A 288358-nucleotide genomic window follows, 5' to 3' on the forward strand; every position below is an offset into this window, starting at 1 on the left:
ATTCTTAAATGGAAGAAGTTTAGAACCACCAAGACTCTTCCTAAAGCTGGCCGCCCAGCCAAACTGAGCAATCGGGTGAAAAGGGCCTTGGTCAGGGAGGTGACCAAGAACCCGATGGTCACTCTGACAGAGCTCCAAAGTTCCTCTGTGGAGATGGGAGAACCTTCCAGAAGGACAACCATCTCTGCAGCACTCCACCAATCAGGATCAGGAGTGGCCAGATGGAAGTCACTCCTCAGTAAAAGGCACATGACAGCCCGCTTGGCATTTGCCAAAAGGCACCTACAGGACCCTCAGACCATGAGAAACAAGATTTTCTGGTCTGATTGAAACCAATATTGAACTCTTTGGCCTGAATGCCAAGCGTCACATCTGGAGGAAACCTGGCACCATCCCTACGGTGAGGCATGGTGTTGGCAAGATCATGCTGCAGGGATGTTTTTCAGCGGCAGAGACTGGGAGACTAGTTAGGATCGAGTGAAAGATGAACGGAGCAAAGTACAGAGAGATACTTGATGAATACCTGCTCCAGAGCACTCAGGATCTCAGACTTGGGTGAAGGTTCAACAACCCTAAGCACGCATCCAAGATAACTCAGGAGTGGCTTCGGGATAAGTGTCCTTTGTTGGCCCAGCCAGAGCCAGGACTAGAACCAGATCGAACATATCTGGAGAGACCTGAAAATAGCTTTGCAGCGACGCTCCTCATCCAACCTGACAGAGCTTGAGAGGATCTGAAGAGAAGAATGGGAGAAACTTTCCAAATACAGGTGTGTCAAGCTTGTAGCATCATACCCAAGGAGACTCAAGGCTGTAATCGCTGCCAATGGTGCCTCAACAAAGTACTGAGTAAAGGGTCTGAATACTTATGTAAATGTGATATTTCCAAATTGCAAAAAATGTCTAAACCTGTATGTTTTGTCATTATGTGTTATTGTGTGTAGATTGATGAGAGGAAAAAACGATTTAATCAATTTTAGAATAAGGCTATAGCGTAACAAAATGTGAAAAAGTCAAAGGGTCTGAATACTTTCTGAATGCACTGTATATAGTGCACCTTACAGGCCCTGGTCGGAAGTAGTGCACTATATAGTGAGCAGGGTGCCATTTGGGACAGAGCCCACATCTGTGTTGTTTCCAAGTCCATGCCACAAGACAGGACACCTGCCTCTCCATCATATTCGCTGATTAATCACCCTGTCATTGGATTGGACTGATTCCTTTCATCATCTCTTCCCCTCTGAATTACTCTGTAATATGGGTTAAAGAGAAAGCCAGACTGTTATTAACATCAGATCCAGGGTCAGTAATAATAAGTAATCCCAAAACATTTTTTAAAAAACTTTATTGAATTCCTCAAAGCCTGATATGACGTGGGGAGACAATTACGTTGGATGCTTGGGCATGGTTGAATGGCTTGGCATCAGAGTAGACAACTGACTGTATATCTATAATATAATCACATTTATGTGGTGTAGTTAATGTGTTACTAAGATTGTTTGGGACATTTCAAGACATGTTATCGGTGTTTGAAAGAGTCCCTGTGTGTGGAGTCATGCCTGAGTCAGTGTGTGTGGAGTCATGCCTGAGTCAGTGTGTGTGGAGTCATGCCTGAGTCAGTGTGTGCAAAAAGAAAGTTCACTGTAGACATTACGCAACGTCTCAGAGCATGTTAGAAGCAGAACGTGGATTGACCAGTGTGTGAGTATTTGTTTTTGTGTAATGTGTGTGTGTGCCTTTCCCTCTCTCCTGCATCAGGTCAACCTGTGCAATGTGTGTGTGTGTGTGTGCCTTTCCCTCTCTCCTGCATCAGGTCAACCTGTGTAATGTGTGTGTGTCTTTCCCTCCCCCTGCATCAGGTCAACCTCTTTTGCTCTCTGATCCTTGCTCTGCATTCTCTGCCCATCTCCAGTGCAACAACGTAGAAACAACGTTAGACATAGTACACCTTCCTCTCATCCCTCTCTCTGAAGGGCTGTCTGTGTCATATGCACAGTGTAAAGATACGGCTCAGAGAACAAAGCCACCATTTCTGAAGCTATGTAATTCCTCCCAGATAGCAGTGTTTAATAGTGACTGCCTTGTGGATAGGAGTAGGACACACTCACACACTCCCACACACACGCTGAATGTTAAGCATTTGAGGTGGCATTGGCAGGGAATAGGGCAGTCTTCTCATGATTGTGTCTCATACCCTAAGTATGCATACAGAATACTATTGCATCCCAAATGGCACCCTATTCTCTATATAGTGCACTTCATTTTACCAGAGCCCTATCGGTCCTGGTCAAAAGTAGTGCACTATAGGAAAAGGGTGTCATTTGGGATGCTGCATAAATATACAATGATTGAAATGATGGAAAATCTCTATTATCTGAATGGGGTGAACAAAGCACTTGTATGTAAATGGGCATCAAGAGAAACCTGACTTAAACTTGATGGTTATTGTTGCTACATCAATAACTTCTATCGGTCCCTTTCTCTGTCTGTCTCTCTCTCTCTGTCTCTCTCTCTCTCTCCGCTATAATTCTAAAACTCCCCTGAATTGCACATATACCGCTTCACTCTCTCTTCCCCCTCTCCCTCCCATAGAGGAAACAAATAATCCCCCACAACTACTGCACTTCTCAGTTCTTTCATTGGTCTCTCTCTCTCTGTCTGTCTCTCTGTGTCTCTCTGTCTCTGTCTGTCTTTCTCTCTGTGTCTCTCTGTCTCTCTCTGTCTGTCTTTCTCTCTGTGTCTCTCTGTCTCTCTCTGTCTGTCTTTCTCTCTGAGTCTCTCTGTGTCTCTCCGTCTCTCACTATTTCTCTTTTCCTCTTCCTGATTGCCATGATTTGCTCCTCATACCTGTTCAATTATTGGATAAAGTGCTTCTTCAAGTTCTTAGCATCAGCTCTCCATCAATCCACCGTGACTTCTGCCTGTTTGTGTGCTTGTGTGTTTGTGTGGTAAGATGGCATGCCTGTGTGTCTGTGTGCTGGGCCACATGTGTTCTGGGAGTGTGTATCGGAGAGAGCTTCTGCAGCAGTTTCCTTTCCCAAATGCCTCATTACTACCTCTTAGTAATTACTATGTGATGCAGGCCCCTGCAAGCCCCTTGTGTAAACACAAATAGTACGGCTGACTAGCACTGCCAGAGAGGGCAATTAAAACACAATCATCTCCATTACTCTTCACTTGGGGCCACATTTGCAGAAAAGGGACCTAATAGTACACTTTGAAGAATTCTACTTTTTAAGCATGTAAGATAGTAGGTTTCTATAATTCATAGATTATCTTTATGTATATATTGTATAGTATCTACATTTGTACATTTACAAAAACAAACTGTCATTGGAAAATGGTGTTTTCTCCTGCCTCTTCCATCTGCTGGATGGAAGGCTGGCTTGCGTCCCACCTTATTCCCTATTTAGTGCACTACTATTTACCAGGGCACATAGGGTTCTGGTCAAGGGTAGTGCGCTACATTGGAATAGGGTGCTATTTGCGACACAGCCTGTGTCTCTTGCGTGTGCTGTTAGTCTCTCAGACTGACGCAGGTTAGTAGACACTGACCGCTAACTGACCACTAATGGACCGCTTCAGGAGCATATCTTCTGCCAGAGCTCTAGTGCTGATGGCGTCATTGTCCAATTGTCCATTTGAGATCCACAGGATGAAGCCACTAGAAAAACACAGATATAGTGACAGTACATGAGATTGCCATAAACACATACAATAAGGTGTCCAGAGAGATGACTGCTGCAGGGAGTATCCTAAAAACCAAGGTCACAAGGATGGTGAAAGTCCATGAAAATCAGAACTTCTCAACTTAGAGTGCAACTGTGTCCGTGTCTTGTTTTGGGGCTAAAGCTGGAGGATGGTGAGGCCAAGTGACCAGATAAAGGTTGGTAGATGAACCCATGTACAGAACAGTGTGTAGGACTATGCCGCTTTGCCCCCACAGCCACCCCCTATCCTCTCCAGCTCTGTAGCCCCTGTCCCTCCTTCCTCCATGATAAGAGTCTCTCTCTCCTTCTCTTCTTCCTTTACTTCCTCCTACAGTGCCACGTTGAACTCTGTGACCAGGAAGTCCACGTGTTCTCTCTCTTTGGTCTTGAAAGCCTCAGCGATGAGGCGCGCTGCGTCCCTGTGCTCCCGGCCCCTCAGGGAAACCCCGTTTACCTCCAGGATTACCTGACCCACCTGCAGCTGCCCGCAGTTGTGTGCCGAACCGCCCCTCTGAGAGAGAGAGGGAGAGAGAGACCTAGAACATTTATTTGTGATAAAGAGAGCACAAACAGATGACAAACACTCGTTGGCACATCGTCACTGTTACAATTACTAATAAACCAGGAAGCAAAAGGACCTTTGTGATCTCATCTCTCACCACTGTTCCAGTCCCTCAGCTCAAATCAAATCAAATTGTATTTGTCACATGTTTTGTAAACAACAGGTGTAGACTAACAGTGAAATGTTCACTTTACGGGTCCTTCCCAACAATGCACAGAGAAAAATAGAAGAAACAAACTAGAAAAAATTATAACACGATGAATAAATACACAATGAGTAACAATAACTTGGCTATATACACGGGGTACCAGTACTGTGTTGATGTGCAGGGGTACAAATGTATGGGGGTAGATATATACATATAGGTAGCCATCTCATTTGGAACGTTCACATGGACTGTGATGACCTGAGAGACTAAAGATACTACAAGAGTAAAACCAAAGATACTGGTAACTAACCCAAGATATATCACCGGCATCGTTTCCAATGAGAGCAAATTAAGCATAGTGGGCAAAACAAGCGAGCAGGTGGGCAAAGCCAAGCACGAGCTAGCAAGATCCTAGCTAGCAAGATCCTAGATCCTATCCTAGCCTTATTTTAGCATGTATTTGCATATTTCCGTTAGGGAACGCCTTCTCTGTGAAGGCCTTCTCCTTCTTAACAACACCATTTTTTGCCATTTTGGCAAAGGATCAAGTCTACAAAACTTTGACTCTATTCGTAACAGACTGTAGTTTTGGGAACTGAAAACTGTATTGGGATCAAATGTTTCATTGATGAAAAGAATGTCAGCCAAGTTTCATCTAGCTCCATCTTCTCCCACTTTTATTTTAAAAGGCCTCCTGCGGGGCTGGGGGCTGGGGTTCATTTTTATTTTGTACAAAATATATATGAATATAGGACAAAACACACATCACGACAAGAGAGACAACACAACACTACATAAAGAGAGATCTAAGACAGCAACATAGCAATGCAGCAACACATGACAACACAGCATGGTAGCAACACAACATAACAACAACATGGTAGCAGCACAAAACATGGTACAGACATTGGGCACAGACAACAGGACAAAGGGCAAGAAGGTAGAGACAACAATACATCAGGCAAAGCAGCCACAACTGTCCGTAAGAGTGTCCATGATTGAGTCTTTGAATGAAGAGATTGAGATAAAACTGTCCAGTTTGAGTGTTTGTTGCAGCTCATTCCAGTCGCTAGCTGCAGCGAACTGAAAAGAGGTGAGACCCAGGGATGTGTGTGCTTTGGGGACCTATAACAGAATGTGACTGGCAGAACAGGTGTTGTATGTGGAGGGTGAAGGCTGCAGTAGGTATCTCAGATAGGGGGGAGTGAGGCCTCACAGAGTTTTTATAAATAAAGCATCAACCAGTGGGTCTTGCGACGGGTATACAGAGATGACCAGTTTACAGAGGAGTATAGAGTGCAGGGATGTGTCCTATAAGGAGCATTGGTGGCAAATCTGATGGCCGAATGGTAAAGAACATCTAGCCGCATGAGAGCACTCTTACCTGTCGATCTATAAATTACGTCTCCGTAATTTAGCATGGGTAGGATGCTCATCTGAATCAGGGTTAGTTGGCAACTGGGGTGAAAGAGGAGCGATTACGATAGAGGAAACCTTATCTAGATTTAACTTTAGTCTTCAGCTTTGATATGTGCTGAGAGAAGGACAGTGTACCGTCTAACCATACTCCCAAGTACTTGTATGAGCTCTAAACCCTCAGAGGTAGTAATCACACCTGTGGGGAGAAGGGCATTCTTCTTACCAAACCACATGACCTTTGTTTTTGGAGGTTTTCAGAACAAGGTTAAGGGTAGAGAAAGCTTGTTGGACACTAAGAAAGCTTTGTTGTAGAGCATTTAACACAAATGAGCCAGCTGAGTATAAGACTGTATCATCTGTATAAATGGATGTGAGAGCTTCCTTTTGCCCGAGCTATGTTGTTGATGCACTATATTTGGTTCTAAACGGATGCTTCAGATTTCTACATCTTTACAGACATCAAGCTAAACTAAAGTTACTACTTACTATAAGACTATGTTGGTGCTGTTTAGGCCCAGGGAGCATCTATTGAAGATTTGATGCAAAAGTATATGATCCTGTCAGGGATTTCCTCCTCTTCTTCCGAAGAGGAGAGGCGAAAAGGATCAGAGGACCAATATGCGGCGTGGTAAGTGTCCATGGTTCCTTTTAATACGTAAACGTACACATGAACAACTGATTACAAAAACGAGTGAAAACCTAAACAGTCCTATCTGGTGCAAAACACAGAGACAGGAACAATCACCCACAAACACACAGTGACACCCAGGCTACCTAAGTATGATTCTCAATCAGAGACAACTAATGACACCTGCCTCTGATTGAGAACCATACTAGGCCGAAACATAGAAATACCCAAATCATAGAAAAACAAACATAGACTGCCCACCCAACTCACACCCTGACCATACTAAATAATGACAAAACAAAGGAAATAAAGGTCAGAACGTGACAGATCCTGAATTAAATTAATCTGTTAGGAATTGTGAATGGTTGTGAATACTTTGTGTATTAGTGTGAGTATGGCGTGAGTAAGTAATCATTCAGGAAGAGCCAGTAACATAGGGCTCTATTTTAACAAACCTAATGCAATGGTAAATCTAAGCGCAGGCGGTAGCGTTATAGGTTGAGGATCATGTCCGAAATATTTATGCTATTTTCACTATCACAATTATCGGCAAAAAAACTTGGTGGCATTGAGCGAAAGTTCAGGGTTCTGATGAATAAAAAAGTTGTGGGTGTGTAGAGGCTTGGCCCCTCACTGGCCAATCAAAACATGCTCAATGGTGAAATATGTGGTTGCTTCAAGTTGTATATTTATTGCCTTGGAATCAACTCCAATTCCGATGTTAGTCCGTTAGAGTTTGTAAAATGGCTTACTGGAACGTAATAACAAAATGTAGACCTGTCTTTGCTAAATTTGTTGACCCATTTGCAGTACATTGTATTAAAGCTGAGCATGGACATGGCAAATATTGAAAATAAGCTAGATTAAATGAATTATTGATAATGTGTAAAAATAGAACAAATAATTCTAATCAAATTCTAAACAAAACGAAACAACTTGTTTTAAATAGGCTATGTCACACTTACTGTCACCATCATTTCTCCCCGCGGGCATATAGTATTAAAACAATGTAAACAATGTAGCTGGATAAAGATCCACTATAAAGAGAAAGGGAGAATGTCCACTCACTGTCATACTGCTCCCAAATAGGCCTGTGTTTTCAGAACATAATCAGAACTATTTTACAGATCAGATCGTATTCACACATCTTCAGAAGTTGCATTCCAAGCGCACCACAGACGTTGTCACGATAAAACCAGGAAGGTGAATCATTCTATGTTTGGTTATAATAAAACTAAATGGAAAAATAAGCAATCTATTCTTAAAAACCCCCAGCAATAAATCAATGTAAAATGTAATGAATGATATCATGAAATCACCAATAGTAAAAAGACACACGTTGCTGTTGAACCAACCTTCATTATAGTAGGCCTAAGGGAAGGCTTCGGTTTTCAACATATGAAACGGAAAACTAGCAATTTTTACAGGTTGCAGATAACTTCTAATTACGAGGTTCCCCGGTATCTTTCGTTTCATGATGGGCATGGACATGTAGCCTACATCATGGCGGGGGTTCAACGTACATCAAAAACAGGACCTGTATGGCTAAAATAATGTGGGCCTGCCTACAATGCATAGATAACAAGAGAACACAGCTTTGGTGATGATATTTTAATAAAGCTTTGGTGATGATATTTAAAAAATGCTTTGGTGATGATATTTCATACAGCTTTGGTGATGATATTTCATACAGCTTTGGTGATGATATTTAAAAAACGCTTTGGTGATGATATTTAAAAAACGCTTTGGTGATGATATTTAAAAAACGCTTTGGTGATGATATTTCATACAGCTTTGGTGATGATATTTAAAAAACGCTTTGGTGATGATATTTCATACAGCTTTGGTGATGATATTTAAAAAACGCTTTGGTGATGATATTTAAAAAACGCTTTGGTGATGATATTTAAAAAACGCTTTGGTGATGATATTTTAATCAAGCTTTGGTGATTAAGATTTACTTCCAAGCGGTCTCAGGAGGCAAACCCTTTATCAACAGTATAGACTACTCCGCGATTGCATTGGGTATCAAAAGCCTTCATTGAAATTGAAACCTCCCATGCCTGTCTGTCACTCGCTCGATTGCCTGCCTCTCTCTCTCTCTCTCTCTCTCTTCCTCCCCTACCTCCCCTTCTCTGCAAACTTTCTCAGTCTAAATCCCCTTTATTATTATGTACCATCTTCTCTTCCATCTCTCTGTATATCTCTCTCCCCTTCCTAGCTCCCTATCTCCCTCCCTCCGTTGCTCTCTTTGATTTTGAATATGCTGATTTCACGGTCAGAGCCTTTGTCGCTCCCCTCGCAATCAGCGGCTCTTTTATTTTTCATTAGCCTCTCACCAAAGCATATTTTGAGCGGGAGGGCTTTCAGTGGTTCTCTGAACTCCACAGAACAGCACAGCTCCCTCCCCAGCCCTCCTCTCTCCTCACTCTTTAGGTTAATCAAAAGAGACACAGACCTGAACAGAGCAGAGCTACAGCCAGGTACGGTGGTATTACCCTCAGTTCAGCCAACCCTTTATTTCACATAACAGTCACTGCTCTCAGTGGATGTACTCCTTCAGGTAAAGGGAGAGAACAGGATCAACTCTTATCCTCTTGATTAAACAAATGAAAGGGTGCTTGGAACCCAAAAAACACATTTAATGTACTCTTACAGTTAGACATTCATGTAAAGCACCTGGCAAGGGTAAAGGGCAATATTTACCTGAGCTGGACTTGAACTAGCCACACCCACGGACGTCTAACCTTAGTCACGACATCACAGGGTTGATCTTTGACCCTATTGCTATGGCTACTGTAATATTTAAATGTAAACCCCTAATTCTTTGCAGGGGTTTTTCGCAAGCATACCATTAAAACACGGAACATGCTGCATAAATAATGCCGCCGGAGGAGATGGCTGCCGGGGGAGATGGCTGCCGTTTTACGGGCTCCTAACCAATTGTGCTATTGTGTGTGTTTTTTTTAAATTATTTGTCAATTATTTTGTACCTAATGTTGGTGCCACTGTCTCTTTTGACAGAAAAGAGGCTCTGAAAAGTCAGAACAGCGATTGCTCACCTCATACTGGACAAAGATTTGTATTTAACAAGTCGGACGCAATGTCATTCGCATGAAGAAGAGACGGCGATATATAGGATCGGGGTGCCTTGTAAGAATCCGACGGCGAGTAGGTAATCCATCTCTACCATCCATCCTATTAGCCAATGTGCAATCATTGGATAATAAAATGGATGAGGTCCGATCAAGACTAATCTACCAACAGGACATTAAAAACTGTAATATCTTATGTTTCACCGAGTCGTGGCTGAACAACAACATGGATAATATACAGCTGGCTGGGTTTTCTGTGCATTCGCAGGATAGAACAGCTGCCTCCGGTAAGTCTGTGTCTATTTGTTAATAACAGCTGATGCACAAACTCTAATATTAAGGAAGTCTCAAGGTTTCGCTCGCCTGAGTATCTCATGATAAGCTGTAGACCACACTATTTACCAAGAGAGTTTTCATCTATATTTTTCGTAGCTGTCTATTTACCACCACAAACCGATGCTGGCATTAAGACTGCACTCAACGAGCTGTAAGCAAACAAAAAAAATGCTCATCCAGAGACGGTGCTCCTAGTGGCCGGGGACTTTAATGCAAGGAAACTTAAATCTGTTTTACCTAGTTTCTACCAGCATGTGCAACCAGAGGGAAAAACTCTAGACCACCTTTACTCCATACACAGACACGAGTACAAAGCTCTCCCTCGCCCTCCATTTGGCAAATCTGACCATAACTATATCCTCTTACAAGCAAAAATTAAAGCAGGAAGTACCAGTGACTCGTTCATTACGGAAGTGGTCAGATGACGCAGATACTAAGCTACAGGACTGTTTTGCTAGCACAGACTGGAATATGTTCCGCAATTCTTCCGATGGCATTGAGGGGTACACCACATCAGTCACAGGTTTCATCAATAAGTGCATCGATGACCTCGTCCCCATAGTGACCGTACGTACATACCTCAACCAGAAGCCATGGATTACAGGCAACATCCGCACAGAGCTAAATGATAGAGCTGCCGCATTCAAGGAGCGGGACTCTAATCAGGAAGCTTTTAAGAAATCCCGCTATGCAATCAGACGAACATCAAACAGGTAAAGCGTCAATAATAAGATTGAATCCTACGTTCGCCGGATGTGGCAGGGCTTGCAAACTATTACAGACTAAAAAGGGAAGCACAGCCGTGAGCTGCCCAGTGACACAAACCTACCAGATGAGCTAAATGACTTCTATGCACGCTTTGAGGAAAGCAACACTGAAGCATGCATGAGAGCACCAGCTGTACTTGATGACTGTGTGATCACGCTCTCCATAGACAATGTGAGTAAGACCTTTAAACAGGTCAACATTCACAAAGCCGCAGGGCCAGACGGATTACCAGGACATGTACTCTGGGCATGCGCTGACCAACTGGCAAGTGTCTTCACTGACATTTTCAACCTGTCCCTGACCGAGTCTGTAATACCAACATGTTTCAAGCAGGCCACCATAGTCCCTGTGCCTAAGAACACCAAGGTAACCTGCCTAAATGACTACCGACCCGTAGCATTCACGTCTGTAGCCATGAAGTGGTTTGAAAGGCTGGTCATGGCTCACATCAACACCATTATCCCAGAAACCCTAGACCCACTCCAATTTGCTTACCGCCCCAACAGATCCACAGATGACGCAATCTCTATTGCACTCCACATTGCCCTTTTCCACATGGACAAAAGGAACACCTATATGAGAATGCTATTCATTGACTACAGCTCAGCGTTCAACACCATAGAGCCTTCAAAGCTCATCACTAAGCTAAGGACCCTGGGACTAAATACCTCCCTCTGCAACTGGATCCTGGACTTCCTAGCGGGCCACCCCCGGTGGTAAGGGTAGGTAACAACACATCTGCCACACTGATGCTCAACACGGGGGCCCCCCAGGGGTTTATGCTCCGTCCCATCCTGTATTCCCTGTTCACCCATGACTGCATTGCCATGCATGACTCCAACACCTTCCTTAAGTTTGCCGATGACACAACAGTGGTAGGCCTGATCACTGGCAATGATGACACAGCCTATAGGGAGGAGGTCAGAGACAGGTTGAGAGCTTCAAGTTCCTTGGTGTCCACATCACCAATGAACTATCATGGTCCAAACACACCAAGACAGTCGTGAAGAGGGCATGACAACACCTGTTCCCCTCAGGAGAGTGAAAAGATTTGGCATGGGTCCTTAGACCCTCAAAAAGTTCCACAGCTGCATCATTGAGAGCATCTGGTTGCATCACCGCCTAGTATGGCGCATGTACGCGGCGCATGTGACAAATAAAATGTATAATTGCTTAGCATTGTCTCATTGTCTCAGGCCCTCTGAGTGTCAGAGCCCTGCTATAGAGTCTATTCTGAATGTTATAATCATCCCTGGTAAATCTGCCAGTCCTCTGGAGTGGAGGAACAATGGCATGGCAGCCAGGGATCTCAGTTTGAGTTCTCTTCCAGTGTGAAACCACAGACTTATCTGACAGAGGCTGTGTTGTGTAGCCATGTGTGGAAGAGGAGGCGGCACGGGCCAATGACAGTGCAGAGTTGCAGAACACAGAATACCATGGCTAGATCAATTCTGACAGGTGCAGGATATTGTCTGGCAAGCTGTCATTTCGGAGATGACTTGAAAAGGGAGGGGTGAGAGGGGTGAGGGGCATGAGGGTTTATTCTAGGCTGTTTGAGACCCACCTGTATTGTGACGATACGTGGCAGGGGCTGGCGAGTGTTGGCACCCCCTTCGATGGCGATGCCCAGGGTGCTGGCACTCTTTGCCACCCTCACCAGTGTGGAGGTATGCTCCAAGAGACCCGGCTGCAGAGAGAGAGAGATAGAGAAGAGAGGGGGCAAAATATAACTCAGCTTTTTACTCAAATATTCACCCTGGAGACCCATGAAATATTTTCTTTTGCACCTTTGTTACACATTGGTCCACCCATAAAGGTAGGAACCAATCAACAATTTTCCCACCACCTAACCACTAATCAGCAATAAGCATAAAGGGACAGGCAGAGGAAACAAGAGACCTCTAGCGCAGTATGAGATGAGATGGAAGTGATTGAATAGATGAGAAATCATTGAAAGGACAAAAATGTATCAATGAGCAAAGAAAGAAAACTGTGTGTACATAAAGAAAGAATAAAACAGAAAGAAGTTAGGACAGTTAGGATTGAGAACAAGCTTCAGATAGAGTGAGCAGTGACAGAGGACAACCCAGCTCTGTTTGTCTGTTTCTCTTCTTGTAATCCCTCCCTTTCAGCTCCATCCATCCATTCATCCATCCATACATCTCCCTCTTTCTCTTTCTGTGTCGTCTTTCTCCCCGCTGGTGTGTCCTCCTCACCGGTTTGGCGGTGCTGTCCCCACGTGCCCCCTTGAGGTCTCGTGGGGGGCGTATGTGGGGACTGCTTTCCCTGCTGAGTCGCCCCGACTCGCTAATGTCCACCCCGCTGTCCTCGCTCAGTGTCTGTCCACTGTCTGACAGCTGGGACAGGGTGGCACCTTGGAGGGGATGGGTGCAGAAGGTTAGAGACTGGCACAGGGACACACTCAGGCAGAAATACATACACCATGATTACACATAAACATGCACTTCCTCTTATTTGTGTAACCAATTCTTCACGTCCAAATCTGGTCTCGTGGTTTTCGGAGTCCAACTCTAGCTTTTCCTCCAACCTACTCCCTCCATGCCTCTTACCTCGTGACTGGGGCAGGGACCGCACCTTGTTGACGTCAGATTCTGCATTGGGCCTGTGGACCTCCACCATGACAAAGTGCTGTTTGTTGGAGCCAGAGGAGGCCTTGTCCGGGCTGTGTGGAAGGAGAGGGGGTGTGGATGGGGCAGGGAGTGGAGGGGGAGGGGGTAGATATGGGGAGGGGGCGGCAGGTTTGGTGGTCTTAATAGATGACTGGACTCTAGGGAAGGGGCCTATGGCGTGCTTGTTGACCATGGAAAACTTGGAAGTTGCCATCTCCTTCTTATGGGGGACAGAGGGGTCCCTCTTATGGGGGACGGAGGGGTCCCTCTTATGGGGGACGGAGGGGTCCCTCTTATGGGGGACAGAGGGGTCCCTCTTATGGGGGACGGAGAAATCCTTTTGGAGGTGGACCTTGGGTGAGCAGGGGGACCCTTGGTTCCCCCTCTGGTCCTTGGGTGGGTTATGGGCAGGGGCGGTGAAGTAGAGTCCAGAATAGGAGGATTCGGAGGAAGGGCGTTTTTTGACCTGGTCTCGTCTGCTGGGATGCCTCTGCAGCCCTGGGGGGGGTGGGGGGTTGAAGGTGGGGGGAGATTCGGATGTGGAATGCACCTCATCCTAAGATAAGAGGAGAACAAACAGATCACATTCCTTTCATCCCACAAAACACTCATATACTACAGCACATCTCTGGAATCTCCTCATTCCACACACACACACACGACCAATTATCACGCCTCAGAATTCAACACAACTCATTCAGTTAGATTCAGTTGAGCCCCACAGCTAAACATGGTCTTTGTGTAACCTCAGGTTACACCTTCCCAGTCCGCTGTGTCCCCGGCAACAAGCTCTCCCCTCCAACCAAAACCAACGAAATTAACAATGAAAACAGCAACAGGAGCGGGGAGAGAATGAATGAAGTGATTCATGGGTTTAAAAATAGCAAGAGAAAGCAATCAAAACCAACACAAATATGTTCTGGCTGAATGGAGTTGAGGTGTTTTTAAGACTCTTCAGGTCTTTGCTTTCTGTGTCCCACATTACATCGCCTTGGAACCAACACAGCCTCCTGTCGACATCGGTTACCTTTGCTCTGGTAACTGTGGTAGGTATTCTTGTTTGTGTTTGTGTGTTTCTGATTGGAGCTTTTACCTCAGGTGTCAGACAGAGAGCAAGTTCCTCCTTAGTAAGGAGGGAGGAGGAGGAAGCGGAGGAAAAATATATGCCATAATATCCTCGAACTCTAAACAGACTCCTCCACAGGAAAGAAAGAAATAGGCTATAAGAGTTCAAACTGCATATCCGTTGCTTCCTCTTCTTGTCGCTCTTTCATTTCCAGCTTTTTGTTTTTTCCCTCCATCCCTCCCTCCAACCTCTGCTCTGTCCATCTTTATGAGGTTATGGTTCTGGGCCTGACTGCGGGGCTCACCAGAGAGACGTCAGGCAGTACATCCAGACTCTCTTGAGACTCCTCCCCATTACTGTCCACCATACTGTCATTCTGAGAGAGAGAGAGAGAGAGAGAGAGAGAGAGAGAGAGAGAGAGAGAGAGAGAGAGGAGGGAAAATAGGGGGGAGATGAGGGTAGAAAGAGAAGAGAGAGAGAGGAGGGAGAGAGAGAGACAGCGAGAGAGAGGGAGGTTACGTGAACAGCTGCTTATTTATCCTAAAGCAAATGTTGAGTCCAAATTGCATTTCGTAGGAGTTGTTTCATCTATAAGAGGGAGGAAAAATAACTCAATATCGTTCTAAATATACTAATCATTCTAAATAAATGTAAATCTACATTCTAATCTCAACGTTTGGAATGCAATACTACAGGTGGGTACTCGTCACACACACACAAACACAAATGCACACACAAACATTTCTCTATACACACTCACACACACTTTCACTCTCACTCTAACACACACACAAGCACTCACTCCATAATTTTCTAACCACTCACACATAATATGCACATACATTTATATTGACTCTACACACCCACACACCCACTCACATGCAAGCTGCTGTTCTCTGTATTGGAACGGACTTTTTAAATATTTCCTGCATATAGTATGCTTACTTACTTACTTACTTTATTGTCTATTTCATATTTCTTATTCTTATTTCTTGTGTGTTTTTTCTAGTAATACATTGTCATTGATGAATGCATTGTTGGGTTTTGAGTTTGAAAGAAAGGCATTTCACTGTTTCACTTGTGCATTTGACATCAAAACTTAAAATCTGAAACTTGAACACACACCTCTAAATCTCTATATTACACCTTTCAATCTCAAAGTTTGGAATGCAATACTACAGTGGGTACTCAGCACTCACACAAGGTGCACAGAAACCCAAGATATCTGCATGGTGCAGGATGAACTGTTGTTCACTGTTGATTGTTTAGTGAGTTCAGACCCTTCATTAAACTCTGCCTGTACCAAAACAAAAGCCCCATAATTTCAGTCTAATTAAACGCTCACTGACGGCACGGGGAGTACTTACGGGCAATTAATTTACTGCAATACAGGGGCACAACTTTCACTGGGGATGGCGGGGACATGACCAAATGACAAATTGCATTTTTGTCTCCCCTGGTTTTATCATTGCACTGTGATACCAAAAGCGGCAATGGTGTGCTTTAGGACCATGCGGACGCCTCAGAGTCCGCATGGCAATTTCAGCCAGCTGTATTTAGCACCGGTGGACACCACAGAGCGTGCAGACAGGCTGTGTGAAGGCAAAGCTTCTGAAAGGCACAGTGCTGCTGTCTCTGTGTGTGTTACGCTTTTTCTCAGAGAAGTAAAAGCAAGCAGAGCAGAAACTGGATACTCTTTATTTGACTGATGTAGCTGGCAAGGTAACTGCTGTTTTAAATATTTATTCCCAGTGTTGAGCTAGTAGTGTAACTGACATGTAACGTTAGCTACAGTAATAATACATCCCCCTCAAATGAAGTTCTGTCTGAAGAGAATGAACTAGCTAGCTAGTAGCAACCACAGCCAGTTCAGCTCTAGTCTCTAGCTATTTGTCAGGTAGCTGTATCTAACAGCTGTTGAGTGTATGAAATGTTTTATCGACTTTTTGTCCAGTTTCAACAGAATTAAATTAACTTGGCTAGTTTTCATCAGTTGATGTACCATTACTATTAGAGATTGCCAAAAGTTGGTTAGCGTTAACTAACTAACTCAATAACTTTAGCTATTATTTTGCCTCAATCACACTAGACCTGAATCAAACGATGACACCAGCGGCCAAATGATTAAAGTCCGATATTCTGAAGTTTTTTGCCAGCCCAATGTGTGTTTTTATTAGAGTCAGTTTAGCAATGTAAGGTTATTGATCTGCCAGTTTCCCTAGCTAATTCTCTACTTTTCACACTGACATGGTATAAGAAGTTGGTATAATACTATGCTCATCATGTCTTAGCAGGATCAGATGGTGACAGGTTCAGACAGCCAGGGAAAACCAGTCTGTGGCGGTGCTGAGGTGAGCTTTTGCAGATGCAACACTTTATTCGCTCTGTGCAGCAAACACTGGACAAGCCAGAAGCTTCAAAGATTGAAACAATTTTAAGACAGTCTGACAAACCTCAAATTGATTTCCAAACGGTATCAAAGGTTGATAAATTTAATCCCAGTAAAACTTCCCTGTTTTAGGTCAGTTAGGATCACCACTTTATTTTAAGAATGCAAAATGTCAGATTAATAGTAGGGAGAATGATTTATTTCAGTTTTTGTTTCTTTCATCACATTCCCAGTGGGTCACAAGTTTACATACACTCAATTACTATTTGGTAGCATTGCCTTTAAATTGTTTGACTTGGGTCAAAAGTTTCGGGTAGCCTTCCACAAGCTTCCCACAATAAGTTGGGGGAATTTTGCCCCATTCCTTCGGACAGAGCTGGTGTAACTGAGTCAGGTTTGTAGGCCTCCTTGCTCGCACACGCTTTTTCAGTTCTGCCCACAAATCTTCTATGGTATTGAGTTCAGGGCTTTGTGATGGCCACTCCAATACCTTGACTTTGTTGTCCTTAAGCCATATTGACACAACTTTGGAAGTATGCTTGGGGTCATTGTCCATTTGGAAGACCCAATTGCGACCAAGCTTTAACTTCCTGACAGATGTCTTCGTTTTCCTCCCTCATGATGCCATCTATTTGTGAAGTGCACCAGTCCCTCCTACAGAAAGAGCACCCTCACAACATGATGCTGCCACTCCCGTGCTTCACGGTTGGGATGGTGTTCTTCGGCTTGCAAGCCTCCCCCTTTTCCTCCAAACATAACAATTCATCATTACGGCAAAACAGCTCTATTTTTGTTTCATCAGACCAGAGGACATTTCTCCAAAATGTACGATCTTTGTCCCCTTGTGCAGTTGCAAACCGCAGTCTGGCTTTTTTATGGTGGCTTTGGAGCAGTGGCTTTTTCCTTGCTAAGCAGCCTTTCAGGTTATGTCGATATAGGACTCATTTTACTGTGGATATAGATAATTTTGTACCTGTGTCCTCCAGCATCTTTACAAGGTCTTTTGCTGTTATTCTGGGATTGATTTGCAGTTTTTGCACACAAAGTACGTTCATCTCTAGGAGACAGAATGCGTCTCCTTCCTGAGCAGAATGACAGCTGCGTGGTCCTATGGTGGATATACTTGCGTACTATTGTTTGTACAGATGAACGTGGTACTTTCAGGCGTTTGGAAATTGCTCCCAAGGATGAACCAGACTTTTGGAGGTCTACAACTTTTTTTCAAAGTTCTTGCTGATATCTTTTGATCTCCCATGATGTCAAGCAAAGAGGCACTGAGTTTGAAGGTAGGCCTTGAAATACATCCACAGGCACACCTCCAATTGACTCAAATTCTGTCAATTAGCCTATCAGAAGCTTCTAAAGCCATGACATCATTTTCTGGAATTTTCCAAGCTGTTTAAAGGCACAGTCAACTTAGTGTATGTAAACTTCTGACCCACTGGAAAAGTGATACAGTGAATTATAAGTGAAATAATCTGTCTGTAAACAATTGTTGGAAAACTTACTAGTGTCATGCAGAAAGTAGATGTCCTGACCGATTTGCCAAAACTATAGTTTGTTAAGAAGAAATTTGTGGAGTGGTTGAAAAGCCAATTTTAATGACTCCAAGCTAAGTGTAAGTCATCTTCCGACTTCAACTGTATTTGCATGTTATGATTTTGTGAAGGCTGGCTGAATTCTGTCAGTGTGTTATTTTATCTCAGCATGTCTATAGATTCTCCCTTCTCCTTGTTTTTGTTTGCTTGGAAATATTGATACTGAAGAACGTTTTCAGAAAAAACTGTGTAACTTAGCGGCTAAGAAATGCATTGCCATTATCCTCCCTCAATGTCTCAATGGATGACAGAATTATCAAGTTATCACTAGATTTGATTTATTACGAGATTAAAGGGATACTGTGTAACTTTCAAAAGGTCTGGGTGCCTTATATGGAATACTGTATTACAAAAGGGGTCAGGTTCAGACAGTCTAGCAGCCACAAATATATGTTTTTTTTCATGGCATATGAGACACCTGTCTGATTTATGCCTGTCTCAGTGGACTAATCCAATAAGAAGGCCACATGGTCTAAGAATATGGGGATTGTGGCTCAGATGCACAAGACACGTCTCTCTCCAGAATGCGTTTTCTCCCTCCATTTTGTGGGTATTCATTGTTTCATAACTTTATTGTGTGCATTGTTTGCTGTGTCTATTAATTCCCCATTACATAAGGAACCAGTTTGGACACACCTACTCATTCAAGTTTTTTTTTTTTTTACTATTTTGTGAAGACATCAATACTATAAAATAACACGTATGGAATCATGTAGTTACCAAAAAAGTGTTAAACTAATCAAAATAAATTTAATATTTGAGATTCTTCAATGTAGCAACCCTTTGCCTTGATGACAGCTTTGCACACTCTTGGCATTCTCTCAACCAGCTCCACCTAGAAAGCTTTTCCAACAGTCTTGAAGGAGTTCCCACATATGCTGAGCACTTGTTGGCTGCTCATCCCAAACCATCTCAATTGGTTTGAGGTCAGGGAATTGTGGAGGCCAGGTCATCTGATGCTTCACTCAATCACTCTCCTTCTTGGTCAAATAGCCCTTATACAGCCTGTAGGTGTGTTGGGTCAATGACCAGTTGAAAAACAAATTATAGTCCCACTAAGCGCCAGATGGGATGTCGTATCGCTGCAGAATGCTGTGGTAGCCATGCTGGTTAAGTGTGCCTTGAATTCTAAATATATCACAGACACTCACAAGTAATAGCCTAAATTTAATATGAATTCCCATAATTTCTCATCTGAAATGTGTGTTGCTGTAGGTTACGATATTTTCTGTTAATGCATTCAATATATTATTACAGTTATTTACCGTTCTCCTTGTCAAATTGGACATGTGTTTAGCAGAACTCACAATCTATGATACACTTTTGAGAAATACGTTTTTGTTTATTTCATTCTATTTATATGTTTGTCAATTTATTGGTCGTCTTTTGTTTGAAATGCTCCTGTCAATGTTGAGTGAGGACGCACACCTGATTACGCATTTAGTAGTAGAACTAGTCTACCTGGCCTGCACGCAAATATAGGTCTATAAATGTGCCCATTTTGGGATGTCTGATAGTATTTCTGATTGCCGTTACTCACCACCACTAATGAGCTGTGGAGCTTCTCAAAGTATTTTTTCTTCACCACAAACAACAAGTAAACAAAGTATGGTTTTAGAATCAATTGAGAATGACAATAGTTCCTCAAAGTATTATAACAATATTTCCAGCTCTCTCCTTTTCGATAACCACTTGGCGTGAAAGGGAAAAATGTAATGCTCTGATCCAATGGAAACGTCATAAAATACCTGATAACTTCTTATCCCTTGCACAAATAGCCTACAGCGGTGTCTGTCCTGAGCTCACTGGTGCGCAAAACTCTGAGGATGCAGACTAGTTTCTGAGGATGCAGAGCCTGGGTTCGAGACCAGGAGGTCCATGTGGCGACGCACAATTATCCTAGCGTCGTCCGGGATAGGGAGGGTTTGGCCGGTTGGGATATCCTTGTCTCAACATGCAATAGCGACTCCTGTGGTGGGCCGGGTGCAGTGCGCGCTGACCAGGTCGCTCGGCGTACTGTGTTTCCTCTAACACATTGGTGCAGCTGGCTTCCGGGTTGGATGCGTGCTGTGTTAAGAAGTAGTGTGGCTTGGTTGGGTTGTGTTTCAGAGGACGCATGACTCTCGACCTTCATCTCTCCGAGCCCGTACAGGAGTTGTAGCGATGAGACAAGACAGTAACGACTAACAATTGGATCCCACGAAATTGGGGAGAAAAAGGGGGTAAAAAAAAGGTAAGATAAATTGGCACTCCAAATAAAAAAGATTGCAGATTAACGGCAACTTCAGGAGCGTAAAGGCAGAATCTGCAAAGGCCAGCAGCAGCAGCATCAGGAACAGGTTTTTTTCTTCTGGTCAGGCTATCTTTCTCTCTGGCTCCCTCTTGAGTCATTTGTGTGTCTTAAATATTTAATAAAACAGCATGCTTAAAGCATCAGACAAGTTCAGTACATATACTCAAGATGATTTTATCAGAACACATAGGGTGTGTCTATATATAGAAAAATACAAGTTTTCAAATTTCGACTGATTGATTGTTCGAAAGAAAAGACTACTCTTGGTCGACCAAGATGGTTGTTTTATGTCGTCGACAGCCCTTGTAGAAATGCAGGAAATGAGCTTTAAATGGCCCAAAAAATTCTGAGGGACCCCCAGACCCACCACCAGATTATATCCACCCCACTTCTGAAACCAAAGTTGCGCCCCAGCTGAAATAGTTGTTACTTAGTATGTGTGTGTACTGAGAGGAAGCTGTGTATTTGTGTGTGTGTGTGTGTGTGTGTGTGTGTGTGTGCGTGTGTGACAGAGAGAGAGAGAGAGGTAGAGAGTGAGTGTGTGTGTGTGTGTGTGTGCATGTGTGACAGAGAGAGAGGTAGAGAGAGAGTGTAATCAGCTGTAAGTGTGTCTGTGTTTGCATGTGTTTGGGTATGTGACTGTACACCATACTGTGTCTAGTTGATAAATCCACATTTTCTGATCCCCAACTAAAACCATCCCACCTCTCTAATCTCTCCAAAACAGCGGCATTCAACTGTGACTCCAAAACAACAACAACTATAAGCAGGGGCACAGCCCAGACCCCCCCCCCCCCCCACCACCAGGACACACACACACACACACACACCTGGTCATACCATCCAGGGGCCATGCTGAGACAGAGATAGAGATGTGACTTGTGAGTGTGTGAAGGTCTGGCATGGTCCATCGTGTACTATGTATGGTAAGCCTGCTGCAGCTTTTCTCAACTGTCAGCTTGTTCTCTGAGTCAGAGAATATTGAGTGTGTGTGTGCATGTGTTTACGTGTGCCTCTGAGTGTGTGTGTACGTAAGTCTCCTCCTCCAGGAGGAGACACATCAATAGTGGACAGGACAGCAGCAGCTAAGCCTGGCTGTCTGAAATTACTCCTGTTGAAACAACAGCCACTACCAAGCACCAGCACACATTTTAGGACAGAAGACACTAGTGATGCACAGGTTGATTCATAACCCGCAGTACCCTCAATTATACAGTGGCTTGCAAAAGTATTCACCCCCCTTGGCATTTTTCCTATTTTGTTGCCTTACAACCTAGAATTAAAATATACTTTTCTGAGGTTGTGTAATCATTTGATTTACACAACATGCAAAATATTTTTTCTTGTGAAACAAACTACAAATAAGACAAAAACAACAGTAAACTTGAGCGTGTATAACTATTCACCCAAACAAAGTCAATACTTTGTAGAGCCACCTTTTGCAGCAATTACAGCTGCAAGTCTCTTGGGGTATGTCTCTATCAGCATGGCACATCTAGACACTGGGATTTTTGCCCATTATTCAAGGCAAAACTGCTCCAGCTCCTTCAAGTAGGATGGGTTCCGCTGGTGTACAGCATTCTTTAAGTCATACCACAGATTCTCAATTGGATTGAGGTCTGGGCTTTGACTAGGCCATTCCAAGACATTTATACGTTTCCCCTTAAACCACTCAAGTGTTGCTTTAGCAGTATGCTTAGGGTCATTGTCCTGCTGGAAGGTGAACCTCCGTCCCAGTCTCAAATCTCTGGAAGATTGAAACAGGTTTCCCTCAAGAATTTCCCTGTATTTAGCTCCATCCATCATTCCTTTAATTCTGACCAGTTTCCCAGTCCCTGCCGATGGACAAACATCCCCACAGCATGATGCTGCCACCACCATGCTTCACTGTGGGGATGTTATTCTTGGGGTGATGAGAGGTGTTGGGTTTTTGCCAGACATTTTCCTTGATGGCCAAAAAGCTCAATTTTAGTCTCATCTGACCAGAATACTTTCTTCCATATATTTGGAGAGTCTCCCACATGCCTTTTGGGAAACACCAAACGTGTTTGCTTATTTTCTTCTTTAAGCAATGGCTTTTTTCTGGCCTCTCTTCCGTAAAGCCCAGCTCTGTGGAATGTACGGCTTAAACTGGTCCTATGGACATATACTCCCCTCTCCACTGTGGAGCAATGCAGCTCATTCAGGGTTATCTTTGGTCTCTTTGTTGCCTCTCTGAACTTCTTGATGCACCCATCTCTTTAGCGGGATCATTTTCGTCAACATCCGCTGAATTGCAGAGCGCCAAATTCAAATTAAATTACTAAAAATATTTAATTTTCATGAAATCACAAGTGCAACATAGCAAAACACAGCTTAGCTTGTAGTTAATCCACCTGGAGGGTCAGATTTCCAAAAAGCTTTTCGGCGAAAGCAAGGACATCTCTCTCGGCAGACAAAACATTACAAACAGCTAGCAGCCAAGTTGATTGGTCACGAAAGTCAGAAAATGAATCAATTACCTTTGATGATCTTCGGATGTTTGCACTCACGAGGCTCACAATTACACAATAAATGTTCCTTTTGTTCCATAAAGATGATTTTTATATCCAAAATACCTCCATTTGGTTGGTGCGTTAGAACACACTCAAGAACCTCCAGAAGCTAACCAGCTAACTAGCTACAAGCTATTTAGTCATTGTTAGCCACTGCTAGCGGCTTTTACCTTTTACCTTCTGCACAGCCAGACAGTTTTTTAAAACCTGGATAACACTCGCCAGTCCAGCTTCCCTGCCCCATCCACCGCTGCCCCCTGGACACTGATCACTTGGCTACATAGCTGATGCATGCTGGACTGTCCATTAATCACGGTACTCCATTCTGCTTGTTTATGTTTTATCTGTCGGCCCCAGCCGCACTCAGGCTCTGTGTGTAGTTAATCCGACCCTCCCTGCCTAGTCAACGCCATTTTACCTGCTGCTGTTGTGCTAGCTGATTAGCTGTTGTTGTCTCACCTACTGTTTTAGCTACTGTTTTAGCTAGCTCTCCCAATTCAACACCTGTGATTACTGTATGCCTCGCTGTATGTCTCTCTCAAATGTCAATATGCCTTGTATACTGTTGTTCAGGTTAGTTATCATTGTTTTAGTTTACAATGGAGCCCCTAGTTCCACTCTTCATACCCCTGATACCTCCTTTGTCCCACCTCCCACACATGCGGTGACCTCACCCATTACAACCAGCATGTCCAGAGATACAACCTCTCTCATCATCACCCAGTGCCTGGGCTTATCTCCGCTGTACCCGCACCCCACCATACCCCTGTCTGCGCATTATGCCCTGAATATATTCTACCATGCCCAGAAATCTGCTCCTTTTATTCTCTGTCCCCAACGCTCTAGGCGACCAGTTTTGATAGCCTTTAGCCGCACCCTCATACTACTCCTCCTCTGTTCCGCGGTTGATGTGGAGGTAAACCCAGGCCCTGCATGTCCCCAGGCACCCTCATTTGTTGACTTCTGTGATCGAAAAAGCCTTGGTTTCATGCATGTCAACATCAGAAGCCTCCTCCCTAAGTTTGTTTTACTCACTGCTTTAGCACACTCTGCTAAACCCTGATGTCCTTGCCGTGTCTGAATACTGGCTCAGGAAGGCCACCAAAAATTCTGCGATTTCCATACCCAACTATAACATCTTCCGTCAAGATAGAACTGCCAAGGGGGGAGGAGTTGCAGTCTACTACAGAGATAGCCTGCAAGTAATGTCATACTTTCCAGGTCCATACCCAAACAGTTCGAACTACTAATTTTGAAAATTACTCTCTCCAGAAATAAGTCTCTCACTGTTGCCGCCTGCTACCGACCCCCCTCAGCTCCCAGCTGTGCCCTGTACACCATTTGTGAATTGATCGACCCCATCTAGCTTCAGCGTTTGTTCTGTTAGGTGACCTAAACTGGGATATGCTTAACACCCCGGCAGTCCTACAATCTAAGCTAGATGCCCTCAATCTCACACAAATCATCAAGGAACCCACCAGGTACAACCCTAAATCTGTAAAGAAGGGCACCCTCATAGACGTCATCCTGACCAACTGGCCCTCCAAATACACCTCCGCTATCTTCAACCAGGATCTCAGCGATCACTGCCTCATTGCCTGTATCCGCTACGGAGCCGCAGTCAAACGACCACCCCTCATCACTGTCAAACACTCCCTAAAACACTTCTGTGAGCTGGCCTTTCTAATCGACCTGGCCCGGGTATCCTGGAAGGACATTGACCTCATCCCGTCAGTTGAGGATGCTTGGTCATTCTTTAAAAGTAACTTCCTCACCATTTTAGATAAGCATGCTCCATTCAAAAAATGCAGAACTAAGAACAGATATAGCCCTTGGTTCACTCCAGACCTGACTGCCCTCGACCAGCACAAAAACATCCTGTGGCGGACTGCAATAGCATCGAATAGTCCCCGCGATATGCAACTGTTCAGGGAAGTCAGGAACCAATACACACAGTCATTCATGAAAGCTAAGGCCAGCTTCTTCAGGCAGAAGTTTGCATCCTGTAGCTCCAACTCCAAAAAGATCTGGGATACCGTGATGTCCATAGAGAACAAGAGCACCTCCTCCCAGCTGCCCACTGCACTGAGGCTAGGTAACACGGTCACCACCGATAATCCATGAATATCGAAAACTTCAACAAGCATTTCTCAACGGCTGGCCATGCCTTCCGCCTGGCTATTCCAACCTGGCCAACAGCTCCGCCCCCCCCGCAGCTACTCGCCCAAGCCTCTCCAGGTTCTCCTTTACCCAAATCCAGATAGCAGATGTTCTGAAAGAGCTGCAAAACCTGGACCCGTACAAATCAGCTGGGCTTGACAATCTGGACCCTCTATTTCTGAACCTATCCGCCGCCATTGTCGCAACCCCTATTACCAGCCTGTTCAACCTCTTTTTCATATCGTCTGAGATCCCCAAGGATTGGAAAGCTGCCGCAGTCATCCCCCTCTTCAAAGGGGGAGACACCCTGGATCCAAACTGTTACAGACCTATATCCATCTTGCCCTGCCTATCTAAGGTCTTCGAAAGCTAAGTCAACAAACAGGTCACTGACCATCTCGAATCCCACCGTACCTTCTCCACTGTGCAATCTGGTTTCCGAGCCGGTCACGGGTGCACCTCAGCCACACTCAAGGTACTAAACGATATCATAACCGTCATCGATAAAAGACAGTACTGTGCAGCCGTCTTCATCGACCTTGCCAAGGCTTTCGACTCTGTCAATCACCATATTCTTATCGGCCGCCTAAGTAGCCTCGGTTTTTCGGATGACTGCCTTGCCTGGTTCACCAATTACTTTGCAGACAGAGTTCAGTGTGTCAAATCGGAGGGCATGCTGTCCGGTCCTCTGGCAGTCTCTATGGGGGTGCCACAGGGTTCAATCCTCGGGCTGACTCTTTTCTCTGTATATATCAATGATGTTGCTCTTGCTGCGGGCGATTCCCTGATCCACCTCTACGCAGACGACACCATTCTATATACTTCCGGCCCGTCCTTGGACACTGTGCTATCTAACCTCCAAACGAGCTTCAATGCCATACAACACTCCTTCCGTGGCCTCCAACTGCTCTTAAACGCCAGTAAAACCAAATGCATGCTTTTCAACCGTTCGCTGCCTGCACCCGCACGCCTGACCAGTATCACCACCCTGGATGGTTCCGACCTTGAATATGTGGACATCTATAAGTACCTAGGTGTCTGGCTAGACTGTAAACTCTCCTTCCAGACTCATATCAAACATCTCCAATCGAAAATCAAATCAAGAGTCGGCTTTCTATTCCGCAACAAAGCCTCCTTCACTCACTCCGCCAAACTTACCCTAGTAAAACTGACTATCCTACCGATCCTCGACTTCGGCGATGTCATCTACAAAATTGCTTCCAACACTCTACTCAGCAAACTGGATGCAGTTTATCACAGTGCCATCCGTTTTGTCACTAAAGCACCTTATACCACCCACCAATGCGACTTGTATGCTCTAGTCGGCTGGCCCTCGCTACATATTCATCGCCAGACCCCCTGGCTCCAGGTCATCTACAAGTCCATGCTAGGTAAAGCTCCGCCTTATCTCAGTTCACTGGTCACGATGGCAACACCCATCCGTAGCACGTGCTCCAGCAGGTGTATCTCACTGATCATCCCTAAAGCCAACAACTCATTTGGCCGCCTTTCGTTCCAGTTCTCTGCTGCCTGTGACTGGAACGAAATGCAAAAATCGCTGAAGTTGGAGACTTATCTCCCTCACCAACTTCAAACATCTGCTATCTGAGCAGCTAACCGATCGCTGCAGCTGTACATAGTCTATCGGTAAATAGCCCACCCATTTTTACCTACCTCATCCCCATACTGTTTTTATTTATTTACTTTTCTGCTCTTTTGCACACCAATATCTCTACCTGTACATGACCATCTGATCATTTATCACTCCAGTGTTAATCTGCAAAATTGTAATTATTCGCCTACCTCCTCATGCCTTTTGCACACAATGTATATAGTCTCCCCCTTTTTTTTCTACTGTGTTATTGACTTGTTAATTGTTTACTCCATGTGTAACTCTGTGTTGTCTGTTCACACTGCTATGCTTTATCTTGGCCAGGTCGCAGTTGCAAATGAGAACTTGTTCTCAACTAGCCTACCTGGTTAAATAAAGGTGTTCTCAACTAGCCTACCTGGTTAAATAAAGGTGTTCTCAACTAGCCTACCTGGTTAAATAAAGGTGAAATAAAAATAAAAAATACAAATAAAGTGAAGTGTTAAGAGAGGGTGATGGCAGTTCTGGCTATGGTATTTGTGATTAGGGTAACCACATTTAAAATACCCAATTGTGGCACAACAGGATGATTTTGCGTAACATTTGCAGGACAGCGTAGTCTACATGAATAAAATCATTTGGCATAACATTTGGTTATGTTATGTAGAATACTATTTAATCATTATGTGATCTTCCAAGACTTTGACTCATCTTTGATCTAACTTTAGCCTACTAAAGGAGCACGACTGTGAGATGTGGAGGAGCTACTCTCAAAGCACTCCGGACTTCTGTTGGCTGCACCGAATTGAACTGCACTCAGCATACTCTTTTTGCCTCACACAAAAGTTGGTGATGCACAAACGAGAGACGTGTGACCATTTTATGAAAATCTGGGAATATTCTGGGTGGTCTCGGGGAATGTAAAAACAGCTAGGAAGGGAGACTTTTCAAACGGGATTGAGTGAAGTAGCAGCAAATATTTTAAATGAGCACCCGATGAATATGGAGAGCCCCACCAGTTTGACGAAATGACCTTTCAGTCTGATAGGGCTATTTACTTACATTTCTAGCTCTTCATCAGAAGCACATTTTTTATTTTTACCCGTTTTTTCACACCAATTTCGTGATATCCAATTGGAAGTTACAGTCTTGTCCCATCCCTGCAACTCCCGTACGGACTTGGGAGAGGCGAAGGTCGAGAGCCATGTGTCCTCCGAAACACGACCCTGCCAAGCCGCACTGCTTCTTGACACACTGCTCGCTTAACCCAAAAGCCAGCCGCATCAATGTGTCGGAAGAAACACAGTACAATTGCCGACCGAAGTCTCCCGGTCGCGGCTGGCTGCGACTCAGCCTGGGATTGAACCCGGGTCTGTAGTGACGCCACTAGTTCTGCGATGCTGTGCCTTAGACTGCTCCGCCACTCGCGGCCACTGTTTGGCCTACTGTCCTCTTCAAATGTTAGTGGAATTCTAGCCGAAAGGAGCGGGATACAGAATGATCATAGGGGAAGTAACACGTGAGGTCAATGAGATTTGAGGGTGAAGAGGAGGGGGAGGGGGGAATAGTCTTTCAGTTTTTGCGATGACCTGTACTGCCTGCGTCTGAGTGATTGAAGCGGGGAGAACAGGACATGGTTTGGGTGGCTGGGGTCCCTGATGTTATTCTTGGCCTTCCTGCAACACCCGGCAGACAGTGTGCAACCAATGGTGCGTTCGGCTGCACATATCACACTCTGAAGAGCCTTGCGGTCCGCGGCGGTGGAGTTGCCGTACCAGACTGTGATGCAGCCTGACAGTACGCTCTCAATGGTGCACCTGTAGAGCACTGTGAGGGCCCCTGTGGACAGGCCGCATTTCTTCAGCCTCCTGAGGTTGAAGACTCACTGGTTCTTCCTGAAGTCCACAATCGGCTCTTTTGTTTTGCTAATGTTGAGGAAAAGGTTGTTTACCTGGCATCAGGCCGTCAGAGTGCCTACCTCCTCCTTGTAGGCTGTCTTGTCATTGTTGGTGATCAGACCTACTATTGGCGTGTCATCAGCAAACTTGATGGTGGAGTTGGAACTGTGTGAGGCCACACAGTCGTGGGTATATAAGAAATACAGGAAAGGACTGAGGCGCACCCTTGTGGGGCACTTGTGTTAATAATTCGTGTCGAGGAGGTAATGTTGCCTACCTTCATCACCTGGGGGCTGCCCATCAGGAAGTTTAGGGAGTTCTGACCCAGGGCTGTGAACTTTGTGATGACCTTGTAGGGCACTATGGTATTGAAGGCCGAGCTGTAGTCAATGAACAGTATCCTCACATATGCATTTCTTTTGTCCGGGTGGGTAAGGACAGTGTGCAGTGCAATGGCGATTGCGTCGTCTGTGGATCTGTCAGGGCGGTAGATGAATTGGAGAGGGTCTAGTGTGTCGGGGAGGGAGGAGGTGATATGGTCTTTGACTAGCCTCTCAAAGTATTTCATGATGACGGAAGTGAGTGCTACTGGTCGGCATTCATTCAGTTCAGTTATTTCCCTTTCTTGGGTACAGGGATGATAGTGGACATCTTCAAACAGTTGGGTATAGAGGCCTGAGCTAGGGAGAGATGAAAAACGTTAGAGAACACGACAGCCAGCTGGTCTGCACATGCTCTGAGTGTACAGCTCAAGATGCCACTTGGGCCAGCAAACGTTAACACGTTTGAATAACTTATATACGTCCTCAGTGGAGACTGTGTGTGAGTGTGTAGCTCACGTTGTAACGGGGCTTTCCTCTGCAGCGCAGGGACATTGTTCACGAATCTTGAGAAAAATGTATTTAGCTCGTCCGGTATGGTGGCGTTGGTGACAGTGATGTGGCTGGCTTTCTTTTTGTAATCCGTGATCGTTAGGAGCCCCTGCCACACATGCCTTTTGTCTGTCCCGCTGAATTGCTCCTCCACTTTGTCTCTATACTTGTGTTTCGACATATTGATTGATCTGCGTAAGTCATATTTGTACTGTTTAACCAAATTATTGTCCCCAGTCACCTAGCCCTGTTCATAAGCAGCATCTCTCTCTTTCAGTTTTCCTACAAGGCTGCTATCAATCTACGGTTTTTGATTTGGGTACGTTTTGAAAAATACTATCTTTATCACGTCATCTATGCATTTTTTTATGAATCCGGTGACTGTCGGCGTATTCATTGAGATTATCTCCAGAGGCAACCTGGAACATATTCCAATCCACGTGATCAAAGCAGTCTTGGAGCGTGAATTCCGATTGGTTGGACCAATGCTGTATAGACCTCACCACCGGAACTTCCCTCGAGTCTTTGTTTGTAGGTGGGGAGAAGCAAGATGGAGTCATGGTTGGATTTTCCAAAAGGAGGATGGGAGTGGCCCATATCGAAAAGGTGTGTAGCAGTTGTCAAGAGTTGAATTTCTGCAAGGTAGACAGTCAATGTGTTGGTAATAATTTGGGAGCACTGTTCTCAAATTACTTTTCTTAAAGTACCCTGGGAATGCAGTCTCCAGTTTGTTGAGTGTCCAATGAAGATCTTTGAGAATCTTTTTGGTGTTGGTTTGGGGTGGGATGTCCACAGCGATAATCCCAGTGAACTCCCTCGGAAGGTGAAAAGGATGACATTTTATGACCAAGTATTCCAAGTTCGCGGAGCAGAAACCTGTAAGTTCCTGTATGTTTCCGCCGTCGCACCATGTGTTGTTGGTCATAACTCAGAGCCCCCAACCCTTGCACTTGCCAGAGAGCTCCCGCTTCCTATCTGCTTGAAAAACTGTAAAACCCACTGGTTGTATATAATCCATCTGGATGTCGGAGGAAAACCAAGTCTCAGAAAAATAGAGTATGTTGCAGGACCTGATGTCCCTCTTGAAGTGGATCATCGCGAGTTCATAAAGTTTTGTCATTAATGATTGAACATTAACGAGTAGTATGCTCGGTAATGGAGGGCGGGATGCCCAGTGTCTTATTCTCACTAAGACCTTGCCACGTCTGCCTCTCCATAAGCATCTTCAGTTCTTACAAGACCTGAATTTATTATAATATTCAAGACATCAATAAAGCAGTAGAACAAATATCACAATATCGGAAGATAACCCCAACTAAAATAAATCAATGTAGGCTAAAGCAGAAAACATATGAGAATATATAGTCCTCCTTCCTATGTGAAAATATGATGTACACATTCAGACTAACTTCACAGTACAGAACAAGTTTATAAAGGATAAATAAGTTCCTAACTTAGTTTTCAAAACCTCCCACAATGACTCTCCCCATGTCAAGTCCATTTAACTCCTGACAGTCAATGTCTTCCTCAAAGCCATAAGCGGGCCTGTGGCTGTGACGTTTAGCCTCCTAACTGTTCTGAAGACTCTGGCTGTAGTGCTTATTTTTTTCCATTTTGCGTTAACTATAACCTGGGTGTCCTCTTTAGCCTTGTCTACAATGCTTACTGCCACTAAATGTGCCTTTGTTCGGGCATCTTCAAAAACCTTTTTGTTGTTGTTTTTTATGTTGGAGGCAGAGGATGTTATTATACATTCCACCCACTCTTTTGCTAGTTTAACCCATCCAGTCTTTTCTAGACCCAAGCTCCCTGCATTTTGTCATGTTGTAGAGCCCAGCTTTGAATTTTGCATGACATGCCAGGGGTTAATAGGTTTGCTTGTTCTTGAACTGAGCCTCTGTCCGGTGGATGCAAAAGTACATTTTGATTCTGAAACAGGAGTGGAGAAATAGGATTCATTTCTTTCAGCATCTTGAGCAAATACGAATGTGCAGTGGCGGAGATCTTTGTGGGCTATACTCAGCCTTGTCTCAGGATGGTAAGTTGGTGGTTGAAGATATCCCTCTAGTGGTGTGGGGGCTGTGCTTTGGCAAAGTGGGTGGGGTTATATCCTTCCTGTTTGGCCCTGTCCGGGGGTGTCCTCGGATGGGGCCACAGTGTCTCCTGACCCCTCCTGTCTCAGCCTCCAGTATTTATGCTGCAGTAGTTTATGTGTCGGGGGGCTGGGGTCAGTTTGTTATATCTGGAGTACTTCTCCTGTCCTATTCGGTGTCCTGTGTGAATCTAAGTGTGCGTTCTCTAATTCTCTCCTTCTCTCTTTCTTTCTCTCTCTCGGAGGACCTGAGCCCTAGGACCATGCCCCAGGACTACCTGACATGATGACTCCTTGCTGTCCCCAGTCCACCTGGCCATGCTGCTGTTCCAGTTTCAACTGACCTGAGCCCTAGGACCATGCCCCAGGACTACCTGACATGATGACTCCTTGCTGTCCCCAGTCTACCTGGCCATGCTGCTGCTCCAGTTTCAACTTCCACCTGACTGTGCTGCTGCTCTAGTTTCAACTGTTCTGCCTTATTATTATTCGACCATGCTGGTCATTTATGAACATTGAACATCTTGACCATGTTCTGTTATAATCTCCACCCGGCACAGCCAGAAGAGGACTGGCCACCCCACATAGCCTGGTTCCTCTCTAGGTTTCTTCCTAGGTATTGGCCTTTCTAGGGAGTTTTTCCTAGCCACTGTGCTTCTCCACCTGCATTGCTTGCTGTTTGGGGTTTTAGGCTGGGTTTCTGTACAGCACTTTGAGATATCAGCTGATGTACGAAGGGCTATATAAATAAATTTGATTTGAAAATTTGATTTGAGTTAGGGACCAGTCTGTAGAGGTTCTATCTTTATCAGCATCATAAAAGATGATAGTATTTCAACCATATAAAATATGCATCCAAGCTGAACTGAAATCATATCAGAAACATATTGGATAATTTTCACAGCTTTCTATTTCCTTACAACCGGTCAAACATTCTTTCCCTTTTTTTTCTCCATGAAGGAAGCAGAAACAGAGACAACTTTACAGATGTCAACTATATTGAAGCATTTATTTCATTCTAGCCATTTATGACATTATTCTGGTGAACAAGGGTTTATTTAGTCTTCCAGGGCAACATATAGCCTAGAAGCTTCATGTATCTAATTATAGACAATGTGACTAACAAATTAAGGTCGGGAATAGGAGTCACCAGGCCACTAGCACAAGCACACTGCATGACAATGTGTGTGTATGCACTGTGAATAGGGAAACACACACACATGCATGCTCATGTACACCGAATGCGCGCACACACACACACACACACACACACACACACACACACACACACACACACACACACACACACACACACACACACACACACACACACACACACACAAATACATAGAAATTTTCAAAAAGACAGTCACACTTGGATATAAGTACAAGACACAAACCAGCAGAGGAAATTACTTGCATTGGCTTTATGCAACCTGATAAGTGAATGCGGACTAAAGCACTCCAAACAGTATTGACTTCAAACATAAAAGCAGAACATCACTGCAAACGGATGCAAAAGAAGAGTATTGGCAACAACTTCTACCTCCATCATATCTATCAACCACAGCAGTCTTTCCTGTGGGGTTGAAAAGGGAGGGGGAGTCGGGGTTAAACGGAAGAAGTTCCTAGATAAATAAGTCTCTTTCATCTGTAGTGGAGGATTTACACCCTTTCCAACTCAGCAGGGACACAATGCTCTTATCCCTGTCTACATCCCAAATGGCACTCTATTCCCTATTTAGTGCACTACTTTTGACCAGGATCCTTATGGCTCTTGTCAAAAGTAGTGCGCTATATAGGGAATAGAGTGGTATTTGGGACGTAGCCCCTGTCCTTGCCCCATGCAGGGCTGGTCATTCTGAGGAACGTCGTCTTTAATGGCTCTATCCTCTACAACTCATCAAACAGGGACAACTTCCAAGAGGTCTGCTTCGAGGCATCAGTGACAACTGGGAAAGATGAATGACTCAGACTTTCACAGAAAGTCATACAGACAGGTAGGCAGACAAGACAGACAGACATAGAGATAGAGAGCGAGAGAGACGGACAGACAGAGAGTGGGTCCACTCCAACCTAGTCGCCCTACCCGTGCAGAACTGAGGGTGGTGGAGGTCATGTAGCTCGTTGACGAGGAGGCCAGGGTATCTGGGTAGGAGACCATAGAGATGGAGTCAGAGTGGAGAGCGGCCGCACAGGCACTCCCCTGCCGAGCCTCCAAAGCCTGGATCTCGTGGCGCAGCACCATCCCATCGAAACGCTCCAGATCCTGGGGAGTTACCAGGCCACGCACCTCTGATAGCAGGGCGAACTGAGAGGAAGGGTGGGGAAGGGGAGGGAGACAGGGTTCAAGAGTTATATGGAGCTATAACAGGCATCAGTCTAAAACATGCATTAGGAGACTATGGGGAATGCAGAATGCAACTGAAGAACACTGTAAAGCACTTTGTGAATTGTGAATTCAATACATTTGATAAATCATTGCTTTATATGAGGTGGAGGGCTATGGCATAGACAGAAAGACAAGCAGCTTTATAATATAATGGGTAAAAACAGAAGTCTGAACATCCACAAAAGCCTTAACATAAATCATCGAAAGTCTCACAAAACTTGTCATCCAAGTGATGGATGTACAGAGAAAAGGCAAATAATCACCATAAGCACTACGAAGTGAGAGAACACAAGAACCCAATACATAATGCACCTCACACCAACTAATACACACACACACGCACGCGCACACACACACGCACGCACGCACACACACACATCCTCCTCCCACATCTCCCCATACACACTTTCACTCCTCACCTTGGCATGTGTGTTGAGCAGTTCAAACAGGGCCAAGACCAGCTGCTCCACCCCTATGTGTCCGTCTTGGTACTCCTCCACGTAGTAGCCCATGGTCTGCCTCTCTGTCTCTGTCAGCAGGTGGCGGGCCTGTTCCTCCAGCATGGCTCTGCTCTGGTTCACCAGGCTGGACAGGGTCACCTGGGAGCCAGCCATACCCTTATAGAACACCATCTGGAGGGGGAGAGGGGGGAGAAAGAAGGGACAAGGGTAATGGGGTAAGGAGGAGGGTTGAAAAAGCAAGAGGAAAATGTGTGTGTGTGAGGAGGAGGGTCAGAAGGTGGTGAGAAGTTGGTGACACAGAGGTGAGGGGGAGGAGTGTGTCAGGAAGGAAATTATAAATGAGAGAGAGAGAGAGAGAGAGAGAGAGAGAGAGAGAGAGAGAGAGAGAGAGAGAGAGAGAGAGAGAGAGAGAGAGAGAGGAGAGAGAGAGAGAGAGAGAGAGAGAGAGAGAGAGAGAGAGAGAGAGAGAGAGAGAGAGAGAGAGAGAGAGAGAGAGAGAGAGAGAGAGAGAGAGAGAGAGAGAGAGAGAGAGAGAGAGAGAGAGAGAGAGAGAGAGAGAGAGAGAGAGAGAGAGAGAGAGAGAGAGAGAGAGAGAGAGAGAGAGAGAGAGAGAGAGAGAGAGAGAGAGAGAGAGAGAGAGAGAGAGAGAGAGAGGAGAGAGAGAGAGAGAGAGAGAGAGAGAGAGAGAGAGAGAGAGAGAGAGAGAGAGAGAGAGAGAGAGAGAGAGAGAGCATATGTACATGTACATGCCCATGCATTAGCCATTCCTCATCATTCATCCATCCAACCCACAGCTGGCATGGAGGGCCCTAAGGCTCTTGGCTCTCATCACAAACACAGAACCACGGCCCACTGTGTGACAGCCCTTTTCTGTGCCAGCTCAGCCAATCCAAACAATTTACAGAGTGATGGCATCACGGCACTTGAGAAACAGATGAGAATTGTACTCTGCGTACACACACACACACACACACACACACACACACACACACACGCTCTCTCCTCACTCTTCCTTGCCCTCTCTTTCCCCCGCTCTGTGCTCCTCTCTTTCTTTCTCTCTTTATCTCCTCGCTAGCAGCTTTCCTTGAATTAGCTCCATATTTAAAGACACTTCAAAGTCACCAGCCACGAGGCTGTTTAAGAGAGAAGGAGAAAAGGAGAGCGAGATAGAGAGGGAGAGAAGAGAGAAAGAGATAGAGGTAAAGAAAGAGAAAGAGACAGAGAGAGGCAGTACGGAAGGAAAGAAAGAGAGAGGAGGGAAGGAGAGAGAGAGGAGCACCACAACCTCCTCACCTCAGCCTCCTCATCCTAAACTCTTAAACACTCTCATTAGTCTGTGTTAGCCATCAGGTCTGGGGAACGAGGTGTTGCGCCAAGCATAAGTCCCTACCCCAAGGTGAATCTGCACACTAATCAACTGATATTACATGCATTTAGATGAAGAATCCTACGGACAAGGGCACATTTATGTATCCCAAATAGCACCTTATTCCCTATAGAGCCGTGGTCAAAGGTAGTGCACTATATAGGGAATAGGGTGTCATTTGAGAGGGTGTCATTTGAGTTCAAAACTACAAGGTGTAAGAAAAACCAATCCATGTGATAGGCGTTAGGACATTGCTGGTGCCAACGATAATTTAATTACTTAATTCAGATAAATTAATTACAGTACTAAAGTATGCTCTCTAGAGATTAGCTTCTGAGACCCGGGGTCTAGCCTGTAGCTCATGTTAAAATCTCAAAAAGTCTAGATCATTTAGCTATTTGATTTTGAATTTTCGGACCCCTATAGGTGTATGTATTATAAGGAATAAGGATTGGAAGTGTCTGCCGCTGTCCTATTTTTGGCACACGTATTTAACCCCCTTTTTTTTGTTGGCACAAAACTACCTTACCTTACCTTACCTTACCTTAACCCGTACCAGGTTACATTTAGACGAGTCCAATGACACTTGTGGGGGTCGTAGCATGTTTGTGAGAGTCTCATCTTTTCATAGCATGGTTATATTAGTTAGTAGGCCAAACATTTTCATGAGAAGACCAATTTTCGGGATGTCTGCTGGTCTGACAAACACAGCTGTAGCTCTGCCACTTTACACCGCAGGTGCAGAAGGCCGATGTAGGCAGATGTGGTAGGTGGAGACGCAGCCCATGCAAAAAGATATCTCTAACTTAAACTGCCATTTTTTATGAGGATTTTTTTATGATGTTAATAAGATAGACGCATGGGCGCATCAAAAGAGTCTTATTTAAACTAAGACCCATTTATAGTCCTATCCACTATTACAATGGCCAGTGTGCTGCTGGATTCTGTCTGTGCCTGCATCTTAAATGGGACACAGCCTGGGTCTTTGGCAATTCTAAGTGTGCACTCTGCCAGATAAGATGACTGTACACTTTATCAAAGGCACCAACTACAAGCACCACTGACCACATTCCAATCAATACACAGAGAAAGGGATAGGATCAAAACAAAACAAGACAAGACAAAGAGATGGACACCACACAAGACAAAAGAGATATGCTCTCATCTCCTCACTGCTTACGGATCAAATTCACACCACACTGCACTGTCTGGCACTCTGTTGTAAATCAATGTTAAAGATCAGCGTAGATCAATCCACTTTGATAGTAGGATCAAAGTTCCTACATACTAAAACTTCATGACACTTCTACGAAAAGTACTGGATGGGGGAAAGCAATATACCGGTAGTGGAGTCCTGTGTCCACCAAATTAATTTGACCTTTCACCTGGCAGATCAGTGAGAACTAAGAAATGGACTTAGAAAAAAGGGTTCCAAACGGGTTCTTAGGCTGTCCCCATAGTAGAATCCATTTTGGTTCCAGGTAGAACCCTTTTTGGATCGTCTGGGGAAAGGGTTCTACATGGAACCCAGTAGGGTTCTACCTGGAACCAAAAAGGGTTCTTTAAAGGGTTCTCCTATGGGGACAGTTATTCATCATTAGGAAACCAGTGTGAAGGATGCATCATTAAGAAACCCGTGTGAAGGATGCATCATTAGGAAACCAGTGTGAAGGATGCATCATTATGAAACCAGTGTGAAGAATGCTGTCACGACTTCCGCCGAAGTTGGCTCCCCTGCCTGTTCGGGCGGTGCTCGGCGGTCGTCGTCACCGTCCTACTAGCCGCTACCGATCCCTTTTTCGTTTGTCTGTTGGTTTTGTCTTATTAGTTTCACCTGTGTGTATTTTGGTTTAATTAGCTTCCCTATATGTAGTAGTTTGACCCGCCCTTGTTTTGTGCGGGATTGTTTTTTGTTACTCTGTTGGTTGTGGTTTCATGTTTGTATTCTCCAGACAGTTTGGTCCTGTGTTTGGGCTGGTCTGTTTTATGCGCCCTGTATGTTGGCGTGACCGTTTTTTGCCGGAGAATAAATTACTATTTACCAACCCTGCTCTCTGCGCCTGACTCCAACCCACCACCCCTAGTAGGCTGTGACAGATGCATCATTAGGAAACCAGTGTGAAGGATGCATCATTAAGGAACCAGTGTGAAGGATGCATCATTAAGAAACCTGTGTGAAGGATGCATCATTAGGAAACCAGTGTGAAGGATGCATCATTAGGAAACCAGTGTGAAGGATGCATCATTAGGAAACCAGTGTGAAGGATGCATCATTAGGAAACCAATGTGAAGGATGTATCATTAAGAAACCAGTGTGAAGGATGCATCATTAGGAAACCAGTGTGAAGGATGCATCATTAGGAAACCAGTGTGAAGGATGCATCATTAGGAAACCAATGTGAAGGATGCATCATTAGGAAACCAGTGTGCTTGGTGTATTTTTCTGCCTGTCCTAGCCTAGCCACTAGCCAGTCTGTCACAGTACGAAGTGTGTGAGGGCACACACAGCCACCACCTTGCCACCAGTCCCTAGTGAGAATGACAAATCTCTCTGTTTCCTCCTCTCTCTCTTTCTCTCTGTTTTTAGAGAAAAGGATAACATTATCTTCTACTGGGGAAAGAAAATAAGACAAGGTCGCAGCTCAGGTACTGAGAAAGACAGAGGTAGAGGATGAGGAGGAAGAGTAGTGGAGTGATTTCACCAGCGTAAGAAAGATGAGGTGGGCAAGATTGGTTGTGAGTGACCTTGGAAGACCTATATATCCAGGTATTAAACCCATCCCTACAGAGAGTGGGACCCAGCAGACACGTATGTAGTGGAATGGCATCAGGCCCAGGGAAACATATTCCTTAGTCTAGCCTCGTTAAACCACACTATATGTTTCCACCTCTTCCAATTTCACCAAATGTCGATGAGAAGCCGAAACAGTTGATACAGTAAAAGCCTCTGAAAATGATATTATTTTTTATTGCGGCTGACAGTCTACATCTAGAGCTAGGCAGTTATCACATTCATAACACTAAGCATTTTAGCTGTTAGGAGGCCATTAGTGGATTGAATGACATCCATCTTTCCCACAGCATGCTGTCTGCTGATTGAATCACATTACCGGACCGCAATGCTCCTTAATCAGATGAAGAAATGAATTAACAATAGTTTCATAACAATAACCATCAAGCTAATGTACTGGACTGGAGAGTCTCGGATCCTCTGCTAAACCATGCAGAAGCAAACTCTTCTGCATCCCAAATGGCACCCTATTCCTTATGTAGAACACAACTTTTGATCAGGGGCCATAGGGCTCTGGTCAAAAGTAGTGCACTATTTAGTGAATAAGGTGTTATTTGGAACACATCCCATCTCACGCTTCATCCACCTACACACATCACTGACCACCACAGACAGCCTGGTCTCATAGAATAGACGTAACATAGTAAATGTGGGATGCTCAAATTAGTATGATATGTTACGTTTGGTATGGTTGCATAAGACAGAAGGTTAATGTAGGGTGTAGTCGGGGTGGATGGGTAGGCATATAACGCAAACATCAAATTTCATCATGGACAACTTTAGCATTTTAGCTAATTAGTTACTTTGCAACAAAAAATACAAATGATATTGTCACACACACTGGATAGGTGAGGTGAAAGGGTAGCCATAGTAGTAGAGCGCTCCTGGAGAAAATGAGGGTTAAGTGCCTTGCTCAAGGGCACATCAGCAGGTTTTTCACCTTGTTGGCTTGGGTATTCAAACCAGTGACCTTTTGGTTAAAGGCCAAACGCCCTTCCCTTAACCCTAACCCTTTAACCTTTACCCTAACCTTAACCTATAACCCTAACCCCTAGCCTAGCTAACATTAGCCACCTGGATAATGTTAGCCACAGCAAATTGAATTCTTAACATACAGTAGCAAATGTATGATGTGGCCAGGATGTACTTTTGCTATGTTACATCTACCCCTGAGTCTGGGTTGCCACAGAAGTAAATTGACCTCCAGCATACAGAAATTAAGCCGTACATTCAACTTCAGGGGAGGGATGAGCTCTTACCTAGCTATATAGAGAGGCAACTTATCTGTGTGACTGTCTGTGGAGGAGCAGTGAGGGAAAGGGCCATCAGAGGCTGGAGCCCCTGGAGCCACACAATGTCTACATCCTGGTACTAAACACACAGGGACTTGTGACAGCTATTGAATCCTGGGGGATGGTGGGGGGTGGGGGGTCTGGGAGTGGGTATGTGTTTGTGTGTGCGTGTGTCCCACTATTCCATGAAAATGGAACAATTCATTGAGCCCTCCTCTCCACTGATTGTGTGAGGTTCTCCGGTCGATGGAAACAGAGAGAATAGCGTTTAAATGTGTATCCACCTCTATAACCTCATTGTGAAACCAGATTTATTTGTTATTCTTTAGACAAGGTTTCTTTGGGGGGAAAGCTATTAGCCAATAATAGCCCTGTCAAAATCAATTAGAGTCTATGCATAGCCACTGATTGGGCTCTCTCTTCCATTCACCATTAACAAATGAAAGTAGTCGTATGTTAGATCCTTTGCTATGAGACGTTTGTTGTGCTGAACCAGTGCTGAACACATACATTTTTACTCAATATCATGGTGCAAGTGGGGTCACGTCACAAACTATTTCATTCTGCTGTGCGACCAACTCATAATTAATTAGCTTATCGGCCCATTCTGGCCTTTGGCTGTAATTAAAAAGAGTATGACTGCTGTGATGGACTAAATCAAGATGAAGGACAGAGAATGGCTAGCAGCGGTGTCTTGTTAAATATAATCATCTGGCTGTATCTTCACAGCTGAAATGAGTAGGGAGCTGAGAACAGTTGATACTGTGCGAGTGTTCCTCTCTGTTCATATTGAACATTTTTGAAGCTGTTGCACAGTGTATTAAGAGCGTCTTCTCAGCTGACTCAGCCAACAACTCTCAGTCTGCAGCTCTATTCTGCCTTGCATCTATTACAGCCAGCTCTGGGGCTTGGCAGCTCGCTTGGGTAAACTTGAAAGACTTTTTGAAACTCTTCCTTTGCCAGAATTGCTACTAACTCTCCTTTTATTATCTTTCTCTCATTCCCTCTCTCTCCCTCTCCCCCCCCCTCTCTGGAGAGTTCCCTGTTTTTGTTAACTTCAAAAGACTGTAACGGTTTTCTTGAGTTGAAGGAGAGGCGGACCAAAATGCAGCGTGGTTACTTGTATACATCTTTAATAAAGATGACAACACGAACAGTATACAAAAACAATAACCGTGAAAAAACCTAAACAGCCTATCTGGTGCAAACAAACACAGAGACAGGAACACTCACCCACAAAACCCAACACCAAACAGGCTACCTAAATATGGTTCCCAATCAGAGACAATGACTAACACCTGCCTCTGATTGAGAACCATATCAGGCCAAACACAGAAACAGACAAACTAGACACACAACATAGAATGCCCACTCAGATCACACCCTGACCAAACAAAACATAGAAACATACAAAGCAAACTATGGTCAGGGTGACACATGCACTGTCAACTGTGGGACCTTATATAGACAGGTGTGTGCCTCGGCCATGGAAGCCACACACAAGCTTAAGATCACCATGCATAATACCAAGCTTCGGCTGGAGTGGTGTAAAGCTCGGCGACAGTCTAGAGCAGTGGAAACTCATTCTCTGGACAGCTGGTGAAGATGGCAGTCCGAATCTGGGTTTGGCGGACGCCCGGAAAACGCTACCTGCCCCAATATATAGTGCCAACTATAAAGTTTGGTGAAGGAGGAATAATTTTCTGGGGCTTTTATTCACTGTTCAGGCTAGGCCCCTTATTTCTAGTGAAGGGAAATCTTAATGCTACAGCATACAATGACATTTTAGACGATTCTGTGAAATGGTTTGTCAAGATTGTTGTGGATGAACTTGACTGGTCTGCACAGAGCCCTGAGCTCAACCCCATCGAACACCTTTGAGATTAATTGAAACGCAGACTGTAAGCCAGACCTAATCGCCCAACATCAGTACTCGACCTCACTAATGCTCTTGTGGCTGAATGGAAGCAAGTCCCTGCATGTAGTGAAAAGCCGTCCCAGAAGAGTAGAGGCTGTTACAGCAGCAAAGGAGGGGACCAACTCCATATTAATGCCCATGATTTTGGAATAAGATGTCGACAAGCAGGTGTCCACATACTTTTGGTCATGTAGTGTATTTATTCCAGGCCAGTTTAAATTCCATCTAACTTTTTAATAAAATAAATGGCCTGCTCTCCAACTTTATTTGGAATGGAAATACCTCAATAATCTAATTGACTGTTTTACACTTCCCCTATCAAGCTGGAGGTGTTAGACTGCCTCATATGAAGATGTATTACTGGGCTGCAAAACTACATTCACTTTAACAATGGACAGCAGACTATCCTTGTGCATCAAGGAGTATCAAAGCCAGAAATGTAACATCTTACGATACCTTATGATCTCAAATATATTCACTACTTCGGGTCCAAGGTGTTGAGTTATAGAACAGACAATCCATTGATTCTCAATTACATTCATATTTGGGAAAATGTACATCAATTCATGCGGTGGAAAGAACCATTATCGCACCCCTATTTGGAATAACCCCATCTTACCTCCAAGTCCTGGTTCCAAAGTGGCAGCATGAATTTTGAGCATGTGTACTATGATGGCTCTCTACTGTCATTTGATCATTTACAAGAAAGATTTGGATTATCCAAGGCCGATCTCTTTAAGTTCTTACAACTCAGAAATTCAATCATATTCAATCGCTTCAACAGAATCTAGATGAATCAAAGGCGTCTAGCATAGAACAAATACTGAAAGACACTGCTACGCCAAAGAAGTTATTTGCCAAGTTATATCAAGGGCTGATTGAAAGTACCTGATAGTTCAGAACCTATGAGGAAAAGATAGGAGACAGATCTAAAGGAAGGAATTCTTCTCTAAAGGAGAACCATTGGTCACAGATATGCAATTTAAGATAACTCATGGGACTTACTACACTCCTGTCAGAAAGCATGTAATACTTATTTGACAGAATTTGTAAACCATACAGTATCTGGACCATCTCAAAGAATGTATACTGTATGATTGTGGCCAAGTTTGGGCATGTTATTGTATGTTCTGTATTGTTGTATACGTGTCTTGTTTCTGTGTTTTATTGTTTCTGTTTGTGAATGTCAGTTTAATTTGGATACATTTAAAAACAATTAAATTCAGTAATCCTCACAAAATCTCATCAGGTTGATGAGTAATTTGTTTGGATAGTTTATAGGGATCTAGGAAATCAAAGGAAATACCCTCAGTGAGAGATAGTAGCCTCTCCTCTCCTCTCCTCTCCTCTCCTCTCCTCTCCTCTCCTCTCCTCTCCTCTCCTCTCCTCTCCTCTCCTCTCCTCTCCTCTCCTCTCCTCTCCTCTAAGCGATTATAAAGGACTGTCCTGTCCCAGTATCTGGCTGCAGGGTATCACTTTAATGGAATGGTCTTTTTGTGCATATTAACATAAAGGGATTGCACAGCAGCTCATAAAGCTCATTGATCCGCTAAGTCACCTTGTGAAGGAACGTGTTCATCCTACAAGATCACTCTGGCACAAGCACTCGCATGCGCACACACATATACACACACACACACAATTCAGTCCCATTCAAAATCTTATTTTAACTAACCTCTAACCCTAACCTGTACCCTTGCCCTAAACCACACACACACACACACACACACACACACACACACGCACACACACAATTTGGGGCTAAAGACACATAGTTCTCTACAAAGATAGCTGTACAAGAGCTCTACAAAGTGAGATGACTGACTTTGCACACACAAGGATTGTGTCATGCTTTATCAGTGTAGACACAGTAACACCTTTTTGGAAGTCTACCCAATGCCCCGCTCCTCTACATCTCCCTGTGGACCCAAAGACACGACCTAGCTATGTCAATGGCGAGGAGCAGCACTTCAAGAGATGTGTAAACGATGGTGATCTCTACCTGTCTCTTCCTCCCCTCTTCTTTCCTTGCTGTCCTTCTTTTTGGCAGATTTTGTCTCTCCCAACTCTCCACCTGTCTCCTTTCCATCTAAAAAAAAACTTCCGCTGCACTGAAGACAGGGCCAAAGTCAAAACCAAAGGCAAAATGAGCATCAGTGAGAGAAGACCTTGCAACTAAAGACTCTCTCTACAGTACAAGCATACTGGGACATCATCTTCAGATAAAGCAATGTGGGCTAGGTCTACATGAGGGTGCTAATTTAAAAAACTCATAAGAGCTCTGACCGATACATAAGGCTTTTCAAAGAACAGTTATACTATCAAGAGCAGTGTTTAAAAAAAAATATTTAACCTTTATTTAACCAGGTAGGCCAGTTGAGAACAAGTTCTCATATAAAACTGCGACCTGGCCAAGATAAAGCAAAGCAGTGCGACAAAAAACAACAACACAGAGTTACATGTGGGATAAACAAACATACAGTCAATAACACAATAGAAAAATCTATATACAGTGTGTGCAAATGGGGTAAGGAGGTAAGGCAATAAATAGGCCGTAGTAGCAAAGTAATTACAATTTAGCAAATTAACACTGGGGTGATAGACGTGCAGATGATGATGTGCAAGTAGAAATACTGGTGTGCAAAAGAGCAAAAAAAATAAACAAAAACAATATGGGGATGAGGTAGGTAGTTGGATGGGCTATTTACAGATGGGCTGTGTACAGCTGCAGTGATCGGTAAGCTGCTCTGATAGCTGATGATTAAAGTTAGAAGATATAAGTCTCCAACTTCAGCGATTTTTGCAATCCGTTCCAGTCATTGGCAGCAGAGAACTGGAAGGAAAGGAGGTGCTGGCTCTGGGGATGACCAGTGAGATATACCTGCTGGAGCGTGTGCTACGGGTGGGTGTTGCTATGCTGACCAGTGAGCTGAGATAAGGCGGAGCTTTACCTAGCAAAGACTTATGGATGACCTGGAGCCAGTGGGTTTGGCGACGAATATGTAGTAAGGGCGGTATAGGGGGCTTTGGTGACAAAACGGATGGCACTGTGATCAAAAAGGATGGCACTAGGGTGGCAGGGTAGCCTAGTGGTTAGCGCGTTGGACTAGTAACCGGAAGCTTGCAAGTTCAAATCCCTGAGCTGACAAGGTACAAATCTGTTGTTCTGCCCCTGAACAGGCAGTTAACCCACTGTTCCTAGGCTGTCATTGAAAATAAGATTTTGTTCTTTAACTGACTTGCCTAGTTAAATAAAGGTAAAATAAAATAAGTAAAACTGCTCCAGTTTGCTGAGTAGAGTGTTGGAGGCTATTTTGTAAATGACATCGCCGAAGTCGAGGATCAGTAGGATAGTCAGTTTTACGAGGGTATGTTTGGCAGCGTGAGTGAAGGAGGTTTTGTCGCGCAATAGGAAGCCGATTCTATATTTAATTTTGGATTGGAGATGCTTAATATGAGTCTGCCAGGACAGTTTACAGTCTAGCCAGACACCTAGGTATTTGTAATTGTTCACATATTCTAAGTCAGAACCATCCAGAGTAGTGATGCTAGTTGGGTGGGCGGGTGCGGGCAGCGATCGGGTGAAGAGCATGCATTTAGTTTTACAAGCATTTAAGAGCAGTTGGAGTTCATGGAAGGAGTGTTGTATGGCATTGACCTCGCTTGGGGGTTTGTTAACACAGTGTCAAAAGAAGGGCCAGATGTATACAGAATGGTATTGTCTGCTTAGAGGTGGATCAAGGAATCACCCGCAGCAAGAGCGACATCATTGAGATAAACAGAGAAAATAGTCTGCCCGAGAATTGAACCCTGTGGTACCCCCATAGAGAATGCCAGAGGTCTGGACAAGGCAGACCTCAGGCAAGGCAGTTATTTCAGTCATTTGAGAAATCAAAGCTGTTGAGTCTGCTGATAGGAATACGGTGATAAACAGAGTCAGAAGCCTTGGCCAGATCGATGAAGAAGGCTGCACAGTGCTGTCTTTTATCGATGATGGTTATGATACCATTTAGTACCTTGGGCATGGCTGAGGTGCACCCGTTACCAGCTCGGAAGCCAGATTGCACAGTGGAGAAGGAACGGTGGGATTCGAAATGGTCAGTGATCTTTGTTATCTTGGCTTTCGAAGACTTTAGAAAGGCAGAGCAGGATGGATATAGGTCTGTAACAGTTTGGGTCTAGAGTATCACCCCCTTTGAAGAGGGGGATGATCGCGGCAGCTTTCCAATCTTTAGGAACCTCGGACCATACGAAAGAGAGGTTGAACAGACGAGTAATAGGGGTTGCAACAATGGATAGTTTTAGAAAGAGAGGGTCCAGATGATCTAGCCCAGCTAATTTGTACGGGTCCAGGTTTTGCAGCTCTTTCAGAACATCAGCTATCTGGATTTGGGTGAAGGAGAAGCTGGGGAGGCTTCGGCAAGTAGCTGCGGGGGGTACAGAGCTGTTGGTCAGGGTTGGGGTAGCCAGGAGGAAAGCATGGCCAGCCGTTGAGAAATGCTTGTTGAAATTCTCGATTATCGTGGATTTATCGGTGGTGACAGTGTTTCCTAGCCTCAGTGCAGTGGGCAGCTGGGAGGTGCTGCTCTTATTCTCCATGGGCTTTACAGTGTCCCAGAACTTTTTGGAGTTAGAGCAACAGGATGCAAATGTCTGTTTGAAAAAGCTTGCCTTTTCTTTACAAACTGGCAGTGTGTATTGGTTCCTGACTTCCCTGAAAAGTCACATATCACAGGGACCATTCGATGCTAGTGCAGTACGCCACAGGATGTTTTTTTGTGCTGGTCGAGGGCAGTCAGGTCTGGAGTGAACCAAGGGCTATATCTGTTCTTAGTTCTTTTTGAAAGGGGCATGCTTATTTAATATGGTGAGGAAATTACTTTTAAAGAACAACCAGGCATCCTCTACTGACGGGATGAGGTCAATATCCTTCCAGGATACCCGGGCCAGGTCAATTAGAAAGGCCTGCTTGCAGAAGTGTATTAGGGAGTGTTTGACAGTGATCAGGGGTGGTCGTTTGACCGCAGACCCATAACGGATGCAGGCAATGAGGCAGTGATTGCTGAGATCCTGATTGAAAAGAGCAGAGGTGTATTTGGAGGGCAAGTTGGTCAGGATAATATCTATGAGGGTGCCCATGTTTACGGATTTAGGGTTGTACCTGGTGGGTTCCTTGATCATTTGTGTGAGATTGAGGGCATCTAGTTTAGATTGTAGGACGGCCAGGGTGTGATAAGATAGATTTGGGTCATAATGTACAGACAATGGGTATGGTAGGGATGTACAGTGGAGGCTTCTAGTAGTGATGTAGTGGCTTCTAGTCGTGTTAGGGAAGAGTCCGGGAGGCATCAGCTGTGTTGCTAAGTGATCATAGGGTCCACTGAGCAAGCCGGGAGATGGGCCTGGCTCAAGGCTAGCTTCGAGGCTGGGCCACTCGGTAGCAGCTAGCTAGCTGCGATGATCCGGCGTAATGGTCCAGAGCTTACGGCAGGAATCCGGTGATGTAGTGGAGAAAAGCAGCCCGATATGCTCAGGGTTGAGGCGGGTTGCCGGAAGGTATATTTAATTTAAAAATGGGAAAAGATATTTAAATACATTTAAATATATACAAAAAAACAAAAAAATAAAAAAAACATTTACAACAAACACGTCTGCATTGGCTATGCGACATGTGCGGGTTCCTTCTTTTTTCTCAAGTGGGTGAAGTAAAATACCCTCATTTTTCTTCATGATGACCACTAAATAGGGTAGAATATATTATAAAATGGGTAGTTTGGGTCCTGGATACTGATTGACTGAAAGGTGTGGTATATCAGACATTATAAACTTGTTGGTTCGAGCCCTGAATGCTGATTGGCTGACAGCCGTGGTATATCAGACCATATACCGCGAGTATGACAAAACATGTATTTATACTGCTCTAATTATGCTGGTAAACAATTTATCATAGCAATAAGGCACCTCGGGGGTTTCTGGTATATGACCGAAATACCATGGCTAAGGCCTGTATCCAGGCACTCCGCGTTGCATCGTGCTTAAGAACAGCCCTTAGCCGTGGTATGTTGGCTATATACCACACCCCCCAAGCCTTATTGCTTACATTTAACACAGGTATGATGCAAAAATGCTTGTTTACTGTTCTATTAGTGTTAAACACCAGTTTATAATGGCAATAAGGCACCTCAGGGGTTTGTGATCTAAGGCTAATATATCACGGCTAAGGGATGTACTGTATCTAGGCTGTACTCCGCTTTGCGTTGTGTCTAAGAACAGTCATTAGCCATCGTATATTGACCAATGTACCGCACCCCCCAGGCCTTATTGCTTAAATATGAGTTTATATTACAAGTAAAAGTACAATCTCTGCATGTTCCTGTAAAGTTTAGCTCAGGTCCAGGGCATTGTGTGTGGTTTACTGACGTTGACAAGTATCCACAAGATGCAGTTAAGGCCTTGCACCAGAGCTATGTAAAGTTCAGCTCCATCTCCTCAGGCCAAGTTCTCTGTAATTGTCAATAACAGCAAACCAAACAGCATGAGTCCTGTGGGACAGTATTGTGTTCTGGGGGTTCTCCCAGCCTGACCTAAGCCTGGCCTCTCGCCCTGCTGATGCCCTCACACCCAATAACACCGGTGGCGACTGCATGACATGGACGAAATGCCAGCGTCCCACTGCTTCTTTACATGCTGGCATGATGCAGCGCTGTCACAGATATGGATACAGATGACGAGAGAGTTGGAGAGAGCAGATATGATCACAGCACATACAAATGCAAATAGAGACATACGCACACAGTCTTTTACAGCTAACCTTGTGGGGACACACAATTCAGTCCCATTTAAAATCCGATTTCCCCTAACCCTAAACCTTACCCTAACCCATACTCTTACACTAACCTTAACCCATACGCTAAATAACCTGAACCCAAACCCTAAAACTAACCCTAGCTCCTGACACTTAACGTAATTCTAACACTAACTTTAACCCTAAACCACCTCGAATTAGCATTTTACCTTGTGGGGACTAACAAAATGTCCCCAGTTGGTCAAATTTTTGTTCATTTACTATTCTTGTGGGGACTTCTGGTCACCATAAGAATAGTTAAACATGTCCACTGGCAGGCCAGGGACACACGTATTTGACTGATGATGTCATAGACAGATCTCTGTGTGGAGGTTGGCCTTACCCTTCCTGATGCTCCTTGGTCCATGGACAAGCTGCAGGATAAACAGATAAACAGAACACATTATTACACTGTCCTCATGACAGCTCCCTCCAGACACACGTATCACTGGTAGCATGTTGTCATTACCTCTCCGCTCTGACAATATGTGGACACACACACACACACACAAGCAGGCAGACCGCCAGATATTAGAGTGATGTACTGTCCTGGTATAAAAACAGCTACCTTGCAGTTATTTTTTTCTCTCTGTGGTGTGTGACCAGCTCTCCAAAGCTCTCTTAATCAGGCGTACTGCATTACAGCTAATGACACTGAGCTGGAGCAGAACACCACACGCACGCGCGCACACTCACGTATCTCATTGCCCCGGAGTGACACTAAATAAACTGGCACGCCTGGAAAAGCATTTGAAATGGAAATGTATGGAAACCTTGTATGTGGGTCATTCATCTATTCAACTGCACACATGCATACAGATTACATCTACAGAGCAGACAGAACAGATGAAGAAGAGTATCTATCCTCACAATGGGGAGAGGCCCCATATCTCTGTCTTTATGAGAGTAATTCTAGCTTCTCGTAGCAATCTAAGCAGCCAACCACATAATTACTGATTCAAAGCATGTCGTTGGGGTCAGTAAAGGGAGAGGTGTGGTAAAATCAAAGATGCCCTCTTGAAATGACACATTAAATCAGGCGCAAATTCAATTAGCGAGCTTTACTTTTAAACACCATAACCATCTCCCTCACCATCTCCCACCCCTCCCTCACCATCTCTCACCCCTCCCTCATCCTCAACCCACTCCCTCCCTCGTCACCTCCCTCACCCCAAACCTCACTCTCCCACCCCTTCCCTCTCCCTCACCCTCTCCCTCACCCTATCCCACCCCTTCCCTCTCTCTCCCCCTCTCTCTCTCTTACCCAGCCACACTGCCGCTGGCAGAGCTCTCAGCGATTTGGGAGCTGGCAATCCACTTGGTCTCCCCCACTACTGTCCTGGCATGTGGCAAGCGCCCCACGTCCTTCACAGTCATTATCAGGTGGCGCGATGACTTGAGCACCCGCACCGCCTCGTCGTGGGGGATACCCAGGAAGCTGCACCCGTTCACCTCCAGGATCTGGTCGCCCACCTGGGGTGCGGGGAGGGCACAGAGAGGAAGGAATGGTGGGCGGACTGGCATGGGCATGGGCAGACACTGGGTCACAGTACATAAGTCAGAGGTCACACAGTAGGGGCCAGAGAGCTAGAGATGAGGTAGAGTACAGACGAGAGTGAAAGTAACAAACACAGTTGGGGTTAGATTGGTAGATTGATCCGTGCTGAGTTCCAGTGGGAGGTAGATCCTGTTTAGATGTGAGGTCACAGGGTCAGAGGTATTCCTTACTCCTGGTAAGACTGAGAGGTACTCCCTCTATTGAGAGTGCTTCTAGACGCTAATGCAGACAACTCTGTCTATGGATGTGTATCTCCATCTGTAGGGCTCCATAACCATAACCCTAGGTCTTTCTGCACTCCCCTTGTGGACTCTTACAGTATCTTACCTCGGACCTTAGCAATATGGATCACTAGGCTGACCTCTGATCATCTACAATATTATTATGTGTTAACTGATATAGCACTGTAAACTGTATAGATAAATCACATATGCAGCAGCTAGTGACAGACTACATTAAACAGAGACCAGACAGACTGGCCTTTCAGAGATGGCAAACACTGACCTTTATAAAGTTAGCTAGCTGCAACAAGACCAGGGCATGTATTCATTAAATGTATCACTAACACAGAGAGGCTGCTGCCTACATACAGACTTGAAAGAATTGGCAACTCTAATAAATGGATCACTAGTCACTTTATAAATGCCACTTTAATAATGATGTTTACATATTTGTATTACTCCCACATACTGTATTTTATACCATGTATTGAATCTTGCCTATGCCGCTCGGTCACTGCTCATCCATATATTTATGTGTCACACCCTGATCTGTTTCACCTGCCTTTGTGATTGTCTTCACCCCCCTCCAGGTGTCGCCCATCTTCCCCATTATCCCCTGTGTATTTATACCTGTGTTATCTGTTTGTCTGTTGCCAGTTCGTTTTGTTCATTCAGACCGACCAGCGGTTTCCCCCTTGCTCCTGTCCTGTCTACAGTGCCTGTTTCCTAGTTTTCCCAGTTTTGACCTTCCTGCTTAACCTGACCCTGAGCCTGCCTGCCGTCCTGTACCATTGCCTGCCCTGACCCTGAGCCTGCCTGCCGTCCTGTACCTTTGCCTGCCCTGACCCTGAGCCTGCCTGCCGTCCTGTACCTTTGCCTGCCCTGACCCTGAGCCTGCCTGCCGTCCTGTACCTTTGCCTGCCCTGACCCTGAGCCTGCCTGCCGTCCTGTACCTTTGCCTGCCCTGACCCTGAGCCTGCCTGCCGTCCTGTACCTTTGCCTGCCCTGACCCTGAGCCTGCCTGCCGTCCTGTACCTTTGCCTGCCCTGACCCTGAGCCTGCCTGCCGTCCTGTACCTTTGCCTGCCCTGACCCTGAGCCTGCCTGCCGTCCTGTACCTTTGCCTACCCTGACCCTGAGCCTGCCTGCCGTCCTGTACCTTTGCCTGCCCTGACCCTGAGCCTGCCTGCCGTCCTGTACCTTTGCCTGCCCTGACCCTGAGCCTGCCTGCCGTCCTGTACCTTTGCCTGCCCTGACCCTGAGCCTGCCTGCCGTCCTGTACCTTTGCCTGCCCTGACCCTGACCCTGAGCCTGCCTGCCGTCCTGTACCTTTGCCTGCCCTGACCCTGAGCCTGCCTGCCGTCCTGTACCTTTGCCTGCCCTGACCCTGAGCCTGCCTGCCGTCCTGTACCTTTGCCTGCCCGTGTTCGATTTAATAAACCTTTGTTACTTCGACATTGTCTGCACCTTGGTCTTACCTTCAAACCTGAAATTATGTACATATTCTTATTCCATCCCTTTACTATTTGTATGTATTAGGTAATTGTTGTGGAATTATTCGATTACTTGTTGATATTGCTGCACTGTCAGAATTAGAAGCACAAGCATTTCGCTACACTCGCAATAACATCTGCTAACCATGTGTACGTGACAAATAACATTTTATTTGATTTAAGAAGGAGCGCTGATCTAGGATCAGTTTAGCCTTTTAGAACATAATGCATAAGATTATATGGACAGGGGGACCTGATCCTAGATGGGCACTTCTACTCTGAGATGCTTTATGAATATGGGCCCAGTACTGTTCCTGCCAGAGATTAAGCCAATTTCATCCCCATTCTTTCAAAGCATGTCATTGGGGTCAATAAAGGGAGCGGTGTGGTAAAATCAAAGACTGAAAAATACTGTGATGCCCTCACACATTAAATCAGGCGCTTGTGCACCCCCACACCCCCTCACACCCTCCTTCACCATTAGTTTTGCATTTAGAGTTTAATTTGGTGTTTAGCAATTCATCATTATTTCCAGATGTCAGCTGTTCTCACATGGGTTGTTATATTTTATTTCACTGAGCTTAGTCAACCAAATCGCACCAACAACAACTTCAGTAATCCCTCAAAAGATATTTAGTATATTCAGTGACTGGTATTGAGGTATTATGGGAGTGAGAGTCCCTTGACATTTGTCCCCTCTATTTCTCTCATACACTCACACGCACACACACCCAGAAGAGTCTCTGATCATGCTGAGTCACCACAGAGGCGCCAACTGACAGTGATGGTGTGCTGCATCTCCTGCTGTTGTCATAAAGTTGGCACTGACGCCATTCCCCCCCACCCCTCCTCTCCTCTATCCCTCCTTCCTTATTATAATTTCATTAGGGGGCTTAGAGAAGCTGGCAAAGAAGGTACTGTTTCCTCATAGCACATGCGCGCGAGTGCACACACATGCACACACACAGATCAATGCGCTGCGTCAAATCCAAGTGTGGGCAAGCCGCCAGGGAGCATCCTGGGTAATTAACCAGCAGCGACGCTGGCTGGACCAATGATAATTATATTTACAAATGAGAGGCCAATCAATGTGGAGATGAATAATAAGCGACTGTGTTTTCTGGAAATTCGACTCAGGCTACAGATGAGTACAACTGGATCGATGAAACACAGCCCATTGTTTTCCCCACACACCTTTCTATCGCAACTCTCACATTGCCATTGATTCCTCATCTCACTCTATGTCTTCATTGTTCTCTTTCTTTCTCTCTGTCTCACTTTCTCAGCTTGTGTGTCAACACCTCCACAAGAAAGCAACAACTCGAATCACAACTACAGAAACAACCTTGGAAGCCAATCAGATCCCAACCAGATCAACAGTTCAGGGGGGAATGGAGCCTGTAAAGCTTTTGGGGTGGCTATTGGACTGAATGGAAAGGTATCAAACACATACCATTTCTTTATTCCATTGTAGCCACTACAATGAAATGTTCCTCCTATATCTCCACCCACCATCCACCACTAGATAAATGTTATATCACAGTGGCTCTCTGACCAATACACAACCTGTATGATCTAAATCAGGATTTTGATGAAGGCATGGCATGTTAAGTGAATCAGATGGGAGAGAGAGTTGAAAGCTGACCAGAGCTGATCTCATAGCAGTAAGAAAAGATTGAGCTACAATATAAAAAACACACCCAACACAGTGACTATGTGGGGTTAGAGAGCACATGTCTCAGGTGAGGAGAGCTGAACAGACATCGTATTAGATCCCCTTTTAAGTGTCTTTCTTCCCTACACTGTGTGTATGTCACAAAAGGCACGCTATTCCCTATATAGTGCACTACTTTTGACCAGGGCTGACCAGTAGTGCACTATAGAAGCAATAGTGTTGCTTTTGGAGAGCATCCTGTATTTGTTTGATCTGGCCCACTGTCTTGAATCCCATTGACATTAGACTGGTTGGGGTGGGTCAGTAATGTACTATGTGGCGAAGGGCAGCGGTATTCAAACATTTTCAGCAGTGACCCAATTTTTTACGCCAGATCTTCTGGGCACACCACTTTTTCTTGTGACAGCAGCCCACCACAAATCTTTTGACACAACATTAACATCTGTACAATTACATTTTTAAATCAACAAATGACCTTCAAAATAAATGTGTAAAAAAAATGTTGGTAAAAAAAACAATATATGTATATACAGTAAAACTAAATTCCTGACATTTAATCAGAGTAACAATTCCCTGTCTTAGGTCAGTTAGGATCACCACTTTATTTTAAGAATGTGAAATGTCAAACTAATAGTAGAGAGAATGATTTATTTCAGCTTTTATTTATTTAATCACATTCCCAGTTGGTCAGAAGATTAAGTACACTCAATTAGTATTTGGTAGCATTGCCTTTAAATTGTTTAACTTGGGTCAAACGTTTCGGGTAGTCTTCCACAAGCTTCCCACAATAAGTTGGGTGAATTTTGACCCATTCCTCATGACAGAGCTGGTGTAACTGAGTCAGGTTTGTAGGCCTCCTTGCTCGCACACGCTTTTTCAGTTCTGCCCACAAATTTCCGATTAGTATTGAGGTCAGGGATTTGTGATGGCCACCCCAATACCTTCACTTTGTTGTCCTTAAGCCATTTTGCCACAACTTTGGAAGTATGCTTGGGGTCATTGTCCATTTGGAAGACCCATTTGCGACCAAGCTTTAACTTCCTGACTAATGTCTTGAGATGTTGCTTCAATATATCCACATAATTTTCCTCCCTCATGATGCCATCTATTTTGTGAAGTGCACTAGTCCCTCCTGCAGCAAAGAACCCTCACAACATGATTCTGCCACCCCCGTGCTTCACGGTTGGGATGGTGTTCTTCGGCTTTGCAGCCTCCCCCTTTTTCCTCCAAACATATCGATGGTCATTATGGCCAAACAGTTCTATTTTTGTTTAATCAGACCAGAGGACATTTCACCAAAAAGTATGATCTTTGTCCCCATGTGCAGTTGCAAACCGTAGTCTGGCTTTTTTATGGCAGTTTTGGAGCAGTGGCTTCTTCCTTGCTGAGCAGCCTTTCAGGTTATGTCGATATAGGACTCATTTTACTGTGGATTTGTACCTGTTTCCTCCAGCATCTTCACAAGTTCCTTTGCTGTTGTTCTGGGATTGATTTGCACTTTTCACACAAAGTACATTCATCTCTAGGAGACCTTCAGGCATTTGGATATTGCTCCCAAGGATGAACCAGACTTCTGGAGGTCTCCAATTTTTTTCTGAGGTCTTGGCTGATTTCAATTGATTTTCCCACGATGTCAAGCAAAGAGGCACTGAGTTTGAAGGTAGGCCTTGAAATACATCCACAGGGACACCTCCAATTGACTCAGAAGCTTCTAAAGCCATGACAGAATTTTCTTGAATTTTCCAAGCAGTTTAAAGGCACAGTCAACTTAGTGTATGTAATTTGTGAAGTGGTTGAGAAACGAGTTTCAATGACTCCAACCTAAGTGAACTTCCAACTTCAACTGTATATATGTACAGGGCCTTCAGAAAGTATTCATACCTCTTTGATTTATTCTACATTTTATTGTGTTACAGCTTGAATTCAAAAAGGATTAAATACATTATTTTTATCACCCATCTACACACAATACCCCATGATGACAAAGAGAAAACATGTTTGTAGACATTTTAGCAAATGTATTGAAAATGAAATACCGAAATAACTCATTTACATAAGTATTCACACCCATGAGTCAATACTTTATAGAAGCACCTTTGCCAGCAATTTCAGTTTTGAGTCTTTCTGGGTCTCTAAGAACATTCCATACCTGGATTGTGCAACATTTGCCAATTATTCTCTTCAGAATTCTTCAAGCTCAGTCAAATTGGATGTTGATCATGGCTAGACAACCATTTTCAGGTCTTGCCATAGATTTTCAAGTAGATTTAAGAAAAAAATGTTACTCGCCACTCAGGAACATTCACTGTCTTCTTGGTAAGCAACTCCAGTGTAGATTTGGCCTTGTGTTTTAGGTTGTTGTCCTGCTGAAAAGTGAATTAATCTCCCTGTCTGGTGGAAAGCAGACTGCTTGATTCCATTTTTTTTTTTAATCCTGGAAAACACCCATCCTGAACATGATTTTTGAATGACTACACTACCGGTCCAAAGTTTTAGAACACCTACTCATTCAAGAGTTTTTCTTTATTTAACAGGCACACCTGTTAATTGAAATGCATTTCAGGTGACTACCTCATGATGCTGGTTGAGAGAATGCCAAGAGTGTGCAAAGCTGTCATCAAGGCAAAGGGTGGCTATTTGAAGAATCTCAAATATAAAATATATTTTGATTTGTGTAACACTTTTCGGGTTAGTTCAATACTCCATGTGTTATTTCATAGTGTTGATGTCTTCACTATTATTCTACAATGTAGAAAATAGTAAAAATAAAGAAAAACCCTTGAATGAGTAGGTGTTCTAAAACTTTGGACCGGTGGTGTACCTCATCTCTGTACCCCACACATACAATTATCTGTAAGGTCCCTCAGTCGAGCAGTGAATTTCAACTACAGATTCAACCATAAAGACCAGGGAGGTTTTCCAATGCCTTGCAAGGAAGGGCACCTATTAGTAGATGGGTAAAAATGAATTAGAAGACATTGAATATCCCTTTGAGCATGATGAAGTTATTAATTACACTTTGGATGGTGTATCAATACACTCAGTCACTACAAAGATAAAGTTACTGGGGAGGAAGAAACATTTCCCCTTGAGGCCAATGGTGGCTTTAAAACAGTTAGAGTTTAATGGCTTTGATAGGGGCAAACTGAGGATGGATCAACAACATTGTAGTTACCTAAATTACAAAGTGAAAAGAAGGAAGCCTGTACAGAATATAACATATTCCAAAACATGCATCCTGTTTGCAACAAGGCAATAAAGTAATTCTGCAAAAAAATGTGGTCAGGCAATTACCTTTTTGTCCTGAATACAAAGTGTTATGTTTGGAGAAAATCCAATCCAATACGTTACTGAGTACCACTTTCCATATTTTTAAGCATAGTGGTAGCTGCATCATGTTATGGGTATGTTTATAATCGTTAAGCAGTATTATTACTGCAACTTATTATGTGACACATTTTTACTGCTGAACTTGCCATTGACTCAAGATATTTCAGCTTTTCATTGTGTATTAATTTATAAATATTTCGAAAAAACATAATTCCACTTTGACATTATGGGGTATTGTGTGTAGGCGAGTGACAGAAAATCTCAATTTAATCCATTTTAAATTCAGGTTGTAAATTACAACAAAATGTGGAAAAAGTCAAGGGGTGTGAATACTTTCTGAAGGCATGGTAAATTTAACATTTTGGCAAGCCCACTGTAGTTCCGGTGTCACGGCTTCCGCCGAAGGCAGCCCTCTCCTTGTTCGGGCGGCGTTTGGCGGTCGACGTCACCGGCTTTCTAGCCATCGCCGCTCCAATTTTCATTTATCCATTTGTTTTGTCTTGTTCCCTGCACACCTGGTTTTCATTCCCCAATCACACTACATGTATTTATTCCTCTGCTCCCCCTCATGTCCTTGTGTGAGATTGTTTTGTGTTATTTGTCTATGTTGAAGCGCTTTACTGGTATGCATTTATTCTGTGTTTTATTTCACGGGGTATATTATTGTGTTTATACTATATTATTGTGACTGTTTGCGCGTTTGTACTTTTGCATTGGCTGGAGGTTTTGACACAGTGCGTCCGTCTGTTGGTTTCTCCTGCCTCAATAAAGTGTGCGCCTGTTCACAACTCTCTGCTCTCTTGCACCTGACTCCGCTCCCAGTACGCACGCCATTGACATCCGGGTCGTGACCCCGACTTTGAATACCACTGGTGTAAGGGGAAGATTGCTTTACTGTGAGATGGGAGAAGGGGATGAGGAGATGTGAGATTAAATGATCCCAAGACAGTGGTCCCTATACAATCAGACACTCTCTATTCCCATCTTGTGGATTGAAGTGTCTTCACCTCATTGTGCCTCTCTGGGTCTCAGTGTTGCTGTCTTTTTTCGGTATCAACTCGCTCTTTTTATGTCTCTTTTACTGTATCGCTCTCTCTCATTGCCTTCATCTGTCTCTGTCTCTCTCTCTATCTCCTTCTCTCATCCCTCTACAGTACAGTAGAAGGGTCCAGGCTGTGACAGAGAAGCGTTTGGCATTTGGCCACCCACCTCTGTTCCTCTACACTCGGACAGCCGTGACATTTCGCTCTCGTCTGTTCTCCACTGAAGGGAAAAGAAGAATAGGGAAAAGATTAGATATAGACTGGCACCGTGCCCATTTGTCCAACTCTGCTCTATGAAATGCAGCATTTGTCTTTTAAAACAGGATTCCCTAAGTGAAGAAAGGCAGCATTTGTCTTTTAAAACAGGATTCCCTAAGTGAAGGAAGGCAGCAGGGGGGTTGGGGAAATAGGGAGGTGTATGTCTGTTCCAAAAAGAGAGAGAGAGGGATGCCTAGATCGTGCCAGAAAAGACAACTGAGATGTCAGACTTTTACTGGATGGTGTTAAACTTTTATAAAGTCTCTCTCTCTCTCAGTGATTGTGTATGTTACACTTGTTTTAAGCCTATACAGAGCTACTGCCTATGCTGTCTGACAAAATCACTATTTTAGTCATTCTTGAAAGTAAATAAGGCATACTTTTATGGCTGCTGAATACCAATTATCAATCTTAGACCATGTATTTTCAGGTAGAGATACCTCACGAAGCAACTGCTCTCTATCCCTCTCGATCGCGCGTTCTTCTGCCTCTTGTCTTGGTCTCAGAATGGACAAATATGTGTGCTTTGGATTATGGTAATTGTAGTTAATTACTATGTTTTCTACGCTAAATTATGTAGAGTATTGGCCTGTTGGAAACTACAACTCCTTACTACATCGCACAGTTCGGGCTTGATCTGATTTATCTGTAGAGATTTATCAGTCAATTAGATGTTTAAAAAACGGAAAATAACTAACAAATTTCTGTTAAGTATTCAGTACTAGGGCTCAGAGAAGCTGGCATGGGAAGTAAGTACTGCCTCGTACACACACACACACACACACACACACACACACACACACACACACACACACACACACACACACACACACACACACACACACACACACACACACACACACACACACACACACACACACACACACACACACACTCACACACACACACACACACACACACACACACACACACACACACACACACACACACACACACACACACACACACACACACACAATGTGCTGAGTTTGATCAGAGCGTGGCCAAGCCGTCAGGGAGCATCCTGAGTAATTAACCAGCAGCGACGCTGGACCAATGACAATGTTATTTACAAACGAGAGGCTAAGTTTCAATGTCACAAGCACAAGTACAGTGAAATGCCTTTCTTGCTAGCTCTAACCTCAACAATGCAGTAATCAATAACAATGTAATACTAGAAATAACAAGGTAGAACAAAAACACACAAGATATAAAAATGAGAACAACACAAAGTAAGTGGGCATACTATATACAGGGTCAGTTCCAGTACCATATATATATAATGTGCAGGAATACTGGATCGATAGAGGTAGATATGTACAGGGATAAGGTGACTAGGCATCAGGATATGATAAACAGAGTAGTAGCAGCGTATCTGATGATTGTATGTGAGTGTGTGTTTGTAGAGTTAGTATACATTTATGTGCATACGTGTGTGTGATAAAGTGATGTGATGGAGTGTTTGTGTGTTGGAGTGTCAGTGTGCATAATGTGAAGGGCCCTGTAAGTGTGCCTAGAGACAGTGAAAAAATAACAATAAAATACAAAGGTCAACTCAGATAGTCCTGTAACCATTTTGTTAGCCATTTAGTAGTCTTATGGCATGGAGATATAGGCTGTTCAGGAGCCTGTTGGCGTCAGACTTGATGCACCGGTACCGCTTGCCAATCGAAAGCAGAGAGAACATTCAATGGCTTGGGTGGTTGGAGTCTTTAACAATTTTCTGGACCTTCCTTTCACACCGCTTGATATAGAGGTACTGGATGGCAGGGAGCTCGGCCCCAGTGATGTACTGGGCTGTCTGCCCCATCATTTGTAGCACCATGCCATCGAGGACAGTGCTATTGCCATACCACGCAGTGATGCAGCCAGTCAAGATGGCTTCACGATTTAATGGAGGTGTGTGGACCATTTAAATTCTTTGTGATGTGGACACCGAGGAACTTGTAGCTCTCGACCCGCTCCACTGCAGCCCCGTCGATGTGGATGGGGGAGTGTTCGGCCCCCCATTTCCTGCAGTCCACGATCAACTCCTTGGTCTTACTGAAGTTGAAGGAGAAGTTGTTGTTCCGCCCCACAATGCCACGTCACTGATCTCCTCCCTGCAGGAGGGGACTAAAGCCCTGTGGGGCCCCTGTGTTGAGGGTCAGCATGGTGGAGGTGATGTTGCCTACCCTCACCACCTGGGGTCGGACCATCAGGAAGTCCAGGATCCAGCTGCAGAGGGAGGTGTTCAGACCAAGTCTCCTAAGCTTGGTGACGAGCTTGGAGGGGACAATGGTGTTGAAAGCTGAGCTGTAGTCAATGAACAGCATTCTTACACAGGTATTCCTCTTATTTGGGTGGGTGAGGGCAGTGTGGGGTGCAATTCAGATTGCGTCGTCTTTGGATCTGCTGTGGCGGTATGCAAAATGGAGTGGGTCTAGGGTGTCTGGGATGATGGCGTTGATGTGTGCCATAATCAGCCTCTCAAAGCACTTAATGATTACCACAGATGTGAGTGCTACAGTGTGGTGGTCACTGTGATATGAAGCCATACATGCTGACCATACCACCCGGGTTGTGTGATAGAGCATTGCAAAATACATTTACATACACTATATACAGTGCCTTGCGAAAGTATTCGGCCCTTTGAACTTTGCGACCTTTTGCCACATTTCAGGCTTCAAACATAAAGATATAAAACTATATTTTTTTGTGAAGAATCAACAACAAGTGGGACACAATCATGAAGTGGAACGACATTTATTGGATATTTCAAACTTTTTTAACAAATCAAAAACTGAAAAATTGGGCGTGCAAAATTATTCAGCCCCTTTACTTTCAGTGCAGCAAACTCTCTCCAGAAGTTCAGTGAGGATCTCTGAATGATCCAATGTTGACCTAAATGACTAATGATGATAAATACAATCCACCTGTGTGTAATCAAGTCTCCGTATAAATGCACCTGCACTGTGATAGTCTCAGAGGTCCGTTAAAAGCGCAGAGAGCATCATGAAGAACAAGGAACACACCATGCAGGTCCGAGATAGTGTTGTGAAGAAGTTTAAAGCCGGATTTGGATACAAAAAGATTTCCCAAGCTTTAAACATCCCAAGGAGCACTGTGCAAGCGATAATATTGAAATGGAAGGAGTATCAGACCACTGCAAATCTACCAAGACCTGGCCGTCCCTCTAAACTTTCAGCTCATACAAGGAGAAGACTGATCAGAGATGCAGCCAAGAGGCCCATGATCACTCTGGATGAACTGCAGAGATCTACAGCTGAGGTGGGAGACTCTGTCCATAGGACAACAATCAGTCGTATATTGCACAAATCTGGCCTTTATGGAAGAGTGGAAAGAAGAAAGCCATTTCTTAAAGATATCCATAAAAAGTGTTCTTTAAAGTTTGCCACAAGCCACACCAAACATGTGGAAGAAGGCTCTGAACTTTTTGGCAACAATGCAAAACGTTATGTTTGGCGTAAAAGCAACACAGCTCATCACCCTGAACCCACCATCCCCACTGTCAAACATGGTGGTGGCAGCATCATGGTTTGGGCCTGCTTTTCTTCAGCAGCGACAGGGAAGATGGTTAAAATTGATGGGAAGATGGATGGAGCCAAATACAGGACCATTCTGGAAGAAAACCTGATGGAGTCTGCAAAAGACCTGAGACTGGGACGGAGATTTGTCTTCCAACAAGACAATGATCCAAAACATAAAGCAAAATCTACAATGGAATGGTTCAAAAATAAACATATCCAGGTGTTAGAATGGCCAAGTCAAAGTCCAGACCTGAATCCAATCGAGAATCTGTGGAAAGAACTGAAAACTGCTGTTCACAAATGCTCTCCATCCAACCTCACTGAGCTCGAGCTGTTTTGCAAGGAGGAATGGGAAAAAAATTCAGTCTCTCGATGTGCAAAACTGATAGAGACATACCCCAAGCGACTTACAGCTGTAATCGCAGCAAAAGGTGGCGCTACAAAGTATTAACTTAAGGGGGCTGAATAATTTTGCACGCCCAATTTTTCAGTTTTTGATTTGTTAAAAAAGTTTGAAATATCCAATAAATGTCGTTCCACTTCATGATTGTGTCCCTCTTGTTGTTGATTCTTCACAAAAAAATACAGTTTTATATCTTTATGTTTGAAGCCTGAAATGTGGCAAAAGGTCGCAAAGTTCAAGGGGGCCGAATACTTTCGCAAGGCACTGTATAAACACCATGGGACCAAGCAGCCGTCATACCGCTCAGGAAGGAGACGCATTCTGTCTCCTAGAGATGAACATACTTCGGTGTGAAAAGTGCAAATCAATCCCAGAACAACAGCAAAGGACCTTGTGAAGATGCTGGAGGAAACAGGTATAAAAGTATCAATATCCACAGTAAAACGAGTCCTATATAGACATAACCTGAAAGGCTCCTCAGCAAGGTTGAAGCCACTGCTCCAAAACCGCCATACAAAAGCCAGACTACGGTTTGCAACTGCACATGGGGACAAAGATCGTACTTTTGTAACTGCACATGAGGACAAAGATTGTACTTCTTGATGAAATTTTCTCTGGTCTGATGAAACAAAAATAGAACTGTTTGGCCATAATGACCATCGTTATGTTTGGAGGAAAAAGGGGCAGGCTGCAAAGCCGAAGAACACCATCCCAACTGTGAAGCACGGGGGTGGCAGCATCATGTTGTGAAGGTTCTTTGCTGCATGAGGGACTAGTGTACTTCACAAGATAGATGGCTTCATGAGGGAGGAAAATTACGTGGGTAAATTGAAGCAACATCTCAAGACATCAGTCAGGAAGTCAAAGCTTGGTTGCAAATGGGTCTTCCAAATGGAAAATGACCCCAAGCATACTTCCAAAGTTGTGGCAAAATGGCTTAAGGACAACAAAGTCAAGGTATTAGAGTGGCCATCACAACTCCCTGACCTCAATCCTATAGAAGATTTGTGGGTAGAACTAAAAAAGTGTGTGTGAGCAAGGAGGCCTACAAACCTGACTCAGTTACACCAGCTCTGTCAGGAGGAATGAGCCAAAATTCACCCAACTTATTGTGGGAAGCTTGTGGAAGGCTACCTGAAACGTTTGACCAAGTTAAACAAATTAAACGCAATGCTACCAAATACTATTTGAGTGTATGTAAACTTCTGACCCACTGGGAATGTGGTGAAAGAAATACAAGCTGAAATAACTATTATTAGTCGTTCAAAGATCATGTTAAACACTATTATTGCACACAGAGTCCATGCAACTTAGTATGTGACTTGTTAAGCACATTTTTACTCCTAAACATATTTACAGTAGGTTTGCCATAACAAAGGGGTTGAATACTTATTGACTCAAGACATTTCAGCTTTTCATTTTAAAATATTTTGGAGAAAAAAAAAAAAACATAATTCCACAAAAATTATGGGCTATAGTGTGTAGGCCAGTGACAAAACATCTTGTTGTAATCCATTTTAAATTCAGGCTGTAACCCAACAAAATGTGGAAAAAGTCAAGGGGTGTGAATTGTTTCTGAAGGCACTATCAGCAAAATTGTATTTACACATAACATACATTTTTATTCAAAGCAACTTAGTCATGCAGGCATACATTTACATATGGGTGGTCCTGGGAATCGAATCCAATACCCTGACGTTACAAGAGCCATGCTCTACCAACTGAGCTACAAAGGACCACAAAGGACTTTCTGTGTATGCATTCTTGTTGACTCACAGATGAACAAAAGTGTTTTGATTGATTACTGCTAGTGATAAAGTGGCGTTCTACAAACTAAAATGGTTCCAACAGGGCTTTTGCTCCCTTGCACACAGTGCTTTATATTTGGATGGATTAAGGAACAAAATTTCAATTTGGTTGTTGGGAGGCTTTCCATCCATCGTGATAATTGATCGTTCTGCTGAATGGTCGGATAAGAAATTAGTGTGTTCAGCTTGGCTCTCAGTCCGACTCCGCACTCTGTTTTAGTACACTAGTTCCTCTTAAATGGCCTCTGTGGAAGTCTATAGCATTGCTTGTGTGACTCATCTAAGGAAAGGTTTAATTTAGTTGTTTATGTTGAGTCAGCCTTTGTTGATCATGTTGAATCTCTTTTGTCTAATTTGTTAAGTAGTGGTGATCGGCAGTGCATTTGTTCAATTCAGTTTAACACCATCCAGTAAAAGTCTGACATCTCAGTTGTCTTTTCTCACGAGTCTGACACGATCTAGGCATCCCTCTCTCTCTCTTTTTGGAACAGACATACACCTCCCTATTTCCCCAACCCCCCTGCTGCCTTCCTTCACTTAGGGAATCCTGTTTTAAAAGACAAATGCTGCATTTCTTCACTTAGGGAATCCTGTTTTAAAAGACAAATGCTGCATTTCTTCACTTAGGGAATCCTGTTTTAAAAGACAAATGCTACATTTCTTCACTTAGGGAATCCTGTTTTAAAAGACAAATGCTGCATTTCTTCACTTAGGGAATCCTGTTTTAAAAGACAAATGCTGCATTTCTTCACTTAGGGAATCCTGTTTTAAAAGACAAATGCTGCATTTCTTCACTTAGGGAATCCTGTTTTAAAAGACAAATGCTGCCTTTCTTCACTTAGGGAATCCTGTTTTAAAAGACAAATGCTACATTTCATAGAGCAGAGTTGGACAAATGGGCACGGCGCCAGTCTATATCTAATCTTTTCCCTATTCTTCTTTTCCCTTCAGTGGAGAACAGATGAGAGCGAAATGTCACGGCTGTCCGAGTGTAGAGGAACAGAGGTGGGTGGCCAAATGCCAAACGCTTCTCTGTCACAGCCTGGACCCTTCTACTGTACTGTAGAGGGATGAGAGAAGGAGATAGAGAGGGAGAGACAGATGAAGGCAATGAGAGAGAGATATACAGTAAAAGAGACATAAAAAGAGTTGATACCGAAAAAGACAGCAACACTGAGACCCAGAGAGGCACAATGAAGTGAAGACACTTCAATCCACAAGATGGGAATAGAGTGTCTGACTATATAGGGATCACTGTCTTGGGATCATTTCATCTCACATCCCCTCATCCCCCTCTCACAGTAAAGCAATGAGTAAACCTACACCGTACAGTACATCACTGTCCCACTCCCACCACTGTATAATCAATGGGATTCATGACAGTGGGCCAGATAAAACAAATACAGGATGCGTCCCAAAATGGCACACTATTCCCTATACAGTGCACTAGTACTATATAGTGCACTACTTTTGACCAAAGCTCTATAGTCCCTGGTCAGCATTGGTCAAATGTAGTGCACTATATAGGGAATAGTGTGCTTTTTGTGACATACGCACAGTGCAGGGAAAAAAGACACTTCAAAGGAGATCTAATAGGATGTCTGTTCAGCTCTCCTCACCTGAGATATGTGCTCTCTAACCCCACAGAGTCACTGTGTTTTTTATATTGTAGCTCAACCTTTTCTTACTGCTATGAGATCAGCTCTGGTCAGCTTTCAACTCTCTCTCCCATCTGATTCACTTAACATGCCATTCCTTCATCAAAATCCTGATTTAGTTCATACTGTTTGTGTATTGGTCAGAGAGCCACTGTGATATACCATTAATCCAGTGGTGGGTGGAGATATAGAAGGAAAATCAAATTGAATGGCTGGAATGGAATAAAGGAATGGTATGCGTTTGATACCTTTCCATTCTGTCCATTCCAGCCATTAAAACAAGTTGTCCTCCTATATCTCCACCCACCAATTTTCCAAGCTGTTTAAAGGCACAGTCAACTTAGTGTATGTAAACTTCTGACCCACTGGAATTGTGATACAGTGAATTATAAGTGAAATAATCTGTCTGTAAACAATTGTTGGAAAAATGACTTGTGTCATGCACAAAGTAGATGTCCTAACCAAACTATAGTTTGCTAACAAGACATTTGTGGAGTGGTTGAAAAACAAGTTTTTATGACTCCAACCTAACTTCTGACTTCAACATTATATAAAGGAGATATTTCTGTATTCAATTTCCAAAACATTTTTAAAAAATGTTTAAAACATGTTTGCATTATGGGATAATGTGTGTAAATGGGCGAGAAAAAAATGTTATATTAAAAAAATATTTTAGCCATTTTGAATTCAGGCTGTACAATGTGGAATAAGTCGAGGGGTATGAATACTTTCTGAAGGCACTCTAGTCTACACTCTGGTTGGTGTTAGTAGTCAACTGCACTGAGACATTGTTGTCCATAATAGTTTGTCTGCACATACAATGTTCATCAGAGGCATCAAACCCATATGTCCTGTTAAAAAAAAGTATGTTGTTGTTGTTTCTCAGTGTTACCTCTAGCCACATAGCAGTTTTATGAATTTGGCTTTAGCTAGACCAGATAGGTTCAGAGTAGCTAGTTTGTTTAACTACCTTAGCTGTCATGCCTGCTGGCAATGTTGGTAGCCTTTAAAAAAGCAAGCAAAAACGAAATGTGCCTCTTTAGAGTTTTGGGGTGTTTGATGCCCCTGGAGTTCATTAAAGGACAGCCTTAGTGTCAGCAGGAGTTGTTTCATCCGCAGCTCTGACACTGTGTTATTGTATTGATGCTGGTGCGCTTGGCATGACCTTTCTCAAGACATTGAATTCAATTAGACTGAAGCAGCCAGGTGTCATGAAAAGGGCAAACGACTGTCAGTAGCCTTTTCCACCATGGAGAAAGCTGTCTCTGGGCAGAGCACTTTACCAGCAAAGACCCATACTGTGTCCCAAATGGAACCCTATTCCCTATTTAGTGCACTACTTTAAACCAGAGCCCATGGGGAATCGGGTGCCATTTGGGAAACTAGCTAGCTGTTATAAACACCCCAACACTTTACAACAACACTTACAACACTTACAAGGCCTCTGGAGTGTAGAGCCATAAGGCTGGAGAGTAAAGCCATAAGGAAGCTTTTACAAACCCCAGTCATTTGGTGTGCAGAGAGAAAGGGAGAGAGAGAGAGACAGACCGAGACAGTGCTGCCACCATGGCTGGTTGGGATGTTTTTATACAAGCCTGGCAGGGATTGAACTGAGCAAATCCATCATCTCAATGCTAGATGACACACAGTAACCGTACAGACATCCCCTGGTTAATATGACTACAGTTAGAAGGACTTTCATTCCTGTCGGGGGCTGTGGACACTGTGTACAATAATATTCCAAAGTATATTTTAGAAATTAGACATAAATTGATTGAAGGCCCCCTCCAGAGTGAATTACAGAGCTATAATCAACATGTCGTTCATTTACAGAGGGATAACAACAGGGTTAAACCCACAAGATGACTTACATACTCAATGATGCAGAGTCACATCCCAACAGGGATTTAAAGACACCCTATGTGTCCCAAATGGCACCCTATTCCCTATTTGGTGCACTACCATGGCACTGTGATGTTCAATGTATCATTATTTAAAAAGTTCGCCCCATAAGCTTTACAACAAATAACAACCATCATTGCTAGCTGTAAGCATCTCTGACTGACCCCATCTTGGTGAATGAGGTGCTACTTCTGAACATGACCAGTAGCTGTGTGTTACCCTGTTAGTGTTACCTTCCATGCTATCCCACTGTCCTAGGGCTCTATTTTCGGCTGATGGTAAGGAGGCACAAGTGTCAAAAGCACGTTAGTTTGCAATTTCATCGTGTGAAAACTGGTACACTGGCATTTTCTAGCCCTAACACCAGGTTCGGCAATTTACTTGTCCAACATCAGCTGAGGTTGGAGGGGTGGCTATATTTGAGGCGTGTCCTTAAAAACACACGCCAAGGTGACAATTTCATGCAGCACTAATGGGACATTTTAAGATCCACACAAACATGTTGTTAAAGGTAACACAGTTGATAATGTCATGGATTTAGAGAGAAGAAGTGTAGCCTATCCAGCCAGTGTCCATGGATGAGAGATGTGCATTTTCTGTTGGTGAATCTCATTTTTAGAAACATAAAAAAACTTTGGTTTTCCCCCCCATTTTGTTTAATTTGATTAAAAACCAAACATAGCTTACCCTCCACTTAATCAATGCTGGTTTAGCATAAAGGGGTTTTAAATGGTCTACTGAGAGTGCTTTGAAATAATTTGGAGGTTTTTGCCCTCATGATTATTTACTCCTGTCTGTCCTGTGAGCGCCCCGGTGGCCCTTAAATTAAAATTAGGAAACCCTGGTGTCCATCGAGTCAACTGTCAGTTGGGCCTGGACTTTGATCTGTGGCCCTCCAGGCTGCAATTAACCATCCATCACAATTCACATACCTGCATACTTCATTTCGATTGTTCGAGTAGGCTATCCACACTCTTAGAATTTTTTTCTCCCTTATAGAACCAAAAAAGGTTCTATTGCTTGCTTCATATATGGTACCCCAAAAAGTTATATGCAGAACCCTTTTATAGGATTTGAACAGAACCCATGAGGTTCTTCTTCACTTAACCAAAATGGTTCCATATAGAACTCTGCATGGTGCCATTTATGAATTATTTAATAAACAGTTATGGACAAAAGAATACCAGCATAGTTTTTAGAAAGTGTCATTATATGCATAGTTTGGAAATATGCACTGGTAGCCAGAGAGGCATCTCTTTGTTTGAATGACATGCCCAGATGACTATAGCCCCGTCGCGCTCACTTCGGTCATCATGAAGTGCTTTGAGAGGCTGATCATGGCCCACATCAAGGCTGGCATGCCAGGCACACTGGACCCACTCCAATGTGCTTACTGCTCCAACACAACAGATTCATGGAAGATGCCATTTCCACCGCTATTCACACGGTCGTAACACATCTGGACAAGAGGATTACCTATGTGAGAATGCTGTTCATTGACTACAGTTCTGCACCACCCTCTGCAAATGGATCCTGGACTTCCTGACGGGCAGACACCTCCTCCACACTGACTCTTAACACAGGGCACCCCAGTCCTCTGCTGTACTCCCTGTTCACCCAGGGAGTTGGACCATGGACCATGGACCAACAACACCACCATTCTTGTCAAGAGGGTGCAACAGTGTCTTTACTTCCTAAGGTGGCTGAAGAAATTCGGCACGCCTCTCCATAAACTACCGCTGCACCATTGAGTGTCCTGACCGGTTGCATCACGGTGTGATACGGAAATTGCTCCATCCACGACCGCAAAGCCCTGCAGCGGGTGGTGAAGATCACTGGAACCATGCTTCCATCCAACCAGGACATCTACTCAAAACAGGGCCTAAGCATGAGGCATCATCAAAGATCCCACACACCCCAGCCATGTGCTGTTCTCTCCTTTACTGTTGAGCAGAACATTCTGGACTAATATTGAGGGTTATAATGTGTTCAGAGCTGACAAACAGGGTAGAGATGGTGGAGTAGCCATTCTTATTAAAATCCTTTCTCTGTCTCTTTACTGAAATCCATTTCTCTTGCCAAATAACTTTAGCTGCTATCTTTATGCCTTTGTCTGGGGAAAAATGTTTCTGTTATAGGGGTATATCGTCCTCTCTCAGCTAACCGTTGTGCACTCGAGGAGTTAACTAGTTTGTCTTCTTTTACTAAATCAGAAATTATTATGCTGGGTGACCTAAATTATAATTGGAAATTGCAAGCTTTAGACAATCTAAAAGGTGTGTAATGATCTCAACCAAACTCAGCTGGTGACTAAGCCTACACAGTTCAACCCCAAAGATCCTTCAAAGTTAACTCTGAATGATTGTATTTTACCGAATACACCAAAGAAATATACTTCTACTGGTGTCTTTTCCCAAGACATTAGTGACCTTTGCCCAGTTGTTTGTGGTGGAGATGTAAGAATACAAAAATTGAAGCCTTGTATCATCACAATGTGAAACTTTAAAAACTTCAGTGAAAAGGCTTTTTTTCATGATCTTTATTTTAGTGACCTTGATTGTGTTTCAGCTATCCCTTTACCTGATATAGCTTTGAGCCTTTTTGATGAGGTCTTCAATACTATTATGGATAATCGTGCTCCATAAAAAAATGAAGTGTTAAAGGTAGATCAAATGCCTGATACACTCCGGAATTATCAGATGTCATTCATAAAAGAGATGATGCTTGGGTCAATGCCAGGAACACAGGCTTAGGCCCGGACTGGTAAGATTTTAAGCAACTGAGGAAACATTGTGTAAAACAAATCAGAAAGGCTAAATCTGATTATTACGTAACGGCTTTTTCGGATTGTAATGGGAATCTGGCTAAATTCTGGAAAACTGTCAAATCCCTGAAGGGTTCTACTTCCTCCTCTGCCACAACAAATTAATTCAGACACTGGCTTCATTACGGAAAAAAATTACATTATTGATGCATTTAATCACCATTTTATATCAGCGAGCTCTGTCTTTGAAATAACATCTAAGCCTATTCACAATGCTATTGGGCTCAACCCTGATAGTGGAAACTTACTGAATATTCAGGGAAATCATAGTCAAAGATGTTCTTTTAGGCTATTTACAGAAAAATAAGACCTGGATGCTTTGCTAGCAATAAACAACATGAAATCAACAGAGGCCGACCAATTGGATCCTGGTCTGCTTAAGTGTGCATCGCCCATCATTGTTGGCTCAATAACACACCATAACACACATTTTTTATTTGCAGTTTTTTTATGGTAGGGAAGATAGATGTGTTTGCTTTCTACTAAATGTATTGGTAAGTCATGCATTTAACAAACCTCAAAGTGCTTTTCTTAGGAGCGAATGGTCTGCCTGCAGGCAGCAGGAAGACAGACTGCACGCAGGCAGCTCGAGATCATTTGATTGACAGTTCTGGTTGCCTTGTGAAGTGTTTCGATGTTTTCAATGAGAGCACAAATGCCATTGAGGTTGGCGTTTGAATGCCGTCAGCTGCCACAGTAGACAGGACTTGTCGCCTGAGTAAAATTATTTAAACGTTTGCCATCTGCCGTGCTGTTATATATCTACCGCATGTTGATTTTCACTGATTGTTTACTGAAATCACCATAGCAATTCATACCGTCATACTGGCTTGCTTTTGCCATCACCCTCTTTCTTGCTTTCTTGTCCCTCTATGGCGACTGGTATGATGTTTTTTAGTTCTGCTTCAGAAGTGGCATTACTTTACAGACAAGATAAATGCCAGTTCAGTGGCGCTTCAAAACTATCTTTAGAGAAGGTGTTGTGGTGCCATTTAAAAAGCCGTAGTGTACCCTTTCAGACAAAACGTATCTGAAAGGGGTACAAGAGTCTGCGGAGCTCCTCCTTTTCCTCACCACTCTATAGAGCGCTAACACACAGCTAGAAAAATGAAATATTTCACCGGATGTATAAATGTGAAGCATCCGGTTTCCACTCATACCAGGTCGCAGTTGTAAATGAGAACTTGTTCTCAACTTGCCTACCTCGTTAAATAAAGGTGAAAAAAAAATAAAAAATACCAAATATGGTGATGAGAGGAAGCCCAGTGGGAGAAGATGGTGCGAGATGGATTTTGGCCGACATTCTGCAAATTTTGTCATCGATGAAACATTTTATTTACATACAGTTTTCTGTTTCCAAAACTATATATAATCTGTAACAAACCTTTTAACTGTGTTTTGTTGATTTGTCCTTTTGCCAAAGTCTGTAAATTGTTGTTTTGTTTGTATTCAGATTTGGTTAGAATTATACAGTCTTTTAAGACCTTATCAATAACCTACTAAATTGTATCTTGCTTATTAACTATGTTTGGCATGTCTATCCCTAGCCTCTATATCAATGTGAATGCCGTAGTTTAACTCTGTATTTCGATATTGATGCAATGCAATTAGAACAATATGGACTGCAAACATGTTCAACATATTTTGCAAATGGGGCAGGCTAATTAACGGACTAGGCTATAATGGACTAACATTCCAATTGGAGTTGATGACAACGCAATACATAAAATGCCTTAAATACACAACTTGAAGCAGCCACGTATTTAACCATGGAGAACATTCTGATTGGCCAGGGAGGGAGCAAGCCTCAACACACCCACAACTTGTTTGTTCAGAAAAACCCAGCCCTTTCACGCCACCGCCAGCAACTGCAAACCATAATTGTGGCAAAAATATTTCTGACACACCCCCAAACCTACAGAGCTACCGCTATTCACTTAGCTTACCCATTCCATTAGATTAGTTAAAATAGAGCCCCTTGTCTGCATCCCACAAGGCGCCCTTTTCCCTATGTAGTACACTACCTTTACCAGGGTCCATAGGGCTCTCGTCAAAGGTAGTGTTAAGGGGTGTCAAACTCATTTTACCCCGGGGGCCGCAAAAAGGTCTTCAACGAGGTCCGGAGGGCCAGGTCCGTTCCATAGAGGGGCAAGGGAGGAGATGGACGGGCCCTGGCCTGCCTGCTACGCCTGTAATAACCCCATCAGTCAAAGTGTCAGCCCAGCTGGCTCCAGCTGGGAGCTGGGTCTCCCACCCCACTGTCCCTCATAACAGTACACAGGGGGCCATTACAGAGCACAGGGCTGGAACATTACAGAAAAACAAATTGACAAAACTATACACTGGAATAGACTATTGTAAAACTTTAATTAATAGCATGGGCTTTTATTTGCTGAAATGTGTGCCATTGGCCAGCTGTTAAAAGGGACAGGCGGCTATTTGAGACTCAGCATTTAATTGAAGTTTTACGGTAATAACGCACATTAAGGTTGCAGCATACTGTATGGATGCATGTTGAATGTGTGTGGGAGTGTGTGCGTGTCCGTGTTTTGACCTATGCTCCCTGAAAGTCGTCAAAAGCGTGTGTCTCGGCACCAGGATACCAGGTGTCCATTGAAGCGTTGTTCATTCTCCCCCCTGTCAAAAAAAGGTATGGGCCCAACACATCAGAGACGGGGCTATATTTAGATCCTGTTCCAATGCCTCCCCTTTCTTTTTCCTCATGGCCTAAAGTGAAATGTCTACATGCTGCTCACTAGAACAGAGGACATAACTGGTCTATAGCCATGTCCCCATTTCAATATATTCAGATGACAACATTGCCTTCCCTATCAAATCACATCAAACCACCATGAATCAAAACTCAGAGATGTAAAAAATAAAAATTAATTACTAGTTGAAGATTTCAGAAAAAACAGAACCAAAACAATCCCCTCCACTCAACAAGCACACACAGGCAAATTGTCTTTTAAGATGACAATGAAGCATAAGGAGAAAGCAAGAGAGAGATGGAGTGAGGGAGGGAGATGGAAAGAGGTAAAAAGACAAGAGTCTGGAACACAGCAAAGAGAGGTGGATGGAGAGAAAGAAACAGACATCTTTTCCCTTGAAGCCCCTCTCGAATGTAATGATGATGTTGAGCCTTTGAGCCTCCTTCTCCATCTTTGTCTACCTCTGTCTCTCGCCCTCCCTCCCGCCCTCTCTCCTGCTCTCGCTTTCTCTCACCCTAAATTTCCCTTGGGAGGTCTTGTCAGTCGCTACTAACACGGAGGATCAATATCCTGCCATGAGTGTGAGCCATTGATGGGAGTCTGATCCTTCAGCAGTGGCCACACTTCAACTGTCTTTCCTGTCCCCTAATGACCTAATGTGTGATAAACTAGAGAGAGAGTGAGAGAGAGAGAGAGAGAGAGAGAGAGAGAGAGAGAGAGAGAGAGAGAGAGAGAGAGAGAGTATGATATTCAGCATTATGGACAGTTCTGGTGACCTTCTTAATTAACATGCCTGTCTTATCAGACATATTGTCAATGTTTGTATGTGTGTGTGAGTGCTAGCTTGGTTGGTGGTATTTTCAGAAGCTCGCGCTAGCTAAGGAAATATGTCGCAAGAGGTTCAAAAGTAGTGCACTATGTAGGGAAAAGTTGCCATTTGGGACACAAGCCATGTCGGTGGTTACCTTAAGTCCACCACACTCTGCGGCAGAACCCCAGTCCACTCCGGTGATGTAGATCCCCAAGGCATACTCTGCCCCACCCCGGATCATCAGACCTAGTGAACGGCCATCGTCCAATACCAGGTTCACCTGACAGAGAAGTGGAGGGAGGGGGAGAGAGAGATTTGACAGAAAAAAAGCACTGAAAAAGCATCCCGCATTGTCTAAGCTTCTGAATGCCCTGTCTTTTTATACAACACATTGAGCAGCTATTTGTAAGTGAGTTATTGTTGGCTAAGAAGATTGAAGTGGACTAATTTGTCAAGACCATAAAACATTATGATTTATGTAAAATCCCTGAACAGCTGAATCTGGAAACGCCCAACACTAAATGACACTCTTAAATGCTAAACTAAGCCGTTTCAGAGGCCAGTGGTAATGTGAATGCTCAGTCTGAGTGGGCACCTGTGTTCAGTGACCTGTCACCCTAACAACCAACCAACTGTAGGATCAAACCATGCACATCACAGCAGACCCTACAGATCTAGAGTGCTAGTATATGTGTATTTGTGTGTGTGCGTGTGTCTACATATGTATGTAAACAGGCTCACCTTCTTCTCATCTCCCTCCTGCAGTATCTGCATGGTGCTGCGTCGTTGGCTGTCGGTGCGTCTCAGGGTGGCACTGCGGTGCTCTGGGAGGTCAGGGGGAGGGGGGACACTGTGACCCTGAGGGTCCACCCAGGTGTACACATGGTTAGTGACATAACCCCCTGGGATACGCCCCACCGACTGCACCGACAGGGACAGCTTCTTACTGCCCTTCAACACCTAGAGAGAGGAGAGGAGAGGAGAAGGTGGATGAGAGGAGAGGGGGGAGTAGGGGAGGAGAAGAGAACAGGGGAAAGAGATGAGTCAATATTTCACAAATCATCCAAATCATCTATTCATACATGAGCAAGCACTTCAAAGCACGGAGTACATACAGATCATTCTGGCAATCAATCATACATTCACACATGCAAGCATGCACCTGTACACACACACACACACACACACACACACACACACACACACACACACACACACACACACACACACACACACACACACACACACACACACACACACACACACACACACACACACACACACACTTGATATGCTGAGACAAAACACTCTGGGTTGTGCCTCATTGATTTCTGATAGTCTGCTGTAACTGCAATCATGTTTGTGCAATGTGTTGCGTTGAATGCATCCATGTGTGAAAAAATCATACTATTCCTTTGTTGTACTGTCAAACAGTCAGATTCTAAAAAAGCCTGTCTTCCAGACTGTTCTCCTAGCACTGTAAGCATCAAGCGTCTCAAAGTAGGAGTGCTGATCTAGGATCAGGTCCCCACTGTCCATGTAATCTTATTCATAAATAAACAACTTATAAAGCCCAACACATACAATAATATAAATGACTTATAAAGCCCCACACATACAATAATATAAATAACTTATAAAGCCCCACATATACAATAATATAAATGTACCTATAAAGCCCCACATATACAATAATATAAACAAGCTATAAAGCCCCACATATACAATAATATAAACAACCTATAAAGCCCCACATATACAATAATATAAATAACCTATAAAGCCCCACATATACAAATAATATAAATAACCTATAAAGCCCCACATATACAATAATATAAACAACCTATAAAGCCCCACATATACAATAATATAAATAACCTATAAAGCCCCACATATACAATAATATAAATAACCTATAAAGCCCCACATATACAATAATATAAATAACCTATAAAGCCCCACATATACAATAATATAAACAACCTATAAAGCCCCACATATACAATAATATAAATAACCTATAAAGCCCCACATATACAAATAATATAAATAACCTATAAAGCCCCACATATACAATAATATAAATAACCTATAAAGCCCCACATATACAATAATATAAACAACCTATAAAGCCCCACATATACAATAATATAAATAACCTATAAAGCCCCACATATACAATAATATAAACAACCTATAAAGCCCCACATATACAATAATATAAATAACCTATAAAGCCCCACATATACAAATAATATAAATAACCTATAAAGCCCCACATATACAATAATATAAATAACCTATAAAGCCCCACATATACAATAATATAAATAACCTATAAAGCCCCACATATACAATAATATAAATAACCTATAAAGCCCCACATATACAATAATATAAATAACTTATAAAGCCCCACATATACAATAATATAAATAACCTATAAAGCCCCACATATACAATAATATGAATAACCTATAAAGCCCCACATATACAATAATATAAATAACCTATAAAGCCCCACATATACAAATAATATGAATAACCTATAAAGCCCCACATATACAATAATATGAATAACTTATAAAGCCCCACATATACAAATAATATAAACAACCTATAAAGCCCCACATATACAATAATATAAATAACTTATAAAGCCCCACACATACAATAATATAAATAACTTATAAAGCCCCACACATCCAATAATATAAATAACCTATAAAGCCCCACATATACAATAATATAAACAAGCTATAAAGCCCCACATATACAATAATATAAACAACCTATAAAGCCCCACATATACAATAATATAAACAACCTATAAAGCCCCACATATACAATAATATAAACAACCTATAAAGCCCCACATATACAATAATATAAACAACCTATAAAGCCCCACATATACAATAATATAAACAACCTATAAAGCCCCACATATACAATAATATAAACAACCTATAAAGCCCCACATATACAATAATATAAACAACCTATAAAGCCCCACATATACAATAATATAAATAACCTATAAAGCCCCACATATACAATAATATAAACAACCTATAAAGCCCCACACATACAATAATATAAATGTACCTATAAAGCCCCACATATACAATAATATAAACAACCTATAAAGCCCCACATATACAATAATATAAACAACCTATAAAGCCCCACATATACAATAATATAAACAACCTATAAAGCCCCACATATACAATAATATAAATAACCTATAAAGCCCCACATATACAATAATATAAACAACCTATAAAGCCCCACACATACAATAATATAAATGTACCTATAAAGCCCCACATATACAATAATATAAACAACCTATAAAGCCCCACATATACAATAATATAAACAACCTATAAAGCACAACATATACAATAATATAAACAACCTATAAAACCCCACATATACAATAATATAAACAACCTATAAAGCACAACACGTACTGTACAAGTAATCTAAGCCTATGGGGAAAGGGTGGTATGGGGAGGTTTTTCTCTGGTCGCCGAGAGGCGGGGCAGGATGGTGCATGTAAAAGTATCTCGCTTGTTTATGAGGGTGGGGGTGCTTATGGGATAAGTGGTGGGGGTGGGCAGATAGAGATATGGGGGGGGGGGGGCTGACAACTACCTGTGTTGATAGGCGGGGTGGGAAGGGGTGGAAACATTTGTTTATTTTTCTTTAAATGTCCATTTTATTCATACAAAATCCTGTGTGATCAATATGATCATTTCTTTGTATGTATTTCTTTAGTTTTTCTTTTGAGTGTCAGCCCACAGGTACATGTTATGTATATATACTGAATATATGAATTTACATGAATACTGGACCTGTTACCCACCCCAACAAACAAATGTCATAACAAATTAAAGCATCTTTATTGTTAAAACCAACACATTTCAGACACAGCCTTCATCAGGGTTTGACACCTGGCTCAGAGCACTAGTTACACTAGCTACAGTTACAGTTCACATTGCAATCACAGATGCATAATGAAAGTGCCATTACAAACACTTCTAAATTGATCAATCTCACCTAATAATCTTGGGACCCAAATCTTATGTCAGCTAGCTGGCTACCTCCATTCTGTCACCAGAGATTACACCTGAAAAGCCTATTGTGGCACTAACATCATCAGTATTCTAGAGGAGGAGATGCAGATAAAGGAACAGACTTCATATTCTAGTGAGTCTGACAGTAAGGGACTAGATGTGCGTCTTTGCCAAGCAGCCTCTGAGTCTGTACTGCTGTGATTTATGTGATCCAACAGGCTCTCTCCCTCTGGTATGTGCCGCCTTGCTGGGCCCAGAAACGTTCCTTTGCATTTAGGGGAAAGAGAATAGGAAGCCGGAAAATGAACTGTTTAGATTAAATGGAAACCGAAAGGGCAGATACAGTTTGGTAGAGTAGTAAGGAAGGAAGGGGGAAGTGGGGAAGGTCGAAGGGAGAGAGAGGGAAAAGGAGAAGAGGGGGGTAACAACAGTAATTTAGAGCAGAGCTTCTCTACAGTGGCAGCAGCAGTGGTCCTAATGGGGTGTGTCCCAGCAGGAAAGTACGGACTGGGACGGTGCCTGATGGAGTGCATCGGTAAGGCCCACACCAACGACACATAATGGGTGGTAATGGGAAATAAAGGGAAATAAGAATAAATGGTAAAGCCAAGTAATATACAGTGGCAATCAGGCAAGACCGTACAAAACAAGTTCCCTAATGAAAATCCAGACACACCCATATATGCTACAGGACCAGTACTATGCATGCGTGTGTGTGTGTGTGTGTGTGTCTCAGATAAAAGGGTTGTGGTAGCGACAGTTGAAGACCCACATTGAGCCTAGAAGGACCAATGGATTTATGCCACCCAGAGAAAAGGCTCTTTCCTTGTATCCTGGTAAAACTGTTTTTTATGGGGCTATGTGGACATCTTGGCTCCTATAGTGGAAACACTCAAGGCTAATTGTTCCCGGTAATTGGCGTCGCTTGGCCGGTTTATTTAACTGGCATGCACACATGAATGCACACACATTGACACACGTGCACACACACACTGCCACTCCCTGTGTATTTACCGCTGTGTCCGAAGGGAATTATAAAACATCTGAGAGATGAACAGGGACGAGGGAAACAGCTCAGCGCTCAGTGAGAAAGAGAGGAATGTGTGTGTGTGGTAACGTTAGCATCGACCGGGGAACAGAAACACAGACGTACTAAACAGAGCATGTGTAAACATTAGCTTAACAAAAGCGGGCCAATTAGGGGATCATAAGAAGTAATTGGGTCTTTGCTGGCAGTGGCATGTGTTTAGAATGTTCCGAATGTGATTAAATGAGAGGGGGAAAAACAGTTGGGCCAGAAAGGACATTTGCATTGGTTTGGTATGTTGTATTTATTTAAAAGCAGCAGCTACTCTTCCTGAGGTCCACATGAAACATGACATCATACATAGTACAGAACATGATTAGTCAAGGACTGAACTACATACATTTACAACGTCACACATAGCCTACATATCAGTACATACACATTATATTTAGGTCTAATACATAGCACAGTGCAAATTACATTACAAGATACATAAAATGGCTGTGTCTCTTCACAGTCCTCTTTGTGCAGTAAGCTGTTATTTGATATGCTTTTTAAATCTGGTTTTATTGCTAGCTTGAGTTACAGAGAGTTCCCTGTAGTCATGGCTCTATTTAATACTATGCGTTTTCCAGCCTCTGTTCTGGACCTGTGGACTGAAGACAACAGGTCGCATGTCTTTGCATACCGATGAGTGTCCGAACTGTGCCAGCTGCTTGATCAGACAGTTCGGTACCTTCAACACATCAATACCTCACACAAAGGCCAATAGTGGTGAAATCAAGCCTCCTCAACTTTGAGCCAGGAGAGATTGAAATGCATGGTACTGACACTTTCCCTCCACATCTAACTGTGATACGTGTTGCTTTGTTCTAGACCAACTGTCGTTCTTTGCCGCACATGACCACACAGCTGGGCAGTAGTCCAGGTGTGACAAAACTAGGGCCTGTAGGACCTGTCTTGTCGACTGAGATGTCAAGAAGGTAGAGCAACGCCCTATCATGGACAGACCTCTTCCCATTTTAGTAACCATTGAGTCTATATATGTTTTGACCATGAAAGCTTGCTATCTAGGGTTAAACCGAGCAGTTTAGTCTCCTCAACCTTCTCAATAGCCACATAATTCAATAATAGATCTAAATGAGGTTTAGCGTTGAGAGAGGGATTTGTCAGAAAAATTATGCTTTTAAGTTGAGATATTTAGCACCAGCGTATTGCTAGTTACTATTGATAGTTTCTTGATGAGTGCCTATCAGTAACCGAAAGAAGCAGTTTAATGAATGCTTCAAGTGCAGCGTCCAGATGTTCCTCATTAAACACATCAGACCAACAAATATATTTCACATCTTCGACATAGGAATCATATCAAAACCTCTTGTATGAGCATTTATACACAATTTTAGGTGCAATTTTTGGAACTATTAAATTATGATCACTACATCCAATGGGTGTGGATCCTGCTTTAGAGCAGATTTCTCCAACATTCGTAAAGTTTTTTGATCAATAAATGTGGCTGATTTATTTCCAGTTATTTTTGTAAATACCCTGGTAGGTTAACTAATGACTTGAACCAGATCGCAGTCACTGGTTACAGCTTGGAGCTATTTTTTCAGTGGGCAGTTTGATGACAACCAGTCAATATTTAGGTCACCCAGAAAATATACCTCTCTTGATATCACATATATTTTCCAACATTTCACACATATAGTCCAAATACTGACTTTTAGCACTTGGTCTATTGCAACTTCCTACGAGAATAGGCTTCAGGTGAGGCAGATGAACCTGTAGCCATATTAGTTCCACATCATCTGACATGAGATCCTCTCTCAGCTTAACAGGAATATGACTCTGGAGATGCATGGCAACACCTCCTCCATTTGCATTTCTATATTTCCTATATATTCTATAACCTTGTATAGTTACTATTGCATCAAATTAGCTACAGTGCCTTTGGAAAGTATTCCGACCCCTAGACTTTTTCCACATTTTGTTAAGTTAAAGCTTTACAAATCTACACACAATACCCCATAATGACAAAGTGAAAACAGTCTCCGCTCCGAGACAGGATTGTGTCGAGGCACAGATCTGGGGAAGGGTACCATAACATTTCTGCAGCATTGAAGGTCCCCAAGAACACACATCATTCTTAAATGGAATAAGTTTGGAACCACCAAGACTCTTCCGAGGCCAAACTAAGGGCTTGGTCAGGAAGTTGACCAAGAACCCGATGGTCACTCAGACAGAGCTCCAGAGTTCCTCTGTGGAGATGGGAGAACCTTCCAGAAGGACAGCCATCTCTGCAGCACTCCACCAATCAGGCCTTTTTGCTAGAGTTTCCAGATGGAAGCTACTCAGTAAAAGGCACAAGAAAGCCTGCTTGGAGTTTGCCAAATGGAACCTAAATACTCTCAGACCATGAGAAACCAGATTCGCTGGTCTGATGAAACCAAGAATGAACTCTTTGGCCTGAATGCCAGAGTGTCACGTATGGAGGAAACCTAGCACCATGCTTAAGGTGATGCATGGTGGTGGCAGCATCATGCTGTGGGGATGTTTTTCAGCAGCAGGGACAGGGAGACTAGTCGGGATCGAGGCAAAGATGAATGGATCAACATGAACCCCACTGAACATCTCTGGAGAGACCTAAAAATAGCTGTGGAGCAATGCACACCATCCAACCTGACATAACTTGAGAGGATCTGCAGAGAAGAATGGGAGAAACTCCCAAAATAGAGGTGGGCCAAGCTTGTAGCGTCATACCCAAGAAGACTCAAGGCTGTAATAGCTGCCAAAGGTGCTGAGTAAAGGGTCTGAATACAGAATACTGAATGCAGTCGGAAGTTTACATACACTTAGTTTTGAGTCATAAAAACTCGGTTTTTCAACCACTCCGCAAATTCCTTGTTAACAAACTATAGTTTTGGCAAGTTGGCTAGGACATCTTCTTTGTGCATGACACAAGTCATTTTCCCAGCAATTGTTTACAGACATATTATTTAATTCACTGTATCACAATTCCAGTGGGTCAGAAGTTTACATACACTAAGTTGACTGTGCCTTTAAACAGCTTGGAAAATTCCAGAAAATTATGTCATGGCTTTAGAAGCTTCTGATAGGCTAATTGACATAATTTGAGTCAATTGGAGGTGTACATATGGATGTATTTCAAGGCCTACCTTCAAGCTCAGTGCCTCTTTGCTTGACATCATGGGAAAATCAAAAGAAATCAGCCAAGACTTCAGAAAAAAAATTGTGGACCTCCACAAGTCTGGTTCATCCTTGGAAGCAATTGTCAAACCCCTGAAGGTACCACGTTCATCTGTACAAACAATAGTACGCAAGTATAAACAGCATGGGACCACGCAGCCGTCATACCGCTCAGGAAGGAGACGTGTTCTGCCTCCTAGAAATGAACGTACATTGGTACTAAAAGTGCAAATCAATCCCAGTATAACAGCAAAGTTCGTGAAGATTTTGAAGGAAACAGATACAAAAGTATCTATATCCACAGTAAAACAAGTCCTATATTGACGTAACCTGAAAGGCCGCTCAGCAAGGAAGAAGCCACTGCTCCAAAACTGCCATAAAAAAAGCTAGACTATGGTTTGCAACTGCACATGGGGACAAAGATTATGCTTTTTGGAGAAATGTCCTCTGGTCTGATGAAACAGAAATAGAACTGTTTGGCCATAATGACCATTGTTATGTTTGGAGGAAAAAGGGGGAGGCTTGCAAGCCGAAGAACACCATCCCAACCGTGAAGCACGGGGGTGGCAGCATCATGTTGTGGGGGTGCTTTGCTGCAGGAGGGACTGGTGCACTTCACACAATAGATGGCATCATGAGGCGGGAAAATTATTTGGATATATTGAAGCAACATCTCAAGACATCAGTCAGGAAGTTAAAGCTTGGCCACAAATGGGTCTTCCAAATGGACAATGACCCCAAGCATTCTAACCAACTTGCCAAAACTATAGTTTGTTAACAAGAAATTTGTGGAGTGGTTGAAAAACAAGTTTTTATGACTCCAACCTAAGTGTATGTTAACTTCTGACTTCAACTGTAGATGGCTGATATCAAGACTACTGACGAGCAGCTAGCTTAATGAGCCGGGCTACATCAGTTGTTATGAGACTCCAAGGCTGCTTAAGTGGCACTTTAAAGGCCAATGAGACAGAATGTAGTGAACTAAAGGAGAACTGCTGGGCTGCGTCATACATAGTATATAGTGCACTACTTTTGGCCAGGGCCCGATAGTTAATAGGCTGCCATTTGGGAGGCACCCCCGAAGTGCTATGAATCACCTTCACTGCTGCGTAAAAACTACCACAGCAATCTGTTTTGCCATGGATCCCAAAAACTATTAATTAAACACTAGCCAAATGGATGAGCTCCTTTTCTTAGAAATGTGAGTGCAGATTTGGGGCCTCAGGTGGGCCCGGTGCCTGGCAGTTTCTCCGATCATCAGCAACAGCGGATCAATTACAGTTCATATTCTCACAGACACAGTACTGCCACACTTTAACAATGCGCTCTCCACCTCCCCCCGCCGGCATTGGAAAGGCGTCTGAAATATAAAATGCAATGCTTTCAGAGTAATTATCAGCACTTTGCTCCAAACGCAGGAAAGTAAGAACAATTTGATTCATTCTGCCATTGGTTCCACCCTATAACTGTCTCATTCCAGGAAATGCAAATCTAATTTTTTTTTACAAATAAGCTGCTTATGAGGTGAAATGTTGATGAGGGCCAGTCTATTCTCTCATTAGACATACAGTACATACTTAACCTGGACACTATCATGTATTTCTCATTTCTCCTCCCTCATTGCAAGAATTGGCATTTCTGGAAAAGACAGAATATTATATGATCCATTGCTGGTGTTTAACTTACCATGTATGAATGGTACAGTCTATGAATGACGCAATGCTTTTTCCCGGTAATTGGCGTCGCTTGGCCGGTTTATTTAACTGGCATGCACACATGAATGCACACACATTGACACACACTGACACACGTGCACTAATACATGGCATTTTCATACAGCGCTAAATGCTGTCATGACTTGGCCTCCTGGATGGAAATCAAAGGTGCCGGCTAACAAAAGATTTCAAGACACCCCCCCACTCCTGGGGGAGTTGGCCAGTTTTATTATGGTCATACAGTGCCTTGCGAAAGTATTCGGCCCCCTTGAACTTTGCGACCTTTTGCCACATTTCAGGCTTCAAACATAAAGATATAAAACTGTATTTTGTGAAGAATCAACAACAAGTGGGACACAATCATGAAGTGGAACGACATTTATTGGATATTTCAAACTTTTTTAACAAATCAAAAACTGAAAAATTGGGTGTGCAAAATTATTCGGCCCCCTTAAGTTAATACTTTGTAGCGCCACCTTTGGCTGCGATTACAGCTGTAAGTCGCTTGGGGTATGTCTCTATCAGTTTTGCACATCGAGAGACTGAAATTTTTTCCCATTCCTGCTTGCAAAACAGCTCGAGCTCAGTGAGGTTGGATGGAGAGCATTTGTGAACAGCAGTTTTCAGTTCAGGTGTGAGTGTTGACGAGGACAAGGCTGGAGATCACTCTGTCATGTTGATTGAGTTCGAATAACAGACTGGAAGCTTCAAAAGGAGGGTGGTGCTTGGAATCATTGTTCTTCCTCTGTCAACCATGGTTAGCTGCAAGGAAACACGTGCTGTCATCATTGTTTTGCACAAAAAGGGCTTCACAGGCAAGGATATTGCTGCCAGTAAGATTGCACCGAAATCAACCATTTATCGGATCATCAAGAACTTCAAGGAGAGCGGTTCAATTGTTGTGATAAGGCTTCAGGCCGCCCAAGAAAGTCCAGCAAGCGCCAGGACCGTCTCCTAAAGTTGATTCAGCTGCGGGATTGGGGCACCACCAGTACAGAGCTTGCTCAGGAATGGCAGCAGGCAGGTGTGAGTGCATCTGCACGCACAGTGAGGCGAAGACTTTTGGAGGATGGCCTGGTGTCAAGGGCAGCAAAAACATTCATTTATTTTTATTTTTATTTCACCCTTATTTAATATCTCATTTGCAACTGCGACCTGACCAAGATAAAGCATAGCAGTGTAAACAGACAACAGAGTTACACATGGAGTAAACAATTAACAAGTCAATAACACAGTAGAAAAAAAGAGAGTCTATATACATTGTGTGCAAAAGGCATGAGGAGGTAGGCAAATAATTTAAATTTTGCAGATTAACATCGGAGTGATAAATGATCAGATGGTCATGTACAGGTAGAGATATTGGTGTGCAGAAGAGCAGAAAAGTAAATAAATATAAACAGTATGGGGATGAGGTAGGTAAAATTGGGTGGGCTATTTACCGATAGACTATGTACAGCTGCAGCGATCGGTTAGCTGCTCAGATGGCAGATGTTTGAAGTTGGTGAGGGAGATAAAAGTCTCCAACATCAGGGACAGACTTGTATTCTGCAAGAGGTACAGGGATTGGACTGCTGAGGACTGGGGAAAGTCATTTTCTCTGATGAATCCCCTTTCCGATTGTTTGGGGCATCTGAAAAAAATATTGTCCGAAGAAGACAAGGTAGGGCTACCATCAGTCCTGTGTCATGCCAACAGTAAAGCATCCTGAGACCATTTATATGTGGGATTGCTTCTCATCCAAGGGAGTGGGCTCACTCACAATTTTGCCTAAGAACACAGCGATGAATAAACAATGGTACCAACACATCCTCCGAGAGCAACTTCTAACCATCCAGGAACAGTTTGGTGATGAACAATGCCTTTTCCAGCATGGTGGAGCACCTTGCCATAAGGCAAAAGTGATAACTAAGTGGCTCGGGGAACAAAACATCTATATTTTTGGTCCATGGCCAGGAAACTCCCCAGACCTTAATCCCATTGAGAACTTGTGGTCAATCCTCTAGAGGCGGGTGGACAAACAAAACCCCACAAATTCTGACAAACTCCAAGCATTGATTATGCAAGAATGGGCTGCCATCAGTCAGGATGTGGCCCAGAAGTTCATTGACAGCATGCCAGGGCGGATTGCAGAGGTCTTGAAAAAGAAGGGTTAACACTGCAAATAATGACTCTTTGCATCAACATCATGTAATTGTCAATAAAAGCCTTTGACACTTATGAAATGCTTGTAATTATACTTTAGTATTCCATAGTAAAATCTGACAAATATATCTAAAGACACTGAAGCAGCAAACTTTGTGGAAATTAATATTGGTGTCATTCTCAAAACTTTTGGCCAGAGCTGTAGGTTTCTCTATCTATTCTAAGCAAACAGAGCGACAGACAAGGGCCACTGAACACCGCGTGGTACACCTCTGGAAGAGCTGTTCTTACAGACACTTCGAGACCAAGAAGCTACGACTACTGAGGACATGGTGACCTCTGGTGGACAACCAGAGACTTACATAACCAGAGACTTTCTGTGGAACTATTCCACAGACTGATCGAGTGATTTCAACAGAGCGAGACGACAAAGACATACATGCGTAAATATGTACTTTGTGTTTCAAAATCCGAATGAGCGGTTGTTAGGTTGCTAAATATCCACATTTACGATGAGCGTATTACTCAACTGTATGTAGAATAATTGAATTCCTTTGTTTCTCCTCCTCCCGCTCTTTTGCACCCCCCCTTTCATTCTGTAACCTGTCGTCATATCGGGTTAGTCCACTAGGGACTTTCATTGCATTATGCAGTAATCAATGTATAATCTATCCTTTGTGTGTGTTTATGTATTTCTGTGTGATTATTTAGTTGGTTAGTAAATCAATAATTAAGCCAATTGGTGTAAGATGATTCGTCATGGAGATCAGGGTTCGTGCAGATTTATAGGATATTACGACGTTCAGAATGAGACTGAAATAGGAGCAAATGATTGATGGATGACGGATAGTATCTCGAGATATTCAGATATTTTTTTATTAACTCGGGAAACGGTAACTCATTAAATAAACTTTTCCCGTGGTGCCCCAGATTACTATTTAATTAATTGTTATATGTTTAAATTAATTGCATAATAATTGAATGTGGTATGTAATTATTATATAACTAGCATTCATCGCATAAATGGTAGCAACTTCACGACAATGCTATTGTGTGGATATCTTAGAATAGACAGTTGCTTGTTTAGCAACCTGCTAACCATCAACCATCTATTCAGGCCGACCACAGCCTGTAGGGTTTCTCCGGATCCAAACGCACTGAAAGATAACAATACAACACACACACACACACACACACACACACACACACACACACACACACACACACACACACACACACACCACTTTGAGCTGAACTGTAATATTGTCTTAATCACATGATACACATAAACCAATAGCACAACAAACAATTTCCAATATGGCCTAATCCAAGCCGCTGAACAATTAAATAACCAAATACCTATTAAAATATCTCTATATTTACACATGCTGTTAAAGCACTACTGAATCTGTACGATAATGTAAATGTCATACGGGTGTCATTGCATTCAGATAATGTTGCACTAGAGATGTAGGGAGGGAGGAGGTTGGATAGGGAGGGAAGGAAAGATATTAAGTGATGATGATTGCTTATTCTCTTTAATCAGGACAGTGCTATCGGTGTAAAAACTATGTGACAAGCTGTGTTTTACACATATTCTCTTTCTATTGATGAGAAAAGACTTGCTTCTCAACTGGAGAACTGCATTAGCTTGAGGATATGAGGATCGAAGAACATCCTTAGTTTCCTTCATTTTAGTCCTTACTTATAGCCTATATACTAATAGCAGACGGTTTAATCCAAAGCCACTTACTGTAGCGTGTGCATGCATTTTCACATGGACGGTCCCAGTGGGAATCGAACACGACTGCAAGCACCATGCTCTACCAACTGAGCCACACAAAACCAGACGTCTTACATTTATGAGTTGCAGCAATTCATTGTCTTGTACCAAGTCCAATAAAATGATTTCACTGAGGCCCACATACACTTGATATTTACCAAGACATATAGACAGACAGACAGATAGGTATACCAAAGGCCACATAATAAGTGAATCCACACGGTTGACTGACGGGATATTGAAAGCCTCGGCCTCATCCCCAGACTCATCCATCTTTTCCCACATATCTATCTAACCCCCCCCCCCTCCCGCTGGACTCCCAGAGAATGGAGAGTGCTTTTGTGATTAAAGAGTGAGCGTTCAGTGTTCAGTCCAAACCACATCCCTGCAGGGAGAAGAGATGAGAGGCAGGTGAACGTTGGCTTGACATGCAGGCAATGAACAACCGATAACATTCCACAGAAAACCACGGGAAAATGACAAACAAGTCAAATTGAGGCCTTAGACAATACTCTCTGCTGAGCAAACTATTACACAGGAGAAAGGGCTGAGGTAACGAACATAGCTGAGGCTTCCATATAGAATACAGTGGGATGTGAACTGTGCTATAAGGAACTCTTAAAAGCTCTATATCGCCCCTCCACCCTGCCAGTTAAAAGCTATTTAAGGCTTTTATTTCCTGTCTGTTTATGAATATATTGAAGATATTGATGGGGTTTTCATGGGCTTGCTGGCCCAACAGTGCTGCACTCAGAATTCTGCTGTCAACAATTAAATAAATCACAGCATCTCAGAACAGAACTGAAGTTACTGTAGTCCTGGAGAAGGATAGGACTCTTACTCCCTCAAACTAGACAGGCCGGTCTGTGATGAGACACTATGTCCCGACCCCTGAACTATAGCCTGAAGATGATTGGTTTCGATGGTTTGCTGCTGTATGTTACAGTGTTTCCATTTGGCCCATCAGGCTGGAGTCTTCTGGGCTGCCACGGTGCTGTCAGACAGTGCTGCTGTATGTTACAGTGTTTCCATTTGGCCCATCAGGCTGGAGTCTTCTGGGCTGCCACGGTGCTGTCAGACAGTGCTGCTGTATGTTACAGTGTTTCCATTTGGCCCATCAGGCTGGAGTCTTCTGGGCTGACACGGTGCTGTCAGACAGTGCTGCTGTATGTTACAGTGTTTCCATTTGGCCCATCAGGCTGGAGTCTTCTGGGCTGCCACGGTGCTGTCAGACAGTGCTGCTGTATGTTACAGTGTTTCCATTTGGCCCATCAGGCTGGAGTCTTCTGGGCTGCCACGGTGCTGTCAGACAGTGCTGCTGTATGTTACAGTGTTTCCATTTGGCCCATCAGGCTGGAGTCTTCTGGGCTGCCACGGTGCTGTCAGACAGTGCTGCTGTATGTTACAGTGTTTCCATTTGGCCCATCAGGCTGGAGTCTTCTGGGCTGCCACGGTGCTGTCAGACAGTGCTGCTGGCGCACTGAGATGATGCATTGTCCCATGAGCGGCTCTTCGCTGCCACAAGCGACTGTTTTTCATAGTTTCAGTGCTCAGTTATGCGGAAAATGTACTCCCAAGAGCCAGGGTGAGTCCACTTCCAAAGGGGGAAGGATCAACACACACTCATTCATACATTGCTTCAAATACACCCACTTTTAAACAAACAAATACACCCACTTTTAAACAAACAAACACACACACACACACACAATCAATCATATAAACAATCTGATATACATCTGACAGTACATCTGATCTCACATCAGCAGTGTCGATGAGCTGGGCAGCTTTTCATTATATATGACAACCTTATGACATCGTATGTACCTCTCATATAACAGTGTATCAATTCCAATAATCTCTATCATTACTTCACTGGCACAGCATTCAGGAAGGGTTGTATCAAGATCTGATTCCTGTGCCAGACATTGTGTGTCAGTGATAAGGGTGTGACAGAGGTGGAAAGTACCCTGATGCTGTCACCAGACACTCCTCCACCCACCAGGACAGAACCAGGAACAGGGGAGACCGGCACATCTGGGGCTGCCAGTGCCAGCAGTCCTTTGGCAAGGAGGGGACGAGGAGAATACAGAAACATCTTACCTGATAAATAGAGGCACAGAAGAAGAGATTTTACGCTAAAACCAAACGGGTTCATTGTCATGTACTACGAACACCAGCGACCGTGTATCAAGCATCTCAGAGTAGGATTGCTGATCTAGGACCAGGTTTCTCCTCTCCACGAAATGTTATTCATTGTGATTGAAAAGACAACTGATTCTAAATCAGCACTCCTACTCTGACACATAGTTGGTATACACTCTACACTGTACATCCCTGTAGTTGGTATACACTCTACACTGTACATCCCTGTAGTTGCTATACACTCTACACTGTACATCCCTGTAGTTGCTATACACTCTACACTGTACATCCCTGTAGTTGGTATACACTCTACACTGTACATCCCTGTAGTTGCTATACACTCTACACTGTACATCCCTGTAGTTGGTATACAACTCTGCACCCCGGTAGTTGGTATACAACTCTACATCTCTGTAGTTGCTATACACTCTACACTGTACATCCCTGTAGTTGCTATACACTCTGCACCCCGGTAGTTGGTATACAACTCTACATCTCTGTAGTTGCTATACACTCTACACTGTACATCCCTGTAGTTGCTATACACTCTACACTGTACATCCCTGTAGTTGCTATACACTCTACACTGTACATCCCTGTAGTTGCTATACAACTCTGCACCCTGGTAGTTGGTATACAACTCTACATCCCTGTAGTTGGTATACACTCTGCACCCCGGTAGTTGGTATACAACTCTACATCTCTGTAGTTGCTATACACTCTACACTGTACATCCCTGTAGTTGCTATACACTCCACACTGTACATCTCTGTAGTTGGTATACACTCTACACTCTACATCCCTGTAGTTGCTATACACTCTACATCCCTGTAGTTGCTATACACTCTACACTGTACATCCCTGTAGTTGCTATACACTCTACATCCATGTAGTTGCTATACACTCTACATCTCTGTAGTTGGTATACACTCTACACTCTACATCCCTGTAGTTGCTATACACTCTACACTGTACATCCCTGTAGTTGGTATACACTATACCGTACATATCTGTAGTTGGTATACACTCTACATCTCTGTAGTTGGTATACACTCTACACTGTACATCCCTATAGTTGGTATACATTCTACACTGTACATCCCTGTAGTTGGTATACACTCTACACTGTACATCCCTGTAGTTGGTATACACTCTGCACCCCGGTAGTTGGAATACAACTCTACATCCCTGTAGTTGGTATACACTCTAGATCGTCTAGTTGAATTAGCCCAGCTTCAAGCCTTATGCACAGAAATCATTTTGTCCACATGCTGGTTTTTGGTTCAAATCTCACTTAGAGAGAAGGCTAATAAACAGTGCTTTCACTTAGGAGTGGAGCACACTCAGAAAACATTTCCTACATTGATTCTGTCAGTAGCTAGACCATAATGACGATGAAGAGTCCAAGTCCTTCATTATTCTCAGGTAGCATACGCTAATAGCTTTCATTAAAGTTCATTAACAGGTCTGTTGAATCAAACCATTTTGTAGAAGTTGGGATTGCCACAAGCTATTTCTTCCAATGTACTAACGACATACCTCAAATGCATATATAATCTATAATTGAAATACAATTAATTGTGTATGTGATAGTTATTCATGATAATGTGCTTGCATGACTGAGTGTCCAAAATAATGTGTTCAATTATTATACATTGCGGTGCACTTTTGAGTCCAGACTGCCTCATATAATGAGACATTGTAGAACCCAAACATCCCCTGTCTACACCAACTCATTCCACTAGGAAACAGACTAGTTATGTCCCAAATTGCACCCTATTCCCTACTTAGAGCACTAATTCTGGTCAAAAGTACTGCACTATTAGGGAATAGATTGCCATCTGGGATGTACCAATACGCACTTCTATACAAAGACCATTCATTAAACAGGCCTCACTGTCACTGATGGCCTTTGTAAAGGAGATGAGAGCCGGTGTACCTGGTGATGAGACCCAAACAGACATGTGAGCATGTCACCCAATATCTCCACATCACACCCAACCAAATCACCGATACTGTCTGCAACATCAGCGCAATTACACTGCAAGTAATCTGCTAAAGTTAAGTCTGAACACACACACACACACACATACACACACACACACACACACACACACAAAGATACACATACTAGGACATGTAGTCATCTACACAAAAACAACCCCAAAGCCAATACACACACAAAGAACACACACTACAATCCACTTTCCTCCAAAGCTTAATCAGTAGCACTTTAACATCTACATTCAGTTACACAAGGTAATCTCTTAAAGTTGTGTTTAACACTCACACCCACACACATACATTCCACCCCCCCAACCCCACCCCCAGACGCGCACACACACACACACACAAAATACACACACACCCCACAAACTACTCCCAGCATCACAAAAGCTAATTGAGGTGAGTCACCTCTAGATCAATCCAGCTCTCAACGTGTTCCTCTCAATCCTCACAGAAGAGGGGTTTAAAAAACTGAAAGTGGACTTTTTTGTCATCTTAGCCCCACTATTACACCTCTCCTTCCCCTGGCAGGCAGACAGGCCGTACTGGCTGTTTTCTGTATTGAAGCCTCTGGCCTTGAGACTAGCATCATAGTGGCCTTCATGATAGGTATAATGGCTACAGAGGCACTGCCTGCTTAGCCATCACACACATACACACATCATGCTTGTCACATGCACACCGGAAGTTCGTCTGCACACATGCATACATGCACACGCACAGTTTTCCTGTATATCTGAAGCTGATTTTAATTACACAGCATACACACACCCACATGCACAAAACAACAGCAACCAACCAAATGCACTACCCTTTCCGACACTGCCAAAACATTTATATCCTAAATTGAATTTCACAGCAGTATATTTGTTATTGCTTCAAATAGTCTGCTGTTTACAAAACAATACAGGAGAAAAATGTGAAATGGGAGGTGGTATTTGTCCTCCTATGAACCCTGCCACAGACACAGCATCTACAACCCAGATGAAGCAGGCTGCTCCGTTTGATCACTGTCTATCAGCAGAGTTGCTGCACTATTTCTCATTGCCTTCTCTCTCTGCATTGTTAAATCGAAACAAATGACATTTCCTCTTTCACACAGCTATAGGCTTTCTCTCTTTCTGGTCCCAGAGTGCAGTGATTAGCTGGTCTGTTCCGTTCTGGTGCACTGGGCTGTATATGGACCTGCTGTTACTGTACAGGGCACTGAATGGAGTGGGGCTGCTAGCTACCAGACATGGACTGGGAGTGGAAGAGTCATGCATAGTTGGAGATAGAGGAGTAAGAGAAAAAGAGGGAGTGCGAGAGACAGACGGGCAGACAAACGAACGGACAGACTGGTTTATGGTGTTTGTGATTGGAGGTCTGGGAGACGAGGCAGCCGTCTGCAGCATTTAAAGGAGCATTGATCTGGGTTAATCTGCCTTTCTAGGGTGATGAGAAAGCAGAGGAAAGAAAACACACACCGCTGCATATCAGAGGACTACAAAATGTTAGATCCCTGGGATCTACAAGGATTTTTCATCCCTTTCAACATTTGTCTCTTTTCTATTAATGCATTTCAAAAGAAGGATAAACTCATGGCCTCCAGAGTGGCTCAGTGGTCTAAGGCACTACATCGCAGTGCTAGCTGTGCCACTAGAGATCCTGGTTCGAGTCCAGGCTCTGTCGCAGCTGGCCACGACCGGGAAATCCATTGGGCGGCGCACAATTGTCCAAGCGTCTTCTGGGTTAGGGAAGGGTTTGGCTGGCAGGGATGTCCTTGTCCCATTGTGCTCTAGTGACTCAAAATCAAATCAAATGTATTTGTCACATACACATGGTTAGCAGATGTTAATGCAAGTGTAGCGAAATGCTTGTGCTTCTAGTTCCGACAATGCAGTAATAACCAATGAGTAATCTAACCTAACAATTCCAAAACTACTACCTTATACACACAAGTGTAAAGGGATAAAGAATATGTACATAATGATATATGAATGAGTGATGGTACAGAACGGCATAGGCAAGATGCAGTAGATGGTATTGAGTACAGTATATAGATATGAGATGAGTAATGTAGGGTATGTAAACAAAGCGGCATAGTTTAAAGTGGCTAGTGATACATGTATTACATAAAGATGCAGTAGATGATAGCGTACAGTATATACATATACATATGAGATGAGTAATGTAGGGTATGTAAACATTATATTAAGTGGCATTGTTTAAAGTGGCTAGTGATATATTTTACATCAATTTCCATAAATTCCCATTATTAAAGTGGCTTGAGTTGAGTCAGTGTGTTGGCAGCAGCCACTCAATGTTAGTGGTGGCTGTTTAACAGTCTGATGGCCTTGAGATAGAAGCTGCTTTTCAGTCTCTCGGTCCCTGCTTTGATGCACCTGTACTGACCTCGCCTTCTGGATGATAGCGGGGTGAACAGGCAGTGGCCCGGGTGGTTGTTGTCCTTGATGATCTTTATGGCCTTCCTGTGACATCGGGTGGTGTAGGTGTCCTGGAGGGCAGGTAGTTTGCCCTCGGTGATGCGTTGTGCAGACCTCACTACCCTCTGGAGAGCCTTACGGTTGTGGGCGGAGTAGTTGCTGTACCAGGCGGTGATACAGCCCGACAGGATGCTCTCGATTGTGCATCTGTAAAAGTTTGTGAGTGCTTTTGGCGACATGCCAAATTTCTTCAGCCTCCTGAGGTTGAAGAGGCGCTGCTGCGCCTTCTTCACGACGCTGTCTGTGTGGGTGGACCAATTCAGTTTGTCCGTGATGTGTATGCAGAGGAACTTAAAACTTACTACCCTCTCCACTACTGTCCCATCGATGTGGATAGGGGGGTGCTCCCTCTGCTGTTTCCTGAAGTCCACAATCATCTCCTTTGTTTTGTTGACGTTGAGTGTGAGGTTGTTTTCCTGACACCACACTCCGAGGGCCCTCACGTCCTCCCTGTAGGCCGTCTCGTCGTTGTTGGTAATCAAGCCTACCACTGTAGTGTCGTCCGCAAAATTGATGATTGAGTTGGAGGCGTGCATGGCCACGCAGTCGTAGGTGAACAGGGAGTACAGGAGAGGGCTCAGAACGCACCCTTGTGGGGCCCCAGTGTTGAGGATCAGCGGGGTGGAGATGTTGTTACCTACCCTCACCACCTGGGGGCGGCCCGTCAGGAAGTCCAGTTGCACAGGGCGGGGTCGAGACCCAGGGTCTCGAGCTTGATGACGAGTTTGGAGGGTACTATGGTGTTAAATGCTGAGCTGTAGTCGATGAACAGCATTCTCACATAGGTATTCCTCTTGTCCAGATGGGTTAGGGCAGTGTGCAGTGTGGTTGAGATGGCGTCGTCTATGGGCCTATTTGGGCGGTAAGCAAATTGGAGTGGGTCTAGGGTGTCAGGTAGGGTGGAGGTGATATGGTCCTTGACTAGTCTCTCAAAGCACTTCATGATGACGGAAGTGAGTGCTATGGGGCGGTAGTCGTTTAGCTCAGTTACCTTAGCTTTCTTGGGAACAGGGACAATGGTGGCCTTCTTGAAGCATGTGGGAACAGCAGACTGGGATAGGGATTGATTGAATATGTCCGTAAACACACCAGACAGCTGGACTCCTGTGGCGGACCGGGGCAGTGTACACTGACATGGTCGCCAGGTGTACAGTGTTTCCTCCGACACATTGGTGCGGCTGGCTTCTGTGTTAAGCAGGCATTGTGTCAGGAAGCAGTGTTGCTTCGTTGGGTTGTGTTTTCAAGGGACGCATGGGTCTCGACCTTCGCCACTCCCGAAAGGCATTTCACTGTACTTGTGCACGTGACAATAACAACTTGAAACTTGAGATCACCTGACAGTCACAGAGCCACTTCACCAACAACCTCTAGAGAGAAACTTCCGCTGAACCTCAACATTACTTGAAGACTACTTCGTTGCTATAACTACAAATGTGGAGACCACTGGCCCTTTCAGTAGGTAAATCAATATCAGTTTAGAGGCTATTTTGCTCTCTCTCTCTCTGCTGGTTTGCTGACACATGGACTCAGGGAGAGTTGAGGTGGTGCCATTACTCAAGACCTCCCAGTTTAGCTCCTCTTCAGCTGAATGGAGGCAAATGGAGGCAGATTGTGGAGGCACGACACAGTGTTCTTAGAGAGGGAAAGGAAACGCTATGGTTATGTTCCAAAATGTAGCCTATTCTCTATAGCGTGCACTACTCTTGACCAGGGCCCATTGGGAATACGGTGCCATTTGGAACTCAGGCATTGATCTAACACGCAAAGTGTTGAAAAACAAGTGCTAGCATCATCATGCCACAGACAATGCTCCACATGATGTTTGATTGACTATATGACAACGAGGTTTCTGTGTGTGTGCCTACTACCAGTGATCATCAATTAATGATGTGTTTACCATGCTCCAGTGACTGGTGCCTGTAGAGGAACCAATAAAAAGCCTTGTTAGGTTGAGCTCTACAGGGACTACAGGGGCTCGGTGTTGGGCTATTTAGAGAGCAGGGTTGAGAGGAGAGGGCGAGGGAGGATTTTATAGCCCCTATCGCCCCTCCTTATCCATTACCTAAATGCCTACTACTATACCTTTTGTCAAAATATCGTTGGATACACATATTACTCAAATGTATACTTGCGTACTTGCTAGGTCTCGACCGCTGCCTCTGGAGCGTAGACATGAACCTTTTACTGCAGTGGGCTAAATCAGGGTCACACAGAGTTCATCTTAAACAAATCTACTTTGAAACAAAATAATACACCTCACACACATGCTCATGGGCTTACAAAAAAAAGACACCTGTACCATGTCAGAGTTGAAATGTATTACATTTTGAGTTTGCATCCCAATGTTACACTTTATATACTTCACAGATGACTGAAACACCTGATCTGATGCATTTAAAAAACCCATGTGGCCACTACCTCATTTGACTGCAGGAAAGGGCTACAACCAGTAGATAGAGAGAGCGCTGACATTCCTTTGGAATGTCACTGTTAAGAACATTTTGTTCACAATGTTCATAAACTGAACTTCAATTAACTACTCAGTCTGTAACCCAGAATTTGTAAGATACTGGTTGAAATGAAAACAGACAGAGGACCAGCCTACAATAGTCAAATGTTTATTCACGAGAACGTTCTGAAGTCCACAATACAAAGACATCCATTTTATAGCGGTGCACATACTTCCACACAAACATTAGGTATCCTGCGCACACACAAACATTAGGTATCCTACGCACACACTGTCCTACTACCCAGCCGACAAAGATTAGAGGAGGCTGTGAGAATCCCTCCCCGTTCTCCCTGAAGATAGGGAGACCCCTCAAGATAGGGAGACCCCTCAAGATAGGGAGACAGTGGGAAGTACTTCCCATTCTTTCCCCGATCTCTCAGAGGCCCTAGCCAGGTCGGCACCGAATTCTGCTACGACAGTCTGTGTTTAAGATACTGTAGAGACATATTTGTACAGATATATTGTTTGACTGACTAAAACTACACCCATCATTAATTAATTATGATTCATACAATTATATGGTTTCAGGGCGGAGTATTCTAATCATTCATTTAAACCTATAAATTCCATCAACAGTCACGTATTCCTATGGAAAACTCCCGATGGCGCATAAAGCCGGAAGAATTTACATTTAAAGAGTGCCATATTGTTGAATGGGACTGATGGCTCCAAAAAATAATCACTAAGGATCAAGTGGCAGTAACTAGCAAAGGAACATGGTCAATCTAGCCGTCTTCATCCTGCCTGAGAGAGTTAACCCAGCGCTGCTAGATGACGTCGGATACCGGAAGCCTTGGACATAAACAGTCGAGAACCCACCTTCTATGTTGAGAACACGCAAACAGATGTTACCTGCATTAACATTCATAAAAACATCTAGCTACATCCTATATTGTCTCTCGTGTTTTTAGTTTTTTTTGTGTATAGGACCTCAGTTAACGATAGTATGTTCTCATGCATCCTCTAGTATTAAACTAGTCCTAATACTCTTATGTACCTAATTCCTTATCATTTAGAACTCAATGGCTCTTTCCTGCAAATTGTTGCTGTATAGATCATTTGGATAAAATGTATTACCGTCCTTTTCGTATAATGTCTGGCGATAATAATAGCAATCTGGTCCAGTTTTGTCTAGTAGCTTAATAGACCATTTGTCTACTCAGCTAACTTAATGCATCATGTTCATTTGATCTATTTATACAGTAAACACTTTTGAAAAGACCAATACTCAGCAAATGACATGTCTACAACAGGGTTCCTGCAATGCCATGCAATGTGGAGTATAGAGCTAATAGACAACAGTGCTTTAACCATGCAAAATTGGATGATAAAAGATTGAGACGAAGAACACTGACATATGCATAATTTAATAGTCTTTATTACAATATTCAATATTAGTCTGTAACGAAAGGTTACAATAAAAATGATTTTACAGCAGATGTGTGTGTCTGTCTGTGTGTCTCTGTGTGTGGGGGGGGCGGGTTACATTATTGTATTGCCAATGTTTGCCTATTTAAAATGATGTGCGGCAGAGAGTGTGTGAGAGTGTGTTTGAGAGTGTGTGTGCAAGAGAGAGAGAGAGAGCATGTGTGTTACAGCTGAGAAGGGGGCCTGAGAACAGTATATTTCCAGTCCCAGGTGGATGGCATTCAGAGAGATTGCAGAGTGGCAGTGAGATGAACACCATCCCTCAGAAATGGCTGTGGGTGACTGTGTGCTTTATTGCTGCTCCCCCCAATCCCCTGAAGCAGACTGTCATCACATTGCTGACCCAGATCCATGCCCTGTTGATCTTCACTGGATGAGCATTCCTCTAATGCACGCGTTGAATGATACAGGACTAGAGGACCTTCCTCGAGGGGAACTCTGCACGCCGACTCTGCATGTCTCTTCAAACCAGCTCCACACTTTTAAACCTTCCTAAATCACAGTCCCCTGCATGCACGACCAGGATGACAGGAGCAGGATACCACTCCGACACATGCCTCCTTGTCCAAACCAGGATGCTGTGGCATTCAGCCTGAGGTCACTCCCTAAAGTTTCGATAGCCCTCTGTTCAGCTCAGTGCACTAGACTGGAACCCACAATCCAAATCCTTTTCACTGTAATGAAAGTTTTTGCATTCACTTCACTTGCCTCTTTCTTGGGTACATTGTATATAAATCCTTTTTTGGGCATGAAATGGTCCTAAAATAATGCCCTCATCCTATCACAGCTTGTCATGAAAACGTAAGGACCAAATGAAGTTATAGCTAAATCGAACCGGTATGCCCATAACCTGCATAATCATGAAATAACCTGATGCTAGCCTACTGTTAAACCTTTGCAGCAGAAGGTTCATTTGAAAGCTCAGCGTTACCTAGAACCTAGCCAGGACAACATTGGAAAACAAAACGGACAGCAAGTATTAACTATGATAATCAGATTTACAAAATAAAAAAATGAAGATTAGACTCTTTTGAGTGATGATTAGTACAGTTAAATACAGAACATGTCGGCATGCTGACTCTCTTTGTTTTGGGTTGGTGTGTGTAGGAGTGTAGGGTTTCAAAGAGCAGGTTTGAAATAGAGAGTCAGACAGAGAGAGAGAGACTGTAAGAGTATTTTTTCTTCTGTCTAATTATGTCTACATCATACTGTCAATTCAAATCTAATGTTATTTGTCACATGCGGCGAATACAACGGGTGTCGACCTTACAGTGAAACGCTTACTTACAAGCCCTTAAACAACAATGCAGTTTTAAGAAAATAGAGTTGAGAAAATATTTATTAAGTAAACTAAAGTAAAAAATAAAATAAATAAGTAACATAAAATAACAATAACGAGGCTATATACAGGGGGTACCAGTACTGAGTCAAAGTGTGGGGGTAAAGGTTAGTCACGATAGCATGGTTAGATTATCAAACATGTTAGCAACCAAGTTTATATAGCCAACAATGAATAAGTCCATGTTGTCACGACTCCTACCGAAGGTGGCACCCCTTCCTGTTTGGGTGGCGGTCGGCGGTCGTCGTCACCGGTCTACTAGCTGCCCTTCCTGTTCGGGTGGCGGTCGGCGGTCGTCGTCACCGGTCTACTAGCTGCCCTTCCTGTTCGGGTGGCGGTCGGCGGTCGTCGTCACCGGTCTACTAGCTGCCCTTCCTGTTCGGGTGGCGGTCGGCGGTCGTCGTCACCGGTCTACTAGCTGCCCTTCCTGTTCGGGTGGCGGTCGGCGGTCGTCGTCACCGGTCTACTAGCTGCCCTTCCTGTTCGGGTGGCGGTCGGCGGTCGTCGTCACCGGTCTACTAGCTGCCCTTCCTGTTCGGGTGGCGCTCGGCGGTCGTCGTCACCGGTCTACTAGCTGCCCTTCCTGTTCGGATGGCGGTCGGCGGTCGTCGTCACCGGTCTACTAGCTGCCCTTCCTGTTCGGGTGGCGCTCGGCGGTCGTCGTCACCGGTCTACTAGCTGCCCTTCCTGTTCGGGTGGCGGTCGGCGGTCGTCGTCACCGGTCTACTAGCTGCCCTTCCTGTTCGGGTGGCGGTCGGCGGTCGTCGTCACCGGCCTACTAGCTGCCACTGATCCTTTTTTTCCCCTTGTCTGTTTATTATCCAGCCGGCCCGCCTACTGGGTGTGCGGGATTATTCTCTGTGTACATTTTGTGCACGACTGTAGGTCACGGTTGTCCGTGGATGTGTGTATTGTCTGGACTGTTTAGTTCCCCGTGTTTTGGGGCATTTGTTTGGGTTGGTGTCGGTTTCACCTGTGTGGTGAATTAAAAGTATCGCTACCCTGAACTCTGTTTCCTGTGCCTGACTACTTCCTCCACTACACCCCGGGCATTACACATGTGGGGAGAAATGGAGGGATATGTTGCATGTGACAATGGCTCACAAGCGTATTGTCAAACAACCATAAAGTCTCTATCATAGAGAAATAACAGTATATAATATGTCCAAAACAACTTAATGTTACTTTCATTAGAGATCTGTGACTTCCTCCCAAATGGCACCCTATGAGTGCAGAAGATCCCTGGTTAAAAGTAGTGCAGTAGGGAATAGGGTGCCATGTGGAACTAATCCTGTCTGCATGATGTGTATCAATCAGTCCAGGATGTGGAGTATCTCTCTGTAAACAATCCCCTGAGGTGTGGGCCAGGGTCCAGGGTGTAGGTCACTGATAGTCAATACAGTCAATATCGCAGTAGGAGAAACAAACCCCTCCCTGCCCTCTGTTGTCTCCTGCCCCCATGTTGAGCTATTAAGAGCAACCACCAGCATGTTAGAGTCGATTCCAACTACGAGATATGAAGGATAGTCTGAGGAGAGGGGTGGCAAAAGAGAATTCTACTTTTCAATTCACATTACGTTCTTGGTTTACCTTTTGCTGTGGCTGGCAACACAACATTATTGGCCCGCAGTTAAAATTGACCGTAAATATCATAGTAGCCCCTAGCCAGTAAGCAAACTATTCAACAATGGCAAACTTTTTTTCTAAAACATATTAGACTATTGAATAATGCAACCAAACCATATTACACTCTTGAATAATGCAACAATTCACAAGCATGTACAGTATGTGCAGACAATTAAAGGGTTAGTTTCTTGTCTGTAGGCTACACTCATTACATTTTAACTTCAAGACAAAAGCACAGAGTTGTGGCCTCCTGAGTGGAGCAGCAGTCTAAGGCACTGTATCACGGTGCTAGACATGTCACTACAGACCCGGGTTCGATCCCAGGCTGTGTCACAGCTGGCCGTGACCGGGAGACCCATGAGGCAGCACACAAGAAGCAGTGCAGCTTGGCAGGGTCGTATTTCGGAGGACGCATGACTATCAACCTTTGCCTCTCACGAGTCCGTATGGGAGTTGCAGCGATGGGACAAGACTGTAACTACCAATTTGGATATCACAAAAATAGGTAAAAACAAAATAGTAACATCCACTGCCATGCTTCAAAGACTTCCTGGTTCCTGCTGCCGACTCTATCCTATGGTTGTTCTATTTTTCTGGTTGTCTCCCACTCTATCCTATGGTTGTTCTATTTCTCTGGTTGTCTCCCACTCTATCTTATGGTTGTTCTATTTCTCTGGTTGTCTCCCACTCTATCCTATAGAGAATTAGTTCATGCTGGTCTACAGTGCAGAGCCAGTGAGAAAATAGACCACTCTGACAACAGCTAGAATGAAGCATGGGTTTCAAGGGCTATTGTGCTCCAACAGCAGCACACGGCTCTCATCATGCAGACACACTGAAGTGGCGTGGGTTGAAATTTGCGTTCTCCTACATGGTGTGTGTACGTGTTTGTTTGTGTGAGCATGTGTGTCATGTACAGTAGACGACAGAAGTGGATATTTATAGGGAGAGGAAGAGGGTGAAAGCAGAGAGAGAACACCACTACTGACTTCAGATCAGGTTCTCTTCTCACCTCGTCACACAATGAAAGCAAGTAGAGTACTAAAGAGGACCAAAGACTTAGGCCCTGTTTCGAATACTATGGAAATGCATCCTTTCCTTGATGTACAGTAAGCACAGATCTATATATGATTTATAGCTTTGAGAGGCTAGTTAAGGATCATATCACCTCCAACTTCCCCGACACCCTAGACCAACTACAATTTGCAAACTGCCCCGGGATTTCCGAGTGGCGCAGTGGTCTAAGGCACTCCATCTCAGTGCTAGAGGCATCACTACAGACCCTGGTTCGATCCCGGGCTGTATCACAACCGGCCGTGATCGTGAGTCCGATAGGGCGGCGCACAATTGGAGTAGCGTTGTCCGGGTTAGGGGAAGGTTTGGCTGCACACAGCCCTACCCCATCTGGACAAGAGGAACACCTACGTAAGAATGCTGTTCATTGACTACAGCTCAGCCTTCAACACCATAGTGCCCTCCAAGGTCATCACTAAGCTTGGGGTCCTGGGTCTGAACCCCGCTCTGTGCAACTGGGTCCTAGACGTCCTGATGGGCTGACCCCAGGTCGCGAAGGTAGGCAACAACACCACCGCTATGCTGATCCTTAACATGGGGGCCCACAATGGGGTGTTCCCCCTCCTGTACTCCCTGTTCACCATTGACTGCGTGGCCACGCATGTCTCCAACTCAGTCATCAAGTTTCCAGACGACACAACATTTGTAGGCCTGATTACCAACAACAACAAGGAGACAGCCTACAGCAGGGGTCTCCAACATTTTCTAGCATGAGATCTATCCACTTTTTCTATCATTCAAATAGGCACATTCTTCTCTTCTCCGCTCCCCTGCAACTCTTCCCCAGGTCCTTGGTGTACAAGAGAAAGTAGTGCATGATGTTTTCTGTCAATATACCTGCTAAAATAATGGTTCATAAACAACTCTAACAGGGGCCCTATAAAATGTTTTCTATAGAGATTTTTTTCCCAAAAATGTTTCCTGATTCTGTTTTCTCAGATGTATTATTTCTGGATTTAGATTGTTATTTTTTACTCTCAACATTTCAATTGTTCATTGAGAATGTTTTTATTGGATGTTCTGAGTCCATGTCAATGCTTAAAACTCATCAGAAGACCATTTTGTTTTAGGTATGGAAGAAAAAAATATATATTGGGGTGTAATTTCCCTTTAATTGCGCATCTGACCCTTTGTGCATCTAGCAACTAAGGAATGTGCTGTCTAATGTGTGCTGCTGCTGCTCATTCTATGGCCAAGTTTGCAAATAACAAATTATAGATACAAATGATATACTTACTCATGATATGCTTCTGCCAGGTAAGCCTAAATTGCAGTTAACATTTAACTGAGAAGGTTATGGGGAAAGTATTTCTGTCAACCCACAAAGTTACCGTATCAACTGGCTACACACGGACGGAGTGACAGACAAACTTGCGCACCACACAGACAGGGACAATATTGATTGGAAATTCATTGGCAGATATTGTGTTAGGTTTGGCTTTTTAAGCAATTGTGGCAAACCAGGGGAGGGATAATGTCAATGTTGCGTTGATTAGATAGTAGCAGGGAGCTTGCGGTATCTGATACTTGTGACATTTGTTTATGATAGTTTGTGTGGAAAACATTAACAATTGCATGTACTTTCAGAATTGTTTGGCGAGCTACTCATATGTGGCCTGCAAGCTACTGGTAGCTGGTGGTAGACCTGTTGGAGATCCCTGGCCTACAGGGAGGAGGTGAGGGCCCTGGCGGAGTGGTCCCAGGAAAATAATCTCTCCTTCAACGTCAACAAAACCTTAGGAGCTGATCGTGGACTTCAGGAGACAGCGCGTCCCCATCCACATCGACGGGGCCACAGTGGAGAGGGTGAAAATCTTCATGTTCCTCGAGGTGCACATCATTGACAACCTGAAATGGCCCATCCACACAGACAGTGTGGTTAAGATGCAACTGCACCTCTTCAACCTCAGGAAACCTCAGAAATTCGCCTAGGCCCCTAAGACCCTCACAAACTTCTGCAGATGCACCATTGAGAGCATCCTGTTGGGCTGTATCACCACCCCTGGTACGGCAATTGCACTGTCCGCAACTGTCTGGGCTGTCCAGAGGGTGGTGCGGTCAGCCCAACGCATCATCGGAGGCACAATGCCTGCCCTCCAGGACATCTACAGCAATCGGTGTCACAGGAAGGTAAAGATCATCAAGGACCTCAGCAACCCAATGCCACAGCCTGTTCACCCCGCTACCACCTAGAAGGCAGAGACAGTACAGGTGCACCAAAGCTGGGACCGAGAGACTTCTATCTCCAGGCCATTAGACTGTTAAATAGTCACCATCCTGCCCTGAACTTAAACACCATTATTAACCGGCTACCACCCGGTACTCTACCCTGCACCTTAGAGGCTGCTGCCCTAAGTACATAGTCATTGAACACATGTCATTTTAATAATACTTTACATACTGATTTACCCATATGATATGTATATACTGAATGCTAGTCAAGGCTTGTCCTATATTGCAACTGCTGTACACACCTTTTCTATTAATTTTCTGTCCATACTGTCTATATACATTATCATATACACACACACGCACACACACACACACACACACGCACACACACACACACACACACGCACGCACACACGCACGCACGCACGCACGCACGCACGCACGCACGCACGCACGCACGCACGCACACACACACACACACACACACACACACACACACACACACACACACACATGTATATATATATTTTGCTGCACCTGCGATAACATCTGCAAAATGTGTATGTGACCAATAACATTTTATTTGATTTATACATGATTGGATAGAGTGTAAGCATGGTTACCACCCTGATACTTTCACCAATCCAACAAATTCAAGGAAGGAAGGATTTCTGAAGTATTCGAACAGGGCCTGCGAGGAAAAGCCTCATCCCCTTCACCCCCTTCCTCTGCTTAAATCTTGTGGCAACATACCACGTGGCCCCCTCCCCGTAAACCCCAGCAGCATATTGTAACTCAATCAGCTCAATCTACTTTTACATCACATCAACTAAATCAAATGACAACAAACAGCATTGCCCTCAAAAGCATCAGTATTAACTCTGTCAGTTCACTTGAACAACTGATTCTTTAAACCTAATAGTGGACTTCTGTACAGTGAACAAATGAACACTATGCGTGCCTCCTAACAAAGGGTTAAGCTGATTAGCCTGAGAATATTGTGGAAGTGGTGAAGTGTCTGTGTATCTAGTCCACATCATATGACTCTTTAATGCAGCCCTGACCTGACCTGACCTGACCTGCACAACACCTCTGGGCTTTTATAACTAGTCTCAGACTTACCATTGAGCATGATGAATTAAAGCTGAACGTATCTTTTCATACACTAATAGAACCTGGCTGTGGAGTTGTGGAGCCAGAAAAAGCTAAAGAAAAATAGAGAGATAGAAGAGAGGGTTCTACACCCCAACCCGAGCACTCTGGTCTCTTGGCACGTCCAGCAGCTCCCACAGAGCCCAGTCCAAGCTCTTCTCTGTCCTGAAGCTAGGAAAACAGAGTCCCTGCCCATCTTATGAAAACATCTGACCCCCCCCCCCCCCCCACACACACACACACTAGCTCTGACTTTGCTGATAGCTACTTTATTGAGGAAAAATGTACTTACTATGACTGTGATATGTGGTTGTCCCACCTAGCTATCTTAAGATAAATGCACTAACCGTAAGTCGCTCTGGTTAAGAGCATCTGCTAAATGACTAAAATGTAGGTTAGGGAGTTGTGGAGCCAGATAAAGAGAGAGATGGAGAGGTAGAAAGGTGGAAGAGATGGAGGTACAAATGAACAGGCTGATCCGAGTAGCTCCTAATCCCCTTTAATTAACTCCAAAATCCACGTCCGTTTCATCAAAGACAGCCAGGGGGAAGAGAAAATATTACAGATTGCGTGGGATGTCATTTTAAAATCCTCCCTCCTCTTCTCCATCTCCTCCCCCACTATGTGTGTGTGTGTGTGTGTGTGTGATTGTTCCACAGGTCCTTCAGTGTTTCCGCCACGCTGCTCTGAGTGCCTATTAACCAGACGCCACGACACGCCACACGGCAAGCCAAGCCCTCCCAGAATGCACGGGGGCACAGCCTTTGTTACGGCGAGTTCCGTTATCCTAGCAACCAGACAGACACTCCCGCCTCTGTTGTATGTCCAGTTAGGAATTGATTTTCTCAGTGCCACTGCCTACAAATAAACAGTATTGTGACAGCTTGGTTTACATGGAGATATGCTGTCACTCAGACAAAGACAGTTTTTCTAGTCTATACAGTGTCAAGAAAAAGTATGTGAACCCTTTGGAATTACCTGGATTTCTGCATAAATTGGTCATAAAATTTGATCTGACCTTCATCTAAGTCACAACAAAAGACAAACACAGTCTGCTTAAACTAATGACACATAAATTATGTTATTTCTCTTGTCTATATTGAGTACATCATTTAGACATTCAGTGTAGGTTGGAAAAAGTATGTGAACCCCTAGGCTAAGGACTTCTCCAAATGCTAATTGGAGTCAGGAGTCAGCTAACCTGGAGTCCAATCAATGAGACGAGATTGGAGATGTTGTTTAGAGCTGCCCTGCCCTATAAAAAACAATCACAAAGTTTGAGTTTGCTATTCACAAGAAGCATTGCCTGATGTGAACCATGCCTCCAACATAAGAGATCTCAGAAGACCTAAGATTAAGAATTGTTGACTTGCATAAAGCTGGAAAGGGTTTACAATAGTATCTCTAAAAGCCTTGATGTTCATCAGTCCACGATGAGACAAATAGTCTATAAATGGAAAAAGTTCAGCACTGTTGCTACTCTCCCTATGAGTGGCCGTCCTGCAAAGATGACTGCAAGAGCACAATGCAGAATGCTAAATGAGGTTAAGAAGAATCCTAGTGTCAGCTAAAGACTTACAGAAATCTCTGGAACATGCTAACATCTCTGTTGACAAGTCTACGATACATAAAACACTAAACAAGAATGGTGTTCATGGGAGGACACCACGGAAGAAGCCACTGCTGTCCAAAAAAAACATTGCTGCATGTATGAAGATTGCAAAAGAGCACCTGGATGTTCCACAGCGCTACTGGCAAAATATTATTGGTACAGATTAAACTAAAGTTGAGTTGTTTGGAAGGAACAAACAACACTATGTGTGGAGAAAAAAAGGCACAGCACACCATCATCAAAACCTCATCCCAACTGTAAAGTATGGTGGAGGAAGCGTCATGGTTTGGGGCTGCTTTGATGCCTCTGGGCCTGGACAGCTTGCTATCATCAACGGAAAAATGATTTCTTAAGTTTATTTGCAGGAGAATGTAAGGCTATCTGTCCGCCAATTTAATCTCAACAGAAGTTTGGGGATGCAACAGGAGAACGACCCAAAACACAGAAGTAAATCAACAACAGGATGGCTTCAACAGAATAAAGTCCGCCTTCTGGAGTGGCCCCGTCAGAGTCCTGACCTCAACCCAATTGAGAGGCTGTGGAATGACCTCAAGAGAACGGATCACACCAGACATCCCAAGAATATTGCTGAACTGAAACAGTTTGGAATATTCCAAAATTCCTCCTTAATGTTGTGCAAGTCTGATCCGCAACTACAGGAAAAATTGTGTTGAGGTTATTGCTGCCAAAGGAGGGTCAAACAGTTATTAAATCCAAGGGTTCACATGCTTTTTCCACTATGCACTCTGAATGTTTACACAATGTTTTCAATAAAGACATGAAAACGTATAATTGTTTGTGTGTTAATAGTTTAAGCACACTGTGTTTGTCTAGTGTTGTGACTTAGACGAAGATCAGATCAAATTTTATGACCAATTTATGCAGAAATCCAGATCATTCCAAAGGGTTCACATACTTTTTCTTGCCACTGTATGTGTGAGCTGTGCAGAGAAGCTAGACTAAACTAGATAAATATAGTCACTGAAATTGCCAACTGACATTTTGACAGATGCTTTCCAAATTAACATTTGAATTCTTCTAAGAATAGGCCATGTTGGTGTGTGGTGAAGTAGGCTTAGAGCCAAACCAGTGGCTGGGATCTCAGAGGGAGGGGGAGAGAGGGAGGGAGGTCACTTGTCTGTGAGAAATAGATTCAGGAGTGGCTCCCTAAATTAACTGTCACCACTAATCTCCTGGCCAACTCCAACACCCCTCTCCCATTACCTACCTTACCCCTTTCCATCAATCTGCTCTCATCCCTCATCCCGCTCTCATCAGCACTCTGTCACACCGCCTGCAACCCTCCTTCTGAATCATCCTCCTCTCCTCCCATCGAGTGTGTGTATGCCCCCCCCCTCTCTCACATGTCTTTCCCCTCTTACATGTGTGTGTATGCTTATGTGAGTGTGTTTGTTAGTCTGTCTGTGTCGTGCCAGGTTTGGGGATACAGTAATTCAGTCATATCAGGAAGTAAACTGAAATTCTAATTCTAATTTTCCCTCATATCTTCTCTATAAGAAAAACATATCGCCATCCAGGCAACGGTGTTATAGAAGGCAGATGGAGAGATCAACATCTGTCGAGGTAAAAATGCAAAATGCCATGCAGCCTCCCAGACTAATGTATCTGCTATGTGTCGTGTTCGTCATTCCATCTTTCTCCTTGAGGCATCATTTACAAGACCTCAGAAGCCGGTACGACCACCCACACACGCTGACCGCCTACTCCCCTGCTCTCCAGCTGTCTGCGGTCCCCCAGGATCCTTCTCAATGGAAGCAAACTCTATGACAGATAACAACCTATCCAGAACATTCTAAAGGTTAGCTGCGTACATCGGACCAAGTTAGAGAAAAGCATTTGGATGAAATAATATGCCTGCGGTATAGTAGGCATAACTGAGAAATACTGAGAGATGTTTTTCAGCCTTTTACAACTTAGAGAAATGTCATAGGTTGCATCCCAAATGGCACCCTATTCCCTATACAGTGCACTACTTTTCACCAGAGCCCTATGGGCACACACACATAGGGAATGGAGGGACATTTGGGATAGATCCAACTCCTCTATTTGGCATTTGGTCAAAGTGCCACTCAATGGAGAGTCCCTATTTCACCTGGAGTTGAAACAACAGTCCACAAGTGTTTCTCTTACCTTCTACAGAGTGGTTCTGAGCTGAGAGGAAGACTGACACAGAGGTGAGCAGCCTTATGTCTACATTTATCCACAGCTCCTATCATTAAATAACAAGTACTGTGATTCTGGGGATGTGTGTGTGTGTGTGTGTGTGTGTGTGTGTGTGTGTGTGTGTGTGTGTGTGTGTGTGTGTGTGTGTGTGTGTGTGTGTGTGTGTGTGTGTGTGTGTGTGTGTGTGTGTGTGTGTGTGTGTGTGTGTGTGTGGTGGGCTATGGTTAAGGGGGTGGGGGGCGGTGATGGGTTTAATTGCATCATGGGAGAAGCCAATGAATGGAATGAGGCAAACTGAGCACTTATCATAGAGCCCTATGGGAGCAATTACTTCCTCCACGCCTCCACTCCCCCTTAGAGACAGAAAGAATGCGCCCCAAATGACACCCTATTCCCTATATAGTTCACTAGTTTTGACCAAAGCCCAAGTGTGGCCAGGGTGTCATTTGGGGTGCAGACAGAAAGTGAAAAAACTGCCCTGGAGGTTCAGCCTCACTCACAGCTGGAGTCTCCACAGTGGGCAGTTCAGACGGAAGTTACTCAAACTAAGTGGTAGAGATTAGAGAGATAATTTTTCTGCTCCAAAAAGAATAATGACTAGATTGAGAGAAGACAGATTCCTTCTAGCCCCACATTGTGCATTTGGGTTGTATGTGAGCTCTGGCTATGTTCCAAAATGTACCCTATTCCCTTTATAGTGCACTACTTTTGACCAGATCCCTAGTGCACTATATCGGGAATAGTGTGCCATTGAGATGCAGTCTGTGTCAGGTCTCGGCTATAGGGTCCAGTTTTTCCCCTATGTCTTTTTTCAGCAGCGGACACAACGTATGTGTCTGGGGGAGGGGTGTGGTAGTGGGCGTGGCCATCGGCACCATCTCTGACCACACATTTTGGAGGACCTACTCTTGGCCACAGAGACAACATTTAGCTGTTTTAAAGCTAATATCTTGATATTAGCCACATCTTCACATGGCTTATGCTGTGTTCTCATGCTATCTGAGTGACTCAAACATAACAAAATCATTTGGAGTCCCATGCCATTTTTGGAATTTTAGTATTTAGGTGATTGTTCTTTCTCAAAGATGGTCTTATTTAAAAACATATATAGCTCCCTTTTCTTGTCTATATACTTTAAATCTGATTTCACTAAAAGTGCAGGCAAATCCCCTTTTGTGAAGTGGAGCCTCTAGGGAGCGGTTTGTCTCCCCAATGCTCAACCTGTCCTTAACCTGCCTGTCCACACTGAACTGACTAAGCAAAACACCCATACACACACAAACACACCCACAGAGACCTATGTGCACACATTCACACAGGCATTACCTAAGTTACAGTGGTGTAAAGTACTTAAGTAAAAATACTTTAAACTACTACTTTTTGGGGTATCTGTACTTTACTATCTATATTTTAGACTTTTACTTTTACATCACTACATTCCTAATCAAAACAATGTACTTTTTACTCCATACATTTTCCCTGACACCAAAAAGTACTGGTTAGAATTTGAATGCTTAGCAGGACAGGAAAATGGTCCAATTCACACACTTGTCAAGATAGCATCCCTGGTCATCCCTACTGCCTCTGATCTGGCAGATTCACTAAACACACATGCGTAATTTGTAAATTATGTCTGAGTGTTGGAGTGTGCCCCTGGCTATCTGTAAATAACAAAAACAAAAGGATTAAGATATTATTTATACTTTTAATTTTGATACTTAAGTATATTTTAGCAATTGCATTTACTTTTGATACTTAAGTATATTTAAAATCAAACTATTAGACTATTAGAAACTATTACACTTTTACTCAATTAGTATTTTACTGGGTGACTTTCACTTTTACTTGTCATTTTCTATTAATGTATATTTACTATTACTCAAGTATGAGAATTGGGTACTTTTTCCACCTCTGCTAAGTTAGAACACAGCTGTGCAAGAAACAAAACACCTCTACATCCTCCAGTCACTAAACCCCTCAGGCCTACAGTATAGTCACCACATGCCCACACGCCAGCACAAACATGAAGAGTGACTATATTCTCGCCCCACCTACCCTCCATTTTGGTTCCAGGTAGAGCCCTTTTAGGTCCATGTAGAACCATTTTGGTTTCCATCTAGAACCCTTTCCACAAAGGGTTCAACATGGAACCCAAAAGGGTTCTACATAGAACCCAAAAGGGTTCTACATGGAATTCTCCTATGAGGACAGCCAAAAAAGCCTTTTAGGTTCTACATTTTTTTCTAAGAGCGTAGTCGTCATGTCTGTGATTGATCGAGAGTCTTTCATAAAGAGATAATGTTACAGATTATCTGCTTTGATGCAGCAGCACTGAGGAATAGATAATAATAGGAATAGCAGTGGGACAAAGCCAGCTCAATCACTCATCTAACTGTTCCTCCCAATCTCTGTGTTCACCGGTCTCTGTGGAACCATCTGTTTCATAATCATAATGCAGATTCAGGAAACAATCGCAATGAAAAATAATCTGTCTTGAAACCGATTCAATTATCCAGCATGGTGGTGGGGTTGGCTGCTGGTTAAGTCTTAGAACATGGCTCCTCATATCACCTCAAACTATTCGAATCCACCCATCTCGCTCTGCTACAACTCATAATGAAACACTATGCCCTATGCTGACCTGTCCTTAATCTCTGGTGAATTACTCTACCCATATTTCTCCTAGGTGGTGTCATGACGTTGGTCTGGGGAGTAGGTTTATGACAGTCATAAATATCTCTTCCCCCCCTTTTTCCTCTCATCTACCCTACTGAGGTTACATTTGCAAAACCCTTGGCTAACATAGAGATTCTGGGAACATCAGTAGGTGGGGGGAAATTAACTATATTCTGGTAATCCGAATAACAATTGAACATATGCGGTGGAACTTAATGAATATGATGTCAGTTCGGATGTCATCTGAGACATTCTCATCAATGATAAGATGACATAAACTCTACAGTGGGAAGTCTACACATCAGAGTTATCGGATTCACATGGAATTGTTGTTCAATTTAAATGTTTGAATATGAAATTATTCGCGATGGGATGAAATGTGATTTTAGCTTCTAAAATGTGAGATTTGAGTTTTAATAAGATATGGCTCTGCTCAATCAGTGGCCCGCCCCTGTAAAGGGACATGGGCTATAAAACCTTTCAAACACGCCCTCCTCTCCCTTCCTATAGAAGCCCTTGACGACAATATAACTTCCTGTTCCGATGATGTGAGGACGACGGTCCGATGTCAGAATGGTTCAGATAATAATTACAGAACGAAGCCAACATCAGCGTGAGCTTTGGTTGCAAATGGTATGAACTTTGAACTCTTATTCACTACAGAAGTGATACCTCCTAGCCGTTGAGTTAGCAACAGCAGATGCAAACGAGGGTTAGGAAGGAACAGACAGAGTATCCTGTCTATCACACAACGACGTTACTACAACGTATCCAATTGACCATCAGAGACATTCTTCAAAGGACTCGGTTGGGTAACACGGCCTTCCATCTACCACCAACCTACCGAAGCGTAGCTCAGAGTAAATATTTATTGCATTTTCCTTTTCCAAATGGGCGGTAATTTAGAATGCATAAGATACTGTATTTACGATAGCACAGCTTCTTCCCTTTGTTCCTCAGTCTTCCCGCTCTTTCACTCAAACCCAGCCCTTTTCTTTTGTGTAACAAGCTATCATATCTGTTCCGCCCGCTAGGGACGTTTTCCTTTATGACGTAATGTCTAATCAAGTTATGATTTAAATATGTGTATGTGTAATTCTGTGTGAGTAGTTAGGTATTTAGTAAATAAATAATTAAACCCAATTTTGTATTGCTGATTCAAATTGTTAGCCAGGGTTCGTGCAGATAACCAAGAATTTACAACTTTCAGATGAGACTGAATTAAGATGAAGATTAATATTGACTGCTATTGATGTAAAATATTACTAGGTCTTTAAGAGTTTATTCGGAATAGTATTTTGTGGTGCCCGACTCTCTAGTTAATTACATTTACATGATTAGCTCAATCAGGTGATATTAATTACGGATAAATTATTTTATAGAATAGCATGTCATATCACTTAATCCGGCATAGCCAAAGACACGACAGTGGTGTCCTAAACGGCACCCTATTCCCTATATAGTGCACTACGTTAGACCAGAGCTCGACCAGGGCTCTGGTCAAAAGTAGCTCACTATATAGGGAATATGGTGCTATTTGGGATGCAAGCCTACTCTTGTGTACCAATCTCTCTGACTCGGTCATCTAGTGTCTGATAGGCTGATCATCCCAGATAGGGGACATGTTAGTAATATTGGATCCAGTCCACTTCAGAACCTATTAGGAGAAGGAGATTTTAATCCGTGTCTATGGCGTCCCAATCATCCTTCAGTTTCCCATCGCTCTCCAGTGCTTTAAAAAAAAAACGGGCATTACTGTATGTTCTAATTTTAAAAGGAAATTGCTTTTTCATTGGACCAAAATTGGTGATAGGAAAACCGTAACTGTAAATGTGCTTCCCTGATGTAATAAAATGAGGAATTTTAAACAGTAGGAGGAATATAATGTGCCCAGTATTGGCCCCAATAGGAGTCCATTACTTCAGGTTACCAGAATGGCATTGTCGTGGAAATTCTTACACAGGGCCACTCATAGTCAATCTTAAATGAATCATTGATTATTTGGCGGCGCCCTGGAGAGGGTCCAACCAACTCAATGCACCATAGCAAACATGTCAATCAGAAGCTCTCCCTGGGGAGACCCAGTAGTTGTATTATATACGGCTATACTCAGACAAGTTATATTTGCATGATTTAGCATAATTAATTAATCATTACCGGTTTGTTCTATTCATGTGACGACCAATACTGTTTCATAACATGTGACAGACCAACACCTCACAAGGTTTCTACTCTCTAAGCTGGGACTTTGAAACTGAGATATCTTTCATTTGTTCACAAAACACGATCTGTCCATACTGCCAAATTGCAGCTACTTATAGGTGGGATTTGTACAGTCAGCCATTTGCATGGGCACAGAATTTGGTTATTAGAACCGCACATGAACAGAACACAGAAATTAGTCATAGGACAAACATAAACATTTCCCTTACAGCAAAATAGATAACTGCATTTGGAGGACAATGAAACATAAGAAGCCAACAACGTTTCAGTGCATACTAAAAGTATTCAGACTCCTTGACTTTTTCCACATTTTGATTAGGGATGCACGATATATCGGTGAGCATATCGGAATTGGCCGATATTAGCTCAATTGGCATTGGCCCGATGTCTAGTTTAAAGCCGATGTGCAAAACCGATGTCATTACGTACCTATATAACGTAGGTAGAGGACGTAATGACGCCACGGGGGCTGTCATGTTATTTTACTGAGGAGTCGCTTCCATCTGGCCACTCTAACATAAAGATTGGTGGAGTGCTGCAGAGTTGGCTGTCCTTCTGAAAGGTTCTCCCATCTCTACAGAGGAACTCTAGAGCTCTGTCAGAGTGACCATTGGGTTCTTTGTCAGTTCCCTGGCCCTCCCCCGATTCCTCAATTTGGCCAGGTGGCCAGCTCTAGCAAAAGTCTTGGTGGTTCCAAACGTCTTTATTTTAAGAATGATGGAGGCCACTGTGTTATTGGGACCTTCAATGCTGCAGAAATGTTTTGGTACCCTTGCCCAGATCTTTGCCTCAAAACAATCCGGTCTTGGGACTCTATGGAAAATTCCTTCGAACTCATGGCTTGGTTTTTTCTCTGACATGCACTGTCATCTGTGGGACCTTATATAGACATGTGTGTGCCTTTCCAAATCATGTCCAATCAAATTAATTTACCACAGGTGGACACCAATCAAATTGTAGAAACATCTCAAGGATGATTATTGGAATCAGGATGCAATAGAAACAGGATGCAAAGGGAAACCCAGCCGCAGGCTGCCCAGTGACGTGAGCCTACCAGATGGGCTAAATGCCTTTAATGCTCGCTTCGAGGCAAGCAACACTGAAGCATGCATGAGAGTAACTGCTGTTCGAGACGACTGTGTGATCACGCTCTCTTTAGCCAATGTGAGAAAGACCATTAAACAGGTCAACATTCAAAAGGCCACAGGACGGATTACCAGGACCTGTGCTCAGAGCATGCGCGGACCAACTGGCAAGTGTCTTCACTGACATTTTAATACCTACATGTTTCAAGCAGACCATCATTTATATTTTACATTTTTTTTACTTTAGTTTATTTATTAAATATTTTTTAAACTCTATTTTCTTAAAACTGTATTGTTGGTTAAGGGCTTCTAAGTAAGCATTTCATGGTAATGTTTACACCTGTGGAAAAATAGAAGGGGTCTGAATACTTTCCGAATGCACTGTATCATTGTGGCCAAAATGTCACCCTATTCCTTATGTAATGGAGCATAAGGCTCTTGTCAAAGGGTAGTGCATTATATGGACTAGGGTGCCAGTTCGGAAGCCAACAGAGGGACCATATATCTGGCTTTAATGGCTATGCTGTGGCTGTGACCCGGTACTCTGAATGACACCTGGGTCAGTTGTGTGACTCATGATCTAACACAGATTCCCACATACATGCAAACATGCAAGCACACATATGCACTGCATTGCACGCCCATATGTAAACACATGCCCACAGTCCAGATCCGATCGGACTCTCCAGTGGCCATATAGAGGTCGGGTCACCGATATGTGTGTGAAGCAGGGTGGGGGTCAATTTGAATTGAAGTTAGTCAATTCCGCGAAGTAAATGAAAATTCCAATAATTAATCAAATGACTTCTCAATAAACTGAGAAGTGGAAGCTACTTATTTCAAATGTTTTTTCTTCCATTTCAATTGACCCCAACCCTGGTGTGAAGGTCTATGGCCATGGTAAGCTGGGTGCAGCAAGACAACGGTTGCAAAAGTACAGTAACTTTCCCAAAATTGCTAGGTATTCCAGAAGTGTTCACACTGGAATTTGTGTGACCCTACACCAGACTGGTTTGCACATTATGGATTGGCCCTGTAGCGCTTGTCCCATGCCCGAGCATTGATTAGAGTGTGTGACAACAACGACACAGACTCAAAACCAGAAGGGCAATGTAGCACAAATAACAACAGATGCTATTAAATGCTGTGTGGGGAATACACACCCAGAGTACACAGAGACAAACCCACTGGATCAATTATCAATACTAGAGCAAGCCAGCAGCTATTGGCAGTCTCTAATATAGTCTAGAGCTGAGAGTTTCTGGCTGGGAGTGTTGTGTGGTTAAGAGCTGACACTGTTCCAGGAGCAATATGAAAAATACAAATCACAGAGGACAAATTCATCCAATGACCCCCAAAGCTTAATGGTTTGTACTCTCTCTATCACACCCTTTCTCTTTCCCTCTTTTATAGACACGGATAATGAGGTAAGGGTTAGCTCTTGTTCAATAATTCAGACCCAGGTAACCCTGAGCAGAGGACACAGCCAATCAGACCTCCAAGGAGAGGGGACTGGGCACCCAGGCTCTCCTGTACACTTTAAATGGATACTTTCCCAGATCACTCATTATCAATGCAAATGCAAACAGCTAGCAGTGGTACACAGAGCTCTTCAGCACAGTACAAGAAGGGCACATGTTCACTGTGTCTCTGTCTCCTTGCCTTCTCAAATATGTGTGTGTGTGTGTGTGTGTGTGTGTGTGTATGTGTGTGTATGTGTGTGTGTGCGCGCCCAGACTGAGTGTCCAGGGTCATGTGATGTGGGAGAGAGGAGGCTCGAGGCTGACGTGTATCAGATGACCCAGAGAGAGACAGAGCTCCTCCCAGGGGAACTTGGAGATAATGAAGTTATCTGGATCTCCTAGATACAAGTGTCCCGGCACCATATATCCCTACATACATTAGTAGGATCTTAATTTGACAGAAAGAAAATAATCCTGCAGCAACAGGAAATGTAAATTATTGTGTGGATTATAATAAATTGACATTTTTGTAGGGGTTGATCCATTTTTAGCAAATCAAGTCTAACATTTGAAAGTGAAAATTAATAACTTTAGAAGTGTTATTCAAACCTTAAATACAAGTTTGCATTTCCTGCTGTGCAGGACATTTCCTGAAACAACAGGGTGATCAAATTGTGATCCTACATCTGTAGGGCACTGACCTATGAGCCCTGGTCAAAAGTAGTGCACTATATAGGGAATAGGGTGGCACTTGGGATGCATACAAAGACAAAGTTTTCATATTATCATGCTCTGTAGATTTATCCTTGTTGTAGCTATAGGACAAATCATTATCTATTGACCCCATGACACAGTTTGATGATTGGATTAGTAGAATCGACTAGACCAATTAGCGCACTATGTCATGCCAGACTCAACAATGCATGCAGTTGAACATAGGTGTTCCTTTTGTCCAGGTGGGAAAGGACAGTGTGGAGTGCAATAGAGATTGCATCATTTGTGGATCTGTGCGGTTTGCAAATTGGAGTGGGTCTAGGGTTTATGGGAGAATGGTGTTGATGTGAGTGATAATTTCATGGCTACAGACATGAGTGCTACAGGTTGGTAATCATTTAGGCAGGTTACCTTAGTGTTCTTGGGCACAGGGACTATGGTGGTCTGCTTGAAATACGTCGGTATTACAGACTCGGTCAGGGAGAGGTTACAAATGTCAGTGAAGACACTTGCCAGTTGGTCTGCGCATGCTTTCAGTACACGTCCTGGTAATCCGTCTGGCCCAGCGGCCTTGTGAATGTTGACTTGTTTAAAGGTCTTACTCACATTGGCTTCGGAGAGCGTGATCACACAATCTTCCGAAACAGCTGACGCTCCTGCATGTTTCAGTGTTACTTGTCTCGAAGCGAGCATAGAAGTTATTTAGCTTGTCTGGTAGGTTTGTGTCACTGGACAGCTCTCGGCTGTGCTTCCCTTTGTAGTCTGTTATAGGTTGCAAGCCCTGCCACATCCGACAAGCGTCGGAGCCGGTGTAGTACGATTCGATCTTAGTCCTGTATTGATACTTTGCCTGTTTGATGGTTTGTCGGAGGGCATAGTGGGGTTAGAGTCCCGCTCCTTGAAAGTGGCAGCTCTACCCTTTAGCTCAGTGCGAATGTTACCTGTTGGGGTATGTACGTACAGTCACTGTGGGGACGACGTCCTCGATGCACTTATTGATAACGATCTAACTACCTTAGCTGGCATGCCTGCTGGCAATGTTGGTAGACTTTAGAAAAGCAACAATTACTAAATGTACTAAATAAGACATTCATTTTAATCTTTTACACCGATTTTAGCAGAGATGCAGAGAAGCATATTTAGTTTCCCCCCCAAGAAGATGGATACAGGCACCTCGAGGTATGCAAAAAAATAAACACTTTTTTAAATAGAATTAAGCATAATGATTATGGCTCGAGATTGCAGGAAATTTATTTTTGCAAGTGTTTGAAAAATTCTAAATTCTCCAACTTCCTGACGGGGAATAAAGGAAAAATAATAAGCAATATATTGTAATAACTTGATGTTCCTAAACTGACTTCCTACAGTCACTGACACCTTTCATTCAGGGGCGGCAGGGTAGCCTAGTGGTTAGAGCGTTGGACTAGTAAACGGAAGGTTGCAAGTTCAACTCACCGAGCTGACAAGGTACGAGGTACAAATCTGTCATTCTGCCCCTGAACAGGCACTAGAGCGTTGGACTAGTAAACGGAAGGTTGCAAGTTCAACTTGCCGTCATTGAAAATAAGAATTTGTTCTTAACTGACACATAGGCTTAATGAGTCCAAAACCTTTCAGAGAAGCTGCATGGACAAAAAGAATGTCCAATGTAAAGAACAAACTGCTGCTCGTGATATTTTAATAAAACATTGGTTAGGCTACTGATTAGGCTACTGATTAGGCTACTGTGCGCCTCCACTGGCAAAATCGATGCCATAACCAATTGCATTACCGCTATAACCAGCTTTCTGTGAGTCTTAAATATCACCAGTAGCACTGCTTGAAATTGGCACATTAGCACTCGTGTTTTAAGGACACACCCAGAGTTGGAAAATACCAAAGCGCTGGCTTTTACAAGTCGAATTTTCCAAAGAGTGTACATTCGACACTAGCAACACATTAACGGCAGCCAATAGAGACCTGGGTCCTGTAACTAGGGCCCTGGGGCTTTTTCTGTTCATGTCTTGTGGTTAGGAACACTTCTGGTCCTGAACATGAGTATACCACAGTGAAACATCAGAGAACTTTCCAGGAAGTCATATCCCTTGACATTCTTCCATTCATATACCATTCTGCAACTCTGTCAAACCCCACCCCCCCTCTCTTTCTATCTCTCTCTCTTCCTACATTGGAGGGAAATTGTTCGCTGGCGGCACACATCAGGCTGTGAGCAGCAGCAGTGACTGTGTGTGTGACAGAGTGAGAGGGAGAGAGAGAAAGAGGGAGATACTGTATGTTTGTTTGAACTTCTCAAACCAAAAATATGTTTCAGTGTGATACTCTTGAAAAGCCCCTGATGCGCTCCTCTCTCTCCTCCTCTTTCTTCCTCAAAGAGAAAAAACGGATCATCAACACACCAGCCAAGGTGGTCTTCCTTTCCTCTGCAGGATAACTAAGGCACTAAGTGTGTGTGTGTGTGTGTGTACACCTGTGTCAGCACGCCTGTGTAAATCCCAATCCTATATCAAACAAAAATCTGCCAAAAGCCACTGAACTAAAAAATGGGTCAGATGTAGTGCACTAAATAGGGAATAGGGTTCCATTTGGGATGCAGATAAAGTAATAAAGCTGCAAGTCCCAGACCAGCGTTTCCTTTGTCTGAGTTTAGCCCTAGATTTTCATGGTGTCAACTAAACCATGTACCACCCAGACAACTTAACTGTCACTTTGCTCCTAATACAGTATCCATTGAAATCAATGTCAGTACTGTATAAGTGAACCGACCCGGACACTAATAGTGTGAGTGATATTTCTGCACATATCTGACCACAGCTCTGGGCAGTGAATATAGGATATTATTGGTGAGAACAGGTGATGGATTAGAGACATGTTGGTCATGAACCAAACCTTCCCTGCAGTCCATTGTAAAACAATTACACAGACACAATGGAGTCCCTTTAGCAGGGCAGGTGTGGAAGACCCCAGGAGAGACTGGGGTGAACACAAACAGTGCTTTGAGACAGACAGGGGGTGAAAAAAGTTGACAGAGAGAAGCCCAGTCTGACAGTGTTCTTTTTGTGTGTGTGTGGGTGAGTGTGAGTGCGTACCTGACCGATATATGCACAGGGAGAACGTATACTAAGCATAACGCAGCAGCATAAAAGGGGAAAAAAACATATCATATCAACAAAGACAGTACCATTGCCAGAAAGAGACACTGTGTTTTCTGTTCATGATAATGAAACATAGAAAGATGAGTTTGAGTATGAGCGCCAACAAAAAGAGTGGAAGGATGATGGCTTAAAGATTGTGTGAAGGATAGCCTCATCTTCTCCCCTGGCTGTCAAGGCATACATTGTGGTCAGTGAGACGGATGTGACTTTCTGCATCCCAAATGCCACCCTATTCCCAATAGAGCCATGGTCAAAAGTAGTGCACTACATAGGGAATAGGGTACCATTTGGGATGAAATCTTCATTCTACTCTCCTTGTTCTTCATCTACGCCGGTAAACATTTCAATATTAATCACACCGGAACACAGTCAATCTGAGGCAAGAGGAATTAGTCTCCGCTTGCATAATTAAAGCATTTGATAAATAATTCACTTCATAATTAAAAAAGGGAATGGAATCAAGAGAACACAGCAGACCCCACCTGGCCTCAGCACTTAGTACAGGCCTCTGTTTTCTTCCTGAGACATCTGTGTGGAGAGGACAACACAAATCAGACCCCCTTGTCATTACAAATGTGGGTTGGCCCTACTTTTAAACAACAAATGGTGAGCCAAAAAAACCTGGCCCGGACCACAACTATTTCGGGCAGAAAACATAGGGGTGTCACGGCTGTTTGAAGGAGAGGACCGAGGTGCATCGTGGTGAGCGTACATGATCTTTTCATGGTCAAAAATTACGCAGACAAAACAATACAAAAACAAACCGTGAAGCTCAAAGGCAACGTGCCATAAACAAAGTCAACTTCCCACCAAGACAGGTGGGAAAATACTTATTTTCCACCATAATTTGCAAATAAATTCATTAAAAATCCTACAAGGTTATTTTCTGGATTTTATTTCTCATTTCGTCTGTCATAGTTGAAGTGTACCTATGATGAAAATTACAGGCCTCTCTCATCTTTTTAAGTGGGAGAACTTGCACATTTGGTGGCTGACTAAATACTTTTTTGCCCCACTGTAGCTATTACAGCGAAAAATGCCATGCGATTGTCTGAGGATGGCACCCCACATCTAAATATTTTTCCACCGACACAGGTTTCATACATTCACATATAATTATAAAATATTCACTAACTTTTTGAAAATCTTCCTCTGATTTGTCATCCAAAGAGTCCCAGCTATAACATGTTGTGTCATTTTGTTAGATAAAATTATTCTTTATATCCCAAAAAGTCTGTTTAGTTGATGCCATCGATTTGAGTAATCCACTTGATCAATTTACAGAGAAAGGAATCCAAAAATCTACCCCTAAACTTTGCTTCAACAAGTCAAAATCCGTTTCTATTTACTCCTCAGATACCCTAAAATGTAATCAAACAATAATATTTCTTTCGGAAAGTAGTATGTTCAATAGGAAACTGATTTTAGCAGGTGCGTAATGTCTTCATGGTGCGTGCAAACACACATTTGCAAGACTGTGTCCCTTTACTAAAACTGGTATTTCTTATTCGTTTTTGAAGTTACAAGCCTGAAACCTTGAACATAGACTGCTGACACCCTGTGGAAGCCATAAGAATTCCAGGGAGCAAATTCTTAATATGACCTTTCTCTTGCCTTTCTAAGAGGATGATCTCTCTCTCAAAAACATTCTGGTTGGTTTATCTTTGTATTTTCTCCTACCATATCTATTGTGTTATATTCTCCGACATTATTTTAACATTTCTACAAACTCCAAAGTGTTATCTTTCCAATGGTACCAATTATATGCATATCCTGGCTTCAGGGCCTGAGCTACAGACGGTTTACTTTGGGCACGTCATTCAGGCAGGAAGTGGAGAAAAAAAGAGGCCTAGCCCTAAGAAGTTTTAAGCTATGACCACTCAGTATGACCCTATAGTGTAGCCTGAGCTATGAGGAATAGTCAACAGAAGTACTCTAAAAGTCTCATAAGAAATACATAGTCAACATGTTGCTCTTTGAACCTCTGGACACAGAAAGAAGAAGGAAGAGAAATACAGGAGTGCTTCCCCCAGCCATCCACACACAGGCAGCTCAGACAGCAGCACAAGTCCTAGTGGAGTTTGTTTTTCAGCTGCAAGATCCCAATAGCATATCATGCTCAGTGACTGGTATGAACTCAATTTACCGAGTCAGATAGCTACCTGTTCATTCCTAAACAGCAAAAGAGTGAGATGCCTTTGGACCCTCTGCTTAGGCCTCTTCCCAATCTCTATTCTTCTGGCCATTCCTCTGCTCAGCCCAACCCAGAGAGCCTGCACTCAATTCTCTCCATATTGTAATCCTCAAGGAGCTGTCAGCCTTGCAGGGACCAGCTGCCCATCACAAGCTGTGTTGGCACCAAGAGAGGGAGAGGGAGAAAAGAGAGAGGGAGAAAAGAGAGAGGGAGAAAAGAGAGAGAGAGAGAGAGAGAGAGGGAGAGAGGGAGAGACTGTAGAGAGGGAGAGACTAGCAAAACCAAAGGGAAGGTAATTTAATCTCCTGCCTCCTCTGTTTCACAGACTCAGAGACTCAGATCAATCTGATTAAGCGGTAGGTAGACAGACGTCTCTCTCTGCTGCAACCGATTGGACGTGGCCCCAGGAGGGCAGGATTTATGACCCTGTTCCCGTCACGGTGCTGGTCCTCGCCGCCAAGCATGTCATGGAAAAGATTATCCTAAAAAAGCTCTAAGCGCTGACTGTGGGGCACACCCTGGCACAGGATCCAGGAAGAAGAGCCAAGACAGGCTCTTAGGAGACTGGTCAGCTAAAGAGCTTCAGGGGAAGTTTCAAACAAAGTGGAGCATTGGAGAGCTGGTAGAGGTAGGATGTACAGTGGGAGGAAACATATTGTAAACGAGCAATGCTGCTGTAAACCTATGAAGTTCTGCTTAAAAGTATTTCCTCTCTCTCTGTCTGTCTGTCTGTCAAAGAGAGGAGAGGGAGAGAGAGAGCGAGAGGGAGAAAGAGGCCACCGTAGGCTGACCTGGCTCTCAAGAGAAGACAGGCAATGTGCACACTGCCAACAAAATGAGGTGGAAACCGGGTTGCACTTCCTAATCTCCTGCGAAATGTATGACCATATTAGAGACATATATTTGCCTCAGACTACACAGACCCACAAAGAAAATTAAAAACAGATCCAATTTTGTTAAACTCCCATATATTTTGGGTGAAATACCACAGTGTGTCAACACAGCAGCAAGATTTGTGACCTGTTGCCACCCACAAGAAAATGGCAACCAGTGTAGAACAAACACCACTGTAAATACAACCCATATTTATGTTTATTTATTTTCACTTTTGTACTTTAACCATTTGCATATCATTAAAAACACTGTACATAGCCATAATATAACATTTGAAATGCCTCTATTCCTTTACAACTTTTGTTAGTGTAATGTTTACTGTTTATTTTTGATTGTTTATTTAACTTTTGTTTATTATCTATTTCACCTGCCCTTTGAATTGGAGACCGAGACAGAGAGAGACCGAGAGAGAGTTACCATAGAGGACTTACGATTCAGTACCATGGACAGCACAACTAGCACCATTAGTCGCGGTAGATGCGATCCATACTATTCAACACCATGGACAGCGCTCAATACCTCATCAACACGGTACTCTTGTTTTATCAGACCTATCTAATGGATAAATTACTATATAAATATGCTCTTATCTTATCAGTTAATAAGTCAACTTTATAGCCGGTTGAGACAAAGATTCAAAGACATTTTCGGTACAATTTCAATTGACACAAAAAAATACTACTGATTATGGGAGACATGAGTCGACCATGGACAGCCTAGTTGACAGTGTTCAATTACAAGGTTCCGGTGTTACACCAGGCGGCACAATAACCGGCCTGTGACTACAAGTCAACCGCTACAGGGCTTACATGAACCAATTCCTCTCGATAACGAAAGTTATAAATCATCGCCTGTTTGCTCCAGGGGTCAATTTCAGCCACCGTGGCCAAATACATGATTAACCACGGATAGGGGGCCTGATTACATCAGGGAGATGGGGATTTGGGGTCAGAGGCGCAGGCCAGTGTAAACGACGCACATCATTCTGCCATTGGCACATTTGAAGCCACTGGCCCCGGATCCATGCGTTGGTTGCATGGCCTTGGCTTGCCCATGGGCGCATTATATTTCTCTACGTGTAGGCTAGTGACCCTGGCGACTGGTGAGGGGAGTTACTTCTTGTAGGCCTATGTATTAACTCTATACTGTGCTATCTTAAGTGCCATACATTGCTTGGCTGAAACGTGACAGCCAATAAACACACACACACACACACACACACACACACACTTACCTTCACCGCTTCAGCGTGCGTGACTTTATCGAACACTGTGCTGTTGACTTTCATAATCTGATCCCCAATCCTCAGTCCCTCTTTCTCGGCCAGGGATCCTGGCTCCACCAGAGACACATAGATTCCGACCCCGTGCTCTGAGCCGCCGCGGATACTGAAACCCAAGCCCTCGTTGCTCTTGTGCCGTTTCAGGGTCACCTGTCGGACCTCTCCTGGAGGCTCGTGCAGGAAGCTTCTCCCGAGCAGCGGTACGAGAGGAGCTGTCCCATCACTGCAGGTGCTGAAACTATCCGGAGAGCTGCGCAGCGCAACCTGAGATCCGGGGGGAGTTGGACTCGCACTGGAACCTTCGCCCACCGCTTCGGCGCTCCCATTTCTGGCAAGTAAATCCGATTTCAAGTAAAGGCCCTCCGAGGTGTACTGGTCAAACAAAAGCTGGTCGGAGCGGGGAATGACCAGCCGTAGCATGGGCAGAAGTTGGCGTTTGCTGGGCGCATTGAGAATGACTTTGAGGGTTTGAACCAGGTCGTAGACATTACGCTTGGAGTGGTACACGTTGAGGCAGTGAATGAACTGCTCCCGCTCCAAGTCGTTAAGCAGCAGGTTGAGCGCGTTGTGCAGCTTCTTGACGTTGGCTGACAGCGTGCGGGCACTCGAGGCCACAGAGTTGGCCGAGGAGGAGTTGAGCGACATGTGCTCTAGATCCGTGCTCATCCTAGACGTGTGACTGGGTCACAGAGCCACGCTGGAGCAGGGAGACATTAGTCATTAGGCCGAGAGCGCTGGGCTGTGCTCCTTTAAAACGGAGCCTGGCATAGCGTTTTGTGCAGGACGTCCACTCCACTAATCTACATATTGGCTAGGTCTGAGGCTGAGGGCTGTGTAACACAACCGGCTGAATTACAACAGTCTTTGATCGCATCCTCGAGCAATAACTAAAACAACGTTTCAATGTTAGAATTTCAAACATAAATTATATAACATTTTCATACGATTTTCAGTTTAATAATAGCCTATGATATGAACTTCAGTACTCCGTTTGGCTAATCAACCGTCAAAGAGGCACATGAAATAGACTAAAGCACATAGAAGAAACATTTCATAGCCTTGGTCTTGTTTGCGTGCATTAAGGTCGCGAGCTGCTTCTCAGGTATCCACATATATCACCTCGTCAACAGGCACAAGAAGCTCGAGCGCCAAAAGAATAGGGCTACTACAAATTAATATCAAGTGATAAACGTACTACTATATGAACACAAGATTAGGAAAATAATACCCAAGACGTTCTAGATAGAAGTTGGTATTTTGCTTGGTTCCTTTACCGGAGACCGAAGTTCATATTGTGGAGTTGTTTTTTCCCTTGCAAATATATCCAGCCCGAGCTTTAAACGTGTTCCAAATAACGCAAAGATAATTAAGCCATTTTCAAGTAAAGTTCATGTTTCCCCTGGTAGCTTTTGGTTTATATAACTATTTACTTGATTCCAGCCGTGCGTTGACAGTCGGCAGTTGTCTCCGCAAGATTCCCGACCAGCTGCTAAATGCTGCTGTACTGTCTGGGGTCTCGCTCCCTCCCTCCAATCGCTTGTCAGAAGGAAATGACGCAGCCGATCGTGTGGAACGAATACGTTGCTTGGTAACCAACAACACACCCTCGTGGGAACCACCAAGTGCAGCAATAACACTAATTTGCAAAAACCTGCGTGGGGTTATTTTTAGTTTGATTGAAAATGTTAACATTCGAAGCTCACTACAGAATCACGCAACCGTTATGCACGCACACTCAGGTGCATGCATAATAATAAGGCCGAAAATATACATGGCATCAATATCCAGTGAGTGAGAAAATTCTGCTTCAATTGGCTTTACCACAGAGATCATATGTAATTATATAGCCTTTAGTACACAGACAATGTATTCCATTCCCCTGTGAATAGACCTATTCTAAAAGTCTAAGAATGACACAGTCTAACACTTGCCAAGGTAAACATTTTAACCAAGAACCCCAAAAAACGGTGATAGTAGAGAGATAACAATATTACTAATTATAGTCAGAGATTGTTATCATTGAGTGGGTAGCATGGCAGGTGGCACACATCTACACATGACTTATCTCACTGGAAACATGATATCACATCTAGCAGTCTAATTGTAGGCTATCTGTGATACTGGATTATCATTGGTCAGAATTATCCTGCCAGTCCACTGTGTCCACTGACCGATTGATGGATGGGAGTTAAATAGTAAATAAACACAGAAGTGAACCACATGACAGAAGAGCAGGGCAATGTTCAGTAGGCAAGCGTTGCAGATAGAAATATCACAAAGAGCCAAGGTTGGGGAGTAACGGATTACAAAACAAAACAGTAAGGATAATCTCTTACTTTACCAGCAAAAATATTGTAATCAAATTACCAATACTTTTGAAAAACTAGATGATTACTTCGAGGATTACTTTTAAATTCAGAAAGTGTGTTTGCGAAAACAAAATCTTTGACACTTCTCAGAAGTTTACATACTCAATTAGTATTTGGTAGCATTGCCTTTCAATTGTTTAACTTGGGTCAAACGTTTCATGTAGCCTTCCACAAGCTTCCCACAATAAATTGGGTGAAATTTGGCCCATTCCTCTGGACAGAGCTGGTGTAACTGAGGCAGGTTGGTAGGCCTCCTTGCTCGCACATGATTTTTCAGATTTGCCCACAAATGTTCTATAGGATTGAGGTCAGGGCTTTGTGATGGCCACTCCAATACCTTGACTTTGTTGTCCTTAAGCCATTTTGCCACAACTTTGGAAGAATGCTTGGGGTCATTGTCCGTTTGGAAGACCCATTTGCGACCAAGCTTTAACTTCCTGACTGATGTCTTGAGATGTTGCTTTAATATAACCACATAATTTTTCTCCCCCATGATGCCATCTATTTTGGGAAGTGCACCAGTCCCTCCTGCAGCAAAGCACCCACACATCATGATGCTGCCACCTCCGTGCTTCACGGTTGGGATGGTGTTCTTCGGCTTGCAAGCCTCCCCCTTTTCCCTCCAAACATAATGATGGTCATTATGGCCAAACAGCTCTATTTTTGTTTCATCAGACCAGAGGACATTTCTCCAAAAAGTACGATCTTTGTCCTCATGTGCAGTTGCAAACCGTAGTCTGGCTTTTTTGTCAGTTTTGGAGCAGTGGCTTCTTCCTTGCTGAGTGGCCTTTCAGGTTATGTCGATGTAGGACTCATTTTACTGTGGATATAGATACTTTTGTACCTGTTTCCTCCATCTCCACAAGGTCCTTTGCTGTTATTCTGGGATTGAATTGCACTTTTCTCACCAAAGTACGTTCATTTCTAGGAGGCAGAACACGTCTCCTTCCTGTATGAAGGTTGCCCATGGTGTTTATACCTGTGTACTAGTGTTTTACAGATGAATGTGGTACCTTCAGGCGTTTGGAAATTGCTCCCAAGGATGAACCAGACTTGTGGAGGTCTACAATTTTCTTTCTGAGGTCTTGGCTGATTTCTTTTGATTTTATAATTATGTCAAGCCAAGAAGCACTGAGTTTGAGGGTAGGTCTTGAAATACATCCACAGGTACACTTCCAATTGACTCAAATTATGTCAATTAGCCTATCAGAAGCTTCTAAAACCATTATAATTTTCTAGAATTTTCCAAACTGTTTAAAAGGCACAGTCAACTTAGTGTATGTAAACTTCTGACCCATTGGAATTGTGATACAGGGAATCATAAGTGAAATAATCTGTCTGTAAACAATTGTTGGAAAAATTACTTGTGTCATGCTCAAAGTAGATGTCCTAACCGACTTGTCAAAACTATAGTTTGTTAACAAGACATTTGTGGAGTGGTTGAAAAACGAGTTTTAATGATTCCAATTTAAGTGTATGTAAACTTCTGACTTCAACTGTATATATGTAACGAATCCCACCGAAGATGGTGCCTCTTCCTGTTCGGGCAGCGCTCGGCGGTCGTCTTCGTCGCCGGCCTACTGGCTGCCACCGATCCCCTTTTCTGTTTCATTTAGTTGTTTCATTTAGTTGTCTGATTTGTTGCACCTGTTTCATGTTTAGATTTGGTTGTGGGCTATTTAAACCCAGTAGGCCCGCCGGCTTTTGTGCGGGCTTGTTTTTCTGTTTATGGTGTTTGATTATTCTTGTGGTTTCTTTTTTCCGATCAGTTTCGTCCTGTTTGTTTGGACTGGGACTTTACGCGTCCTTGCGTGTGTGGCGTGACCGTCTCTCTGGTTTTGTTGGAATATTAAAGATCCACATCTTTTTGAACCACCCTGCTCTCTGTCCCTGACTCCTGCACTCTACTTATTGAAGCCGTGACAATATATTAGATATATGTAACGGTCTTCCTGTTGTGAAGGAGAAGCGGACCAAAATGCGGCGTGATTATACTGATTCATGTTTAATAACAAAAAGGAATAAACACGAACACTACAAAATAATGCAATGTGAAAACCGAAACAGTCCTATCTGGTGCAAACAGAGACAGGAACAATCACCCACAAACAGTGAAACCCAGGCTACCTAAATATGGTTCCCAATCAGAGACAATGACTAACACCTGCCTCTGATTGAGAACCATATCAGGCCAGACATAGAAATAGACAAACTAGACATGAAACAGAATGCCCACTCAGCTCACACCCTGACCAACCAAAACATAGAAATATACAAAGTAAACTATTGTCACGTTCTTTCAAAATCGAACCCAGAAGCAGACCAGGACAAGGAGAGTAGGAAGAAGGTGAGTATTTATTTACAAGTGAATGTGAATGGGTAGATATATCCAGGTGGCGTAGTGGGCAGCGGTGGTGAGTTGATGGGAGTAAATAGGTGGATCCAATGGGGTAGCGGAATCCTCCGACGACCAGGCGGGAATGGGGTAAACGATCCGGGTGAGTAACTAAAGACAGAACAAACGGAGGTAAGTTTAAGGCAAGCAATACGTAAAAAACAACAAAACAAATTCTATCCAACTTGAGGCTGATACTATGGCACAACATACTGTTCATGGCTAACGATCCGGCAGGGAATGGATGTCAGGTCAGAGCTTTTGAAGGGGAGAGGTGATCATCAGGACAGGTGTGCAGATTACTGATGGGATACAGGTGCGGGTGAACATCGATCTCCCAACAAGCTAATTCGCCCGGCAACCAGACAGGGTGCGTTCCAGGACACCGGAAACACACACCAGGACAGAAACACAGGCAAACACAGACTCAGGAAGCGGGATTCGTGACAACTATGGTCAGGGTGTGACAATATATATGCATTGATTCTTGAGGAATATAACTTGTAAATGCCTCATGAGCTTAGTTCAACTGTCACACTCCATGAGAACACAAAATATAAGCTTGTTTTACTCCAATGAAAGTAAACAGTGTAAATGTAAACAAACACTGTATAGCCTCATAACGTGGTTAAAACAATACTTTTTATATCATGGATGGTCAATCATAGCATACATAGCTCTGTCTATTAATCTGAGAATGGTTACATTTCTCTAGGCACATCCCTCAGCTTTTACCAAAACAGAGGCAGGGTGCCCATTTTGTTATTGTTTCATCTGTGGATTTTCCCTTTAAACAGCTGCATATTATCAAGATATCAAAGTGTCACCAACAAAAAGGTAAACAATAGGCCTATAGCAAATGCAGCATATGGTATTCATTTTTCACATGTACTATAAATAGAACCTTTCAGTAGTGCTCAAAGCATACCATTCCATGAGAGCAGCATTTATTTTTCATCTCCAATCAATAAGCCCATTCAGTCCTCCATAAACAAGAGTAGAGCTGGCTAAAAAGTCCTTTGTTTTGGGGTCACGCTAACCTAAAACCATTTGGCTAATTTATACTTCCATATTTCCAAGTTCTTGAAGATCAAGGAGTATAACAATTATTGGAATGACTGGAATTCTGATAGACTTGGGTTTTTAATGTAAAGACATAATTTAATCGTATTATTATATGTAGTAGAAAGCGATGGGTTAGAAGAATCCAACATAACCAACCGATAAAGTAAAATTTAACATCCATATGTGACCAGCTATGTAAACTTCAACATTGTTTTACCCTGCAATAGCTGTTGTTCAAATGGGTACATACATGTTTGTCTTTTTCTAATGACTCTTAAGGGGAAAGTCATCTAAAATTAATGGAATGTAATCAGATTCCGTTACTGAGTTTGGGTAATCCAAAAGTTATGTTACTGATTACAATTTTGGACAGGTAACTAGTAACTGTAACAGATTACTTTTAGAAAGTAACCTAACCAACCCTGCAAAGAGCTGACGTGATTCTACATGTCAGACTCAGAGAGGCATGTTTGTTCTAAATCATTATTATTTTTTGAATGTTCCACAATGCTGTACCCTGCTGAACGTGTCCCGGTTTGCCAGTTTCCCAGAGGAATCTTTTTAAAACAATGTCAATTGAACTGTGCTTTACACCATGCACTATGCATCACGCCATTAGCATGTTAAACCTCCTAGAGTCGATGTCTGCGTCACTGTGGAAATCTAATCAGAATAATACAAAAATCCCCATCAAAATATGTCTGTTTAAGCTAGAGATATCCTAACATTCTAAATCAAATAGCTAATTGATCCTTGGTATGACCATCTTAAAACAATTCCATATATTAGCTTAGTAGTACACCCCCCCTTTCCAAAGGTTCCCTATGATATCTGTTTATGACACAGAAGCACAGGCATGTTAAATTATGTTAATCTGAGAGACATCCAGGGGGCTGTGTGAGATGCGGTCCAATCGTATCTGTAAAGGATAACCTCTGAAGAATAATGAGGAATGGAGTCCTTGTCTTCAGTGAGCTGAGCTGTGGGTATGGGAGAAAAGTAGAGGGAGAGAGAGGGAGGGAGGGAGAGAGATGGGGGAGTGATTTATAGGACTAATTAAAGGAGTTAGGGGCCAATCGCCAAGGGAAAGCAAAAGTAAACACTATTATAAAGCAGAGCATCCTCAATCGGACGGAGATAGAGTGACAAAAAAGCTACATTCCACTACAATATGCACAGTAGAGAGAGAGAGGCAATTAACTGACTCTTCCCTCACAGCACCGGCACAGCTTCGGCTATCAGCTTGATTTTCAATTTCTACTGCAGACTGTTGCAGCTCCTCATTGCGATTGCAGAAACAGACAAATCCTAATCCTTATAGTTCATAGTGGCAGACAATTAAAGTATAATTGAGGCACCGACCACTGTATGCCATCACCAACAGAGCCATCTGAATGGTCTTAGGTGTGTGTGTGTGTGAGAGAGAGAGCGCTGCAGTAAGGAGATAACATTCAGCACCTTGAACAGTGTTTGTGTGTGTGTTTCAAGTGTTTTACCTATCAGCAGTTGTGAATGACATAGATAATGAAAAATTATATGAATAGTAAACACATCTGAATTATCACTTGAACTGTTCCCGATTATTTTAATCATTTTGTACAGAGAAAGAGACTTTAAGCACTTTATATAATAGGCTTAGCTGAATCTGACTCAGTCCTATCCCGTCATCGGTTTTGTGCAAATGGAAACTGTTTATGCCCTCCACACTGCTGGAATGGACTCAATCAAACATCAGAAACTTGAAAAACAGAACAAAATCCATATAAACTGAACAAAAATCAAAACGCAACATAAAACTATTTCAAATATTTTGCTGAGTTACAGCTCATATAAGGAAATCAGTCAATTGAAATAAATAATTTACTTCTCTAGGGTAGGTAGCAGCATTCTGAATTTTGGATGAAAAGCATGCCCAAATTAAACGGCCTGCTACTCGGGCCCAGAAGATATGATATGTGTGTAACTGGTAGATTTGGATAGAAAACACTCTAAAGTTTTCAAAATAGAGTCTGAGTTTAACAGAACTGATTTGGCGGGTGAAATCCTGAGGAAAATCCATTAAGGATTTTTTTTGTTGGTTTTGTAGTTTTCTATTCAATGCCATTACAGTATCCATTGACTTAGGACTCAATTTGCAGTTCCTATGCCTTCCACTAGATGTCAACAGTATTTAGAAATGGTTTCAGGCTTGTATTCTTATGAATGAGGGAGTAAGACCAGTCGGAATGAGTGGACCCTGACGTGTCACAGAGCTTTTTCATGCACAATCCCGAGAGAGTGCATTTCTTGTTTACCTTTTATATTGGCAACGTTATTGTCCGGTTGAAATATTATAGTTCATTTAGGCTAAAACAACCTGAGGGTTGAATATAAACATCGTCTGACATGTTTCTATGAACTTTATGGAAACAATTTAGATTTTTTTGTCTGCGTTTGAGCCTGTGGATTACTGAAGAAAACGCGCAAACAAAACAGAGGTTTTTGGATATAAAGAGACTTTATCGAACAAAAGGAACATTTATTGAGTAAATTAATGTCTTCTGAGTGCAACCATATGAAGACCATCAAAGGTAAGGAATTAATCTTATGTCTATTTCTGAGTTTTGTAATGCTTCTGCTTGGCTGGTTACTGTTTGTAATAATTTGTCAACTGGGCTATGTTCTCAACTAATCGTAAGGTATGCTTTTGCCATAAAGCATTTTTTAAATCTGACACCGTGGTTGGATTCACAAGAAGTTAATCTTTAAACCTATGTAAAATATGGTTTGTTTTCTGAATTTTTTAATTAGTATTTCTGTATTTGAATTTGGCGCTCTGCAATCTCACTGAATGTTGGCCAGATGGGACGCTAGCGTTCCACATACCCTATAGGGGTTTTAAGCCCTAATCTATGGATTTCATATGACTGGGCAGGTGACTGACAATCCCGCAGGTGAACAAGCCGGATGTGGATGTCCTGGGCTGGGCTGGCGTGGTTACACGGTCTGCAGTTGTAAGGCCGGTCGGATGTACTGCCAAATTTTCTAAAACGACGTTGGAGGCGGCTTATGATAGAGAAATGAACATCATCTGGCAACAGCTCTGGTGGAGATTCCTTCAGTCAGCATGCCAATTGCACATTCCCTCAAAACCTGAGACATCTGTGGCATTGTGTTGTGTGACAAAACTGCACATTTTAGAGTGGCCTTTTATTGTCCCCCTGGCACAAGGTGCACCTATGTAATGACCATGATGTTTAATCAGCTTGTTGATATGACACACCTGTCAGGTGGATGGATTACTTTGGCAAAGGAGAAATGCTCACTAACAGGGATGTAAATAAATTTGTGGACAAAATTTGAGAGATAAATTATATTTTTTGTTAAATAAAGGTTATATAAATAAAATGGAACATTTCTGGGATCTTTTATTTCAGCTCATGAAACATGGCACCAACACTCCACATGTCATGTTTAGATTTTTGTTCAGTGTATCATTATTACAATGTCCTATTGCCACTCCTAGTAGAAAGAGCCATTTTTGTAGTTAGCTTATTAAAGAAAAATATGCTGTAGTCATAGATGGGTTAATAACTGTTAATAACAAACACTGTAATAACAAACCTTCTGATACAGATAACAGTATGATATTCCTGAACTGGGATAGTGACTTTGGTAAGCAATTTCACTGAAAGCTTAGTGCATTAATTGAGTTTAAATGGAGTAAAAAAAGGCTGTTGAACTGGAAGAAAGAGTTCCTTGGGGATTAGCAACAATGCTTACCCTATATTTCATGCATGCATTTATTTATTTTGGTCCATTGCACAGCAGCAGGAAGTTAATTTGTATTGCGTGTTATCCAGAATGAGTAAAGGTGATCTGTCCCTAGATTCATATACATACTTAGGCAATAATGCCCAAGGAGATGTGATATATGGCCAATATACCACAGGTAAGGGCTGTTCTTAAAGCGGAGTGCCTGCATACAGCCCGTAGCTGTGGTATATTGGCCATATACCACAAACCTCTGAGGTGCCTTATTGCTAATTTAAACCGTTTACCATTGTAATTAGATCATACCCATGGTATACATCTGATATACCATGGCTGTCAGCCAATCAGCATTCAGGGCTTGAACCACCCAGTTTATAAATATAATTATACAGCCAATCAGCATTCAGGGCTCGAACCACCCAGTTTAAAAATATAATTAAAAACTGGGTGGTTCGAGGCCTGAATGCTGATTGATATACCGGTACCACACCTCCTCTGGCCATATTGCTTAAATATACACTGCTCAAAAAAATAAAGGGAACACTTAAACAACACAATGTAACTCCAATTCAATCACACTTCTGTGAAATCAAACTGTCCACTTAGGAAGCAACACTGATTGACAATACATTTCACATGCTGTTGTTCAAATGGAATAGACAACAGGTGGAAATTATAGGCAATTAGCAAGACACCCCCAATAAAGGAGTGGTTCTGCATGTGATAACCACAGGCCACTTCTCAGTTCCTATGCTTCCTGGCTGATGTTTTGGTCACTTTTGAATGCTGGCGGTGCTTTCACTCTAGTGGTTGCATGAGTTGGAGTCTACAACCCACACAAGTGGCTCAGGTAGTGCAGCTCATCCAGGATGGCACATCAATGCGAGCTGTGGCAAGAAGGTTTGCTGTGTCTGTCAGCGTAGTGTCCATAGCAGGAGACAGGCCAGTACATCAGGAGACGTGGAGGAGGCCGTAGGAGGGCAACAACCCAGCAGCAGGACCGCTACCTCCACCTTTGTGCAAGGAGGAGCAGGAGGAGCACTGCCAGACCCCTTCAAAATGACCTCCAGCAGGCCACAAATGTGCATGTGTCTGCTCAAACGGTCAGAAACAGACTCCATGAGGGTGGTATGAGGGCCCGGCGTCCACAGGTGGGGGTTGTGCTTACAGCCCAACACCGTGCAGGACGTTTGGCATTTGCCAGAGAACCCTAAGATTGGCAAACATTCGCCACTGGCGACCTGTGCTCTTCACAGATGAAAGCAGGTTCACAATGAGCACATGTGACAGACGTGACATTCTGGAGACGCCGTGGAGAACGTTCTGCTGCCTGCAACATCCTCCAGCAAGACCGGTTTGGCGGTGGGTCAGTCATGGTGTGGGGTGGCATTTCTTTGGGGGGCCGCACAGCCCTCCAGAGGTAGCCTGACTGCCATTAGGTACCGAGATGAGATCCTCAGACCCCTTGTGAGACCATATGCTGGTGCGGTTGGCCTTGGGTTCCTCCTAATGCAAGACAATGCTAGACCTCATGTGGCTGGAGTGTGTCAGCAGTTCCTGCAAGAGGAAGGCATTGATGCTATGGACTGGCCCGCCCATTCCCCAGACCTGAATCCAATTGAGTACATCTGGGACATCATGTCTCGCTCCATCCTCCAACGCCACGTTGCACCACAGACTGTCCAGGAGTTGGCGGATGCTTTAGTCCAGGTCTGGGAGGAGTTCCCTTAGGAGACCATCCGCCACCTCATCAGGTGCATGCCAAGGCATTGTAGGGAGGTCATACAGGCACGTGGAGGCCACACATACTACTGAGACTCATTTTGACTTGTTTTAAGGACATTACATCAAAGTTGGATCAGCCTGTAGTGTGGTTTTCCACTTTCATTTTGAGTGTGACTCCAAATCCAGACCTCCATGGGTTGATAAATTTGATTTCCATTGATCATTTTTGTGTGATTTTGTTGTCAGCACATTCAACTATGTAAAGAAAAAAGAATTTAATAAGCATATTTCATTCATTCAGATCTAGGATGTGTTATTTTAGTGTTCCCTTTATTTTTTTGAGCAGTGTATACCTCTAGCCCTCCCCATTCCCGAACATTCTCTATTTTGATTTGTATCCCTGTTAAAGCCAAGCACTTGTCAGGTAATACTCGCTACACCATTGAATTGCAGGAATAATTTACTTCAGCTATCCACTCCCATTCCTCTAAGGTTGTATGAAAATGGAAACCGACCAGGGCTGTCATGGTAGTTTGCTACTATGCTAGTTTTACTATAAATGGTACACTCTCAACTGTGGGATGTTTAAATAAAGATAGCTCAGTCCTATGATACAAATATGGGTCCTGATCATGTTGTATCTCATCATTATTTCGCATCATAGGCCTATGTGAGACCATTTACTTACAAATGACAAAACAACTTGGGACTAAATTTAATAGAGTTTTTAATGGATTGTTTCAGCCTTGGACTACAGGGAGAGACACAACCATCTCAAACAATCAATAGGTGTTTTCGAACAAGCTCTACTATTTACTATGAGAATTGTTCGATGAGGCAACAGGAGCAAAAGTTGGGAGACACAGAGACTGTATCCCCACCAAATTGTCAGCATTTTAAGTTGAGATACTTAACACATAAACAACCCAATGCAAGTAGAGTAGCCAGCAAGAAAATGTAACATGAACTGGGTTTGCCCAATGTGCTCGATCATACTCACAGCATAACGATAACGGGTAAATCCAAGATGAGTATCTATGCAGAAGACTGTGGTGCATATTGCAGGTTTCTACCCTTATCCAGTTGATTTTTCTAAACATATCAGTGTGATGAAAAAGGTCATTCTACAGCGTCCACTACACAAAGTAAGCAATTTTCCAGCTGATTAGCTCACAGTCTATGGTAGTTCCCCTGTTATGTACAGGTAACTATCAAAATAAAGGAAACACTTGAGGGATACCAAGTATATTGAAAGCAGGTGCTTCCACACAGGTGTAGGTCCTGAGTTAATTAAGCAATTAACATCCCATCATGCTTAGGGTCATGACTGGGCCACTCCAGAAGGTCAGGACTCTGACTGAGCCACTCCAGAAGTTCAGGACTCTGACTGGGCCACTCCAGAAGGTCAGGACTCTGACTGGGCCACTCCAGAAGGTCAGGACTGACTGGGCCACTCCAGAGGGTCAGGACTGACTGGGCCACTCCAGATGGTCAGGACTGACTGGGCCACTCCAGAAGGCGTATTTTCTTCTGTTCAAGCCATTCTGTTGTTGATTTACTTCTGTATTTTGGGTTGTTGTCCTGTTGCATCACCTAACTTATGTTGCGCTTCTATTGGCAGACAGCTAGACATTTTGCAGGAGAATGTAAGGCTAAACTTGGGAATATTTTTTTCTGTCGATGACAGCAAGCTGTCCAGGCCGAGGCAGCAAGCCGCCCCAAACCATGATGCGCCCTCCACCATACTTTACAGTGTGGATGAGGTTTTGATGTTGGTGTTGTGCCTTTTTTCTCCTCACATAGTGTTGTGTGTTCCTTCCAAACACTACAACTTTAGTTTCATTTGTCCACAGAATATTTTGCCAGTAGCGCTGTGGGACATCTAGGTGCTCTTTTGCACTTTTTGGACAGCAGTGGTTTCTTCCATGGTGTCCTCCAATGAACACCATTCTTGTTTAGTGTTTTACGTATTGTAAACTAGTCAGAGATGTTAGCATCTTCCAGAGATTTCTGTAAGTCCTTAGCTGGCACTCTAGGATTCTTCTTAACCTCATTGAGCATTCTGCGCTGTGCTATTGCAGTAATCTTTGCAAGACGGCCACCAGGATGAAACTAGCGAGATTACAGGCAAAGACTAAGGGAGATTAAAGCTCCCTAACATGCAATTATTTGTCGCTGCCCAAATAGGCTCTCTCGCTCTATTGAGAACTCAACTAGGCCAATTTGGGTGGACATGGAAGAGGAACTTAATGCCCCATATGGATAAATCAGATTATCTGAGTCAACAAAAGGTGGGACTGCAGAATCCAATAATGTCCTATACTAAAAATATATGGAGACAGATTCATAAGAGAGAGATTGTCACCTTTCTTGACAAGCTCCGTTTCATTATGGAACAAACCTAAATTGAAAATAGGGGGACACAGTTTTCTGGAAAGGTTGGTATAGAAAGGAGATAAAGAACATTGGTTGTCTGTATCAAGAAACACTTACCTCTGAATAACTAAGGTCCAAGTATAATTTACAGAAACAAGACAGATATATCCAGCTTAGAGACTGTATGTTTAAGGTAGGATAGAACACATTCCCAGTACATTCCGATAGTGTTACGATAGACATCCTTTGCAAATTACCACATACAGCAGGGCTTTTATATTGCCACCTTACAGGTGGATTTAAGGATACTTGTATGGGCCTAAAGGCCATATGGAGAAATAGACTTGGAGGTAACATTTGGAGAGGAGGAATGGAATGTAATATTACAACAGAGTTCTGTCCTACTATCCAGGTCTGTACCCAAACAATTTGAACTTCTACTTTTAAAAATCCACCTCTCTAAAAACAAGTCTCTCACTGTTGCCGCCTGCTATAGACCACCCTCTGCCCCCAGCTGTGCTCTGGACACCATATGTGAACTGATTGCCCCCCATCTATCTTCAGAGCTCGTGGTGCTAGGCGACCGAAACTAGAACATGCTTAACACCCCAGCCATCCTACAATCTAAGCTTGATGCCCTCAATCTCACACAAATTATCAATGAACCTGCCAGGTGCCTCCCCAAAGCCGTAAACACGAGCACCCTCATAGGTATCATCCTAACCAACCCTAAATATACCTCTGCTGTCTTCAACCAAGATCTCAGCGATCACTGCCTCATTGCCTGCATCCGTAATGGGTCAGCGGTCAAACGACCTCTACTCATCACTGTCAAACGCTCCCTGAAACACTTCAGCGAGCAGGCCTTTCTAATCAACCTGGCCGGGGTATCCTGGAAGGATATTGATCTCATCCCATCAGTAGAGGATGCCTGGTTATTTAAAAAATGCCTTCCTAATCATCTTAAATAAATAAGCATGCCCCATTCAAGAAATGTAGAACCAGGAACAGATATAGCCCTTGGTTCTCCCCAGACCTGACTGCCGTTAACCAACACAAAAACATCCTATGGTGTTCTGCATTAGCATCGAACAGCCCCTGTGATATGCAGCTTTTCAGGGAAGCTAGAAACCATTATACACAGGCAGTTAGAAAAGCCAAGGCTAGCTTTTTCAAGCAGAAATTAGCTTCCTGCAACACTAATTCAAAAAAGTTCTGGGACACTGTAAAGTCCATGGAGAATAAGAACACCTCCTCCCAGCTGCCCACTGCACTGAAGATAGGAAACACTGTCACCACTGATAAATCCACCATAATTGAGAATTTCAATAAGCATTTTTCTACGGCTGGCCATGCTTTCCACCTGGCTACCCCTACCCCGGTCAACAGCACTGCACCCCCCAAAGCAACTCGCCCAAGCCTTCCCCATTTCTTCTTCTCCCAAATCCAGTCAGCTGATGTTCTGAAAGAGCTGCAAAATCTGGACCCCTACAAATCAGCCGGGCTAGACAATCTGGACCCTTTCTTTCTAAAATTATCTGCCGAAATTGTTGCCACCCCTATTACTAGCCTGTTCAACCTCTCTTTCGTGTCATCTGAGATTCCCAAAGATTGGAAAGCAGCTGCGGTCATCCCCCTCTTCAAAGGGGGGAACATTCTTGACCCAAACTGCTACAGACCTATATCTATCCTACCCTGCCTTTCTAAGGTCTTCAAAAGCCAAGTCAACAAACAGATTACCGACCATTTCAAATCTCACCATACCCTCTCTGCTATGCAATCTGGTTTCAGAGCTGGTCATGGGTGCACCTCAGCCACGCTCAAGGTCCTAAACGATATCTTAACCGCCATCGATAAGAAACATTACTGTGCAGCCGTATTCATTGATCTGGCCAAGGCTTTCGACTCTGTCAATCACCACATCCTCATAGGCAGACTCGACAGCCTTGGTTTCTCAAATGACTGCCTCGCCTGGTTCACCAACTACTTCTCTGATAGAGTTCAGTGTGACAAATCGGAGGGTCTGTTGTCCGGACCTCTGGCAGTCTCTATAGGGGTGCCACAGGGTTCAATTCTTGGACATACTCTCTTCTCTGTATACATCAATGATGTCGCTCTTGCTGCTGGTGAGTCTCTACGCAGACGACACCATTCTGTATACTTCTGGCCCATCTTTGGACACTGTTAACAACCCTCCAGGCAAGCTTCAATGCCATACAACTCTCCTTCCATGGCCTCCGATTGCTCTTAAATACAAGTAAAACCAAATGCATGCTCTTCAACCGATCGCTGCCTGCACCTGCCCGCCTGTCCAACATCACTACTCTGGACGGTTCTGACTTAGAATACGTGGACAACTACAAATACCTAGGTGTCTGGTTAGACTGTAAACTCTCCTTCCAGACCCACATCAAACATCTCCAATCCAAAGTTAAATCTAGAATTGGCTCCCTATTTCGCAACAAAGCAACCATCACTCATGCTGCCAAACATACGCTTTTAAAACTGACCATCCTACCGATCCTCGACTTTGGCGATGTCATTTACAAAATAGCCTCCAATACCCTACTCAACAAATTGGATGCAGTCTATCACAGTGCCATCCGTTTTGTCACCAAAGCCCCATATACTACCCACCATTGCGACCTGTTCGCTCTCATTGGCTGGCCCTCGCTTCATACTCGTCGCCAAACCCACTGGCTCCATGTCATCTACAAGACCCTGCTAGGTAAAGTCCCCCCTTTTTTTGTAAATTGACATTTGCTATCGTAAATGTTAGCAACACCTCCGCCTTTGCGGGATGCATGGGGGATATGGTCACTTGTGTAACCAGGAGGTGAGGCCTCCTTTAACACAGTAAATTCATCAGGCTTAAGCAATGTTTCAGTCAGGCCAATCACATCAAGATTATGATCAGCGATTAGTTAATTGACTATAACTGCCTTTGAAGTGAGGGATCTAACATTAAGTAGCCCTATTTTGAGATGTGAGACAACACAATCTCTTTCAATAATGTCAGGAATGGAGGAGGTCTTTATTCTAGTGAGATGGCGAACACCGCCATGTTAAGTTCTGCCCAACCTAGGTTGAGGCACAGACACAGTCTCAATGGGGATAGCTGAGCTGACTACACTGACTGTGCTAGTGGCAGACTCCACTAAGCTGGCAGGCTGGCTAACATTTTTGGATTCATTTTGTATTGAATTTGGTTGAAGGGAAACCTGGTGGATTATTGACTGAAGGGCGCCAGCTAAACTGAGTTTTTATGGATATAAAGAAGGACATTATCGAACAAAAGGACCATTTGTGATGTATCTGGGACCTTTTGGAGTGCCAAGGAGAATTAGATCATCAAAGGTAAGGCATTTATTATATCGCTCTTTCTGACTTTCATGTCGCATCTGCCTGGTTGAAATATGTTTTTCATGCATTTGTATGCGGGGCGCTGTCCTCAGATAATCGAATGGTGTGCTTTCGCCGTAAGGCCTTTTTGAAATCTGATGCAGCGGCTGGATTAACAAGAAGTTAAGCTTTATTTTTATGTATTACAGTTGTGATTTTATGAAAGTTAAATATTTATAATTCTGTAGTTTGAATTTCGAACTCTGCAATTTCACCGAATGTTGGCCAGGTGGGACGCTACCATCCCACCTGCCCATAAGAAGTTAAGTTGGCAGACGACACAACAGTGGTAGGTCTGACCACCAACAAAGACGAGATAGCCTATAGGGAGGAAGTCAGAGACCTGGCCGGGTGGTGCCAGAATAACAACCTATCCCTCAACGTAACCAAGACTAAGGAGATGATTGTGGACTACAGGAAAAGGAGCATCGAGCATGCCCCCATTCTCATCGACGGGGCTGTAGTGGAGCAGGTTGAGAGCTTCAAGTTCCTTGGTGTCCACATCAACAACAAACTAGAATGGTCCAAACACACCAAGACAGTTGTGAAGAGGGCACAACAAAGCCTATTCCCCCTCAGGAAACTAAAAAGATTTGGCATGGGTCCTGAGATCCTCAAAAGGTTCTACAGCTGCAACATCGAGAGCATCCGGACTGGTTGCATCACTGCCTGGTACGGCAATTGTTCGGCCTCCGACTGCAAGGCACTTCAGAGGGTAGTGCGTACGGCCCAGCACATCACTGGGGCAAAGCTGCCTGCCATCCAGGACCTCTACACCAGGCAGTGTCAGAGGAATGCCCTAAAAATTGTCAAAGACCCCAGTCACCCCCGTCCTAGACTGTTCTCTCTACTACCGCATGGCAAGCGGTACCGGAGTGCCAAGTCTAGGACAAAAAGGATTCTCAACAGTTTTTACCCCCAAGCCATAACACTCCTGAACAGGTAACCAAATGGTTCCCCAAACTATTTGCATTGTGTTTAGCCCCCCCCCACAACCCCTCTTTTACGCTGCTGCTACTCTCTGTTTATCATATATGCATAGTCACTTTAACTATACATTCATGTACATACTACCTCAATTGGCCCGACCAACCAGTGTTCCCGCACATTGGCTAACCGGGCTATCTGCATTGTGTCCCACCACCTGCCAACCCCTCTTTTTACGCTACTGCTACTCTCGGTTCATCATATATGCATAGTCCCTTTAACCTCTTGAAACTTTGGGGGCAGTATTTCATTTTTGGATGAAAAACGTTCCCGTTTTAAGCAAGATATTTTGTCACGAAAAGATGCTCGACTATGCAGATAATTGACAGCTTTGGAAAGGACACACTCTGACGTTTCCAAAACTGCAAAGATATTGTCTGTGAGTGCCACAGAACTGATGTTATAGGCGAAACCCAGATAAAAATACAACCAGGAAGTGCCGCATCATTTGAAACCACCTCATGCCAATGACTCCTTATATGGCTATGAATGATCTACGAATGAGCTTACGTTTTTGGACAATAGCTGTAATGGACCATATTTAGCGAGTGGTCACATGGTGTCTCCCGGAGAAAACCTTGCGTAAAATACTGAGGTAGCCATTTTTCCAATTGCTTCTTATGAGAAACCAATTGCCTCGACGGATATATTATCGAAAATATATGTTAAAAACACCTTGAGGATGGATCCTAAACAACGTTTGCCGTGTTTCTGTCGATATTATGGAGCAAATTTTGAAAAAAGTTTGGCGTTATAGTTGAAGCATTTTTCTGTCGATTTCTCAGCCAAGCATGATGAAGAAACGGGAGCTTTTTCGCCAACAAAAATATTATTTTGGGAAAAAAGGAACATTTGCTATCTAACTGGAAGTCTCCTGAGTGAAAGCATCTGATGTTCTTCAAAGGTAAATGATTTAATTTGGTTGCTTTTCTTATTTATGTGAAAATGTTGCCTGCTGCCAGCAGAGCCTAGCATAGCATTATGCCATGATAAACTTACACAAATGCTTGTCTAGCGTTGGCTGTAACGCATATTTAGAAAATCTGAGATGACAGTGTTGTTAACAAAAGGCTAAGTTTATGTTTGAATATATTTATTTCATTTCATTTGCGATTTTCATGAATAGGAAAAGTTGCGTTATGGTAATGCATTTGAGGCTATGATTATGCTCCCGGATACGGGTTTGCTCGTCGCAAGAGGTCCATACCTACATGTACATACTACCTCAATAAGTCTGACTAACCGGTGTCTGTATATAGCCTTGCTATTCAAATGTCTTTTTACTTCTTTACTTACCCACACACACACCTTTTTTTCGCACTATTGGTTTGAGCCTGTAAGTAAGCATTTCACTGTAAGGTCAACACCTGTTGTATTCTGCGCACATGACAAATAAACTTTGATTTGAGTTGATATGTAAATGCCAACAAAATAACTTTTTGGTCAGTGTAGTGTGGGGTATATCCTGCCTCTTTGGCCCTGTCCGGGGGGGGGGGTATCATCGGATGGGGCCACAGTGTCTCCTGACCCTTCCTGTCTCAGCCTCCAGTATTTATGCTGCAGTAGTTTATGTGTCGGCGGGCTAGGGTCGGTCTGTTATATCTGGAGTATTTCTCCTGTCTTATCCGGTGTCCTGTGTGAATTTAAGTATGCTCTCTCTAATTCTCTCTTTATTTATCTCTCTTGGAGGACCTGAGCCCTAGGACCATGCCTCAGGACTATCTGGCATGATGACTCCTTGCTGTCCCCAGTCCACCTGGCCGTGCTGCTACTCCAGTTTCAACTGTTCTGCCTGCGGCTATGGCTGACCTGTTCACCGGACGTGCTACCTGTCAACTCACTAGAGACAGCAGGTGCGGTAGAGATACTCTCAATGATCGACTATGAAAAGCCAACTGACATTTACTCCTGAGGTGCTGACCTGTTGCACCCCTGACAACCTCAGTGATTATTATTATTTGAACATTTATGAACATTTGAAGATCTTGGCAATGTTCTGTTATAATCTCCATCCGGCACCGCCAGAAGAGGACTGGCCACCCCTCATAGACTGGTTCCTCTCTAGGTTTCTTCCTAGGTTTTGGCCTTTCTATGGAGTTTTTCCTAGCCACTGTGCTTCTACACCTGCATTGCTTGCTGTTTTGGGGTTTTAGGCTGGGTTTCTGTACAGCACTTTGATATATCAGCTGATGTAAGAAGGGTTATATAAATACATTTGATTTGATTTAGTGTGGTGTGTGTGTGTGTAACCTTTTATTTAACTAGGCAAGTCAGTTAAGAACATATACTTACTTACAATGACGGCCTACCCTGGCCAAACCCGGACGATGCTGGGCCAATTGTGCGCCGCCCTATGGGACTCCCAATCACGGCCGGATGTGATACAGCCTGGATTCGAACCAGGGACTGTAGTGACGCCTCTTGAACTGTGCCTTAGATCGCTGTGTCCATGTGTGTGTTAACTATATAACTGTACTAGAATGCTTAAAAGGCCACTAACATTTAAAAAATTGGTTATAGGTATCGTTTTTAATTTGGCAAGGAAAATATTGAGGTATCGGTATCGGCCAAAAATGTAATATCAGTGCATCACGAGTAATGGTCATGCTGTTTAATCAGGTTCTTGATATGCCACACCTGTTAGGTAGACGGATTATCTTGGCAGGTGAAAAATGCTCACTAACAGGGAAGTAAACACATTTGTGCACGAAATTTCAGAGATATTAACATTTTTGTGCATATGGAATATTTATTTTATTTCAGTTCAACTGTACTTGCACTTTGAAACTCAGAGCACCACTTTTAGCAAGGGGAAGTATTTGACTTTTTCAGTGGGTATGTGGAAAAGGGGCTGGATATTCTTGGAGGGTAACTTATTTCTGTGGGTGTCTTCATAGATCTTTCAGAGCCCAATTTCCTAGCAAGGGGCTTACTGACAGCTTGTGGAAACTCCCGAATTCCCTTCCAGGCAACAATTAGAAGCTTCCAGAAGTAAAGTTCCATAGTAAAGTTGTATGTTCTTACATCGTGCTGTCCATCCCATCACGAACTGATAAGAGTTCTAATTAGAGATTACTCTCCAGGCAGAAGGTTTCTGTTTTTGGCAGATGAAGAAATGCTGAGACAGACGAGGGGCTGTGTTGAAACCAGATTAAATCCACAACTGGGGTTTAGTGACTCCAGAAATGCTGCAAGGCCTTAATAATGCTTAATGTTACATTCCCTACAAGCTCTCACAGTCTCACGTCGGAATTATATGTTCGTCCATGTTTCGTAAACCTCAAATTTCAAAGTTGTTACAAATGTCAAGTTTAGAAGTGTTTAATTTTAAGGTCATTTTAAGGTTAAGTTTAGGCATACACTCAGAATTCTTAAGGTAAGAGTTTGGGATAGGCAGAAAAATAATAACATTTAAATAAATACTGGATTTGTATTGCTGGATTTGAAAATGCAAACTTTGGAACCAGAGGTAGATGCTTACGTCCACACCGGCCGAGCAAAACCGAAGTCTACTTGAAGGTAACAGCTATCACTGTTGCCCCTAGTGGCCGGTTTGCACATCTTCTCCCAACGTCCTCAGACATGGATGAACGTCAAATACTGACTTGTATCATGTGTGATCTGACTGACATTCCTACTCTTCTGTTCTGAAGCAATCCAAATACATACGACATACAGCTGAAGTCTTACACTTTGCTTGGAGTCATTAAAATTCAACCACACAAATTTCTTGTTAACAAACTATAGTTTTGGCAAGTCGGTTAGGACATCTACTTTGTGCATGACACAAGTAATTTTTCAACAATTGTTTACAGACAGATTATTTCACTTATAACTCACTGTATCACAATTCCAGTGCGTCAGAAGTTTACATACACTAAGTTGACTGTGCCTTTAAATAGCTTGGAAAATTCCAGAAAATGATGTCATAGCTTTAGAAGCTTCTGATAAGCTAATGGACATAATTTGAGTCAATTGGAGGTGTACCTGTGGATGTATTTCAAGGCCTACCTTCAAACTCAGTGCCTCTTTGCTTGACATCATGGGAAAATCAAAAGAAATCAGCCAAGACTTCAGAAACATTTTGTAGGCCTCCACAAGTCTGGTTCATCCTTGGGAGCAATTTCCAAATGCTTGAAGGTAACACGTTCATCTGTACAAACAATAGTACGCAAGTGTAAACACCATGGGACCACGCAACTGTAATCCTGCTCAGGAAGGAGACGTGTTCTGTCTCCTAGAGATGAACGTACTTTGGTGCGAAAAGTGCAAATCAATCCCAGAACAACAGCAACGGACCTTGTGAAAATGCTGGAGGAAACAGGTACAAAAGTATCTATATCCACAGTAAAACGAGTCCTATGTCGACATAACCTGAAAGGCCGTTCAGCAAGGAAGAAGGCACTGCTCCAAAACCGCCATAAAAAAGCCAGACTACGGTTTGCAACTGCACATGGGGACAAAGATCGTACTTTTGGGAGAAATGTCCTCTGGTCTGATGAACTGTTTGGCCATAATGACCATTGTTATGTTTGGAGGAAAAAGGGGGAGGCTTGCAAGCCGAAGAACACCATCCCAACCGTGAAGCACGGAGATAGCAGCATCATGTTGTGGGGGTGCTTTGCTGCAGGAGGGACTGGTGCACTTCACAAAATAGAAGGCACCATGAGGCAGGAAAATTATGTGGATATGTTGAAGCAACATCCCAAGACATCAGTCAGGAAGTTAAAGCTTGGTTGCAAATGGGTCTTCCAAGTGGACAATGACCATACTTCCAAAGTTGTGGCAAAATGGCTTAAGGACAACAAAGTCAAGGTATTGGAGTGGCCATCACAATGTCCTGATCTCAATCCTATAGAACATTTGTGGGCAGAACTGAAAAATCGTGTGCGAGCATGGAGGCCTACCAACCTGACTCAATTACACCAGCTCTGTCAGGAGAAATGGGCCAAAGTGTCTGGGCCAAATGAGCCAAAACATATTCTGGGAAGCTTGTGGAAGGCTGCCCAAAACGTTTGAACCAAGTTAAACAATTTTAAAGGCAATGCTACCAAATACTAATTGAGTGTATGTAAACTTCTGACCCACTGGGAATGTGATGAAATAAATAAAAGCTGAAATAAATCATTTTTTCTACTATTATTCTGACATTTCACATTCTTCAAATAAAGGGGTGATCCTAACTGACCTAAAACAGGGAATTTTTACTGGGATTAAATGTCATGAATTGTGAAAAACTGAGTTTAAATGCATTTGGCTAAGGTGTATGTAAACTTCCAACTGCAACTGTATGCTAAACACTTGACATGGAATGTACTGTATCAGTGCTCCAATAAAAATAACGTCACTTTTAAAGGCCAAAGTCATAACATTGAATTGGAAAGGTTTATTGAGGTAAATGAAGAGGTACTCAAAACCACTGTGGCCCCTCATGATGAGTTCCACTTTTTTTAAGGGCCCCCACCCCCATCAAAGTTGCCCATTCCTGGTTTAGATGAAGGAGAGGAGACAGGTTAAAGGATTTTTAAGCCTTGAGACAATTCAGACATGGATTGTGTGTGCCATTCAGAGGGTGAATGGGCAAGACAAAAGATTTAAGTGCCTTTGACCGGGGTATGGTAGCATTGACAACTTTGTCAGGAAACAACTACTGTAAACACTTACCGGAGACTCTCTGCACAGCCACAGGTTGCAAGCTGACTTATATAGTTAGGCTATTTAACACTGCAAGCTCGCGCTAGCTGTGACGTCAGTCACTCTTAAAGGGACAGGCTTTCTAACAGGTGAATAAAACAGAAATGAATATAGAACTGTTGTTTTCGATCACTGAAAATGTTGTAAATAATGTTGTTGTATCGTGCTGGAACTATAATTTAATGGATTCAATTGAGAGAAAAGTTATAATAGAATTCTGATTGGGTTGACAAAATGCAACAAGAAATCAAAAACTGATGGGATCCAATCAAATTGCTTTTGATATACAATAGCAAAATAAGTAGATTCCAATAGGATTACTTTTGATTTACAATAGGAAAAAATATAGGATTCCAATAGAGGAGAAACAAAATCCTATTGGAAAAATCACTAATCCTATAGGAATTGACTAGGGAGTGGGACAGAGAGGAGACGTGCCACATGGCATCATATCTACAGACAGCCTGATCACAACACAACATAACTCTGCACTTACAGACAAACAGCTGAGTGCCCAGGAGACACACACCAACCCACCCCCCTATTTATTTAACCCTTATTTTACCAGGTTAGTTGACTAAGAACACATTCTCATTTACAGCAACGACCTGGGGAATAGTTACAGGGGATAAATGAGCCAATTGTAAGCTGGGGATGATTAGGTGACCATGATGGTGAGGGCCAGATTGGGAATTTAGCCAGGACATCCGGGTTAACACCCCTACTCTTACAATAAGTGCCATGGGATCTTTAGTGACCACAGAGAGTCAGGACACCTGTTTAACATCCCACCCTACACAGGGCAATGTCCCCAATCACTTCCCTGGGGCATTGGGATATTTTATTTTAGACCAGAGGAAAGAGTGCCTCCTACTGGACCTCCAACACAACTTCCAGCAGCATCTGGACTCCCGTCTAGTGAATAACCAGGACCAACCCTGCTTAGCTTCAGAAGCAAGCCAGCAGTGGGATAGAGGGTGGTATGCTGCTGGCCTTGGGCCCTGGTTAAAAGTAGTGCACTATATAGGGAGTAAGATGCCATTTGGGACACAGTAACAGTGAGATCTTTCCATTCGTCCTCAGATCAGATGCAGTCTTTTCTTGTCATCGTGAGCAACTGATATAAATAAGCCCCATTCATATTTGCTGACTGACACTTAATTGAAGGCAGAAGCACAAATGACAGATGATAGCAGTACCCAAACCCAAATACACAGAATCGTTATTTCACAAACACCAATGACAGAGTAAAGGGTGACCTAATGAGACCGTCTTTCTGAGCCGATCTAAAAAAGTGTCAATCTAAATTAGAACACACACATGCACAATCAAAAGCTTGATATTAACAAACCTCATGCTTTGGTTATAAAATCTAAAATTCAAGCAAAACTTCAAGCTTCAAGGTAACACACAAAGGTACACATTAATCCTGTTTTTGCTGCCCCCTGGTGTTACAACTATGTACGGTATAAATAAACACGTGGGTGTACGAATTAACCAGTTGGCAACCCATCCCTTATGGGATTGATTGACACATAAACAAACATTATAATAATTCACTGTGATAATTCAGTGATCATTCTTCTTCCGGTGTTCTCTGCAATGCGCATTGCATAAGAGTGAAAAAAAAATCTATACATAACAGTAAAATAAGCTTGTCCAAACAATAATTATATCCCTAGGGCTTTAAAAAATATATACATACATATACATGTATGGAAAGCGAAACAGCTAAACTGAGCAGATTTGTTGCCACTCAACCGTTTTGCATGACTGATTGGGCTGCACGACAAGTCTATAAGAAGGGATCCAGCGTTTGTCAAATTAACGTCAGATTTTACTTTTATTTAATTACTCCAACCTGCTACGAAAAGTTAACGTAGCAGGTCATGAGAATTAGGTTAAGGTTAGGAAAAAGGTTGGTGTTAACTAAAATGCTTCTTTTTTTGTGTTACTTTTGACAAAAGCTGTATCCCTTCTAACCATGACCGTAGACTAGTGGCGGTTGCGTTAGCTAATATAGGTCAGGCTTGGGTGTTGTATGGCGGTATCTGCCGACCTGAGTTGTTTTCCACTGGGCATCTGTATCACGGTGTCGCCGGTGGTAGCTAACATGGTGACCAGTGCACCGGTGTTGTATGGAGGTGCCTGCCAACCAGAAGTGCCTCCCATTAGGCAGTTGTATCCCCTCCCATTATATTATTTAAAGTAGGCTAGCTGCCCATAGCCGCAGGAAGTAGGGATGATGCAGGACCCCCTGATAAATGGAGAAATAATTACAAATAAATGTGGGAACTCCTTCAAAACTGTTGGAAAAGCATTCCTCGTGAAGCTGGTTGGGAGAATGCCAAGAGTTTGCAAAGCTGTCACCAAGGCAAAGGGTTGCTACTTTGAAGAATCTCAAATGTATTTTGATTTGTTTAAGACTTTTTTGGTCACTACATGAATCCATGTGTTATTTCATAGTTTTGATGTCTTCACCATTATTCTACAATGTAGAAAATAGTAAAAATAAAGAATAACATTGGAATGAGTACCGGTAGGGGTGTCCAAACCTTGGTACTGACTGGTACTGTATATATAAATATATGCTACCAAATTAGTACACTAGGCCTTTATTTCTTCTGTATCAGCTGAGAAAAAATACTTGTCAGCAGAGCGTAGAAAAACACTCCCCTGGTCAACAAAAAATCTCCTAAACCTACACAAGTAATAACTAATATTGATAACCATGTAGATCACCTTGATACTGTGTACTCAATGGTGAGGTCATAAACGGCAACAACACCGGGACAGTGTCCTTCGCTGCCGCCTGGCAAGCACTGTTGTCCCGCAACGGCGTGGAAAGTAGTGACAGCCAATATCAGAGTGACAGTTACAGTAAGCACATGCATACAACGCATACATGCAACAATACACCCATCATCAGTACTTTTAATGGAAAATAAACAATCATCAGTTTTAATAACAAAAAATGAAGAATTATTTGTTACAGGGAAATACAACTCGGACTCATCCTCTGGCTTCAAAACAGAAGTCCAAACTCTAGCAGTACTGCAGTTGCATGGTAAATAATGAAAAACAACACCGCTCAATCTAAACCGTCCAATAATGGAGCGCTGATGTTACACCCTGACACATCGCTGTTGATCCACTTTCAGACACACTTCAAGTATGCTGTTAGCTTTTTTAACAGGAACTATTTCAAAGTAAATGTTTACTTTAAAAGCTGGGACTGAGTCATAATTTGCACACCGAAGAGACACTTATGGATATAAACCCCAGATTATAGTTTTAAAACTTCTTCTGGTTATGGGGCAGTATACTGAATCTCTGCCTGACTGACATGCCCAAAGTAAACTGCCTGTTACTCAGGCCCAGAGGCTAGAATATGCATATAATGGTAGAATTAGATAGAAAATACCTTGAAGTTTCTAAAACTGTTAGGCGAAAACCTGAGGAAAATCCATCCAGACTTTTTTTTTCTTTGGAGGTCATAGACCATTCCAATGGAAGTCTATGGGTCTATATATCGAAATTCCTCCCAGATTGCACAAGCTATGGCTTCCACTAGATGTCAACAGTCTTTATACTGGGTTTCAGGCTTGTTTCTTGAAAAACAAACGAGTAGTTGTAGTTTATCCAAGGTGTTGTCATCGGGAAAGGTAGGCTTTTGGCGCGCATGAATGAGGGTGCACTCTTCGTTATTTTCCTTTCCTATTGGACACCGTTCTTTCTGTCTGAAATATGATCATTTATTTACATATTAGGGTACCTGAGGATTGCATAGAAACATTGTTTCACTTGTTTGGACGAAGTTTACCAGTAGCTTTTTGGATTCCTTTGTATGCATGTTGAAGGAGTGGATTACCGAAATCAATGACACCAACTAAACAGACTTTTTTGGATACAAAGAAGTCGAACAAAACAAACATTCATTGTGTAGCTGGGACCCTTGGGATTGCAAACAGAGGAAGATCTTTAAAGGTAAGTGATTTATTTTATCGCTATTTGTGTTTTTTGTGAAGCCGGTGCTGGTTCAAAAGGTATTTTGATGTGGGGCACTGTCCTCAGATAATCTCATGGTATGCTTTCGCCGTAAAGCCTTTTTGAAATCTGACAATGTAGTTGGATTAACAAGAAGTTACGCTTTTAAATGATGTAAGACACTTGTATGTTCATGAATGTTTAATATGACTATTTTGTCATTTGAATTTGGCGCTCTCCAATTTCACCGGATGTTGTCGGAATTATCCCGCTAGCGGGACACCTAGCCCAAAGATGAACCTCTAAAACAATTTTAGGATCCTTTCAACCTTTACTAAAATGAACAAAAATATAAACGCAACATGTTAAATGTTGGCCCCATGTTTTATGAGCTGAAATAAAAGATCCTAGAAAAGTTCCATATGCACTTAAAGCTTATCTCAAATTTTGTGCACAAATGTGTTTACATCCCTGTTAGTGAGCATTACACACTAGCCAATATAATCCAGCCACTTGACAAGTGTGACATATCAAGAAGCTGATTAAACAGCATGATCATTACACAGGTACACCTTGTGAAAAAAAAGATGGCGCCGAAGAACATGGCTGACGTTTTACATTCTCCCAAACATTGTGCTATCTATCTTTTTTTAAATTGTGTTTTGTGTAACTTAACTTTTTTACATATTGTATACATAATGTCGTTGCTACCATCTCTTATGACCGAAAATTACTTCTGGACATCAGAAAAGCGATTACTCAACGCGGACTGGAAGAAATCTTTTCCTTTAACATGTCCGACGAGAAGGATATCCTGCTTTCACTGGAACAGATCCACGGCTTTTGCGTGAAGAAAAGACGCTGGAAAAGGGGACGCAGATCAGGGATCCTTCTGAGAATCCGTAGGCAAGCAAGTAAACTCCCAATGCCTTCCATACTTCTTGCTAACGTGCAATCATTGAAAAATTTATGAAGTTAAGTTAAGTTATCCTACCAACAGGACATTAAAAACTGCAACATCTTATGTTTCACCTAGCGGGATTTTCCATGCACCGGCAGAACAGAGACGCTACCTCAGGTAAGACGAGGGGTGGGGGTGTGTGTCTTTTTATCAGTAACAACTGGTGCGCAATGTCTAATATTAAAGAAGTATTGAGGTGTTGCTCACCTGAGGTAGAATACCTTTTGTAAAGTTGCAGACCACATTATCTAACAAGAGAGTTCTCATCTGTATTATTCGTAACCATCTATTTACCATCACAAACCAAAGCTGGCACTAAGACCGCTCTCAAACAACTCTATAAGGCCATAAGCGAAGAAGAAAATGCTCACCCAGGAGCGGCGCTCCTAGTGGCCATGGACTTTAATGCAGGCAAACTTAAATCAGTTTTACCACATTTTTACAAGCATGTCACATGTGCAACCAAGGGGAAAAAAATCCTAGACCACCTTTACTCCACACACAGAGATGCATACAAAGCTCTCCCCCGCCCTTCATTTGGGAAATCTGACCATAATTCTATCCTCCTGATTCCTGCTTACAAGCAAAAACTAAAGCAAGAAGTACCAGTGACCTGCTCAAAATGGAAGTGGTCAGATGTAGCTAAGCTCCAGGACTGTTTTTCTAGCACAGACTGGAATATGTCCCGGGATTCATCCAGTGGCATTGAGGAATACACCACCTCAGTCATCGGCTTCATCAATAAGTGCATCGATGACGTCGTCCCCACAGTGACTGTACGTACATATCCCAACCAGAAGCCATGGATTACAGGCAACATCCGCATCAAGCTAAAGGCTAGAGCTGCCGCTTTCAAGGAGTGGGAGACTAATCCGGACGATTATAAGAACTCCCGCTATGCCCTCAGACAAACCATCAAACAAGCAAAGCGTCAATACAGGATTAAGATTGAATCCTACTACACCGGCTCTGACGCTCGTCAGATGTGGCAGGGCTTGAAAACTATTACGGACTACAAAGGGAAACACAGACCCAGCTGCCCAGTGACACGAGCCTACCAGATGAGCCAAATATCTTTTATGCTCGCTTCGAGGCAAGTAACACTGAAGCATGCATGAGAGCACCAGCTGTTCTGGATGACTGTGTGATAACACTCTCGGTAGCCGATGTGAACAAAACCTTTAAACAGGTCAACATTCACAAAGCCGCTGGGCCAGATGGATTACCAGGATGTGTACTCAAAGCATGCGCGGACCAACTGGCAAGTGTCTTCACTGACATTTTCAACCTCTCCCAAGTCTGTAAATCCTACATGTTTCAAGCAGACCACCATAGACCCTGTGCCCGAGGAAGTGAAAGTAACCTGCCTGAATGATTACCGCCCCGTGGCACTCACGTTTGTAGACATGAAGCAGGAGCAGGTGACAGATATAGGGGAGACAATCAATGACATGATGGAGTCCAGGTGAGTCCAATGAAGCGCGCATAACGATGGTGACAGGTGTGCGCAATGATGAGCAGCCTGGCGACCTCGAGCGCTAGAGGGGAAGTGGGAGCAGACGTGACAGTACCCCCCTCTAGTGGCGCCACCTGGCGTCCTACCTGGGCGAGCATGATGGGCCGGCCGAGGCGCCGGAGCCCGACGAGGTGCGGGCGCCCGACGAGCCGGCCAAGGCGCGGGAGCCCGACGAACCGGCTGAAGCATGCCCGGTTGCTTCGGCAGCGGCACCCGGACCCAACATCACCAACAAAAAAAACACAAGAAAAATAATTGATGCTTCCAATTGTGGTGTCTGCTTTCTGTAACGGTTCCGTAACCAGACGCTGGGAGACGGGAAGCAAGTACAGGGTGAGGAATTAATAATAAATAGACATGAAACTAAACAAGAACAGCGCCTGGACAAGAGAAACAAAACATCAATGCAGACACAGGAATGAAACTGAGGAAGTGACAGATATATGGGAGGCAATCAATAATGAGTCCAGGGGAGTCCGATGAAGCGCTGGTGCACGTAACCAGTGGCGGATTTAGGTATAGGCGACATAGGCAGCCACCCAGGGCGGCATCTTGCCGGGGGCGGCACGAGGCACCCGCACAAAATTATTTGGAATGGTGACATTTGTGCGATCGGTTTTCTATCGCTCATTTGCACATCACTTCAATGGTATCATGTCACCATGTGGGACTGTGGATCAATTAACCTTGTCGGACAGGGCACCCTGATTCTAGTTTGTGAGCTAGGCAGGCTACTGCTGGGAAGGTCTGTGAATATATAGTTTCACATACATATTGTTGCATTTCTTCTGGTTTGTGCAAAATCATTGCGAATAATATAAAATCAGTCTGCACACCACCAAGGTGAATTGGTTTAGTCTTGACACTTGGTTAACAGTGTTGGGGGATGGGTAATGTATTGATGCTCGAGTGCCAAATCAACACACATTTGTTTCTGTCTTTGTTACTTCTTTTTGATATTTATGAGTCTTATTTTTGTATATACACAGCTCAAAAAAATTAAGGGAACACTAAAATAACACATCCTAGATCTGAATTAATGAAATATTCTTATTAAATACTTTTTTATTTACATAGTTGAATGTGCTGACAACAAAATCATACAAAAATGATCAATGGAAATCAAATTTATCAACCCATGGAGGTCTGGATTTGGAGTCACACTCAAAATGAAAGTGGAAAACCACACTACAGGCTGATCCAACTTTGATGTAATGTCCTTAAAACAAGTCAAAATGAGGCTCAGTAGTGTGTGTGGCCTCCACGTGCCTGTATGACCTCCCTACAACGCCTGGGCATGCTCCTGATGAGGTGGCGGATGGTCTCCTGAGGGATCTTCTCCCAGACCTGGACTAAAGCATGGAGCGAGACATGATGTCCCAGATGTACTCAATTGGATTCAGGTCTGGGGAACGGGCAGGCCAGTCCATAGCATCAATGCCTTCCTCTTGCAGGAACTGCTGACACACTCCAGCCACATGAGGTCTAGCATTGTCTTGCATTAGGAGGAACCCAGGGCCAACCGCACCAGCATATGGTCTCACAAGGGGTCTGAGGATCTCATCTCGGTACCTAATGGCAGTCAGGCTACCTCTGGCGAGCACATGGAGGGCTGTGCGGCCCCCCAAAGAAATGCCACCCCACACCATGACTGACTCACCGCCAAACTGGTCTTGCTGGAGGATGTTGCAGGCACCAGAACGTTCTCCATGGCGTCTCCAGACTCTGTCACGTTTGTCACATGTGCTCAGTGTGAACCTGCTTTCATCTGTGAAGAGCACAGGGCGCCAGTGGCGAATTTGCCAATCTTGGTGTTCTCTGGCAAATGCCAAACGACCTGCACGGTGTTGGGCTGTAAGCACAACCCCCACCTGTGGACGTCGGGCCTTCATACCACCCTCATGGAGTCTGTTTCTGACCGTTTGAGCAGACACATGCACATTTGTGGCCAGCTGGAGGTCATTTTGCAGGGCTCTGGCAGTGCTCCTCCTGCTCCTCCTTGCACAAAGGCGGATGTAGCGGTCCTGCTGCTGGGTTGTTGCCCTCCTACGGCCTCCTCCACGTCTCATGATGTACCCGCCTGTTTCCTGGTAGCGCCTCCATGCTCTGGACACTACGTTGACAGACACAGCAAACCTTCTTGCCACAGCTCACATTGATGTGCCATCCTGGATGAGCTGCACTACCTGAGCCACTTGTGTGGGTTGTAGACTCCGTCTCATGCTACCACTAGAGTGAAAGCACCGCCAGCATTCAAAAGTGACCAAAACATCAGCCAGGAAGCATAGGAACTGAGAAGTGGTCTGTGGTCACCACCTGCAGAACCACTCCTTTATTGAGGGTGTCTTGCTAATTGCCTATAATTTCCACCTGTTGTCTATTCCATTTGCACAACAGCATGTGAAATGTATTGTCAATCAGTGTTGCTTCCTAAGTGGACAGTTTGATTTCACAGAAGTGTGATTGACTTGGAGTTACATTGTGTTGTTTAAGTGTTCCCTTTATTTTTTTGAGCAGTGTATTTTTTATATTTATAGAGTTTTAAATGTTATGATTATTTATTTGTGTTGTTCCAAATATCTGATTTAAAAATGACAGTTTGTGCAGGGATGAGCAGCCTGGCGACCTCGAGCGCCAGGGAGGGGGAGCAGACGTGACATAATTAATTTATTACAATTGACTGACTTCCTTATATGAAATGTAGCAGAGTAAAATCTTTGAAATTGTTGCATGTTGCGTTTATATTTTTGTTTAGCATACTGTAGCCCATAGAAACACATTAAATAACACATTCATAAATGGCAAAAAAATACAGTCAAACATTAAATCATAAGGAATAAGTGACGTGTCTGTCCTATATCTAGGAGATATAAGAAAGCTCAGGATATATTTTTGTTTTTTGGACAAATACTTATCCCCATATTTCTGTTGGCATAAAACCGCTATCTTCATGGAAAAATTACTGGGCTTAATGGTCTTTGGGGAAAATGGACCCTTCTCTAATGACGCTATTCCTTAAACAGCTCAATCAATTGGTCTTGGATGCAACGGTCACATCTCCGCAAACAGATTACTACATGGAAGAGCATGTTATCAATCTATGAATCAGTATTGAATGGATTACTTTTAAAACACACATCACTTCAGTGAGAGGGCTATTACCTAATTGTGAATAGTTTCTTAAAATGTTTATATTTAATTTCCATTCCAATAAAAGTACTATTGGCGGATCTTAATTCAATCTTTGGACACTTTTCATTATGGTCATGTAGCAGAATCAAAAGGAAAAATTATTATGTGTTAAATATAAAAGGACCTTTCTGAAACTTTCTGAATAGCGTAATGAAGTATTTGCCGTGGTGACAAATGACTCCGTTCCTTTTTCCAGCTCTATCGCTTTAATCCCCTCCAATCTTTAAACCTCACACCAACTAAGCACACATGGCGATCATGAATATTTGAGTTTAGAGCCCGGCTGGGGCCAAAGCTGAGAGAAGCAATTATAGAAACAGCACACTGAGTGCTTATCTGAGGAAGCTGCCACTCGCTAGTCACTATGGCTTGGAAGGCACAACATTAGAGAGACACTAGAAAAACTCCCAACACACCACAAAGGTGGTAGGGAAGGTAAGCTGTGCAGTGGATGATGGAGGAGGATGCTGCCAAGCACTGGTGTAGGGCCAGGTCTGCCTGTTCAAGTCCTGATGGTTGAGGTCAGGATTGGGGCACAGAAAAATCTGATCCTAGTGCAGTTTAAAGTGATACTTCAGGACTTTGGCAATGAGGCCCTTTATGTACTTCATCACTCAGATCATATCTCATATCTCGGCGTGCAGTTTGAAGGAAGTTGCTAACTAGCACTAGCATAATTGCTAACTACCGTTAGCGCAGTGAGATACCATACACCTCCAGTTACTGTGCTAACGCTAGTTAGCTTTGGCTCACGAAACTACCTCAAACTTCCTTCTTACTGGGCACAGAGACATAAAAATGGTATCCACGAGTTCATCTGACTTTGGGAAAGTAGATAATGGGCCTCCTTTATCAAATCCTTAAAATCCTGAAGTGTCCCTTTTAGGACAATGTCTGCCTGGAGTATGAAACAGAAGCCGATGCAATATAGCCTTCTGTAGCTAGTTATCTTAGGTTGTGCTTGGCTAAATTATGTATTTTGAAATATACAGCAGTTGATCAACTAGAATAATTATTATATATAATTTTTCCTTTTGATTCTGCCCATAATGAAAAGTGTCCAAAGATTGAATTAAGATCCGCCAATAGTACTTTTATTGGAATGGAAATTAAATATAACATTTTTAAGAAATTAAACACAAACAGAAGCACAATATGAGCCATGTCTTAGGCCAATTAAATTGAGCAATTAATGTCAGACAACTAGTGTGACTTCAGGGCAAACTATGGGTGCATCTGAAATGGAAACCTATTTCCTATATAGTGCACTACTTTTGACCAGGGCTCTGGTAATGTAGTGCACCATATAGGGAATAGGGTGCCATTTGGGGGACACACCATCTCTCCACCTCACGGTTTACATATTGCATACTGGGCGAAGCACAAAGAAGCAGAAGTGACACCGTTGCTTAACACATCAGTAGGGGAGCACAATCACAACATTCAGTAGACAATTTAAAAACGATGCCCACAAAATATTTACACATAATCCCACTCAATATTTTACTTGAATCCCCAAAATAGGGAGCTATAAGGAGACATCTCCCTGGCCAAAGTGCTCTACATAAATAACTAATGACTTAACATCGCTTCAGCAGGCACAGCATACAATTGGGGGAAACAACCATTTCATGATTGGGCGTATTGTATGCCCAACTAACTATGTTCCCACCCATCCAGGACATCTACATGAAAAGGTGGCTGAGGAAGTCCGGCAGCATCACCAAGGACCCCACACACCCCAGCCACGAACTGTTCACAATTTAAAACACTTTGTAACATCTGCGACAACTCACACTCCCAAACACTTCGATCCCCGGAACGCAACCCACTTTCCAGCTCACTCTCCAGAGCCCAATCACCTGAATTCTAATCACCTGTTCACACACCTGCATGTCATAATCTCACACCATTTAGTTCAGATCCTTGCACCCCATCACTGTGAGGTATTGTTTGTTTTTAGACACTTTTACTAAGTTCTGTTTTTTCTATTATACTTATGCTAAAATGCTTATTCGATTCTACTGAGCCATGAACTTTATTTGTGTATTATTTCATTATTATTATGGAGAAGTGTTTTGTTGAACAGTGTATACCATGTACAGCGCCTTCAGAAAGTATTCACACCCCTTTACCTTTTACAGCCTGAATTTAAAACGGATTACATTTAGATGTTTTTTTGTCACTGACCTATACACAATAACCTATATTGTCAAAGTGGAATTATGTTTTTTGACATTTTTACAAATGAATAACAAATGTAAAGCTGAAATGTCTTGAGTCAATAAGTATTCAACCACTTTATTATGGCGAGCCTAAATAAGCTCAGGCGTAAAAATGTGCTTAACAAGTCACATAAGTTGCATGGATAATAGTGTGGATAATAGTGCAATAATATCAGTAAAAAATTAAAAAATATATAGAAATGAAATGAATGACTACCTCATCTCTATATCCCACACATATAATTATATGTAAAGTCCTTCAGTCAAGCAGTGCATTTCAAACACAGATTAAACCATAAAGACCAGGGAGGTTGTCCAATGCCTCGCAAAGAAGGGCATCTATTGCTAGATAAAAAAACAAACAGACATTGAATATCCCATTGAGCATGGTGAAGTTATTAATTACACTTTAGCTGGTGTATCAATATACCCAGTCACTACAAAGATACAGTTCTCCCTAACTCTGGAAGGAAACCGCTCAGGGATTTCACCACGAGGCCAATGGTGACTTTAATTACAGAGTTTAATGGCTGTGGTAGGAAAAAACTGAGGATGGACCAACAACATTGTAGTTACTCCACAATACTAACCTAATTGACAGAGTGAAAAGAAGGAAGCCTGTACACAATTTAAATATTCAAAAACATGCATCTTGTTTACAACAAGGCACTAAAGTAATACTGCAAAATAAAATTTGACCTGAATACAAAGTGCTATGTTTGCAGCAAATCCAATACAACACATTACTGAGTACCACTCTCCATATTTTTATGCATAGTGGTGGCTTCATCATGTTATGTGTATGCTTGTAATTGTTAAGACCTGGGGAGAATGGAGCTAAGCTCAGGCAAAATCCTGGTTCAGTCTGCTTTCCAACAGACACGGGGTGATAAATTCACCTTTCAGTAGGTCGATAACCTAAAACACAAGGCCAAATCTGCACTGGAGTTGCTTACCAAGAAGACAGTGAATGTTCCTAAGTGGCCGAGTTGTAGTATTGACTTAAATCTACTTGAACATCTATGGCAAGAACTGAAAATTGTTGTCTAGCAATGATCACCAACCAATTTGACAGAGCTTAAAGAATTTTCATAATTTAATGTTGCACAATTCAGGTGTGGAAAGCTCTTCAAGACTGACCCAGAAAGATATGAAGCTCTAATCGCTGCCAAAGGAGCTTCTAAAAAGTATTGACTCAGGGGTGTGAATTTATGTACATTTGATATTTCTGTATTTCAAACACAATAAATGTGAAGAAAAAAAATGTTTTCACTTTGTTATTATGGGGTATTGTGTGTGGATGGGTGAGAATTCAGGCTGTAATGTAGAATAAGTCAAGTGGTATGAATACTTTCTGAACTAATAAAACCTAAACTTGTAAGGAAAACATGAACCATTTATCACCCACACCTCAAGAAAACAAGTACCCTTCTCATAGGGACTGACTAGTCTATATTAATTCTGGTATTTCATTAGCCCAATTCTGATAATACTCCTGACTGATGAGGAGTCTGGGTTTGTAGATTTAATTCAAGCAAACAAGAAAATATTCTACCCAGAAGTGAAACATCTAAAACATGAGAATGCTGTGTGGCAGCACATCACTTTAATTAGGCAGTGGCATGTTGATTCATCTCGGAACCCAAATCTCACAGTTCAGTCATGAGAGACGAGCCTACAGGTCGATTGCATAAACTTGAACTCCCTCATGATGAGACGGATACAGACATATTGGCCCAAATAAAATCTGCATTAAATTCTCATCACATAACAATATTGAGTTATTTAGCTACACCAATTATGTCTGCATTGGATAAATCACATTATCCAAACTGACCATTACTTCATTGTCTAGAACACATTACACTCTCAATTACCCTTCATACAATCCCATGATACGGGACAGTTAGACTTCTCATAAGTGCTCACAAAAAACTGTACGGCATTACGGCATCATTGATTTGAATGGAGACCATTCTACTCATTCTATTTCTGTGGTAATTGTAACGGCATTCAGAGGTGGAAGAAGGATCGGACCAAAGCGCAGCGTGGTAAGTGTTCATGATGTAATATTTAATGAAATGAACACTGAAATATAAAACAATAAAGTGAACGAACACGGAAAACAAACACCCACAAACCAAAAGTGAAACCCAGGCTACCTAAGTATGATTCTCAATCAGGGAAAACAATTGACAGCTGCCTCTGATTGAGAACCATATTAGGCCGAACTCAAAAACCAACATAGAAAAACAAACATAGACTGCCCACCCCAACTCACGCCCTGACCATACTAAAACACAGACAAAAACAAAGGAACTAAGGTCACGTGACAGTAATGCCTATCAAGGAGAGGGACTAGTGAAAGAGCCTTGAGATAGGAGCGTTCCCTCTACCATTATAGGCTCTCAACATGCCAACCGATGTATTCAGTATTCACTTCAAGGTGACTCATGCTTGAACATAAATGTACAGGAACAATCTGTGCAAAACCATGACCAACTTGAGTTATTTCCACCATATTTAATATTCTTTGTCAGCCCGTCAGGGACGGGAAGGGAGAGGATGATATTACTGTCTGTGTTAGAAAATAATCAAACAGGTACCTGGGGAGGCTTAGTCTAATTTCTCTCCTAGTCATCCCACCTCTGCAATAAACCTACATGTAGTATATTTTAAGTTAATTTCGTAGAGCTGTCGTCTTGTTTCTTTTGAACTGAAAAGCAAGCCACCCATCTTCTCAAATTACAAATCCTTAGTACAACAGAGACCAGCTCTATGGCATCGCCCCGATCCCAGGATAAACCCAAACTTCTCCACTTGAAAGCCTATTGAGTCTTTGACTGTGCACCGGCACACCACAGTGAGTCAAGCCAGATCCCTTGAGAAGAAGGCAGCCGTTTGGCTTCTAAACCCTAGAAAGGAGGTTCAAGCCAGGATCTTGGTGGTAAGTTACTCCTCTATGACATCACTTCATGTCTCAGACCGGAGGAGATTGCCAGATGGGTAGTGGGTGGGCCTCGGTGTTGAACACATACTTGTCCAGGCTGAGCAGCTCCAGGTTACTATTTTTTACATTGTAGAATAATAGAGAAGACATCAAAACTATGAAATAACACATATGGAATCATGTAGTAACCAACAAAGTTATTCTTAAAACTAGCCACCCTTTGCCACCCTTTGCCTTGATGACAGCTTTACACACTCTTGGCATTCTCTCAACCAGCTTCACCTGGAATGCTTTTCCAGCTGTCTTGAAGGAGTTCCCACATATACTGAGCACTTGTCGGCTGTCTGTTTGTCCTTCACTCTGTGGTCCAACTCATCCCAAACCATCTCAATTCGGTTGAAGTCGGGTGATTGTGGAGGCCAGGTCACCTGATGCAGCACTCCATCACTCTCCTCCTTGGTCAAATAGCCCTTACACAGCCTGGTGGTGTCCTGTTGAAAAACAAATTATAGTCCAACTAAGCGCAAACCAGATGGGATGGCGTATCACTTCAGAATGCTGTGGTAGCCATGCTGGTTAAGTGTGCCTTGAATTCTAAATAAATCACTGACAGTGTCTGCAGCAAAGCACCCCCACACATCACATCTCCTCCTCCATGGTAGTCATGCTGGTTAAGTGTGCCTTGAATTCTAAATAAATCACTGACAGCGTCAGCAGCAAAGTACCCCCATCACATCTCCTCCTCCATGCTCCTTCATGGTCTGCGTCTCACCAAGACACGGCAGTTGGAACTAAAAATCTCAAATTTGGACTCATCAGACCAAAGGACAGATTTTCACTGGTCTAATGTCCATTGCTCGTGTTTCTTGGCCCAAGCAATTCTCTTCTTATTATTGGTTTCCTTTAGTACTAGTTTCTTTGCAGCAATTAGTCCATGAAGGCCTGATTCACACAGTCTCCTCTGAGCAGTTGATGTTGAGATGTGTCTGTTACTTAAACTCTGTGAATCATTTATTTGGGATGCAATCTGAGGTGATGTTACCTCTAATGAACTTATCCTCTGCAGCAGAGGTAACTCTGGTTCTTTCCTGTGACGGTCCTCATGAGAGCCAGTTTCATCATAGCTCTTGATGGTTTTTGCGACTGCACTTGAAGAAAAGCTTTTCTAACAAATGAGTTAGACAGGAGGAAACCAAAGAAATGGTCAAAAGCCACATACGGACCCTCCACACTCCACACCAATCCCACCCCGAAAACTAGTATATAGTATCAGTTCTCTATGTCTGACAATTATTATGAAGCTGCAGCTTTAAGTATTGTTTCTTCATCCTATGTAATGTATTCCCAGAGGATTTTGGTGATGTTTTTTTTACCCTGTTCAGCTAAATTAATTATTAAGTTGTTAATTAATTAAGTTGTTAAGTTTATGTCCCATCCTACCTCCTGATATTACCAGGTTCAGACCACTAGATAATGCTGTTCCAGGTGATTTTTTCTTTAAATGGATAGTTCACCCAAATTACAAAAATACATATTTGTTTGTTTATCCTGTAAGCAGTCTAAGGATAAGGCATGACAGCAATCAATGCGTTGGTTTTGGTGTCCACTGTTTCTAGCATTTGTGGCACAAATCCCATGCAGGTCAATGGTACCTATATAAGCATGTTCACGCTTCATGTCCAAATCATCCTGAAGTTAAAAAAAATTGATGTATAACTCAATGAACTTACTTATAGATTATTTGGATATAAAAAGTTAGCATTTGATAAACAAAACCAAAGCATGGGTTGCCCTCATACCTTGTCCATAAACTGCTTACAGGGTAAGGAAACCAATCTGTCTTTCTGTAATTTGTGTGAACTATTACCTTTAATATTGAGACGTTCTTTAAAAAAAATCACCTAAGTAGGAACAGCAGCATTCAGAACTTGGTAATATCAGGATGTAGGATGGGATATAAATCTAACCTTAATGACAAACGGGGAAAAAACGGAGAATACATTAGATAGGATGAAGAAAGAAAAATACTCAGAGCCACAGCTCATACTACTTGTCAGACATAGAGAACGGATACTGTATACTTGTTTTTAGGGTGGGATAGGAGTGGGGTGGCTTTTTATTTTGGGGGGGAAATTCCTTGTTAGAAAAAAGTTTGGTCCAAATCGAATGTTAAGTACCCTATTTATAGAATGTTATAAGAATCCTATAAATTAAAATGGTCAATTTGGGTGCAATCAATTCGCTCAATTTCTCAGAGATCAAATTAGATTTAAAAATAATACAGTTGCAGGAATGCTAATCTTATCTTTTCTTAACTACATAAATGATTTCAGAACAATCTGAAATGGTGGGTGTCATGGCTTGCTGAAATGACATGGAACAACCCCACAGTGAGTCATGCAGGATCCCTTGAGAAGGCGGCATTGGTATCACAGCTCAGATGATTATGTTTATTGAGAATTTCAAGTAGACTCACCCTATTGTCTTCCGAAAGATGGCGTCATTCTAACGAGACTGCATTGCAATGAGCCATCTATCGTGCAAATCGTAGCGCTAATCTTTAACAATAAAGATTCCTCTGCATCCGCATAAAAGTATGATCTGGGATTTAGAAATAACTGCATTCTCGCATTGACACGCTATGAACCAGCTGGCAGATTCAATGGCTATCTGAAACCATGCACAAGTCTGTCAGCTGATCAAACTTGTTGTATTTAGCAGAACACAGCTTACTGACATAAATGTGCTAGCTTGTTTAAATGGCCCTTACGGTAGCTAGTTAGCCAGCATGCTAATAAAGTTGAACTGCACAAAATTATGGGACTGTTCTCATAATTTAGCTCATTTGGCTTCTTAATTCAGCCAGTGAGACTAGCTCAGCAAACAACCAAGCTAGCTATTATTTCATACGTAATAAATACTGCTTCCTCAACCACAAAACTCCTTATCTTGATGTAGAATTTGGTAGTTAAGAAAACGTAAAAATTGCCTACAGGTTTATAGTTTTGTTAAGATTAAGGTTTGTTAGACGAAGTCACTTTGTAACATTTTCTAATGTTATGCAGCATATTGTTGCCAAATTACTTTTGATCTATCCAATAAAAGTTTGCAAGTTATCAGACAGATTGGTCCAGAGAGAACTGTTGCGCTATCTGGCGTAAGACACTGGACTCACCCTGGTGTATCTGTTGAAGCTCTCTAGAATGTCCCAGTCCCAGACTCTGTATTTAGTTTCCTGAGTGAATCTGTACAGGTAGAACAGACTCTCCACTGTTTGTGGTCTCAGGAAGTTGTGTCTGTCTGCAGGCTGCGTGAGAAAAGACATGCAAACACACATAGGGTCTCTGAAATTGCACCCTATTGTCTATTTAGTGCATTACTTTTAAGCAATAGGGTGCCATTTAAAAATCAACAATACACATTGACAGTCTTGTGAAAAGTGTTATGAAATGTAATGTCAAGTAATATTTTAAGTTGAATTGAATTGTCTTAATGTTGCTGGACCCCCAGGAAGAGTAGCTTCTGCCTTGGAAGCAGCTAATGAGGTTCCTTAATAAATACAAATGCTTATCAAGAGGACAGACAACCAGAACCAGCAGCATACCACCCTGTATCCCACTGCTGGCTTGCTTATGAAGCTAAGTAGGGCTGGTCCCTGGATGAGAGACCAGATGCTGCTGGAAGGGGTGTTGGAGGGCCAGTAGGGGCCACCCTTTCCTCTGGTATAAAAATAATTATACCCCAGGGCAGTGATTGGGGCATCTCAGTGCTACAGGCGACTTTCGGGTGGGATGTTAAACGGGTGTCCTGACTCTCTGTGGTCACTAAAGTTCCCATGGCACTTATTGTAAGAGTAGGGGTGTTAACCTCAGTGTCCTGGCTAAATTCCCAATCTGGCCCTCATACCATCATGGTCTCCTAATCATCCCCAGCTTACAATTGGCTCATTCATCCCCTGTAATTATTCCCCGTGTCGTTGCTGTAAATGACCATGTGTTTTCAGTCAACTTACCTGGTAAAATAAAATGGTCCAATTCACACTTATCAAGGGAACATCCCTGGTTATGCCTTTGATCTATGAGACTCACTAAACACACTTAGTTTGTAAATGGTGTTGAGGTGTGCCCCTGGTTATCGGTACATAAAAAATTAAATGGTGCTGTCTGGTTTGCTTAATATAAGGAATTTTAAATGATTTATACTTTTTAAAATACTTTATGATTTCATTAGATTTACTTTTGATACTTAAGTATATATAAAAACAAATGCTTTTACTCAAGTAGTATTTTACTGGGAGACTTTAACTTTTTTTAAGGTATCTCTACTTTTACTCAAGTACGACAATTTGGTACTTTTCCCACCACTGTTGAAGAACTCTTTGTTGAAGCGTTTGTCACCCCTGATATAGTCTCTCACTCACCATTTTAGTGTTGAAGCGGTTGTGGTTGAGCTCCCCTATGAAGGTCAGCTTGCTGGGGCCCGTGGTTCTCGGGAGGTGCTTCTTTACCCCTCCACTGTCTCTAGGTAGTCCTCCAACAGACTGAGCATAACACACCCATACATCTCTATTAGTATATCTGTAATGCTGCAAGACAAGTCTCCTCAACTCGAATGTGATCATGTGATCTGATTGAACCAAATATACAGTAGAATGCAACATTTCTTTAACTCCCAGGTTTAAGAAATCAAGGGAATAAGCAAGAAATCTGGAATCCTCCAACCAGGATATCCAGGAATTTGCAAACAGAATAGAAAGGTGCCAACTCTGGTTCAGTCTTCCCTCTCTGTATCCACTGTTTGAGCAGGTACTCGTAGTAGCTGTCTGCCCAGGCCCCCAGGGTGAACTCTGCTTTGTGGCTGAACACGCCGCTGTTGGTGTTGATGAACATTGTCACCAGGCTGTCATGTTTCCCTGGCAGCTTATGGATCAGCCTCATCACCTCATTCACCACCTCCTAGGGAGGCATAGGCAGGTTGATAAAGACTTTATTATTAGAGCACACAGTAGAAAAACATTTTGCAAAGGAAAACTTCTTCTCAAGTTCAAACCTATGCAATAATGAGTTAAACTCCTCTAACTTCAATCTATGCGGTCAGACAGATATTTTGTGTCCAGAAATTACAGATTGAACCAACGTTGGTTTTTCAATGGGGGTCATCCGTTGACAGATAATGGAGATCATTGTCTGTCAAAAAACACAATATGTCTTCATAGTTGACTTGAATTGTTGACAGACGTAGCCTGCACCCAGAAAACACAACATGACCCACAGGAGGCACAGAGCACCTCTCTCTGGCCTCACCTGGTACTGAGGGTCGTCGGTAAGACGCCTGAGCTCTCTGAACTCCAACTGGACACTGGTGACCTTGGCCAGGGTGCTGTCGGACATTCAGCGAGGTGTGTGGGCCGTGCACTTCCCAATGTTCACATCAGAGAAGGGGATCTTGGAGGGGGTTTTGAAGGCAGGGATCAACCTCAACCCAATATCTTTCTACAACAGTCATTACTAAATTAGCTAATGGAATTAGGTACTTGTCTGACTTATTCATTCTTAAAGGGAAGAGAAGAGCATTTATCCTGCTTTGATAATAGTGTCAGTCGTGAGAAACAGTGAACAGGGGAATTAAAGTGTGAAGCAAGAGACGGAGGTATAGTCAGAGGTAAAGACCTTACTCTTGTCTAGTAGCCCTGTGACAATCTGTCCTAGCCTTCCTTCCCATGTCACTCACAGCCTTCTCCAGGAACATCTCATCCCCAGTCAGGTGGTAGGTGCTCAGCATGACTCCCACAATCCGGATGGTGCTCTCAAACAGGTTCACGTCCATATTCTTAGAGATCAACAACTCAGTCTCCACCCACTTTCCTCGCCTCCTCAAACGTTGCATATGAGAGAGAGAAACAGACCTTTTCTATGGAATATATAGATATTCCATAGAAAATCAGGCTTTTCCAGCTACAATAGTAATTTACAACATTAACAATGTCTACACTGTATCTCTGATCAATTTGATGTTATTTTAATGGACGAAAAATGTGCTTTTCTTTCAAAAACAAGGACATTTCTAAGTGACCCCAAACTTTTGAAAGGTAGTGCATATTTGTGAAGCCAAAAACACAACTGTTCAAGCTATGGAGTGGGTAAGGATGTACAGTATGGTTGAGGGTATGAGATGGTGCGTGTGGCAGAGACTTACCTCGTGCCAGTGGGGCAGCGTCCTCAGGGTTGATTAGTACAGCGGGCACAGCTGCATCCTTCTCATGTGCAGAGGGTGGGCGTTCTGTAGCCTGGTCCGCCTCGATCATGGCACCTCGCAAACTACCTGCATGAAACAAGCAACACACAAATTATAAAGGATATGAAACTGTAAACAAATAGTAAGAACAGTATTACAGCAGAATGGCCCTGATTGGTCAAGAGATTAATTCAATATCAAATGTGGTTAATCATGACAATATGTGAAGTAAACAGAGAGGTCTGCTTTCTTGGGGACCTGAATATCGACTGGTTTTTCATCAAGCTGTCCACTCAAGAGGAAGCTTTTCACTGTAACCAGTGCCTGTAATCTGGTTTAGGTTACTAATCAACCTAGCAGGGTGTTCACAAACGCCACAGGAACAAGATCATCCACATGTATCAATCACATGTTTACTATTACTGTAGAACTTTGTTCTAAAACTGTATCCGTACCCATTGGATGCAGTGATCTCAATATAGTAAAAACTGTATGGTTGAAAGAGATGGGGCAAAAGAAGTGGCTTATAAGTCTGGCTGCACATCAGACTGGCTGATTCACTGCAAATTGAGAAATGATGTGACTAACCTCAACAACAACAACAAGAAACTGTAATATGAAGCCAAGATCAATTAAATAAAGAATGATGGAAAAAGCACTTTGGAGTACTTTAAATGAAATTATGGGCAGAAAGACAAATTCAACTCCTTTCATCGAATCAAGTGGCTCAATCATCACAAAACCGTTTGATGTTAATGATTACTTAATGGGCAAAGGGGGCAAATTTAGGCAGAAAATGCCAACAGTGAGCCATCGTACTCAAGCATAAAAAATCTAATCATGAAAGAAAAGCATTGCAAGTTTGAATTTTGTAAAGTTAGTGTAGGAGAGGTGGACAAATTATTGTTATCAATCAATAATGACAAACCACCATTGACAAGTTAAATTGAAAGCTCCTGAGGATGGTAGCTGGCTCTATAGACACTCCTATCTGTCGTATCTTTAATCTGAGCCTTGAGGAAAGTCTTTGTCCTCAAGCCTGGAGGGAAGCAAAAGTCATTCCGCTACCCAAGAGAGTGGTAAAGCAAGCTTTTACTGGTTCTAACAGAAAACTGCCAGCTCTTAGCAACCTGTTGGAAACATTGTGTTTGACCAAATACAATGCTATTTCGCTGTCAACAAATTAACAACAGACTGCTTACAGAGAAGGGCACTCAACATGTATTGCACTGAATTCACAGAAATACTCATTATAAATGTTGATGAAAATTCTAGTGTTATGCATGGAACTTTAGATACACTTCTCCTAAATGCAACCGCTGTGTCAGATTTCTAAAAAACTTTACGGAAAAAGCATAATCTGAGAACGGCGCTCAGAGCCCAAACCAGCCAGAGAAATATCCACTATGTTGGGTAGTCAACATTATTCATAAATAGCATTATAAATATTCACTTACCTTTGATGATCTTCATCAGAATACACTCCCAGGAATCGCAGTTCCACAATAAATGCTTGTTTTGTTTGATAATGTCCATCATTTATGTCCATTTATGTCCAATAGGTTATTTTGTTAGGGCGTTTGGTAAACAAATCCAAAAGAGTGATCTGGTCCAGTCGGACGAAACGTTCAAAAAGTTATATTACAGGGTCGAAGAAACTTGTCAAACTAAGTATAGAATCAATCTTTAGGATGTTTTTATCATAAAAGTTCAATAATGTTCCAACCCGGAGAATTTCATTGTCTGTAGAAAAGCCATGGAACGAGAGCTAACTCTCTCGTGACCGCGCGTGATGAGGCTGTGACACTCTGCCAGACTACTGACTCAAAGAGCTCTCATCCGGTCCCACCTCACATTTCTAAAGAAGGTTGACATCTAGTGGAAGCCTTAGGAAGTGCATCTTGACCCATATCCCACGGTGTATTCGATAGGGCCAAGTTCAAAAACTACAAAACCTCAGATTTCCAGATTTTCTCAGGTTTTTGCCTACCATATGAGTTCTGTTATACTCACAGACATCGTTCAAACTGTTTTAGAAACTTCCGAGTGTTTTCTATCCAATACTACTAATAATAAGCATATATTAGCATCTGGGACTGAGTAGGAGGCACTCTGGGCACAAAAGTGAAAAGTGAAAATGCTGCACCCTATCCCAAAGAAGTTTTAATAAAGCCATGGAGTCACTGAAAGAAGCACATGAGCTTTCTACCAATTCGGCTCGAACATGTGGAATTAATAGAGATACTTAGCTGCAAAAAGACTGGGTACATGAGCACATTGATAGAATTTGTACTTTGGCTTTGATGGCAGGTTCGAAACCTGTGATCAAAACGACAATTGTAGGGGTTGTGGATGAAATAGAGCAATATGTTTTGAGAGTGGAATATAAATCCACTCACTTCGCAGACGTGTGAGGGGTTAATAGGACCACAGGGAAGTCACTAACTATAGTTTCAAAGGCCAAGGTAAGAAAGAAATGTAGCGAAAAAACATCAAACGCGTAGGGAGTCCCACATCTAAAACAGGGAGCTATCGGACTTTGGAAGAATGTGTGTAAGTAGGAATGGAACCTTCTGCATTCGGAGGAAATGCCGCTATGCAAGTGGGTGCATTTTTCGGTTTGATCAATAGTGGTTCATAGAGATTACAGTTTCTATGTGAAGGAAGACATATGAGATCACATCTTACCTAACTTTTTAGTGGAGGCCAGGGATCAAATATTGCGGATTCCTTATGATGAGAAATTGGCTAAATTTGCACAGGAATACGTATTTTGGGTTGAAGAATCTAGGCAAAATGCCAGGGGGATGGATTCTAAACTCCTTGTAAACTCAGAAAGCCTTGGGTTTTTTTTGATCACGAGACATTTTATGTGGTTTTATTCCGAAATATATTTCTAGAATGTACGAAAAGGTGGAGGGGTAACAATTAGCAAAGGGGTTACTAAATCTAAAATTAACTTAGAATGCTTTTTAGATTTACAATTATCATGTTTGATTTATAATTAATACTTTTGGATTGCTGATTACAATATAGCATATTGAATGCCAACGAAATGTAAACCTTCTTTTCCAGAAGGGGAGGTTTCATTATCTCTCGTTGAAATGTCCCCAGAGACTGTGGTATTGGGGAGAGCAGTAAGTGATATTTGGCAGATTTAAATATAAATGTATCTGGATTAGGCCATATACGGAGTTCCAGATAAGTAAGGCCTGTTCATGTGTGTTTTTGATTTACGGTTCACCAGCACGCACGCACAATTTAACAGTTACGAATATGCATTAGTGGTGTTGATACAGTGGGATGTATTTTGGATGGGGTCTTTTCAAATCAGTTTTAAATTGGGTCTGCAGAAAGATGGAAATGTTTGGAAGGTTTTGAAATGGTTTCTGAAGGACAGGGAAAGAAAAGGGAGAGGAAATATTTAATGGTGTCGAATGCCCTGTATCCTGACTTTCTGGTGAGGTCTGATCAATCTCACTAGAAATGATAGAAACAGATTGGGGTTTAATTATAAAATGAATGAGAAACACCAGTTTCTGTTCTATTTTTCCATTACTTTGTGAGATATTATTATTTCCTTATGGGGAATAATTATCAATAATTCTAAGTTCATTGGTTATTTGAATTTGTTTATTTTTTATTTGACATGTTGTTTTTGAATCACGATGTGAATCATGTGTTCGAAGGGAAATGACCAATTCCCTGGGATCTTTGGTCTTTGGTTAAATATACAAATGTACTTTGTTCAGTCTGCATGTAGAAGGACAAATATTAAATAGGGATGACAGTTACTCCAAATGGATTGTGATATGTGAATTGTTGATTTTCCATTTGGGTTTTTGTTTTGATACAAATTTCACCGGATTGGGATACTGGAGTGTGGGATTCTGCGAGGGGTTATGGTGCTAACTTCCTGATCTGGTAACTCTTCCGAGAGGTCGACAGTAAAATAAGGGAGTATGAACAAATTTTGAAAATGGTTTTAGCAGTAACAGTATGTTGTTATGCTCTTTGACATGTGTCATAGAGATAATGTTATTAAGAAAAGGTTAATGTAATAATTTGTCAAATAGTCCATGCTTGTCTGGATTTCCTGAAACAGAAATGAATTAAACTGTTGTTCTGATCTGTGCTTTTTTGAGGTTATCATGGAAGGTGACGTCAGATCGTGTCTTAAGAAAGGCATTGATGTTTATGTGAAAAGATTGTGCTTTTTTCATAAATGCACTTAAATCATCACCCGTTTGGCGAAGTTGAAGTAGGCTGTGATTCGATGATAAATTAACAGGCACCGGATTGATTATATGCAACGCAGGACAAGCTAGTTAACCTAGTAATATAATCAACCATGTGTAGTTAACTAGTGATTATGTGAAGATTGTTGTTTTAATTGTTTTTTTAATAAGATACTTTAATGCTAGCAACTTACCTTGGCTCCTTGCAACCACAAGGTTCTTTTGATGCTGCACTCGCGTAACAGCTTGTCAACCTGCCACGCAGTCTCCTCGTGGATTGCAATGTAATCGGCCATAATCGGCATCAAAAAAGGCAGATTACCGATTGTTATGAAAACTTGAAATTGTCCCTAATTAATCGGCCATGCCGTTTAATCGGTTGACCTCAAGTTCTGAGTAATCTCAAGAGGATGTAGCATTGATTATGGATACGCACTTGCCAATCAGGTGACATACCTATCAGGTGACAATGGGGGAGATAGGGTACAAAGTGAAAATTACTTGGCTTGGGAACACCTCTTGGAACCTGGGGCAGGAAAGGGGAAGACTGGGCGAAAGCATGAGGAGGCTTTTTAGGGCTTTCATTTTTGGGGAATCCATCAGAAAAGTATCCTGGAGGCAGGTGAAGAGAGATTGGGAATTGTCATGGTCTCAGACTGATTTTCATGCACATATAATTATGCATAGCTTACCACATTGTTAACACTGTTTTGTTTTGCGTGTCTTTTTGTTGCTTTCCAAGTCTTATGCTATCACTCTCTTAGGAACCAGAAGGAGAAAGTGGAGAAAGTAAAAGCAGCTCCAGCTGGAAGGGAGAAAGCCAACAGCTTCAGCTGGAATGGCATTCTGTTGTGTGATGAGAGATGGTAATAAGAGTGTACATATAGAACAGAGGCCATAAGCCTAACGGTGAATGTTAATCAGGTTTTTTTGTTTGTTCATGTTTTATTATTATTGTTATTGTTTGTCCAATTCTAAGTCATTTCCAAGTGAATGTAATGTTGAACAGTGTGGAGTTAAAATGTTCAAAACGGTGGACTTTTAGATTATGGGTTAAACTTGGAACATTGTTATACTCAGAAATATCGTATCTAAGGAGTGATAGAGACTGGTTTCAGAGGTTAATGGTTATCTGTAGGAGCCAGATGGCTTTGGAATGTGTTGCGTGGACGGGAGGAAGTCGCAAGCTTGCTATAGGGGATCTGTGGATTAGTCAAATGAGTGGTTGAGGTCAGGTCAGATCCCCTTAAGGGAGAAATTACGGTTTTATACACTATTACCCTCTTCCTGTCGAACCATAATTGATGTAAGGATTGGAGAGAAGGAGGAGCGCCTAAATTGGAGTATATATACTTGTGAGTATATATAATTGGAGTATATATACTCTAATGTGAAACATGTAAAGTGTGGTGTACTGAAGGGCAGCTCTCTAGGTCCTCTACTCTTTTCTTTTTTTTTACCAATGACCTGACACTGGCATTAAACAAAGCATGTGTGTCCATGTATGCTGATGATTCAACCATATATACATCAGCAACCACAGCTAAGGAAGTCACTAAAACTTCCCCTATTAAATAGAGACATTATTGCATGGAGCTTGGTTCCATCTCATATTGCTCAAATGAACAGAAAACCTGGTTTAAAAAAACAGATAAAGCAACGCCTCTCCCTTATTTGACCTAGATTGTTTGTTTGTATGTATTGATGGGCTACATGTGCCTTTTTTAAATTGATGTAATTCTGTCCTTGAGCTGTTTTTGTCTATTTATGTTCTGTATTAAGTCATGTTTCATGTTTTGTGTGGACCACAGGAAGAGTAGCTGCTGCTTTCGCAACAGCTAATGGGGATCCTAATAAAATACCAAATAGGGTTTTACCTGACAAGCGGCTTCTCTCCTTGCTCTTCCTCTTCAGCTTTCTCCACTGGTTCTTTTTCAGCTAGTTTTACCAATGAATCGGATACATTCCCCTTCTTCTGCAGGCTTGGAGGTCCTCTCTTGTTTGGGAATGGTCTCTTCTATGTAGGTAAACACAGTTAATTACAATAGATTACAGTATGTTCTGACAAAGGCGCTGAAGGACAGCCAAAACAGTTGCTTCACTGTCTGTTCTTGGACCCAGAATCACGTGAATGTTTGGTAGGTTTAATTAAACATAAAACCAATCGAAACTGATCATTTACTACAATAGCCAGACTGGTCCTGACCTTGGCTACGGATTTGGGTAGAGAAGGGACTTTTGGCCTTTGGGCTTCTGGTATGAGTCCTGGAACCACTGCTGGACCCAGCTCTGGGCCGACAGCCACACCCGCCAGGCCAACAGCTGGACCTCCAGCTGGGCCGACGGTTGACCCCTGTGGGGACAGGTTTCAGGCCTCTTTCCCTGTCTCCATCCCAGTTATCCCTTACAGCCCTGTCCAACATGCCTAAGCGCACATAAACACACGACGACACAGAAATCAATACATAGCAATACAAAGCACATGACCCTGCGCTTTGTACTCTCTGTGGTCACTAAAGATCCCATGGCATTTATCGTAAGAGTAGGGGTGTTAACTCCGGTGTCCTCCCAATCTGGCCCTCATGCCATCATGGCGATCTAATCATCCCTAGCTTCCAAGTGGCTAATTCATCCCCCTTCTCTCCCAGTGGAGTGTGGGAAAGGAGAACTACCTCTTCATTGCTCTGAGAACCTGAGGTAGGAGAGCAATCCACATATCAGCAGCAGAGCTAGCAGGAAGAGGATGAGACTGCGCTGCAGCCGAGACAGCTGCTTCCACTTCTATAGAGAAGAGGAAAAGAAGCACTCAAAAGCAATCTCTCAATTCAAATGACAGTAGGACCCCGGATAATTTCCCCATACCAGATCACCATTAAAGAGGGACAAAAGCTTTTGACAGACTCTGTGATAGCTATTGTGTTACTAGCCTGGTACAACTCCAACATCTCTAGATGGTTGATTTTCCACTAGCTCACAAACTGATCTAACCAGGGTGAGAGCAAGCAGTGAGGATTGAGGGATGGTCTCTCTTGGGAGACAACAAAAATAGCTAGAGGCACAACAAGCTACACTCAGACTGGCCACCTACCATAATTAACATCTGTGCTGAGCCACAAATGCCTATGTGAGCAATTATCAGTGAACCATGATGAAAAACAATGCATCATTGTCTCAAGAGAGGCTTTGTCACTGGAATCTATCCAAATAAAACAATACCCAAGAAGATGTAGCCTAGTCTGCCCTATACAAATGAAAACTTCTCCTCACATTTATGACACTATGCTTTTGCATATTGCCTGGGGCCGTATGTCTCAAGCCTCTCTGAGTATAAGTTCTGATTTAGGATCAGTTTAGCCTTTTAGATCACCCTGAATAAGATTCAACAGACAGGGGGTCACTCTTACTTTGAGTCGCTTGATACATATGGCCCCCATTCACAGTACTGTTGTGAGCGTTTTGACAGGTGTGTGGCTGTGGGACAGTGGTCACCAACCTTTTCTGAGTCAAAATGCAAGCTAAGATATACCGCTCAATTTTTTCTTTAATAATGGATGGACTCCCTATGTGTGCAATAATAGTGTTTAACATGATTTTTGAATGACTACCTCATCTCTGTACCCCACACACATGAATGTGGAAAGTAGGGGTGCTGCAGCACCCCATGAAAAACCACATTTTCAGATCAAGCATAAATTGGCGGACCAATATATCCATCTGTAGCATGGGCAATATTTGCATTATTTGTAAATATTTTTTAATTCACAAAAGTAGTGCACTGGGCCTTTACTAGTCCTGTATTAACAGACCGATATAGCCGCCTGTAGCATGGCCATTAAGCAATGGGCCTTTAGTAGTGCTGTATTAGCAGACCGATATAGCCGTGGGCAAAATAAAAATAGTGGCATCCCCACCCCAAAACATTTTCCGGCGGCTATGCCCAAACATACAATTATCTGTAAGGTCCTCACTCGAGCAGTATCTTTCAAACACAGATTCAACCAAAGACTAGAGGTTTTCCAAATGGAAAACTTTGGACGGTCTTTCAATAAACCCAGACAATACAAAGGTACAGGTGTTTCATGGCTGCGATAGGAGAAAACTGAGGATGTACATTATAATTACTCCACAATACTAACCTAATTGACAGAGTGAAAAGAAGGAAGCTTGTACAGAATAAAAATATTCCAAAACATGCATCCTGTTTGCAACGAGGTACTTAAGTAACATAAACAAAATGTGGCAAAGCAATTAACTTTTTGTCTTGAATACAAAGTGTTTTGTTTGGGGAAAATCCAATACAACACATTACTGAGTACCACTCTACATATGTTCAAGCATAGTGCTGCTTTGCATCATGTTATGGGTATGCTCGTTACGTAATGGGGAGTCTTTCAGGATAAAAAAAATTGAATGGAGCTAAGCACAGGCAAAATCCTAGAGGAAAACCTGGTAGATGTACTCACTTTAAAGCAGGAAAATAACCTAAAACACAAGTCCAAATCTACAATGGAGTTCCTTACCATGAAGACAGTGAATGTCTTACAGTTTATACCTCAAATTTACTTAACCTGTTGAGTGTAGGGGGCAGTATTTTGATGTTTGGATGAAAAATGTACCCAAGTGAAACTGCCTATTTATCAGGCCCAGAATCTAGAATATGCATATAATTGTCGGATTAGGATAGAAAACACTCTAAAGTTTCCAAAACTGTCAAAACATTGTCTGTGAGTATAACAGAATTGGCGAACACCTGAGGAAAATCCACCAGGAAGTGCTGTTTTTCCTGAAACCTCTCTGTTTCATTGCATGCCTTCCCTCCATTTAAAGGGATATCAACCAGATTCCTTTTCCTACGGCTTCCACATGGTGTGAACAGTCTTTAGACATAGTTTCATGCTTTTATTTAAAAAAAATTGCGAGAACGATCACATCGCGTCAGTGGATGGCTGGGTGCCAGCAGAGTTTTGCATGCGCAACAGCTTGGAGCAGACATTTTCTCTCTATTGAAAAAGCTACGGTCAGGTTGAAATATTATCGATTATTTATTGTAAAAACAACCTGAGGATTGATTATAAAAAAAGTTTGACATGTTTCTACGAACTTTACAGATACTATTTGGAATTTTCCTCTGCCCGTCATGACCTACACGAGCCTGTGGATTTCTGAACAAAATACGCCAACCAAATGGAGGTTTTTGGATATAAAAATAATTTTATCAAACAAAAGGAAGATTTATTATGTAACTGGGAGTCTTGTGAGTGCAAACATCCAAAGATCATCAAAGGTAAGCGATTCATTTTATTGCTTTTCTGACTTCCGTGACCAATCTACTTTTCTGCTAGCTGTTTGTAATGTTTTGTCTGCTGAGAGAGATCCTAACATAAACGCTTGGATAGCTTTTGCTTTTTAAAAATCTGACATGCCAGGTGGATTAACAACAAGCTAAGATGTGTTTTGCTATATTGCACTTGTGATTTCATGAAAATGTAATATTTTTAGTAATTTAATATGAATTTGTCGCTCTGCAATTCAGCGGATGTTGACGAAAATGATCCCGCTAACGGGATGGGTGCGCCAAGAAGTTAACAATCTATGGCAAGACCTGACAATGGTTGTCTAGCAATGATCACAACCAATTTGACAAAGCTTGAAGAATTTTGAAAATAATAAATGGGCAAATGTTGCACAATACAGGTGTGGAAAGCTCTTAGAGACTTACTGTATAGTACACAGAAAGACTAACAGCTGTAATCACTGACAAAGGTGCCTCTACAAAGACAAAGTATTGTCTTAGGGGTGTGTATACTTATGTAAATGAGATATTTCTGTATTTCATTTTCAATAAATTTGCTAACATTTCTAAAAACATGTACAAATCTGTCGTCCTGCCCCTGAACAGGCAGTTAACCCACTGTTCCTAGACCGTCATTGAAAATAAGAATTTGTTCTTAACTGACTTGCCTAATTAAATAAAAGTAAAATAAAAATATATAAAAATATTGGGCTAAATTGGTTTGTCACATTGGACCTCCCTTGTCCTGTATATTCATCCAATCACAGTTTAGTGTAAACACGCCAATTCCTGCAAAGTAATTTCTGTTATTGTTCGGTCGGTTTGGCATATCAAGGAAATATGGATAAACATGCAAAAAAGACTGTGCAGCTACAACAAACAATGTGAAGCAAAAAAAGATGTGGGTGAAGCCCGTCAGTGGTGACTCACAGAAAGCTTTCTGTACTTTATGCGTCAGGAATTCTCAACTGGCCAAGAAGGGGAGAATGACCTAACTCAGCATGCATCCACAGAAATGCACAAGGCCACTCTAGCTAAAGGTGCTAGCAATATCAGTGCATTCTTCGTGACGCTACTGTGGAAACTGACATAATTGGAAGACACCTCTCCGTTTACCAGTTATTGAGCAGTGCCAACAATCGCATTCTGAAAGCTAATTGCCCAGCTCACATAGCTCATATTGCCTGCAAGCACACCTGCGATCAGCTGTCAGTCGATATTGAGACAATTGTTTTACAGATCTGCAGCCACTTCCCGAAGAGAGGAACTGCGTGCATTTTCTTGCCTTTGTTGACATTGAGTGGCGTGAAATTCTGTGACATGTTTGCACACGATGGCTCTCTCTTCATCCAGCTGACGATCGTCTCCAGCAAAGCTGGCCAGCTCTTACATCATACTTCAGGTCCCTTAGGTAGACCTGTCCCGTGGCACTGAATAGTATTCTTGAGTTTGAAGAAAAAAACGGAAGCTGCTGAGATTCATCTGTGCTTTTTCCACAAAGTGGGTGTGTTTTTGACCAACCCGTAAAAAAGCTGGAGGAAACAACGCTCTGCAACACAGATGTTTACGAGGAAGACCAAAATGTAAGATGCTTCAGCTGAAACAGGAAAGTTTTTTTCTGATACCAGACCAAGCAGCTGATGGACAAACAATTGTCAGCACAAAGGTCCAAGCAGCAACAGGACTTTGAAGTTCTATGACACTGTCATTACATACATTGACAAGTGGTTTGATTTTTCACCAGAACATGTATTGGTGAAACTGATCGGCCTCTATGAGGATCTCTCCTTCACTGACATAGAGCAGGTGGTTGCCCTCAAAATGACAGAGACAGTCAGTATGAACCAACTCTATGAAGAGTGTTGTGCTAGCCAGGAGGAAATACAGAAAGCCTGACAGGATACCACAAAATCCACCCATGAGAAGTAGGCAGTTTTCCAAAACCTAGGAAAAGCCAACTTGATCAACATGTTCAGGATTGTCTCATTTGTCCTCAGTGTGCCAGGCACAAATGCCTTTGTAGAGAGGATTTTCTGTCTCATGACCATTAAATGGTCAGACTCAAGAAACCGATGTAGCACAGAGCTGATCAAAAATGAACTTCAAATATCTGGGAACTGTGACTCTGGCTATGCAAGAGGAGAAAGGAAAGGACTGCTTGAATCAGTCAAGAGCATCAAAAAATATGTAGACTTTGTGAGTGACTCATGCCCCTTTTCCTCTTTTGCATTTGAAAAGTTCTTTGCTGTAAAAGATCCAAATTGTGATTTCTTTGATAATTTATTTTGGAGGTATATTCACATAAGTTTACATAATGATATAGTTTTAGTAAAGCTATAGGCTAAATGGAATATACAAATGTTTTGCCTTTCCAATTGAATAAGAATACACAACACCTTACCCCGGTGGCACCGTGCACTGGCACTAGACCTTTTGTCCCTTATTTGGTAGTGAGAAAGTTGGCAACCCTACCTACAACCGAATATATTTGCTCCTTGCTAGCTATCCAATTGTTGACTTGTAACGCTACTTTTGAGAATTGATCCACATTTCTCGCAAGTGAAGAGAGAATAACTTTAATTTTCCCAAGTAACATGGCAAGCTTGTTAGCTAACATTCTCTTTTTTACTTTTCGTTTGCTTCCAAACAGTGGACGGTTTTGAAAAAGACCAACGTTTAGCTACATTCGGGTGCCCAGTGTAGTAGATTTTACAAACCTCAACTGCTGAAAATGGTAGTTTAGCAGCAGTTGCATCCTCGTAAACACAACTCACCAGTGACAGTTCAGTGTGGGTCACATGACTCGAGGCCGCGTCATATATGCGTCAATCTATGCCCATACTTTCTGAGATTGAACAAAGCACAAGCTAGTCTTGGAAGTCCTAGACCTAGAGCAACTGAAACATTGTTTCCATTGTGGGAGGCAACCGGTCTACCTATGGAGATTAATCATCATTAACCTTTTTACATCAAGAAACCGTTTCTTTTGAATAAACCCATGGTCTTTTGGGCTATAGCTGATACAATATGAAAGTACAGAATACTGTTATGTGATTTTTTTTATTTAGCTAATACATTTCTCTGAATGAGATGCTGAATTATACACAGGTATAAACATGTCCAGTATATAATTTCCTGACAATAATAACATAAAATCAAATGATGAGATTTTTTACAAAACAAAAACTAAAAAAGCACCAATGATCAGTCTCAGCCAGCTAAGGCAATCATGTTGAATGTTGATGTTAGGCTACTAATTGGATATGTTTAGGATACCAAAAATGTTTGATAAATGAATAATACATTGACTTTCTAATAAACCCTGAACATTGTTCCTGAGAAATCAAATGTTATCTGTCACATGCACCGAAGACAACCTTACCGTGAAATAATTACACCTACCTATCCCCCCTACCTATCAGAGATCCAAGTGTGTTCGGAGACAACATTTAGAGAATAAGCCTTCTACTACAAAGGACACTGTGTCTACCCTTTTACCAAACATTTATATCAGCAATGCTTGGAAAGTTCTTTCTGGAGTTTGTAATGGAAGGTGGCTACTGATTTGGGGTTGAGTACTTATAAGATGTAACATAGTACATATTCCTTTATGCAAGCTACTGCATGCTAAGACTGAACGCTCCCTGAGACCTTCCTGAATTCCCTGTTCGTTGGCTGGCCGTTACACATAGAGACAGACCACTACAGCACTGAATTGTTCTGTGACTGAAAATATTAAATGCACTGCTCTCAATGGCCCATATTCACAGTCTCAGAGTAGGAGGGCTGATCGAGGATCAGGCCCCTAAATCCATATAATTATGATCTAATAGGCTAAACTGATCCTTGATCAGCACTCCTACACTAAAATGTTTTGTGAACACAGGCCAATGAAACCACCTCTTCAGCAATCCTAGCTTTGCTGAGCAGCTACAGTGTATGATGCCTTTCTTTGAGCCTCAGCACTTAGTTTGTTGAACAAAGAGAGGACTCGGAAAGCGATTGCTCAGTGCTAAAGCAGGAGAGCCAGCAGCCCAACATAATGCCCCTTTATTAGAACACCTAAAACAGATTTAAAACACATCAAAAGAGTTATGTTTTTAATAATACACATCACGTAGTGTGCACATCAGTGTCTGTGTTGAATATCAAGACTGTACCTGAGACCGTACCATAAGAATGAGCTGAAACAAGCACTGACAGTATGCGGTACATCTTTTTTTACAAATAAGAAATAGGCCAGTAACAGAACATGTCAAGCATGAATGAAATAAGGTTTCTTGCCCCAATCACTGCCAAAAGGGAGGGAATAGGTTCATTACAAGAGATCTAAAGAATCTAAAGAAACAAGATCAACAACTCAACAGCAGGTTTTTTGGCCTCCTCAAGTACAAGCAGTGGTTTCTCAGTAAGCACCTTTTGAAAGGTCAGTGATGACCCATAAGACAACATTAGTCGTGTCCAAATAGAACACATTGTTGACCGCTTGAATCCACTGCATCAGATAAAAAACAGACCATTCTGGCATAGGACTGTTCATACAGATGTAGGATCTAATTTGAGCCAGTTTGCTACCAGCAGGAAAAGAATCCTGCATCAACAGGAAATGTGAATTATTATGTGGATTGTAATTAATGGACATTTTTTTTAGGGGTTGATACATTTGTTTTGTTACGGCAAATAAAGTCTGACATTTTCAAATGGAAATTACAAACTTTAGAAGCCTTTTTAAACATGGAATACACTATACGTGTGCATGTCCTGCTGTGCAGAAAAATGATCAGCAACAAAAGAGTGATTAAATATCTGTATACAGAATAAGTTGTTGGCTGTAATGGAACGCTTTACAGCATCATAAACTGCTGTTCTAAAATGTTTTGGAAAAAAAGTCTAAATAACCATTACATATAGAAATCAAAACAACATTATATAAATTATTCATTACGCAACAAATGTCTCTGTAAACAAAAATACAATGGTCCGAAAGAATTTGAGCCTGTGGAAGTTGATGCCCTCTCAAAGAGTAATTTATGTGGAGCCAGTTGACAAGAGAATTGATCGATGTTCTCCAACAAATATATCACATGGAAAGAGGAGTGATGCCCTCCCAAAATGGTGGAGCGATTCCCTTTGTCCTCTTGTTCTCTAGATGTATTGGGGTCCTGAACACAGGCTCTTATCCTGGCTCTGTGAGTCCAAGCAAGTGGAAAAGGAGCAATAAGGGCCCCCTCTCTCCCTCTCTAGCTGAAACAGATGGGCCCGACGGTGAAGCCAAATTCATGTGTGAAGTTTCCACCCCCGAAGACAGCCACATCTCTCACAGGAAGCAGGTTGAGGTCCTCAAATTCAAACACAGACTCCCGCGGCTCCAGCGAATCCACCTCTTCTCCAGGCTGTTCCAGCATAAACACAGAAACACAGTGAATCAGAAATAGTTGAATCAGTAACACATTTGAATCAGTAACAAAGTTGAATCAGTAACACAATTGAATCAGTAACACAGTTGAATCAGTAACACAGTTGAATCAGTAACACAGTTGGCCTGGGATAAGCATCAGAAATCCTGCAAACAGATGTCTTTCATGCTTGATTTGCAGATATTGTATCTCTTTAATGATACAGTTACTTTAACAATGGGTGAAATATTTAAATAACTGTTTGTCTATTGCATCAAAATCAATGTACCATGCAGTCTTTAAGTGCTCCCAAGAAACTCTGCCTCCTTGTGTCTGCCAGGAACTTGACCTCTCTGTCTGTGTGACCCAGCCTGTGTCCCGGGTGGCATGAGTAGATGATCCTTTGCACGGCTTTCCAACTCTGCAACCTCAGGAAACGCATCTGAACCACATTGGCCCCTGGGTAATAGAACTGCCAGTGGCCAGGGGAGACGGAGTGGTTGTTTGTGAACAATTATGCTGTATAGCTCTGCTATGATAGTCTGAGAGACACCAGTACAAATTGAAAACAGCCAATTGATGCATTTTTTATTGAATTGAAGTAACTATGAATTGGCATGTTCAGAGAATAGTTGACAGAGGAGAGAGAGTATGACAGGCTGAGGAAGAGCGTGCATCAAAGAGGAGAATGAGAGAGTGATAGAGAATGATATCATGAAAGAGATAACAGTAAACCTGAAATCCTTGTTCCTGCTTGCTGAGCCATTGGAATGAGCTGTTTGTCTCTGAATCCTTTAGCCAGGCCTTCATGGTCATCTACAGGTATAAACAATTCTGATTATGTATGAGTATGGGTATTAAGTATGAATATGATTGTGGACATTAGGTTTCAATTGTCAGACACACAATGCTTGATGTCTTGAGTTCTAAAACGTTGACACTGATATCTGGAGGCAAATCACTTAAAAATGTGTCTGTTCACAGTCCTTGATATTAGCATTTAGCTCAAAGGCAAAACAATCTATTGGATTCCTGTCATAAATAGATTTGTTCTCCGCTAGTCCAGACAGTATCTCATTATTCTGTAGCCACCTGCCGTATTTGGTATTGCAGGAGCATCCCCACTGAGGGATAAATAGAGAGGTGTGAGGGTGAGAGGTGAGGTGTGTGGGGTACTGATGATGTTGTTGTCTACCTGGGCGTCTCGGGGGTGAAGGCAGGTCTGTGCGGGTGTGCCAGAGAAGTTGCAGTAGACTAGGAGAGCATCATTGGGGCTGCCCTGGTTGGGGTCAATATAATACATCCCTGTACAGACACACAGCAACCATAACCTCAGAGTTAGTGTACCCTCATCCTGACCTGAAAAGCTCCTGTATATTCACTAGTTTTCAAATTAGTGAATAGGGACACATTCTCTAGCGTGCACTTCTCTAGGGACATATTCTCTAGGGACATATTCTCTAGGGACACATTCTCTTGCGGGTACTTCTCTAGGGACACATTCTTTAGGGACACATTCTCTAGGGACACATTCTCTAGCGGGTACTTCTCTAGGGACACATTCTTTAGGGACACATTCTCTAGGGACACATTCTCTAGCGGGTACTTCTCTAGGGACACATTCTTTAGGGACACATTCTCTAGTGATTACTTATACGTTGAAAGGCCCAGCAGTTCTAAATCAAATCAAATTGTATTTGTCACATGCACCGAATACAACAGGTATAGATAGACCTTACTGTGAAATGCTGGCTTACTTAAGACATTTTTTATTAAATAAACTAAATTAAAAATTAAAAGTAACACAATAAAATAACAATAAATAGGCTACACTGTATATACAGGGGGTACAGGTTAGTCAAGGTAATTTGCACATGTAAGTCGGAGTAAAGTTACTATGCATTGATAATAAACAGTGAGTAGCAAGGCAAGGGCTGATTTCAAGGTTTTACTGCTAACCTACAAAGCATTACATGGGCTTGCTCCTACCTATCTCTCTGATTTGGTCCTGCCGTACATACCTACACGTACGCTACGGTCACAAGACGCAGGCCTCCTAATTGTCCCTAGAATTTCTAAGCAAACAGCTGGAGGCAGGGATTTCTCCTATAGAGCTCCATTTTTATGGAATGGTCTGCCTACCCATGTAAGAGACGCAAACTCGGTCTCAACCTTTAAGTCTTTACTGAAGACTCATCTTTTCAGTGTGTCATATGATTGAGTGTAGTCTGGCCCAGAAGTGGGAAGGTGAACGGAAAGGCTCTGGAGCAACAAACCACCCTTGCTGTCTCTGCCTGGCCGGTTCCCCTCTTTCCCCGGGGTTCTCTAACCCTAACCCTAACCCTCTAACCCTATTACAGGGGCTGAGTCACTGGCTTACTGGGGCTCTTTCATATCATCCCTAGGAGGGGTGCGTCACTTGAGTGGGTTGAGTCACTGATGTGATCTTCCTGTCTGGGTTGGCCCCCCCCCTTGGGTTGTGCTGTTTGGCCCTATCCGGGGGTGTCCTCGGATAGGGCTGATGTACGAAGGGCTATATAAATAAATTAGATTTGATTTTGATTTGAGTAGCAGCAGGGTAAAAACAAAGGGGGGGGGGGGGGTCAATGCAAATAGCCCGGGTGGCCATTTAATTAATTGTTCAGCGGTCTTATGGCTTTGGGGTAGACGCTGTTAAGGAGCCTTTTAGACCTAGACTTGACACTCCGGTACAGCTTGCTGTGCGGTAGCAGAGAGTACAGTCTACGACCTGGGTGATTGGAGCCTTTAACTTGGTGCGAACGTTGCCTGTAATCCATGGCTTCTGGTTGGGATATGTACATTTGGTCACTGTGGGGACGACGTCTTCGATGCACTTATTGATTCTAATTTGCATTGAAAACGTGAGAGTCCTGAGATTAGGATGCTGTGGCCATTCTTATGTGCCTTTAAATTAGCTTTGGGTTATAGATATACAGTACAGGTATAGACAGAGGGTTTCTGACCGCTGGCGTAGTCGGGGTGGCAGAGCCACAGCTCCATGCAGGTGGTGGAAGGGTGCTCCTTGCTGCCATCAGGGGGGTCTACCAGCAGCCTCAGGTCCTGGTGCAGAGAGTCCAGCAGGGTCTGGATCAGGGGATAGTTGGGCTTATCTGACAGGTACTGAAGGTCCTATAATGGTGATGAGAATGATATGATCATTATGGAGTTATTCCTTCCACCAGTTCATCTAATGGCCTATTACATCTGCATCCCAAAAGTAGTGGACTAGGTAGGGAATACAGTTTGATACACAGACCTACTTGCTGATCATAAATGACTTGCCTTGAGTTGAGTAAGGGTCATGTTTACTGAGGGTCCTGGAAGTCCTGGGAGTCCAGGTGCCCCCTGAAACAAACGCAACAAAAGAGTGGGACTAGGGTTAGAAAATTCCAGTAACTTTCCCAAAGTTCCCAGGTTTTCCAGAAATTCTGGTTGGAATAATGCTACAATCAGGTGGTAATGTGCAGGAAATCGGGGAATCTTCCAAGCAGGATTTCTGGAAAACCTGGGAATTTTGGAAAAGTAACCGGAATTTTGCAACCTTAAGTGCTGTGTAATGGATGCAATGGTATTGAGTCTCTGTGGTCAATGGACCAATGCGTATGAAATCAGTGTCACTTACCGGCAGGCCCCTTGTCCCAGGTTGCCCAGGAAATCCCTCAAAGCCTTTCAAACCCTATGGAAATACAGCCCATAATGCGATGAGAGTAGACTTATACCATTCCATACTTGCAATGGCATATTCAAATGTAATTTGATAAGGAAATGCAGACTTCCTATTACTTTCCTTTGTATCTTCCAGTGTGATGACTTGATGTGGTTGTGAATGTTTTCTTTTAATCTAGACACTGTGAGACACAACTCTACATGGGGTTTGGTTTTGAAAGAAGATAATGTGTGTATGATTTGAAAAGACGAGAAAATAAGATGTTATATCATACCTTCTCGCCAAACAAACCCTACAGATAAAGAGAGAATAAAAGGAGATGAGTTTGAATATCAGTTCTGAAGCACACTGCTCTGCACTAACAGCTGTTTCAATCTTTCAATGCCCTCTTATTCACTACATTACGATCACATTAGCCACAGCTTCACTGCTTTTAGAGGCGAGGCAATGGCGTCTTCAATGGCCACAAGTTGAAAAGAGTAATCATCTACAGCTAAACCCGGAGAGAATGGCATAATGGCAGGACAGTCTGGTGATAATAAGGAAATGGACTTGAGTTAACAGAGTCTTGCTTATTAAGACAGTCTGCAATTAAAATGGAATTCAAGACATTATCCTAATCGTCATAATAACGCCTCGATGAAGCATGCATAGTCTTCATCTTGATGGTTAATAGACAGGGGGGTTGTTAAGCTACGTGGCTGAAAGATGAACTTTGTGCTCGTTTGTCCTCGCAAGAACTACGATTTCCCGTCGGCTGTGCCCCAAATGGCACCCTATTCTATACTGCAGTACATAAGGAATAGAGGGCCATTTGGGCGGCAGTGAGTGTTGTGCCAGTAATCAAAATGTCACCGGTTCGAATCCCCGAGCCAACTAGGTGAAAAATCTGTTGATGTGCCCTTGAGCAAGGCACTTAACCCTATTTGCTCCTGTAAGTCACTCTGGATAAGTGTGTCTGCTAAATGACTGAAATATCAAATGTGGGAAGATTTAAAAGGACCTGAGAAAATATTTCTGAGATTATCCAGAAGGGGGACTTACGGGTAGTCCTGGCATCCCAGGTGTTCCTCTTGGCCCAGACGGTCCAATATTCCCCTGGTGGGAAATAATAGATAATGAAACGTCAATGAAAAGTTATCAATCAATCTTTTCAGAAAGTAAAAGGAATCAAAACTCTGATTGATCAGTTTAGATTGAATGAGCCTCATCATGGCTTTTGGCAATTGTTACTAGTGGATATGGTGTTATCATAGAGAGTTCTTGCTATAGATGTTTTGAGAGGAACAGTGTGTTTTACCTGATCTCCCTTTGGGCCCACCTGTCCTGGCACCCCAACAGGACCCAGACTACCCTGTAAAACATAAAGTTAGTCAGTCTGTCTGTCCTGGCACCCCAACAGGACCCAGACTACCCTGTAAAACATAAAGTTAGTCAGTCTGTCTGTCCTGGCACCCCAACAGGACCCAGACTACTCTGTAAAACATAAAGTTAGCCAGTCTGTCTGTCCTGGCACCCCAACAGGACCCAGACTACCCTGTAAAACATAAAGTTAGTCAGTCTGTCTGTCCTGGCACCCCAACAGGACCCAGACTACTCTGTAAAACATAAAGTTAGCCAGTCTGTCTGTCCTGGCACCCCAACAGGACCCAGACTACTCTGTAAAACATAAAGTTAGCCAGTCTGTCTGTCCTGGCACCCCAACAGGACCCTGATTACCTTGTAAAACTTACTTCTGTCACAGCCCATCTACTATTTACAGCAGAGTATTTTAGGAAACGTCATATTTCTAGATTGTTGCCAAACCTGTCAGTAGGTCGTTTTTCTATGGTGTTAAAACTGACACCAGGGCTCGTTTGTAGTGTCTCAGATTAAGAGTGCTGATCTGGAGACTTTTTATGAATGCCAGAAGTTTTTCACACAGAAGTCAGAACCAGAAGTACCTTTAGGCCATCACGCCCTGGCAGACCGAGCGGCCCTATGTTCCCCTTTTCTCCCTGTGGGGAGAGGAACACAGAGGGTGAAGTCTTCACAGTGCATTTCTCTCTAAATTCACTAGTATCAATAATTCAGCCTGATCTATTCATACCTCACTCCCTTTTTCACCCTGATCCCCCCTGTCTCCTCCCAAGCCTGGGATTCCCTGAGAGAGAAAAGACATCCATCAGTTGTGTATCAATCATCAGCTGATCTAAAGCATTATCATGTAGCAATGCATTGCTTTCAACATCCTTTTCTCTAATCAAATAATATTTCTGACAAAGGAGAAGTTCGTAAGAGACTCTCCTGCCTGGGATTGAATTATGAAATGGGGAAATAGATGACGACAGTCCTAATTGATGAGAGTAGAAATCTGTTGGACTTACTATAGACCCCACCCATCCTGGAACACCAATCAATCCCACATGTCCCCTCTCTCCCTGTAGGAATGACAGGAAATGTTGGTGCACACCATGAAATATTATAGTATCATGGTTAAGAGATCGTTGTGTATGTGTGTGTGACCCTTCACATCACCCAACATCTGACCTTTGGTCCTCTCTCTCCTCTTGTGCCCCTGATTCCAGCCTTGCCTCTTTTCCCCTGTGGATGTTTACAATGTTGGTGAACGAGGCAATACACACAGGGTAAAACACACTGACACATCTCGGTCGTCTCCTAAATGACACCCTATTCCCTTTATAGTCCACTCAAAAGTAATGCACTATAAAGGGAATAGCGTGTCATGTATATATGGAACAGGGCGCCAGTTGGGATGCATCCCTCATCTTTCATTCAGGAACCTGAATAATATTTGTTATTTTTCTAGAATACACCACTTTTATTTCCACTGTTACATTGAATGGATTGAAGGAAGGGTCTCTTACACTCCTTCCGATGTGACCTGTCTTTCCAGGGGATCCATCTCTACCGTCATCTCCCTGTAGACAAAACACAGCATCAACAAACAGGGGGACCTAGTCTAGCCTCTCTGTATGCATGAGAGTCCCCAGAGAGGTGAGGAGAATATGGGATATGGGTTTCACAGCACAAGAAGAGAAGAGAACAATAGAGAAACAGAGAATCCTGATCTCACCTTCTCTCCTTTCAGTCCCTGTTTTCCCTCAGGTCCTGGGTTTCCCCTGACACCCTGAAACATTCAACACAGTAGAATGACTTAAAGAAACTTACCAGATGTCAGAGAAAGATAATAGGGTAGAAAATATCAGTGACCTTCTGGTAGTGCTGCTAGTTTTTCAATATCACAATATGCCCATTTGACACTGCTTGAGGTCATCAATATCGGCTAAATAATAAACTTAGACGGACACCGGTTGCTATAAGAGCATAATGAACTAATTACATAATCTGTGGCATCCCTTTGCCCCACCCCTGTGTTTGTGAACTCACCAATGCCCCTAGGGGACCTTCTGGCCCCTGGGCTCCCACCTCACCCTGTGGCCCCTGTGGTGGGAGAGGAGACAACAACAAACAAGGAAGAATGAAGCAGAAGCAAAGAGTAAAATATAATACAGAGTTAATGGTAGATATGTGTATGAGGTGCGGGACATAGCCTGAGTGCGGGACATGTTTGACTTGATAATGAGCAATGGAGTTGGCAAGTATACAAGCAGATCTGGGACCAGGCTAAGATGTTGCTGTTCTTTACCTCCAAACCAAGAAGTGCTGGGGGCCCTTTGATGCCTGGCAGACCGTCAACCCCCTAGAGAGACAATTACAAAATCAAAACATACATTGTAGACTATTTTTGATTTGGTACAGTATATTTTGAAAATGATATTCATAATAAAACCAGACATTAAATTGGGGTTAAATGGGCTACTGTCTATTTCCCATGAACATTGGACTTGCTTTAGGGGCTAAACTGACTGCAACACTGAATGGGCTCACCTGTTCTCCTGGCTCGCCTGGTCCCCCTGGCTCCCCTTTCTCTCCATCTAGTCCTGGCTCACCTTTATGGCCCAAGTCTCCCTCAGTCCCAACCTTCCCTACTGGACCCTGCAATAGATACCACACCAGCACATGGACAATGTTATTCGTAGGAGAATCACTGGGAACATGGCTGACTTGACTAGACCATGGTCTACGAGACAGTGAGACACTGACCTGTGGTCCTGGCATCCCTGTGTCACCTCTGACTCCTTGAAGTCCAGCCACCCCCTTAGAATACAACAGCAAGACAACATGAAATCAGACCAAAAGGACAAATGGATAATGCCATTCACCAAGCACTTAGGTTATGAAGCGACCCTTACCGGAGGTCCTGTTTTGCCTTGAGGTCCGATGGCTCTGCTAGGCCCAGACTCCCCCTGGGGAGAAAAATTGGAATTATAGATGGAAGCGTTTATAATTTCCCTATCCTGAATTGCTACTCCATTTGGTGTGCAGGCCAGGGAATTAAGATATTACCTTCTCTCCTTGAGGTCCATCAGGCCCTGGAGGCCCCCTAGGGCCCATAATACCCTGGGAAGAAATAGAAGAGACCAACGGATCACTGTACATCCTGACAACACTCATCGCAAGCCTGAGTGTTTCCCCGATTCCTTGCATCCTATCTCCTTGCTTCCTTCTCAACCATACTGGAGGAGAAGATTCAAGGTCCCTCACTTCAGGTCTTCTTCTCCAATGGGTTTTGAGAAAGTAGCAAGAAAAGTGGGTGTGAGGAGTCGAGGAAAAATGAATCGAGAAAGGGCCTAACAGAGCAGAGAAGTCTAACCCAAGGACACCAGAGGACAAAAATCAGTTAACCACCTAACTGGGGAACTCAATTTAACCTTGTGCAATACCCTAGATGCAGTTGCACCCCTAAAAACTAAAAACATTTCTCATAAGAAACTAGCTCCCTGGTACACAGAAAATACCCGAGCTCTGAAGTTAGCTTCCAGAAAATTGGAACGGAAATGGCGCCACACCAAACTGGAAGTCTTCTGACAAGCTTGGAAAGACAGTACCGTGCAGTACCGTGCAAGAGCCCTTACTGCTGCTCGATCATCCTATTTTTCTAACTTAATTGAGGAAAATAAGAACAATCCGAAATTCCTTTTTGATGCTGTCGCAAAGCTAACTAAAAAGCAGCATTCCCCAAGAGAGGATGGCTTTCACTTTAGCAGTGATGAATTCATTAACTTCTTTGAGGAAAAGATCATGATTATTAGAAAGCAAATTACGGACTCCTCTTTAAATCTGTGCATTCCTTCAAAGCTCAGTTGTCCTGAGTCTGCACAACTCTGCCAGGACCTAGGATCAAGAGAGACGCTCAAGTGTTTTAGTACTATATCTCTTGACACAATGATGAAAATAATCATGGCCTCTAAACCTTCAAGCTGCATACTGGACCCTATTCCAACTAAACTACTGAAAGAGCTGCTTCCTGTGCTTGGCCCTCCTATGTTGAACATAATAAACGGCTCTCTATCCACCGGATGTGTACCAAACTCACTAAAAGTGGCAGTAATAAAGCCTCTCTTGAAAAAGCCAAACCTTGCCCCAGAAAATATAAAAAACTATCGGCCTATATCGAATCCTCCATTCCTCTCAAAATTTTTTGAAAAAGCTGTTGCGCAGCAACTCACTGCCTTCCTGAAGACAAACAATGTATACCAAATTCTTCAGTCTGGTTTTAGACCCCATCTTAGCACTGAGACTGCACTTGTGAAGGTGGTAAACAACCTTTTAATGGCATCAGACCGAGGCTCTGCATCTGTCCTCGTGCTCCGAGACCTTAGTGCTGCTTTTGATACCATCGATCACCACAATCTTTTGGAGAGATTGGAAACCCAAATTGGTCTACATGGACAAGTTCTGGCCTGGTTTAGATCTTATCAGTCGGAAAGATATCAGTTTGTCTCTGTGAATGGTTGGTCCTCTGACAAATCAACTGTAAATTTCGGTGTTCCTCAAGGTTCCATTTTAGGACCACTATTGTTTTCACTATATATTTGACCTCTTGGGGATGTCATTCGAAAACATAATGTTAACTTTCACTGCTATGCGAATGACACACAGCTGTACATTTCAATGAAACATGGTGAAGCCCCAAAATTGCCCTCGCTAGAAGCATGTGTTTCAGACATAAGGAAGTGGATGGCTGCAAACATTCTACTTTTAAACTCGGAGAAAACAGAGATGCTTGTTCTAGGTCCCAAGAAACAAAGAGATCTTCTGTTGAATCTGACAATTAATCTTAATGGTTGTATAGTCGTCTTAAATAAAACTGTGAAGGACCTCGGCGTTACTCTGGACCCTGATCTCTCTTTTGAAGAACATATCAAGACCATTTCAAGGAAAGCTTTTTTCCATCTACGTAACATTGCAAAAATCAGAAACTTTCTGTCCAAAAATTATGCAGAAAAATGTATCCATGCTTTTGTCACTTCTAGGTTAGACTACTGCAATGCTCTACTTTCCGGCTACCCGGATAAAGCACTAAATAAACTTCAGTTAGTGCTAAATACGGCTGCTAGAATCCTGACTAGAACCCCAAAAAATTATCACATTACTCCAGTGCTAGCCTCCCTACACTGGCTTCCTGTCAAGCCAACGGCTGATTTCAAGGTTTTACTGCTAACCTACAAAGCATTACATGGGCTTGTTCCTACCTATCTGGAGCAACGAACCGCCCTTGCTGTCTCTGCCTGGCCGGTTCCCCTCTTTCCACTGGGATTCTCTGCCTCTAACCCTATTACCGGGGCTGAGTCACTGGCTTACTGGGGCTCTTTCATACAGTCCCTGGGGGGGGTGCGTCACTTGAGTGGGTTGAGTCACTGATGTGATCTTCCTGTCTGGTTTGGCGCCCCCCAGTTCTTCTCCTGTCCTATTCGGTGTCCTGTGAATTTAAGTGTGCTCTCTCTAATTCTCTCTTTCTCTCTTTCTTTCTCTCTCTCGGAGGACCTGAGCCCAAGGACCATGCCTCAGGACTACCTGACATGATGACTCCTTGCTGTCCCCAGTCCAACTGGCCATGCTGCTGCTCCAGTTTCAACTGTTCTGCCTTATTATTATTGGGCCATGCTGGTCATTTATGAACATTTGAACATCTTGGCCATGTTCTGTTATAATCTCCACCCGGCACAGCCAAAAGAGGACTGGCCACCCCACATAGCCTGGTTCCTCTCTAGATTTCTTCCTAGGTTTTGGCCTTTCTAGGGAGTTTTTCCTAGCCACCGTGCTTCTACACCTGCATTGCTTGCTGTTTGGGGTTTTAGGCTGGGTTTCTGTACAGCACTTTGAGATATCAGCTGATGTACGAAGGGCTATATAAATACATTTGATTTGATTTAACCTATTGGGAAAGAAATTGTGCAAAAGTGGACATTGATCAATGCCAGTTAATGTCAACTTTTTAAAATGTATTTTTTACTTTGAGTGACATATATAGTATCTGATGCTTGTAAAAAAAAATCACACGTCACTTCCTGACTCACCTGTAGCCCTGACAAGCCTGCAGGTCCTATTTCTCCCATGAATCCTGACTGACTCTGGTGGATACAGAACAGAGGTGATGTACCAGTCATCAAATTGATCACCCAAAGCCACGTCTCAAAAATCATATTGAAAATCACTTCAGTTGATTCCGTTTCATGGTTTCAAAACATAAACTAGAATGTGCAGCTCATTATGTATTGGCATCTGGGCACTCACCATAAGTCCGATGTGGCCCTTCTCTCCTTTTGGTCCCTTATCCCCATTTTGCCCCAAGGTCCCCCATGGACCCTCCCGCCCTGTGGGCCCCAGAGGCCCCACATCACCCTACAAATAACAGCCATGTCAGTCAGACATCACCATGATGTAATTTATTTTAATTTTTTAATGTTTTGAATTCTACCCCATTTTCTCCCCAATTTCGTGGTATCCAATTGTTAGTAGTTACTATCTTGTCTCATCGCTACAACTCCTGTACGGGCTCGGGAGAGACGAAGGTCGAAAGCCATGCGTAACACAACCCAACCAAGCCGCACTGCTTCTTAACACAGCGCGCATCCAACCCGGAAGCCAGCTGCACCGATGTGTCGGAGGAAACACCGTGCACCTGGCGACCTGGTTAGCATGCACTGCGCCCGGCCCGCCACAGGAGTCTCTAGCACGCGATGAGACAAGGATATCCCTACCGGCCAAACCCTCCCTAACCCCGACGACGCTAGGCCAATTGTGCGTCGCCCCACGGACCTCCCGGTCGCGGCCAGCTGCGACAGAGCCTGGGCTCGAACCCAGAGTCTCTGGTCCGTGATGTAATTTCAACCAAATTTTTTACTGTTTGTAAAGAGGTTATTTCAACCACAATTCAACCTATTTGTAATGATGCTATTTCAACCACATTTCAACCTGTTTGTAATGACTATTTCAACCAGATCTCAACCCATTTGTAATTTAATTATTTCAACAAGATTTTAACCTGTTTGTAATTACTTTATTTCAACCAGATTTCAACTTGTTTGTAACCACAACCAACACTTATATGGCCCTGTCCAAAATTTGTGTCAAACGCACAAATGTTAATCAATTAATAGATATGCAATATACTGTACACACAGCACATTTATATTGATGGCTTAAATATGTAAATCACTGAGTGCCGAAAAGTCAGTATTTGTTAACCTTCTCCCCTTTGGAACCTGGACCACCAGCAACGCCAAGAGGTCCAACATCACCCTGAGAACCAAAGGAGACATCTCTTGAATTACTGTACACTGCTGAGTATACTGTATGTGTATGGTCTGGTTGTGTGTATGATGCCTGGGTAAATGGATGTGTACTAGGTACACGTGAGAATCTACAGGTGATGGTTCAGGTATGTACAGTAGATGTCCAATGCAATAGGCAGGTGACGGTGCTCACCTCTATTCCCATTGGTCCAGGAGAGCCTTGTAACCCTTTGAGTCCTTGTAGACCTCGAGCTCCAGGCTGCCCTGGAGGACCAAGTTTCCCACAAGGCCCTAGGTCTCCCTGGAATACACATGAAGTAGAAGAAGTAGTGAGAAGTGAAAGATGGTGAAATATATCTCTAGGTGTTTGTTTAGGCATCATAGTGTCACTATCACCAACCTTTTCCCCATTTGTTCCTGTTTGCCCCTCCAACCCCGATTGGCCAGGAGTGCCCTGGAAAGAGGAAATGGAAGAGAACTGTCAGAAAACTCACCTGGCTGAGACCACAGAGTTCCTGTTCGGAGTGTGTCCTACAAACCTGTTCGCCATCCAGTCCAGGAGGACCTAGATCACCAGAAGGTCCCAGCATACCCTGTGATGTTCCAAAAAAGCGTGGTTTAACACACATCACAAATTGCTAGATTATACATAGTGTTGAAGTCAGAAGTTTACATACACTTAGGTTGGAGTCATTAAAACTTGTTTTTCAACCACTCCACACATTTCTTGTTAACAAACTATCATTTTGGCAAGTCGGTAATTTTTGCAACAATTGTTTACAGACAGATCATTTCACTTATAAGTCACTGTATCACAACTCCAGTGGGCCAGAAGTTTACATACACTAAGTTGACTGTGCGTTTAAACAGCTTGGAAAATTCCTGAAAATGATGTCATGGCTTTAGAAGCTTCTGATAGGCTAATTGACATAATTTGAGTCAATTGGAGGTGTACCTGTGGATGTATTTCAAGGCCTACCTTCAAACTCAGTGCCTCTTTGCTTGACATCATGGGAAAATCAAAAGAAATCAGCCAAGACCTCAGAAAAAAAAATTGTAGACCTCCACAAGTCTGGTTCATCCTTGGAAGCAATTTTCAAACCCCTGAAGGTACCATGTTCATCTGTACAAACAATAGTACACAAGTACTATACACATGGGACCACACAGCCATCATACCGCTCATGAAGGAGACGCATTCTGTCTCCTAGAGATGAACGTACTTTGGTGCGAAAAGTGCAAATCAATCCCAGAACAACAGCAAAGGACCTTGTGAAGATGCTGGAGGAAACAGGGACAAAAGTACCCATATCCACAGTAAAATGAGTCCTATATCGACATAACCTGAAAGGCCGCTCAGGAAGGAAGAAGCCACTGCTCCAAAACCGCCATAAAAAAGCCAGACTATGGTTTGCAACTGCACATGGGGACAAAGATCATACTTTTTGGAGAATTAACCTCTGGTCTGATGAAACAAAAATAGAACTGTTTGGCCATAATGACCATCGTTATGTTTGGAGGAAAATGGGGGCTTGCAAGCCGAAGAACACCATCCCAACCGTGAAGCACGAGGGTGCCAGCATCATGTTGTGGGGGTGCTTTGCTGCAGGATGGACTGGTGTACTTCACTAAATAAATGGCATCACGAGGAAAAATGATGTGGATATATTGAAGCAACATCTCAAGACATCAGTCAGGAAGTTAAAGCTTGGTCGCAAATGGGTCTTCCAAATGAACAATGACCCCAAGCATACTTCCAAAGTTGTGGCAAAATGGTTTAAGGACAACAAAGTCAAGGTACTGGAGTGGCCATCACAAAGCCCTGACCTCGATCCTATAGAACATTTGTGGGCAGAACTGAAAAAGTGTGCGCGAGCAAGGAGGCCTATAAACCAGACTCAGTTACACCAGCTCTGTCAGGAGGAATGGGCCAAAATTCACCCAACTTGTTGTGGGAAGCTTGTGGAAGGCTACCCAAAACTTTTGACCCAAGTTAAATCATTTAAAGGCAATGCTACCAAATACTAATTGAGTGTATGTAAAATTCTGACCCACTGGGAATGTGATGAAAGAAATAAAAGCTGAAATAAATCATTCTGTCTACTATTATTTTGACATTTCGCATTCTTAAAATAAAGTGGTGATCCTAACTGACCTAAATCAAGGAATTTTTACTCTGATTAAATTTGGCTAATGTGTATGTAAACTTCCGACCTCAACTGTATTTAGGGGTGCAAAATTGTGGTAACATTCCTAAATCAGGGAATAAGCAGGAACCAGGATTAACCAGGATTTCTTGAAAACCTGGAACATTTTGGGAAAGTTACCAGAATTTTGCAACCCTAGACATATCATTATCATCTATTACAATTGCTGTACTTACCATTTCTCCTCTTTCCCCCGCTGGTCCAATTAGTCCACCAGCACCTGTCATTCCCTGAGGATGGACCATACAAGGTTTAAAAAGAAGGACAACAAAGCATCACAATGGAACACAGATTACATTTTTTTATTACATTTTTATTTATCCACATGCACAGGATCGCAGATGTAGTTGCACTCAAATATAAAATATATTATTTGGTTACTACATGATTCCATATTTATTATTTCATAGTTTTGACGTCTTCACTATTATTCTACAATGTAGAAAATAGTACAAATAAATAAAAATTCAGGAATGAGTAGGTGTGTCCAAACTTTTAACTGGTACTGTATACATGTTTACAACTGTGACAATGATGAATATAAATGTCCAAGCTAAAGGGCTGTGCTTGGCATCCCAAGCCATGCCAAATAAGCATCCAATGGGCTTTGAATCGTAAACCATGTCATAAATTACAAATAAATGTATTGAATTCACCCACTGAAGCCTGACATAAAATGCATCCAACAGGCATCAGAGACTTAATGTCCCATAGTCTAGGAGTTTAGGAGGTTCTATAGAGGTTCTACACACTTAGAAAAAAAAATTATAGGGTTCTTTGGTAAGGGAGATGGTTTTATGTGGAACCATAATGACTCAAAGAATGCTTTGAGTCGTTCAATGGTTATTTGCCATTCAGAAAATGGTTCTTTCATCTTTTAGTGATAATTAAAACGTAGGCGTGGCGGCTCATTAGAATATTTTGGGGCACGATTTGCTCACAGCTCTTTTTGTGCAACTGTGAGTGAGAGTGTCATTCCAGTTGATCTAATCTGTTGTGTTATGTCGTTACATGTCAAATATGAGCATGGCCAGCAACAGTGTCTTGTGAAAGAGTAACGTAAGGCCTTGTGTCAACTGAGAACTGTTGACTAAATCAGTAGTTCTCAATTTTCTCCTCAGGGACCCCCAGCCATTCCAGACACCTATGGAATTTTAACAATATAATATAATACAAAACTCTGTATGGACGTTCAAAAAGTTATTTGTAGAACCACTGAGATGGTTACAACCATTTTTTGGTGCTTTAAATAACCTTTTTTAATGGTTATTTGTAGAACCTTAGAAAATGGTTATTATAGAACCATAAAGGTTTCCATTCAAAACTTCATGAGCATCTTGTTTTATAGAACATTCAAAAAAGGGTTCTATATTGCACCAAAACGGTACCCGCTATGGTGACAAGCCAAAGAACCGTTATTTGGCACGATATAGAACCATTACACACTTTTTAGTGTGTACAGAGGTTACATTCCTCAGAGGTTGTTTAGAGGAGAAGAGAGCAGTGTCTGCAAAGTAGTACCCACTAGGATTCCTGCTGGTCCGTTAGAGCCTTGTGGCCCCGGAGGCCCCCTGCTTCCCCTTGGTCCCGGTTTCCCCGTGGCTCCATCTGAGCCCTGCAGCCCCGAGGGGCCCTGGAACACACAGACAGGTGAGTAGCTTCATCTATTAGTCTTGTTCCCATTGTGTATTGTGTCTACACTATTGGTCTGGCCAAGCAAGACTAACTATATATTGGCAGTGTATAGAGCATGGATCTATAAGAACTGCTGAGGGAGTAGTGAAAAGGCCTGTTCTGCTGTAATTTACCTGTGGGCCCTCTAGCCCTGTGTGTCCCAGATCCCCTAGCCGACCCTGAGGAGAAAACCCAGAGACACCATTGAAAGGCATGGATTACATTACAGATTGATTTTTCAAGATATTTAGGAAATGTAGTTCTGGTATGTGATTCCTGTTGATCTCACCTGAGGTCCTGGAGGGCCTCTATCCCCATGAGGTCCTGATACACCCTATAAAATACAGCCCAGTCAGAACAGGCTCAATACACACATAATTTAAACTAACACCAGACTCAATGAAGTTGTCTACAAGGACTTGTCACATACTGTATGTGGACTTGTTAACGACAGCACAGTTACTTACTGGAGGTCCAGGCTTCCCAGTAAGACCAGACAGGCCTCTTACACCAGTCTCCCCCTGGGACACCAACACACAGTCCACCACACCAACCATTACACATTTGAAAGGAAATACACAATGTGATGCTGTTGGTATAAATTGAGTCCCACAGGTCTGGGATGGCCATTTGGAATAATGTCCACTGATTACATGACTCAAATACTGTGTCCTTACCCTATGTCCGGTGTGACCATTTGTGCCACGCATTCCCATGCTACCCGGGAAACCCTGGGGGACGAGAAACACAGGACTGGTAACATAAATAAGCTAAGTTGCACACACAGGATGACATGGCAGTGTCATCAGTCAAAAATACCAAACAGAGACATTGTCAGTGTGTCGGACAAACCCCTTGCCCTGTAGGCCCTACAGAAGCATCACTTACATACAAGCCTACTGGCCCCTGGGGTCCCTCCACACCTTCCTTCCCAGTGAAGCCCTGATGCAGAGAGACAGCAACACACACACACACACACACACACACACACACGGTTCAAACCTGTCCTATTTGAGAATAACATCAATCACATCCATCTTAAATGTGTCACTTACCCTCTCTCCCAGTGGCCCAGGGATACCTGTTGGTCCTGTCCGTCCAGGTGGGCCCTGTTGTGGGACAGTAGTCAGTAACACTGCACTTTGTGTGTGATGATGGCCTAAGTCCCCAACACTAAATCAGTATTGCTTGCAATAGTGCTGTCTACTCATGCTAGACTCACCAGAGGGCCTGAACGGCCATCTGGACCTGGCTCTCCAGCAATACCCTGGAATCCCTGGATGAAGGACAAAGAAGGTGAGAGAGTGATGGAGAGAGTATGAGTAGAGGATGAGAGAATGATAGAGAGAGGAAGAAAGAAGAGAGGGGGCTTATCGCATGGGTCCAGTCAATGAGAACCATTTAAATGCTAATATAAAACAAACCCGAATTGATTACTTACAATCAAATTAAGATGTATGCACAACCCTGTGAGTCACATCAGTGTTTAATTTAGTTTATTCTTTTTTTGCTTACAGTTGTTTAATCTTCTGATTAATGACTTTGTAATTATGATTATATATGCGGGGCTATTGAGTAATTGTGTCTCTGGTTATGTACAGAGGTTAACTGCACCCAATTTAATGATGTAAACATCAACAATGGAGTAAAACTGTACCAATGTTCCTGCAAAGGACATTAAATCAATGAAGAACCTTCAGCTATTTACAGGTATTAATGGATATGTAGATGGCACATAACTTTTTCAAATGGATCATTATTGGTCATATTGCCGAGATGCCACAAATATTTCTCTTAGTCATCCCTCTTCCTCTGCTTCCTACTCCTGTCTCCCTGTCCCCCCTCACTATTCTCTCTGCCTGGGTCTGAGTCTATATTATATAGCAGCGGTTGTAATACAATACACTGGCCAGGTGACTAACTGGGGTACAAACCACTTTCACACCACCTCATATTATATTATCCACATCCCACATAATCATACGTTTATATGAGAGTGTGTGTGTGCGAATGCACAGGTGTGTGTGTGTGTGCCTGTGTGTGTAGTGATGATGCAATATCCCTGACCTACCACCTCATACTCCTAAACCTTTTAATGCTCCCGTTTACAAGTATGGAGAGACACCTGATATTGTTAACTAGCTCAGCAGCAGGTACTTTTCTGCCCTATTAAAATGTTTGCCCTAGTCTGCGTTTGTAGTGGTCATGAAATCATATAAAACCCATCATATAATCCAGGGGTGTCCTATAAATGTGATAAGGTGTTTATATTTGCTACCTTGCACTGCCCGGCCAAAAATAGCTGAGCCTGGAGAATGATATAATTCGCCAACCAATGAATTTAAACATAAAGGTCACTATGAGACTGAGTAACTATAAGAAGTTCTTAGAGTTACTTATACTGAACCAAAATATAAACGCAACATAGAAAGTGTTGGTCCCATGTTTCATGAGCTGAAATAAAGAAATCTGAGAAATGTTCCATGTGTACAAAAAGCTTATTTCTCTCAAATTGTGAGCAGAAATTAGTTTACATCCCTGTTAGTGAGCATTTCTCCTTTGCCAAGATAATTCATCCACCTGATAGGTGTGGCTTATCAAGAAGCTTATGATCATTACACAGGTGCACCTTGTGCGGGGGACAATAAATGGCAACTCTAAAATGTGCAGTTTTGTCACACAACACAATGTCTCAAGTTTTGAGGGAGCGTGCAATTGGCATGCTGACTGCAGGAATGTCCACCAGAGCTGATGCTAAAATTGAATGTTCATTTGTCTATCATAAGCTGCCTCCAACGTCATTTTAGAGAATTTGTCAGTACATCCAACCTGCCTCACAACCACAGATCACATGTAACCACGCCAGCCCAGGACTTCCACATCCGGCTTCTTCATCTGCGGGATTGTCTGAGACCAGCCACACATTTGATGAAACTGAGGAGTATTTCTCTGCAATAAAGCCCTTTTGTGGGGAAAAAAATATTCTGATTGGCTGGGCCTGGCTCCCCAGGTTGGCCTGGCTCCCAAGTGGATGGGCCTATGCCCTCCAAGGCCCACCCATGGCTACGTCCCTGCCCAGTCAAGTGAAATCCATAAATGTGGGTCTTATTCATTAATTTCATAGAACCTAATTTCATTCAATTTACTGATTTCCTTATATGAACTGTAACTCGGTAAAATCGTTGAAATTGTTGCATGTTGCATTTATATTTTTGTTCAGTAGTTTCATAGTGACCTTTAAGTGAACCACATGTTTTGTGTTTCTGTCTCCATGATAAGACTATGCATACTGCTTGTACTGTACCTTTAGGCCTTTATCGCCAGTTATTCCCACTGAACCAGAGAGACCCTGTAACACATGAGAAACAAGTGTCAACTCAATACACATCAACAGAGGTCATATTGTATACACAAGCACTAATGTGAAGAAGACACACAGGGCTAACCATTAACAACTACAGTAACTACATGACTACACATATTAAACAAGGACACAAATTCATTAATCTTGTCATAATAACTTTAGAATGTAATGATATGAGGTTGAAGTTGATGGGTGATTAATTAAAGTGGAAAATTCCCCAGATACAATGACAATCATTTGTGAATCTGTCACATTGAGCAGGGTTGTGATGATTGCCATCTGCTGTTCAGAACCAGAATGACTACAGTTGTCCAGCTATTGTACTGTATATACAGAAACTCTCAGGAGTATGTTTGCAAAATTTGCACTTCCAGGAATTTTCTGAAATTCTGGAAAACTGGGAAAGTTAACAGAATTAACAATTTTGGGAAAGTTAACAGAATTTCTCAACCCTACTCAGGAGAGATTTTACTAGAATCCTTTCTGATTACACTAATACTTTTCTTGAGCAATCTTTCAAATATTTTCTCAATTATATGTCAATATACAGATGTAGGATCTTAATTTCAGCCAGTTTGCTACAGCAGAAAAATTATCCCGCAGCAACAGGAAATGTGAATGATTATGTGGATTATAATTCATGGAAAAAAATAGTGGGGGGTGCAACATTTTTTGTAAGGGAAAATCAAGTCTGAAATTTCAAACTTCAGATGCCTTTTTAAACCTCAAAATCACTAAACGTTTTAAATGTCCTGAATTGCAGGAAGGTTCTGCTGCAACAGGGTGATACAATTAAGATCCTACATCAGTATGCAGTACAGACAGGGGGGAAAAACCAGACAAAATACATTTGAGATCTATTTTGTGACATTGCTCTATGTATACATAGTGCCTTGCAAAAGTTTGTTTAGGTAAGTCTTTATTACTTCAGGAGTAAAAATGTGGCTTAAGAAATCACATAAGTTATATGGACCTCACTCTGTGTGAAATAATAGTGGTTGATATGATTTTTGAATGACTAACCTTTTCTCTGTCCCCCATACACACAACATCTCCAAGGTCCCTCAGTCAAGTATTGAATTTCAAGCACAGATTCAACTACAAAGACCAGGGAGCTTTTTAGAAAGCCTCATAAAGAAGGGAAGTGGTTGGTAGATGGTTAACAATAACAAATCAGACATTGAATATCTCTTTAAACATGGTCAGGTTGATAATTATGTTGTGGGTTATGTATTAAACCACCCAGACACATCAAATATACAGTTGTCCTTCTGAATTAAGCTGCAGGACAGGAATGAAACTCCCTAGGGAGTTTTCATTCCTTCTTGTGGGAAGTTACTATAGACCACCAAGTGCTAACAGTCCGTATCTGTGAAATGCTTGATAATGTATGTGATATCAACAGAGAGGTATATTTTTTTCTGGGTGACCTACATATTGACTGGCTTTCATCAAGCTGTCCATTTAAGAAAAAGCTTCAAACTGTAATCTGTGCCTGCAACCTGGTTCAGGTTATCAGTCAACCTACCAGGGTATTTATAAACTGCACAGGAATGAAATAATCTACATGTACTGATCACATCTTTACCGAGGCTGCAGAAATCTGTTCTGAAGCAGTATCCACATCCATCGGATATAGTGATCATAATATAGTTGCAATATCGAGAAAAAAACAAGGTTCCAAAGGCTAGGTCCTAATATAGTGTATAAGATTATTATTTTATTACCTTTATTTAACTAGGCAAGTCAGTTATGAACAAATTCTTCTTTTCAATGATGGCCTAGGAACAGTGGGTTAACTGCCTGTTCAGGGGCAGAACAACAGATTTGTACCTTGTCAGCTCGGGGATTTGATCTTGCAACCTTCCAGTTACTAGTCCAATGCTCTGACCACTAGGCTACCCTGCCACCCCGATATCAGGGTTTTGTAGTGATGTTGAAGAATTGCTCATTCCAGCTACTAATAAGCAAGCACCCATTAAGAAAATGACTGTAAAAATGGTGAAGTCCCTGTGGATTGATGAGGAATTGAAATATTTTATAGTTGAGAGGGATGATGCAAAAGGATTGGCAAATACAGTGCATTCGGAAAGTATTCAGACCTCTTGACATTTTCCACATTTTGCAAAAACAGTTTTTTAGACATTTTTGCAAATGTATACAACATAAAAAGTATTCAGACCCTTTGCTATGAGACTCGAAAATGAGTTCAGGTGCATTCTGTTTACATTGATCATCATTGAGATGTTTCTACAACTTGATTGGAGAAGTGGTAAATTCGATTGATTGGACACGATTTGGAAAGGCATACATCTTTTTATATAAGGTCCCATATAAGGTCCCATAGTTGACCGTCCATGTCAGAGCAAAAACCAAGCCATGAGGTTGAAGGAATTGTCCGCAGAGCTCCGAGACAGGATTGTGTTGAGGCACAGATCTGGGGAAGGGTACCAACACATTACTGCAGAATTGAAGGTCCCCAAGAACACAGTGCCTCCATCATTCTTAAATTGAAGAAGTTTGGAACCACCAAGACTTCCTAGAGCTGGCCGCCAGGCCAAACTGAGCAATTGGAGAAGAAGGACCTTGGTCAGGGAGGTGAGCAATAACCTGATGGTCACTCTGACAGAGCTCCAGAGTTCCTCTGTGGAGATGGGAGAACATTCCAGAAGGACAAGCATCTCTGCAGCATTCCACCAATCAGGTGATACAGCGTCCAGATGGAAGCCACTCCTCAGTAAAAGGCACATGACAGCCCGTTTGGAGTTTGCCAAAAGGCACCTTTGGCCAGAGCCTGGACTTAAACCCGATCGAACATCTCTGAAGAGACTTGAAAATAGCTGTGCATCGACGCTCCCCATCCAAACTGACACACTGTCTGGCTGCACAGCCGATTTGTAAACATACTGTGAATTGAGAAATCGTGTGACTAAACTAAATAAAACGAAGAAAAAAACTGTTAAGATAACTGATATAAAGGATAATAGTAAAAAGATTTTGAGCATCTTAAATGAAATGTTGGGCAAAAAGGCGAGCTCAGTTTCATCATTCATTGAATTAGATGGCTCATTTATCACAAAACCCACTGATATTGGCAGATATTACTTTAATGACATGCCAACAATAACTTATGAACCTACACCTCAATGCGTAACTGACCAAATTATGATAAACAAGATTTGTAATTTTGAATTCAGTAAAGTGAGTGTGGAAGAGGTGAAAAATGTATTGTTGTCTGCCAACAATGACAAGCCACCTGGGTCTGACAACTTGGAAGGAAAATTAATGAGGATGATAGTGGACTATAATATTATTGCCACTCCTATTTGCCATCTCTTTAATCTAAACCTACAAGTTAGTATGTGCCCTCACGCCTGGAGGGAAGCAAATGTAATTCCCAATAATAGCAAAGTACACTTTACTGGCTCAAACAGCTGACCAACAACCTGTTACCAACTCTTAGCCAAATTTTGGAAAGAAATGTGTTTGACCAGATACAGTGCTATTCCACAGTAAACAAATGTACAACAACTTTCATCACACTAATAGGGATGGGCACTCAACATGTCCAGTACTTACACAAATAACTGATGATTAGCTGAAAGAAAATTATAATAAGAAGATTGTGGGAGCTGTTTTGTTAATCTGCTGCTGTAAAAATATACAGTACCAGTCAGAGGTTTGGACACACCTACTCATTCCAGGGTTTTCCTTTATTTTTACTATTTTCAACATTGTAGGATAATAGTGAATACATCAAAACTATGAAATAACACATACAGTATGGAATCATGTCTCCAAAAAAGTGTTATATTTTATATTTGAGATTCTTCAAAGTAGCCACCCTTTCCCTTGATGACAGCTTTGCACACTCTTGGCATCCTCTCAACCAGCTTCATGAGGTAGCCACCTGGAATGCATTTCAGTTAACAGGAGTGCCTTGTTAAAAGTACATTTGTGGAATTTCCTTCCTTCTTAATGTGTTTGACCGAATCAGTTCGGTTGTGACAAGGTACCGTAGGGTGGTATACAGAAGATAGACCTATTTGGTAAAAGACCATGTCCATATTATGGCAAGAACAGCTCAAATAAGCAAAGTGAAATGACAGTCCATCATTACTTTAAGACATGATGGTCAATCCAGATAATGTCAAGAACCTTGAATGTTTCTTCAAGTGCAGTCGCAAAAACCAGCAAGCGCTGTGATGAAACTGGCTCTCATGAGGACCGCAACAGGAAAGGAAGACCCAGAGTTACCTCTGCTGCAGAGGATAAGTTCATTAGAGTTAACTGCACTTCAGATTCCAGCCCAAATAAATCCTTCACAGAGTTCCAAGTAACAAGACACACCTCATCTCAACATCAACTGCTCAGAGGAGAATGTGTGAATCAGGCCTTCATGGTCAAATTGCAACAAACAAAAAAAACACTACTAAAGGACACCAATAATAATAAGAGACTTGCTTGGGCCAAGAAACACGAGCAATGGACATTAGACCGGTGGAAATCTGTCTTTTGAGTCCAAATTTGAGATTTTTGGTTCCAACGACCATGTCTTTGTGAGACGTAGTGTAGCTGAATGGATGATCTCCGCAGATGTGGTTCCCACCGCGAAGAATGGAGGAGGACGTGTGATGGTGTGGATTGCTTTGCTGGTAACACTGTCTGTGATTTAATTCGAATTCAAGGCACACTTAACCAGCATGGCTACCACACCGATACGCCATCCCATCTGGTTTGGGCTTAGTGGGACTATCATTTGTTTTTTCAACAGGATAATGACCAAAAACACATATCCAGGCTGTGTAAGGGCTATTTGAACAAGAAGGAGAGTGATGGAGTGCTGCATCAGATGACCTGGCCTCCACAATCACCCGACCTCAACCCAATTGGACTGCAGAGTGAAGGAAAAACAGCCAACAAGTGATCAGCATATGTGGGAACTCCTTCAAGACTGTTGGCATTCCAGGTGAAGCTGGTTGAGAGAATGCCAAAAGGAAAAGGGTGGCTACTTTGAAGAATCTAAAATCTAAAATATATTTTTAGTCATTTAATATGATTCCATGTGATATTTCATAGTTTTGATGTCTTCACAAGTAAGTGTGTTATGTCTTTACATCTCCTGCAATGTCGTGAATCAAGAGGTACCTGTCTAACAGAACACAGAGGGTGTTCTTTAAAGGAAGCCTTGTCAACATAATTTAGGTAGAGTCAGGCATTCCCCATGGCAGCTGTCTAGGCCACTTACTTTTTTTTCAATCTTTACTATTGACCTGCCAACTGGCACTCAGTAAATCCTGTGTGTCTATGTATGCTGATGACTCAACACTATACAAGTCAGCTATCACAGCAAGTGAAATCTCTGCAAATGCTTAACAAAGAGCTGCCGTCAGTTTTAGAATGGGTGGCAAGAAATAAGCTAGTCCTAAATATTTCAAAAGTAAAAGCATTGTATTTGGGACAAATAATTCACTAAACCCTAAACCTCAACCACATATTGTAATGTATAATGTGTAAATTGAACACATTGAGGAGAATAAACTGCTTGGAGTAAGCCTGGATTATAAAACTGTCATGTACAAAACAAATATATGTAACAGTAGCTAAGATGGGGAGAGTATAATAAAACAATGCTATGTTTCTTGACATCACTATTAACAAAACAAGTCCAACAGCCACATGTTTTGTCACACCTGGTTTACTGCCCAGCCATATGGTCAAGTGCCACAAAGAGGGACACAGGTTAATTACAGTTGGCCCAGAACAGCTGGCCCTTAAATGTACATGGAGAGCTAACATCATTTTTTATTTTTTTACCTTTATTTAACCAGGCAAGTCAGTTATGAACAAATTCTTATTTTCAATGACAGCCTAGGAACAGTGGGTTAACTGCCTGTTCAGGGGTAGAACAACAGATTTGTACCTTGTCGCTCGGGGGTTTGAACTCGCAACCTTCCGGTTACTAGTCCAACGCTCTAACCACTAGGCTACCCTGCCGCCCCAATAACATGCATGTCAATCTCTCCTGGCTCAAAGTAGAGGAGAGATTGACTGCATCACTACTTGTCTTTGTGAGAAGCATTGACATCTTGAAAGCACTGAGTTGTCTGTTTAAATGATGAGCACACAGCTCAGACACCCATGCATACCGCACAAGACACGTCACCAGGGGTCTCTTCACAATCCCCAAGTCCAGAACAGACTATGGGAAACACACAGTACTACATAGAGCCTTGACTACATGGAACTCTATTCCACATCAAGTAACTCATGCAAGCAGTAAAATCACATTTAAAAATCTGATAAAACTACATCTTATGGAAAATTGCGAACTGTGAAGAGACACACACACACACACACACACACACACAAAGGCACACGCATACCACACACATGCTAAGACGCACTGTACATTTCAATATTGCTGTATTATAGATTTTTGAAGATATGTTGTGGTAGAGTAGTATGTAATAATGTGTTGTGTGATGTACTGTTTTATTTTGTATGTAATTACCTTAATCTTGTTTGGACCCCAGGAAGAGTAGCTGCTGACTTGGCAGCAGCTAATGGGGATCCGTAATAAAATACAAATACCATGAAGCCATTGGTGATTGACAGAGTTACAGAGTTCAATGGCTGTGATGGGAGAAAACTGAGGATGGATCAACAACATTGTAGTGATTCCACAAATGACTTAAATGACAGAGCGAAAAGAAGAATACAAATATACAGAATAAACACGGCAAAGAAATACACTTTTTGGCCTAAATGCAAAGTCTTATTTTTGGGACTAATCTAACACAACACTCCCTATTTTCAAGATGGTGTGGGCTGCATCATGGTATGGGTATGCTTGACATCAGAAAATACTGGGGGTTTTCAGGATAAAAAGAAATGGAACTAAGCCCAGGCAAAATTCTAGAGGAAAACCCGCTTCAGTCTGCTTTACACCAGACACTCGGAGAGCAATTCACCATTCAGCAGCACAATAACCTACAGCACTTGGCCAAATCTACACTGGAGTTGCTCACCAAGAAGACAGTGAATGTTCCTGAGTGGCCAAGTTACAGTTTGGACTTAAATCAACTTGAAAATGACTGTCTAGCCATGATCCCCTACATCTTGAAAGAGCTTGAAGAATTATGAATAGATTAATGGGCTAATATTGCACAATCCAAGTGTGAAAAGCACTTAGAGAATTACCTAAGAAGACTCACAGCTGTAATCGCTGCCAAAGGTGTTCCTAACATGTATTGACTCAGGGAGCTGAATGACTCAGGGAGCTGACTATATTTTAGTTATTTAATTTATATATAATTATTTGTGTTTTTTTTCATTCTTCCACTTTGACATTACAGAGTATTTTGTGTAGATTGTTGACAAAAAAATACAATTAAATCCATTTTAATTAGACTTTGTAACACAAAAGGTGAATAAATCCAATGGGTGTGAATATTTTTGCAAGGCACTGTATACAAGCTCAGTGTCTTCAGGGGTGTGATCATGGTATTGAAATATGATATAGAATGGGAACCTGTGTACCAGGCTTTCCTTCTGGTCCCTCTGTCCCAGGTGGGCCTGGCAAACCCTGTTGGAGACAAGTACACACACACACTCATAATAAGTGTACTGTGATTACGTAATACGTAATATTCAGCAGCCTACAGTATTCACCAAGGTGGCGGGGGGGGGGGGGGGGGGGGGGTCAATAGTGGGATGATGGACGGTAATTCACACTAGCTTTTAGTCAGCTCCATTAGATAAGCCCATACAGCCTTGGATACTCTTCATCACCAAGCAGAAGTGTTAGTATTAAGTGTTTTGCCACTTATCTGCACACACACCACAGATCTGCTGTTCTGACAATCACAGATGTTGCCCATTGAGGTGTATACTGTATATCTGATTTGTCAAGAATATTGATGTGTTTTTCACTGCAAATTGATCAAGTAGATGGCTCCACTAGTGTTTGTCTGTGCATGGTATGTGCTTACCAGTGAACCAGGCTGGCCATCATGCCCTCTCTGTCCGATGCGACCCTGGGTAGAAGAAGGCAGTGCCAATCAGGTTACCATTCAAATATCAAGAGCAGGACTAAAATCACGCTTTACTAAATACTAAGGTTGAATAAAAATCCCTGTAGAATTCCAAATCCCAGAAATTCTGGATAACATGGACATTTTGTGAAAGTTCCCAGAATTTTCCAACCCTCATAAACACATTCAATAGGAGTGTCCTACCTTGGTCCCTCTGTGTCCAGGCTGGCCATGGCGCCCATCTGGACCCCTATTCCCCTTCAGAGAAACAGACATTTTTTATGAGACTATAGCTGTTTCCCAAATGGCACCTCCTACAGGACTCAAAGTAGTGCACTATATACTGTAGGGTATCGGGTGCCATTTGGGACACACATTTTAGGACATGAAATCCACAGTTTTATCATCATTTTGACCAATCTTAACAGGCAGGCTGATGAAAGAATGACAATCTAAATGTTACTTTCACTATAATGCATTAATTTAAGTCTTCTCTGACCTTCAGCCCATCTCTGCCCAGTTTTCCCTGAGGGCCAGTTTCTCCATTCTCCCCCTAAAAGAGGAGACACAAAATCCATCAGTCTTCCAGTGGTAAAGTAGCAGTCTATATAACTGTAGATACAGTGATAAGGCAGGGAGACGACCTACCCCAATGCCTTTAGTGCCAGGTTGACCATTGAGCCCTGTAAAGCCAGGGAAGCCACTAGGACCACTCTCTCCCTGAGGCCCTTGGATGCCTGAAGCACCCTGAACACACTGAGAGATAGAACGAGAGAGAGAAAACAAATGTGTAACTCATAATTTAGATGTCAAAAAGTATGAATCAAGAGTTTTAGTTTTGTTGAATGTCTACACGTCTCCAGAGGCTGGGTTCTTACTCTCTCCCCCTTCGGTCCAGGGTCCCCTTTGTCCCCGTCTGGTCCTCTCTTACCCTGTGGAGGTCAGAGAGGAGTCAGAGGACTGCAGGTACAGTAAGTAGTTGAAAAGCATGCAACCTGATTCTTCAAAGTGTTTTGAATCAATCTAAGGACAATACAACAATGTATTATTTCTAATTCAAAATGTATTTCAGTAAAACGCAGAAGCAGTACTTACAGTAATTCCAGGGAAACCCTTTAGACCTTGTGTTCCCAGTGGCCCCTTCAATCAAAGAATGACAGAGAAGGGATTGAAGTGTTAGTTCCTTATAGTTAGATTTTCATGCTTCAAGTAGATAGACGCCTATCACATCATGGCTCCAAAACTCCAGAAATATTTCACAAAATCTTCCCTTTCATGATGATCTCATTGTCTAATCTATAGCCACACTTCAGCCATACTGACTGACAATGTAAACTGACTAGACTGAAAACCTTTTTTCCTCACATTTATATTTAATACATTTATATTTTCCAACAGGGCTATACATTTGGTAAAGTTAGTTTTTTTTCTCGCCTGAGTAGCCTCATTTCACTGCCAAAAATAAAATTAAACCATCTAGTGTTCAGCGAAATAACAACACAATGTCAAATACAGGTAGCCTAGTCAAATAATTAACATTGAATCACATTAACCATTACTCTTTCGCAGGACACCTTCACTCTTGCGCAGATATTTAGAAACGAAACATGACAATTTGAAAAATAAGCGAGAATAAAGATGACTTTCGAGTAGTAAGACGTCTAAAAGCAACAGATAACATTAATAAGAAGGGAATAGAAGCGACTTATACGGTGAGCTACCGAGTGGCTAGGACAGGCAAGCCCCATTCTATTGTGGAGGGCTTAATTCTTCCTGCTGCCGTGGATATGGCTGGGACAATGCTGAGGGAAAAGGCCAACAAAACTATACAGACAATGTCTTCATCAAACAACACTATTTCACTACGCATCAGTGACATGGCAGGAGATGTTTTGAAACAATTACTGCTTCACGTACAAGCCAGTGAATTATATGCGTTACAGCTGGATGAGTCAACAGACGTGGCGGGCCTGGCACAGCTCCTGTCCATTACGTTTATGGGGGGTCAATTAAGGAAGACATTCTCTTCTGCGAACCACTGGAAACCAGCACCTGAGTGAACTGGGTGCGCAATTACGCAGGTACTTTCCCGAAATGGACGACACAAACAACTGCATTCGTTATCCCTTTCATGCCCTGCCTCCAGTCCACTTACCGATATCTGAACAAGAGAGCCTCATCGAACTTGCAACAAGCAGTTCTGTGAAAATTTAATTTAATCAGAAGCCACTGACAGATTTCTGGATAGGGCTGCGCTCAGAGTATCCTGCCTTGGCAAATCACGCTGTTAAGACACTGATGCCCTTTGCAACCACGTACCTATGTAAGAGTGGATTATTGGCCCTCACTAGCATGAAAACTAAATACAGGCACAGACGTGTATGGAAAATTATTTCAGACTGAGACTCTCTCCAATACAACCCAACATTGCATTGAGTTATGTGCATCCTTTCAAGCACACCCTTCTCATTAACCTCATTGTTATTCACAATTTTTTGATGAACAAATAAGGTTTAATATGTAAGATGGCTAAATGAAGAGCAAAATGATTGATTATTATTATATTATTATTTGTGCCCTGGTCCTATAAGACCTCTTTGTCACTTCCTACGAGCCAGGTTGTAACAAAAACTTACACTCATTCTTATGTTTAATAAATGTATTGTGTGTGTGTGTGTGTGTGTGTGTGTGTGTGTGTGTGTGTGTGTGTGTGTGTGTGTGTGTGTGTGTGTGTGTGTGTGTGTGTGTGTGTGTGTGTGTGGCAGGCTTACAATGATGGCAAAAAACAACATTAGAGAGTGCGCTGCCCCTGGTGCTAGAGGGGGTACGCAGCTGGAGGTTGAACGTTTGAAGGGGTACGGGACAAAAAAATGTTTGAGAACCACTGGCCTTAGAGGACATCTGGATAACAGCTAAACTCACATGCAAACCGCCTGGGGATGGGTTTCTACACTATGGCAATCTAGCAGTTTACAACTTCTCCAAATGGGCGTTTAATATCACACAGAGATACAGTGTGTTCATCTTTCAGACCAGTGTTCATTTTGGATATTTTTTAGATATAGTCTAGTCTGGGGGGCATTTTAGTCAACTTAATGCCCTTTCATTTTAGTCACATCACATTTGTATTGCCTCATTAAACCTATACTAAACACAAATCCCTGTCTTGTGCACAAACATGCATAGCCTTGTCCTACAAACATAGTTTCCTGCATAACATCCTATTCTCTTCCCAACAGCAGAAATACTGTATCACAAACATATACACTGTGTACAAAGCATTAAGAACACCTGCTCTTTCCATGACAGACTGACAAGGTGAATCAAGGTGCAATCTATGATCCCTTATTGTTAAACTTGTTCAATTCACTATAAATCAGAGTAGATGAAGGGGAAGAGACAGGTTAAAGAACGATGTTAAGTCCTTGAGACAACTGAGACATGGAATGTATATGTGTGTCATTCAGAGGGTGAATGGGCAAGACAAAAGATTGAAGTGCCTTTGAACAGGGTATAGTAGTAGAGAACTGCAACGTTGCTGTCAAGAACTGCAAGGCTGCTGGGTTTTTCACGCTCAACAAAAAGTATTGACAAAGTAGTATGGGTTGCACCTCCGCCACTCGGTTGTGGCATTACGATTGTTATCAATGTTCCACAGACGCCGAAGCCGCATTGGTGTCCAAAAGTAAAAAGAGGGCTAATGACTTTGAATGGGAGTCAATGTTTCGCCCAGTGATGTGACTTAAACCTTGAGTCCAAATCGAGTCCCAAATCCCTGTGCTCCAAGTCCAAGTCACCAATGGTCGAGTCACGAGTCCAGTGACGAGTCCCTATGGCTGAACTCCGAGTCCCAGTGCTCAAGTCCTGGTCCAAGTGCTCAAGTCTGACTTATTGGGTCCCCATTAACCCAAAATAAAGTTGTTAACGCAGTCAGATACAGTGTAGTGGCAAGAGGAATTTAGTCAACAAATGGTTTACTGTTCCTTCTCCTTCCTTTCTGTGCCACCAAATGTTAGCATATAGGCTACTGGTAATGTTGCCAGGACTACGTTCAGCTGCAAAACGTTCTTGAATGTTGCAGACAGAAAGTCCATGAATTTTAGTCTTAACCCTCCCACTTTCCCCACTGCATTTGCTCCAGGTTCTGTAGCCAACGTAGCCAAGTCTCCATCTTTTCCTCTGAGAAAACGGCTTGATTCTAGCCCAACCGTTCAAAAGATATGACGCATAATGTTTTTTTCTTTGTATTGTGCATTGGCGGGCTGCATTTTACATTCATAAAGCATATCGTGGGCCGTTCTAAAAACTAGGAGACTTGCGGACTGGACCGTTAACATTTTGTTTATACTACACCTTGTTCAGTCATGTTACCTCATTAGCTAGCTATAGCTAACGACCTGGGACGTGATCAGCAGTACGCAAAGTATACATGATTCCTTATTCAACATCACAGAGAGGCATGTTTGTTCTACATATCATATTTCTATCTGAATGTTCCAAAATGTTGTGTCCTACTGAACGTGCCCCAGGTTGTTATCTACAGTATAGCTATTGCTAGCGAATGTGGTGTGTCCATCCCACTGCTGAACAGAACTGAGCTGCGCATCTGTGCTGCTAATATTAATTGAGCTTATTACTGAAAAGCTCTCAATCTCTCCAAAAAACTATTGTCAACTTAGTATCCGTCACATCTCATATTAGTGAACAGAAATGAAAAATCTTTTTTTTTTTTTTTTTCTGGGTCTATTTAGTCAGTTATAGTCTTGTAATTTGCCACTAAAAATAGGTTTTTGACAAATATTTTAGTCACAATATTTGGGTTACTCTCTTAAGCTACAGGATAAGGCTATCAGAAGATCATACAGCTTGAGGATAGAGCTTTCATCCATTAGCTAAGATCAGCGCTCCACAACACATAAAAGCTTCAATATGTAGGAAATGGGATACACACTGAGTAGTATCATCAGTAGCCTGATGCTGTGACTTAAAACTGGAATCCTTAGTTGCTACATACAACTTATAAATACATCATCAGCCTAGTTCAATTTATTACCCCATCAGAACACAAAATATAAGCTTGTTTTACTATGTTTGTAAACAATGAACAGTAAATGTAAACAAACACTGTATAGCCTAAAAAAATGTTTTACTATCATTTTGATATAATGGATGGTCAGTACTTGCATCGATAGCTCTGTCTATGAATTTTAAAGTGGTTACATTACTCTCTAGATCTTTCCCTCAGCTTTTTACCAAAACACTGGCGGGGTAACCACTTTGTTATTGTTTTAATTAAGGACTCTAGCTTTAAGTGACAGGTACTGTGAGGTTGCTATGTGTGTGTGTCTCTGGAAGGAAGAGTGGGGTTTAGGTGGTCAGTCCACTGGGTACTATGCTACTCACCATGGGCCCCTCGAACCCTGGCTCACCCCGGATACCCATTGTCCCCATAGGCCCCTGAGGAAGACAGAGAAAGGAAGGAAAAGAGGGGGTTGGAGAGAGACATTTATAGTCATTTATTTACTAGAGCAGAATTAACTTTACGAGAGAAGAGAGGAGAGACTTACAGGATCACCTTTCGGACCAAGGGCACCACTCATCCCAGGCTGTCCCTGTGAAAATATGAAAACAGTACAGATGACCTTTAACCCCCTGATATTATATATTATTATGATGAGAAATCCCTCTGAAAAAGATATGTTTCCAAATTAGTCAATCATCTGGTCCCAAGTTAGGAATCTGGTCCCAAGTTAGGGAACATTACTGTGCAGCTGAGTGAGACTGACCTGGATTCCCCTGAGTCCTGGAGGCCCACTCTCGCCATCTAAACCCTGGGGTCCCTGGTGAAATAAATAGAAAACAGGTCATTTTAAAACATGTTGTATAGTATGTGTGTAATATTTCCCGTATAGTCTTACGAGCATTGAGATCTGTTAAATGTGACCCAACTTTAGGCAAGAAAACACAACAAGCAAGCGCCTCCTCTTACCTGGGGGCCTCTGGGGCCGATGACTCCAACAGGCCCCAACTCTCCCTAGAAGGTAAATGCAGGCTACCTTTGGTGAAGGCTGACATATTCAGAAAGAGCTACCAGTAAAGTAGTTAACGAAAAAATTATGGGAAGACCCTCATCTTCTGGGGTCAAAATGTCCCCTCACCTGTGAGCCGTTAACTCCCTGATCGCCAACACGGCCTGTGAAACCAGTGGCTCCCTACACAAAACAAGAATATACACACTGAGTGATATGATATGGGATGAGTGACATAGCATTAGGAATTGGGGCCCATTATGATATTGTGCTGTACTGTATGTTTGAATACATACATGTAGTACACTCTTAGGGAAAAAAAGGTGATACCTAGAACCTTAAATTGTTCTTCGGCTGTCCCCACAGGAGAACCTTTTGAAGAACACTTTTTGGTTCCAGGTAGAAAGAACCCTTTTGGTTCCAGACAGAACCCCTTTGGGTTCCATGCAAAACCCTTTCCACAGAGGGTTCTACATGGACCCCAAAAGGGTTCTAAAAGAATCCTTTTGGAACCCTTTTTTCTAAGAGTGTATGGAAGGTACAGCCTTGTTTGCTGTCTACTCACCACTGTCCCAGGAGGCCCTGGAGGCCCATCAAACCCAGCCTCCCCCTGGAGAGTCACAAACACAAGTCAGTGACACACTCAATTACTGATGAATAACACCCTAAAGTATTCAGAAATGTTTGAATCTGTAAATCTGAAACAAGGTGTAGTATTGTTACTGTGGGTCACTCACATCAGGTCCAGGGTTTCCCTCTGAGCCTGTGAACCCTCTGACTCCCTGAGGCCCCTGAAGAAAAGACAGACATAGGGTTAGACCTTTTACAAAGTATGTCAAAGGGGTGAAAATTAGGGTGCAAACCAAAAAAGGCAGCTTGAAAGAAAAGAAACAGTGGACACATCTCAAACGGCACCCTATTCCCTATTTAGTGCACTACTTTTGACCAGGGTCCATAAGGTGCTGGTAAAAAAATGGTGCACTATAAAGGGAAAACAGGTGCTATTTGGACACATAAAGCGAGAGAAACACTTACTGGTGGACCAACATAACCGGGACGGCCTGGTAAACCAAAAGAGCCCTACAGGACACACAAAGTTCCGATGTTAAGCTCTCAATAGAGAGGGCTATCAACACAAAAGCCTTCAGTAAAATGCATACATGAGCATTACAGGAATATGAGTAAAAACATTTGATGTGAACTGTACAAGCAGGGCATTCAGCTCTCATAGTACTTCATCTTTCCACTAAGGGGCAGCATATTCCAAATAATAATCTAGACCAGTGAAGACTGGGGACTGGGGTTGACTTTAATTCAGTGTGACTAATTCAGTAATAAAGGAACAATAGTCAGCAATCATACTTGAGTCTTACCTTCTCGCCCACTTCTCCAATATGTCCTCTTGGGCCCTTGGCTCCAATAAGGCCCTATAAGGCATTATAAAATACATTATAACGCATTATACATACAGTGCCTTTGGAAAGTATTCAGACCCCTTGACTTTTTTCACATTTTGTTACATTACAGCCTTATTCTAAAATTAATTAAATGTGTTTTTTTCATCATCAATCTACACTTAATACCCCATCATGACAAAGCAAAAATAGCTTTTTAGAAATGTTGCACATTTATTAAAAATAAAAAACTGAAATATCACATTTACATAAGTATTCAGACCCTTTACTCAGTACTTTGTTGATGCACCTTTGGCAGCGATTACAGCCTCGAGTCTTCTTGGCTATGACACAACAAGCTAGAGGTTGACCGATTAATCGGAATGGCTAATTAATTAGGGCCGATTTCAAGTTTTCATAACAATCGGTAATCGGCATTTTTGGACACCGATCATGGCCGATTACATTGCACTTCACGAGGAGACTGTGTGGCAGGCTGACTACCTACGCGAGTGCATGAAGGAGCCAAGGTAAGGTGCTAGCTAGCATTAAACATATCAAAAAAAACAATCAATCTTAACATAATCACTAGTTAACTACACATGGTTGATGATATTACTAGTTTATCTAGCTTGTCCTGCGTTAATTTGTCATTGAACCATAGCCTACTTCGCCAAACGGGTGATTTAACAAGCACATTCGTAAAAAAAACACTGTCGTTGCACCAATGTGTACCTAACCATAAACATCAACACCTTTCTTAAAATCAATACACAAGTATATATTTTTAAACCTGCATATTTAGTTAAAATAAATTAATGTTCGCAGGCAATATTAAACTAGGGAAATTGTGTCACTTCTCTTGCGTTCATTGCACGCAGAGCCAGGATATATGCAACAATTTGGGCCGCCTGGCACGTTGCGAACTAATTTGCCAGAATTTTACATAATTATGCCATAACATTGAAGGTTGTGCAATGTAACAGGAATATTTCGATTTATGGATGCCACCCCTTAGATAAAATACGGAACGGTTCCGTATTTCACTGAAAGAATAAACGTTTTATTTTTAAAATGATAGTTTCCGGATTTGACCATATGAATGACCTAAGGCTCGTATTTCTGTGTGTTATTATGTTATAATTAAGTCTATGATTTGATATTTGACAGAGCAGTCTAACTGAGCGGTGGTGGGCAGCAGCAGGCTCATAAGCATTCATTCAAACAGCACTTTAGTGCGTTTTGCCAGCAGCTCTTCACAATGCTTCAAGCATTGCGCTGTTTATGACTTCAAGCTTATCAACTCCCGAGATTAGGCTGGTGTAACCGATGTGAAATAGCTAGCTAGTTAGCGGGGTGCACGCTAATAGCGTTTCAAACGTCACTCGCTCTGAGACTTGGAGTAGTTGTTCCCCTTGCTCTTCCAGGTGCCAAAGGCTTTTGTGGAGAGATGAGTAACGATGCTTCGAGGGTGGCTGTTGTCGATGTGCTCCTGGTTCGAGCCCAGGTCGGAGCGAGGAGAGGGACGGAAGCTATACTGTTACACTGGCAATACTAAAGTGCCTATAAGAACATCCAATAGTCAAAGGTATATGAAATACAAATGGTATAGAAATAAGTAGTCCTATAATTCCTATAATAACCTTAACCTAAAACGTCTTACCTGGGAATATTGAAGACTCATGTTAAAAGGAACCACCAGCTTTCATATGTTCTCATGTTCTGAGCAAGGAACTTAAACGTTAGCTTTTTTACGTGGCACAAATTGCACTTTTACTTTCTTCTCCAACACTTTGTTTTTGCATTATTTAAACAAAATTGAACATGTTTCATGATTTATTTGAGGATACATTTATTTGAGTGATGTATTATATTAAGTTAAAATAAAAGTGTTAATTTAGTATTGTTGTAATGTCATTATTACAAATAAATAAATAAATAGTCTAATTAATCGGTATCGGCTTATTTTGGTCCTACAATAATCGGCATTGGCGTTGAAAAATCATAATCGGTCGACTTCTACTACAAGCTGGGCACACCTATATTTGGGGAGCTTCTCCCATTCTTCTCTGCAGATCCTCTCAAGCTCTGTCAGGTTGGATGGGGAGTGTTGCTGCACAGCTGTTTTCAGGTATCTCCAGAGATGTTTGATTGGGTTCAAGTCCGGGCTCTGGATGGGCAACTCAAGGACATTCAGAGACCTGTCCCGAAGCCACTCCTGTGTTGACATGGCTGTATACTTAGGGTTGTTGTCCTGTTGGAAGGTGAAACTTCGCCCCAGTCTGAGGTTGTGAGCGCTTTGGAGCAGGTTTTCATCAAGGATCTCTCTGTGCTTTGCTCCGTTCATCTGTGCCTCGATCCTGACTAGTCTCCCAGTCCCTGCCGCTGAAAAACATCCCCACAGCATGATGCTTCCACCACCATGCTTCACCATAGGCATGGTGCTAGGTTTCCTCCAGACGTGACGCTTGGCATTCAGTTCAATCATGTTTTTATCGGACCAGCGAATCTTGTTTTTCATGGTCTGAGAGTCTTTAGGTGCCTTTTGGCAAACTCCAAGCGGGCTGTCATGTGCCTTTTACTGAGGAATGGCTTCTGTCTGGCCACTCTACCATGAAGGCCTGATTGGTGGAGTGTTGCAGAGATGGTTGTCTTTCTGGAAGGTTCTCCCATCTCCACAGAGGAACTCTATAGCTCTGTCAGAGTGACCATTGGGTTCTTGGTCACTGCCCTGGCCAAGGCCCTTCTCCCCCGGTTGCTCAGTTTGGCCGGTCGGCCAGTTCTAGGAAGAGTCTTGGTGGTTCCAAACTTCTTCCATTTAAGAATGTTGGAGGCCACTGTGTTCTTTGCTCTGACTGTTCTTTGCTCTGACATGCACTGTCAACTGTGGGACCTTATATAGACAGCTGTGTGCCTTTTCAAGAGCTGCAAAATCTGAACCCCTACAAATCAGCCAGGCTAGACAATCTGGACCCTCTTTTCAAAAATGATCCACCAAAATTGTTGCAATCCCTATTACTAGCCTGTTCAACCTCTCTTTCATATCGTCTGAGATCCCCAAAGATTAGAAAGCTGCCACGGTCATCCCCCTCTTCAACGGGGGAGACACTCTAGACCCAAACTGCTACAGACATAAATCTATCCTACCCAGCCTTTCTAAAGATTTCGAAAGCAAAGTTAACAAACAGATCACAGACCATTTCGAATCCCACCGTACCTTCTCCGCTATGCAATCTGGTTTCCGAGTAGGCCATGTGTGCACCTCAGCCAAACTCAAGGTCCTAAATGATATCATAACCGCCATCGATAAGAGGCAATACTGTGCAGCTGTATTCATAGACCTGGCCAAGGCTTTCGACTCTGTCAATCACCACATTCTTATTGGCAGACTCAACAGCTTTGGTTTCTCAAATGACTGCCTCGCCTGGTTAACCAACTACTTCTCAGACAGAGTTCAGTGGCCTGTTGTCCGGGCCTTTGGCAGTCTCTATGGGGGTGCCACAGGGTTCAATCCTTGGGCCGACTCTTTTCTCTGTATACATCAATGATGTTGCTCTTGCTGCTGGTGATTCTCTGATCCAGCTCTACGCAGACGACACCATTCTGTAAACTTCTGGCCCTTCTTTGGACACTGTGTTAACCAACCTCCAGACGAGCTTCAATGCCATACAACTCTCCTTCCGTGGCCTCCAGCTACTTTACAAGTAAAACTAAATGCATGCTCTTCAACAGATCGCTGTCCACACCTGCCCGCCCGTCCAGCATCACTACTCTGACTTCTGACTTAGAATATGTGGACAACTACAAATACCTAGGTGTCTGGTTAGACTGTAAACTCTCCTTCCAGACTCACATTAAGCATCTCCAATCCAAAATTAAATCTAGAATCGGCTCCCTATTTCGCAACAAAGCATCCTTCACTCATGCTGCCAAACATACCCTCGTAAAACTGACCATCCTACCAATCCTTGACATCGGCGATGTCATTTACAAAATAGCCTCCAACAATATACTCAGAAAATTGGATGCAGTCTATCACAGTGCCATCCGTTTTGTCATCAAAGCCCCATATACTACCCACCACTGCGACCTGTATGCTCTCGTTGGTTGGCCCTCGCTTCATATTCATCGCCAAACCCACTGGCTCCAGGTCATCTATAAGTCTTCGCTAGGTAAAGCCCCACCTTATCTCAGCTCACTGGTCACCATAGCAGCACCCACCCGTAGCGCACGCTCCACCAGGTATATTTCACTGGTCAACCCCAAAGCCAATTCCTCCTTCGGCCACCTTTCCTTCCAGTTCTCTGCTATCAATGTCTGGAACGAACTGAAAAAATCACTGAAGATGGAGACTCATATCTCCCTTACTAGCTTTAAGCATCAGCTGTCAGAGCTGCTCAGATATCACTGTACCTGTACATAGCCCATATGTAAATAGCCCATCCAACTTCCTCATCCCCATACTGTTATTTACAGTGCCTTGCGAAAGTATTCGGCCCCCTTCAACTTTGCGACCTTTTGCCACATTTCAGGCTTCAAACATAAAGATATAAAACTGTATTTTTTTGTGAAGAATCAACAACAAGTGGGACACAATCATGAAGTGGAACGACATTTATTGGATATTTCAAACTTTTTTAACAAATCAAAAACTGAAAAATTGGGCGTGCAAAATTATTCAGCCCCCTTAAGTTAATACTTTGTAGCGCCACCTTTTGCTGCGATTACAGCTGTAAGTTGCTTGGGGTATGTCTCTATCAGTTTAGCACATTGAGAGACTGAAATTTTTTCCCATTCCTCCTTGCAAAACAGCTCGAGCTCAGTGAGGTTGGATGGAGAGCATTTGTGAACAGCAGTTTTCAGTTCTTTCCACAGATTCTCGATTGGATTCAGGTCTGGACTTTGACTTGGCCATTCTAACACCTGGATATGTTTATTTTTGAACCATTCCATTGTAGATTTTGCTTTATGTTTTGGATCATTGTCTTGTTGGAAGACAAATCTCCGTCCCAGTCTCAGGTCTTTTGCAGACTCTCATTCTTCCAGAATGGTCCTGTATTTGGCTCCATCCATCTTCCCATCAATTTTAACCATCTTCCCTGTCCCTGCTGAAGAAAAGCAGGCCCAAACCATGATGCTGCCACCACCATGTTTGACAGTGGGGATGTTGTGTTCAGGGTGATGAGCTGTGTTGCTTTTACCCCAAACATAACGTTTTGCATTGTTGCCAAAAAGTTCAATTTTGGTTTCATCTGACCAGAGCACCTTCTTCCACATGTTTGGTGTGTCTCCCAGGTGGCTTGTGGCAAACTTCAAACGACACTTTTTATGGATATCTTTAAGAAATGGCTTTCTTCTTGCCACTCTTCCATAAAGGCCAGATTTGTGCAATATAAGACTGATTGTTATCCTATGGACAGAGTCTCCCACCTCAGCTGTAGATCTCTGCAGTTCATCCAGAGTGATCATGGGCCTCTTGGCTGCATCTCTGATCAGTCTTCTCCTTGTATGAGCTGAAAGTTTAGAGGGACGGCCAGGTCTTGGTAGATTTGCAGTGGTCTGATACTCCTTCCATTTCAATATTATCGCTTGCACAGTGCTCCTTGGGATGTTTAAAGCTTGGGAAATCTTTTTGTATCCAAATCCGGCTTTAAACTTCTTCACAACAGTATCTCGGACCTGCCTGGTGTGTTCCTTGTTCTTCATGATGCTCTCTGCGCTTTTAACGGACCTCTGAGACTATCACAGTGCAGGTGCATTTATACGAAGACTTGATTACACACAGGTGGATTGTATTTATCATCATTAGTCATTTAGGTCAACATTGGATCATTCAGAGATCCTCACTGAACTTCTGGAGAGAGTTTGCTGCACTGAAAGTAAAGGGGCTGAATAATTTTGCACGCCCAATTTTTCAGTTTTTGATATGTTAAAAAAGTTTGAAATATCCAATAAATGTCGTTCCACTTCATGATTGTGTCCCACTTGTTGTTGATTCTTCACAAAAAAATACAGTTTTATATCTTTATGTTTGAAGCCTGAAATGTGGCAAAAGGTTACAAAGTTCAAGGGGGCCGAATACTTTCGCAAGGCACTGTATTTTTCTCTTTTGTACCCCTGTACTTGCACACTCACCTTCTGCACATCTATCATTCCAGTGTTTAATTGCTATATTGTAATTATTTCGCCGCTGTCATGGCGTTGGCCTGGGGGTAGGTTTATGACAGTCATAAATACCTCTTTCCCCCTTTTTCCCCTCTCTACCCTACTGATGTGAAATTTGAAAACCCCTTTTTTAACATCGAGATTCTGGGAACAGCAGGAGGTGGGGGGAAATTAACTATATTCTGGTAATCTGACCAATTGAACATATGCGGTGGTACTTAATGAATATGATGTCAGTTCGGTTGTCATCGGAGACATTCTCATCAATGATAAGATGACAAACTCTACAGTGGAATGTCTGCACATTGTAGTTATCGGATTCACATGGAATTGTTGTTCAATATAAATGTTTGAATATTAAATTATTGGGGAGATTAAATGTAATTTTAGCTTCCAAATGAGAGATTTGGGTTTTCATAAGGTTAGGGCTCCTCTCAATCAGTGGCCCGCCCCTGTGAAGGGACATAGGTTATAAAGCTTTTCAAACACGCCCTCCTCTCCCTTCCTATATAAAGCCTTGACGACAATATAACCTCCTGTTCTGAGGATGTGAGGACGAAGGTCCAGATAATAACTACAGACCGAAGCCAACATCAGCATGAGCTTTGGTTGCGAATGGTTTGAACTTTGAATTCTTATTCACTACAGAAGTAATACCTCCTAGCCGTTGAGTTAGCAACAGCAGCTGCAAATGAGGGTTGGGAAGGAACAGACAGAGTATCCCGTCTATCACACAACGACGTTACTACTCTTTCACTCAAACCCAGCCCTTTTCTTTTGTGTAACCAGCTGTCATATCTGTTCCACCCGCTAGGGACGTTTTCCTTTATGACGTAATTTGTAATCAAGGTATGATTAATTCTGTGTATATGCAATTCTGTGTGATTAGTTAGGTATTTAGTAAATAAATAATGAAACCCAATTTTGTATTGCTGATTCAACTTGTTAGCCAGGGTTTGTGAAGATAACCAAGAATTTACAACTTTCAGGTGAGACTGAATTAAGGTGATAATTAATATTGACTGCTATTGATGTCAAATATGACTAGGTCTTTAAGAGTTTATTCGGAAGATAACAGCTCTATAAATATTATTTTGTGGTGCCCCGACTCTCTAAATAATTACATTTACATGATTAGCTCAATCAGGTGATATTAAATACGGAGAAATTATTTTATAGAATAGCATGTCATATCACTTAATCTGGCATAGCCAAAGACACGACACCGCTATGGCCTATTTATTGCCTAACCTCCCTTATCCTACCTCATTTGCACATACTGTATATAGACTTTTTCTGTTGTATTATTGACTGTATGTTTGTTTATTCTATATGTAACTTTGTGTTGTTGTTTGTGTCATATTGCTTTGTTTTATCTTGGCCAGGTGGCAGTTGTAAATGAGAACTTGTTCTCAACTAGCCTACCTGGTTAAATAAAGGTTTTTAATGCCCTATCAACTGAATTTACCACAGGTGGATTCCAATCAAGTTGAAGAAACATATGAAGGATGATCAGTGGAAACCAGATGCACCTGGGTCTGAATACTTATGTAAATAAAGTATCTGTTTTTTTATTTTGTATACATTTTCAAACATTTCTGAAAACCTGATTTCGTTTTGTCATTATGGGGTATTGTGTGTAGATTTCTGAGGAATTGTTTGTACTTAATCAATTTAATAAAAAGGCTGAAATACTTTCCCAAGGCACTGTATGTACTTCATAGAAAGTACAAACGACTTGTGCTCTTCATTGGTACACTCATTAGACCAATATTTCAGAAATTATAAGGGCACTGTTTCACTATCCAACCCCCTTACCTCGTCCCCTTTTTCTCCTTTGGAACCGCCTTCTCCCCTATACCCGAAGGGTCCCTAAGCAAAATGAGACAGCAATCATTGACATAATCAGAGATAAAACAGAAATAGCACCGTATTCCCTATATAGTGCACTTCTAAGGAAATACTTAGTGGTCAAAAGTAGTACACTAAATATAGGGAATGGCTAGAATGGTTGTTTCTGAGAACAGATGGGTTCATAATAAGAAGGTTATCATGTAATCACCAAGTGGTGCCCTCACCTGTCGCCCAGGGTCTCCCGGCATCCCAGACTGACCGTCCAGCCCATTCTCTCCATATTTCCCATGGAGCCCTGCTCTGCCCACCACACCCTTTTGGCCCGGCTCACCCTGCAATATAACAGACACCATCACCCAATCAGAGACTGTGGATCTGTGATACACACCATCACCCAATCAAAGGCTGTGGATCCATGACAGAGACACTATCACCCATTCAGAGTCTATGGTTCTGTGACTTTACCGATCCGAGACTGTGTAAACCTGTGACACAGTGAGGACACATCATAACACACCTGGGCTACATCCCAAATGGCACCCTATTCCTATATATAGGGCTCAAAAGTGGTGCAATATACAGTACCAGTCAAAAGTTTGGGCACACCGACTCATTCAAGGATTTTTCTTTATTTGTACTATTTTCTACATTGTGGAATAATAGCGAAGACATCAAAACTATAAAAATATGGAATCAGGTAGTAAGCAAAAAAGTTAAACAAAACAAAATAGATTTTAGATTCTTCAAATAGCCACCCTTTGCCTTGATGACAGCTTTGCACACTCTTGGCATTCTCTTATCCAACAGTCATGAAGGAGTTCCCACATATGCTGAGCACTTGTTGGCTGCTTTTCCTCCACTCTGCGGTCCAACTCATCCCAAACCATCTCAATTGAGTTGCGGCCAGGTGATTGTGGAGGCCAGCACTCCATCACTCTCCTTCTTGGTCAAATAGCCCTTACACAGGCTGCAGGTATGTTTTGGGTCATTGTCCTGTCGAAAAACAAATTATAGTCCCACTAAGTGCAAACCAGATAGGATGGCATATCGCTGTGGTAGCCATGCTGGTTAAGTGTGCCTTGAATTCTAATTAAATCACAGACAGCGTTACCAGCAAAGCATCCCCTCACCATCACACCTCATTCTCCATGCTTCACGGTGGGAACCACACATGCGGTGATCATCCGTTCACCTACTTTGCGTCTCACAAATAGACGGGGGTTGGAACCAAAAATCTCACATTTGGACTCATCAGACCAAAGTACAGATTTCCACCGGTCTAATGTCCATTGCTCATGTTTCTTGGCCCAAGCAAGTCTCTTCTTATTATTGGTGTCCTTTAGTAGTTTTTTTGCAGCAATCTGACCATGAAGGCCTGATTCACACAGTCTCCTCTGAACAGTTGATGTTGAGATGTGTCTGTTACTTGAACTCTGTGAAGCATTTATTTGGGCTGGAATCTGAGGTGCAGTTAACTCTAATGAACTTATCCTCTGCAGCAGAGGTAAGTCCGGGTTTTCGTTTCCTGAGAGCCAGTTTCATCATAGCGCTTGATGATTTTTGTGATGGCACTTGAAGAAACTTTAAAAGTTCTAGACATTTCTGGATTGACTGACCTTCATGTCTTATAGTAATGATGGACTGTCGTTTCTCTTTGCTTATTTGAGCTGTTCTTACCATAATATGGACATGGTCTTTTACCAAATAGGGCTATCTTCTGTATACCACCCCTACCTTGTCACAACACAACTGATTGTCTCAAACGCATTAAGAAGGAAAGAAATTCCACAAATTAAGAAGGCACACCTGTTAACTGAAATGCATGAAACCTCATGAAGCTGGTTGAGAGAATGCCAAGAGTGTGCCAAGAGTGAGCAAAGCTGTCATCGAGGCAAAGGGTGGCTATATGAAATATATTTTGATTTGACTTAACACTTTTTTGGTTACTACATGATTCAATGTGTTATTTCATAGTTGTGATGTCTTCACTATTGTTATACTATGTAGAAAATACTAAAAAGAAAGACAAATCCTGGAATGAGTAGGTGTGTCCAAACCTTTGACTAGTACTGTACAGGAATGCTATTTAAGACACCCTACCCAATAGGGTGTCACTGAGAGCTTATCAAGAGGATGAGAAGTGGTGGCATTATTTGTTTATCTTTATGTTAGACTTTAGACCCCCTTGTAATCAATAACTTGCACTGCAGACAGGTGGAGAACATGTACAAATCAGATAGCTTAAACACCTGTTAGCTCTTGGCAGTTTGGACAGTGTGGACTGTTATATTTCTGGGCCTGAAAAGTGATTGATATTTTATGTGTGTGTGTGTGTGTGCGTGCGTATGTGTGTGTGGACAGTAATTGATATTGTACATGCAGAAGCTCGCCAGACTGATAAATTAGTTCTCAGGTGCACATATTAGGGATGTATTATATATCGGTGAACATATCGGAATCGGACGGTGTTTTACTGGTAATGGGGACATACGTAAATGCCAACAAAATAACCTTCTGGTCAGTGTGGTGTGTGTGTGTAACCTATATTTAACTAGGCAAGTCAGTTAAGAACAAATCCTTATTTACAATGACGGCCCAAACGACACTGGGCCAATTGTGCGCCTCTCTATGGGACTCTCAATCACGGCCCGATGTGATACAGCCTGGATTCGAACCAGAGACTGTAGTGACGCCTCTTGCACTGAGTTCCTTAGACCACTGTGTCCATGTTAACTATTTAAAAGGCGGCTAAATGGTTAAATATTGGTTATCAGTATCGGGGTTTTTTGGCAAGGAAAATATTGGATATCGGTATTGGCCAAAAATGTCATATCGGTGCATCACTAGCACATATACATACTGTATCTGTGTATACACACACACACACACATAATACAGCCATTCTCCACGCCACGTGTGTGCCACACAGCCCAGACATCGTAGCTTTCGTATTGGGGAGGGAGAGGAAGTGTTTACAACTGTACCCAAAACCTCAGCAGTCTATGATGTGGGCCGTCTTGTTAGGCTGGTAGCGTCAGTGCTCAGTTCAGCTGAGGTCTCTGACTGGCTAAGACACAACATAGCAAAGCCTATCTCTGTTTTTTTTCTGTGTTTTTCTGTTACCACAAAGCCACAGCTTGGAAATCAGGCTCCAAGCCTTGTGCTAATGTGTTTGTGTGGTTGTGAGGGATGAGGGAAGAGCCTGAGATGCTAATACCTCTACAAAGTGCTAACCGCTAAACATATTCTCCCACGCTTGGGTGTTATTGTATAACAGTAATGTGCCTAAACCCAGAATGGATGTCATCCATATGTTATTTTGATTTGATAACAGAAAGACCCTCACACTCTATGATCCTAATGATCACCTTTAATGGCCTTTAATGGCAACGTTTCCATCCAGAGGATTTTCATCACGTCATCTTGGATTGAAATATAGTGTGCAGGCCTTTCTGTTATTTTTACAGTATGTACACTTTATTAGTACAGCCCCTATACTTTTAAGGATGTGCGTACGACAACAAACATTGCTCCTGTCATCAGTACTTACCATTTCTCCAATTATTCCTGGAGGCCCTCGTTGGCCAGGATCCCCTGTTGGCCCCTGGGTGGGATAAGAAAGAGAGAAAGAAAGAGAGAGGGGGGAGGCAAGACAGACAGGCAGAGACAGAAAAATGTGTAACTCACAATAGGTCAAACAGTATTAATCAACACTTTTGCTGAGTGTTGATTCATTGATCAGGCATTCATCTCAACTGCATCATGACATTTAAACCAGTATTCATGGTATTACTACCCAGATGATGAGACTCTCTACCAAACATATAGTAGGACCAAATATGCAGGGAAGGGGTTTCGCTCACCTGTGGGCCTGTCTTTCCCATCTCCCCAGCTGGTCCTGGGGGTCCCTGCTCCCTCTGCAAGCACACAGAGAAGAAAACAGTGCCAGGAAGAACCAAAACACACCCTGCTGTATTTTATGACCCATATACTGTATAAGACCCTTAATGTCTCCCAAATGGCACCCTATTCCTGTTATAGTGCACCATTTTTACCAAGACCCATAGGGCTCTGGGCAAAAGTAATGCACTATATAGGGAATAGGGTGCCATTTGGGATGCATTCCCAGTCTAGTCCTAGTCATGGGTGTCCATTACTTACAGGCCAGCCAGCATAGAGCAAATGGTAGAAAGATGTTTGCTGGAAGAAACATGGAGACATGACAAATTATTTAAAGTTTCACGAGTCAGGAATCAAAACGATAAGAAAATGTAATGTATATTGATTCCTTCAACCATAATTCATAGCATTGCCATATTAATGGGACATTTCACTCATAAATAAAAGTGTCAGCTGTTTTCAGACCTGGTGTTCTTCGTTTTTTTCTATGCCTTATTCTCTCAAGAAAAAGCACTGGGGTTAAAATCAAAGCTAGTTTAATCATCCCAACTCATTTGAAATAGATAGCAGTATCTGATCGCTGTCTGACCACATGGCTCAGTTCAAAGCCCAGAGTAACAAATGGCCTTTTATTCTTACACAGCATCTTTATTCAATAATGGCCATGCAGTTATCTGTCACGCTGATAGTCATGCTGTACTATACAGCCTGCAGCTGCGGTCAGTCTCAGACTCAGAGCAGGCAGGGGGATTAAACTGATGAGGGATAGATGGAGCACCGGCTCACACGCACCAGCAGTGTGGGGTCAAAGAATGTACAGCTAGCCTGGGAAAACCTCTGGGCAATACCTGGGAATACCTGGTCAATTTTGCAACCCTGCACGGGCAGTCTATAGGGTCATAGCCTAATACTGTATGTCCTTGTGGAGTTGAGGTAAGGCATCTGCATGCTTCCCATCCAAAACAGTTTGTGTATATATTTTTAGGATTGATTTTCTTACTTGAGAAATACTGCACCAAACATATTAGTTGGATATAAAAGTTTGCGACAAAGACCTCCTCAGCAAAAATGTGAAAATTAATTACAGATTTCTTGAGTTTTATCTAAGATTAATTTTGACTACATTGAGGCTACGTCATCTCAAAAGGGACAAACAGTACTACTGCCACCTTTTTCAAGTTTTTCAAGCAAAGGTCTTATAAAGGAGTATGCAAGGCACAGACGTTCACTTCACCTAGCCGCGTTCTGCTAGGAGCAAACTGAACCTAGTATGCAGACGCCTTTAGGTGAGAGTTGGGGCAAGGTTGGGTTATTGCTAGGGGTGGGATTTGGGGGTGGAGTTGACATGTGACAGGTTTGAGTTGGGGGTTGGAGTGAGGCTGATTTTAAGTGAGATGGGGTGAGGTATTAGTATTTATTAGGGATCACCATTAGCTGTTGCCAAGGCGGCAGCTACTCTTCTTGGGGTCCAAACACATTAAGGCACTTACATCATACAAAACCCCCAAAATAAAACAGTACATCATATAACATTGTTACACCACTACATATGTACAATACAATGCACGTGTATGTAGAGTGTGTGTGCTAGTGTGTGTGTGCGTATGTGTGTGTGTGTCTGTGTGTGTCTCTTCACAGTTCACATTGTTCCATAAGGTGTAGTTGTATCTGTTTTTTAAATGTGATTTTACTGCTTGCATGAGTTACCTGATGTGGAATATAGTTCCATCTAGTCAAGGCTCTATGTAGTACTGTGTGCCTCCCATAGTCTGTTCTGGACTTGGGGACTGTGAAGAGAACTCTTGTGGTATGTCTTGTCGGGTATGCATAGGTATCTGTGCTGTGTGCTAGTAGTTTGAACAGACAGCTCGTGCATTCAACACGACAATACCTCTCACGAAGACAAGTAGTGAATTCAGTCAATCTCTCCTCTACTTTGAGCCAAGAGAGATTGACATGCATGTTATTGATATTAGCTCTCCATGTACATTTAAGGGCCAGCTGTGCTGCTCTGTTCTGGGCCAACTGCACTTGACCATATGGCTGGGCAGTAATCCAGGTGCGACAAAACTAGTGCCTGTAGGACTTGTTTTGTTAATAGTGATGTCAAGGAAGCAGAGCATCGTTTTATTATGGACAGACCTTTCCCCATCTTAGCTACTGTTGCAACTACATGTTTTGACCATAACAGTTTACAGTCCAGGGTTACAACAAGCAGTTTAGTCTCCTCAACGTGCTCAATTTACACATTATTCATTGCAAGATTTGGTTGAGGTTTAGGGTTCAGTGAATGGTTTGTCGCAAATACAATGATTTTAGTTTTTAGAAATATTTAATTCTAGGTAAAGCGTGAGCGTGAGGTTGGAGTAGGATTTGGGATGGAATGGGGATTGTCAACTCACCCGAAAAGCAGCCCACTCCTCAATAGTGTTCTTCCACAGGTAGAAGGACGGCAGACCAGGTGGGCCGGGGGGGCCTGGATCCCCCTGTCGCCCTGCACGCCCCTCAGGCCCCAGCTGGCCCTGTGAGAAACATCATAGGTACTAGTTATCTACACCTAGAATGAGTAAGCTGAAGTCATACAGTCAGTCGTAATGGACTGTGAGAGATTTTACAGGAGGACTTGGAGTCAAAGAGAGGCTGAAAAGCTAGGGGTTTATTGCTGTAAACACATGACTTATTATGTCAACTCCAGTCGTAAAACAATTAGCTACTCATGCTCTGATCCTAACGCAGTTCCATAATTTACAAAGACAATGTTAAGGTGCATTCAAATGCGAGGTCAAGCAGACTAACCCAAAGGCCATTGTCATAAATTGAAGCCACCTCAAGCCATTCCAAAATGTCAGCTCCTCTTACCCTGTCACCTTTAAACCCACGTAAGCCAGCGTGACCGGGAAAGCCCTGGAGAAAGTACATGAGAAAAGAAAGAGAACAGAACATGTGAGACATTAATTCAAGTTAACTCAGAGATGTAGTGGAGTGCAGAGGACTTCTTAACTTCTCATATACAGAGATGTAGCTCCTGTATCATACAATCAAATGTGAAGTAACCAATGCTCTTGTAAGCTCAAGCACAACCAAAAACAACAACACATTGATTAACAGACTAAACTTAAAATCCAAATGAGTGTTGACAAAGAGCCCATCATATGCATCTACAGCTTAATATCGTACTGTTATAAACTACCAAATGTTTTACAACATCTACCCTGTCCACTATTAACAGACTGAGACAGGCAGCCAGAGGAGAGCAGCTGACCCCTGTAAAGCTTTCCTTCACCAGGGTTTCCACCACGGCCCGCTGCCTATGAAGGTCAAAAGACTTCCTCCCCACCGTTTAGCTCCAACTGTGCAGTAGTATCTAACAATTCACAACAATACACACAAATCTAACAGTAAAAGAATGGAATTAAGAAACATAAATATTAGGATGGGCAATGTCGGAGTGGCATTGACTAAAATACAGTAGAATAGAATACAGTATATACATATGAAATGAGTAAAGCAGTATGTAAACATTATTATTGTCTAGTGTTCCATTATTAAAGTGACCAGTGTTCCATTAATAAAGTGACCAGTGATTCAATGTCTATGTATATAGGGCAGCAGGTTCTGGTCTTTTTAGTCAGCTATCATACACTGAGTGTACAAAACATCCCTCTCACTCTCCCTCCCTCTCCCGCACCTGCTGTCTCGATCTCTGAATGCTTGGCTATGAAGACCCAACTGACATTTACTCCTGAGGTGCTGATCTGTTGCACCCTCTACAACCACTGTGATTATTATTTGACCCTGCTGGTCATCTACGAACGTTTGAACATCTTGAAGAACGATCTGGCCTTAATGGTCATGTACTCTTATAATCTCCACCTGGCACAGCCAGAAGAGGACTGGCCACCCCTCAGATCATGGTTCCTCTATAGGTTTCTTCCTAGGTTCCTCCCTTTTTAGGGAGTTTTTTCCTAGCCACCGTGCTTCTACATCTGCATTGCTTGCTGTTTGGGGATTTAGTCTGGGTTTCTATATGAGCACTTTGTGACATCTGCTGATGTAAAAAGGGCTGTATAAATACATTTGACTGATTGATTAATTAAGAACACCTTCCTAATGTTGAGTTGCACCCCCTTTAGCCCTCAGAACAGCCTCAATTCGTCGGGACATAGATAGACTCAAGGTGTCAAAAGCGTTCCACAGGGATGCTGGCCCATGTTGACTCCATTGCTTCCCACAGTTGTGTCAAGTTGGCTGGATGTCCTCTGGGTGGTGGACCATTCCTGATACACACGGGAAACTGTTAAGCATGAAAACCCAGCAGCATTGCAGTTCTTGACACACTCAAACTGGTGCGCCTGGCACCTACTACCATACCCCGTTAAAAAAAAGACAAATATTTTGTCTTGCCCATTCACCCTCTGAATGGCACACATACACAATCCATGTTTCAATTGTCTCAAGGCTTAAAAATCATTATTTAACCCTTCGTCTACACTGATTGAAGCAGATTTAATAAGTGACATCAATAAGGGATCATAGCTTTCACCTGGATTCATCTGGTCAGTCTATGTCATGGAAAGAGGTGTTCCTAATGTTTAGTCCACTCAGTGTATATGTCACGTCAAATATCACAGAAGATTTCCATGCAACGAGGACATTAAAATTCCTCAAATGCCGTCCATGTCATTTGAGGGAGCTATAGCCAGACCAGCCTCACCTAACAGTCACACACACACACGCAAGCACACACACACACACCCTCCGCAGGCCTGACATACAACACAATCGCCAGGACATCTAGACCATAGCCTTGCTTTACATGAGAGGGGGCTTAATTATTGCAGCCTTCTCCACTACAGAGCCATTTACGCCTGGCCAGCAGGACATCTATCATGTTCGATATAGCCGGGATAAATCACAGTAATGGTGCCAAGTGATCCCAGGCTTTTATAGCAGCAAGAGAGCCAGGCTGAGGCTCCAGGACTAGTACCAAAATGGGCCAGATGTTGCTCCATCTGGGTCTGGTTCTGGCGGCCCTAAGGGCTTCACGCCCCCTCCACCAATCAAAGAGGCTTGTTGATATGCTTGCTGCGACTAATGCAGTGAAGGCATTGACACTTATGGTGCCATTTGGAGCTGTGGAGTAGCTAATGTAAGGAGAGGAACATGAAAGACATCAGGGTTAAATCATGTTTTAACAAGATCAAGGCTGTTGATTATATTCAGATTGATGCTGAACCTAAAGGCCAAACACAGAATATATTTTCTGATTTCATAATGCTCCATTCATTATTTTATGATGTGAAGGACTTTGTTACTTGTATTGAAAAGCGCTATACAAATAAAGTTATTAATATTATAATCATTATTACTATTATTATTATGTTAGGTTTGTTTTCTTGTTTACATAAAAAAAAGTGGTAAGCAAGACAACGATCTCTGCTCTAACATCAAAACCACTAATGAACTGTCCCAAGCAGTAAGCATCACCCTCCATAAACATGAACATTAAAAGTTACACAACATGACACATGAGCACTGGCACAGCGAAAAGGTTGAGGAAGATGTTGGAGACACTTACCTCCTTTCCTGGGGGCCCCATTCGGCCTGGAGGCCCTCTCTGGAGCCTATACATCTGGCCATCAGAGCCCAGAACCAGATCCCCTTCCCTGTGTACGATGGACACTGTGCGTGGGCGTTCTGGTCCTCGTTCCACAGTGATTGCCCGGTCAGGGTCTGGCTGGGTGGGGATGTGTGTGGTGGGTCTCCTCTCCTCAGTTACAGCCTCCACAGGGGGGGCAGGGGGCTCTGAGGTGGGGGTGAAGGCAGTCTGAGAAGGGGTCTGAGGCCACTCCTCCTCCTCTCTCAGCAGGTTAGAGTCTGGGTGCTCCTGGTCCAGGGGGGTCTCTATCTGAGTCTTATCGACATGGGGAAACTCCACTGAGGGCTTCTTCGGGGAAAACCCAGGGTCCAAATCAATAATGATGTCATCCAAGGGTTTTGCAGGAAACAGGCCGACGCCCCTCCCTCCAGAGTCTTTTGTCTTCTTGTCCGTGGTGATGTTCTCCTCCAAGAGTTTGGAGGAGGGCTCAGGCTTGCCCTCACGGCTGCCTTTGGGGCCCTGACTGCTGGGTTTCCACTGAGGGTTGCGGTGTCCCCACTGGAGGTTTGGATCAGCCAGGTCTGTGTCCTCGTCCACCACAAAGACATCCCCTCGTCCCACTGAGCCTTTCTGGCGGGGACCCCATGTCCCGTCCCCACGCCGACTCCCACTCTGCCCAAACACATCCTATGGAGACACAACATAAACACAAGTAATGTATTGTGGTGCTGAATATCAGTATATGAGATCATAGGTTAGATGACATATTTATCAAAGATGTTTATTTCTTGTTGTGTATGCATAACTTGTGGAAAGCTGTGGAAAGAATTACTTAGAAAAAAAACAATTTTAAAATACAATACACATCATTGACCTATCTATCAATCATGCATCCCTAGCCTCAGAGCATGTGCAGACCAGCTGGCTGGTGTGTTTTTCGGACATACTCCATATCTCCCTATCCCAGTCTGCTGTCCCCACATGCTTCAAGATGGCCAACATTGTTCCTGTACCCAAGAAGGCAAAGGTAACTGAACTAAATGACTATCATCCCGTAGCAACTCACTTCTGTCATCATTAAGTGCTTTGAGAGACTAGTGGAGAAGGTGTAAAGTTGTAAGTTCCTCGGAGTACATATCACGGACAAACTGAAATGGTCCACCCACACAGACAGTATAGTGGAGAAGGCGAAAAGCGCCTCTTCAACCTCAGGAGGCTGAAGAAATTTGGCATGTCACCTAAAACCTTCACAAACTTTTACAATGCACAATTGAGAGCATACTGTCGGGCTGTATCATCGCCTGGTTCGGCAACTGCACCGCCCACAACCACAGGGCTCTCCAGAGAGTGGTGCGGTCTGCACAACGCATCACAGGGGCAAACTACCTGCCCTCCAAGACACCTACAGCACCTGTTCACCCCGCTACCATCATCTCATACTGGCCAGAGAATTGTCAGTCTATTCTTCTTCTGAGAAATTAAGGCTATTCCATGCGAGAAATTGCCAAGAAACTGAAGATCTCGTACAACGCTGTGTACTACTCCCTTCACAGAACAGCCCAAACTGGCTCTAACCAGAATAGGAGGAGTGGGAGGCCCCGGTGCACAACTGAACAAGAGGACAAGTAAATTTTTATTGGCCAGTCTGAGATATGGCTTTTTCATTGCAACTCTGCCTAGAAGGCCAGCATCCCGGAGTCGCCTGTTCACTGTTGACGTTGAGACTGGTGTTTTGTGGGTACTATTTAATGAAGCTGCCAGTTGAGGACTTGTGAGGCATCTGTTTCTCAAACTAGATAATTGAACGTACTTGTCCTCTTGTTCAGTTGTGCACCAGGGCCTCCCACTCTTTCTATTCTGGTTAGAGCCCGTTTGTGCTGTTCTGTGAAGGGAGTAGTACACAGCGTTGTACGAGATCTTCAGTCAAGCAAGCCAAGTCCTAAGCATCCTCTCAAACTCCATGTGTGGGGGTCAATTTCTCGCTAGGGACCAAGGCCAATATTTGATTTTTTGATGGTAAGTTTGTCTATATACAAAGCAAAAGGTATATAGTAAAACAGAAGGTTAAATAAAATAATAGTATACAGGTGAAGTCGGAAGTTTACATACACCTTAGCCAAATACATTTAAACTCAGTTTTTCACAATTCCTGACATTTAGTCCTAGTAAAAAGTACCTGTATAAGGTCAGATAGGATCACCACTTTATTTTAAGAATGTGAAATGTCAGATTAACAGTAGAGAGAATTATTTATTTCATATTTTATTTCTTTCATCACACTTTCAGTGGGTCAGAAGTTTACATACACTTCATTAGTATTTGGTAGCATTGCCTTTAAATGATTTAACTTGGGTCAAACATTTTGTGTAGCCTTCCACAAGCTTCCCACAATAAGTTGACTGAATTTTGGCCCATTCCCCCTGACAGAGCTGGCGTAACTGAGTCAGGGTGGTGTAGTCAGCGTGCTCACACACGCTTTTTCAGTTCTGCCCACAAATTTTCTATAGGATTGAGATCAGGGCTTTGTGATGGCCACTACAATACCTTGACTTTGTTGTCCTTAAGCCATTTTTCCACAACTTTGGAAGAATGCTTGGGGTCATTGTCCATTTGGAAGACCCATTTGCAACCGAGCTTTAACTTCCTGACTGACGTCTTGAGATGTTGCTTCAATATATCCACATAATTTTCCATCATCATCATGCCATCTATTTTCTGAAGTGCACCAGTCCCTCCTGCAGCAAAGCACCCCCACAACATGATGCTGCTACCCCCGTGTTTCACGGTTGGGATGGTGTTCTTCGCCTCCCCCTTTTTCCTCCAAACATAACGATGGTCATTATGGCCAAACAGTTCTATTTTTGTTTCATCAGACCAGAGGACATTTCTCCAAAAAGTACGATCTTTGTACCCATGTGCAGTTGCAAACCGTAGTCTGGCTTTTTTATGGCGGTTTTGGAGCACTGGCTTCTTCCTTGCTGAGCGGCCTTTCAGGTTATGTCGATATAGGACTCATTTTACTGTGGATTATAGATACTTTTGTACCTTTTTCCTCCAGCATCTTCACAAGGTCCTTTGCTGTTGTTCTGGGATTGATTTGCCCTTTTCACACCAAAGTACGTTCATCTCTAGGAGACAGAACGCGTCTCCTTCCTGAGTGTTATGACAGCTGCGTGGTCCCATGTTGTTTATACTTGCGTACTATTGTTTGTACAGATGAACGTGGTACCTTCAGGCGTTTGGAAATTGCTCCCAAGGATGACCCAGACTTGTGGAGGTCTACAATTTTTTTCTGAGGTCTTGGCTTTAGATTTTTTTTGTTTAGAAGAGGCACTGAGTTTGAAGGTAGGCCTTGAAATACATCCGCAGGTACACGTCCAATTGACTCAAATGATGTCAATTAGCCCATCAGAAGCTTCTAAAGCCATGACATCATTTTCTGGAATTTTCCAAGCTGTTTAAAGGCACAGTCAACTTAGCATATGTATACTTCTGACCCACTGGAATTGTGATACAAGTGAAATAATCTGTCTGTAAACAATTGTTGGAGAAATTACTTGTGTCATGCACAAAGTAGATGTCCTAACCAACTTGCCAAACCTATAGGTTGTTAACAAGAAATGTGTGCAGTCGTTGAAAAGCGAATTTTAATGATATTAGAATATTTTCGTTTCTCCATGCTTGTCTCAGAGCAGCGCGAAACGGAGCTGAAATAGATGTCCACAGCGGGAAGGCTACGTATTCTGTGCCGACTAGTGATATCTCTCTTCGGTTACACATCCGTGGAATAGCAGAACAGCATAACGGTCCGGGCAGCCCTTGCTGTGCCTGGTGAGCAGTTGATCTGTTGTCAGAAGAGGAATGGAAATGTCAGGGTGAACCGAAGACCTGACGACCCGCCACGTATGTTGACTCTGCCTGTCGGAGATGGAGTTCCAGAGCTCACAGGTGTGCCTTGCATGGATTGTGACTCCATCTCGTTCCTCGCCCTTCTCCTTTTCAACGCGTGAGTGAGTCAATGATTCGTCTGACAAACAAAAAACTTTGCGTCCTGCAGGCCCAGGCATGGATCAAAGCTGGCGAGACATTCAATAACGTCATCTTCACAGACTAATCAACTGTGGCCCTTGAGCAATTTGCTCAAAATTGCCACAAAAAAAGAGAGATCAAGAAGATTAACGAAAGCATAAAGATGTTGATGAAGAAATGCTGTTTTGAGTTAGAAATGTACACTTTAGAGTACTTAAGCATTGAATACATTGCAAGTTGAGGGATTTTCACAACAGTAGCCGGGCTCTAAAAACTGTTGTTCTGCTAATAGGAAACATTTGCATGATGGGCTACATTCTTTATTGTAACCACAATGTCACACATCATTTATATCTATCTACCTTTCCAATTACTTTTATAGTTTGGGATTTAGAAATGTGCGCTTTTAGTCGATAGCGTGCAGCACTTCGCATTAGAGTGTTAGAGGGTTCGAAACCTGCTCCCTGCTTGTTTCATTACATTATTATGCCGGTCTCAGAGCAAACAGCCTGGATAGTTACTCCCATCTGGTTCCTCGCTCTCTTCCACACGTCATTCAGCATGCTTGTGGGCGTGAATGTACTGTCTTTTTATTCTGTATATATGAATTACAAATCAGCCATTACTTAAATCATGTTCCTAGTCTATTGCATAGTTACAATGTGTAATCACATTGATGTCCCAGGAGTAGGAGTGGTAAACACTGTTGAAGTGTATAATTGTAATACATACATGCAGACACAGCATCATTCACAGAATGGAGTTTGATACACCTGGTATTGGATATGACTGTAAAAAAACTTGCTAAATAGCGATTTTCGTAAATTAACTTTTTGACAAAAAAATATGCACAATCATTTGTCTCTACATTAAAACTTCTTAGGGATTGGCGTCCCGTCAACAGGACAGTTGTAAATCATGCAGCGCCTTGTGTCACGATCACAGATTTTAGAGAAACAACAAATGTCGGTACATATAAGTGTCTTACATCGGCTGAAAGCTTAAATGCGTATTAATATCACTGCACTGTCCAATTTACAGTAGCTATTACTGTGAAAACGTGCCATGCTATTGTTTGAGGAGAGCTCCTATCAACAAAACACTTTTTTCAACGCGATATGTTTGATAAATTCACCTCTGAATTTAAGGTCCATATAGCATGCACGATCGATTTTGTATTTCCACTCGTTCAATTTGCAAAGAAAGGAATCTGTGAAAATCTCACCCTAAACGTTGTTTCAACCAGTCAAATCACATTCGTATTTATTCCTCGGAGATCCTAGAACATAACCAGACTTCACTGTATCATTAAGGGTGTATTATATCCTACTGGACACCACAAATTTGGTCAGAGAGCAAAAAATTTGCGAAATTGGAAAAAAAATGTGTCTATTTGTTTTGTCAGCCGTCTTCGCTGAAGACAGTCACGAGAGACGGGTGGCTCACGTCAAATTTGCCATTGGAACCTCTCAATATGATTGGTCATATAAAAACCTTGGGACCCAAATGCATAATGAGTGCTCTAACTCTCCCTTGTGGTGGTCTGGAGCAATGAAGCCGTGATGCTGGCTACCTCTAAGTCCCGTGGTGTAAGCTCGCAACTTTTAAAGGAGGAACCACTGCATGTGTACACCCTCCTCAATCAACTACCACAACTTTTAAAGGAGGAACCACTGCATGTGTACACCCTCCTCAATCAACTACCACAACTTTTAAAGGAGGAACCACTGCATGTGTACACCCTCCTCAATCAACTACCACAACTTTTAAAGGAGGAACCACTGCATGTGTACACCCTCCTCAATCAACTACCACAACTTTTAAAGGAGGAACCACTGCATGTGTACACCCTCCTCAATCAAATACCACAACTTTTAAAGGAGGAACCACTGCATGTGTACACCCTCCTCTATCAACTACCACAACTTTTAAAGGAGGAACCACTGCATGTGTACACCCTCCTCAATCAACTACCACAACTTTTAAAGGAGGAACCACTGCATGTGTACACCCTCCTCAATCAACTACCACAACTTTTAAAGGAGGAACCACTGCATGTGTACACCCTCCTCAATCAACTACCACAACTTTTAAAGGAGGAACCACTGCATGTGTACACCCTCCTCAATCAACTACCACAACTTTTAAAGGAGGAACCACTGCATGTGTACACCCTCCTCAATCAACTACCACAACTTTTAAAGGAGGAACCACTGCATGTGTATACCCTCCTCAATCAACTACCACAACTTTTAAAGGAGGAACCACTGCATGTGTACACCCTCCTCAATCAACTACCACAACTTTTAAAGGAGGAACCACTGCATGTGTACACCCTCCTCAATCAACTACCACAACTTTTAAAGGAGGAACCACTGCATGTGTACACCCTCCTCAATCAACTACCACAACTTTTAAAGGAGGAACCACTGCATGTGTACACCCTCCTCAATCAACTACCACAACTTTTAAAGGAGGAACCACTGCATGTGTACACCCTCCTCAATCAACTACCACAACTTTTAAAGGAGGAACCACTGCATGTGTACACCCTCCTCAATCAACTACCACAACTTTTAAAGGAGGAACCACTGCATGTGTACACCCTCCTCAATCAAATACCACAACTTTTAAAGGAGGAACCACTGCATGTGTACACCCTCCTCTATCAACTACCACAACTTTTAAAGGAGAAACCACTGCATGTGTACACCCTCCTCAATCAACTACCACAACTTTTAAAGGAGGAACCACTGCATGTGTACACCCTCCTCAATCAACTACCACAACTTTTAAAGGAGGAACCACTGCATGTGTACACCCTCCTCAATCAACTACCACAACTTTTAAAGGAGGAACCACTGCATGTGTACACCCTCCTCAATCAACTACCACAACTTTTAAAGGAGGAACCACTGCATGTGTACACCCTCCTCAATCAACTACCACAACTTTTAAAGGAGGAACCACTGCATGTGTATACCCTCCTCAATCAACTACCACAACTTTTAAAGGAGGAACCACTGCATGTGTACACCCTCCTCAATCAACTACCACAACTTTTAAAGGAGGAACCACTGCATGTGTACACCCTCCTCAATCAACTACCACAACTTTTAAAGGAGGAACCACTGCATGTGTACACCCTCCTCAATCAACTACCACAACTTTTAAAGGAGGAACCACTGCATGTGTACACCCTCCTCAATCAACTACCACAGTAAAAACATCACCTCTTTAGAACTGTGTACTTCCCTTCCCATTTCAACACATACACCATCTAACTACCTGTACACCATCTAACTACCTGTACACCATCTAACTACCTGTACACCATCTAACTACCTGTACACCATCTAACTACCTGTACACCATCTAACTACCTGTACACCATCTAACTACCTGTACACCATCTAACTACCTGTACACCATCTAACTACCTGTACACCATCTAACTACCTGTACACCATCTAACAACCTGTAACTGACCTCAGATGTTGAAACTCCTCATACAAAACAAGTCCACAACAACCTGAAGTTACATTCCCCTCCCTCCCAGTGCACATCGCTAGCTCAGGAGAGGGTGTTGGGCCTAGGGGAAAGTGGAGCAGAGAGGAGCCTGCTTGGGGTGAGGGGTTGTAAATTCTGTTTGATGACCCTGATGGGCCGCCACAGCAGGGAGCAGTAAAGTTAAGCTGGTCTGGGAGGCATGTGGGGAGCAGCAGCCTGCCTGCCCGGCTGTGTGTGTGTGTGTGTGGGGGGGGGGGGGGGGGGGCAGGGGGAGGACAGGGGGAGGACAGAGGACAGTGTGAAGTTCAGAATCAGTGCAAAACTAGGCACCACAAGGTACATATAGTTTCTCTCATCAAAGCTCAATGTAATATGAAACAGAGAGTTAGAGATCCAAACTCAAGGGCACTCGGGTGACTGAGCAAGGGGGGCCAGTGAGGGGCTGAGGTGGGCTGGTACGGGGTGCTCCACTGCTGGAAACAAAGGTTCTTTCTCAAGTTCCTCTGCCTGGCCCGCCGTGACTCCTCTCTGATAAGCCGACACTGGATCTGTCCCTGGCTTCTGGCGCCTCTCCAGCTTATCTACTGTATTGTCTGCCCGATATCCCAGCCTGGTAGGCTGTGCTTACTTGGGGTACCATTACAGTGCACGCGCACACACGCACACGCACACGCACACACACACACACACACACACACACACACACACACACACACACACACACACACACACACACACACACACACACACACACACACACACACACACACACACAGCCAAATCAGACAGGAGCCAGGGGTACTGAGCTGTTGTCAGACAGGAGCCAGGGGTACTGAGCTGTTGTAGTAATACTCAGTACTCCACTAGGGGGAGTTATGATCATTATGATCCAGCAAGGTCTTGGCAATCTCGAAGTGATGTTTTTCAGTACCTCAAGTACCTCCTTATGATGGATCTATTAAGAACCTTCATAGGTAATTCAATACATCTCCTTTACATGTTCAGTGCCAAGACAAGATGCCCTATTTGCTCCCTTTACCCAGGGGCCTCTGCAGCAACAGGCTCAAGCAGGCACTGTATGTGTCATCAACAGTAGCGCTTTCAACCAGCGTGCTGAGACACAATGAGGAAATGTGAACTCAGCACAAACAGAGGAATAGGTGGAGGGTGGAGAGGGCCAGATGTGCAGGTGAGTGACAGTTATATAGCATGTTGGTATGTCTTTCCACCTTCTCCACTAGAATGAATGTGTCTGGGGTCTGGGCAGCATGTCACAATACAAACAAATTACTCTTCCTGTTAGTTTTACATGCTCTTTGTTGACCCAGCTATGCCCACTTGGAAATTCTCCATCACAGGCAGTCGGTGGCACCTTAATTCGGGAAGACGGGCTCATAGCAATGGCTGGAACGGAATAATTGGATCGGTATCGAACAAATCAAACATGTTTTCCATGTGGTTGATGCCATTCCATTCACTCCATTCCAGACATTATTATGAGCTGTCATCCCCTCAGCAGCCTCCTGTGTTCATCTATTGATTTCTTCTACTCTCAGTGGATTTCAGGGGGAAAATGGGAAATTCCTAGGATTCATCACATATGTCAGATCTTTAGTGGCACACCTGGGATGGAGACGAATGGTTATTTCTAATTGGGGTGATATCCTTCTGTCAGCGCCAGTCTCAGTCTGTTCTGGTAGCCTCCATGTCTCTGGAGCTGACAGCTCTCCACTCTACAGGCCATCCTGAGAGATCTATGGAGGCCAACCACTCACACAACTGCTCTAGGCATAGGTGCTACCCCCCCCCCTCCCAACCACCACACACACACACACACACACCACACAAAGGCCAAGCAGTAAGGTTCGTAAATCTATCCCAGACACAGGTATGTCTGTAGGCAATCTCAAACTGGCTGGGTCTTGCAGCAGGAGGTAGAAAAATTGGCTTTAAAAAAACACCACAAAAACACCACAATGCTCAGGACTTCCCTGGTGAAAAGAGAAGTAAACATTGAAAAACATTGAATTGACACAAATTGGAAACCAGAAAATAATAGCAAGGAAAATGTGGTGGAAATAGCCATAAGAATATGGCTGTTGAAAAAGATGCTATGTTATATATGAATATACAGAGCTGAAAGAAAATGGACATTACAAAAAGGAAGAAAGAAGCGCTGTCAGCTTTAAGGCTAGAGGACTCTGGACAGACTTACAGTACAGACATGATCAAAGGGGATGAATATGGAGTGAAATATTGAGTGGAAGAGTAACAGTAGGCCAACATTCCCTCTTCCCAGTAGGAGAAATCCCTCAGAGTACGGGTCAGCTCTTATTCCCAACTCCAACCAACTGAAAAAGCTTCAAGTACAACTTCAGAATCAGAGGATTGCTGTAATCGTACTTTTGACATTTCAAGTTGATGTTTTCCTCCTGTTAACATTGCACTTACAAAATGACTGGGATTTTCACATTGTATCACAATTAAATTTCACTCAACATAGGCCTAGTAATAGGGAGGTGAACATTGCCATTTTCATTGGATAGTGCATAGTTCAATGAAACAGAACCTGCCAAGGTTGAACAAATCACATGTATTTATAAAGCCCTTCTTACATCAGCTGATGTCACAAAGTGCTGTACAGAAACCCAGCCTAAAACCCCAAACAGCAAGCAATGCAGGTGTAGAAGCACGATGGCTAGGAAAAACTCCCTAGAAAGGCCAGAACCTAGGAAGAAATCTAGAGAGGAACCAGGCTCTGAGGGGTGGCCAGTCCTCTTCTGGCTGTGCCGGGTGGAGATTATAACAGAACATGGCCAAGATGTTCAAATGTTCATAGATAACCAGCAGGGTCAAATAATAATAATCACAGTGGTTGTCAAGGGTGCAACAGGTCAGCACCTCAGGAGTAAAGGTCAGTTGGCTTTTCATAGCCGATCATTCAGAGTATCTCTACCGCTCCTGAAAACAGAAGGTCTGGGACTTGTAGCACATCCGGTGAACAGGACAGGGTTCCATAGCAAATCCATAACAAATCTCCCCAGTACTCAGTGTTGCAATGTTGAACAATAACTCAACCAAAGGGATAGTTTAGGTTAAAACAGCTCACTGATGACTGTTCTTCTGTCTAACCAACAAAAACCGCTGTGAACCTCTTAGATGTAAAACCTCAAAACCACAAGCAACATTCAGTGTGTTAATAACACACAAACATTAAACAAAGTTAAAGACCTCTATAATCAACCCGTTGCACAGTTATTAACATGAGATTGAACTCAATTAAAGCATTATCAAGCCCTTTGTAACAGTTATGCTAATGTATTCATTATGTGGATATTTTTCTCACATACCAAAGTGACTGAACATATCCTATCTAGGACATACACATCTCTGGCCCTGTCATGATGCCATATTGAGGACCTACTAAAGTGCGCTTAAGGACCACATTAATAATTCTACATCAATGGAACATTAACACACTACACCAACCCAATAGAAACATATGGGTGTTTTTACTTGAATGACTTTATTGTCCCCATGGGGAAATGTTGTTGCAGTATCATGTACACGTTTAAATACTGTAGACAAGAACATTCATAACAGTTACATACCAATAAAAGAGACTAGCCTGCTGGCTTTACAGGGTCGATAGGAACATTAGCCCAAGCTGTTAAGGAGGGGTATCACACCTGGCACAAATGATTGTCTAGTTCTGTTTTTCCTGCCAGGGTGCCCTATACCTGCCCTCAGAGGGGAGTAGTTCAAAGTCCGGGTGAGGCCCTACCTCTTTCCTCTTTGACTTTGGTATCCTTTGTCCCTCCAGACAAGCTCCAAGTAAATCCAGTAGCAAGCACCCAAGAACCAAGTACCATCCAAGATGGTAGTGCATGACTGCATCAGACATGGGGCTCTCTGCTCCCAGTAGATTCACAATACCCCCAGTCACACACTCACTGTGAGGAGAGGCTGGTCCAACTCAAAGCAGACACACCCATAGCCCCACACACCTAACGGATACACAACACACACACTGGCACAAATCTTACACAGGGCAAAGTACAGCTCTAATCCTGGGTTGCTCCACGAAATGAGTGCCTTTTACTCATTTTTAAGTAGAAATTGTGCACCAGTATTGCATTTAAAAAAAGGCCACATGGATAATTCAATAAATCAGATTTTTTATATTAATTTGCTAAAGTGCCAAAATTCAGCATTTGGACATGTCCCTCCGTGCACCCTCTGACTTTGAGAGATTTTAACCCACTTAACCACAAATGTTAGGTTTTCACCATCATTGTAAAGCCCTAGTTATTATGTAGCTTTGACAAAGTAATCTCTGAAGATGATTATTTATTTCATGTGATTAGTGATTTGTTTTAAGGAAAAACAGCTGGCTGGCATTTTAAGGTCAACCCTGTTATGTGAATTGAACTCTCATTTTAATATGGTGAAACCATTCATTTTTTTATGATTCTTTCAAAAGAAACAAAGCACATCTAATAGTCAAATCTACTATTCTACTATTTTTGGCCATTTTCAGTTTTTTGTTGTTGTGGTGGAACCCAGAGTGGGTCGAGCATAACACATCAACCATGTTACCCATAGATAGATAGGCTGGAAATGTTTTAATAATGACACTTTTTTTGTGAAGCTTGTATTCAATTGCCCCTCCCTGATGCATACAAGGGAAATGTATGGCAGATTTAAGATGAAATCATTAACCCTGGCACTTAATAGGCACCCTTGGCACTTAATATAGTCATTTTTTCACTTAACCTCTTGAAATGTATTAAGTTGAACATGTATGTGCTCTTTTTGACATAATGTTGAAATTAGGTGAAATCAATCTATTTTTAATTTTTTTACCAAGTTAACACATTTCAAAAGGCACTGAATTGGTGGAACGACCTTCCTACGTTCAGAATATCACTATTATAGCAGACATTACAGCAGCTACTTGCTTTACAGATTTCTGATCCTGCCCAACTTCTCCTGTGTGTGTGTGTGTGTGTGTGTGTGTGTGTGTGTGTGTGTGTGTGTGTGTGTGTGTGTGTGTGTGTGTGTGTGTGTGTGTGTGTGTGTGTGTGAGTGTTAATGTTTGCTCGATGAGGGACACAAAAACCTCAACCTCAACCATGACCTATGATTTACACCCAGAATACATGGGATCTCATGCAATGCATGTGTTGTAAATGCTGAATGAAGCTTGTGTCTACAACATGACTCACTCTAACCAAGGCCTAACCAAGTTAGAATGAGGGTGAAAGTAAACATCTGATTATGGACATCCATTGGCACAACAATAGAAACAGTGGTTTCATGGACAACCAAGTGTCTCCACTTGAGTGAATCCCCTAACAGTTTTCAGACGTGTATGGTTCTGTCTGTTCGACTCTAGAAACGTGGATGGAGGTTCGAGGAGGAGGGAGGCCACAGAACCCACATGGATGACATGCTCTGGAGCAGAAAACTCTCCCCAAAACAGAGCTCCAGAAGAAAACACAGTTGAAAGCAGAAGATGGTAACATTTACTGGAGAATTTCAGAGGTTCAATTGAATTATATGAGGGGGAGGAAGACGAGACCTACAGCGCACTGAATCACAGGCCATAACATAGTGGGTCGTTCCCAAACACAGGAAGAATTTCTTCATGTATATGGGAACAAAGAAGAACCACACTAATGCAACTATAAGCTATTCTAAAGCATGAGAGGGGTTGAGTTGGGGTGACAGTCCCAGTTGGGGATTCTCTGAGACTGTGGGTGTATGAGTGTGGGGTCAGTGGTTCCCTTCCATCACATCACAGCCTTCCCCACTAGCTAATAGCTTCCAGAGAGCTCCAATGTCCCCTATAGGATAGTATTCCCCATAAAACACTGGTCTGGTGCAGAGCTGTGGCTGAGTGGTAACACTTCCCGGTCTCCACTTACGATTCTGTGTCGGAGAACAAGGTTCAATCCCTGAGTCAACCCTTCTAACTTTCTCTCCTCTTGTAATTTCTACTATGTCTGAAGAAAGCTTGAATGAAAAAGAACATTGGTTTGGAGGAACCAGTTTATTGTACTGCATTTTTGAGGGAGCGAGCACACAAGCGATTCGCTGCACCTTTAATACCTGCAGTAAATGCTGTACATGCCGAATACAATTAGATTTTATTTGGCTATCCTACGAACCCACTCAACCTACCTTTGGGACTCCATGATACAGGTATGGTTGGGTGTGAGAGATAGAAAACAAAACAGGGCTGCCTCCTTCTCCACCTTTATCTCCCCTGCTCCTCCATCTCCATGTCCTTGCCCAACACCTACTCCACATTCTCTTCTCATCCATGACATATACACTATGAACACCCTTTGTCTCTGTCAAGGAGCCAGTCTAGAAGCATTCAGCCTATTGTTTATCACAAGGGTACCCACTACATTAAGTGCCTATTAAGTGCCACGGTTAACGATTTCATCTTAAATCTGCCATACATTTCCCTTGTGTGCATCAGGGAGGGGCAATTGAATACAAGCTTCACACACTAGTTGAACCAACATTGTTTCCACTTCATTTCAATGAAATGACCTTGATTTCTATGTCCAGTGGGTATATATTTCATAACTGAAACCTTTGGCTGTAGTATTAAATAAAACATTAACATTATACAGAATCTTCCTGACGAGGAAACAAACAGTGCATATAATTCAGAAGTCTAAAGACGTTTTACAACAAACAAAGTAGTTTATGAGTGGGGGTGAGTGCCCTGTGGCTTGCTTCTTCAAACTCTCAAATAAATAGTGCCCAAGGGAGAGATGGGGTATGTCCCAAATGGCATCATATTTTGTATTTAGTGCACTATATATAGTAGGGATTATGATGCCATGGGATGCATCCGTGTGATCTCCAGCCTCCTAATTAACACAGGGTTCTGGGAACCTCCGGATCCCATCAAACTTAACCTGGATGGCAGATTTTTTATCGTTTTATGAAAGAGTGAGTGAAAGATGTGTTCCCTTCTTTCTTTATACGAGAGCTCTTGATGCTGGATGGAGGTTTGCTCTGACTTGCTCTGGCTGCTGTGTCATCTATTCCTCAATAACAGGAGTTCTATAGGGCATCAGAGATGGAATACACAGAGAAACAAAAAAGGTTTTCCAGATATTGTGTTAGCCTCTCTAACCCCCTTCCATTTAATGATCCACAAAGCATCCTTACTGAGGTTCCATTATAAGTGTCAAAAGATTACAACTCTGTCAGAATAATCAAAATGGGTCTATTGCCAATGACTGTCATCAATAACAACCCAGGTATGATGAGAATGGATAATACTGTGCTGACATGTAAAGTGCTTATCCAATGTCAAAACTCACATATGTGTAGGCAGGCACACGTGTATAAGCGTGTGGATACATACATGTCTTTCAGTGGGTGTGCATGTGTGTTTGTTCGTGTGTGTGGTTTGTATGTGTGTGTGTGTGTGTGTGTGTGTGTGTGTGTGTGCGTCTCATGTGTGTATTCATCAGTGGAGGCTCCTCAGAGGCAGAAGGGGAGGACCATCCTACTCAGTAAATTACAATTCTGAAACAAAACATTTTCTTATTTTTAGATAAAAATATACTAAATATACACACGTCACCAAATATCTGATTAAAATACACTGTTTTGCAATGAATATCTACAGTAGCTTCAACAGCACCCTCTAGTGTAGCACCATGATGTAGCCGGAGGACAGCTATTTTGCGTCCTCCTCTGGGTACATTGACTTAAATTCAGAACCTAGGAGGCTCATGGTTCTCACCCCTTTGCATAGAGTAGTTGACTTAAAGAGAGAGAAAGACAATAGTTGAACAGTTTTTAACACATTCATTTCTTCAAAAATTAAGGAGAAGAAGCAGAGAGAGAGAAAGCCATTTTTGTTTTTGTTTTGTTTGTTACCTTTCACTTAAGCTTTCGGGTTTATAAATGTATTGCCACCGGGGCCTGCCAGTGTAACTGGTAAACTGTTTGCTGTACACTGCATTGTGTGATAGTAAACCCAAGCTAAAGGTGAGAGGAAAAGAGCACGAAGATGCGAAAAGGAATTATACAACGAGCAAGTGATAATGCTGTATGTGGCTGCTATGAAAGTGAATTGTGTGTGCGGGTGATCAGGGATGTATTCATTCCGCCGATTCTGTTGCAAAACGTTTCTTAAATGGAAGCAAACAGAACGAAATGAAACACTTTGTTTTGCAACTGTTTGGACTAACGATTACACCCCAGATTAGCTAGATGCAGGCAAGAGTGTGCAATGCGGTATTGAATGTGTGTGTCACACAATGATTGGTCTAATTTGTCTCTCGACCGTTGCATCTACGTTATAAACGTTCATTTGTAGGCTAGGTTGTGCCTACCTCATGATGGGTTTAGGGTACATTTGAGTAGCCTAAACCTATCGCTGTTATATTGAACTGGGTGAATGGAATATGAATGAAAGTCATCCAATATGCTGTAATAGAAATAAAGCCGTGCACATAAAAAAATGGTTTAAATCCTCCCTAATCTTAAACGGCACCAACCGCCACTGGTATCCTTGAACATGATAGCCCAAACAGCCCCTGTCTGAGAGTTGGCTGATCTTTCAGCACCAGGAAAAGGGTAGGTAGGGTGGAGATGTACAGATAATTACCCTTATTATATCATAGGCTTCATCATGACAGCTCCAATGCAGTAGTAAAGCAAAAGCAGACAACCACTTAATCATCCCATCTGAGGACAAGGAGAACAAATGCAGCCAACAGATACACACTGTACTGTACACATTCAGCAGATCAAGGTCATATTCATTAGTGCACATCAGTTCAAAACGTAGCAAAATGTTTTGCAACGGAAAAGGAAAACAAGCTTTTTATATTGGACAACGGCAGGTAGATCCCTCCCTGTTTCAATCCATTTTCTGCTGTTTGGTGCCTAATGAATTCGACCCAGGTCTGATCATCTTTGAGCTCTGAGGTGTGTTTGATTTATTATGTCAGGTTGGCAGAGCACCACACCATCCAGGAATAGGATCTACCGCGCTGACACACAGGTTACTCATCTACTAGTGCCAGCATCTACTGCTGCTGGCAATGGAACATTACCAAAGGTGCCTTCTGTCTGAACGATAAGTAGCTCTGTCTGTCGACACTCCTATCCTGCCGCTCCCCGTCGCTAGGCAACCGTACAAACCTGTCTGTGTTTTGTAACCTCATCCCCTCGCCTTCTGAACTACAGGGGAAAAGAATGATTTGGAGGCGAACGTCAGGATCAGGAAAATGAGATTGAGGAAAAAAATGAAAAACCCTGGAAAGCGATCTCTGGTATGTATGACATGGGAGAATGTTGGTCTTGGCTGGCATTGCAGAGTTTTGGCCTGTAGCGTATGTACTGTGCATGTCTTACAGATGAATAGGCAACAATGGACAGTCACCATTTTTCGTTTTTCTTTCCACATTAATGCACATTCCTATACAAATCATCATATCCGGAAAGGCAGGTGGTCATACTGATTCTGGCAGAGCTTGATCTGTGACTAGAGATACCTTATAACTAGAGATAGCGTATACATGTAGATTAGAGATATTAGGCCAGAGGTAGTGTGGTGTGTGTGTGTGTTTGGTTTTACTATCCTTGTGGGGACTAGGAGTCCTCACAAGGATATTAAAACAAGGAAAATTCAGCAAGTGGAGACATTTCGCCAGTCCCCACAAGGAAAAGGGCTAGGATTAGGGTTAGAATTAGGGTTAGGAGTTAAGGTTAGGTTAGGGGTTAGGGATAGGTTTAGGGAAAATAGGATTTTGAATGGGAATCAATTGTTTGGTCCCCACAAGGATTGTAAACAATTGTGTTGTAGGTCTTTCCTAACATTACCTCTCTTTCCAGGTGCTCCCTCTGGCCAACTAACCAACTTGACTAGGCGTGTAAGAATTCACGAAAGCTTCCAGCATTTCACATGCATGAAAAAAATACTATAGTATACTATGGTACAAATACTAAATTCTATACTATAATATTCACTGTAGTGTTTTTGTGGAAATTAGTGTAGTATTTTCTGTAGTGTTTTTGCAGACATGACTGTAGTATACTGTAGTACTTACTGTAGTGTTTTTGCAGAGATGACTGTAATATACTGTAGTACTTACTGTAGTGTTTTTGCAGACATGACTGTAGTATACTGTAGTACTTACTGTAGTGTTTTTGCAGAGATGACTGTAATATACTGTAGTACTTACTGTAGTGTTTTTGCAGACATGACTGTAGTATACTGTAGTACTTACTGTAGTGTTTTTGCGAGGAAACCTAATGGAGAAATACTAAAAGAGCACATTTTCTATAGCCTGTAGGTAGGTAGGACAGGAGTCTAAATGGACAGTTCAGAGCTTCTGCTCTTTTCTATAACCTGTAGGTAGGTAGGACAGGAGTCTAAATGGACAGTTCAGAGCTTCTGCTCTTTTCTATAGCCTGTAGGTAGGTAGGACAGGAGTCTAAATGGACAGTTCAGAGCTTCTGCTCTTTTCTATAGCCAAATATGGTCTATACTTGGCATGTAGGTTTCTCATTCATGGGTGGTGTATATGCAATTAAATACTGTAGTATAGTTTTAAAAAACTGTCGTGTTTTTGAGGACACTAGTGTTTTTACGGATAATACTGTAGTATTTACTATAATATTCTACAGCATTCAAAAAATATATATAAGTACTACACCTGCTCGAGGGATACTACAGCGTGTAGTGTATTCTACAGTGTATTACAATATACTACATTAAGCACTACATAATCAATGGATACTACAGTGTGTAGTATAGTACAGTGGGTCCTCATTTAAAAGTTGAATCATACCGCAGAGCAGCTTGCGGGATATTGCGCAATGTTATGGCATGTTGGAGTGCATGACATCATAGTATTTTACCGTCAGCCATTGTTGCCATTGATGCTAGTTTGACCACCAGAGGGCATCTTTGAGGGTGTCTTTATGAAGCATGTTGGTGCTTGCTTACTTTTCCATAAAATCCGACAGAGGTCCATGCAGGCAAGACGTTTTGATTGCTAAACCCTATCCGAAAGTGCATATTCCAAGGTTTTTAATTAACCTAGTTTTTCCAAGCAACACAAAATGTTTTACAGATGGTCTCTCTTTCAGAGTGAAACGGTGCTGAAATAGTTGACCACACACTTCAAATCCTATCATAACAATTGGATGACTTTGGGTGTTTCAGTATGCAACAATTTCATGCCATCAATTGCATTAGCCTACTTTATTCCACTATTTCTCTCATTCAGTGATATTTATTCCCATAGTAATTCGTTATGGATCCATCCAGATGTGGTTAGAAAACAGTGCATGTGGTGGGCTCTGCAAACAGATGGGCGAAGTGAAATGCTGCGCAAACACACATTAATACATTTAAAGTCCCTAAACTCGGCAAGAGTCTATTGTCCTGCTAAACCATTTACACCTGGCCCACAGCCTTGTTGAGTACTTCCAGTACGGTGCACTTTCACTCCATTCTCCGCATGACTCTCTGCCACCAGATGCTTCTTTCTATTGTTGAGATCTATTTGGTAACATTCCACAGGTAAATGTAATAAATTAAACACATAGCTCTGGTCTGGAAAACATGTTAAACCTTTTGGGGGGGGTTTATTTATCTGTGTTTAGTAGCTGAGGCTTTATGGCTTCGTCATCAACTTATAATTTAGCAGAGATCATTTGCAGTAAACCATATATTTTATGAATATAACAGAATATAACATAACATTTTAGTTTCTCTTAGAATAAAACCTTATAGTGTAACAACAGTTGTAGTAAGTAACAGCTACAGAGGAAGAGCAATTCTTACACTATTGTTCTAAATTCAATCACCCTCTTCTTCTTCATCCTCCTCATCATTCAGCTCATTAAAATTCAATTGTAATACAATTTGTCACTCCCATTCAACAACTCAAAATCTTTTTTGCATGTGCTCCAAAGGGATAACTTGAAATAACATGATATAGGTTAATTAAATAATCAAAATAAAAAATGTTATTATTTATTATTGTCAGTCTACATGTCAAGTGTAATTGTGCCATTGTATTAACCCAAGTTCTCTCTCAACTCCAGGACCACTTGCTAGCAAATGTTGTTGTTGCCTGATGCAGGACTCCAGTACCAGAGGAGACTATAGGACTGAAACATTCACACCTCCATTAATTTACAAAAAGATAGTTTAATAGCTTGGCTAGGTGTGAATAATCCCCCAAATTGTGCCACAGTTTAGACTACCGATAGATCAGCCTTATAATTCCTCCTTGTGATAGTGTGGCGCAATGACAGAAGGACTCAATTTACCACCATCCACCACAAACTGCTACGGCATAAGCTCAAAACCTTTCATTGAGGAACCACTGTATTCTGTAGTATACTACAAAAGTCTATAGTAAGTACTACACATGATAAAGGGATACTACATTGTGTGGTATAGTATTCTACAATATAAAGTATACTACAAAATGCTATAGTATGGATTACACATGCTTGAGGGATACCACAGTATACTACAAAATTAATTTGTCACGAGTGCCGAATACAGTGAAATGCTTACTTACAAGCCCAAATCAACAGCGCAATTTTTAAGTAAAAAATAGGTAGTAGGTAAACAATAGATAAGTAAGGACTACGCATTATCAAGGGATACTACAGTGTGGGGTATAGTATTCTACAGTATACTACAACATTTGATAGTAAATACTATAGTATTCTAGTATTCTAGTAAACTGTAGTATTTTTTTATGTGGGCAGTCCGCCCTGCGGTATGCTGAGCAATAGACTGACTGACCCTCCCTCACACACCTGTGTCTGTGCCTGTATGCTGTGTCTATAATCCCAAGGGCACTCTTTCTCTCTCATGTCTGCCAGACTGTATTGTATTCAACTTAATCAGTAGCATAGGAAACTGACCTTACATTCTAAGGACTCTGACCAGTAGCATTTTAGCAATGGCATTATACATTCCATGGTGGTAGTACAATATAGAGGGCTGCCAGTTGACGTACGACGCCTTCTGGCGGCCATGTTGGAAGTCCACCGCATCAATTCTTTCAACAATAGCTGTGGCTACTCCAAGCGACATAGTAACAGTGCCTAAAACTAGTTAATTCATCACCACGGTCAATTTCAGGGCAGTATTTGGCTGCTCTAACAAGGCAGGAAAGACAACAGGAAAAACATATACAGATTACTCACAATCATGAAACACCAAGGAGATAAGACTCAAGAACCGTCAGAGAAGCAAAGAAACCTGACTGGTCTTCCAACATGGCACCTGGTGCAGTTGCTAGATGATTTGTGACACAACTGTATGTTGGTTATTTGTGCATGACCTATATGGATTAGAGTAAGAAAACACTTGGTTTCACTATCCCCACACCCTTAAAACATCAAGATCAGCTCTATTAGATCTATTAAACACTCCAGTACACACCAGGCTTCAGTAATAAAATCACAACACTTTTCTCTTGTTGCTTAAAATCCTTAACTGAATTACAAACGTCTGACAGTAGCTATTTCAGATGACGCTTAAAAAGATATCACTCAATGCCAAATCAAAACTAACAATAGGCTATACAAAGTCATGAAAATGCTAGCTGGGTAAAGTCATTTAAAAAGGCAAACGCTGCCAAGCTTATCTTTAAAGAGAATATTGTACAGTATGAAAGCAGTGACTTTACACAGTCATGGAAAGTGTCAAATTAAGGATGGATGTTTTTTCCCACTTATTTTTGGTCCTTAACTTGACAGTTGAAAGAAATCCTTTAGAACGTTTTATAAAAGTCTACCCAAGAGATTGGAGGGGAAAACACAGTTTGGTTGTTAGCCGCTGTATATTGTGGAATATTTCTGGATATTTCCGTGTCCATGTTTCTCTCTAAAAGATGTAGTCTTAGGAACACAGTGTTAGTTGGATCTAAACTACTTCTAAAACCAAATGGCTTCCGGGCTGTTGGAAGCACACATTACACGCACAAACACGCAAACATTGTCATGCAACATCAAGCAGAAATGGTGAGCATTAAGACATAGCATCTCTGTTTGGGACTAACACAATAGTATAGTTGTTAATAACACAAATGGGAAATTCAGTGCAGTCCAATTCTCAAAACTGACATTTGCTGGTGTTGAGAGTTCTGGACCTTGGGTTATGAAGGTTCAAAACCATCAGCTAATGTTAAAACCCATTGCTTTGACTTTAGTAATGATGTCTTTACCTAAGGACTCTGACATCCAGAAGTGTTTCATATCTTTGGGGTGCATTGTGGGAGTTGATGATTAACTACTCAAGTGGCATGGCACTACATGGAGCACCTGTCAAGGGAGTTGAGGTCTCAGACGGAATATGCATCAAAATCAGGAACAGCAACAACAGACCCCAACAATCACAGAGTACAGAGGCCTCGGCTTCAAAGAGCAGAGAGAGCAGACCTCAAAGAAAAACACATTCAGGTTATGTGTGCTGTATTTCAAATGACACCCTATTCCCTACATAGTGCACTACTTTTGACAAGAGCTCTGTGGCCTTAAGGCTCAGGACAAAACTAGTGTACTATACTGAATAGTGCCAGTTGGTAGTGGGACTCAGTATGTTTCAGGTTTCAGGACTGGAGCCTTCATCATGCACGGCCTAAGAAGTTCCTTTCCATCTAGTAGAGCCAACAGAGCAGAGGAACTGTAGTGGATGTAGTTGGTATCGTAACACTGTGCTGCTGACATTAGTTAGTGCTGGGTGGGTGGACACAGGGCATGGCATGATATAAAATGTTTTAAAAGTTTATTCTCATAAGTAGGTTTCCATCCAATTGGAATTTTCTAAAATCGGCATAAAAACAATATGCGCATTTTCCCACCAGAGATGTGTTTCCATCAAATTGAGTTGTGGATAAAATACTGTGCGTGATGTTGTACTCCACAAAAAAATACCTTTTAAATAGCAGTTAAATGTGTTTCCATCGCATTTTCAACTCTGATGGTTTTCTCACACAAAATGTTGCATTATATAGTGAGTGTGCCTACTCTGGTATTTACACCTGCGCTCTAGCTAACAGCTCGTAGATTCAGGACAGGAATAGCCTACATGATGAGATCATTATTATGGATGATTTATATTGGTCAAATGGCAGCCAAGCATTGATGATCATGTCACCAGAATAAGACCCTCCATATTGAAAACGAGCATCAAGCTCATCTTGCACTTTCACCACCCTGTGAAGTTTATCTCAACTTATTTCATCTGTAGCCTAATAACCTGCATGCTTCCCTGACGAGTTGTAGTGGGAGGACCACACAACATGCCATCACGTGACTTAGTTTACTTCGATTTGATGGATATTTATCAATATTTGCGTGTAAAAGCGTTTCCCACCGACATTTCTCGCATTATTCATTTTACCGAAATAAAATGATCCCACCTCGTATAGCGTATTTTGTTTTGTCGACATTGGGGAAAGTACACCAACAAATGTTCTGTTTCCCACCTCGTATAGCGTATTTTGTTTTGTCGACATTGGGGAAAGTACACCAACAAATGTTCTGTTTCCCACCTCGTATAGCGTATTTTGTTTTGTCGACATTGGGGAAAGTACACCAACAAATGTTCTGTTTCCATCAGGCCTGTCATTATATTTTTTTATCCGTTGTACTTTAATTGTATAAAAAGGGTGGAAACCTTGTTCGAGAGGAAGATAACAGTCACTCCCTTATCCATGTGTAAAGACTTCCAGATGAAATGTATCCGTTTGAAGAATGCATACATTTGCATATAGTGCAAAATTCTGAGTTAAATCTTGCCGTGCTTTTACTATTGTGTATACAAACATTGACTGTGTTTCCATATCAGTTTATAATGCTGCCAAATACGACCATTATTTCAGGAATACGTTTATTTATTATAGGAAACTAAACACAACTGAGACTTTACACCTTAATCAAAAACCGCATCAAGATATATATATCATGATAAGTAATATTATCACATAGTTGTGATATAATTCTCAGGCTCCAAGTGGAAAATAATTGAGGAAGTCTATGTAAGATTCATTATTGAGATAAGAGCTCCTTGTGTGTCCATATATATTCACATTTAATTTGACCCCCTGAGGCATTTGCTATTCATCATAATATTACGATCTAAGTGTGCTTACAATCTCAAAATGCACACACACACACACACACACACACACACACACACACACACACACACACACACACACACACACACACACACACACACACACACACACACACACACACACACACACACACACACACACACACACACACACACACACAGAGAAAGAGAGGTCAGCCAAAGGGTTGTTTGGGGTCTCAGGTCCACAATGCTAATTAATCATAGTCCTCCCTGTTTATGATGGAACAAAACAGAACAGATCAGTGGCGTTTTATATTGGGACTAATGAAAAACCAGGGCCGGTCCTTTCTCTGTTGTCTGCATGTCACTGGCTGTGGCTGCAATTGGGGACTATTCTAGATTATACAATGGGTGGGTCTAATCCTGAATGCTGATTGGTTAAAAGCGCATTCCAGCCGGTGTCTATTCGACAAATTACCAAGGTCTAAATCACACATTATCACTTAAATCTACACCTTGCGGCCTATACTGCTGGTCAGTTTCCTTGATTAAACCAGCAGTACGTATCACGGTAATGCAACAAGGAGTCCATCCTGTGCCAAACCAAGCTCAAGAGAAGCACTTAATCTGTGAATCCAGTCAAAGGGCTGTTTCTGTCTAAATCATGGCAGGTAGAAACAGAGCACAAGGGCATATGCCACATCCCCCTTTACAAGAAAGGTTTCTTACCCCAAGGGTTTTTTCCTGGTTAAATAAAGAACAATTATTCAGCTAGACTTGGGATTCCCCTTGAATCAGATAGACCTTTATACTCACAGTCTTCCCCACTTGCACATCCAAGAAAGAGGAGTCCTTGGATCTCTCTAGCAGGTCCACCAGGTCATTTGAGGACAGCAGGAGCTTCTGGGTGGAAAGAGAGGGAATTAAAACAGTCCAGCGCAAAACTAATGAACAAGAAAAAGCCCTGGTTACGTCTCAAATTGCATTTATAGTGCACTACTTTTGACTAGAGACCATAGGGTGTGATTTGGGAAGCAACCACTCGGAGTAATGAAATTTACCAGAATGGATCAAACCACAAGAGGAGTGCCAGTCTTGTTGATTCTCTATTGGTAGCTATGATCACAGGGTGCTGTACTGTACAGGGAGTCTGTCGACAGGGTCTTAACTCCTGGAGTCTGTGTGTCTGGTCTGCACACAGCACTCTGACAGGCACCTGGCCCTTTTAGCTCCAGCACACTACAGTACTTCGACCATAAACACAGAGCCCATGTGCCAGGGCTTTTCATTCTATGCACTTGTATATAGTACTCATAAGACTATCATTTGTACCATTTGGAGTCAATGCAGTGGCACAAACCACTAGAACATGACCTCAATCCTTCCTAAGCGTCCCCCCCTCTCCCTCTCTTTATGTTGTATAACCATCATTTTGGGTCAGCATAACATTGTTTGAATGTTTTTCTGTGTCATTTAAACATCGTCTAAATGTTAGTTTGGGTCAGTCTAATGTTGTTGAGAGCTGCAGCGTACCTCTAGGGCGTGGTTGGTACGTGGGGAGCGGGGGGACTTGAACCGGGCCCCCCCACACTGGGCAGGGTGAAGAGTGCAGTGATGGTGGCCGGCATCTGTGTCGCCCATCAGGAACGTCAGCTGTCGGAATTGGCCCTGTGGAGACAGAGCCGTCAAACACACTCACCTGACTCCCAAAGGTCACGAGAGGTCACTATGTTCAGACAGAATCCCCAGAGGACCCTCCGTCAGGGCCTCTGAGACACTGAGACAAATATGATGGACAGACAGACTTTAGAGACCTCTACATACATTTATCTACACCAGCTAGCGTTCTCCTCCCCAAGCTATGTTTACAAGTGTGTGTGTTAGCGTGTGTGAGGTCCTGTGTGTGTGATTAAATGTTAAGTATTTTATGTAAACAGAAAGATCGCTCCCTTTGCCGCAGACAAAGAGCACCAGACATCATGTCTTTTTTGAAGAATAAAAACGTGTTACAGTGTAAAATGCAAATGAATCTGTGCTTTAGCTATAGACTCAGACCATGCATTCCTTAACTGTTTACACATCAAACCTTTAATGATGATAAAATATGGCTTATAATTAGTGCCAAACTAAACAAATAACTTTATCGCATGAAATATGGACTAAATAATTGTTAGAAGCTAAATAAAATTGAGAGAGAAAGAGAGAGAGACCCACCTCTCTCTTTTTGGTCCTAATGTGTCATGATTAAACTTGTGTGTCCAAATGAAGCATGGCTTAATGAATACATGTAGAAATGAAAATGTATACATCTGACTGTCTGAGTATGTTGGAGAGGATCCTGGTAGGGCACTGGGCTCGCTAAGGCTCTCTGTCTAAAGCTCATGGTGATTAAAGGGCAGTTCACCGAAATTACAGAATATATTGGTTTCCTTGTCCTGTAAGTAGTCTATGGACAAGGTAATATGCAGCCCATGCTTTGGTTTTGTAAGTAATTTTGGAATCTAGGTGAACTATCCGTTTAACTTTTCCATCCACTAAACAGTAACACTCTCTGTCTCATACACTATCACAACCTTCTCCTTCATCATCCATCCTTATCTCATCTTCTAAAATCAATTAAATTCTCTTCCGACATGCCAGTGGATTCAAGGGCATTCCTTCCTTCCTTCCTTCCTTCCTTCCTTCCTTCCTTCCTTCCTTCCTTCCTTCCTTCCTTCCTTCCTTCCTTCCTTCCTTCCTTCCTTCCTTCCTTCCTTCCTTCCTTCCTTCCTTCCTTCCTTCCTTCCTTCCTTCCTTCCTTCCTTCCTTCCTTCCTTCCTTCCTTCCTTCCTTCCTTCCTTCCTTCCTTCCTTCCTGTCTGTCTGTCTGTCTGTCTGTCTGTCTGTCTGTCTGTCTGTCTGTCTGTCTGTCTGTCTGTCTGTCTGTCTGTCTGTCTGTCCGCCGCCATCCCCTCATGTTTCAGCATAATACACGGACACATGTCACAAGGATCTGTAAACAATTCCTGGAAGCTGAAAATGTCCCAGTTCTTCATTGGTCTGAATACTCACCAGACATCTCACCCATGGGATGCTCTGGATCAACATGTATGACAGTGTGTTCCAGTTCCCGCTAATATCCAGCAACTTCGCACAGCCATTGACAAGTAGTGAGATAACATTCCACAGGCCACAATCAACAGCCTGATCCACTCTACCGAAGGAGATGTGTCGCGCTGCATGAGGCAAACGGTGGACAATACTGACTGGTTTTCTGTTTCACGCCCCTACCTTTTTTTTAAAAGGTACTGTATCTGTGACTAAGAGATGTACAATTGAAGTTGGAAGTTTACATACACTTAGGTTGGAGTCATTAAAATGTGTTTTTCAACCAGTCCACAAATTTCTTGTTAAAAAACTATAGTTTTGGGAAGTCGGTTAGGACATCTACTTTGTGCATGGCACAAGTCATTTTTCCAACAATTGTTTACAGACAGATAATTTCACTTATAATTCACGATATCACAGTTTCAGTGGGTCAGAAGTTTACATACACTAAGTTGACTGTGCCTTTAAACAGCTTGGAAAATTCCAGAAAATGATGTCATGGCTTTAGAAGCTTCTGATAGGCTAATTGACATTATTTGAGTCAAATGGAGGTGTACCTATGGATGTATTTCAAGGCCTACCTTCAAACTCAGTGCCTCTTTGCTTGACATTATGGGAAAATCAAAAGAAATCAGCCAAGACCTCAGGAACAAACATTTCAGACCTTAACAAGTCTGGTTCATCCTTGGGAGCAATTTCCAAATGCCTGAAGGTACCATGTTCCTCTGTACAAACAATAGTACGCAAGTATAAACACCATGGGACCACGCAGCCGTCATTCCGCTCAGGAAGGAGACATGTTCTGTCTCCTAGAGATTAATGTACTTTGGTGCAAAAAGTGCCAATCAATCCCAGAACAACAGCAAAGGACCTTGTGAAGATGCTTGAGGACACAGGTACAAAAGTATCTATATCCACAGTAAACGACAAAGATCGTACGTTTTGGAGAAATGTCCTCTGGTCTGATGGAACAAAAATATAACTTTTTGGCCATAATGACCATCATTATGTTTGGAGGAAAAAGGGGGAGGCTTGCAAGCCGAAGAACACCATCCCAACCGTGAAGAACAGGGGGTGGCAGCATCATGTTGTGAGGGTGCTTTCTGTAGGACTTCACTTCACAAAATAGATGACATCATGAGGAAGAACAATTATGTGGATATATTGAAGCAACATGTCAAGACATCAGTCAGGAAGTTAAAGCCTGGTCGCAAATGGGTCTTTCAAATGTACAATGACCCCAAGCATACTTCCGAAGTTGTGGCAAAAGGCCTTAAGGACAACAAAGTCAAGGTATTGGAGTGGCCATCACAAATCCCTGACCACAATCCTATAGAAAATTTGTGGGCAGAACTGAAAAAGCGTGTGCGAGCAAGGAGGCCTACAAACCTGACTCCGTTACACCAGCTCTGTCAGGAGGAATGGAAGGCTGCCCGAAACGTTTGACCCAAGTTAAACAATTTAAAGACAATTCTACCAAATACTAATTGAGTGTATGTAAACTGCTGACCCACTGGGAATGTGATGAAAGAAATAAAAGCTGAAATAAATAATTCTCTCTACTATTATTCTGACATTTCACATTCTTAAAATAAAGTGGTGATCTTAACTGACCTAAGATTGGGAATTTTTACTAGGATTAAATGTCAGGATTTGTGGAAAAACTGAGTTGAAATGTATTTGGCTAAGGTGTATGTAAACTTCCAACTTCAACTGTATCTGTATTCCCAGTCATGTGAAATCCATAGATTAGGGCCTTATGAATTTATTTACATTGACTGATTTCCTTATATGAACTGTAACTCTTCTAAAGTAAAATCTTCTAAACTGTTGCACGTTGCGATTATATATATTTTTCAGTATATTTATTCACAGAGCTAAAGGAACTGTCTGCACAAATGCCTACCTTTCCTCTGTGGAGGAACAACAAACCATAAAACTGGTTTTAAAGCCTGCTTAACCTTCACGAAAACCCATTTGCAAAGGCCTCATCTATATCAGTCTTTATTGTGCTGTAACTGTAGAGAAAGGAAATGGATCAACTGACAATAAATAAATAAAACACAGACAGGGCAAGGTGTGTTCCTCCCCTAGTTGTCCTGAAGTGGATGACCGTTAAGTTGAAAAATGAAGGGGTGCTAAAGTTCCAGTAATGAAGAACCTAGCGGGAGAAGAATGTTACCACCTCAGAGAGAGGAAGCTCAATCCTCTGAGAGGTTGTCATAAAGACCTGTCGCTGTGGGAGAGAAGGCGATGGAGAATCAATCTTGGCTCTGGACTGAGCTGAGCACAAAGCCAGATGCTGCCTGCTGTCTGTCCCATTCTGCTCTCCTCTCGCCCCCCCTGCACTCTGCACTCATACTGTACGCTCTAACACACATCCTTCATAAACACTGGCTCTGGCTGCTGGCTTCCGCTATGGACAGCACAGGGATGTCTTCATGTGTCTTGGGGAATGGGGGCAGTTGTTGGGGTCAGGGCAATGGGAGGAGCCCCCATCCCAACTCACCCCCCTAAACCTCCCTTACAGGTTGGGTAGGGAGATAGCCAGACCATTGGGTTCCTATACAGTGTGCTTATTCACAGTGTTTTTTGGCTACAAGATTTGACAGTACCTACATCCTGCAGACCGTTACTGATCTTCTATGATAAATTACCCACCATTCAACAGAAAGGGCACTCAGTTCTTGAGTCACTCTGAACAGCAGGAGATGAAGCTGTATAGCCTATGTTGCATAATGTGTTGCTGGTATGTTGCATGACGATTTAGGCAGATACATCCTCTTGTATGGAAACATGCAGGAAAAGGGAGGAGGAGTGGAGAGAGTAGAGGAAAGGAAAGGAAAGAAGAAAAGGGGAGAACAGAGGAGAGAGGAGAGAAGATGAGAGGAGAGAAAAGGAGAGGAGGAGACGACAGAGGAAAAGAGAATGGAACTGGAGAGGAGGAAAAAGAAGAGAAAGGAGAGGAAATAAAGAGGTGGAACAGTAAGTCCAGTACTTACCTCAAAGGGTGTCTCGAAGCCCTCTATGATCCCTCCCAACAGTAGTAGGCCTTCAGAAGTGATGCCCATACTCTGGTACACCCAGTCCACACTCTCCACCAGGGCACAGTCCACATACAGCGCCAGCCTAACAGATGATACACTCACAGCTACGTGGTGCCACTGGCCATCAGACAGACCACTGACCGGGAACCTGGGAATTGGGTCAAAACAATGTAATGGGTGATGTCATACAGTATGGCAGACATTATTGAGAAGGAAGTGCATCTCTGTTATTTGCTGTTTTGGCAATAATGTGAAGTGTGTGGTGCACGTTTGCCCTCTAAAAGCTTCACTTCCAAGACAGTGTTGAGATTCAAATACAGTCACACCTCAAATATCAGCTATAAATCTCATGCACTATACAAGAACCAAGGCAACAAAATGACTGTCCATCTTCTGGCCAAATCTTTGTCTGTCTAACAGTGATGTATTGCTTAAAATCCACTGTGGCTTAAGAAGAGAGGAACAAGCAACCTGCCAGTAGGCATTAGAAAAACAGCCCTTGAATCGTTTCAACCTCAGTCAACATACAGTGCCTTGCGAAAGTATTCGGCCCCCTTGAACTTTGCGACCTTTTGCCACATTTCAGGCTTCAAACATAAAGATATAAAACTGTATTTTTTTGTGAAGAATCAACAACAAGTGGGACACAATCATGAAGTGGAACGACATTTATTGGATATTTCAAACTTTTTTAACAAATCAAAAACTGAAAAATTGGGCGTGCAAAGTTATTCAGCCCCTTTACTTTCAGTGCAGCAAACTCTCTCCAGAAGTTCAGTGAGGATCTCTGAATTATCCAATGTTGACCTAAATGACTAATGATGATAAATACAATCCACCTGTGTGTAATCAAGTCTCCGTATTAATGCACCTGCACTGTGATAGTCTCAGAGGTCCGTTAAAAGCGCAGAGAGCATCATGAAGAACAAGGAACACACCAGGCAGGTCCGAGATACTGTTGTGAAGAAGTTTGAAGCCGGATTTGGATACAAAAAGATTTCCCAAGCTTTAAACATCCCAAGGAGCACTGTGCAAGCGATAATATTGAAATGGAAGGAGTATCAGACCACTGCAAATCTACCAAGACCTGGCCGTCCCTCTAAACTTTCAGCTCATACAAGGAGAAGACTGATCAGAGATGCAGAGGCCCATGATCACTGCAGAGATCTACAGCTGAGGTGGGAGACTCTGTCCATAGGACAACAATCAGTCGTATATTGCACAAATCTGGCCTTTATGGAAGAGTGGCAAGAAGAAAGCCATTTCTTAAAGATATCCATAAAAAGTGTTGTTTAAAGTTTGCCACAAGCCACCTGGGAGACACACCAAACATGTGGAAGAAGGTGCTCTGGTCAGATGAAACCAAAATTGAACTTTTTGGCAACAATGCAAAACGTTATGTTTGGCGTAAAAGCAACACAGCTCAGCACCCTGAACATACCATCCCCACTGTCAAACATGGTGGTGGCAGCATCATGGTTTGGGCCTGCTTTTCTTCAGCAGGGACAGGGAAGATGGTTAGAATTGATGGGAAGATGGATGGAGCCAAATACAGGACCATTCTTGAAGAAAACCTGATGGAGTCTGCAAAAGACCTGAGATTTGTCTTCCAACAAGACAATGATCCAAAACATAAAGCAAAATCTACAATGGAATGGTTCAAAAATAAACATATCCAGGTGTTAGAATGGCCAAGTCAAAGTCCAGACCTGAATCCAATCGAGAATCTGTGGAAAGAACTGAAAACTGCTGTTCACAAATGCTCTCCATCCAACCTCACTGAGCTCGAGCTGTTTTTCAAGGAGGAATGGGAAAAAAATTCAGTCTCTCGATGTGCAAAACTGATAGAGACATACCCCAAGCAGCTTACAGCTGTAATCGCAGCAAAAGGTGGAGCTACAAAGTATTAACTTAAGGGGGCTGAATAATTTTGCACGCCCAATTTTTCAGTTTTTGATTTGTTAAAAAAGTTTGAAATATCCAATAAATGTCGTTCCACTTCATGATTGTGTCCCACTTGTTGTTGATTCTTCACAAAAAAATACAGTTTTATATCTTTATGTTTGAAGCCTGAAATGTGGCAAAAGGTCGCAAAGTTCAAGGGGGCCGAATACTTTCACAAGGCACTGTATATACACACACACGATTTTGCAACTGGACCCTTTTGTCATGTCTTATTTAGAAAAAATATTTAGTTTCTTGAAAAATACTTTTAGCAACGTAAATACTTTCCTCATTTTAGCAGGAACCAAACTGGTATTGGCTGTGACCATTTTATTCAACAATACATTGAATTTCCTCCATTGTCCCAAAACAGTTTCTGCACAAAGGGTTTACATCACATCATAAAACATTACATTTTAGTTTAAAACTGAATCACAAACAAAATGAGTTTGGGGATTATTTGGTTTACCTGATTTATTTAGAAAATGTGATTTTAATTCCTTATTGAACACATATGTCTGTTTGCTTCCTGTGCTTGTAAACCTGCACTGAGCCTACCATAAACAATATAATTACTTGTTGAAATTGTTATGTATTTAATATTTTTAAGTAGTTATATTGAGAATAAGTAAGTGCTTTACACCTAAAGACAGGAGTGTGATATTTATTTTCTGTTTCAATAAATGTAACACATTTGTGTAGATTGTGGTGGTAATTACTGTGTAATGACAAGGTAATGGTGAAATGCATTGCTACAAAAGATGAAGTGATAAGCAGTATTGAGCCGGGAGTGGTATACCCATTTGACACTTTATGGTGGTAATAACCTGGAAATCTTCATTACAGACGGTAAGGACACAAAATAAAAATATTATCTTGACAAATTAAAATGTACTTTTCTTGGAGGTAGATATAATATCACAAACTCTCACAAACTCTCTACCTCATATCCATGTTCACCACTGTCACTTCCCAGTTCTTGTGTGAATTGATTTGTAAAATGTTGATTATTACTACAATTGATCACTTTATTCAGTGTGATGGTGATGACGTAAAACTGTGGGACAACTGTATTTCGTAAAACAAAATATATATTTAGTGCTTGTAAACATATCAAAGTACATAACTTTATTTATTTATTTATTTATTTTTTAAATAGCTGCATTAACTATTTTCAAATGATCAAAATGCTTCGTATTGAAATACATAGCAGTAGATCAAAAGTCAGGGTGTGGAACAACTGCCTTGTCAATTCAAAACAGTGAAATCCAGAAATAAAATGCTTTCGAAAATGAACAATAAAACATATATTTGAAAAATTAAAACAAAAGTTGAAGGTTAATTTGTGACAACTTAACATAGGTAATAGATTAAAACCAATTATTATTATTGTTTTTAAATTGCATCTACCCGAGAGACAAAAAAAAACTGTATTTGCAAAATCGCCACAGACGGGCAGATAGACATACTCAGACAAACAGACTCACTCGTAGTGGCGCTGTTGCGTGCTGATGAAGGTGAGTGTGTATGCGCTGATGCGTAGTTGCAGCAGGATGTGGCTGTCATGGCTGAGCAGGGTGAGCACGCTGCGTTCATCTCGCTGTGGGCTTCGCAACTGCACCAACAGGCTGAACTCATCTGCAAACCTGTACAACACAATGCCGGTACACAGTGTCAGTCTCAGTGTGTACAGTCGTGGCAAAAAGTTTTGAGAATGACACAAATATTAATTTTCACAAGGTCTGCTGCCTCAGTTTGTATGATAGCAATTTACATAAACTCCAGAATGTTATGAAGAGGGATCAGATGAATAGCAATTAATTGCAAAGTCCCTCTTGCCATGCAAATGAACTGAATCACTAAAAAACATTTCTACTGCATTTCAGCCCTGCCACAAAAGGACCAGCTGACATCATGTCAGTGATTCTCTCTTTAACACTGGTGTGAGTGTTGACGAGGACAGGGCTGGAGATCACTCTGTCATGCTGATTGAGTTCGAATAACAGACTGGAAGCTTCAAAAGGAGGGTGGTGCTTGGAATCATTGTTCTTCCTCTGTCATACATGGTTACCTGCAAGGAAACACGTGCCGTCATCATTGCTTTGCACAAAAAGAGCTTCACAGGCAAGGATATTGCTGCCAGTAAGATTGCACCTAAATCAACCATTTATCGGATCATCAAGAACTTCAAGGAGAGCGGTTCAATTGTTGTGAAGAAGGCTTCAGGGCGCCCAAGAAAGTCCAGCAAGCACAAGGACCATCTCCTAAAGTTGATTCAGCTGCGGGGCACCACCAGTACAGAGGTGCTCAGGAATGGCAGCAGGCAGGTGTGAGTGCATCTGCACGCACAGTGAGGCGAAGACTTTTGGAGGATGGCCTGGTGTTAAGAAGGGCAGCAAAGAAGCCACTTCTCTCCAGGAAAAACATCAGGGACAGACTGGTATTCTGCTAAAGGTACAGGGATTGGACTGCTGAGGACTGGGGTAAAGTCATTTTCTCTGATGAACCCCTTTCCGGTGGTGGGGCATCTGGAAGAAAGCTTGTCCGGAGAAGACAAGGTGAACGCTACCATCAGTCCTGTGTCATGCCAACAGTAAAGCATCCTGAGACCATTCATGTGTGGGATTGCTTCTCAGCCAAGGGAGTGGGCTCACTCACAATTTTGCATAAGAACACAGCCATGAATAAAGAATGGTAGCAACACATCCTCAGAGAGCAACTTCTTCCAACCATCCAGGAACAGTTAGGTGAAGAACAATGCCTTTTCCAGCAGGGGGCAGGGCTATCGACGTTAAGGCTAATCTGAAGGTGGTGCTGGCTAAAGCTAAAACTGGCGAGTGTAGAGAGTATAGAGATATTGTTATCCACGTCGGCACCAACGACGTTAGGACAAAACAGTCAGAGGTCACCAAGCGCAACACAGCTTCAGCGTGTAAATCAGCTAGAAAGATGTGTCGGCATCGAGTAATTGTCTTTGGCCCCCTCCCAGTTAGGGGGAGTGATGAGCTCTACAGCAGAGTCTCACAACTCAATCGCTGGTTGAAAACTGTTTTCTGCCCCTCCCAAAAGATAGAATTTGTAGATAATTGGTCTTCTTTCTGGGACTCACCCACAAACAGGACCAAGCCTGGCCTGCTGAGGAGTGACAGACTCCATCCTAGATGGAGGGGTTCTCACATCTTATCTACCAACATAGACAGGGCTCTAACTCCACAATGAAATAGGGTGCAGTCCAGGCAGCAGGCTGTTAGCCAGCCTGCCAGCTTAGTGGAGTCTGCCACTAGCACAGTCAGTGTAGTCAGCTCGGCTATCCCCATTGAGACCGTGTCTGTGCCTCAACCTAGGTTGGACAAAACTAAACATGGTGGTGTTCGCCTTAGCAATCTCACTAGAATAAATACCTCCTCCATTCCTGACATTATTGAAAGAGATAGTGATACCTCACATCTCAAAATTGGGCTACTAAATGTTAGATCCCTCATTTCAAAGGCAGTTATAGTCAATGAACTAATCACTGATCATAATCTTGATGTGATTGGCCTGGCTGAAACATGGCTTAAGCCTGATGAATTTACTGTGTTAAATGAGGCCTCCCCTCCTGGCTACACTAGTGACCATATCCCCCGTGCATCCCGCAAAATCAGAGGTGTTAACATTTACGATAGCAAATTTCAATTCACAAAAAAAAGAGGTTTTCGTATTTTGAGCTTCTAGTCATGAAATCTATGCAGTCTACTCAATCACTTTTTATAGCTACAGTTTACAGGCTTCCTGGGCCATATACAGTGTTCCTCACTGAGTTCCCTGAATTCCTATCGGACCTTGCAGTCATAGCAGATAATATTCACATTTTTGGTGATTTTAATATTCACATGGAAAAGTCCACAGACCCACTCCAAAAGGCTTTCGGAGCCATCATCGACTCAGTGGGTTTTGTCCAACATGTCTCTGGATCTACTCACTGTCACCAGTCATACTCTGGACCTAGTTTTGTCCCATGGAATAAATGTTGTGGATCTTTTAGTTTTTCCTCATAATCCTGAACTATCGGCCCACCATTTTATTACGTTTGCAATCGCAACAAATAATCTGCTCAGACCCCAACCAAGGAGCATCAAAAGTCGTGCTATAAATTCTCAGACAACCCAAAGATTCCTTGATGCCATTCCAGACTCCCTCTGCTTACCCAAGGACGTCAGAGGACAAAACTCAGTTAACCACCTAACTGAGGAACTCAATTTAACCTTGCACAATACCCTAGATGCAGTTGTACCCCTAAAAACTAAAAATATTTGTCATAAGAATCTAGCTCCCTGGTATACAGAAAATACACAAGCTCTGAAGCAAGATTCCAGAAATTTGGAAAGGAAATGGCGCCACACCAAACTGGAAGTCTTCCGAATAGCTTGCAAAGACAGTACCGTGCAGTATCGAAGAGCCCTCACTGCTCCTCGATCATACTATTTTTCCAACTTAATTGAGGAAAATAAGAACAATCCTACATTTATTTTTGATACTGTCGCAAAGCTAACTAAAAAGCAGCATTCCCCAAAAGAGGATGGCTTTCACTTCAGCAGTAATAAATAAATACATTTCTTTGAGGAAAAGATCATGATCATTAGAAAGCAAATTCCTCTTTAAATCTGCGTATTCCTCCAAAGCTCAGTTGTCCTGAGTCTGCACAACTCTGCCGGGACCTAGGATCAAGAGAGACTCAAGTGTTTTAGTACTATATCCCTTGACACAATGATGAAAATAATTATGGCCTCTAAACCTTCAAGCTGCATACTGGACCCTATTCTACTGACAGAGCTGCTTCCTGTGCTTGGCCCTCCTATGTTGAACATAATAATAAACGGCTCTCTATCCACCGGATGTGTACCAAACTCACTAAAAGTGGCAGTAATAACGCCTCTCTTGAAAAAGTCAAACCTTGACCCAGAAAATATTTAAAAAATTAAATTGGCCTATATCGACTCTTCCATTCCTCTCAAAAAAAATGTAAAAGCTGTTGAGCTGCAACTCACTGTCTTCCTGAAGACAAACAATGTATACCAAATGCTTCAGTCTGGTTTTAGACCCTATCATAGCACTGAGACTGCACTTGTGAAGGTGGTAAATTACCTTTTAATGGCGTCAGACCGAGGCTCTGCATCTGTCCTCGTGCTCATAGACCTTAGTGCTGCTTTTAATACCATTGATCACCACATTCTTTTGGAGAGATTGGAAACCCAAATTGGTCTACATGGACAAGTTCTGACCTGGTTAAGATCTTATCTGTCGGAAAGATATCAGTTTGTCTCTGTGAATGGTTTGTCCTCTGACAAATCAACTGTACATTTTGGTGTTCCTCAAGGTTCCGTTTTAGGACCACTATTGTTTTCACTATATATTTGACCTCTTGGGAATGTCTTTCGAAAACATAATGTTAACTTTCACTGCTATGCGGATGACACACAGCTGTACAATTCAATGAAACATGGTGAAGCCCCAAAATTGCCCTCGCTAGAAGCCTGTGTTTCAGACATAAGGAAGTGGATGGCTGCAAACGTTCTACTTTTAAACTCAGACAAAACAGAGATGCTTGTTCTAGGTCCCAAGAAACAAAGAGATCTTCTGTTGAATCTGACAATTAATCTGGATGGTTGTACAGTCGTCTCAAATAAAACTGTGAAGGACCTTACTCTGGACCCTGATCTCTCTTTTGACGAACATATCAAGACTGTTTCAAGGGCAATTTTTTTCCATCTACGTAATATTGCAAAAATCAGAAACTTTAGGTCCAAAAATGATGCTGAAAAATTAATCCATGCTTTTGTTACTTCAAGGTTAGACTACTGCAATGCTCTACTTTCCAGATACACGGATAAAGCACTAAATAAACTTCAGTTAGTGCTAAATACGGCTGCTAGAATCCTGACTAGAACCACAAAATTTGATCATATTAACCAGTGCTAGCCTCCCTACACTGGCTTCCTGTTAAGGCAAGGGCTGATTTCAAGATTTCCGAATTGGTCCTGCCGTACATACCTACACGTACACTATGGTCACAAGTCGCAGGCCTCCTAATTGTCCCTAGAATTTCTAAGCAAACAGCTGGAGGCAGGGCTTTCTCCTTTAGAGCTCCATTTTTATGGAATGGTCTGCCTACCCATGTAAGAGACGCAGACTCAGTCTCAACCTTTAAGTCTTTACTGAAGACTCATCTCTTTAGTGGGTCATATGATTTACTGTAGTCTGGCCCAGGAGTGTGAAGGTGAACGGAAAGGCTCTGGAGCAACGAACCGCCCTTGCAGTCTCTGCCTGGCTGGTTCCGCTCTCTCCACTGGGATTATCTGCCTCTAACCCTATTACAGGGGCTGAGTCACTGGCTTACTGGTGCTCTTCCATGCCGTCACTAGGAGGGGTGCGTCACTTGAGTGGGTTGAGTCACTGACGTGATCTTCCTGTCTGGGTTGGCGCCCCCACTTGGGTTGTGCCGTGGCAGAGATCTTTGTGGGCTATACTCAACCTTGTCTCAGGATGGTAAGTTGGTGGTTTAAGATATCTCTCTAGTGTTGTGGGGGCTGTGCTTTGGCAAAGTGGGTGGGGTTATATCCTGCCTGTTTGGCCCTGTCCAGGGGTATCATCGGATGGGGCGACAGTGTCTCCTGACCCCTCCTGTCTCAGCCTCCAGTATTTATGCTGCAGTAGTTTATGTCTCGGGGGGCTAGGGTCAGTCTGTTATATCTGGAGTACTTCTCCTGTCTTATCCGGTGTCCTGGGTGAATTTAAGTATGCTCTGTCTAATTCTCTCTTTCTCTCTTTCTTTCTCTCGCTCGGAGGACCTGAGCCCTAGGACCATGCCTCAGGAAGGACTACCTGGCATGATGACTCCTTCCTGTCCCCAGTCCACCTGGCAGTGCTGTTGCTCCAGTTTCAACTGTTCTGCCTGTGGCTATGGAACCCTGACCTGTTCACCGGACGTGCTACCTGTCCCAGAACTGCTGTTTTCAACTCTCTAGAGACAGCAGGATTGGTAGAGATACTCTTAATGATCGGCTATGAAGAGCCAACTGACATTTACTCCTGAGGTGCTGACTTGCTACACCCTCGACAACTACTGTGATTATTATTATTTGACCATGCTGGTCATTTATGAACATTTGAACATCTTGGCCATGTTCTGTTATAATCTTCACCCGGCACAGCCAGAAGAGGACTGGCCACCCCTCATAGCCTGGTTCCACTCTAGGTTTCTTCCTTGGTTTTGGCCTTTCTAGGGAGCTTTTCCTAGCCACGTGCTTCAAGACCTGCATTGCTTGCTGTTTGGGGTTATAGGCTGTGTTTCTGTACAGCACTTTGATATATCAGCTGATGTAAGAAGGGCTATATAAATACATTTGATTTGAATTTGATTTGATGGAGCACCTTGCTATAAGGCAAAAGTGATAACTAAGTGGCTCGGGGAACAAAACATTGATATTTTGGGTTCACGGCCAGGAAACTCCCCAGACCTTAATCCCATTGAGAACTTGTGGTCAATCCTCAAGAGGCGGGTGGACAAAAACATACCACAGATTCTGACAAACTCCAAGCATTGATTATGCAAGAATGGACTGCCATCAGTCAGGATGTGGCCCAGAAGTTAGTTGACGGCATGCCTTGGCGGATTGCAGAGGTCTTGAAAAAGAAGGGTCAACACTGCAAATATTGACTTCATGTAACTGTCAATAAAATCCTTTGACACTTATGAAATGCTTGCAATTATACTTCAGTATTCCATAGTAACATCTGAGAAAAATATTTAAAGACACTGAAGCAGCAAACTTTGTGGAAATAAATATTTGTGTCATTCTCAAAACATTTGGCCATGACTGTATGTGTGTGTGTGTGTGTGTGTGTGTGTGTACGTCCGTGTGTGGGGAGATTTACCCGTCAGTGAAGAGTTGTGCCAGGGGCAGGGACAGGGTGGAGTACTGTCCCACCTGCAGCACCGGACACCTCAGAGCATCCAGAGACATGGAGGCATTGCTGCTGTTGGACACCTGCAGCGAGAGCTCCTCTAGAAGGTTCACCTCTGTGGAGAGAAAGCAAGGACAGACACACAGTGAAATAAAGTCATGAGCAGCCATGTCCGGGTTCAAGCCTTAACTCTCAACTAACCGACAGATAACAATTCTGTTGTATTATGAGGCAGACCTCAATCCACTCCTCTGTAACACTCAGCTACCATTCCGAAGATCACCTTGTGAAAAGAAACTCCTTGTACCCCTCTCAATGGACTTCTGACCATAATGTTCCACACAGTAAGCTTCATTTTCTGTGAAAAGAGGGTCAAAAACAGCCACCTCATTCCATCCACTTTGCCCATCAATTAATATACTAAATTGGTAGAAACTATTTTGGGAACCATTCCTTCTGGACTGTTGAGGGCTAGAACAAATGTTGTGTGTACCATAGTGCCCTCCATTGTTTTGGTTTTGCTTCCATTGTTTTGTTTGTGGACGCAAGCACAAGAGGCCTTTCTGTTTGTGTAACACGCCATAGTGGGGTCTGTGGGCTGTTGATGAGGAGCTGTGGGCTGAGGAACCCCTCCTAAGGGTTATGAATACAGCAGTTGATCAATGGTGGAGAAAATGACTCAAGTCAGCATTGAAAGACATTTATTGTTGTGTATTGATTGGGCTGTAACCTGCAGTGCCTGGCCTTATTCTAAGGTCACCTGGGAACTACACTATCTAAGATGAGGAGGGCTTGAGGCCAATTAGACAAACAGGCAGTACTTTAGCACAGCAGGCACTGCAGGCAGGCAAATCAATTAGCCTAGACTGAACTAACCTTCCCCTGTAAGAAGCAGGAAGTAAAGAACAGCAGAGTTAAGTCAGGATTGCAATAGCAGCACTTAACATAGACTTCAATGGTTTGACCACAGCGAACATGCTTCATACCCCCACAGGGCTTTTCTCCATGGAAGGGGAGATGCTCTTAGAGCAGGGGTGTCAAACATCGCCTACTTACAGGGTACAATCCGGCCCGTGGGTGGTTTTAGTAAAACAAAAAAACTGAAAAGAACATTGTCACACCCTGATCTGTTTCACCTGTTCTTGTGATTGTCTCCACCCCCTCCAGGTGTCGCTTATTTTCCCCAGTGTATTTATCCCTGTGTTTCCTCTCTCTGTGCCAGTTCGTCTTGCATGTTTCCAAGTCAACCAGCGGTTTCCCCGTTCTCCTGCTAGTTGCATTCTCCTTTTTCTAGTCCTGGTTTCGACCCTTGCCTGTTTCTGGACTTTGTACCCGCCTGCCTGACCATTCTGCCTATCTTCACCATGAGCCTGTCTGCCACACTGTACCTCCTGGACTCTGATCTGGTTTTGCCCTTTTTGCCTGTCCACGACCATTCTCTTGCCTACCCCTGTAGATTAATAAGCATTGTAAGACTCCAACCATCTGCCTCCTGGGTCTGCATTTGGGTCTCGCCTTGTGCATTGATATACATATTAATACAGTACCATTCAAAAGGTTGGACACACCTACTCATTCAAGGGTTTTTCTTTATTTTTACTATTTTCCACATTGTAGAATAATAGTGAAGACATCAGAACTATGAAATAACACATATAGAAGGAAGTTGTAAACCAAAAAGTTTTTTAAAAAGTAAAAAATATTTTATATGAAATTCTTCAAAGTAGCCACCCTTTGTCTTGCTGACAGCCTTGCACACTCTTGGCATTCTCTCAACCAGCTTCATGAGGTAGTCACCTGGAATGCATTTCAATTAACAGGTGTGCATTGTTAAAAAGTTGCTTTGAGGAATTTCTTTACTTTTTAATGCGTTTGAGTCAATCAGTTGTGTTGTGACAAGGTAGGGGTGGTATACAGAAGAAAACCCTATTTGGTAAAATACCAAGTCTATATTATGGAACTAACAGTTCAAATAAGCAAAGAGAAACAACAGTCCATCATTACTTTAAGACATGGAAGGTCAGTCAATCCAGAACACTTCAAGAACTTTGTGCTGTCGCAAAAACCATCAAGCACTATGACGAAACTGGCTCTCATGAGGACCGGCAAAGGAAAGGATGTCCCAGGGTAACCTCTGCTGCAGAGGATAAGTTCATTAGACTTACCAGCCTCAGAAATTGCAGCTCAAATAAATGCTTCACAGAGTTCAAGTAACAGTCACATCTCAACATCAACTGTTCAGAGGAGACTGTGTGAATCAGGCCTTCATGGTCAAATTGCTGCAAAGAAACCACGACTAAAGGACACCAGTAATAAGAAGAGACTTGCTTGGGCCAACACACGAGCAATGGACATTAGACTGGTGGAAATGTGAGATTTTCGGTTCCAACCGCCATGTCTTTCTGACACAGAGTAGGTGAACAGATGATCTTCGCATTTGTGGTTCCCACCATGGAGCATGGAGGAGGAGGTATGATGGTGTCATACCTCCTCAAAAACTGACGTACCTTCACCTTGGAGTTCAGCTTTTATCTCTTTGGCAGTTATCCTTGGTTCTTTTTCTACCATTCGCGCTATCCTTCTGTTCAATCTGGGGTCGATTTTCCTGGGGTCGATTTTCCTGGAGTCGATTTTCCTCTTGCGGTCGCGCCCAGGGAGGTTAGCTATAGTTCCACGGACCTTAAACTTCTTAATAATTTTTGCAACTGCTATCACAGGAACATCAAGCTGCTTGGAGATGGTCTTGTAGCCTTTACCTTTACCTTGCTTGGCTATTATTTCTTTCTGATCTCCTCAGACGAATCTCTCCTTTTGCTTTCTCTGGTCCATGTTCAGTGTGGTGCACACAATGATACCAAACAGCACAGTGACTACTTTACTCTGGTCCATGTTCAGTGTGGTGCACACCATGATACCAAACAGCACAGTGACTACTTTACTCTGGTCCATGTTCAGTGTGGTGCACACAATGATACCAAACAGCACAGTGACTACTTTACTTTGGTCCATGTTCAGTGTGGTGCACACAATGATACCAAACAGCACAGTGACTACTTTACTCTGGTCCATGTTCAGTGTGGTGCACACAAGGATACCAAACAGCACAGTGACTACTTTACTCTGGTCCATGTTCAGTGTGGTGCACACAATGATACCAAACAGCACAGTGACTACTTTACTCTGGTCCATGTTCAGTGTGGTAACCACAAGGATACCAAACAGCACAGTGACTACTTTACTCTGGTCCATGTTCAGTGTGGTAACCACAATGATACCAAACAGCACAGTGACTACTTTACTCTGGTCCATGTTCAGTGTGGTAACCACAAGGATACCAAACAGCACAGTGACTACTTTACTCTGGTCCATGTTCAGTGTGGTAACCACAATGATACCAAACAGCACAGTGACTACTTTACTCTGGTCCATGTTCAGTGTGGTAACCACAATGATACCAAACAGCACAGTGACTACTTTACTCTGGTCCATGTTCAGTGTGCTGCACACAATGATACCAAACAGCACAGTGACTACTTTACTCTGGTCCATGTTCAGTGTGGTAACCACAATGATACCAAACAGCACAGTGACTACTTTACTCTGGTCCATGTTCAGTGTGGTGCACACAATGATACCAAACAGCACAGTGACTACTTTACTCTGGTCCATGTTCAGTGTGGTGCACACAATGATACCAAACAGCACAGTGACTACTTTACTCTGGTCCATGTTCAGTGTGCTGCACACAATGATACCAAACAGCACAGTGACTACTTTACTCTGGTCCATGTTCAGTGTGGTGCACACAATGATACCAAACAGCACAGTGACTACTTTACTCTGGTCCATGTTCAGTGTGGTAACCACAAGGATACCAAACAGCACAGTGACTACTTTACTCTGGTCCATGTTCAGTGTGGTAACCACAATGATACCAAACAGCACAGTGACTACTTTACTCTGGTCCATGTTCAGTGTGCTGCACACAATGATACCAAACAGCACAGTGACTACTTTACTCTGGTCCATGTTCAGTGTGCTGCACACCATGATACCAAACAGCACAGTGACTACTTTACTCTGGTCCATGTTCAGTGTGGTGCACACAATGATACCAAACAGCACAGTGACTACTTTACTCTGGTCCATGTTCAGTGTGCTGCACACAATGATACCAAACAGCACAGTGACTACTTTACTCTGGTCCATGTTCAGTGTGGTGCACACAATGATACCAAACAGCACAGTGACTACTTTACTCTGGTCCATGTTCAGTGTGGTGCACACAATGATACCAAACAGCACAGTGACTACTTTACTCTGGTCCATGTTCAGTGTGGTGCACACAATGATACCAAACAGCACAGTGACTACTTTACTCTGGTCCATGTTCAGTGTGGTGCACACAATGATACCAAACAGCACAGTGACTACTTTACTCTGGTCCATGTTCAGTGTGGTGCACACAATGATACCAAACAGCACAGTGACTACTTTACTCTGGTCCATGTTCAGTGAGGTGACCACAATGATACCAAACAGCACAGTGACTACTTTACTCTGGTCCATGTTCGGTGTGGTGCACACAATGATACCAAACAGCACAGTGACTACTTTACTCTGGTCCATGTTCAGTGTGGTGCACACAATGATACCAAACAGCACAGTGACTACTTTTCTCCATTTAAATAGGCTGAATCACTGATTAAAAGATTGGAAACGTGTGATACTAATTAATGAAGAAAAATTGTTTGAAATATCACTATAATCCAATTATTTATTATGTTTTCTAAGGGGACCCAACAAATGTGTCCATATTATAGAATATCTTTGTAGAATAAGCAATAATTAATCTCTTTTCACAGCTTATTTTCTTTATTCTATGACATACCAAAGGCATGCAAGTATTCATGATAAAATAGCTATTCATTTCAACACTTGTCAGAAGGAATGAAGCATTATTTAAATGAGCTGTAAGGGTACCAACAAATCTGAGCACGTCTGTATATAAATATATACACACAGTGCTTTCAGGAAGTATTCCTACTTATCCATATTTTGTTGAGTGTGTTACAGCCCATCTACACACAATACCCTATAATGACAACATGAAAACATGTTGAGTCATTTTTGCAAATGTATTGAAAATGAAATGCAGAAATATTTCATTTACATAATTATTCACACCCCTTTGCTATGGAACTGCAAATTGAGCTCAGGTGCATCCAATTTCCTTCGATCATCCTTGAGATGTCACTACAACTTGATTGGAGTCCACCTGCGGCCAATGCAATTGTTTGGATATGATTTAGAAATAAACACACCTGTCTATATAAAGGTCCCACAGTTGACAGTGCATGTTAGAGGAGAAACTATACCTTGAAGTCCAAAGAACTATCCGTTGATCTCTGAAAATTGTGATGAGGCAAATATCTGGAGAAGGGTATGAAACCATTTCTAGAGTGTTGAACGTTTCCAAGAGCACAGTGGTCTTCATCATTGGGAAATGTAAAAAATATAGCACTACCCAGACTCTGCCTAGAGCTGGCCGTCTGAGCAAACGGGCAAAAAGGACCTTGGTCAGGGAGGTGACCAAGAACCCAATGATCACTCTGACAGAACTACAGAGTTCTTTAGCTGACATGGGAGAACCTGCCAGAAGGATAACAGTTTCTACAGCACTTCACCAATCTGGGCTTTATGGGAGAGTGGCCAGACGGAAGCCAGTCCTGAGAATAAGGCACATGAGAGCACGCCTGCAGTTTGCAAAAAGGCATGTGAAAGACTGAGCATGTGGTCTGATGAGACAATTGATCTCTTTGGTGTGAATGCAAAGCTCTATGTCTGGAGAAAACCAGGCAGTTCATCACCCTTCTAACACCATCCCTACCGTGAAGCTTGGGTGGCAGCATCATGCTTTGCGGATGCTTTTCAGCGGCAGGGACTGGGAGACTGGTAAGGATAGAGGGAACAATGAATGGAGCCTAATACAGGCAAATCCTTGATGAGAACCTGCTTCAGAGTGTGAATGACCTTAAGTGGGGCTAAGATTTATGTTCAAACGGGACAATGACCCCAAGCACACAGCCAAAGGAAAGCTGGAATGGCTTCAGAACAAGAATGTGAAAGTCCTTGAGTGGCTGAGCAAAAATCCCAGTCTCCCATTGAAAATCTGTGGAAAGATGTATAGATTGCTGTTCACTGCCACTCCCCATCTAATTTAGATTCCATTTTTTTTTTTAATAGATTAGATTAAAAAATCTGCAAGGAAGAATGTGCAAGTCTGATACAGACATAACAAGAAGAAGAATTACGTAAATTAGATTTCTGTATTTCATTTTCAATAAATTTGCAAATATTATTAAAAGGTTTTCACTTTGTCATTATGGAGTATTGTGTGTAAATGGGTAAGATAAAATATTTTATAAATGTTTAATTCAGGCTGAATGTGTAAAGTCAAGGAGTATAAATACCTTATGAAGGCACACAGTGCAGTACATTTAATTGTTATACATTTTGGGAGAGGAAACAAACTCTCATTGCTTGACATCATGGGAAAATCCAAAAAATCAGCCAAGACCTCAGAAAAAAAATTGTAGACCTTAACAAGTCTGGTTCATCCTTGGAAGCAATTTCCAAATGCTTGAAGGTACCACATTCATCTGTACAAACAATAGTGCGTAAGTATAAACACCATAGGACCACACAGCTGTCATAACGCTCAGGAAGAAGCCTTGTTCTGTCTCCTAGAGATGAATGTACTTTGGTGCAAAAAGTGCAAATCCATCCCAGAATAACAGCAAAGGACCTTGTAAAGATGCTGGAGGAAACAGGTACAAAAGTATCTGTATCCACAGTAAAAACGAGTCCTACATCGACATAACCTGAAAGGCCGCTCAGCAAGGAAGAAGCCAGTGCTCCAAATCCCCCATAAAAACCCAGACTACAGTTTGCAACTGCACATGGGGGACAAAGATCGTACTTTTTGGAGAAATGTCCTCTGGTCTGATGAAACAAAAATAGAACTGTTTGGCCATGATCATCATCATTATGTTTGGAGGAAAAAGGGGGAGGCTTGCAAGCCGAAGAAAACCATCCCAACCATGAAGCACAGTGGTAGCAGCATCAAGTTGTGGGGGTGCTTTGCTGCAGGAGGGACTGGTGCACTTCACAAAATAGATGGCATTGTGAGGAAGAACAATTATGTGGATATATTGAAGCAACATCTCAAGACATCAGTCAGGAAGTTAAAGCTTGGTCACAAATGGGTCTTCCAAATGGACAATGACCCCAAGCATACTTCCAAAGTTGTGGAAAAATGGCTTAAGGACAACAAAGTCAAGGTATTAGAGTGGCCATCACAAAGCCCTGATCTCAATCCTATAGAAAATGTGTGGTCAAAACTGAAAAAGCATGTGCGAGCAAGGAGGCCTACAAACCTGACTCAGTTACACCAGCTCTGTCAGGAGGAATGGGCCAAAATTCACCCAACTTATTGTGGGAAGTTTGTGGAAGGCTGCCTGAAACGTTTGACCCAAGTTAAACAACTTAAAGGCAATGCTACCAAATATTAATTGAGTGTATGTAAACTTCTGACCCACTGGGAATGTGATGAAAGAAATAAAAGCTGAAATAAAGCATTCTCTCTGCTATTATTCTGACATTTCACATTCTTAAAATAAAGTGGTGATCCTAACTGACCTAAAACAGGGAATTTTTACTAGGATTAAACGTCAGGAATTGTGAAAAACTGAGTTTAAATGTATTTGGCTAAGGTGTATGTAAACTTCCGACTTCAACTGTATCAGGAGAGCCAGGACTAGCTATATGGTCACACTGTGTTGCCATCTGGAATGGAGCTGAAGGACCATAACCCTATCTGGTGTCACAGTCAGCATACCAGTATTCCACTGGTCCACACGTATAAGATGGCCGAAATATGTTTGGTAACCAGAAACGCTAGGAAAAGCCATTGATTTGAGTAATGGCTTAGTAACCTCTTTCTGCTAGCAGGACAATTCGGAGCAAGAGATCAAGTTAGTCTGAAACTAATTTGTTTAACATCTGATTTCGGATCAGAGTAGTTCATAATGGAAGACAGCTATTGAATATTTGGGCTGCTCATTCATGGCCTAACTCACTCTCTCTGAAATGAAGTCCACGTGGTGATAGTATCATCTTAGATTACATTTAGCTTAAAATGTTCACATGTCATGGAAAATCGTGCAGTTTCAGATAGCAATCTCACAAATCTGCTAGTAATATTACTGTAGGTAGGTGGAGGTACGAACCATGCTTGGGAACTGGGATTTACAACTTCAACTGTGCTTGCTGCTTGCTGTAAGCAGATCTCTTGAAACGTTTCAGTTGCCTCAGGCATGTTTTAATCAGAGGTTGAAACCGGTTCAGGGAACAGAACCCCCCACCCCCCCAAAATAACGGAATCTTTCAAGGAACAGAAATGGAACCTGGAATGAAAGTGATCCATACTGATCCGGAGCAGAACTATTTAAAAGCATGGGAACCGGTTAATAATGTTATTTTATGTTCCAGGCATTTTTTCTAGTCCCACAAAAAAATGTCTACGCAAAGCCCTCACTCTGTCACTCAGAAACGTATTCCAGTGTCTGCCTGCAAGCTGAGCATTTTTGCCAGTGTATGTGTGTTTAGGCTACCTGCCCCTCCCCCTCCAAAGCATAGGCTACTGTACTAACATTACAATCATGATTCAGAAGATAGGGAGAAAGATTTTTAGCTAGAGAAGAATGGATTAACTTTTCAATGCTAGTTAAGGATACTACAGAGAGAAATAGTAATGGTGTCTTTTTGTAGTAACTAACTCCACCATGGTTTGTTGGACAAAGCTTACAAGGAAGATGAATGGTGTTTTGTAGGGTTTTTGGAAACGTCGAAAATAAGGTCTGTGGTAAACACAGGCTTAGGAGATTTTATACATTTTATTCTATGAGATAATCTTCATCAGTTAACGTCACTTTTTGTGAAATTTGATGCATTTATTTGATAATAAAAAAACTAAATCACAAATTCATAAAAGGTCATGTTTACTGACAGCTATTAATTCATAGAACAAAACGTATAAGATCTCCTAAGCCTGTGTTAACCGCATACCTTATTTTTTCAGTTTAGTCCAAAATCCTATTCTTTCCCCATTCATTTTTCCCATAGGAATGGTTGAACAAACCAGAGGTAACTTATTTCCGGGTTTTAGGACTACAAACTGGTGAGCTCTATAGGCCTAGTTATCATGTTTCACATTGGATTTATTAACTACAAAAAAAGGTAAGACGTGTTTTTAATTCTGGTCTGCAAACACAGGCTTTTTAACTAGCTAGCTCATTAAATAGTACCTGCAAAACACCAGTCTCAAAGTCAGATGGGATGCTGGCCTTCTAGGCAGAGTTCCTCTGTCCAGTGTCTGTGTTCTTTTGCCCAGCTTAATCTTTTATTTTTATTGGCCCGTCTTGAGATATGGCTTTTTCTTTGCAACTCTGCATAGAAGGCCAGCATCGCAGAGTAAACTTTTCACTGTTGATGTTGAGACGGGTGTTTTGTGGGTACTATTTAATGAAGCTGCCAGTTGAGGACTTGTGAGGCATCTGTTTCTCAAACTAGACACTATAATGTACTTGTCCATTTGCTCAGTTGTGCACCAGGGCCTCACACTCCTCTTTATATTCTGGTTACAGCGAGTTTGCGCTGTTCTGTGAAGGGAGTAATACACAGGGTTGTATGAGATATTCAGTTTCTTGGCAATTTCTCGCATGGTATAGCCTTCATTTCTCAGAACAAGAATAGACTGACAAGTTTAAGAAGAAAGTGTTTTGTTTCTGGACATTTTGAGCCTGTAATCGAATCCACAAATGCTGATGCTCCAGATACTCAACTAGTCTAAATAAGGCCCGTTTTATTGCTTCTTTAATCAGGACCACAGTTTTCAGCTGTGCTAACATAATTGCTAAAGGGTTTTATAACGATCAATTAGCCTTTTAAAATGATTAACTTGGATTGGCTAACACAACGTGCCATTGGAACACAGGAGTGATGGTTGCTAATAATGGGCCTCTGCACGCCTATGTAGATATTCCATAAACAATCAGCCATTTCCAGCTACAATAGTCATTTACAACGTTAACAATGTCTACACTTTATTCTCTGAGCAATTTGATGTTATTTTAATGGACCAAAAATGTGCTTTTCTTTCAAAAACAAGGACATTTCTTAGTGAGCCCAAACTTTTGAATGGTAGTGTATGTAAACAACTAGCTTGCCTGCTCTATCCGAACTGATTGGTGAAGTAGTTGAATTAGCTAAATGTAAAAAACGGTTGATTTCACAGATCAAAAAAGGAACAGAAAGGAAGAATATAAACCAGTACTTTTTGGGGGTTTGAACCGGTTCAGAACTTTATTTTGCAGGTCGGAACAGCAGAATGGAACAAAATAAATTGTGGTTCTCTTCAGAACAAAACCATTGGAAAATAATTGAGGTTCCAACCCCTGGTTTTAATATGTGTGAACAATTGGATTAATAGAGTTCACCTGGCTTTATGGCAACATATAAATTCCATCAAGTCACTTTAAAGAGGGGGCGATGATTTTTTACCACAAACAAACACTCTAATTTCTGTATTTGATCCAAGAGTTACGGACAAAATACCTTTATATCTCAACATCTTTTATGGATTGTGTGAGCTGGCTTCAGTTCACATGCTAGCATTGCCAGTCCATGAGTCAATGGGTAATGCAGTGATTGACTGAATGCTGTGTGTGTTGGGATACATATCCAGTCCTTTTCATGGGAGAGAGAGACTCTCCCACACTGGGGCATTCCTCTCAGACACCTCATGTCTGTTGCCCTGCTGCTCACACACATATGCACGCACA

The 288358-nt window shown here is 42.6% G+C and overlaps 6 protein-coding genes, 1 long non-coding RNA gene and 1 pseudogene across 7 annotated transcripts; all 8 read right to left on the reverse strand.

Annotated features, from left to right (window-relative positions):
- Window positions 1–1328: 1328 nt before the first annotated feature.
- Window positions 1329–126926, reverse strand: LOC109868140 (whirlin-like). The gene is made up of 12 exons (XM_031802904.1): window positions 125411–126926; window positions 74818–75036; window positions 74231–74356; window positions 50117–50325; window positions 49196–49226; window positions 34600–34812; window positions 33878–34099; window positions 14666–14737; window positions 13236–13851; window positions 12882–13039; window positions 12230–12352; window positions 1329–4220 (listed from the first exon to the last, which is right to left on the reverse strand). The coding sequence occupies exons 1-12, from the start codon at window positions 126122–126124 to the stop codon at window positions 4038–4040; spliced, it is 2886 nt and encodes a 961-aa protein (XP_031658764.1). The 5' UTR covers window positions 126125–126926; the 3' UTR covers window positions 1329–4037.
- Window positions 126927–167203: 40277 nt separating this feature from the next.
- LOC116356526 (endoplasmic reticulum mannosyl-oligosaccharide 1,2-alpha-mannosidase-like) lies at window positions 167204–176950 on the reverse strand (annotated as a pseudogene).
- Window positions 176951–182878: 5928 nt separating this feature from the next.
- Window positions 182879–188360, reverse strand: LOC116356607 (collagen alpha-1(II) chain-like). Its single transcript, XM_031803038.1, has 5 exons — window positions 188201–188360; window positions 186412–186521; window positions 185952–186032; window positions 185506–185688; window positions 182879–185213 (listed from the first exon to the last, which is right to left on the reverse strand). Exons 1-5 carry the CDS (start codon window positions 188235–188237, stop codon window positions 185061–185063), a joined length of 564 nt encoding a protein of 187 aa, XP_031658898.1. The 5' UTR covers window positions 188238–188360; the 3' UTR covers window positions 182879–185060.
- Window positions 188361–188531: 171 nt separating this feature from the next.
- On the reverse strand, window positions 188532–190639 carry LOC116356555 (uncharacterized). Its single transcript, XR_004204953.1, has 5 exons — window positions 190205–190639; window positions 189949–190002; window positions 189179–189196; window positions 188860–188913; window positions 188532–188582 (listed from the first exon to the last, which is right to left on the reverse strand). It is a non-coding gene; the product is annotated as an uncharacterized LOC116356555 (long non-coding RNA).
- Window positions 190640–190820: 181 nt separating this feature from the next.
- LOC116356527 (collagen alpha-1(XIX) chain-like) lies at window positions 190821–196430 on the reverse strand. Its single transcript, XM_031802243.1, has 13 exons — window positions 196329–196430; window positions 193315–193368; window positions 193161–193214; window positions 193012–193065; window positions 192796–192903; window positions 192554–192607; window positions 192295–192348; window positions 191981–192034; window positions 191772–191825; window positions 191434–191487; window positions 191271–191324; window positions 190994–191047; window positions 190821–190901 (listed from the first exon to the last, which is right to left on the reverse strand). Exons 1-13 carry the CDS (start codon window positions 196416–196418, stop codon window positions 190821–190823), a joined length of 819 nt encoding a protein of 272 aa, XP_031658103.1. The 5' UTR covers window positions 196419–196430.
- An 869-nt stretch (window positions 196431–197299) lies between these two features.
- On the reverse strand, window positions 197300–204771 carry LOC116356642 (collagen alpha-2(IX) chain-like). The gene is made up of 14 exons (XM_031803296.1): window positions 204732–204771; window positions 202650–202703; window positions 202483–202536; window positions 202316–202369; window positions 202105–202158; window positions 201895–201948; window positions 201717–201761; window positions 201562–201606; window positions 201279–201386; window positions 199930–199983; window positions 198086–198139; window positions 197947–198000; window positions 197740–197847; window positions 197300–197553 (listed from the first exon to the last, which is right to left on the reverse strand). The coding sequence occupies exons 5-14, from the start codon at window positions 202141–202143 to the stop codon at window positions 197485–197487; spliced, it is 630 nt and encodes a 209-aa protein (XP_031659156.1). The 5' UTR covers window positions 202144–202158; window positions 202316–202369; window positions 202483–202536; window positions 202650–202703; window positions 204732–204771; the 3' UTR covers window positions 197300–197484.
- Window positions 204772–212250: 7479 nt separating this feature from the next.
- Window positions 212251–218429, reverse strand: LOC116356536 (collagen alpha-2(IX) chain-like). Its single transcript, XM_031802278.1, has 9 exons — window positions 218395–218429; window positions 218231–218284; window positions 213923–213967; window positions 213706–213759; window positions 213476–213583; window positions 213327–213380; window positions 213032–213085; window positions 212786–212830; window positions 212251–212379 (listed from the first exon to the last, which is right to left on the reverse strand). Exons 1-9 carry the CDS (start codon window positions 218425–218427, stop codon window positions 212293–212295), a joined length of 534 nt encoding a protein of 177 aa, XP_031658138.1. The 5' UTR covers window positions 218428–218429; the 3' UTR covers window positions 212251–212292.
- A 148-nt stretch (window positions 218430–218577) lies between these two features.
- On the reverse strand, window positions 218578–280022 carry LOC116356528 (collagen alpha-1(XI) chain-like). Its single transcript, XM_031802244.1, has 21 exons — window positions 279962–280022; window positions 277425–277569; window positions 270998–271156; window positions 267522–267714; window positions 262967–263101; window positions 262250–262336; window positions 237748–238455; window positions 235029–235073; window positions 234572–234691; window positions 232431–232469; window positions 232133–232186; window positions 231820–231873; window positions 228494–228601; window positions 228234–228287; window positions 220230–220283; window positions 219892–219936; window positions 219594–219647; window positions 219422–219466; window positions 218986–219039; window positions 218817–218861; window positions 218578–218667 (listed from the first exon to the last, which is right to left on the reverse strand). The coding sequence occupies exons 1-21, from the start codon at window positions 280020–280022 to the stop codon at window positions 218578–218580; spliced, it is 2349 nt and encodes a 782-aa protein (XP_031658104.1).
- Between the last annotated feature and the right edge of the window lie 8336 nt (window positions 280023–288358).

Source organism: Oncorhynchus kisutch, linkage group LG23 (genome assembly GCF_002021735.2).
Source record: "Oncorhynchus kisutch isolate 150728-3 linkage group LG23, Okis_V2, whole genome shotgun sequence".
Taxonomy (NCBI): domain Eukaryota; kingdom Metazoa; phylum Chordata; class Actinopteri; order Salmoniformes; family Salmonidae; genus Oncorhynchus; species Oncorhynchus kisutch.

Coding starts and splice junctions, on each gene's coding strand:
- LOC116356642 (XM_031803296.1), bottom strand. CDS start 202,143: ATGGGAATGCGTGGCACAAATGGTCACACCGGACATAGG. Junction 201,949..202,104: donor ATGGTCACACCGGACATAGG/GTAAGGACACAG, acceptor TTGGTGTCCCAG/GGGGAGACTGGTGTAAGAGG. Junction 201,387..201,561: donor CAGGGCTAGAGGGCCCACAG/GTAAATTACAGC, acceptor TGTGTGTTCCAG/GGCCCCTCGGGGCTGCAGGG.
- LOC116356536 (XM_031802278.1), bottom strand. CDS start 218,427: ATGAGTGGTGCCCTTGGTCCGAAAGGTGATCCT. Junction 212,831..213,031: donor CTGGACACAGAGGGACCAAG/GTAGGACACTCC, acceptor TCTTCTACCCAG/GGTCGCATCGGACAGAGAGG. Junction 212,380..212,785: donor ATGGCCAGCCTGGTTCACTG/GTAAGCACATAC, acceptor TGTCTCCAACAG/GGTTTGCCAGGCCCACCTGG.
- LOC116356527 (XM_031802243.1), bottom strand. CDS start 196,418: ATGACTGGTACATCACCTCTGTTCTGTATCCACCAGAGTCAGTCAGGA. Junction 193,066..193,160: donor AAGGCAAAACAGGACCTCCG/GTAAGGGTCGCT, acceptor TTGTATTCTAAG/GGGGTGGCTGGACTTCAAGG. Junction 190,902..190,993: donor AGGGTGAAAAAGGGAGTGAG/GTATGAATAGAT, acceptor CTCTCCCCACAG/GGAGAAAAGGGGAACATAGG.
- LOC109868140 (XM_031802904.1), bottom strand. CDS start 126,124: ATGAGCACGGATCTAGAGCACATGTCGCTCAACTCCTCCTCGGCCAAC. Junction 74,357..74,817: donor AGGAGGGAGATGAGAAGAAG/GTGAGCCTGTTT, acceptor CTTCTCTGTCAG/GTGAACCTGGTATTGGACGA. Junction 14,738..33,877: donor CCACCCTCAGTTCTGCACGG/GTAGGGCGACTA, acceptor TCTCTCTCTCAG/AATGACAGTATGGTGGACAG.
- LOC116356607 (XM_031803038.1), bottom strand. CDS start 188,237: ATGGAGCTGTGGCTCTGCCACCCCGACTACGCCAGCG. Junction 185,689..185,951: donor AGCAGGAACAAGGATTTCAG/GTTTACTGTTAT, acceptor GGCCACTGGCAG/TTCTATTACCCAGGGGCCAA. Junction 185,214..185,505: donor GAGCACTTAAAGACTGCATG/GTACATTGATTT, acceptor ATGCTGGAACAG/CCTGGAGAAGAGGTGGATTC.
- LOC116356528 (XM_031802244.1), bottom strand. CDS start 280,022: ATGGTAGAAAAAGAACCAAGGATAACTGCCAAAGAGATAAAAGCTGAA. Junction 263,102..267,521: donor GCTTCGAGACACCCTTTGAG/GTAAGTACTGGA, acceptor CTGTCTCCACAG/GGCCAATTCCGACAGCTGAC. Junction 228,602..231,819: donor CAGGAATAATTGGAGAAATG/GTAAGTACTGAT, acceptor GTTATATTGCAG/GGTGAGCCGGGCCAAAAGGG.